The 288,358-nt window shown below is 42.1% G+C and overlaps 2 protein-coding genes, 1 long non-coding RNA gene and 2 pseudogenes across 26 annotated transcripts; 2 read left to right on the top strand and 3 right to left on the bottom strand.

Moving 5' to 3' along the window:
• Positions 1–49,046: 49,046 nt before the first annotated feature.
• Positions 49,047–187,258, bottom strand: WRN (WRN RecQ like helicase). 8 transcript variants are annotated; one of them, XM_051834121.2, is made up of 37 exons: positions 187,121–187,258; positions 186,656–186,782; positions 164,865–164,972; positions 164,086–164,198; positions 157,572–157,717; positions 156,682–156,830; positions 155,776–155,925; positions 154,231–154,300; positions 147,652–147,766; positions 140,984–141,377; positions 138,161–138,247; positions 135,413–135,548; positions 127,404–127,479; positions 125,594–125,661; positions 125,214–125,322; positions 124,578–124,646; positions 120,304–120,386; positions 114,202–114,308; positions 108,428–108,615; positions 105,261–105,435; positions 99,921–100,102; positions 97,515–97,616; positions 96,530–96,622; positions 93,213–93,357; positions 82,694–82,864; positions 82,522–82,616; positions 81,975–82,047; positions 81,258–81,334; positions 77,499–77,574; positions 76,608–76,720; positions 75,664–75,778; positions 72,109–72,240; positions 67,726–67,888; positions 57,473–57,690; positions 54,331–54,462; positions 51,876–52,007; positions 50,378–51,220 (listed from the first exon to the last, which is right to left on the bottom strand). In XM_051834121.2, the coding sequence occupies exons 3-37, from the start codon at positions 164,958–164,960 to the stop codon at positions 51,110–51,112; spliced, it is 4,461 nt and encodes a 1,486-aa protein (XP_051690081.2). In that variant the 5' UTR covers positions 164,961–164,972; positions 186,656–186,782; positions 187,121–187,258; the 3' UTR covers positions 50,378–51,109. The 8 variants fall into 8 exon arrangements, with proteins under 8 accessions (XP_051690087.2, XP_069924624.1, XP_017194550.3 ...); XM_051834114.2 differs by lacking the exon at positions 186,656–186,782 and having other exon boundaries at positions 187,121–187,257; XM_051834123.2 differs by lacking the exon at positions 186,656–186,782 and having other exon boundaries at positions 81,258–81,331; positions 187,121–187,257.
• Positions 187,259–187,537: 279 nt separating this feature from the next.
• On the top strand, positions 187,538–232,889 carry PURG (purine rich element binding protein G). 8 transcript variants are annotated; one of them, XM_070068527.1, is made up of 5 exons: positions 187,538–188,022; positions 188,300–189,181; positions 191,150–191,237; positions 226,725–226,808; positions 232,566–232,889. In XM_070068527.1, the coding sequence occupies exons 1-4, from the start codon at positions 187,684–187,686 to the stop codon at positions 226,805–226,807; spliced, it is 1,392 nt and encodes a 463-aa protein (XP_069924628.1). In that variant the 5' UTR covers positions 187,538–187,683; the 3' UTR covers position 226,808; positions 232,566–232,889. The 8 variants fall into 8 exon arrangements, 7 of the variants coding, with proteins under 7 accessions (XP_069924628.1, XP_051690122.2, XP_069924627.1 ...); XM_051834162.2 differs by lacking the exon at positions 191,150–191,237 and having other exon boundaries at positions 232,566–232,887; XM_070068526.1 differs by lacking the exon at positions 232,566–232,889 and having other exon boundaries at positions 226,725–226,949.
• Positions 194,148–275,550, bottom strand: LOC103346322 (uncharacterized). Of its 10 annotated transcripts, none has more exons than XR_011386346.1 (6): positions 275,328–275,550; positions 251,678–251,765; positions 214,544–217,262; positions 197,990–210,890; positions 196,291–196,378; positions 194,148–196,178 (listed from the first exon to the last, which is right to left on the bottom strand). It is a non-coding gene; the product is annotated as an uncharacterized lncRNA (long non-coding RNA). The 10 variants fall into 10 exon arrangements; XR_007914789.2 differs by lacking the exon at positions 214,544–217,262 and having other exon boundaries at positions 197,990–198,058; positions 210,622–210,890; XR_007914790.2 differs by having other exon boundaries at positions 197,990–217,262.
• Positions 226,903–227,000, bottom strand: LOC127490432 (U6 spliceosomal RNA; annotated as a pseudogene).
• Positions 228,088–232,566, top strand: LOC138848675 (citrate synthase, mitochondrial pseudogene; annotated as a pseudogene).
• Positions 275,551–288,358: the final 12,808 nt, after the last annotated feature.

The following is a 288,358-nucleotide window of genomic DNA, read 5'->3' as shown; positions in this document are numbered from 1 at the left end:
AAATTCAGAATTGTAAGACAGACATCAGTCAAAATCGACTACACATATGACTCACGGCTACTCAAATGATTACCAAGCCATAATCAGGCACCACAGAGCTGCTTTCTCAGACCTCTGCCCAAGAGGGTTCTTATCTTGAATTGAATTGTCTGCATGGTGGAGACCTGCCTGCCCCAATTTAGAAGGCATCAACAGAGAAGCTTGCCCACCAGTCAAGTCCTGAAGACGAGAGCAGCTTCCTCACATCCACCAGTCAATCTACCTGACTTCCTCTCAGATCCAAGTTGTGAAAAGCAGTGAGACTGTAACTCTTCTTCACCTAGGCCCCTTGGAGCTAAGATTCCTCTATTTTCTCTTTACATTTGTCTTTAATGTATTTGAGAGGCGAGAGCAAGAATGAGAGAGAGACAAAAAGAGAGATATCCCATCTACTAACTAGTGAACGCCCCAGATGCCTACAAGGGCCTCCCAGCTGGGACTGAAGCTAAAAACTGATAACTCAATCCAGGTCTTCCCTCCGTGTTGTAGGAACACAATCACTTGAGCCATCACCTGCTGCTGCCCAGGGTAGAATTAGCAGGAAGTTGGAGTCAGGAAAGGAGAGCTGGTGATTGAACCCAGACGCTCCAGTATTGAACAGCGCTGTTGCAACGAGCAGCCTAACCACTAAGCCAAATGCCTTTCCCCTTCTACTTTCTAACGGTAACATTACATGGTAAGATCTTCTTGGGTTTTCTAAAGATTGATTTATTTATTTGAAAAGTAGTGTTACAGGGAGAGAGAGAGAGAGAGAGCTATCTTCCATCTGCTGATTCACTACCCCAAATGGTTACAATGGCCGGAACTGGGCTAATCCAAAGCCAGGAACCTGGAGCTTCTTCTGGGTCTCCCACATGGGTGCAGGGGGTCAAGCACTTGGGCCATAGTCCACTGCTTTCCCAGGTTCATTGGTTCATTCCCCATGTAGCCACAATGGCCAAGACTGGGTCAGGCCAAAGCCAAGAGCCTGGAACTCCATCCAGGTCTCTCACATGGGTGGCAGGGTCCCAAGCACTTGGGCCATCTTGCACTGCTTTCCCAGGTGCAATAGCAGAGAGCTGGATGGGAAGTGGAACAGCCAGGGCTCCAATTGGTGCTTATCTCAGATAGTGCTTAACCCGCTGTCCCACAAGGCCTGCTCTAATCCAAAAATCCTGATCCCCTCCCAAATTCTTATTCTGCTTAGTCTTGGACGGGGAGTCTCCAATTAGATGCCTGGGCAGACTCAGGCCCCTGCTTCAGGAGCCACTGCCTGAAATATCACAGAATGGGTTCCTTCATCACTCCCCCAAGTGGAATCAGCCACACGTAAGTCTCTCCATTACACCACTTGTCCGAGGAGTAGATGAGAAGAATAAGACACCAAGCATTATCATCCCCAGGCACAAAGTTTAGAAAACACAAATAAATGCCAAGGCCTCTCCCCTCCACTCAATTACTCCAAATTATCTTCTCAAAACCCAGTTCTTAAAACAATCCAGAATCACATCAGGTGAAACATGCTGTCGCTCCCCCTCTTCGTGGAGGAACGACACTAAGTCCTGCCTAGGCTTCCTATCCGAGTCACGGCACCATTATGTCGCTCCCCCTCTTCGTGGAGGAACGACACAGGACCCTGCGCTGTTCTTTCGTCTGCTCGGCCCTCCCCGGGTTTGCTGCTGGTTCTTCCCGGGTTGGCTACTATCCCTTCCACCTCCGTGGAAGGGCGGTTCCCCCTGGCCACATTCCCCACTTCCGCAGGGGAGCGGCACACCGCCGGCCGGCTTTCTCGGGGGCTGCACAGGTGTTCCTTCAGATAGATGTTCCCCTTAGATGTTCCTCGTGAATGCCGTCTCTCTCCTCCTTTATAGTCCTCCTCCGCCAATCCTAACTCGGCTGCCCACACGCCGAGTACGCTGCTCTCCTCCAATCAGGAGTAGGTCCTACAGTTTATTGGTTGAACTGGAGGCAGCTGCGTAGAAGCTGTTTTCTCCTCTCCCAGCGCCATATTGTGGGAGAGCAGATGCATAGAATAAGTCTTAATTCCAGTAACTCAGTCTAGTCCGAGTTGCTCCCCACACATGCCATCAAAGCTCTAATTGCGGGGTGAGCGTTACATCATAGTGACCTATGCTATGGCTTGGGATGCCCACATCCTTTATCCAGAAGGCCTAGGATCAAGTTCTGCCACCACTTCCTGTTCAGCTCCCTGCTGATGAGTCTGGGAGGCAGCAGATGATGGCTCACCCATGTGCAAGATCCGGATGGAATTCCTGGCTCCTGACTTCGGCCTGATCCCACCCCAGCTGTTGCAGGCATTGGGGAGCGAATCAGCACATAGAAGATCCCTCTCTGTCTCTCTTTCAATGTTACTCAGCTTTTCAAATGGGATAAATATATATATATATATATATATATATACTTTTTAAAAATTCTAATTGTGGCTGGCGCTTCAGCTCACTAGGCTAATCCTCCGCCTAGCGGCGCCGGTACCCTGGGTTCTAGTCCTGACTGAGGCACCAGATTCTGTCCTGGTTGTTCCTCTTCTGGTCCAGCTCTCTGCTGTGGCCGGGGAAGGCAGTGGAGAATGGCCCAAGTCCTTGGGCCCTGAACCCGCATGGGAGACCAGGGGGAGGCGCCTGGCTCCTGGCTTCGGATTGGCGCAGTGCCAGCCATGGCAGCCATTTCAGGGGGTGAACCAATGGAAGGAAGACCTTTCCCTCTGTCTCTCTCTCACTCTCTAACTCTGCCTGCCAAAAAAAATAAAAATTCTGATTGTGATGTTATGCATCCCCTTTGCTGGGAAAGGGAGGTGTGATTTGGGCAGCTCCCATGTGCCTCCTATCAAAACTGCCACACCTGCACACCCCCGCGAGCCAGAGCCAGAAGGGCAGGGTCTGAATTCTGTAGGACCCCAGAGAGTGGGCTCTCTTTCCTCAGTTACAAAAGGAGAGGATGGACTTGACCTGTATCCAACATCTCTTCCAGCTCCACTCATCTTGTTAAGTGTAACTGGACCAAGATATTACACTTGTGAAAAGAATGTAAGTCATTAGGTGAATTAATATATGATAAGAATTATCTTATTAACTGTCCCATCACAAAACGGTTCATAGGACTTTAGTGTGGATCATAAGACTGGAAAATGTTGGGTTTGCAGTAGGAAGCATTGGTGCACGAGTCTTCTCTCTATACGGGCACCCATCACTTGTGTGTTGAGATCCACTGGCAGCCTGCACTCCCAGGGCTTTGTATGAGTCATCCAAAGAGGCAGGAGGCGCCCAGAGGCAGGTGCACTGGACCTGGCTCATCTTCATCCTCATTCCAAGTGTCCCAAGGGACAGCCTCAGTCCCACAGAAAGGAGCTGAGCTGAATGCTGTCCCCGCAGCAGGACCCAGGAAACATCATTTTCCTGAGTTTGTGGAGACCAGAGATGCTTTTGTGACTGCGTTGCTGCATCTTGTTTCCCAAGTGCTGTTGGATCTGCCTGTGGGTGCCTCCCATCACCACCCTCAACAATTCAGCCCGAGTGGAGGCCATAAATGAACACATGAGTATCTACAGGCTTTCAGCCCACATTCTGCTCCCTTGGCCTTGCAAACGGCCCCCACTGGGTGAGGATCGCTTCCCTCAATAAGCACCAGGTGGCACTGCATTGCACACTGCTGGTCTCCAACACACGCAGCAGGACCTCGGAGGGGCTGTTAGGGAGAAGAGCTGTTAGGGCCGACTGGTGGGCCTGATGCTATAAAACAGCAGGGTTAATGGCACATTTACCCAACAGCTAAGATCAGGAATTAAACCTTAATGCTCTCTAAAAAGAGCAAGTAGAAACTGGATCATGCTTAAAGAAAAGTTATGTACCCCCACTGAGAAGTAAAAAATAAATCATTTCTTAAATCACATCCACAAAGTTTCATAGGGAGAAAATCCAGTGGTTTAAAAAAAAAAAAAAAAAAAGCTCATGGACTCAAACTACCCATGCTACACGTGGATGCCCACGTGCCAAAATACGTAAGTCCCTCCAACGACTGCACTACACCAATCAACATTTTATCTTCTGATAAATGTACAAACCTGTTTTTCAAATGTTTTTGATTCTAGTTCTTGCAACGTTGAGTATGCTGCTTTATTAGCCCTACTAAATACTCAAGTCATAGCTCTCTTTTCTTCATTAAGAAACCAGATCATAAGGCAGGTATTGTGGTGCAATGGGTTAAAGTTCTCATTTGCGAAGTGCCCACAACCCATATCAAAGCACCTGGTCTGAGTTCCAGCTCTTCTACTTCTGATCCAGCTTCCTGGCTAACACATACTGGGAGGCAGCAGATAACGGTTTGTTTGCTTGGGTCCCTGACACCCATGTGGGAGACCTGGATTGAATTCCTGGCTCCTGGCTTTGGCCTGGCCCAGCCCCAGCTGTTGTGGGCATTTGGGGAATGAAACAGCAGATAGAAGATCGATATCTACCTGTCTCTCTCTCCCTTCTCTCTCTCTCTCTCTCTCTCTCTCTCCCACTCCCTTCCCCTCTTGCCATTCTGTCCTTCAAGTAGATGACAACAATAAATTTTAAAAATAAAAAAATTCAGATTATATTTTTTCTATGTAACCAATACCTCTCCAGTTGAGTGTCCTGGATTACTTTTTTTAAAAAAGCTGCTTGTTGGGGCCAGCACTGTGGTATAGTAGGCTAAGCCTCTATCTACAGCACCCGCATCCCATATGTGCGCTGGTTCATGTCCTAGCTGCTCCTTTTCCGAACCAGCTCTCTGTTCATGGCCTAGGAAAACAGTGGAAGATGTCCCAAGTGCTTGGGCCCCTGCGCCCATGTGGGAGACCCAGAAGAAGCTCCTGGCTCCTGGCTTTATATTGGCCCAGCTCTGGCCTTTGAGGTCATTTGGGGGGTGAACCAGCAGATGGAAGACCTTTCTCTCTGTGTCTCCCTCTCTCCTTCTGAAACTCTACCTCTCAAATAAATAAATAAACAAAAATTGCTTATCTTTCATTTATTTTACTTTAAAGGCAGAGAGACAGAGTCACACAGACATAGAGAGATCTTCTAACCACTGGTTTATTCCCTAAATGCCCAAACAGTCTGGTCTGAGCCAGGCCAGCACCAGAGAGTCATCCAGGTGTCCCACTTGAGTATCATCTTCTACATCCCAAGGTGTGCATTAGCAAGCAGATAGAATTGGGAGTGGACCCGGAACACAAACTCAAGCACTCATCTATATAGAATGCAGGTGTTCCACATGGCCTCTTAACCACTGTGCCAAATGTTTGCTTATCACAACCAAAAACTTCTACCAGAAGAAATTTAAATTAGCTTTCGACTTCTTTCAGAGTTTTCCTAGGACACTGATGGAAACTCCAAGACTGCCAGAGACCAGCTCCAGCCAGTCCAGGGGCCCCAAGGCGTGAGAGGTGTCGGCGCTCGAAGACATGAGAGACACACACAGCAGGGCTGATGGCAGGGCTCTGGCTCTCAGGCACCAGACTTTATATCATAAGCCACATAATGATTCTTTCTTCTTACAATGAAAAGCCTGTTGTCCATTTTTCTTAATTACAATTTTTTTGGTTTTCAAGGGCATACTCAGAGCATGGGTTACAATCACAGACAGGTGCAAGATAACAGGCTGCCCACACAAGCCAAGGCCTCCAGTGCTGGTGAACTATGCAGAAATTGGCTACATAGGCTAGAATAGTACCTTCCTAATCTAATCTTTACTAGAAGCCCCAAGTTCAAAGCAGACCCTTTTTAAATTGTATCCCCTCTTTGCAATTTTTTCTGTAATTCTTTAATTTCTTTATTGCACTTATTTAAAGGTTTACTTAGATCTATTTTACAGTTTTGTCATCCTAACCATTGTAGTATTTGTAGCATATAGTGAATTAAAGCTTTATTAACATCTGTCTTTATTCTAGTGGGAAGTATATACCAGAGAGCCTGTTGCCTTTTAATTCTTTTCTACAAACAGCTCAACCTTGCATAAGGCATTAACCCTTTCTTTTACACTAACATTCTGCTTGATTAAAATCCTACAAGGCAATGGACATTTTGGAGGTTATGAGACTAAGTGCTCTTCCGTAAAATTCAGAATACAGCAATCATTAGCAGGACCACCAGGAAGCTCCAGCTTGTAGTTCCCATCAAACCTAAAACCACCAAGAGGACCGCAGCTGTCCTTCTCATGCCTTGCTGAGACAGACCTTCTGCTGTGACCTTGTCAGCCAGCTGAAGTTGCCTTGGCCTCGTCACAAGACAAACCTAAAAACAATCTCCCTCTACACGGGAGATCATGTCTAAGAGATGTGTGTTAGAGGAGGGTCTTCATGCAGGGGCCTGTGGGAAAGGGACAGGAAAAATGTGGAACACGACATACCAACAGCTTCTCGAAGCAACACAGCCTCTGTGCTTCAAAAGTCACACAACCAGGATGAGTGTTTAGCCTAGTTGTTGAAATAGTGGTTGGGATATCTGTGTCCCATATCAGAGTGCGTGGGTTGGATCCCTAGCTCTGACTCCAGGCTCCAGCTTCCTGCTAATGCAGACCATGGGAAGCAGCAGTGACAGCTCAAGTGACTGGGTTCCTGCCACCCTCATGGGAGGCCTAGACTGTGTTCCCTGCTCCCAGGTCTATCCGGCCCCACATACCAGTGTTTGGGGAACAGACCGTCAGATGGGCCCCCCACCCTGTGTCTTTTAAATACTTTTTTAATTTAAAAATGTCACCGGACCACATGCAAATTGCAAAAAGAGACACAGGAATAATCCCCTGCCAACTCTCACCAGAGAGCATAAGCACCCAAACGCAATGCTTTCCTTAATTCCCCCTCCCGTTGCAAACACATGATAGCCCTATGAGATGGGGAGAAAACTGTGATCTCTTCTCCACCTGGTGCGTGCTTCCAGCTGGATTCCCCCCAGTTCTCCCCATGAATGGGAACACAGATATCCACAAAACTGCACCAGCTACCAGCAGGCAGCTCCCTCAACCCCCGCAGATCGCTGGAACACACGCAGGACTCTGCTTCATCCATTCGTCCATTGCTTAGTAAGCCAACCGTACACTGGAGGTAGAATTTTTAAGATTTTTTTTTTATTGGCCGGCGCCACGGCTCACTAGGCTAATCCTCCGCCTTGCAGCGCCAGCACACCGGGTTCTAGTCCCAGTCGGGGCGCCAGATTCTGTCCTGGTTGCCCCTCTTCCAGGCCAGCTCTCTGCTGTGGCCAGGGAGTGCAGTGGAGGATGGCCCAAGTCCTTGGGCCCTGCACCCCATGGGAGACCAGGATAAGTACCTGGCTCCTGCCATCGGATCAGTGTGGTGCGCCGGCCGCGGTGGCCATTGGAGGGTGAACCAACGGCAAAAAGGAAGACCTTTCTCTCTCTGTCTCTCTCTCTCTCTCTGTCCACTCTGCCTGTCAAAAAAAAAATATATTTTTTTTTATTTATTTGAAGGCAGAGTTGCCGAGAGAGGAACACACACACACACACACACACACACACACACATCTTCCATCCTCTGGTTCACTCCACCAAATGGCCACAATGGCCAGGAATGGGCCAGATTGAAGCCTGGAGCCACGAGTTTCTTCCAGGTCACTGAAGGTAGAATTTTTAATCCTGCTAAAAGAACAAGAACAAAACAAAAATTATTACTGTCTGAGAAAACTAGTAACGCCATTTCCTTTACAACTTACCAACTAGTTCTCATAAAACCCATGTTTTAGATATCATAGGATTGAATGTAAAACAATGAAGTTACCACTTGAATATTGATGGCCTTACAATCACATGTAGTTTGTCTACTATTTTTCTTTTGGCTTGAAAGCATACACTTTAATATTATTATTATTATTATTAATCAAGAAGCAAAGCTACAGAGAGCTGCCATCCACTGGTCTGGTCGCCAAATGCCTGCACCAGCCAGGACAAGGCTGGGCAGGGGCTGAGAGCCAGGAGCACAACCCAGATCTCCCGAGTGGCTGGCAGGGACCCAGCCACTTGAACCATCACCACTTCCTCTCAGGGTGCACAGCAGTGTGAATCAGAACCAGGCCAGGAGCGAACCCAGGCACTCCAAAGCAGAACAACACTGTATCGAAACCAGCGTCCTGCCCGCTAGGGAGAATTCCCTCAATTTAAATCTTTTTACCAGATGAGTGTCAGAATACATGTGAGTTATATCTGAATGCATAAAAATCAAATTTCAAATAATCAGACCATCTTAGGGCTCTCACAAAGGAAGCACTGTCTAATAAAGCAGTGATCTGTAATTTGTGATACCGTCATGCCCCAAAGTTGGTAAACTTTCATCTTTATTCTCTAAGACATTTTATTAAAGTGAAGCCTACTTGTGATCACCTAAAAAGAATAATAATGAACTAGGGCTTCTGACTATAAAACAAAATCTACCTTTATATTCCTCCAATGCTGGCAGTCCGCTCAGAAAATGCTGGTGGATTTTAGGTGATTACAAACACAGGAGGAGCCGGTGCTGAGGCATAGTAGGTAAAGACTCTGCCTGTGACACCGCCATCCCCTATGGGCACCGGTTCAAGTCTGTCTGCTCCACTTCCCATCTAATTCCCTATTAATGGCCTGAGAAAGCAATGGAAGATGGCCCAAGTGCTTGGGTCCCTGCACCCACGTCAGGGACCCAGAAAAAGCTCCTGCCTCCTGGCTTCGAATTGGCCCAGCTCCAGGTGTTATAGTCATTTGGGGACTGAACCAGCAGATGGAAGACATCTCTCTCTGTCTCTCCTTCTCTCTGTCTATATCTTTGCCTCTCAAATAAATAAATAAATCTTTAAAAAAAATAAATATAGGAAACTCTACTTTTTCCCCCTCAAGATTTAATTACATATTTATTTGAAGGAGTAAAATGAGAAATGAGAGTGAAAAAGAGAGAGAGAGAGAGAGAGAGAGATATCTTGCATCTGCTGGTTTACTTCCTAAATGACTGCAATAGCCGGGACTGGTGCAGGCCAAAACCAGGAGCCAGGAACTCACCCAGGTCTCCCGTGTGAGTGGCAGGGACCCACCCATCTTCTGCTGCCTTCCCACATACATTAGCAGAGAGATGGACTGGAAGCAGAGCAGCCAGGACTCGATTTGGTGCCCCAAAGTGGGATGCTGGCCTTGCAGGCACTGGCTTAGCTCACTGCACTGCAATGCAGTCTCCAGGAAACCTTACTTCTCTTTCTTTCTTTTTTTTTTTTTTTTTTTTTTTTTTTTTTTTTTTTTTTGACAGGCAGACTTAGACAGTAAGAGAGAGAGAAAGGTCTTCCTTTCGTTGGTTCACCCCCAAATGGCCACTACAGCCGGCGCGCTATGCCGATCCTAAGCCAGGAGCCAGGTGCTTCTCCTGGTCTCCCATGCGGGTGCAGGGCCCAAGCACTTGGGCCATCCTCCACTGCCTTCCCAGGCCACAGCAGAGAGCTGGATTGGAAGAGGAGCAACCGGGACAGAATCCAGCGCCCAAACTGGGACTAGAACCCCGTGTGCCAGCGCCGCAGGCGGAGGATTAGCCAAGTGAGCCACGGTGCCAGCCATTCTGTGGCCTTTTAAAAGCAGCTCCTTATGAAGTTTGTCCAGCATAAGCCTCATTAGCGACAGCCATTATTTCAAGCCACTTTTGCTGTCATAAGGAACACAGCTATTGCTTCTCCTGCAGCTGCTGCTGACGCCACGTACAGAGGTAGCTGAAGGTGACCTGAAACCGCGTCCTTACGGGATCCCAGATTCTGGTGTTGTAAGGCGGAGAGCACATTACACCTTAAAGCAGATGGCCTGAGCACATCTGGTGAAGGCTTTTCCAGCAAATCAATTCAGAAACCAAAGTGCGCATGCAAGGAAAACAAGTCCCAAAGCCCTTGGGCCATGAACCTGCAGCTGATCCTGAATGGGTGCTGAAACCGTGTGTGGCCTGCAGACAGGTTCTCTCCTCTCCACCGTCCTTGTGGTTACCGCCAGGGGAACATCTGAAGGTTGAGTTGATACAGGCTGTTGAACAATGGGTTTGCAATATGTAGAGGTCGGCGGTGAGCGGTGCACAAGATGGGAGAGAAAGACCAGCTACCTAAGGACCTGGTGACCAGGTGAAAGCCACCCAGGATTCCCCAGGACAAGCATTAAAGACAGAGGGCTGCAGAAATCGAGCCCAGAGGGGTTCCCCTGGGTGGCTTAGGAACGCTGAGTTCTCTAAGGGTGGCCCAGGCAGAGGGGACTGATTCACGGTTAAGTCCAAGTGAAGCTTTGGTGGGCCCCACTTAACAGAAAAGCCTTGGACTAGTCACAGCCCTGGAGGGAGGCAGGTGGTCAGCACTTCCCTGCCTTTGCACCAGGGGCTCACTGGAGGGAGCCACACTCGGAACCAGGCTGTGGCCACACTGGGAGGAGCTCAGTGCCCCCGCAAAACTGAGTCACTTCAGAAACCCCCAGCAGGGGTGCAGAGTGGGTCCCTGGAGTTCTCCTGAGCTCCCCTTTTCTCCTGCTTTTGGCTCCCAGGTAGAGAGGTCCCCCCTGCCCCCGGGATACATGATTTTTCTATTTCAGGGATATTTCTAAAGAAAATGAGCAAAATTACCACCAAGATCCATTTCACAAAAACAGTTCCAAGCCTGGGGCCGGCATTTCCGTCTCTAGCTTGGAACTCAAAGTCCCTCTCTCATGCTTATGGACAGACAGTGTCTCCCACACTGCTGCGTGGGTGCCTCAGAGTACCCCGAAACTCAGCCTAGACCCACTGAGCCCCTTCTCAACCCCATCCCACAACGCCACCCATGCTCGCTGCCTTGGATAAAACACCGCCACCTGGAGCAGGTGGTTAGCCTAAGGGTTACAACACCCTCATCCCACGAGTACCCGGGTTCAACATCTGGCTCTGGCTTTTGCTTCCAGCTTCCTGCTAATGTAGGCCCTGGAACATAGCAGCGATGGCTCAAGTAATTGGGTTCTTGCCACCCACATGGGAGATCTGAACTCAGTTCTGTTAGAAGTGAACCAATGGTGGAAATTCATGAGCACTTAGCTTGACCTAAGGACAGCCGTGATTCCAGGACCTAGTCCCCAGCTGCAAAGGGGGCTAAATAAAAAAAGAAAGAAAAGTAGGGGGCTAGTGCTGTGGCTCACTTGGTTAATCCTCCGCCTGCAGTGCCAGAATCCCATTTGGGTGCCGGGTTCTAGTCCTGGTTGCTCCTCTTCCAGTCCAGCTCTCTGCTTAGCAGAGATGGTTGGAATAGGTTTTTGCCTTTGCATAAGAAAGGATGCAGATGCGAGACACCGGGGAGCAAGCAAGGTGGCAATACAGGGCAGCCGTCAGAGCAGATGGGCGCCTCTCTGGACAGACCTGAGAGAAAGTGCCTAGTTTACATTTAGACTGGGATTTATAAGGGAATGGGGTCCCCTTCTGTCCACCATTTCTCTTTCCCTTTCTCCTTCTTCCTGGACGAAGAATTTGCTGAGTGTGAATTAGGTAGAATTCCTCCCAGGGTTTGGTGTGGTTTTTTTTTTTTTTTGTTTTGTTTTGTTTTGTTTTTTGACAGGCAGAGTGGACAGTGAGAGAGAGAGAGACAGAGAGAAAGGTCTTCCTTTGCCGTTGGTTCACCCTCCAATGGCCGCCGCGGCTGGTGCACCGCACTGATCCGAAGGCAGGAGCCAGGTGCTTCTCCTGGTCTCCCATGGGGTGCAGGGCCCAAGCACCTGGGCCATCCTCCACTGCACTCCCTGGCCACAGCAGAGAGCTGGCCTGGAGGCAACCAGGACAGAATCCGGAGCCCCGACCGGGACTAGAACCCGGTGTGCCGGCGCCGCAAGGCGGAGGATTAGCCTAGTGAGCCGCGGCGCTGGCTTGGGCTGCTTCTAAGGGATGCTTCCAAGGCTGTTTTGTTTTCAGACCCTCACTCACACATAGGCTAATTTCTAACTTCCTAATAGTTTCAGCTATGTAACCACAGTGTAACCACCCCCTTCCCATCCCACCTGCCCAGCAACCCCAGCCCCCCTGGCCTCCTCCTCCCCTTGCATTGTTGCTTCCTGTTCAGATTGCTCAAACTGGGGGAAGGGAACTTCGTTTAGAAGTTATAAACGGAGCTAAATTCCGAGAGCAACACCCTGCTTCCACCACGGCAGCCATTGGAGGGTGAACCAACAGCAAAGGAAGACCTTTCTCTCTGTCTCTCTCTCTCACTGTCCACTCTGCCTGTCAAAAAAAAAAAAAAAAAAAAGTTACTCTAGGGGCTGGGGCTGGGGCACAGCAGGTTAAGCCACTGCTTGTGACGCCAGCCTCCATATAGGCATTGGTTCGTGTCCTGCCTGTTCTACTTCTGATCCAGCTCCCTACTAACGTGCCTGGAAAAGCAGCAGAGGATTTCCCAAGTATTTGGGTCCCTGACACCCATATGGAAGACCTGGATTGAATTTCTAGCTCCCAGCCTTGGCTCCTCAACTATTGCAAGCATTTGGGGAGTGAATCAGTAGATAGGAGCTTTTTCTACCTTTGTATCTATCCCGCTACCTCTCAAATAAAAGTGGCTTAAAAATAATTCATAAGTTGCCATAGTCAGAAACTGTACCCTCTTAACTAATTCTTGTATTTAAATAAGTTCACAGACCCAGAAACCCTTGGCTGAGCCAGACATTGAGGAAGGGTCATACAGAGCAGTCACAGATGCTTTCCATGAATCGTCGCCCAAGGTTTTCCACGGGTGCCCACCTACTTCTAGGACAATAACATGACAGTGTTATAGCTGGAGCAGGATGTGGCTCACCAAACCCATGCAAACATTCACGCTCTGAAGTCATACATTAATGACTGATGGATCCAGGGGGTCAGACTTGATCTGATCATGGTGCCTGAGAGGTGGGTCTGATGCGAGGTCTTATTTAGGTCATTGGAAATTTGCCCTCAGAAGGTTGTTCTCATCAGAGGGTTGGTTATTTAAACCAAGTCTGGCCCAACTTTTCTGTCTCTCCTTCCTGGCTCGCCACGTGGTCCTCCACACGTGCCCAGCCATGTCAGAATGCTCCAGATGGCACAAAAATGGGTCTGCTTGATCCTGAACTGTCAGACTAGAAGCCAAAAGAAGCCTTCTCCTTCCAAAGAAGCTCCTCTCGGGTATTTAAAAGCAACAAAAAGCTGACTAACACTGTAAATACAAGATACTGACTCTGAAGGAAGCCTATTCTCCAGGGATTCAAAGTATCTTCTGTGGTCCATCAGAGCAGAAGTTATGGCGACCCCAGGATAGATGGTGTCTTGCCTGAGAGGATTTCTCCATGACAACAATGGGAACAGACACACATCGATCTCTGGTTACCCACACCATCTCAGAGTGCGCAGTGGGAAGTTATTATTTAATAATGGGTACAGTCCACACTTTCGCTTCCAGGCCTGTGAAGTGAGGGTTGTTTGGGTAAGAAGGGCAGAGAAGAACTTTTGGAATGGCCTCATCCTAAGACGTAAACCAAACACAGTAGCCCACCCTGGGGTACTTGCAGCAATCATCGCCACCATCAAATACTTTGAGAACTGTAGTGATGATATTTAATTTTTTAAAGATTTATTTATTTGAAAGGCAAACTCATAGAGAGGCAAAGGCGAAAGAGAGAGAGAGAGAGAGAGAGAGAGAGAGCTTCCATCTGCTGGTTCACTGCCCAAATGGCCACAATGGCTAAAGCTGGGCCAATCCAAAGCCAGGAGCCAGAAGCTTCTTCCAGGTCTCCCACACGGGTGCAGGGGCCCAAGCACTTGGGCCATCTTCTACTGCTTTCCTAGGCGCATTAACAGGGAGTTGGATCAGAAGTGGAGCACCCAGGACTCAAACCAATACCCATACAGGATGCTGGCATAGCAGATGGCAGCTTTACCTGCTATGCCACAGCACACCTAACATGCAATTTACCATCTCATCCTATCTTAAATGCACAGTTCAGTTACGATGTTCACCGAAACTCTATGCCCATTAAACAACTGCCTTCTTCTCTCTCCCTCCAGCCCTTGTAAACAACCATTCTACTTTCTGTTACTATGGACTTGATGACCTTAGATGCCAGGAATTCTTAACACAACACCATTAAATGTTTGTGTTTTCCCAGTGCAGAAGCCGGATAGGGCACTAAGATAACTGCAAATTATCACCAAGAGCAGCAGATAAAGATGCCAATCACTGCTGCAGCTCAAAGATGGAACAAATTAACACGGCCCCTGGAAATGCATGTGCATTTCACAATTTCATTGCTGAAGGTGAAGACACAGAGAGTTGCCTTCAGCAAAGTACGGTCTTGTCTTGGAGCTGTATGAGAGAACATCAAAAAGTTAATGAAAAATGAAAACTATGAGAAATAAAATTTAGTAAGAAAATTAAAGGATCCAATCAGAAAACCTAAATCAGAACCTAGGAGGCCACAATCCAAGATTAATCAAGCCCCACTGGTTTGGCACTTGGTGATGGCACCTGGCAGGCAGAGGCATGTAGCAGCACAAGGCACTACATAGAGATGTGGAGTGTGTGTCTGCCTCTCTTACAAAGCCATCAGGATTCCATCATGGAGACTCTACCCCAACAACATAACCCCATCTATTTTCCAAAAGGCCCACCTTCAGACACCATAATTGGGTTAGTTTTCACCCTCTTAGTATCATTAACAAAAGATATTGGAGACAGAAACTTTAACATATTATGTGGTCCTTAGAAGACATCCGACATCCAAACTAATACCCAAGCCACAGCAACATAAAATACAGTTAATCTTCATATTAATTTTTGATGTCATTCTTAGGCAGATTTAGCTAAAACTCAGGTAACCTGAATCGTACTCTGTAGCAAAGAAGTTATAAAATTTAAAAGAGGCCGGCACCGCGGCTCAGTAGGCTAATCCTCCGCCTTCTGGTGCCGGCACACCAGGTTCTAGTCCTGGTCGGGGCTCCGGATTCTGTCCTGGTTGCCCCTCTTCCAGGCCAGCTCTCTGCTGTGGCCTGGGAGTGCAGTGGAGGATGGCCCAAGTGCCTGGGCCCTGCACCCCATGGGAGACCAGGAAAAGCACCTGGCTCCTGCCTTCGGATCAGCGCGGTGTGCTGGCCACAGTGGCGGCCATTGGAGGGTGAACCAATGGCAAAGGAAGACCTTTCTCTCTGTCTCTCTTTCTCACTGTCCACTCTGCCTGTAAAAAATAAATAAATAAATAAATAAAAATTAAAATTAAAAAAATAAAAAATTTAAAAGAACCATTTCTTTTTTAAAAAAAGATTTATTTATTTATTCGGAAGTCAAAGTTACAGAGAGAGGGGAGGTGCAGAGAGAGAGAGAGAGAGAGGTCTTCCATCGCTGGTTCACTCCCCCGTTGGCCGCAACAGCCAGAGCTGCACCGATCTGACCAGGAGCCTCTTCTGGGTCTCCCGTATGGGCGCAGGGGCCCAAGGACTTGGGCCATCTTCTACTGCTTTCCCAGGCCATAGCAGAGAGCTGGATGGGAAGTGGAGCAGCCGGGACTTGAACCAGCACCTATATGGGATGCCGGTGCTTCAGGCGTTAACCCACTGTGCCACAGTGCCAGCCCCAAAAGAACCATTTTTAGCTCTTATTTATGCAACAGGATGATTTCTTCCTCTTGTTTTTTGGAATTCAGCCTATAATTACCTAGGACATATGAACTATGTGATTGAAAGTAACTAAGATATGTCATAAGTGTCCAACCATCAACTAAATGCTAGCCATTTACACCAAGTTGTTGGCTGTGGTCTCTTCTGAGGAAAAGATTTTTGTTTTTCTTATTTTGATGTAAGAAGATCCTCCTTCTTTTCTTCAGGGGAACTTTGATTTTTATGAAGCCATTGAAGTTGTAAAAATGCTTATTTATTTACTTTATTACTTGAAAGGTAGAAAGAGAGAGAAACAGAGAGACAGAGGTCCTCTATTCCACAGGTTCACTTCTCAAATGTCTACAACAACCAGGGCCAGCCAGGAGCCAGAAACTCAATCCAAGTCTCCCACGAGTGGCAGGAACCGCAGTAGTGCCTCCCAGAGAGCACATCATGAGGAAGCTGGAGAAGAGGAACCCAGACTCAACACCAAGCTCTCTGATATGGTATGCAGGCAACTCCTGTGCGAGTCTGCACCAAACACCCACCCCGAAGTTTTCTCCACTTGAATAAACAAGACATTTCACTGAAGAAATTAGAGAGATTAAACTATTTAGACAATATGCTATATGTTCTCATTGGAGAAGAAACAAAAACTTTGTAACTCCATTTCCTGTTTGTCAAACTCTATACTTTTTAAATTTTTGAATTGATGCATAAAAATTGTACATGCTTACGGGGTACTATGTGATGTATCCTTACGTATACTCCCCATGTAATGTTCAATTTGGAGCTAACACATCTACCTCCTCGATAATCATCTCTTTATGGTAAAAACATTGAAAATCACTTTTTCTATTTTTTTTAAGGCACAGTATATTATTATCATTCTGCTGTGCAATAGAACCCCCAAACTCCTTCCTCCTACCTAACCGTAACTTAACACCTGTTGATCAACCGTTCCCTGTCCCTTCTTGGTCCCTTCTCTGCCAGCCTCTGGTAATGACCATCATACTCTTAATTTCTATGAGACCAACATTTTTAGATTCCACACAGGAATGAGATCATGTGGTACTTGTCTTTCCGTCACTGATTTATTTCACTTAATGTAATGACCTCTAGTTCCATCCATCCTTACTTATTTCACCTAACATAATGACCTACAGTTCTTCCAGGTCCAGTTGTCACAAATGGCAGGATTTCATCCTTTGTTTTTACTTTGGAAAGCTGCGAAGTATTTTTTTTAATTTCATTTATTATTATTAATAGATACAGCATCATAATTCAACACATGTATTCAATCCGTGATTATCAATTCAGATTATATAGCATTTCCTCCTTCTAAACATTTTTTAATTTGTGATTAACATTAAGTTATTGTAGATACTTATGGACTACACTGATATTTCAGCAAAAGTATGCAATGTGTACTGATAAAATCAGAACAATTAATGTGTCCCTCTCCTCATTACTTTGTGTTTGGAGACTTGGAGTGCATCTTCTAGTTGTTCATAAAGTGCATAATAGGTTATTGTAAGCGACAGTCACCCCACTATGCTATGGAGACACTGGAACTTGCTCCTCCCATCTGCTGTGTCACCCAGCCTCCCTCTACCTCCCACTCTCTCCTACTCTTCCCAGCCTTCAGTAGCCACTGTTCTGCATTCACAGTCTGCGTGTGAAAGCTTCCGCATGTGGAAGAGAACTCGCAGTGTTTCTTTCTGAGTCTGACTTATTTCACTTACTATCTAGGCCTCCAGTTCCATCCATTTTTGCTGTAAATGCTAGTATTATGGCTCGAGTAGGACTTTTCTACCCAAAACTCATGCAAATGTTTAAGCTGGGACATCTTACTGCTAATGCTTGGTGGCTAAGGGTGGAGACTTGAGCTAACTGTGATGCCTAGGAGGAGGGGCATATGGAAACTCTTTAGGTCATTGAAGGCATGCCCTGGGAAGGTGGATCTCATAAGAGGGCTGATCGTTTGAGTTCAAGTTCTGCCTAGCTCTTCTACCTACCTCCTGGCTCGCCATGTGATTATTCCCTGGCACCCACCAAGACCAGCCTCCACAAACACTGGGCTGTAGGATCGCCCAATCCTAAAACGTAACCTCCAAACTCTAAGCTTAAATAAGTATTTTTTCCCATAAGAAGTTCCTTTCAGGTATTATAGTTAAAGCAATTAAAATGAACTAACGCAGACAGAATATCCGCCTTTAAAAAAAAGATTTATTTTATTTATTTGAAAGAGTTACAGAGAGAGGTAGAGACAGAGAGAGAGGTCTTCCATCTGCTGGTTCTTTCCCCAGATGGCTGTATGGCCAGAGCTGCACTGATCTGAAGCCAGGAGCCAGGAGCTTCTTGTGAGTCTCCCACGTGAGTGTAGGGGCCCAAGCACTTGGGCCATCTTCTACTGCTTTCCCAGGCCATAGCAGAGAGCTGGATGGGAAGTGGAGCAGCTGGGTCTCAAATCAACACCTGTATGGGATGCTTCAGGCCAGGGCTTTAACCCGCTGTGCCACAGCACCAGCCCCAGAATATCAGCCTTTATGGCTGAGTAGTATTCCAGTGTGTAGCTATACCACATTTTCTTCATCCGTTCACCAGAGGACGGACATTTAGGTTACTTACAATTCTTGGCTATTAATGAATAGTGTTTCAATAAACACGAGAGTGCAGCTGTCTCTCCGAAAGACTGGTTTCATTTTCCTAGGATATATGTACCCAGTAGAGGGATTGTTAAGTCACATGGCAGTTCTATTTTTAGTTTTTGGAGGACTCTCTATGCTGTGCGCCATAATGGATGTGCTATTTACATTCCCACCAGCAGGGTGCAAGGGTTCCCTTTGCTCCACATCCTCACCAGCACTTGTTATCTTTTGTCCTTTTGATAACAGGCTGTCTAACCGTTGCGAGGTGATATGTCATTTGGATTTGAGTTGCATTTCCCTGATGATTAGTGAGAATGAGCTTTTTTTTATATACTTGTTGGCATTCAGATGTCGTCCTTTGAAAAATGGCTGTTTAGATGCATTGCCCAACTGCCCACTTTTAAATTGGATTATTTGAGTTGGTTTTGTTCTGTTTTGCTATTGAGTTCCTTATTTATTCAGGTTATTCCCCTATTGTCAGATGCACAGGTTGCAAATATTTTCTCCCATTCTCCCAGTTGTCTCTTCACTCTGTTGAAGGCAGATGCTTTTTAGCTTGATGCAAACCCTTTTTTTTCTATTTTTGCTTCTGTTTCCTGTGCTCCGGGGCCTAACTGTGTTTCTAACAGCATCATCAAGTCTGCCTCATCTGGGAATAACACCACTGTCTTCTAAATGTGGCACATTTTCCTTCCAATTATTTATTGTTCGATGACAATTGCTACTGCCATAGACGTGAAAAACAGGTCCACTGAAACAGCTCCCCGCCCAGCCACCACGGGACATTGAGCAAAGGAAAACACCAGCTCCATAGCATCCTGGGACCCTGGGAGTCCACAGGGATGGGGTCTCCAGTTTAGCAGCTTCTCCACCTCAACGAGGACCTGAAGTGCGGAAGGAGCTCTTTCCACACCTCGTTCCGTCTTGGGTGGTGTTGGGTATCCCCTGGAAGGAAAGCTCCACCGAAATGCAGGGATGCACTGACTCGTACAGTCCGTCACGCGCAGGAGGGGCAGGTAAACACTGGTCACAGCAGCTCTGCTCTTGCTTTCCAAATGTCAGTCTTGGAGAGAGAGAGAGGGAGAGAGAGAGAGAGAGAGAGAGAGAGAGAGGCTCTTGCTGGGGTAATGAAGGAGACAGCTCATGATTCTCAGCCCTGGGGCTAAGATTTTAATTTCCTTTTCCAATCAGGTTTTTTTTTAAGATTTATTTACTTATTTGAAAGTCACACACACACACACACACACACACACACACACACAGTGGGAAGGGGGGTCTTTCATCCGCTGGTTCACTCCCCAGATGACTGCAACAGCCAGAGCTGTGCTGATCTGAAGCCAGGAGCCAGGAGCTTCTTCCAGGTCTCCCACATGGGTGCAGGAGCCCAAGGGCTTGGGCCATCTTCCACTGCTTTCCCAGGCCCTAGCAGAGAGCTGGATTAGAAGTACAGCAGCTGGGACTTGAACCGGTGCCCATATGGGATGCTGGCACTGCAGGTGGTGGCTTTACCCACTGTGCCACAGCACTGGCCCCTCCATCAGATTTTAACATAATATTTCTCTGTTCTTCCCATGAACATAAAGAGGCTCACATAGACACAAAAGAGAGAAATCTTTGTTTCAGTGTCAGCAAATTATCCCGGGTATTGCTTAGCATAGACTTTGGTGAGATTCTGGCAAGGACTGGTGTTGTACTAAACAAACACTATAAGTAGGTGCTAAGACGGTGTAGAGGGGTCAGCAAAAGTTTCCACCTAAGTACATCTGTGGCGGATCTACATTCATGGTGGAGACAGCACTGGAACTGGCCTGGAAGGGGGAGAAATTCTCCCTAATGACAGCACTCCAGAAAGGCAGAGCCTTGCACACAAAGGCACTAAGGCAAGCCCAGGTGGGCACCCACAGCCAGCCTGTGGCCAGAAGCAAACACACGTGACTTCTCTGAACTCCTGGAAGATAAAATAGGCTTCAGTTACCTTTAGCTATGAAAATTGCCTCAACTCCAAAATTAAAATAACAAGTCCCATATAATAGTGAAACTTACAACACTGAACGTGGTCTTGCCTTTTCTCCATCCTCCACATTTTGCTACTGTCTCTTCAGAACTGCCTGCTACACGTGCTAGCTCACTTCCTCCCCCACCAGGAAGCTACAGCTTCAGACCCCTCACTGTGTTTATCCTCCAAAGAATCTCGTACCAGAAATTTGGTCCCCCGTAGAGTGGCACTGCACGGTGGCAGGACCTGGAAGAGGTGAAGAAGGGACTAATGCCATTCTCTCAGAATGGGTTCGGTCCCAAAGGAGTGGATGCATTCCCAAGAGAACGGGTTCTAAGAATGACCTCTCCACAGTCTCCTGCTTCCTCTCTTGTCATGTGACACCCCTCTCTCCTCTCCTCTCCTGTCCCCCCCCCCACTAAGTAATGCCATTGGCTAAGCTGTGAAGCAGACAGAAGGCCCTCACCAGAACCCAGCCACATGATGATGCTGGCACTCTCCAGTTACCAAAACTGTGAGCCAAGTAAATCTCATTTCTATATGCATTATTCAGCATCAGGTTCTATTGTCGCAACACAAAACAGACTAAGAAACCCCCCAGAGTCAAAGTGGGTGACAGTGAAGGAGGAGGTAAGAGATTCTTGTGGGTCTTGCTGTTTGTTCCACATGGACTGTGGTGGTGCTTCCCACAGATTCCTCAGAAGATCCCATGATGAGGAAATCACCTCGCAGCTCCTTCTTCAATCCTTGGCCATCTTCTCTCTGACAGCACTACACCATGGGCCAAAGGGTCCCCACACCAGATCTCTCCCACGCTTGGTCCAAAGGTGTCCACAGGAAACCATTCCACATCCCTTGCCTGAGAGACTCTCAGAAAGACACATCTCAGAAGGGACTGTCATGCAGAACATACTAAGACAGGGAAGGCGTTTGGCACAGCAGTGCCCGCATCCCTTGTTTGAGTTCATGAATTTGAATGCCAGATCTATTCCGAGTTCTAGCTTCCTGCTAATGCTGACCAAGGGAGGCAGCAGGCAATATCTAAAGTACTTGGGCTCCTGCCACCCACACTGGAGAACCAGGATGAGTTCCAGGTCCTCGGCTTCAGCCTGGCCCAAACCCAGCTGTTGCAGGAGTGAACCAACAGGTGAGAAATTTCTCTCCATGCACTCCTACCCCCAAACTTGCAAATAACTAAAATACCACTTCAGCCCTCTGATTAATGAGATGTTTGTGGAAGCAGGGAAAGGCATATCCAAAAAGAAGTGGAGCAACCAAGAGAAAATTGAGTTAATGTTCACAAGTGCAGAGGAAGAGCTCTATGACAATGGAATTCTGAACTTGAACTGCTCAGGACAGGAGGACAGCAACGCTCTTCTGGGAGACAGATGGGTTCTGGTGATTTAAATGAAGCCCTTCCAAACTGTGATGCTAATTCCAGGACACAAGATAAGAAAATCGTGGATAAACTGGAGGTACATCTATCTGTCTAACCCACTTCCAAAAGACAGTTGCAAACTCATTTTTGTAAAATTATCAGAAAACTTAGTGGAGATTCACTGAAAAACTAATTATTTTATTCAGATTATAAATTTTCTGCAACAAGTAATGTCCAATTCCATGCACTTTTGATGCATTTACAAAATATCTGGGTTTTTTGTTTACCTTTTTGTCGAATTATGAATGGTCGATTTAAAGCTTCCAATAAGAAGAAAAACTTGAAGCATTATTAATTCAAGAACTCAATACAACTTTTTTTTTTTTTTTTTTGACAGGCAGAGTGGACAGTGAGAGAGAGAAACAGAGAGAAAGGTCTTCCTTTGCCGTTGGTTCACCCGCCAATGGCCGCCACGGCCGGCGCGCTGCGGCCGGTGCACCGCGCTGATCCGATGGCAGGAGCCAGGTACTTCTCCTGGTCTCCCATGGGGTACAGGGCCCAAGCACTTGGGCCATCCTCCACTGCACTCCCTGGCCACAGCAGAGAGCTGGCCTGGAAGAGGGGCAACCGGGACAGAATCCAGAGCCCTGACCGGGACTAGAACCCGGTGTGCCGGCGCCACAGGCGGAGGATTAGCCTAGTGAGCTGCGGCGCCAGCCACAACTTTTTTAAAAGATTTATTTATTTGAATGGCAGACTGACAGAAAGCAAGGGAAGCACATACAGAGAGGGGGGCGGAGAGAGAGAGAGAGAGAGAATCTTCCCTCTGCTCATTCACTTCCCAAATGCCTCCAACAGCCAGAGCCAAAGCCAAGAGCTAGGAACTCCATCTAGGCTCCCACATGGGCCATTCTCTACTGCTTCCCACGTGCGTTAGTGTAAGGACAGATTTTTAGGATGGAGAGGCATGTATCTAGGTTTGGCTCTGGCAAACAAGTAACTTGTCTGCCGGATGACCTTCTCCTGCTCCTTGGGAGCCTGGCCAGTTCCCAGGGAGGAGGATAAAGGAATGTTTTTGATAAACAGGTGGGCATACTTCGTGTCTCGGCTCTCTGGCCAAGATCCGAGACGGGACGTACTACTTGCCTAAAATCTTGGCAATGAGCCACTTTTGTCCTTGGGGGCTTTAAGAGGGAGCCAGAGCAAGCCTCTGCTGCTGTTTCATCTGCGGGGAACACGCAGTCAAGCTGCACGTTGAACGTGCGCGTGATGATTACTGACGATGTTGGTTCTCAGTATGGATCCTTTTCTGGTGCTGTGTGAAGATTGCCTAGTGGTAAATTCCCGGGTTGAGTCTCCTATTCTTAGGGACCCCCCCTCCAGCCTTTCTTTCTCTCTCTTTCTTGCTTCTTAAAATTTGCTACTTAAATAAACTGCTTTTGTTAATATTACAAGGCTTGCAGCGTATTTCTTGCAGATCGAACTGAAAGTAACTAAGTATGTGCATAGCAGACAGCTGAAAAATAATTTGCTGTCACATTAGTAGGACACTAGATCAGAAGTGGAGGTGGGACTCAATCCCAGGCACTCTGATATGGGGTGCCAGTGTCCCAAGCGGCAGCTTAACCCACTATACCATGATGCCAGCTCCTATTTTTAAAAAACATCAACAATAAGAAAACAGACAACCCGATTTTTAAAAATAGGCCAAAGATCCAGTTCATATATATATATATATATATATGGCAAACAAGCATATAAAAAGATGCTCAACATCATATATCATTAGGTAATTACACATTGCAACAAGAGTGAGATACCACTACACATCTATCTGAATACCCAAAATCCAAAATACTCACAACCCCAAATGCTGGCAAAGATATTGAGCAACAGGAACTCTCATTCATTGCTGGTCAGAAGGAAAATGGATAGCCACTTAGCAGTTAGGCAGCCTCTTACGAAGTCAAACATACTCTTGGCACGTAATCCAGCAGTACTACTCCTTGGTATTTACACGAATGAGCTGAAAACTTACACCCACACAAAACCCTGCACTTGGATTTTATAGCAGATGTATTCAAATCGCCAGGAAGTCCTCCGGTAGGTGAATGAATAAATAAACTGTGTTCTATCCATACAATGGAGTATTATTCAGTACCAAAAATCAACAAGCTATCAAGCCATACAAAGACATTGAGGAAATTTAAAGTCATATTACTAAGCTAAAGTAGCCAACCTGAACCTAACACGTGTTGTGTGATCCCACCTATAGGACATTCTGGAAAAAGAAAAACTATGGAGACAGTACAAATATCAGTGGTTCTTGTGAACTCAAGAGACTTCCGTAGCCTTGACAGCTCATGGCAAGAGCCTCGGGTGATCACTGACATCATAAATAAGAGTGCCAATCATTAAATCAACAACAGGAGTCACTGTGCACTTGCTCCCCATGTATGACCTCTGTCCTTAATGTGTTGTACTATGAGAATTAATGGTAAAACTAGTCTTCAAACAGTGCTTTATAGTTCGTGTGTCTGTGTGGGTGCAACCTGTTGAAATCTACTTAGTATAGAGTTGATCTTCTGTATATAAAGATAACTAAAAATGAATCTTAATGAAGAATGGGATGAGAGAGGGAGTAGGAGATGGGACGGCTTGTGTGTTTGAGGATGGTTATGAGGGGAAGAACCACTATAATCCAAAAGGTGTACTTTTGAAATTTATATTTATTAAATAAAAGTTTTCTATAAAAAATTTTTAAAAATTTAAAAAAGAAAATTAAAACAAAACCAAATATCAGTGGTTTGCTATGACTTAGACAGGAGGGAGGAATGAATTAGTGGAACATGGAGGATTTTTAGGGCAGGGAAATTGTTCTGCATTTCTGGAATGGTGGATATACGTCACTATTCATTTGTATTTTTTAACGTGTATTTTATTTACATGAAAGGCAGAGTAGGAACCAGGGGGAGACAGTGATCTTCTGTCTACTGTTTCATTCCCCAGATGGTCACAGATTGGGGCTGGGCCAGGCTCAAGCCAGGAGCCACGAACTCCATCCAGGTCTCCCATGTGTGTGGCTGAGATGAGGGCAGATGGCCCTGACCTGCTGCTCCCTCCGGTGGATCAGCAGGAAGGTGGATGAGAATTGGAGCAGCCAGGACCCTGGCCTCTGATATGGGATGCTGGGCGCTGTTGCAAGCAGAGGCTTCACCAGCTGCACCACAACACCTGCCCTGCCATACATTGTTCAACACCTAGAGAGTGGACAACCCCAAGAGTAAATCCTATAGAAACTATGGAGCTTCGGCAACAGTGATGGCACATACAGATTCACTGATGGTAACAAATGTCCCACTCCAGAAGTGTATGGAAACACTCTACTTTCCTCTCAACTTTGCTGTGAATCTGAAACTGTTCTAAAAAATAAAAACTGGGTTTTTTTGGCAGCAACAAACTGATGTTAACACCAGAATATAGTAGATGTTGGAATTACCTGACAAGCATTTGAAAGCAGCCATTATAAAAATGCTTCAACAAGGAGTTACAAAATCTCTTGAAGAAAAAAAAAATCTCTTGAAGGAAAAAAACAGGAAGATGTCTGAGCATCTAACAACAACCAGAAAAACTTGATGGTTGGGATCAATAGTGACGTGGAGATGACAGAGGATGGAATCAGTGACCTTGAAGACAGATCAATAGAATGTACCCCATCGTAACAACAAAGACCAGGAAAACGGGATAGGGCTGAAAAGTTATTTGAAACTTAGTGGCAGACATAAACGTACAGATTCAAAAAGCTGAGTGAACCACAAATGGCAAAACCCTCAAGAAATGCACATGACGACACATGCTAAACAAACTCACTAAAGCTGAAGACAAGCCTTGACAGCATCTGGGGAGAAACGCCAATTGGAATGAACATGGATTTCTCCTCTGAAATACAGAAGAACAGGAAAAAGCAGCATAACAGTGTTCAAGGACTTTAATAAGAAGAGGGAACTATTGTTCATAAATTTTATATCCAGTGTGAATATCCTTCAGGAATGAAGGAGAAATAAAGATATTATTCTCAGATAAAGAGAAACAGAATCTGTAGCTGGCAAATCTATCCTTAAAGAGAAGGCTAAGCGGCGCTGCGGATCACTAGGCTAATCCTCCGCCTTGCGGCGCCGGCACACCAGGTTCTAGTCCCGGTCGGGGCGCCGGATTCTGTCCCGGTTGCCCCTCTTCCAGGCCAGCTCTCTGCTGTGGCCTGGGAGTGCAGTGGAGGATGGCCCAAGTCCTTGGGCCCTGCACCCGCATGGGAGACCAGGAGGAAGTACCTGGCTCCTGGCTTCGGATCAGCGCGGTGCGCCGGCCGCAGCGCGCCAGCCGCGGCAGCCATTGGAGGGTGAACCAATGGCAAAGGAAGACCTTTCTCTCTATCTCTCTGTCACTGTCCACTCTGCCTGTCGGAAAAAAAAAAGAGAGAGAGAGAGAGAGAGAAAGAGAGAGAGAGAAGGCTAAGGGGCTGATGCTGTGGCATAGCAGGTAAAGCCCTGGCCTGCAGTGCTGGCATCCCATATAGGTGCTGGTTCAAGTCCTGGCTGCTCCACTTCCCATCCAGCTCTCTGCTATGGCCTGGGAAAGCAGTAGAAGATGGGCCCCTGTACCCACATGGGAGACCCGGAGGAGGCTCCTGGCTCCTGGCTTCAGATCAGGCCAGCTGACCCATTGTGGCCATTTGGGAAGTGAACCAGCAGATGGAAGACTTCTCTCTCTCTCTGCCTCTGCTTCTCTGCAACTCTGCCTTTCAAATAAAATAAATAAGTCTTTTTTTAAAAAAAAAAAAAAGAAGGCTAAAGAAATTTTTTAAACACAAAGGAAATAACAAAAGAATTCTTGAAACTTCAGAAGGTCAAGAACATCAAAGCAGGTAAAAATAGGGATAAACACAACAGACCAAACCATGTCTTACGTGTTTCTTACGTCCTATTTGATGGCGGAAGCAAAAATGATGATCCCATTTGCTGTTATGGGTAAAGGAACCTAAATTGAAGTAAAGTTTCTACCTTTACTTGAATTGGAAAGGAGGATACAACAGTGTGTGTGTATGTGTGCGTGTGTGTGTGTGTGTGTGTGTGTAGTAAAATCTGGAGGAAGCACTAACAGGATTATATAAAGAGATGTACTCAAAAGCTTTATAAATAAATCAAAATGACACCCTAAAAATTGTTAAACAACCCATAGAAAAAGAGAATAGGAGAATGAGAAACAGAAATACTCAGAAAACAAATACTAAAATGGCAGACCGAACCCTTAATGTACATAAACAGACCAGAGTGGGAGGAAATGTTTACAAACCGCAAGTCTAGCAAAGTGCTCAGATGTAGAACACGTAAGGAACTCCCAACACTCAATAGCTAAAAAATCATATTAGAAAATGGGCAAAAGACATGCAGAGACATTTGACCCAAGGGGATACACAGTTGACAAATAAATACAGAAAGACACTGAACATTATTATCATTCAAGGACTGAAAAGTAAAGCCACAATGGCACAGCACCACACACCTATCTAGAAGTTAAACTAAGAAAGTACTGAGCCCCCCCAAAGGCTGATGAGAAGGAAGAGAAGCTGGATCCTGCATGCATTGCTGGTAGGAATACAAAATAGTTACAGCCACTCGGGAAAACATTTTGGAAGTTTCTTACGAGACTAAACATAAACTATTGCATTTGTGGTCATCGATTTATCTCAGAGAAACGAAAAATATCTTCCTCTAAACACCTATACACAGGGGTGGGAGCAGTGTCCAAGCCACCATTTGCAACGCCAGCATCCCACATCTGACTGCCAGTTCATGCCCAGCTGCTCCACTTCTGATCCAGCCCCCTGCTAAGGTGCCTGGGAAAGTAGCAGAAGCAGTCCAAGTGCTTGGGCCTCTGCACCCACATGGGAGACCAGGGTGGAGTTCCTGGCTCCTGGCTTTGGTCTTGCCCAGCCCCATCCATTGTGGGCATTTGGTGAGTAAATCAGCAGATGGGAGCTCCCTGTCCCCCTGCCTCTCAAATAAATAAATAAATAAACAAGTAACATTAAAAAAAAAGAAGAAGACACAGAACTATTTGAACAGGTATCAATAAAGGCACTCAATAAAATATGGTATCCATTCTGGAAAACAAATAAAAGCTTAATAAATTATAAATAGAAGAAAATTTCCCAGATATAATGAAAAGTACTTATCAGGAACCATCTTTAAACAAAACTAATATTACAACAAAATTATTGTCAGAAACCAGACAAGCATGTTCAAAATCATTCAACATTGTTCTTAGGATTCTACTCCATGTATTTATAAAAGAATTTAGAGTTATACAAAGTACAGAATAAATCATCTTCCATTTTGGCATAGGATTTGGTATTCTCCCTGGAAAATCACAGAGAACCAATGAAAATTTATATACTGGTTATTGCACAACAAACATATGACTTTGTTACCATAACAACTAGCTAAAAACACAATAAGAAGGGTTGTAGTCACAACAGCACAACCAGAAATAAACAAACCACACATAGGGCTTAATTTAAGATATATAGAAGACCCAGATTAAGAAAACTGCAAAGACTTCCTGAGAAATGAAACATTTTTGAGAAAGACAAAAGAAAGTTATGTTCTCCAAAGGAAAATTTTGTTAATCCTAGGAGATCTTTCCCAAGTTAAAAATCTATAAAATGAATGTATTCCCAATGAAAAGAATAAAATAATTTTTTGGAACTTAAAACAATTCTACATTTATTCAGATGAACAAATTGAGAACAGCCGGGAAACATTGGGGAATGAAGGATTTGCCACAGCAGAACTGGCTCGAATCCCTCATTCCCACATCCATCGCTCTCGGTGAACCCAGCACCTGCCAGGCACAGGGACACAGGGAACAGAAATGGGCTGGGCTGCAAGGCCCACACCGAAGATGCCCAGGAGCCCCCACCCGCACCCCGAGCTCGTGTGCCGAGGGGAACCTTTGCTCAGACAGCCTGTGCAGTCAGTTTGACAGGATGGAGCTGCACAGGGAGAAACTGGTGTTTGAGTCGGCTAGGACTGCCACACCGCAACCCCACAGCCTGCGTGGCTGAAACACAAGCAGGTCTTCTCCAAGTTTCGGATGCTGCAGGTTCAAGTTCACAGTGTCAGCCCCCCCCCCCCCGAGGCCTTGCCCCTGGGCTTGCAGGCACCTTCTCCCTGGGGTCTGCACACAGCCTCGCCCCCGGGTGCTAACCCCCTCTTCTTGGAAGGACCTTGTCAGTCACACTGGATTCAGCCCCAGTCTGGTGATGTCCATTTTAGGTTAGGTAGCCCTCTGATGGCCCTAACGTTCTGTCCCGAGGCCCTGGAGGTTAGGCCTTCAACATCTGCACTGGGGGTGGGAGACACCATCGGTGGGTACCTCGGGGATGAGAGGGAATGTGCAGGCTCCCTGGCCATGGGTGGTTCCCAGATGCAGAAGTAAACCCAATCATGCCTTTCACATAGGGACTGATGGACAGATTTAGATTCCAACTCCCGCTGCTCGTTAAATGAATGAGCAGATTCTAGCCTCTGCACACCTGACAGAAACTGGGCCCAAGTGCACAGCCCTCCCTCTCTCTGCACGAAAACCTGGACACTGCAGCCACACTTGCTAAAGTTCTGGGGCACTAGGTAGGCTCCCATCACCCTGCAAGGAGACTGTTCCCTTCTCCATGGTGTAACGCAGGCATTTTAAGCAAAAAAGAAAAAAAAACTGTCCATAATTGCACACTGTTTTAAATTCCCTCTTGTAAATTCTCAAAAACAAAACCAATTACCAACAGGCGGGAGGCCACTGGTAGGACAGGAAGCAGTCACTTCTTTTCTCTTTCCCCACAAATCAACAAGTTACCTCATTTTCATTCCCTTTCGTCTGCAAACAACAAATAGTCAGCAAGTCAAGGTTAGAATTCTCTTTTCACATTCAAGATGGAGATGAGCATTTAAGAATCTGATTTTTCAAAAACCAGGAGTGTGTTTATGTGTGTGTGTGTGTGTTCATGTGCAGGTACACACACATTCCCAACAACAGGATGACTTTAAATCATCTATTTATTCAATTTATTTGAGAGACAGACAGTGAGAGTTCCCCATGCACTGGTTCACTCCCCAAATGTCTACAAGCCAGGAGCTAGAAATTCAGGCTGGGTCTCCCATGTAAGTCGCAGGACTTCAGCCACTACCTGTTGCCTCCTAGGGTGTGCATTAGCAGGAAGCTGGAACTGGCAGCAGAGCTGGGACTCGAACCGTGTCACTCTGCTTTGAGAAGCAGGAGCCTCAATCTAAGGGTTGTACCAAATGCCTGCCCCAACAGGATGGTTAAGCAGCTCAGTTATCCTGGGCTTGCGGTTGTCAAGGAGAACATTGTGCTCCAGAGTGAAAAACAGCCACTGCTCAGACCAAGGGGCTGCAAATCCCGTGCAGATCCCCACTCAGATACCGGATTTTCTTTCTATTACTACAGTTCCAATCACGCTCCTAACGAGAAAACCTCCTGGTGCTAAGAGGCCGCGCTCCCGCCACCAGGGGGCGCAAGTCTCGCAGCAGGCAGAGGGGAGTCCTCAACGCCCCAGTCAAGGTCAGCGAGGAGCACACGTGAAGCTTCCACGACCCCGCGCTCGCTCCTGGGCCGCCTGGGGCCACGGGGAAACAACCAAGCTGCACGGAGCGGCCACAGTTCTGCCGGCGAGTGACTGGAGCTCCCTGGCATGGGCGTGTTCTCTATGCTCCAGAGAGGCTGCAGCTGTGCGTGGTACCGCATCCAACAAGCCCAGCAGGGGGAGTCGCAGGACTCCTGAAGCCACCACCTGCTGCCTCCCAACACGTGCAGAAGCATGAGGCTGGAACCTGGGAGCAGAATCCCACAGTCTTGGACCACTGATAAACAATAGGAGTGCGTTCCTCACCCGTGAGGGCATAGGCAGGCTCAGTGCCAAGGTGGTTGTCTGGGGTCTTCCAAGGCTGCAGTGTTGCAGGTAGAAAGAATCCTGTTGCCTGGTCACCGGGTAAAAGGTCCGGTGCATGGAGGGTTAGGTTTCAATACGAATCCTAGAGTGGACGGGAACATTCAAGTCATAGCACTCTTCCATGGGTTGGTGTGAATGAAACAGCCCAAATCCCCACCGCAGGGAAGCACAGTCTACTGTGAGACCCAGAGCTGCACTGCCCAGTACAGTAGCCACTGGACGCAGGAAGCTGTTTCAATGCAGACTGATTAAAACTCTATTAATTTAAAATTGCCATTTCTCAGTCATCTTAGCCACTTTTGTGACTCGTGGCTGCCATACTGGATGGCACAGAACCACAGGGCATCACCTCGGACCCTTGGAGCACAGGGCTGAAGTGGAAAAAGACAGTGTGGGGCCATTTTAGAGATGGCCATCGAGGAGGGCTTCCCTTGGGGGAGGTGGTGTCTGAGCAAAGTCCTGGATTGTGCATTTAAAAAAAAATCCAATAATAATCTGGGGCTGGCGCTGTGCATAGTAGGTTAAGTCTCCACCTGCAGCACTGGCATCAATATGCCCCCTTCTGATCCAGCTCTCTGCTAATGGCCTGGGAAAGCAGTGGAAGATGGCCCAACTGTTTGGTCCCCTGCACCCACGTGGGGGACCTGGAAGAAGCTCCTGACTCCTGGCTTTGGATAAGCCCAGCTCTGGCCATGGCAACCATATGGGGAGTGAACCAGCAGATGGAAGATCTCTCTCTCCCTCTCTCTCTCTAACTCAACCTCTCAAATAAATAAATAACCCACTAATACTCTTAGCAGGATGTGCCAAGGACCAAGACGCATGAAGATGGTGAACGTTTCCTGCCAGGACTGAGGTTTGAAGGCCAGATAAAGAGATGCCTGGGGAGAAGAAGAGAAGGGAAAAGGAGAGAGTGAGTGCACAGGTGGGTGGCTGGGAGGCCGGGCCGGCACCTCCCTGCCCAGCACATGAGGGCTGCCAGCGTGGAATCACAGAGCTCCCGCACTTTGCACAAAATCAAACAGCCGTGGCCCTCTCACATGCGGTCTGTGCCCGAGACCCTTGCTCCTGCTGCTCCTCGCATCTGGAAATGTTCCCGCCGGGCTGTGGCTTGTCTCTGCTCCCATGGTCCGGACGGCACCCACCAGATGCCTTCTCCGCTCCCGCAGGCCAGGCTGGAGCCCTCTTTCTAGAACCTGCCCCATGCCCCCTGAGCTCCCTCCTGTCTCCAGATTTGCATCGCTCTCCTAAGGCGTAGGGGGATGTGAGTGTTTGCCTGAAAGGCCCTTGTCTCCCCCATTGTGTGACTGGACACCCGGCACAGGCCAGAGCACACACCGACGTTCTTCCTGCTGGTTGTCCATAAGCGTCCACTGAACTATGACCCTAGGGGCTGGCGCCGTGGCTCACTTGGTTAATCCTCCGCCTGCAATGCCAGCATCCCATATGGGCACCAGGTTCTAGTCCCGGCTGCTCCTCTTCCAGTCCAGCTCTCTGCTGTGGCCCGGGAGTGCAGTGGAGGATGGCCTAAGTGCTTGGGCCCTGCACCCCATGGGAGACCAGGAGAAGCACCTGGCTCCTGGCTTTGGATCAGCGCAGCTCCGGCCGTGGCTGCCATTTGGGAAGTGAACCATTAGAAGGAAGACCTTTCTCTCTGTCTCTCCATCTCACTGTCTAACTCTGTCAAATTAAAAAAAAATAAATAAATAAATAACCATCACCCTCACTGGGGTTAGACATTTAAAATCTTGAGCTCCCCGTCAACTACACAGAAGGCATGCCATGCCTCCCTCTGCCTCCTAGATTTTCACATGATCCTGGACCCGGAAAATTATACTGAAAAGTGAATCGACCAAAACCAAACAAAACACGTTTTGATTTTTCTAGCCACCCAATAACCTGAAATTACCAAATTTGGCCAGTGGGTGGTGCTCTTGAACCAGTCAAGTAAATATTCCTTTAGTTGCTCAGGGTATGAAAATGACCAAGCAAAGGAGGAAAAAGGAGAAAAACCAATGGGTGCTTAAAAGAATGCGAAATTCAAGAGCTAATAAAAATAGCAGACTTCCCCTATCAGGACCCAAAACAGAGCGCCTGGTGGCTTGGGATGTCCCACATCCTTCCTTTTTCTCCCTCTTAGCACTTTCTGCCCCCCTACGTCAGCCCAGTGTGCCTTTGAGGAAATTAAAAGTAATTTGTACTCAGAAATCCAGGACTGTGGTTTACCAGATAAATGATTCACACACCAAACTAAGTCACATAAATATCCAGTTATTCCCAATTTTTTCCTGAAAGCTTCTGGAATGATCATCCCCCTTGTGCCATTTGTTAAATGAAAAGCAAGCGTGACTATGGTACATCAAGACATTCTTAGATATAAAAATTATCTAACTCCGCTTCTCAGATCAAACTGCTGGGCAACCTTCAGGTGATAATGCGGCTTCCGCTGCACTGGCTTCCCCATAGCAAGGATGAGTGCAGCCACGTGGATTATCTCTGCAGCGTGCTACCGGCTGTGCCAAGTGCTGCCCTTCATCCGCTCTCCCCTACTCTCCTGCTGTGCAGAAAAGCAGTTTAGGGTGCATGGAGGGCTCAAGGTGCAGTTACAAATGACCAAACTCGAGGCCAGCGCGATGGCGCACTAGGTTAATCCTCTGCCTGCGGCGCCGGCATCCCATATGGGCGCTGGGTTCTAGTCCTGGCTGCTCCTCTTCCAGTCCAGCTCTCTGCTGTGCCCCAGGAGGGCAGTGGAGGATGGCCCAAGTGCTTGGGCCCTGCACCCGCATGGGAGACCAGGAGGAAGCACCTGGCTCCTGGCTTCGGATTGGCACAGCCCCAGCCATAGTGGCCATTTGGGGAGTGAACCAACGGAAGGAAGACCTTTCTCTCTCTCTCTCTCTCTCTCTCTCTGTAACTCTACCTTTCAAATAAATTTTTTTTAAACTTTTATTTAATGAATATAAATTTCCAAAGTACGACTTATGGATTACAATGGCTTCCCCCCATACCGTCCCTCCCACCCACAACCCTCCCCTTTCCCACTCCCTCTCCCCTTCCATTCACATCAAGATTCATTTTCGATTATCTTAATATACAGAAGATCAGCTTAGTATACATTAAATATGGATTTCAACAGTTTGCTCCCACACAGAAACAAAAAGTGAAAAATAATAGATGATTTTTTTTAAATGATGATGAAATCAGAGCAGACCTATTGTCATGTTTAATCCCAGTGATAGTCAAGTTGGGAATTGATAATTTCTTTTTTTTTTTTTTTACAGAGGATCAGTTTAGTATGCATTAAGTAAGGATTTCAACAGTTTGCACCCCCATAGAAACACAAAGTGAAATATATTGTTTGAGTACTCGTTATAGCATTAAATCTCAATGTACAGCACATTAAGGATAGAGATCCTACATGAGGAGTAAGTGCACAGTGACTCCTGTTGTTGACTTTACAAATTGACACTCCTGTCTATGGCATCAGTAATCTCCCTATGCTCCAGTCATGAGTTTCCAAGGCTAAACTCACACATCCTCAGCAAGCTCTACCCTGTTTGAAACATGGTCACCTCCTTCCTCCCTCGCTTGCTCGCCTACACTTACCCCGGGAAAGCGCTAACATCCTGCTTGTTTCCTTTTGCTCATCCCGGTAACCCCAGCACCTAGAAAACTGCCCAGCTCACACTAGGCCGTCAGCAACTCTCCGTAGAGAATTCATTTCTGTTGTTATCAACCTGGAAAGTGGGAGCTCAAATCCACCCCTGAGTGGAGGCTCCACCTGGGGTTTGGCGACGGGAGATTTCTGACCAAGTACAGCCAGGGGCATCCCGGGATTGCCATGATGAGTACCGTGTGGTAGGCACACAGCCACTGAGGCTGGTGCTTTCTGATGGAGCCAGAACGGAAGCAGGTCTAAAGCACCCCAGTTCTTTGCCCGCCTGAGAACAGAACCCAACCCAGCTCCATTGAGAAACTTCCCAACCCCCGGCAATCTTCCTCAACCAGCTCAGCCCCATCTAACACCCGCGCACCCATGACCCTCGGCTGCCTTAACTATATAAACCCCAGCCTTGTAAGAGAACTGAGCTCTCTTCCATGTGCTCTTTACCGTCACTGGTAATGGGTCGCTTTCAGGTTTGTCTTTTAATAAACCCGTTCTTGCCGGCGCCGTGGCTCAATAGGCTAATCCTCTGCCTGCGGCGCCAGCACCCAGGGTTCTAGTCCCGGTGGGGGCGCTAGATTCTGTCCTGGTTGCTCCTCTTCCAGTCCAGCTCTCTGCTGTGGCCCAGGAAGGCAGTGGAGGATGGCCCAAGTGCTTGGGCCCCCCACCCCATGGGAGACCAGAAGCACCTGGCTCCGGGCTTCGGATCAGCGCAGTGCGCCAGCCACAGCATGCCGGCTGCAGCGGCCATTGGAGGGTGAACCAATGGTAAAGGAAGACCTTTCTCTCTGTCTCTACCTCTCTCACTGTCCACTCTGTCAAAAAATAAATAAATAAACCTGTTCTTGATCTGTCTCCTCTTTGCCTCGTTCCTATACCCTAACACTTTCCACTCCCCATATCTACAGTTACCACTGAGGGAGCACTAACTCACACGCCCAGCACTGTGAAATGCTCCCCACGTGCCCTGGGTCTAAGCCCAGCAGCAGCTCCCCAGGAAGGAGGCTCAGAGTATCTAAACAATTAGTCCAAAGTCACCCAGCGCGTGAACTGGTATAGTGAGCATGTGGCTGATGGCTGGGTGCAGAGGTGGTTACGGAACGACTGGCACAGATGTAACCCAGACATTTTCCAAAAGAGGCCAGCATGAAGGGCGGCCAGGACCATGAGCCTGGTGAGAATGTAGACCTCGGTTGGAGGTCTGCAGCCCTGGGATGCCTCCATTCATGCGTTCATTCAACAAACACCTGCTGGGTTCCTGCCAGGTACCAGGCTCTTCTCTAGGTGCTGCCATAGAGCTGTGAACAGGACAGATGCAATCCCTGCCTGCCCTCAGGCAGCTTCTACTCTGGCAGGGGGAGAGCAACACAAATGCAAGTATCTGTTTGAGTGTGTTGGAAGCTGGCTGTGCTACGTGGAGCACTGCAATGAGTGAGAGACAGCAGGGCAGGGCTCTGAGATGCTAAGTAGGTCAGTCAGGGTGCAGTTCACTTAACAGATTGGAAGGCGGCTAGGGAGTGCACTGCGGTTAATGCAGAAGCATTGTAGGAGAAAGCAGAGCACCTGGGGCATAGCAGTAGGGGGAGTAAGAACAGGGGGAGGCCCAGTCAAAGGGCTCTTGAGGACAGCACAGACCCCACAGGCTTCTCAGGATCTCACAGCGCCTGAGGTTTCAATCACAGAAAAGGGGGAGAAGGGGCAGGCGCTGTGGCGTAGCAGGGAAAGCCCCTGCCTGGTGCTGTCATCTCATATGGGCACCAGCTCAAGTCCAGGCTGCTCCACTTCCAATCCAGCTCTCTGCTATGGCCTGGGAAAGCAGTAGAAAATGGCCCAAGTGCTTGGGCCCCTGCACCTGCGTGGGAGACCTGGAAGAAGCTCCTGGCTCCTGACTTTGGATTGGTGCAGCTCCAGCTGTTGCAGCCAATTGGGAAGTGATCCAGCAGATGGAAGACCTCTCTCTCTCTCCCTCTCCCTCTCCCTGCCTCTCCTTCTCTGTCTGTGTAACTCTGACTTTCAAGTAAATAAATAAATCTTTTTTTAAAAAAATACAGTCGTGAGTCCTTTAACAGGAATGAGTTCTGAGAAATATATGGGTAGGCAGCACCAGCACAGTGCCAGCGCCGTAGAGTGTGCTTGCACAAGTCAACATGGCTATGACGTCACCAGGCCCCCTGACCTCCTGGAGCCACCAGTATTGGGTAGGCTGTCCACCACTGACTGTGGTGCATGACCATAACAAAACACAGCATTCAAAAAAATGGAAGTAAAAGTGGCTGTGCCAATACTCAGGGAATGAGGAGGACAGCGGGAGCTCACTGAGGTCTCTGTATCCACACAAAGGCAGGCCCACTCTACCACGCTGGTGGGACCCCAGGTGAAAGAACAAATGAAAGCCCAAATACACTATGCACACATTTATAAACCAGGCTCACACCTGGAAATACCAGCCTCCCATCCCCCTACCTAGACGCATACAACAGCCAGGAAAGTCAGATTTGAGTTTCCAATTCTCAGATTCCTTGGGATGCGGTGTTACTAGTACAGGGACTCCAGCCTGCTTCTGCCCCCTGCTCTGCTCTGCACCACAGGAAGTCCCCAGTTGCACCTGGGTAGCCCTTGACCTAGTTCATTATCCTTATTGACAGCCTTTCTTTCGACATCTGTGAGCCCAAGAAACAAGCTCACCAGAGACCCAAGGCCAGAAGCCACTCCAGGCTCTGGGGGCTCAGGAATGCGTGGACTGTGCACAGGGGCCCTGTGCACTGGGAGCATGCTGTCGAAAAGCGGGTGGGGGCCAGCTCCATCCCTCGGCCCGTGGATTCCTTGCCCAGTGGACACAGCGGGGGGTGGGGATGATATCTTCTCATTAAAGCCCAGTCTAGCAGGGGGAGGGCCATCAGATCCCTGGTGTCATAATCTTCCACTCTCAGGGACAGAAAGAATTTTGTCCACCTGCTCAGCTTTCTCCTGGTTCCCAGGAGGCTGAGGGCTAACACACCCCAGCAAACTTAGACAAGCCTTCCCCTGAGGTCTGGGGATCACCAAGGATCCCCTGTGCTCCCAACCTTACTCAGGGCTTGCCGGCTGGTCTCCAGGGACAGGTGCAGCCTAACAGCCCGACTGCCAGTCCTGACGGTCAAAAGACGGCTCAAGAGAGGTTCGAGGATTGAAGTTGGGGATGGGGGGAAAGCAAGTGCATCCATCAGCCACTGCCCAGAGGTCCTGGCCTACTTTATTTTCTTTTTTTTTCTTTTTCTTTTCTTTTCTTTTCTTTTCTTTTTTTTCTTTTTTTTTTTTTTTTTTTTCTTTTTGACAGGCAGAGTGGATAGTGAGAGAGAGAGACAGAGAAAGGTCTTCCTTTTGCCATTGGTTCACCCTCCAATGGCCGCCATGGCTGGCACGCTGTGGCCGGTGCACCACACTGATCCGAAGGCAGGAGCCAGACACTTCTCCTGGTCTCCCATGGGGTACAGGGCCCAAGCACCTGGGCCATCCTGCACTGCCTTCCTGGGCCACAGCAGAGAGCTGGCCTGGAAGAGGGGCAACCGGGACAGAATCCAGTGCCCCGACCGGGACTAGAACCCGGTGTGCCGGCGCCACAAGGCAGAGGATTAGTCTATTGAGCCGTGGTGCCGGCCCACTTTATTTTCTTAAAGCCATGGAGTTGATGTAAAAGATTATAAAAATTTAAATAGCTGGCTCTTCCATCCTTCCCATCCCACTCCCTGAAGTAACAAATGTTCACCACGAGAAGTGTTTCAGTCAACACTTCTTTATGTTCCTACAAACATAAACATCATGGTGGGCATGCTGCAGTGCAAACATGAACTTTTTTTTGGAACTGCTACCAGGTTCCCTCTTTCCTATGGGTGAGTGGCTCACTTGTTATCTCCTTCCAATTCCAGAATTTCCCATCACCTTGGGATGTTAGAATAGGCATCCCATATGGACGCTGGCTCAAGTCCTGGCTCCTCCACTTCTGATCCAGCTCCCTGCTAATGCACCTGGGAAAGCAGTAGAACATGGCCCACATGTTTGAGCCCCTGCACCCTCATGGGAGACCCAGATGAAGCTCCTAGCTTCTGGCTCCAGTCTGGCTCAGTCCCCAACTGTTGCAGACATTTGGGGTGTGAACCAGAGGTGGAATATATCTCCCCCCCACCCCGGAACTCCGCCTTTCAAATAAATAAATAAATCTTTAAAAAATAAACTCGTTTCAATCTTTACAGCTTTAACCATGTACATGATTCAACGTTCTCGTCATCCGCAGCCCCAGGAATTGCCAGATGAGGGTTTCAGTGGTCTCTTTCCCGTCTCCTCCCTATGCTTCGCATCTACCCTGAGGCATCGGGACCCGGAAGGGGGAAGGAAGCGGCTCCCCGCTGCCCGTGGCTGCGGTCGCTTCCTGGCTAACTCAGCACCGCTGCCGGCACATACCCAGACGCTGGCTCCCCTTGCGCTGGGGGCATTAGCTGGTTCTTCAGAGGACCCGGAGCGGGGGTTACTCCTCTCCAACCCCTTGCCACGTGAGCTCTTGCTACAGGGGTGGCATCACCTCTTAGGCAGGGACGGAGCAAGCATGAAAGATCTAAAGCACCCCATCACTTTTCAGTTCCTTGCCTGCATGGCTGAGAGCAGAACCCAGCCCCCACTCCATGGAGAAACTTCCCAACCCTCTGCAATCTTCCTCAACCCCACTGCAGCTGTTAACCTTCCCGCCCACCAAAGAGGCCCAAGCAAACCAGCTCCTTCCCCGTCTCCATCGTTGGCATGAAGGGCCTAACTGAAACACCGAATATGTTGCTCCTTTGCAGACATCTCTCTCCTGCACACCTTTCTAATTCTCGCCAACTGCCCCACCCCCATTCCCTACTCACCAGGCCCCCAGACTGCATGTGCCCGCATCCCATATGGGCGTCAGTTCAAGTCCAGCTGCTCTACTTTGGATCCAGCTCTCTGCTAGGGCCTGGGAAAGCAGTAGAGGATGGCCCAAGTCCTTGGGCCCCTGCACCCACGTGGGAGACCTGGAAGAAGCTTCTGGCTCCGGATTGGCACAGCACTACTGTTGGGGCCATTTTGGGAGTGAACCAGTGGGTGGAAGATCTCTCTCTCTCTCTCCTCCCTCCCCCCTCTGTAACTCTACCTCTCAAATAAATAATTTTTTTAAAGTCTCCTCTCCATAGGAAAGAGACAGGAAGTCTGCAAGACACAGGCCGTTCCCTTGGAAAGTAAGCTCTCATTGGCTCCCATGAGGCAGAGGTGAAAGTGCCAGACTTGTTTGAAAGGCGCCATCACACCGACAGCTTTTTGAGCTCTGGAAAGAATATGGGGCATTAAGTAGTACCTTCAGTTTTCAGTTGTAAATTTAGTCAAAATTCAAGAAGATAAGAAAAACCCCACTCTACCTCATTACACAATCATTCCTACCTCTAGGTTATCCGGAAGACTAGCATACAGCAAATGCTGAATACATTCTATCCACGAGAGCTATTACTGTAATGATCCCTTCCTACACTCGCCTTTTGTTTCTTTCATAGAGCCAGTTTTTTCATATGTCTTACTGACCATGTGAAGTAGTAAATGTTGCTGGCGCATGTTTGGTTCCTGTAGAAGAATGTTCGTGTGAGATGTCTTCTCATTGATTTGTCAGAGTTGACTTTTTCCTCTTATGCATGCGACCCACACTGCATGTTCTTCCATTGATCCCGCCTTTGATGAGCCGAGCATGCAGTCTTCCATACCAGGAATGCAAATACTTATGGAAGACTTAAGAGAGACATACTTTTCCATGTATTTTTAAAGGAGTTAAACTGATATGAAGCTAAAGTTTTATTAATCTTCCTGAGAAATAAAACTCTGGGTTTGATGACTAGATATTAATATTAGTGTTGGAGTTAATATTAATAGTAATTTTAATTAGACTTTTTTCACATGTGAAATTTGTTGATACTAACTGCAGTAACAAAGTTAAAAATTCACATAAAATAGTACAATAATGTTTCAAACAGGGTAGGATTTCTACTTAAAGTTATAAGTATATACTAATTTTTCCCTTTTTTGTTGTTGTTTTTTTTAAAGATTAATTTTATTTATTTGAAAGGCAAAGTTACAGAGAAAGAAAGAAGTCTTCCATCTGCTTGTTAACTCCCCAAACAGCCTCAATGGCTGGGGCCAGGCCAGGCCTAAGCCAGGACCAGGAGCCTCTTCTGGGTTTGCCATTTTGGTGCAGGGGCACAAGCAATTGGGCCGTCTTCTGCTGCTTTCCCAGGTGCATTAGCAGGGAGCTGATCGGAAGTGGAGCAGCTGGGACACAAACCAACGCCCATATGAGACGCTGGTGCTCAGAAGGTGGTTTAACCAGCTATGCCACAGTGTCAGCCCTATTAATTTTTCAGTGATATATTTCATATTGGAATCACAAGAATCATCTGTTACTCAAATAAGCTAAATAATCTCACATATTAAATGCTTCAATATCAATTATATACTATTTTTTAGTCCTAAATTATCTCTACCAAAGGTTTAATTTACTCTATATTCTACTGACTGATACATTTTCCCAAGATTTAAACACTTCTGTCCAGTGAGAGAAAATGTACGTTATCCCTGCCCAGGCTCCTCCGAGGGCCGGGATTGTCCCTTTGCAGGTCCGATTATGCTTGCAACTCACCTTCTTCAGTGTATTCTTGGTCTTGCATCTCTTGCCCCTGAGACGGGTAAATGTCAGTTTATCTCTACAACCATGTAAAGGTCTTTCCTTCGGATCCTGCAGGCTCTTAGCTAATCCTATGCTACCCACCTGAAAGGGAAGAAGACTGCAATCCTTTCTTGTTCTAATACTCCAGTAGGTTTTCTGAATTCTAAGTAACTGTCAGAGCTTTGTCTGACTCTACAGTAATTACTATAGTCAAATGACAACACAGACGAGAGAGTAATTAAATACTTTTTGTAGGAGATAGCCTGAGACCATTACCCTGGAAGAAATTCTCCGTTTGTAAGAATGAACCCGAGAGAGACACAAGGCCCGGGAGTGCTGAAGGGTGATGCTGCACCTGGAGAATCGACCTGCAGTCCACCCAGTCGTACAGTAAATATTGTGTCTGGTGCGGAAGCTGTGTTGTACTGGCTACTTGCACCTGGTGACCATGCGATGCCACAGCCTCCAAAACACACTCAGGGAGTAGGGAATGAAGGAAGGGGAGCTGGGAGCAAACAAAAGCCCCAGCAGCAACTCCTGGGGAATGTGGGGATACAAGAAGCTACGTGCCCACCTCGCGCACGCTGCTCTGTCCTCTGCGTTGTGTAAGCATCTCTGAGAGTCCGCATCCCTGGCCCTTCAAGAAACTCTGCATCCTGTGTGTGTCTTTCCATCAATCACACCACTGTACTGTGGTGACAACTAAACACATCTACAAGTTTAAAACAAAACAAAAAGCCTACATTCAAACAGGTTTTAACATCAGTAAAGACACATTAATGCCCCACGTATATGAGATAGTGCAGGAACAGGATAAACTCTCACATCTCCAATAACCGGGTTCTTTCCGTGTTTCTGCTCTGCCCAACACAGTGTCAGTACCACTAAAGGATGACTCTTCATGGTTTCCAAATAGCACAACACTTCAGAGGTTGCTTCTCACTCCTGAGTGACAACAAGGAAAAAGGGAACATATTTGCTGCAGCATTTCAGTAAAAAACCCCAGTAAGTCACTGTGACTAGAACAGCTCAGGTTCCATGTCTACACCACATCCAGGGACGAGGTTCTGTGAGGCCACGGGGGCCAGTCCCATCATCAGGGGAGACACAGCCTCCTTCAAACCAGTCAATAAAGAAATCCAGAGCCACGTGAAACAGAGAGAAAGATTTTATGCTGGGAAGGCATAAAAGTCTACTACAGGTGATAAACAAACCAATTCTCTCTCCTTGTATGTGTTTGGCATGAGACAACATGACATTTCATTTCAAGAATTTTCAAGCCATGCTGTTTAAAGATTGGAATCAATTAAAAATTACTTTTTATTTGAAAGAAAGAGACAAAAACAGACACTCCCCAGATGCCTGCAGTAGCTGGGGCGCTGGCCGGAAGCTGGGACTCAGACTCACTTTGATATTTCGTTGGGGCTTCCCAGCGGAGTCTTAACCACTGTGTCATACTCTCAACCCCGAAACCACCGTAAATATCCAACCATATGCACTCAACTCATTCAGAGTGTAGAAGCCAGGAGACTACAACTCAGTTAGGGTCTCCCACATGGGTGGCAGGGGCCCAGTCCTTGCGACATCTTCTGGTGCATTCCCAGGTGCATCAGCAGGGAGCTGGATCAGAAATGGAGCAGCCGGGACTCAAACTGGCCCTCATGTGGGATGCTGCTGTTGCAAATGGCAGCTTTACCCACTGTGCCATAATGCAGAACTTTTTTTTTTGTTAAGTGTGGGCTATATCACTATCATTTTAGAAATTAAAATTCCGAAATTTTAAACATATTTATTAAATTGTTTAAAAACAGCAGTAGTGGGCTGGCACCACGGCTCAATAGGTTAATCCTCCGCCTAGCGGCGCCGGCACACCGGGTTCTAGTCCCGGTTGCCCCTCTTCCAGGCCAGCTCTCTGCTGTGGCCAGGGAGTGCAGTGGAGGATGGCCCCAGTGCTTGGGCCCTGCACCCCATGGGAGACCAGGAGAAGCACCTGGCTCCTGCCTTCGGATCAGCGCGGTGCGCCGGCTGCAGAGCACTGGCCGCAGCAGCCATTGGAGGGTGAACCAACGGCAAAGGAAGACCTTTCTCTCTGTCTCTCTCTCTCACTGTGCACTCTGCCTGTCAAAAAAAATTAAAAAACAACAACAACAAAAAAAACAGCAGCAGTGATTATAATTACATGGCAGGGAGCAGGAAACCACTGGCAGCTCCTGCAGCCAGTCCTAAAGGGGACATCACCTTCCTGGAGCCAGGCACCCGGCAACCAGCAGGGAGGAGACGCCATCTTACTAGGGCCAGTAGAGCCTGCTGCGTCCTGCATTGCTGTGGGATTTTGTTGGAGGGATAAATCTGCAGTCCCCTCTGACTTTGAGTCTAGCCTGGAAGGATGAGGGGGGCAGGACACCCACTTAGGCCTAGGAATCTCTCCCCTCCCCCTCACTCTACCATGGACACCTGGACTCAACTTACCAAGGAGGGGCACCAACCAACCCTATTGGTTAAGCAGCTGACTCTGGGCATGCCGTAACTCTTTCAGTAGACAGGGGACACTCATGGGACTGAGAGTGAGTCGGGTGTGGCTGCCTCTGCTGTGTCTGGTCTCAGAGGCTCAGGCTTTTGCGCCCACACTGAAGAGCACACGAATCCTTTGTGTAGTTCAGGCACTTGCATGGGTGAGGTGCCTAGGCACTGTGGGCTCACCCTGGTGGTTGGTTCACCTTGGCAGAGAGGGGCTGACACTATAATCATGCCAGCCAACACGATCATACCCTGACCCCTGCTGACGATAGATGAGATCTACCACACCCAGCCTGAGTGTCAGTCACCCTGGACTCCTGCCACACCCTTGAGCACTGGCCAGAGCTCCCTGCCCCCACCCAGCATACGCCTCTGGATATCCACTGAAGGACGAGACACTCCACAGGGCACAGAGGCATAATCCAAAGATAAACACCCTCAGAGGAGAAACCTCACAAGCATTTACACAAATGCCTAAAAATAAATGTACGAATACAAGAAACAAGAACAAGACAAATTCCCCAAAAGGAAGACAATAACACTTCAATATTAGAAGGTTAGGACAAACCGATTGATGAAACGCCTGAAAAGGAATTCAAAAGAATGGTCACCACTGTGCACCTGCTCCCCATGTAGGATCTCTGTCCTTAATGTGTTGTACTATGAGAATTAACAGTAAAACTACTAGTCGAACAGTACTCTATATCTTGCGCGGTGTGGGTGCAGGCTGTTGAAATCTTTGCTTAGTATATACTAAGTTGATCTTCTGTATATAAAGATAATTGAAAATGAATCTTGATGAAGAGTGGGATGGGACAGGGAGTGGGAGATGGGATGGCTGCAGGTGGGAGGGAGGTTATGGGGAAAAAGCCACAACAATGCAAAAGTTGTACTTTGTAAATTTACATTTATTAAATAAAAAATAATAGTGAAAAAAGAAAAAAACAGAGAAGCAAATACACAAGTGAAAGAAATCCATACATGAAATGGAAGAAAAATTCTGCCTAGAGACAGAGAAAAAGAAGACAAATCAAATAGCAGAAATGAAGAATTTTTCAAATAGAAAATACAGTGGAAATCTAATTAAACCAAACAAAAAAAGGGATAAGACCCAAATTAAACCAAAAAAAGGGATAAGACCCAAATTAATAAAATCAGAGATGAAAAAGGAGATATTACAATGGATACCACAGTAATAAAAAGAATCATCAGTAACTACTGCCAATAGCTAGATGCCAACAAAGTGGAAAATTTAGAAGAAATGGATAGATTTCTGGACATATGCAATCTACCAAAACTGAGTCATGAATACACAGTAAAACCTAAATAGACCAATAACCAAGATAGAAATTGAATCAGTAATAAAAACCCTCCCCAAAGCCCAGCATTGTTGGGCTGAATTCTATCAAAAAAAATTTTTTAAGATGTATCTATTGAAAAGCATAGTTAGAGAGAGAGAGAGAGAGATAGTGAGAGAGAGAGAGAGAGAGAGAGAGAATGAATCTTCCATCTGCTGGTTCACTTCCTGAATGGCTGCCAACTGCCAGAGCTGGGCTGGTCCAAAGACAGAAGCCCGGAGCCTCTTCTGGGTATCCCATGTGGGTGCAGGGGCCCAAGCACTTGGGGAATCTTCCACTGCTTTCCTAGGTGAAATAGCAGGCACCAGGATCAGAAGCCAGGACTTGAACCAATGCCTGTATGGGATGCCAACACTGCAGGCAGATGCTTTACCCTCTACACCACAGCACTGCCCCTCTACCAAAATTTTAAAAGAACTAATCACAATTTTTTTCAAACTTTGAAACAACTGAAAAGGAGGGAAGCCTCCCAATCTCCTTCCATGAGGCCAGCATCACCTTAATTCCAAAACCTGAAAAAGATACAGCAAAGAAAGGGAACTATAGCCCAATCTTCCTGATGAACATAGATGCATAAAGTCCTCAACAAACTACTAGCTAATCAAATCCAACAACACATCAGAAAGACCATTCACCCCAATCAAGTGGGATTTATCCCCAGTATGTAGGGATGGTTAAACATTTGTAAATCAATAAATGTGATACATCACATTAACAAACAAAAACCATATGATTATCTCAATAAATGCAGAGAAAGCATTTAATAAAATACAACAGCTGTTCATGATAAAAACCTTAAGCAAAACGGAAATAGAAGGATTATTCCTCAACACGATCAAGCCAATATATGACAAATCCACAGCCAGCATCATATTCAACAGAGAAAATTTGGAAACATTTTCACTAAGATCCAGAGCCAGACAACGATGCCCACTTTCATCTTTGCTGTTCAATATATTTCTGGAATTTTTGGCCAGAGCCATTATTAAAGAAATACAAATCAAAGGAATACAGATTGGAAAAGAGGAAGTCAAATTATCTCTGTTTGCAGATGACAGGATTCTATGTATAGGGGAACCAAAAAATTCTACTAAGAAACTATTGCAACTCACAAGAGAGTTTAGTAAAGTTGTAAGATATAAAATCAACATACAAAAATCTACAGCCTTTGCATATACAAACAATGTTATAGTTGAGAAAGAAACTGTAAGATCAGTACCACTCACACTAGAAACAAAAAATTTAAATAACTTGGAATAAATTTAACCAAGGATGTGAAAGTTCTCTACAATGAAAATTATTTTAAAAAATTAAAGAAAAAAAATAGAAGATACACAAAAATATTAGAAGAATCTTTCATGCTTTGGATTGGAAGAATTAATGTCATCAAAATGTCCACATTACCCAAAGCAATTTACAGATTTAATGCAATTCCAATCAAAATACCAAGGACATTCTCTTCAGACCTAGAAAAAACAATACTAAAATTCATATGGAAACACAGGAGACCCCAAATAGCTAAAATAATCTTAAACAAGAAAAGCAAAACCACAGACATCACAATACCAGATTCCAAGACATATTACAGGGACTGGCATTGTGGCACAGTGGGTTAATCCACCTGTGGCGCTGGCATCCCACATGAGCACCTATTACAGTCCCGGCTGCTTCTCTTCCAATCCAGCTCTCTGCTATGGCCTGGGAAAGCAGTAGAAATAGTCAAGTATTTGGGCTCCTGCACCTGCATGTGAGACCCAGAAGAAGGTCCTGGCTCCTGGCTTTGGATCAGTGCAGCTCTGACCACCCAGCTATTGTGGCCATTTGGGGAATAAGCAAGCAGATGGACGATCTTTCTCTCTGACTCTCAAATAAATAAAATAAAATCTTTAAATTTTTTTAAAAAGACATATTATAGGGCAGTTACAATCAAAACAGCCTGTGTTGTGATGCTGTGGCTTAGAGGGTAAAACTGCCACCTGCACTCCCGGCATCCCATATGGGTGCTGGTTCAAGTCCTGGTTGCTCCACTTCAGATTCGGCTCTCTGCTATGGCCTGGGAAAGCAGTAGAAGATGGCCCAAGTCCTTGGGCCCCTGCACCCACGTGGGAGACCCAGAAGAAGCTCCTGGTTCCTGGCTTCAGGTCAGCCCAGCTCCAACCATTGTAAATATTTGGGGAGTGAACCAGCAGATAGAAGATATCTCTCCCTCCCTCCCTCCCTCTCTCTCTCTGCCTCTCTGTAATTCTGCCTTTCAAATAAATAAATAAATAAATCTTAAAAAAAAAAAAAGACACAGACTGGTACTGGCACAAAAACAGACAAGTAGACCACAGAACAGAATAGAAACCCCAGAAACTAATCCACACTACTACAGCCAACTTAACTTTGACAAATGAGCTGAAATCAATCCCTGAGGAAAGGACAGTCTCTTCAACAACTGCTGCTGGGAAAATTGGATCTCCACATGCTGATGTATGAAACAAGAACCCTACCTTACACCTTATCCCAAAAATCAACTCTTAAACGGATAAAGGATCTAAATCAATGACCTGATACCATCAAACTACTAGAGGAAAACATCGGGGAAACACTGCAAAGCATTGGCATAAGCAAATACTTCTTGGATAATACCCCAGAAGCACAGGCACTAAAAGCAAAAATAATTAAGAAACTTCTGCACAGTGAGGAAAACACACACAAAGTGAAGCAGCAACTAACAGAATGGGAGAAAATGTTTGCAAATTGTGTAGCTGATAAAGCTGATATATATTCAGAATATATAAGGAGCTCAAAAAACTCAGCAACAACAAAATAAATAATCCAGTTAAGAAATGAGTGAAGGACATGATCAGGCATTTTTCAAAGGATGAAATACAAATGGCCAACAGACACATGAAAAATTGCTCTCAGGATCACTAGCCATCAGGGAAATGTAAATTAAAACCACAAGGAGGTTAGAATGGCTATCATCCAAAAATCAAAAAAACAATAAATGCTGTTGAGGATATAGGGAAAAAGTTATTCTAATACACTGTTGGTGGGAATGTAAACTATTATGGAAAACTGTATGGAAATTCCTCAGAAATCTAAAAATAGGTCTATCATATGGCCTAGCCATCCCACAGCTAGGAATTTACCAAATGAAATGAAATCAGCATGTGAAAGATTTATTTATCTCCCATGTTTATTATAGCTCAATTCACAATAGCTAAGAAACGGAATCAACCCTGATGTCCATCAACTGATGACTAGATCAAGAAAATGTGCTATATATATATAGAATACTGTTCAGCCATAAAAAAAGAATGAAATCCTGTCTTTTGCAACAAAATTGATATAACTGGAAACCTTTGGGCTTAGTGAAATAAACCAGTCCCAAAAAGATAAATATGTGTTTTCTCTGATATGTAGTGGTATATAGAATACAAAAATAAAGTATAGGAACCAGACATTTTTAATGTGATTGTTGTTTTTAGCCCTTGTTTATATATTCCTGGGGAACTGTTGTCTTCATACTTTTTACTTGTTAAATATTATGTTCCATGCTGCATTGAACCTGTGATTACAGAGTGGACTGAAATTATGTTTTTATAAAAATTAAAGAAAAAAAAGAAAGGATTGAGGGAAGGAGGCAGAGAAGGCTGAAGGGCATTGTGGTGATCTTCTTAGAATTTTACCTATGAAATACATGAAATATATTCTCTTTATATTAATACAAATTTTTAAAAGTTAATGGAAAATAAATGACTTCAAAATTTTCAGCACCAAAATACACTTATCTTTTAATTCCAAAAAATTCAGCAGTAGTAAAGTCATTGTATGCTAACATAAATACATAATTTTTTTAACCAATAACTTTTTTATTTGCTTCTTTCATTTCCCTTGGGTAAATTCCCAGGAGTGGGATGGCAGGGTCATATGGTAGGTCTATATTCAGATTTCTGAGGTGTCTCCAAACTGACTTCCATAGTGGTTTTACCAGTTTACATTCCCACCAACAGTGGATTAGGGAACCTTTTTCCCCACATCCTCGCCAGCATTTGTTGTTTGTTGATTTCTGTAAGAAAGCCATTCTAACTGGAATGAACTGGCTGTAGATGCTTGGATTGTTTTCTAATAAATATATAAAAATTGGAAAAAAATTAGAAGAGTGTCATTGTTTACATTTTTGCAAATCTCTTTATTGTCTGCTTTAGCAGAAGGGGCTAGATGCTCAGTGATCTATTCTGACGCATTATTTCGGCTGAGGTATATGAAGATCTTTGCTCACACAGGTATACAGTTAGGAAAGAGAGGAGTATTTTAATAGTCTTCTCAGATAATGGTGCACTGCCTTTTTTGAAATTATACTCAAAGTGAACAACTGGTAGTTTTTAAAGATTAGTTGCAATATATAATCTGAAACCATATCAGCAAACTTTTTCATACTCTACTACATTAAAATCCACCGCTTCTGTTTGGAACAGATTTTTAACTCATGTTATAACCGTAACAATACATACTAATCATCCAGAAGATTCATGTCACTAAATGTAACAGATCTTCCAAACACTGACAATCCTTTTTTACAAAATCAGAAAGTCACATTTATTAATTACCATCCATCTCAAAAGAAAAATCTTTATGTTAAGGGAAGCTGTCAGTTCCCCCACCAGGGAACACAAGTCTTCCAAATTTTACTAGAAAACTCAAGTTTTGTGTGGCAACAAATATCACCAGTTTTCCCTGAAGCGAGAGGCTGACTTGGTTCTATTTTGAGCAAATGTCTGCCAAACACACAAGTCTAAATGACCATCTACAGCGATCTGTGAGTCTTTTCAATAAAAATGGTAGCCAATGAAGAAGAGCAGCTGATTCAATGCACAACTCAAGGAAATGAATGCGTTCCTCTCCTGGCACACATAAAGCACCTATATATGTGCCACTGTGTCACACGGAATATTGATCTCTGTTACAGATACACACATGAGGCACGCAAATGTGGAAGACAGGACTGGAGAACCACTTATCACATATTAAACAAGAGCTCTCTCTCGGTAATGGGATGTGGAAAACCATGATACAGGGGACTTTGCAGTATGAAGGCTGTTTTACTATGAAAATTCATCCTTGTGTTCATATGATAATGAGAAGAAACATGCAAATACCAAAAGGTCTGGCAGGATACACAAGGGGTTGACTGTGTTTATCCCTGGAATGACAGGGAGGTTATTGTCTTTGTTTCATTTATCTGGATTTTCTAGTTCTCCTACAATAAACATGTACTTTTTACTAAAAATGTTATTTTTACTTATAAAAATCAATCAATGGAATGTATTTATAAAACATATGGAAAAGTGCTTAAAGTTTAGTATAAACACAGTTTAGAGTTTTAGACATTTAAGCTATTTGCACAACATAAGAGAGACAATTCTGACATCTTCAAAAAACAAAGGCACTCAAGGTAGCTAAGGAAATGAAAGCTAAAATATATACATATAATTTATAATATTTAGTAGGAAGCATATTGTTTTATTTGAAAAAATAATAGAAAAACTGTATAAAATACAAAGTGCATAAAGAGGGAATATCAAAATAGTTGCAGAAAACATTAAAAGATAATGTGCACTTTCCAAGATCAACTTTTTGAAGTACCCTCACAGCTGCCTACTGCAATTGGAATCATTTTACATTTTTTCCCCACTTACATGGATTGCAAAATGTTTTATTTTCATTGGTCTGGTCTGGTCAACTAATACCATCTAATACTTCTAATGCCTTTTTGCTTCAAATGGCAATAAAGACAATTTATAAAATAACTATGTTTTCTTATAGTTACAAGGCAGAATTTTGGTAATGTAAGAATATTTTCTATCACTACTAACCACACAACTAATCTGTTAACTAATTCAAATCACAGCACATCCTATGTTTCAAATATATTACTTCAATAAATAAACACAGTGGAAAACAGGATGGGAATGCAGTCTTTTTAAGCAATCTTAGAGAAAATCTAATTTAATATTCTAAGCCATACTCACTCCAGTGCTCAAAAGACCCAATATAGAAGGCTGACCCAATGTTTATGTGAATGCTGATCTAAGTTGACAGTTCTTCAGTAAATAGATGAGCTTAACTTTGGCACTGAAGCTAAACATTACTCCTCATTGTTTTAAGAAACAAAACACAGTTCTCTTCTTTTAATACACCAAGGCACACAAGCTGGTTCTGGTCATTTCCCACTTAACTAAAAAGACCTTCTTTTTTTGTTTTTGCCACTGGTTTCTTGCTGGTATCAGAAACTGTTTTGGCAAACCACTCAGGTAATACTCTCTTTGAAGTTTCAGTTGAAGTCTATGGGAAATAAAAAGAAAAAGAAATATTTGTACTATTGAAAATGTCATACATTGCAATAATAATCATAATCATAATAATATAGGCTCCTGAATATGTTTTCAAACTTTTTTCTCCCACAACACAAATCAAAATAGTGATATCTATAGAACTTATTTCTGGGTCAAAAAGTAAATAAATAAAAGAGACAAAATCATTACTTTAGGCAATTATTTGTCATCCAATTATCTATTTTTAGACATTCAATCATAGGCATTTGGTAAGTAAAAAATTGGACATGATTTTGGGCCTATGTCGTATAGTGTATTTGCTTTGGGAAGACCAAAATGGTGAATTAAATGTTCTAAAGAAGTTATCTTTCTGGCATGTACACACACACACACACACATACACATACACACACACCCTGAGAGAGAGAAAGAGAGAGAGGAGAGAGCGCGAGAAAGGGAGGATGAATGAATGAATGAATGAATCAGGCATGTGAAGAACACAACTTCCATTGCCACAGTGGTAGACAGACGGGAAGGGTGGCCCAATCAACAACACCTTCAGAGTAGCCAAGATACCACAGACACAACCAAAAAACATCAGCTGGGGCAGGCGTCGCTGCAGTAGTGAAGACTGAGGAAGGCATGCCAGTCCCACAGTGGAGTACCTGGGGTCCATGCCCAGCTCTGGCTCCTGACTCCAGCTTCCTGCTAGCACAGACACTGGGAGGCAGTGGTGATGGCTCAGGTAATTGGGTTCCTGACACCCATGTGGGAGGCCTCAATTGAGTTCCTGGCTCCTAAGTGCATGATGGGGGAAAAATGGTTAAAATTATAATAAGGACAAAGAAGAAAATAGAGTAAGACATTTAAATAGTTATAGAGTACAAGAAAAAAAAGTCTTATAGCCTAATACTGCTGATATAGGTGAGCAGGGGGCTAGCAAGCAGAAGCTGAGGTCACCAGCCCCTCCCTACTACTCTGCCAATCCCCACCATTTCTGTACTGTGAGAAATTACAGCTTCCATGCAACTACCACCCAGAACAGGTGCCAACCAATAAAAACCAATAGGGCTGCTAACTGTGTCCCTGCCATGATCTCGGAAACTGTAACATCACTATAACAAAATTACCATGGCTGAGATTCCTACTCCCGTCATGCACCTGATGCCATGACACTACTGAGACTCCCAAAAAGTCAAGGAAATGGTAGTATTCAAATCCTACTGTAAACATCACTTCCAGTGAAAATTCAGTTAAATCCTACCCCACACATCACCCCTAATGCCTCCAGATCATATAAAGGGATGAAGCCAAACCTCGCTAGGCGCAACTCATTTGAGCAGGCCTGCATTCCTGAGGCAACAATGAGTCTTGTTCCTCTGCTAATCTTTACCTACATCATGTCCTTGAATTCTTTCTTGCATCAGAGGCAAGAGAACTTGGACCCAGGCATCCCATGAATACTCAAAGGCTTTAAAACCAGACAGAACTAGGTTTTGATTCTAATTGAGCCACTTAACTAAATGAACGACTATGTGTGTCACTTAAGCCTCAATGTCTTCACATAGAAAATACAAATAACAGTATCCAAAATCACTGGATTGCTTAGAGTTAAATGAGAATGTACGCGAAACATCAAAATACATTCTGATTTATTTCTGGTGCTAACTGGCAGCTAATATCATTTGAAGTCTTTTATTTTCTATAATACTTTTATAGAATATGATCATCAGCATTTGTACTATAATTATAATATAATCTTATTTCATTGACAAAAATGAGAAATGCGCTTACTTACATTGAGTATGTCTTTAAATTCTCAGTAAGAATCTGGACTTTAATGATGAGGTCTAAGTCATGGAAACAATGCCTTTCAGTATCTCCCAGCATTCATAATAAAATATTAAGGGGCTATTTATATATTTTTTTAAAAAAGATTTATTTATTTATTTGAAAGAATTACAGAGAGGCAGAGGCAGAAAAAGAGAGAGAGGTCTTCCATCCGATGGTTCACTCCCCAGTTGGCTGCCAACAGCCCAAGCTGTGCCGATCAGAATCCAGGAGCCAGGAGCTTCTTCCAGGTCTCCCACGTGGGTGCAGAAGTCCAAGCACTTAGGCCATCTTCTAGTGCTTCTCCAGGCCATAGCAGAGAGCTGGATCAGAAGTGGAGCAGCAGGCACTTGAACCAGCACCCATATGGGATGTTGGCACTGACGGCAGTGGCTTTACCTGCTACGCCACAGCACCAACCCCAATATTTATATATTTTTTATTTCTTCAAAACCTATTACCAAGCTATTAACATTAATTTGAGAGTAGAAAACATTAACTCTCTAAAGATTATGTGTGCACACACCTGAAAGACTTTAGAAAGTTTATGAAAAAATTCACATTTATGTATGACTTCCAAAAATGTGCAGCAAAATAAAGTTTTTAATTCAATTTTCCCATGAACTTTTGAAGGACCTTTACATATAATCAACTAGAAAAGTGTGCAAGGGGGAAGTACCATGGCGTGGTGGGCTAAGCTTCCTGTGGCACCGGCATCCCAAATGGGTGCCAGTTCACATCCCACTGCTCCACTTCTGATCCAGCTCTCTGCTATGGCCTGGGGAAGCAGCAGAAGATGGCCCAAGTCCTTGGGTCCCTGCACCCACATGGGAGACCCGGAAGAAGCTCCTGGCTCCTGGCTTCAGATCGGCACAGCTCCGGCCGTTGCAGCCATCTGGGGAGTGAACCAACATATGGAAGACCTCTCTCTTCGTTTTTCTCTCTGTCTGTAGCTCTACCTCTCAAATAAATAAATAAAAATCTTTAAAAACAGTATAAAAGTTAATTTTTGCCCAAAGAAACCTTTTATTTAAGAAATACAAACTTCTACATTTCATAAGTACAACTTTAGGAATACAGTGATTCTTCCCACCAAACCCATCCTCCCACTCACACTCCTCCTCCCCCTCTCTTTCCCATTCCCAGTCCCATTCTCCACTAAGATCCATTTTCGACTCAGAAAGTTATATTTTCACACTTAATTGCATCTTACTTGAGACAAATCTAAATATACTAGTTAGCAAGCCTGATGCATGTATCATGAAAACCATTTTCTTAAATTAATTTTACCGGTATATGAGAATCTGCAAATAAATCTTCTATTTCTGAATTGTAGGATGGCTGATTCCAAGATGTTGGTTTTAGTGACCTTCTGTGGCTTTCATCTTTCAATGAAAAATTACCAGGATGAATTCCATCAACCTTAAAAATTTTATGAAGCACAAAATATTTATACCATGTACTATTTTTTTTGGCCACACAAAGAAAAAAAAACCTATGCCTATAAAACAGGGCTTAAGAAAATTCTTAAGTCTACAGTATTGAATTTTAATGATCATTATAATAATATTATCCATTCAACACTTTTTGGGTATCTTAAACTGGTTTATAAATAATATTATATATTTTAATGTATAACCAACTCAACGGCAGGTGAGGAAATATTATATGCATTCTCTTATGCAGTCAATAAAATGAAGAAGAAAAATGTGACACAGCATCAAGCTTTTCTGAATCCCTGCTTTCAAGCATAGAGAAACAGACAGTCAAGCCAAAATCATCTACACTACAATGAACCTAAGTTTAGGGTAGCTACAAGCAACCCAAACAATCTGCACAGAAGGATAAACCAATCAACAGCCCTTAAGCCCTACATGGTAACAGTCATCTACAGGGGAAAAAAGCAGAGGCAAGCAGGAGAATCCCTAACAGGCAGCCACTGGAAACTATGTCACATTAACTTGAGGACAACATCTGAAAACTGGAGGGCCTTTGTCCAACCCAATAGTAGGTGAATGTAAGAAGTTCACAGCGTTTCTCTTATTATTATTATTGTTAACTAATTAATTATTTGAAAGGCGGAGAGATCATCAGCAATACTCCCCAAATTCCCTGCAATAGCTGGGGCTGGGTCAGGCTGAAGCCAGGAGCTGAGAACTCAACTCAGGTCTCCCACATGGATGGCAGGAACCCAACTACTTCAGCCATCACTGCCGCCTTCCAGGGTGCTTGTTACCAGGGAGGTGGAATCAGGAACAGAGCTGGGTCTCAAACCCAGCACTCCAATATGGAACGTGGAAATACAAAGCAATGGAGCGAAATACTAAAAGGTATAATTTAAGAAAAGATTCTTAGCAACTTTAAAAAAAAATAAAACTATGACCTTCCCAAAGCTAAAACAAAAATCCCTATGCATATAAAGAACCTATTAAGTATCTAATATATCGAGAATCAGAACTACCAACACCACTAAACAAAGGCATGATGGAGCTTCTTAATAGCAAACGTAATAGATATAAAGGAACAATGTGTCAACTAATATAAGGAATCTGTTCTAATGATGTTATTCTTTTATCAGAAGCCTCAGAGTTATAAAATGAAATAGACTATGAGGCTATAAAATAAGTACATAGAGAAACGAACGTTAATGTAGGAAGATTCTGAAATGGGCATCCAACAAACGTCAGTGACCTGAGCAGCTTTCTGCACAGGGACGCTGATGGAGGGAAGAGGCTTGGACGGCTCGCTCACCTCCCAATGCGCTTCCCAGCCCCAACTCCCTCGGTTCTATGACATGGCGGTAAAGGGCTAAATTGGGTCTATTTTTCAGAATCTGGTAGGCTTAGTATGTTTTCCTCCTACCCTTGCTATTCCACCTCCAAAAAATTCCCCACTCTCTTATTTGCATCTGATGTTATTTCAATAACAGAAAAGCAAATATACTAATGTGCAATAAAAATAAGATTTTACTATAAATGCTCTTCAGTAGTCAAGAAAAGCAAGAAGTTATTGGTAGCAGTTGGGGAACATGATAGTCTTAGGCATCTGGTAGAGATTGCAGAAATAAAAGGCTGGGCATAGGAGCTGTATTTTATTAACTCCACCCCAAATATATTTTCTTTAATGTCCTTCTTACAGCTAGTACAATTATAAAAAATGTAAAAATTTCCAACTAATTAAATTTCATTAGCTTATTTTAGAACATAACTATATAAAAACTAAAGTCCAGAAGTTAAAAAGACCAGTTCCTGCTTATTTTTAAACTATTAGGTAAAGAAGCTTAACCTTTGGAAATCTGATAAAAAATTACCTTAGGACTAAAATGGAGTCTGTAATGCTCTAATATAAATATTAACCACCATTTTCTACCACAAAGAATTTATCATCTATGAGCTAAACTAGTATTTTAGCTAAGCAGCAGTTTTCAAAAACTTTTAACATAGAGTAATGTTATCTTATACCTGAAAGATAATGAGGGTCAATTTTTCAAATTTATGCAGTCATTTAAGAGAGTCACCTTGTCAGAAAACTTAACTCATATCACACCACACAGAGAGCAGTGTTTTTATTATTATTGTTCTGATTTAACTTGAGAGGCAGAGAAAGAGAGTGCTCCCATTAGCTGGTTCACTCCCCAAATGCTCACAATAGTGAGGACTGGGCCAGGCCGGAGCACGGAGCCAGGAACACAATCCAGGTCTCCCACATGCATGGCAGGAACCTAATTACTTGAGCCATCACTACTGCTCTATGATCTGCAATGATGGAAAGCTGGAACCAGCAGCCTGAGCCAAGAACAGAGCCCAGGTATTCTGATACAGGACAGAGGCATGTTGCCTGCTAGGCTAAACACCCATTCTAAAAGCAATGATCTATTTGATTTTAACAAAACATACCATCTACAATAATACTGAATTAACAGTCTTTCTCTGACTACACCAAAAGTCCATTGGGATATGCTGAGAACCCTAAGCAACAACAACCTTTGCATCATACATATTCAATATAATGATAACAGCACATAACATAGGACAGAATGAGAGATAAATCAGCTTGGGGTAGGGGACATTTAAAATTAAGTTTGTTTCCATTTTCATTAACTACATAAACTGCCACAGGCTTAAATCTATTAACCACATTCCTGAAAGAAAAGAGTAATTTTCAGGCTATGAAGTCAGTATGAGGTGCAGATAAAATTTATGTTGACATTCTACAAAATCAGCTAAATAGACAGACTATGTTCATTTTACTATCTTCTAAAAATCACTTTTCTCAGATTATAGTTACAAAAAGCAAAGGAAATCTAGCACACAGATTAAAAAAAGCAAGCTTGAATTAGAATTTATAAACATCCAAAAAACATCACTCCAGTAGTAGAATCTGCAGGTTGAACAGACTGACACTTTAAGCAAAGTCTACATATAATTAATACCTTGGTATTAGTGCCTGTCTCTTCCTTGCTTCTCTTAGAATCTGAACAGCTCTCTTCAGCACTGGGGAAGCATCTCTTCTTGCTGGAATCACATACAGTTCTGTGGCCTGACGGTCTGCTGTCATGGTCATTTTCCAGGATATCAATTGCCATGTGGATAAGGTATGTGTCAATGTTTTCAGGAACTAGCGTTCTAATTAATTTAACTTTACTCATATCTGTAAAAGATGAAAAAAAAAAAAAACCCACGTTTTAAAATAAATTATGCAGAACATTTTAGATAACCTATGACCTGAAAATAGCTATTCTCTCTCTCTCTCTGTTTTTTTTTTTTTTTTTTTTTTTTTTTTTACAGGCAGAGTAGACAGTGAGAGACAGAGAGAGAGACAGAGAGAAAGGTCTTTGCCGTTGGTTCACCCTCCAATGGCCGCTGAGGCCAGTGTGCTGTGGCTGGCACACCGCGCTGATCCAAAGGCAGGAGCCAGGTGCTTCTCCTGGTCTCCCATGGGGTGCAGGGCCCAAGCACTTGGGCCATCCTCCACTGCACTCCCGGGCCACAGCAGAGAGCTGGCCTGGAAGAGGGGCAACCGGGACAGAATCTAGAGCCCCGACCAGGACTAGAACCCAGTGTGCCGGCGCCGCAGGCAGAGGTGAGCCGCGGCGCCAGCCTGAAAATAGCTATTTTCTAGAATGGGAGGAAGAAGGTTGCCAAAGAAAATGTTTCCTCTTCCAAACACTTTTAGCCCTACAAAATGCAGATTTCCTCAGCACTTCCACATCACCTCAACCCAGAGTCAGGTCAGTACCGCTGACCCTGAGGAAATCATGTTTCCAGCTTTTTTATGGGCTGTCCCGGGAATCCAAACAACCATGCACAGAACTGTTTCTAAGGAAACCACTTCTAATTTCAAATATCAATTATAAATTAATGTTTCTTACAGATAATTTATTCTTGAAATAGAAGCTAATCACGCTTGTAAATGAGATTCTAATGAAAGGAAGCTTTCAATGGATATTGTAGCATAATAAAAGACATCTACTAATACAATGCATATCAGCCAGATGAGCTTTCTGGGAAAAAGATGCCGGATTTCTAGGATCAAGGGACTGTTCATCTTTTGCAACTCAACAGAACGAATTCATTCTGTGTCAATCTCTTCATACCTTCTACAAATTACAGCATCCCCCCCGCCAAACAGACAACTATTTATGTTTCAAGCACTTCCTGCCCACGCCCCATTCACCTGCAATACTCTGAATATGGTAAAACTAGGCAGCTTAGAAGCTACTTACCTTCATGTAATCCACAAAATGCATGAAACATTCTGACCCACTTCAAACTGGCAGTCAGAAATGCTACCCAGGAAGGCTGGTCTTAAATTATTATAGTTTTCAGGTTTGTATTCTTAGCTTTAAAGATCTGAGCTTGCTACTCTAGGATTTACTCAAAACACTGCAGCCTACGATGATTAAAAAAGGTCAGGAAGAGGTTTCACAACTGACAGAAACTAGGACAATGGGTTATCTAACTATTTTAATGAAAGTTTTTTTAATTTTTAAAATATTTATTTATTTATTTGAAAGGCAAAGTTACAGAGAGGGAGATCAAAATCTTCCATCTGTTGGTTCACTCCTCAAATGGCTGCAGTGGCCAGGACTGGGCAGGGAGAAGCCAGGAGTCTGCAACTACACTTGAGTCTCCCATTGGGTAGCAGAGGCCGCGTACTTGGGCCATCCTCTGCTGCTTTCCTAAGCTCATTAGCAGGGAGCTGGATCAGAAGCGGAGCAGCCAGGACTCAAACCAGAGCCTACATGGAAGCTGGCATCACTGGTGGTGACTTAACCCACTGTGTTGGCTTAACCTGCTGTGCTGGCCCTGTTAACTGAAGTATTAAATTGAAGTTTTAAAATCTAAGATGGGTGCTAAGCAAAATTTTATCTCAGAAAGGACAAGATTCCTTTCTATGTAATAAATTCAGCAAGACAACTATTCTATCTAGCAACTAAAGTAAAATTTTATTTGTCCCTTGGTCATTATACCTTCCTAACACCAATGAAATTCCACCAATTTTACTACTTCATCATTTCTTACTGGCAGAGTTTTCGACTGTGTATGTGAATCAGAATTTACTTCAAGTTCCCTTTCATTTACCTTCAAATTTTCTTTGGGAAAATAACGTTCTGTTGATCGTCACATCGCACATGCCTTTCCATACTTTTAGATTCCTGAAAATGGGATTCTTATTCTAAGTAATGACTGAAGAAATGAATTTTTAAGTTTCAATAATTCTAGTTAATTCAAAATTTAATTTAGTTTTTTTCAACTTTTATTTAATAAATATAAATTTTAAAAGTACAACTTTTGGATTATAGCGGCTTTTCCCCCCATAACCTCCCTCCCACCTGCAAACATCCCATCTCCCACTCGCTCTGCCATCCCATTCTTCATCAAGATTCATTTTCAATTATCTTTTTTTTTTTTTTTTTTTTTTGACAGGCAGAGTTAGACAGAGAGAGAAACAGAGAGAAAGGTCTTCCTTCCGTTGGTTCACCCCCCAAAATGGCTGCTATGGCCGGCGCTGTGCCGATCCAAAGGCAGGAGCCAGGTGCTTCTCCTGGTCTCCCATGCGGGTGCAGGGCCCAAGCACTTGGGCCATCCTCCACTGCCTTCCTGGGCCAAAGCAGAGAGCTGGCCTGGAAGAGGAGCAACCGGGACAGAATCCGGCACCCCAACCAGGACTAGAACCCGGGGTGCCGGTGCCGCAGGTGGAGGAATAGCCAAGTGAACCGCAGCGCCGGCCTCAATTATCTTTATATACAGAAGATCAACTTAGTATATACTAAATAAAGATTTTAACAGACTACACCCACAAAGACACACAAAGTATAAAGTACTGTTTGAGTAGCAGTTTTAACGTTAATTCGCATAGTACAACACTTTAAGGACAGAGATCTTACATGGGGAGTAGGTGCCATTCTATGAGTCTGCTGTGTATCCCACTTCCCATGTTGGATTGTTCTCTCCTTTTCAATTCTATCAGTTAGTATTAGCAGACACTAGTTTTGTTTATGTGATTCCTTTGACACTCAATCCTATCATAATGATCAATTATGAACTTAAACTGATCACGTTGACTAGTAAGATGGCATTGGTACATGCCACTTTGATGGGATTGATTGATCCCATAGCACGTTTCTAGCTCTACCATTAGGGGTAAGTCCGAGTGTGCATGTGACGAACTGTACATCTCCTCCCTCTCTTATTCCCACTCTTATATTTAACTGGGATCCTTTTCAGTTAAATTTAAATGCTTAAGAATAAGTATGTGTTAATTAAAGAGTTCAACCAATGGTACTAAGTAGAACAAAAAATACTAAGAGGAATAAAATAGTAAGTTGTCCTTCGATTAATTTAGTTTTAGAAACTAAAATTTGATTCAGTAACCGGAAAAATTTTAAGTATGTTTAAAACAACTTGGCTATGTTAATCTACTTTGTTTCCCTATAAATTTTATGAAAGCTAAATACATATCAAGTATTTATCATTAAATTTAGTTTGAGAAGATACACTGTAAATTTAACATATATACCTGATTTCAAAGGTTTGTCACAGAAAGAGTACACAAAGTATATCATTAATAACTGTGACAGGAGTGGGCCATCAGCCAAGAAGTTGGGGTGCTAATTAACATGTCTGTGTCCCACATTGTATGGGTTCCAGTCCTGGCTCTGGCTTCCAATTCAGGTTTCTGTTGATGCGGATCTTGGAAGGCAGCAGGAGACAGCTCAACTAGTTGAGGCACTGTTAGCCACATGAGAGATCTGGATTCAGTGCCAGCCTAGTCCCCCACCCCCACCCCCAGCTGTTGCAGGTATTTGGGGAGTAAACCAGCAGATGAGAGCTCTCTCAATCTCACTCTCTTTCTCAAAAAAAATTTTAAATGTTTACATTGATTTATCCTGAAATGATAAAATATGTTGGGTTAATAAAATTGTTAAAATTACACTTGTTCATTTTTAAAAAGATTTATTTATTTATATTGTAAGTCAGAGTTACAGAGAGAGGAAAAGACAGAGACAGAGAGACTCTTCCATTCTCTGGTTCACACCCAGATGGCCAACATGGCTACTGCTTGGCTATGCTGAAGTCAGAAGCCAAGAGATTCATCCAAGTCTCCCATATGGGTGGCAGGGGCCCAAGCACTTGGACCATCTTCCACCACTTTCCCACACCATTAGCAGGGAGCTGTATTGAAAGTGGAACAGCTGGGACTTGACAGACACCCACATGGGATGCCGGCATTGCAGGTGGCATCTTTGCCCACTACACTATGAAGCTGGCCTTTGTTTATTTTTTTTTTAAGCAGAGTGATAGAGAAGGAGAGAGAGGGAGAGGAAAAAGAGGAGAGGGAGGGAGAGAGAGAGAGAGGGAGGGAGAGAGGAGAGAGAGAGAGAGGGAGAGAGGAGAGAGAGAGAGAGATTTTTCTATCTGCTGGTTCACCTCTCAAAGCCCACAACAACAAGGACTGGGCTGGGTCATACCAAAGTCAGAAGTTTGGAACTCCATCTGGGTCTCCGAAGTGGGAGGCAGGGAACCAAGCATGTGGGCCATCATTCGATGCTTTCCAAGGTACATTAGCAGGTAGCTGGATCAGAGACTTGTACTGGCACTCCAATATAGGATGCCACTGTTGCAAGCGGCAGCTTAACTTGCTGTGTCACCAAATTGGCGCCAGTATTCAAAACTTAGATAAGTAAGCTATACATCCTTAATTTCTTCATACTACAAACGCAGTATTTACTAATCAGTTTTTTTTTGGGGGGGGGGGGGATCCATACACAAGCTTGAACTGTCAGAGCATCATGGGCTAAACAAATTATTTTTAAAGGAAAACTTCTTTTATTCCAATTTGAATCAATTATTTCTCTTTTTAAAAAAATTTAGTGTATATGAAAGGCAGAACAACATAGAGAAATCGTCTATCCACTGATTTACTCCGCAAATGCCTGCAACAGTCAGGGCTGGGCCAGGCCAAAGCCAGGAGCCAGGAGTTCCATTCAAGTCTCCCAAATTTGGTGGCAGAGACCCAGGTACTTGAGTCATCATTCACTGTCTCCCAGGGTGCGCATGAGCAGGAAGCTATATTGGATACACAGGCAGGATTTGATCCCAGGCAGTCTTGAGGTATGGGATCCAGGCATGCCAAGGGGCAGCGTAACCCACTTCACAATGCCAGCCTCCAAATCAATTATTTCTAAAATCAGAATTTTTTTTCATAAAATTATAAAGTATAAACATTTGCCTATGGTGTTAAACCATTGCTGATAATTCAGTAAATATATAAAGTTAATGTAATTTCTAGATATAATTAGAAAAGTCATATATTTTCTTATTCATCTCCATAAGTACACATATTAATTCTAATCTTAAAAATATCCTGCTTGACACCTGTGTATCTGGCAATAAGAGGTATCTAGCTTTAAAGATGCACCTTGTTCTGCTCCAACTTTCCATGTAAAAAAGTGCTGAAAATACCTGCTGGGGAATTGAAAGACAACATTGGCTGCACTCCTAACAGGATGTTAAGAGATCATATTACCACTCGTTTGGGGGCAGGTCCCTCGGAAGCCCTTAATTTTCCAGTTATATGCACATAAAGAATGGGAGGATGAAATTATTCAAAATACTATCTAGGTACCTCATTAAGGGTCTTGTTTAGTTTGTTACTGAGCATAGTTGAAATCTCAACCCCATAAAAGAATTCTATAAACACAGAAAAACTAAAGGAATTAAAAACACACAGGCTCCTTTCAACATCAAGAGTTACAAACACAAAACCTATTTAGCAAATGAGATAATATGAAAATGCAGGAAAGATACAGTTTCTCAATTCACAAATCCTCCTTTAAGCAGAGACTATATTATAATACAGAAAATTTCTCAATTCAAGATTATGCAAAATTAGATTTCAAATTTGTTCATTAAAATGCTGAATCATGTGATAAAGCAACAAACAAATGAAAATAACACATCTGAATCATTAATGTAGTGTGCACGCCTTCATTTCTTGCTATCATTTGTAACTCAACAATGTTCCCTCCAGTAACAGGATATATTTTATCAGTGAAAAACAAGAAAACAAAAGCAAAACCTAACATCAATCAGTGATATCTCACAGACTACAAATGCACTACCAAAAGACAGAAAAGAACTTACGGTTATCACAACCTTTTAAATTTTCTAGATTTTGGCTTCAGAATTGGGTTACAAAAATATATTTTCATATTAAATGTGTAAACTACATAGAGTGCACAGACAGACGAAATAGTGCTTAATAACTAAATTTTTTCCCTATTATTTTTTATAATTTTAATATTTATCTCTGAACAAAAAATTATTTAAAACTATATTGTGTTTGGTGGTGATGTTACTAATATTTTAGTAATAATCATCACCAAATATTTATCTCATTTCCTGATATTTGTTGAATTAGGTTGTTCAATCATAAATAATTTTCCATGTTTACATATTTGGACTGATTTTAACTTATCTAACATCAGAAATTTAAATAGTTAAACTCAGAATGTAGATATGATAAAGATATTATATATGTAAAATTATTAAACTAAACCAATTTATTTTACTCTCAAGTTAGAGGTTTATTAAAAAACCCATATCAAGATTAGAAATTGCAGATTTATTCCTTCTAATTTAGTTTGCAGTACAACACTAACAAAAAGAAAAACTTGCTCAGTATAAAAAAAGTGAAAAACTTGCTCAGTTATTGACCTCAAACACAGTGCAAAAACAATTTTGCAATTCTCTAGGTCTCATTCCTACCTCTGAAACAAGGTAGGAGAAGGAATGGGAAAATCTGATTTCCAATTTATGCTCCAAATCTAAATTTCCACAAATTTGAAATTATATTTTTTAGAAAAAAATTAATAGCACTTCAATATTTTAAAAAGATTTATTTTATTTGTTTGAAAGACAGAGTTACAGAGAGAGGCAGACACAGAGAGATCTTCCATTCGCTGGTTCACTCCCCCAAATGATCTCAACAGCCAGGGCTCGGCTAGGCCAAAGCAAGAAGCCAGGAGCTTCTTCCAGGTCTCCCACATGGGTGCAGTGGGAGACATGGAACACTTGGGCCATCTTCTACTGCTTTCCCAGGCACATTTGCAGGGAGCTGGATCAGAAGTGGAGCAGCCAAGACTCGAACCAGCCTTTGCTCCTTACCGACCAGGACACCATCAGGACTAAAGGAAGGTGGGCGGCAGTCACGACCAGCAGAAGCGAAAGGGGAAAACCGCACAGACTCAGAGAGTATTGTCTACGGCTCAGCGTCTCAGGAAGACGCGCACTTCTCTGAGAACTGAAAGCCAACATATTTAAAAGAAAAAAAACAGTTCCCGAGTATTAAAATCAAGAAAGCTTTTGGCTTTCCCTAAAATGCTGTCTCATTGGAGAAACACATTTACACAGCTACAACTCTAACCTTACAAAATAATTGCTAGCTTCCTTCCTGTCTTAAATTCTAGCAAAATTTAGCTGCTGGAATGGGAAAGATTGGCCCAGAAGACTCAGCTACTTTCTCATACGAGGCCTCACAGCTGAGTTCTGGATATCCGACTGTGCAGTCCAGGTTTTGGCCAACACCTTTCAAATTTAGAAACCTAATGTCATCTTAGCATAGACACATATACAGAATGCCAGTTTATCAGTTTACAAGTATGCGTTGACAAGAATCACATATTCAGATTGGCATGACTGGTGCACGCTCTCCCTGTAGACAGATCTACTTGTGAAATCAGTTTATAACCAGAAAGCCACAAAGTAATACAGAAACAGAATTAGCTGTTAGGAGCCTGCCTCAAATGCGTTCTTGGCGTAACCATCAACAGGCCTCGAATGTATCTGAAGTCTGTCTCCCTCTCCCCACCCTGGAACTTCGATTAGCGCCACCTGCACGTCCACTGTGGATCAACGCCCAGTGCAGGAGGGGTGTCTGCTCATAGACCTTCGCTAAAGTCTGGCTCCAGCCTAGAACGTTGAGTATTTTTGCTCTGATCAATTAGGTGCAGTATGAATTGTGCTTTCAGAGTGACCTTATTTCCAAATTCTTGGGGAGGGCCTTACAGTTTTTCCTAGGTGGGAAAGAATTTGAGGTAATAAAAAGTAATTGATAGCCCTGTAGCTTTGGAGATGAGGCTTTTTGTATGGCCACTGCTCTGTTCTGACTTTTTTAAAAAAAGATCAGCTCTGTTGAGTTACAACACACCAAGTTTGTAACTGCACATTTTTGGGGGGACTCCTCTAACAGACCTCTATTTACAGAGCCGGCAACTGACAAAGAAGTTAAGATGCTGCTTGAGACAACTGCACCCCGTATCAGAGTGCCAGGTTCAAAGTCTAGGGTCAACTCCCAATTCCAGCCTCCTACTAATGCTCTCCCTGGAAAGCAGCAGGTGATGCCCAAGTACTTGGATTCCTCCACACACAGGAGACCCACACTGGGTTTCTGGCTACTGGCTTCAGTGTGGCCCAGCTCTGGCTATTGTAGACGTTTGGAGAGTGAACCAGCAAATGGGAGATACGTGTCCGCCTCTCTGTGTTTAAATTAAGGGTCCTAATTCTAAAAAAATTGATAATAACTTAAAAATTTCTGCAGGTGAGCCTGGCATTGTGGCATAGCAGTCACCTGCGACACTGGCATCCCATAGCAGAGCACTGGTTCAGTTCCTGACTGCCCCACTTCTTCTTCTTCTTCTTCTTCTTTTTTTTTTTTTTTTTTTTAAGATTTATTTATTGAAGGCCGGCGCCGCGGCTCACTAGGCTAATCCTCCGCCTTGCGGTGACGGCACACCGGGTTCTAGTCCCAGTAGGGGCGCCGGATTCTGTCCCAGTTGCCCCTCTTCCAGGCCAGCTCTCTGCTGTGGCCAGGGAGTGCAGTGGAGGATGGCCCAAGTGCTTGGGCCCTACACCCCATGGGAGACCAGGAGAAGCACCTGGCTCCTGCCATCGGGTCAGCGCAGTGTGCCAGCCACAGCGCGCTGGCCACGGCGGCCATTGGAGGGTGAACCAACGGCAAAGGAAGACCTTTCTCTCTGTCTCTCTCTCACACTGTCCACTCTGCCTGTCAAAAAATAAAAAATAAAAACAATTTATTTATTGAAAGGCAGAGTTACAGAGAGGCAGAGACAGAGAGAGAGAGTCTTCCATCCGCTGGTTCACTCTCCAGATGGCTGCAACGGCTGGAGCTGGGACAATCCGAAGCCAGGAGCCAGCAGCTTCTTTTGTGTCTCCCACACAGATGCAGGAGCCCAAAGACTTGGGACATTTTCTACTGCTTTTCCAGGCCATAGCATAGAGCTGGACCAGAAATGGAGCAGCCAGGACTTGAACTGGCAGCCATATGGGATGCTGGCACTGCAGGTGGCAGCTTTACCCACTACACCACGGAGCAGGCCCCTGCTCCACTTCTGATTCAACTCCTTCCTATTGCGTCTGGGAAGGCAGCAGGACGAAGGCCCAAACACATGGGCCCCTGTACCCATGTGGGAGACCTGGATGGAGTTCCAGGCTCCTGCTTCAGACTAGACCAGCCCTGGCTGTTGTGGCCATTGGCCATCTTCTAGCAGATGGAAGAACTCTGTCACTCTGCCTTTCAAATAAATCAATCAATCAGAGAAAAAAAAAAGAGAGAGAATTCAGCAGAGCAAGCATGGAGCTTGATCTCCAGGAGCACTGTGGGGCTTCTGCAGCAGAGTGACTGGAGGAAATCCATGTAAAGGGGCCTCACAGAACTTGGTCTGTCCCTTCCACGTCACAGTGATGGGTGCCATGGACTGTGCTGACTACAAAGGCGACTCAAGTGAAACCAATGACAAGGGATCAGGAAGGGTCAGAGTAAAACCAGCAGTCAGTAAGCTGTGAATGGAAGTGGAGAAAAGTGTGATTTTTTTTCAAGTGATGATGTGGAAGTTGGCAAGGCTGAAAGAACACTGTTTGAGGACAGGAGGGGAAGCTGTAGTCTATGGCTACCAAAGACAGGTAATTGCTCAGTGTACTTTCCTCTGAGTGATCATGGAGAGAGGGACTGTTTTTCTAAACAACAAGCAACACCAAAGTCAGGTGTTCACAGAGCAGAGAGCCAAGGCTGTTAAGGTGAGAAATAGGAGTGGATGGCGAGTTCACTTCTGGGTTCAGTGACTCCAGTCCTTCAGGCTACAGAGTGGCACATGCTTCTCACCTGAGTTGACAGGGGGATTTCGGATAACATCAGCAATGATCTTCCGAACCTCCAGAGTCAGGCCTGCCCGCTCCATGTCCAGGGGGCAGCCAGCTCTCACGGCTTGGGATAAGTGCATGCCAACCGCTGTGAGAGGCAGAATCCTGTTCTCAGCTATGCTCTCCTAGAGAAGGAACAGCAAAACAGCTAGTGAGTGTTTTACAGTTTCCATTGTACTTCATGGAAAGTAGACGTCCAACACCTTCAGGTAGTAAACGGTCACTGAGAAATCAACCATGGACTAACCCTTCATTTAAAATGTGCATTTTAATATTTCATTAAAACTATGCACACTATCAACCTTCACCCAGAATCACCCTTCTCTAATTACTATCAGGGGCAGAGAGACAAGTCATTCTATGTTAATTCTTGAAGCTGTCACAACCCTTTGAAAATAAACTGCAATCCAATACTCCATAGATCTGAAACAGCACACGGAGTTCTGGTTACACAAACGTCCAAGAAGATAAATCTGACAAGGCTTAGTGATAACATAGGCTCCTGATGCATTCTATACCAAGTTCTAGAGAAGACTTGAACAGGTTTTAAATTTGCTCTAGACATAAAATACCATAATTTAACAAGGGCTGTTACCATTTTCCTAATATAGAACTTAACTGGGTTAAACTTAGGGCAATTGTTTATATTTATACACCTTTTAAACAAATACATTTATGATATATGTTGGGCAAAACACTCTGATATTCTTCTAATACTTTTTGGAGATCTGAATTTAGACTGCATTGTATAAAGCCTGTTATTTTCACAGAATACAGCATTTAAAGCATTATTTTCAACCTCCAAAAGTAGGTTTTAAATTACTTTCATTAAATGTCCTTTTCTACTAGAAAGTGTGCACCATGTGTGCATAATATCATGGTTATTTGATACCAGGCATCAGATTACCTGAAACTAATTGTATTATTGCTCCTGATTAATTAGTCCTTAGGCATGTTTAATTTTGTGGTTAACTGGCAAACCATTCTCAGACTCCTGGGAGATACAGATAATTAACCACCATATCACAAAGTAAAATACAACCAAACAATACCTAAAGACATCAATGACCATATACCATTTTCACACTTTTATCCTTGACTACATAAGATAATACACGAAACCTCATGTCATGGCTGAGTAACAGAATGCACACAATGTGTTATGAGCTTCAGTTCTACCATCTATGCATGGGCACTTCAAAAAGTTATTACAAAATGGAATTAAAAGATGTATTTATTTTGATATAAAATTTTTTTTGAAATTTTTACATAGTGTTTTCATAATACACATTTCCCACAGATTATGTATATCCAGGCATATGTAACATATAAGTTACTGCATATATGAGATTACACTTAAAATTCCTAATCACCATACGTCTTCATTAAAACACAGTATAATAAAATTATTTTTTTGTGTGTGTAACTGTGATTTTAATTAAGCAACATTTACTAGTGAGTAAGAGAAACTATGGACAGTTTAGCCTTATTTATGGTAGACCTTAACCTGGATTAAAAAAAATGTGCAATGCAGCCTAGTGGATGGAGGCATGGATAACAGGGAAGACAGGCTTTGGATCTTATAATTCATTCCAAGTCAATTTAATGTCCGAGAGGACAGGAACTCAAATGAATTAAGCTTAGCTGGAAGCTTCATTCTGTCTCAATTCCATTAAGAGATCTCACTCTCTATTTTGTATACCAAAAAACCCCACAGCCTTAAGAATTTGTTAGAACAATGAAGAAAAATTAAGTATGGCTATTTTTTACAGTAATTAGGTATTCTGCAAAGAGCATCAAGCACACTGAAACACACACTCACACACACACACACACACACACACACAATACCAGAGGTACCAGAGGACAGAGTGAAACATGTCTTTTAAAACTTATTTCCGCTCTTTTTTTATTATTTTTTGACAGGCAGAGTGGACATTGAGAGAGAGAGAGAGACAGAGAGAAAGGTCTTCCTTTGCCGTTGGTTCACCCTCCAATGGCCGCTGTGGCTGGCGTACCGCGCTGATCCGAAGCCAGGAGCCAGGTGCTTTTCCTGGTCTCCCATGTGGGTACAGGGCCCAAGGACTTGGGCCATCTTCCACTGCACTCCCTGGCCACAGCAGAGAGCTGGCCTGGAAGAGGGGCAACCGGGACAGAATCCGGCGCCCCGACCGGGACTAGACCCCGTGTGCCGGCGCCGCAAGGCAGAGGATTAGCCTAGTGAGCTGCAGCGCCGGCCTATTTCCACTCTTTTGTATATCCTTCCAGAGATACCATATATACTTCTGATACATATACAAGGATGTGTGACTATCTAGGCAGGCATACACACACACATATAAACACACATTTAGATACTGGCTTTTCATCCTGCTTTGTAGCTTCCTTTTTTTATAAAACTTAACATGTCTTACATACTGTTTCTCAACAGTACATATACTAATGGGTCTTTAACTCTTTTTTAAAAAGGCTTTTAAAATATTGCTGCTGCAAGGTCCCTGAGCTATAAATGTGCTTAACAGAACACAAATTATACATTGTTACTTAAGTGACAAAGGTAGACCTAAGAGAAAAAGAAAATGATATTTTATTATGCTTTGAAATTGAAGATAATCATAAAAGAGTTTTGTAAAGTGGCAGGATATAAAATTAACGCACAAAAATCAATAGCCTTTGTATACACAGACAATGCCATGGCTGAGAAAGAATTTATAAGATCAATACTATTCACAATACCAACAAAAATATTAAATACCTTGGAATACATTTAACTAAGGAGGTGAAAGATCTCTATGGTAAAAATTACAAAACATTTAATAGAGAAATAGAAGACGACACCAAGAAATGGAAGAATCTTCCATGTTTGTGGATTAGAAGAATTAATATCATCAAAATATCCATACTGCTGAAAGCAACTTACAGTTTCAACACAATCCCAATCAAAATACCAGTGACATTCTTCTCAGATCTAGGAAAAATGATGCTAAAATTCACATGGAAACACAAGATACCCTGAATAGCTAAAGCAATCTTAGATAACAAAAACAAAGCTAGATGCATCACAATATCAGATTTCAAGACATACTACAGGGCAGTTAGAATCAAAAGCCTGCAACTGGCACAAAAAATAGACATGTAGACCAGAACAGAACAGAAACTCCAGAAATCAATCCATGCATCGACAACCAACTAATCTTTGCCAATGGAGGTAAAATCAATCCCTGGAGAAAGGATGGTCTGTTCAACAAATGATGCTGGGAAAATTGGATCTCTGCATGCAGAAGTATTAGACAGGATCTCTACTTTATGCCTCATACAAAAATCAACTCAAAATGGATCAAGGATCTAAATCTGATCTGACCTGATACCATCAAATTACTAGAAAAGAACACTGGGGAACCTCTGCAAGACACTGGCATAGGCAGATTTCTTGGAAAAGACCACAGAAGCACAGGCAACCAAAGCCAAAACAGACAAATGGTATTACATCAAAGTGAGAAGTTTCTGAATTGCAAAAGAAAAACTCAGAAAAGATAACCAACAGAATGGGAGAAAATATTAGCAAACTATGAAATGGATAAAAGATCAATATCCAGAATCTAAAAAGAGCTCAAGAAACTCAACAACAGAACAAACAATCCAATTAAGAAATGGGTAAAGGACTTGAACAGGCATTTTCCAAAAGAGGAAAGTCAAATGACCAAGAGACACATGAAAAATGCTCAGGATCTCTAGCCATCAGGGAAATGCAAATCAAAGCCTCAGTGAGGTTTCACCTCACCCCAGTTAGAATGGCTTTCACACAGAAATCAACACTCTAATCCACTGTTGGTGGGAATGTAAACTGGTATAGGCACTATGGAAGACAGTATGGAGAAAACTCAGAAATCTGAAAATAGATCTACTATAGGACCCAGCAATCCCACTCCTGGGAATTTTCCCAAGAGAAAAAAAGCTCTCGTCCCTACTGTTGAGAAACAGTTTTTTTTTTTCTTCTATTTGTTGAACTCTTTACTTAGTCCAGAGTTAATCTTTTGAGTTGAAAGTAGATCACTGTAAAAATTAAGAGAGTTTGGAATAATAGAAGAAAGCTAGGAGCATGGGCAGGAGGAAGGGTAGGGTTGGAAGTATCACTATGTTCTTAAATATGTGTATACAAAATACATGAAATTTGCTTATCTTAAATAAAATAAAGTTAAATTTAAAAGAAAAGAAAAATTTAAGAGAAAACAGGACTTATGTAAAGTTAGAAGAAATTGACCCCAGGTCACAGTTTTAATATTAAGTAATAAACCACACATTCATATCAACTAAAATCTTCCTCTAAGTTGAAAGTAACACCTACCACAGACATCTTCTTCTCCTGGAATAAGGAGTAAGTGATGGCCGCAGACTGTGAAAGTGAGCATTTTTTATTTCTTGCTACCACACTTTCCTTCTGTTCTTCTTGAGGTTTTGCAGTTGGAAAAAGGTCCATCTACAGAATTTTAAAAGCAACGCAAATGTTCAGGACTAATATCAATACAATGAGAGACAGAAAATAAATATGATCCATAGCTACTAGGGGGAAAAAAATCATACAAATAAAACCTCTAAGTCGTGGTCAAAAAAAATCCTTTTCTTGAGGAGCTCAAAAAGAAGTTGGAGGACCCAGCATTGTGGCATAGTGGGTAATGAATGCCACTGTCTGTGACGTCAGCATCACATATGAGTGCTGGTTCAGTTCCAGCTGCTCCACTTCCAATCCAGCTCCCTGCTAAGGGCCTGGGAAAAGTAGCAGAAGATGGCCCCAGGGATTGAGCCCCTGCCACCCATATAGAAGATCTGGATGAAGCTCTTGGCTGGGGCCATTGTGGCCATCTGGGGAGTGAACCAGCAGATGAAAGGTCTCCCTGTCTCTGTAACCATGACTTTCAAAGAAATAAATCTTAAAAAAAAGTGACAATTTTTACATATAAATGGGAAATGCTTAAATAAAACTAGGGAGCATAATTTTAATAAAACAGTTCTAACAGCAAACATTTCCTAGCCTTCTCTTTAAGCAATAAGGAGGAACAAAAATGATGCTGTAATGTGACCTACTGTTTCTAAATCACTCCCCTATTCCCCTGGAAGTGCATAAAGAACAAGCAAACAAACAGAAACAATATTCAAATTTATATACTATAACCATAAATTTCGCAAATGTTGCATAAGGAAATCTAGCACAACATAGTTACATATATATATATATATATACATATATATATATAACTACAACTCTAAATTTTAGCATTATGTCAAAATTTTAAATTTAGTCCCTTAACAGATGTTTAAAAGAAATACAGAGAGCTTAAAAAATAAAATTAAAATAAGAATGTTGAAAATTTTTAGAATTTGAGTGAAAAGTAAAGATATGGACAACTTTTTTTTTTATAAAAGACTAATTAATTCATTTATTTGACAGAGAGAGAGAGAGAGCCAGAAAGAGCAGAGAGAGGGAGAGAGAGAGAGAAAGCCAGAAAGAGCGGAGGAGAGAGAGGGGCAGAGAGACAGAGAGAGAGAGAGAGAGATCTCCCATCCACGGGTTCACTCCCTAAATGGAGGCAATGACCAGGGTTGGGTCAGGCCAAAACTAGGAGCCTGGAACCCTGCCCAGGTCTCTTAAGTGGATGTCAGGGGCCAAATCACTTGGGCCATCTTCTACTGTCCTCCCAGGCACACTAGCAGGGAACTGTATCAGAAGTGGAGCAGCAGGCACTGAAACTGGTGCCCACATGGAATACCAGAGTCATAGGTGGTGACTCAACCCATTATACCACAACACTGGCCCCAACAACTATTTTTTTTAACTACACACAAAAAGCAGATTAAAATAGCATGCTGCAGTCATAATGGAACTTGTAACAAACTAGTTTAATAATTTAAAGAGCCTGGTCTCTTGATGATTAATATTGGGTATCACTTTGATAAGGTTATTAATCATTGTGACCTACTGTATTATATATACATACTTAATGAAAAATATTTATGAGCTTTTCTGTGGGAAATAAATTTGCTTCTATATCCTGTCATTTAGGAACTTCAATAAGAATTATATTAGTTGAACATTGGTTTACGGCTTAGTAAGATTGTTTCTATTTGACTTTGTTATATATACAATGCCTAATTTTGGCATTTGTATTATCTGACCCAAGGCAGTACAATTTGCTTTCCAAATCTTTCTGAAGATTTCATCTTATAAATGGAAGCATCTCAGAGCTTGTCTTTGCATCAACATAAAAGACAATTTCAACTAAATAAGAGCATGCCCAACAGTGGAGGTTTGGTGTTCTAAGCACATAGTTCTAAAAACACTGTGAGATTCTGTATGTTTATGTTTGTTTCAAAGCTTCAGAATCACAGCAGTTTGCAGTTTTGGAAAGCATGCACCAAGACAGAATAGGTATTTTCTGGGAAGGCCACGCTGGCTGCTCAGGCCAGTTTCTATACTGTTTAGTGTATGCTGGGGACAAGGCCAGGGCTTTAGTATCGTCCTTGCAATCATGAAAGTATGATGTTACAGAACAGTTGTGTTCAGGGGAGTGGATTTGCACTGTCATCTCTGCGAACTTGACTTATGTGCATATGTACAGATATAAACACAATTTTTAGTGAGGCATACAACTAAAAAGTGTCGCTAGCTTCTGTTCTACATGAGAATTTTGTGGAAAGCTGGCATACTACAATCGTGTTTAGCAAGCCTGGACTACAGCAAAGGAATTTCTGATCGTGTCTTGGGTAGTCTCTCTTATAACAAAGTAAGGTTGAGGCATTCCACTTGCCAATGAAATTACAATATTCAAATCTAGTTAGCCAAAGGGTCTTCTCACCTGAACTGTGCTTGGGTTAGCTCTGCCTGCTTTTGTCCTATGTCTTTCCTTTTCATATGTTCCCTATTTATATGAACACTCTCTGTTCCGTCTTCTATCTATATAGATTGTTATTTGATTAGACTTTAGCTTACGCTAGCCCTACCATCTTAAGATTATTACTCTAGATTATTTTGCCAAGTTTTGGATATTCCAAAACCCTTCAGTTACACATTTACAAATGATATAATCATTCTGTCTTATAACTACTAAAATCTTTAGGAATTTTGCCAGTATAATTCAGAGGGAAAGATACTTTTAAAACATCATTTTCATAAAACTACATTTATATAAAGTGATATCAGCATATTTTTAAAATTTATTTTTTATTTATTTGAAAAGTAAAGTTACAGACACACACACACACACACACACACACAGAGAAACAGGTCTTCCATCCACTGGTTCACTTTCCAAATGGCTGCAAAGGCTGGGGCTCAGCCAGGCCGAAGTCAGGAACCAGGAACTTCACCCAGATTTCCCACATGTGTGCAGGGGCCCAAGGTGTTGAGCCATCTTCTGCTGCCTTCCCAGGCACATTAGCAGGAGCTGGATTGGAAGTGGAGCCGCTGGGACTGAAACTGGTACCCATATGGGGTGCTGGCACTACAGGCAGCAGCTTAACCTGTTATGCCACAATGCCGGCCCCCACATATTTTTCTTAAATGGTGTTATGACTGGGTTTAATACCCATCTATAGTCTAATACTTACAACTTATGATTTGTATAATGAGAGTTACCTCAAAATTTTAAGTAAATGTATTAAAAGCTTAGCAAAAGCAGTAAAGAAAAAGACCTAGTTCAATAAACATTAAAGCTTATTAACTTATTTCTTTAATAAAAATGGTTTCAATTTTAGAACGATCCATGCATAATTCCAACCCAAAGAAACTAGCAGTCATTTTATCTATTCAGAATGTATAAATAAAGATTTCATGCCCATCCTTTGGCGCATTTCAATTTGCCTCATCTCTGATTTGTAAGAGCTCCTGACAACCACAGTATTTTACCTCAACACTGTTTACTTGGCAGAAGTGTTTGATGACTTCCAACAGAGGGGCCAACATAGCAGCTTTGCCTTCAGAAACACCATCAATCCTTTTCACATTTTCAATTGTCGTTGGTCTGTCATAAAAAAAAAAAAGATGAAAAACAGTTTAAAAAGCCACTGAAATGGTACCATTCACCAATATGATCTTCAGCTTCATATTAATGCTAAGTAAATGTATATTTGCTCCCAACAACCAAAAATATTGTATAATATAGGTAGTCACATATATTGTAGTTTCTTCCTTTTCTTTCCACCATTTAAAGATTTGATGTTCTCAAGATACAGAATCAATTTAAGTGTCCACTGACATGAATGGACACAGAAAATGTGGTGAATATACACAATGGAATGTTACTTGGCCATAAAAAAAAGAATGAAATCCTGGCACTTGCAGCAAAATGGACAGAATTGGAGGGCATTATGTTAAATGAAATGAGCCAGACGCAGAAAGAGAAATATCACAGGTTCTCTCTCACACATGGAAGCTAAAAACAACGACAACAACAGAAGAGTTGATCTGAACATAACATAGTGACTAGCAGAGCGAGGGGAGGGTCAAAAGGAGGCTGGACAGTGGCTGCCAAGACAGTTAGTAGAAGTACTAGGTTCCAGTTCTACACAGCACAGTGGGCGACTGGAGTTCGCAACGCACTGTGTACACTGTATAAAGAACGGGAAGAGAGGAGCTGGCAGTCTCCACCAGAAAGGCAAAGCCAAGGAAGGGGAAATGCTAACTCCCTGATTCCATCAGTTCACACTGCACACAAGTACTGAAATACTGCTCAGCACCTCATAAAAATGTTGTGCCGGTTGATGCCATGGTCACATTATCACTTAACAACATATTTTACAAGTCAATCTTCAAGAAAAGTAAGTCAGAATATATACAAATGGAGAGTTTACCTCATTTTGGCCATATCTATCAGTATCTTATTTGTTGCCAGAATAGCTGGAGGAACATCCATCTTATTGGCATGTTTCTGTCTTGCTTCTACTAATTTGCCATATAACACAGTCTGAACAAAAAAAAAACAAAGAAACACTTTAAAAAAAAAAGTGCTTTGAAAAATCCAGGCTTTATTTTCAGAGCTTCAGACACTACATTTTTCCTTAAGATGAAAATAAACTGACCTGCATCTCATACGCTTAAAGAGCAATTTTTTTTAACTTTTATTTAATGAATATAAATTTCCAAAGTACGATTTATAGATTACAATGGCTTCCCCCACATACCGTCCCTCCCACCCACTACCCTCCCCTTTCCCACTCCCTCTCCCCTTCCATTCACATCAAGATTCATTTTCGATTATCTTAATATACAGAAGATCAGCTTAGTATACATTAAGTAAGGATTTCAACAGTTTGCTCTCACACAGAAACATAAAGTGAAAAATAATAGATGATTTTTTTTAAATGATGATGAAATCAGATCAGACCTATTGTCATGTTTAATCCCAGTGAGAGTCAAGTTGGGAATTGATAATTTCTTTTTTTTTTTTTTTACAGAGGATCAGTTTAGTATACATTAAGTAAAGATTTCAACAGTTTGCACCCCCATAAAAACACAAAGTGAAATATATTGTTTGAGTACTCGTTATAACATTAAATCTCAATACACAGCACATTAAGGACAGAGATCCTACATGAGGAGTAAGTGCACAGTGACTCCTGTTGTTGATTAAAGAGCAATTTTAAAATACAGGCAGCAGAACTATAAGCATGCCTAGAAGAATAGTCACTATCCTCACATAACCTAACCTTTAAAAAAAAAAAAAAAAAAAAAAAAAGCCTTACCTGAGTCTCTTGCTCTTGGGCCGAAATAACAGGTTCTGAGAAACTGTAAGATTTTCCCAGTGACTGCAGCATGATACTAAAATATTTAAGAGAGAATATATAATGAATGGTTTTTTCTCCTAGTTTACTTTGTATTTCACCATCAAATGAGGGTATTTTTCCAAGTCAGTATGAACATTTTTTTCTTTACAATACTAACACAGCAATTTATTACTTAAGTAACAACAGCCTAGATTGTAAATATTCTGGATCAAATACTATGGTCATTATAACAGTAAAGTTAAAAATGCAATTTGAATTATCACAATTTAAGTGTGATTAAGAGGAATGTTTGTCCCATCTTTCTCCCCACCCAAATACTCTAAAAGAAAATGCTCTCATTCACACAGAAGATAATTTCGGTAACCAACACTGATAAAATCTATGAGTCCTGCTGTGATGTCACAGTTTTTGGTTGGTGGAGAACATCTGCAAGGGATTAATCAAATTATTCAGAATTTTTTTCGAAATCAAATCTAAGACAAAAGAAGTAATTTAGTTTTTGACTCCTTAAAAGAGTGAGAGAAAGCATCCAACTAGTAAAAAGCATAGCATGAAAAGCGGCATTTGGCAAACTACACAGAAAATCGACTTCTACAAGAGGCATTTCTCACTGATAAAAGTTATGAAAATGGAATTGTACAGAACAGCTTATATAAAAGATGCCAAATTCAAATATATCCCTGCTTCTTGAGGACAGGTGGGCAAACACATTTGGAATTTCAGAAATGCCCATCAATTTCTCTGTTGCAAGAATTCACAAACTATAAAGTAAGATTTCATTTTCAGAATTGTTAAATCCTAAAACAAGTCAACCTGAATCTGATGATCAAAGAATTAGCAATACCAGATCAATCAAGGAAAGTATAAATTGGCCTTAAATGATATATTAACTTTTAGTTTAGTATTTATACATATATTTATGCTAATGCAAAATGGTATTTTGAAGTATTTCACAAAGAAATGTTATATCATATATACTGGCAATATTCTGGGTAACATATCTCTGAGGAAGAAATACATGCAGAAAAAGTCTAATAAAAAATGTGCTGCCAATGAAGTCTATTCTAAGTGCACAGAAGAGAAGTTCAAAATAACTACAATGAGGGGAGTCAGAGATTCTGTATCCATCAAACAAGAAACAGATAAATACCTGTAAGGAAACAAGAAGAGAATAAGAAGGAATTCTTCGAAATCAAAAATTTGAGCACTAGATGTTCACCCCACAGGAAGAGAGACAGAGTCAAGGACCTCTCCAGGAAAGTAAACAAAGAACAAGAGAATGAAATAGGAGAAAAGAAAAATGAGTGAAAGAGATGTGAAAGCCAAGCAAAAAGTATTTAAAAGAAAAATATTAACACCAGGAAAAATAAAGGCGGTAGTGGCCACAGTAGCACAGTAGTACATATAGTAGGATAACATTTGTGTGGTTATAATAACGTAAAAACAAATTATTACTATAACCAAAACCTCCAATATACTTATGTTGGGGGAATGAGGAAGGCAATGTACCACAACAGGAAATCAACAGAAACTTTTCAAAGCTAGGAGGCCAAAAAGATGATAGTCTAAGCACGTTATTTAGTAACATGGAGGCAAACACCAGAGATACCAGCTGGAAGATTTCAGAGTATTTCTTTGTATTAGAAGAAAACAAGGTAGGTTTTGGTATACTTTATTCATTATAAGCTTTTAAGCACCAATTGACTTTTTAAACCATGGACATATATTATTATTTATTTTTTTTTTTTTGACAGGCAGAGTTAGACAGTGAGAGAGAGACAGACAGGTCTTCCTTCCATTGGTTCCCTCCCCAGATGGCCACAATGGCCAGAGCTGCACCGGCAGAAGCGAGGAGCCAGGAGCTTCTTCCCAGTCTCCCATGTGGGTGCAGGTGCCCAAGGATTTGGGCCATCTTCTACTGCTTTCCCAGGCCATAGCAGAGAGCTGGATTGAAAAGGAGTAGCCTGAACTAGAACCCGGCACCCATATGGGATGCCGGCACCGCAGGCGGAGGATTAACCTACTGCGCCACAGCACCGGCCCCACAAATCTATTTCTCTCCAGGTCCTCTGCCACTTTCTTCAACCAGGCTACCGTCGTCTCTTCCCAGTCTACTGTGAGAGTCTCCTTGCTTGTGTCTCCAACAACAACTCCGACTCTCCTATCCACTCCCTCCATGTCTGGGGTGATCCATCAAGGACTGGCACACGAGAGTTCATGGGTCAGATCCATCTGTTTTGGACTCTGGCATCCCATGTGGCCACTGGTTGGAGTCCTGGCTGCTCCTCTTCCAATCCAGCTCTATGCTATGGCCTGGGAAAGCAGTGCAAGACGGCTCAACTCCTTGGGCCCCTGCACCCATGTGGGAGATCCAGAAGAAGCTCCTGGCTCATGGCTTCAAATTGGCTCAGCTCCAGCCAGTGCGGGGAGTGAATCAGAGGAATGGAGGATCTCTCTCTCTCTTTCTCTCTGTAACTCTTTCAAATAAATAAAATAATTCTTTTAAAGAAAATACCAACAGAAGAATATTTTATGACATGTTAAATTATAGGAAATTCGAATTTCAGTCCACAAACAAAGTGTTACTGGAACACGACACTCTCATTCAACTATGTATTTTTTGTGGCTGCTTTGAAGCTAAAACAGCAAAACTGAGTCGCTGTGACTGAGGCGAGGTTTTAGTCCTCATACCTAAAATATGTGCTATCTGATCCTTTAGAGAAAAATCGCCACTACCTCCTGTGCATTTTAAGTTTGACCAGCACCCTGTTCTGTCTAAAACCCTTCCTGAACACCTGACTGCCTATGCCAAGCTGAGTGTTGGAAGGAATGGGATATTCTGATCCCTGTTGAATTCCGTGGCTTCCCTCCCAGCCAGGGAATCTCATACTGTGGAGTCCCTCACTCACGACACACCCCTCTTCCTTTCCAGTTTTTGCAGGTGGGCCACTCCTCTGCTTAGAAAATTTCACCACACCCCACCTGACTAACTTCTAGGCTTCATGGATCACTCACAGGAAGCCGTGCTGTAGCCTCCACTGTTTCCAAAGTGCTATAGCCCAGGACTGTAATCTTCCATTTCCTTCCCTGTAGGTCCTTCTGGAGGACAGCCTCTGGGAGGGCCAGTGCCCACATCTGTATTATCCTCCACGGAGTCCCAACACTACAGCAGTACTTAGCACCATGAAGGAGCTGGATGAAATGAGGTAAAGCTTCACTTAGGTTTTGCTGGATATACTGTCTTGCATGTTTCCTAAAACTTTTTATTGGCATAAAACATAGTAATCATTGCACCCATCCGAATAAAACTAAATTGTTTTGACCATGAAACTGATTTTATAGTAAATATTTTTCTCAGACCCAAAGCAGTATTATTCCAAGTGAGCAAACCATCAGAAAGTGTGCACCAGTCTTAGAACACACTGATTGACAGCAGCTAACTCACGGAAGGCTTGAAGACTAAGTGAGATACTACATGTAAAGCGAATGGCATTTACCATAGAACCTGGCAAAGTTAAACGTGTCAGCTGTTACATTAATATCAATGCTATTATTTTATAGGTCTGCCCTAATAATTGTATTACTGGAGGCTTATTTTTTTAACTTTAACTTCCTTTTGCCAATGAAATAGCCCAACATTTGATAGTCCTCTGTCTTCTGGAAAGAAAAAGCAGCTGACAAAGTAACCACGGAAAGCACAAATTGAGAACTCTGTACCTTTTTGGAGGAATGTTACTCCCAGAAGAAATTTTATCAACTGCTTTGTAAGAATACATCTTCTCCAAGTTATACTGCTTTTAAACATAGAAAGGTCCATTTTAAAAAATAAGAAGTTTCTTTTAAAAATAACTTTAAATACGAAGAAAATAAAATACAAAGTATCATAATAACAATTCCCCCCTACCAAGTCCTCAAATAAATCACCTGAAAACAAGCTCTTGAATGACCAACTGTAATATTTTACAGGCAGCTAGAAGATACCCCCCCATATCCCACTTATCCCAAAATTACAGAGAATCAATAACCAGAAGAATGCTATAAGACACAGTAATGATTATCTAAGATCCAAAACAAAGTAAGAAATGGTGTAGGTATATGTGTGTGTGTTTGTGTGTGTATATATAAGAGGGAGAATGAATGAAGGAATCGGGTTTAGTTTTTTTTGTCAACCGTAGGTATTAAAATATGGAAAAACTCTAAGTCAAATGAAACACAGAATAGGCTTAAGAGAATCAAAATACATTAATTTCTCAAATACTTCTATTACCCCCAGAAGTCAGCTGCCATATATTTTAGTCTGCTCATATCACTTCTCTTTCCAAACTGCACATTCCATGTCATTTTTCTTAATTAGAGAGAAATTAAAATATAAACATTTTAAATAGGAGTTACGTCAATAAGGAATGAAGTAAAAACCACCTCTTTAAAACAAACCTTCTTCTCTGCAGTCAATTCAATCGGCATGCGACTAGCGGAATGTTCACTGCCTGAAGACGCAGTTTTAGAACTGAAAAACAGGAAAATTAAATGCTCTCAAATGCTACAATGCTATTATCCAATTCATGAACCATCATAACCACCTTCTCTCAGACAGGCAGGTGAGATCCTACCTCCTAGAACTGATAATTTTTTAAACTGATTTTTTTTCTCAGAAAAGGAAGAAGTTTGAAAGTAAAAACTGATACATGATGGATAACATGTAAAGGTCAAACAAATGCTTCCCTTCCCGCCTTCTACACCCAAGAAGGAAATACGGGCTACGGACTCCTGAGCATTGATCTCAACGCTGCTTCTTTCACTGATGGCAAAGACTGGCCAGCTGCTTCCTGTCGACCAGGAGAGTGCCCGTGATCTGCAGCCCCTTGTCTCCGACCTGGCTACAGTAAGCACGCAGGAACAAACAGGCCTGTGAAGCAGTGTGCTGTCAACCACTGAAACACAAGCCTTCCAGAAGTTAAAAGGAAAACACTGAGAAACGAACCTTGGCAGGGGACACGTCCTTGGACACAGGTCACTAGCAGGAAGGACAAGTCTCTGAGGAGACTCCCCACGGGCTGTATCAAGCCAAACTCTACCCTGTGGAAGGCAAGAACAATCTGTTCACGTACAGTGAGAACAATTCGGTCAGACTGCTAGACTGTCCCACTGCTTACCTTTTTTGTAAGGGTGCAAATCTTTACAAATTTGCTAGACCCAGGAACTTCTACCAAGAATCCCTCATTGATAAGCAGACGGGAAAAGGCCTTCCACCAACTCTCTGTTTGATCCTTGCCGATACCAAAGAAACTGTGACTGCGATATTTATCTGCCACACGCTGAGAACTCTGAAATTAGGAATAAAATCAGTGTCTTAAATGCTCAATTAAATAGGCTAAGTAAAAATAATTACTTATTTACTGGTTCTTTAGATCGATACATTTCAGCTTTAAAGATTTACAAAAATTTTATACCCATCCTACTTATGCTGCAAAGACAACTCACAAATCAGTGTCATTAAAAGGGAGTTCCTTTTGTGTTGTAAATAATGGCAGGAAATTTCACACATAATTCAGATGCATTTCCCAAGGTTTACATTTGGGTATGTGTTTGGAATCCTTAACCTCTGCTGTTTAGACCTGTGATTAATATGCTCACATACTGTTTGAAAACGTGACCATAACCTCCAGGCCAAGACTAGAGCCACTGAGTGTAAAAGGCAATGTGACCCATAGCTAATCATTGGTGAGCACCATGCAACAACTCGTGGCTTCCACTGCATGTCTGTTCTTACTGTGTTTTTGTTCGTAATTTACTGTGATGTTTATTTAACCATTTATTAATTAGCTGCTTTACCAACACCAGGGAAAACATGTACAGGCTGACCAGTTGGTGGTTTTGAGATATTTTTTCCAAAGTAAAGGAAAAATTCCTAGGGAAGGTTCTTCATAGACATCAAGTTCTAGAAATGTGGGGGAAGTTATTCTGTCATATGTAATTTTTTTGTCCTATAATGCACAAGACTCTCCCCACCTTCATTCTCTATACTTTTCCAGTCATTTTGCCCTCTTACCTGTCTCTTTCATGCATTTAAAGGTGTATAGCAGTAGTAGGGCTTTTTAGAAAATTTTTCTAAGATAGTAATAGTGAATATAGCATATTGTAATTCAAGGCTCATTCTAATCTTACACCCACTGTGTGTTTCTCTAATGCAGAATCTGGGAAGTCACAGACACTATTTCCCAAACTCAGCTTCAACCAGGATTCTAGATGCAATTTAATTTCTGTTCATCAGGTATATTATTTGCATGACATATGTTAGCAGGAAGTGACCCAAAAGCTGCTCCACGACATGCATGACTATGGAGGGTGTTTGCTTTTATGAGCAAGGGTTAGCAAGGAACCCAGCATACAGCTACTTGCTTCGTAAGTATCAAGAGACATCCATTCTGTTGATAAAGATTATAGCAGGTGAGGGGGGGGTGGGGTTTCTCAAAGCAAGCACAAATAGAACCTTCCTGATTATACAGCTTCCTGCTCAGGGAAGTGTAGGGTTAGTTAGCGTAGTTATCAAGACAGCTGCTAGGCTGGAGCCATGGCTCACTAGGCTAATCCTCAGCCTGCAGCAGTCAGGGAGCCAGATTCTGTCCCGGCTGCCCCTCTTCCAGGCCATCTCTCTGCTGTGGCCAGGGAGTGCAGTGGAGGATGGCCCAAGTGCTTGGGCCCTGCACCCGCATGGGAGACCAGGAGAAGCACCTGGCTCCTGGCTTGGGATCGGCGCAGCACGTCGTCAGCTGTAGCGGCCATTTGGGGGGTGATCACTGAGGAGGCAGCGGCTCCCTTGCTGGACTCTCTTACAGGGTAACCTTGTCCAGTATACCATAAGCTATTTAACACCCAGCAATATATTTCCTGCTGTCTGAATTAGCTAGAGTGTTTATGAGCTTTCTCATGTTAAGTACTGTATTCTAGGTTACATTCATGTTTCAAAAGCATTCAACCATTGAATTTGTCAAGAGGTTACTGTATTCTAAAACCTTCAATATTAAATGCAGTCTAAAATTTTAGAAACAGGCATATGATAATCACAATATTTTAATATTTCCCTTACACCCTAATGAAGGTTTAATAATCAGTGTTAAATAATAATCAGATTATAATAATAATAATAATCAGGGGGCCAGCGCTATGGCGTAGTGGGTAAAGCTGCCGCCTGCAATGCTGGCAACCCATTTGGGTGCTGGTTAGGGTCCTGGCTGCTCCATTTCCAATCCAGCTCCCTGCTAATGCACCTGGGAAAGCAGTGGAAAATTACCAAGTACTTGGGCCCCTGCACCTAGGAGAAGCTTCTGGCTCCTGGCTTCAGATTGGTCCAGCTCTAGCCTTTGCAGCCACTTAGGAAGTGAACCAGCAGATGGAAAATCTTTCTCTCTCTCCCTTCTCTGTCTCTCCCTCCCTCTCTCTAATTCTGCCTTTCAAATAAATAAGTAAATCTTTTTTAAAAATAATTAGGGGCCGGCACTGTGGCATAGTGGATAAAGCCGCCACCTACAATGCTGGCATCCCATATGGGTGCCGGTTCAAGTCCCGGCTTCTCCACTTCCAATCCAGTTCTCTGTTATGGCCTGGGAAAACAGAAGAAGATGGTCCAAATCCTTGGGCCCCTGCACCCATGTGGGAAGCCCCAGAGGAAGCTCCTGGCTTCAGATCAGCCCAGTTCTGGCTGTTGCAGCCAACTGGGGAGTGAACCAGCAGATGGAAGACTTCTCTCTCTCTGTGTAACTTTGACTTTTAAATAAATAAATCTTTTTTTTTTTTTTTTTGACAGGCAGAGTGGACAGTGAGAGAGAGAGACAGAGAGAGAAAGGTCTTCCTTTGCCGTTGGTTCACCCTCCAATGGCCGCCGCTGCAGCCGGCGCACCGTGCTGATCCGATGGCAGGAGCCAGGATCCAAGTGCTTTTCCTGGTCTCCCATGGGGTGCAGGGCCCAAGCACCTGGGCCATCCTCCACTGCACTCACTGGCCATAGCAGAGAGCTGGCCTGGAAGAGGGGCAACCGGGACAGAATCCAGCGCCCCGACCGGGACTAGAACCCGGTGTGCCGGCGCCGCAAGGTGGAGGATTAGCCTATTGAGCCACGGCGCTGGCGTTAAATAAATAAATCTTAAAATAATTAGTGCATATAAAAATCTAGGGATCACAATTAAAAGAACACATGGGGGTGGGCAGCACTGTGGCACAGTGCGTGAAAGCCCTGGCCTGAAGCACCAGCATCCCATATGGGCACTGGTTCTAGGCCCAGCTGCTCCTCTTCCAATTCAGCTCTCTGCTATGGCCTGGGAAAGCAGTAGAAGATGGCCCAAGTCCTTGGGGCCCTGCACCCACGTGAGAGACCTGGAAAAAGCTCCTGGCTCCTGGCTTCAGATTGGCGCAGCTCTAGTTGTTGTGGCCATCTGGGGAATGAACCAGTAGATGGAAGACCTCTCTCGCTGTCTCTACTTCTCTCTGTAACTCTGTCTTTCAAATAAATAAAATAAATCTTTAAAAAAAATAACATATGGGATGAGTTACAGCAGACGTAACTCAGACAAACTGTAAGACTCTATTGAGAACATATTGGTTTTATTCAACTGATGAGAACATTATAGCTACAGTTTATCATTTTAGAACGTTAAAAAAGTAAGTAGAACCATTCTAAAACAGAGTAAGAATGGCATTTTTAGAAACAGATATATTGCTTTAATATGTGAAGATCTTCCCAAGTACATGACTGAAAACAAAAATAAATCATACCATTTGCAAAACAGCCTAAAGAATGTTGATTCTTAAAAAAAAACAAAAAAAAACAAAAAAAAACAAAACAAAACAAAACAAAAAAACAGGAAGCTAAGTTAAAATTAGGTAAAGCAGTGTAAGTTTTCACCAGAAACACAGATGTTAGATAGTGGGCTTAAAACACTACCTTCCGGGGCCAGCACTGTGGCGCAGCAGGTTAACACCTGGCCTGTGGTGCAGCATCCCATATGGGTGCCGGTTCGGGACCACCAGGTGCTGCTCTTCCGATCCAGCTCTCTGCTGTGGCCTGGAAAAGCAGTAGATGATGGCCCAAGTCCTTGGGCCCCTGCACCCTCGTGGGAGACCCAGAAGAAGCTCCTGGCTCCTGGCTTCGGATCGGCGCAGCTCTGGCTGTTGTGGCCAATTGGGGAGTGAACCAGCGGATGGAAGACCTCTCTCTCTCTCTCTCTCTGTATAACTCTTTCAAATAAATAAATAAATCTTAAAACACACACACACACACCCTTTCAAGGGCCAGCGTTTTGGTGTAGCAGGTTAAGCCACTGCCTGAGACATCAGCATCCCACATGGGCACTAGTTCAATTTTCAGCTGCTCCAACTCCAATCCAGCTCCCTGCTAATGTGCCTAGGAAAGCAGTGGAAGATGACCCAAGTAGTTGGGCCTCTGTACCCATAAGCAGACCTAGATGAAGCTCCTGGCTCCTGGCTTCACGGCCATTTGGGGAGTGAAACAGTGGACGAAGATCTCTTGCTTCCTCTCTGTAACTCTGCCTTTCAAATAAATAAATCTTAAACAAACAAAAACCCCATAGGCTTCCAATGGTCAATGACTTTTTAAAACATTTGAAAATAAAAAGAAAATATATCTGATATATCTGTACTCCCATGTTACTATTTCCAACCTCCATTCATATTTTCCCAGATTTCTGCTTTATTTGTTGATTTATTGTTGTTTCTTTTTTTTTTTGGAAATGGTGTGCCTTTTTATAATTATTAAAAAAAAATCTGTAACATGTTCTTTATTAAATCTTAAAAATGAAAATAGAATTATTTTTATTAAACTAAGTGGGGGTGGGCATTTGGTGTAGTGGTTAAAAGCCATTTGGACACTTGCATACCATATCAGGCTGCCTGGGTCTGGGCTCTGGCTCTGTTTCCAATGCCAGATTCCTGCTAATGTGCTATCTGGGAGGTAGCAGGTGATGGTATTGTCCCTATACTACCCATGTGGGAGACCCAGACTGAGTTTCTAATTCTTGACTTTGGTGTGGCCTAGTCCCAGGTATTGTAGGCATTTGGGAAGTGAGCCAGCAGAAGAAATGATCTCTCTCTCTCTCTCTCTCAAATGAAATATTTCTCTTTCTCTCTCTTACTTTCTGCTTTTCAAAGAAAAAAATATAAATATAAAAAAACTTTCTTGAATAAAGGTGCTTTACAAATTATGAAAAAAATCGAATAGCTGAGTTGTGAATTTTAGTATCATGCTGATATCTACAAAAACTTTACCAGAAGAAGATCCAGGGAACTGTAATCACCCAGGGACAACACGGCCTCTTTACTGACAATCCCTGCTTATGGGTAACTCCAGCTTTGTGCTGATTTAAGTAGTATTTCTAAATCAAATAGCACATATATGAGGTAAATAGGCCTGGAGATCTATACAACATGAAGACTATAGCTAATACAATTTACTGTATTTGAGATTCTTGCTAACTGAATAAATTTTGTTACTGTTGCCACAAAAACAAAATGATGGGTTAACTGTGAGGTGATGTATATGTAAATGTTTTACTATTGTAACGCTTTTATCATATACAAAAGGGTACTTCAAAAAGCTCATAGAAACGGAATTAAGATATATTGATTTTAGTGCAAAATACGTTTGTTTTTTTTTTTTTTTAAAGGATTTAGTTATTTATCTGAAAGGCAGAGTTACAGAGAGAAGGAAAGGCAGAGAGAGATCTTCATCCACTAGTTCATTTCCCAGATGGTCATAACAGCTGGGGCTCAGGTCAAAGCCAGGAGCCAGGAACCAGAAGCTAGGAGCTAAGAGCTTCATTCAGGCCTCCCAAGTGGATACAAGCACATTAGCAGGGTGCTGGATAGGAAGTAGGGCAGCCGGGATTTGAACCCACGCCCATACGGGATGCTGGTGTCACATGCTTTGGATTAACCCACTATTCCACAATGTCAGGCCCCACAAAAAAAAATGCTTTTAAATCCATGCTCAGTTTTCTCCTAATAGGCTGGAGTTAAGTGGTAGCCCAAAGTCCCATTGTGTGGAGTACTATAGCTAGGACCAGAGCACAGGCATCCAGACAGCCCTCCAGACTACCAGTTCTAATTTTTGACTACTACATATGCAGACACACACATACACACAAACTAATACACAACATGTGTAGGTGCTAGTGAGCTAGATTACCTGGGTTCAAGTCATAGCTCTGGAAAGTTACTTAACTGTGCTTCGATGAAGACGAGAGTACTTTGAAAAGTTCATGGAGAAACTGAATTAACAGATAAGTTTACTTTAACACACAAAGTTTTAAAACTGATCCATTCTTGTACTACCTCATCTAATACATGAGTACAATAACAGTTGCTATCTCTTGAGGATATTGTGAGGACTAAGTAATCAGGATAAAGCCTGACTTACTAGTTAACTTTCTCTTCATTATTCAACAGCTGATCTTTTAAGGTCAATCTGAATTTCTTAACTGAAGAGTAAAAGCTATGACTTAGTTTTCCCTGGATTCATTGCTAATCCTACTTTACATCTGCTAGGGACTTACCTTTGCAGTTTGAGATGTGATTGATTGCAAACCAATAGCACCAAAGGTGTTAAGTTGCTTAACTAGTACCTACTAGTTCTCCAAACACTAAAAACTAATCTTCTAGCTTTTCCTTTCCTAAGCAGAAAAACCCTGGCATGAATTAGTACATTTTAAGCAATGAGACTTTTTTTTCCCCTAATCTGTGGGAGTAGCTATTCCTTCCACTCATGATCAATAATCAATGTGAATATTGTGTACAAAGTGAATAAATGTATGATGTCTTTTTTACCATGGCAACCACCTAGCAAAGCATCAAGTATCTTCACTTTGGATAAAGATAAAGAGCATGACCATTTTAGAGAAATTATATTTCCAGGGCCAGCACTGTGGCGTAGTGGGTAAAGCTGCTGCCTGCAGTGTTGGCATCCCATATGGGCGCCAGTTTGAGTCCCGGCTGCTCCACTTCCAATTCCACTCTCTGCTATGGCCTAGGAAAGCAGTACAAGAAGGCCCAAGACCAAGGGCCCCTGCACCCATGTGGGAGACCTGGAAGAAGCTCCTGGTTCCTGGCTTCAGATCCACACAGCTCCGGACATTGCAGCCATCTGGGAGGTGAACCATCGGATGGAAGACCTCTCTCTCTCTCCCTCTCTCTCTCTCTCTTTCTGCCTCTCCTTCTCTCTCTGTGTAACTGTGACTTTCAAATAAATAAACAAACCTTTTTAAAAAAGAAATTATATTTCCATTCTAACTAGAAATCCAAAGTGCACCAAACGGAGTTAAAGAAGACAAGGATTTTCAGGAACAATTGTTTAGTGACTCCTTGCTTTAAGCAACATATCCTCCACGAATTGCTTAAGTGCTCGGTGACTTAATTTTCCTAGATATGCACTGAGGTAGTGCAAATGCCCAGGATGAGAAAGCTGCTGTCCATACAGGGATTTGGCATTGATTTTTAATGAGGGCACAATTTCATAAACACATCCCTTACCAACCAACCAACCAACCACAAACATTCATGCTAGAATTTCTAAACTGTTCAATCTAAAAACATAAATTTAAGATGGCATGTAACAACATAATAAGTAGAAACAGCATCAGACGTGGAGTCAAGAAAGCTGCTTGCCCATCCTGACTCTGACACAAAGGACCGGTGCGACCTAACCCAGGTCATTTAACTTTCATTTTAACTCAGTTTCAACTACAGGAAAATTAGGTGACAGTGTTATAGTCTTTCTGCCAGTTTGAGCTGTAAGAGTCTATATTTCTATTTCAAAACATTTCAAAAAGAGACTTTTTTTTTTTAATTTCTTCTCCTTTAAAAAATCAGGTTGGAAAAATATGATCACCAAGCAATGGACCATGGAACGTGGAACTCTTCCAACTGATGGGTGAATGTGAGGAGAAGCACACTGGCCGGTCAGGGTATACAACCCAAAGTACAAACTCCTGGTGAAAGTGAATCTCTGCACCAGTGTCTGCTAAGAGGAACACACAGAAACCAAAAACCTTGCCATTTATCCAAACTAACTTTTGAGAAAATCACAACTGCTTTTTGTTGTAATTCTTTCTAAGCTCTCTCACGTGCTCTCTTCAGAACATCGGTCTGTTCACGTGTCCATTCCTCTTTCTGTGTCCCATGAACTAACTTCTTCCCAAGTAGCTCCTTCCATGTAGACAAGTGTCATCTAATTCAGCCTCAGATCCTGTATAAATACTATGCAGTGCCTTATACAAGAATAGATATTAATAACTAATGGGGGAGTCATAAACTGCAACTCAAATGTTTTAAGTTCCTAATTTTTTAAATTACAAAACAAGCCCATAGCTCTATTAAATATTGTAACTATTTTTGTTATTTTGTTTGTTTGTTGGCTTTTTGCTTCTCTGCCAGTTGCTGCAGGCCAAAGTAGCTCACAGGCACCACTCCAGGAATTCAAAAAGTCATTGGGAGCTGCTTCTCTATGCACAAAACGAAACCAGAAGATAAAGAACAAATGATTATCTCTAGGAATATATTTCAATCAGATGAAAAAGCTTGTCTAGAAAATTAAATGGATAACTCTCCATTAGATACTCTGAAAATTATAAAAGGTAGGTGAAACTACCAGCAGGCCCCAGTGGCTGCCAATGTCGAATCACCTTCTATAAAAAGTGTTACCCAGTCCTGAGCCATGATTAAGGTTTCACACTTTGGTAGTGTGATCAGGAAAAAAGTCTCACTTAACCTCCTGGGAAAGCGCATATGGAGCATTTAAAGGTTTTAGTTGCAGCTATTTAGAAAGAGAAAACAAAGTTCCTCAGGCAGTAGTTCTACTATTAAACTTCCAGTCAAACTTGTGTTTCACAAAGTTTTTAACTCCATTCACAAACTTCTGGATAGGCTGCATATCAGTTTTATACTCATGTTTTAAATCTTTTATGAGAGAATAGAATCATGTACTGATGCAGTTATATTTGTTATACAGACTCATTATCTCTTTAAATAAACTCCAATAGTTCTCAGTTGAAGACACATCATTTTACAGATCAAAATTATCTGCAAAGGTGCTAAATCTTCCTAAATTGGTTAAGGGGAACAATTTACTAAATTCTCAAAGGAATTATAATTATAAATTTTTGAATAATATCCCAGTAGATACCAAGGTCACCAAAAAGCAAGGGAAAACTTGCCTTATTTTCATCACAGTTACTGTCTATAAATTTTCATTAAGTGGCACTTTTAAAAAAGTTTTACACTTTTATCTAGCAAGGGTAGTATAAAATTTCACAAAGCACAAACTTCTTAATTTGAGGGCTCCCAGAAGAGACTGTCAGTGTATGCAGTCTGACTTGGTTTTCAAATAATAGGTGAAATCCGATCCCTCTCGTGACCAGCTCAGGTTTGCTAGCAGCCCCCTTGTACTTATTTGTTGATACTGGATATGGTTGGATTACAACAAATTAAAAGAAGGATCATGTTTATAAATTACACATTTATAAGACCTGGTTTTGAAGGTGACAGAAAAAATTTTTATAGATCTCAATTACACTTAAGCTATCCTTTGGAACTTAAATTCTTTTCATAAAAAATAGAGTAGCTGAAACAAAGTTCCTTAGGCCACACCTCTACTATTAAATTTCTAATCAATCTATGATTTAAAAACAAAATTGGAAAACCCGTTCAGAACCTAAAGACATTAGTATCCAAAAAGTTAACTGAAGTTTTCAATGTTTCACTAAAAATATCTCACAATTAATGTAATATACTCCTTCCTAAACAAATTTAAAACTCAGAAAATAAACATTTACATGCAGCATTTGAGTATTTAAAAAATATTTGTTGAATTATGTTATTTGTTAAAATTGTTAAATTCTACATACAAAATAAGAATTTTTACTTCTATTTTACACATTTTTATAAAATATTGACAAAGCGTCCTCTGTCTTCCATTCTTGATTTATTTAACTAACATACACACTTAGCTTTATTTCATAAACTTCTAAATCCAGAATACAATCATATAAACAACAGGGCAACAGAAAAAAATCCTGTTGATCATCAGGCACAGGACTTATCCATATTTGTACCTGAAGTTGTTAGCATAATGCTGGCACACTGATCACTCAAAAAGAAAAAGGTAGTTGGATTGAACTATCTATTCATCAGTAAAGCAAACAACAAAACAATGTTCTTAGAAATTTGGATATTTCTGAGAAAAAATGGAATACAAGGGAGAAAATATGTTGCCAAGTCATGTTATTTAACTTAGACAATTCATAACTGAAACTGAAGTTCTGCTCAAAGAATTTAACAGTTTCCTGGACACCAAGAGATCTAATTTTGTTCACTTGTCCCTTGACATGGTGGAAGTTAACTTTCCTTAATTACCCTAAGAACGACCGACCGCTCTAGGGAGTCACCCGAGGGCAACGCGACAAACCACCCTAGTTCTTCCAGACTGAGGTGCAAAGGTGAACTTCAGCTCGGAACACAAGAGCACAGCAGGGGCGACACACACAGTGTTCTCCAAAGCAATGTTTGCAGTGTCTAACGGAAACTTAACACAACTCTTGAGTTTCCAACAGCTACAAACGCCTGAAGAAACGTGTGCCAGGAATCACTGAACTGTGAAGGCATACTCACAGATCCTCGGAGAAATAAAATTGGAACCCCAATTCCAAACTTCTGCCCCAGGATGGCCACAGCAGACAGCAGCTGGAATGCTTGTGGGCCGAAGTCCTGTGACGTGTCCTCATCCGAAGCATCAACAGGATGAGAATGACCCAGTCTAAGGAAAAATTACGACATATTAACAACACTTAGACAAGGCATGCGCCTTTGGAAATAAAAATATTCAGTATAATAATGAGCCAAGTAAAAAAAAAAAATCTCAAATGTGCCCACTGCCTCAGAAACTACAAGTAAAATTTATTACAATCAAAAGCGTGTGGAGAATGTAATACCTGAAAAACACACCATAACGAGGCAGCACGAATGTTATGTTGTTGGTTCCTAATTCTAGCCACGCTTCCTAAGAAGAGGCTGGAAGAAGAAGAAACGCTTCCAGCAGGCAGAGCTGGAGGGTTACAGCTAGAACGCCACCACTGCATGGATTATATGAAGAATGGACTTTTATGCTAGCTTTTGTTAGGGAAAAAAACGTGTTCTAAAAGAACTTTTTAATTTAAAGAAACCAATTCCTATGCAATAAGTTGTTAGTTTAAACGCCAAAGGCTGTAAAATATGATCAACTATGATAAATCTTTCATTTACATGCATTGTGAAGTTAAATTCCTAGGTCAGCTTCAGGAACATTTGAAATTATCTCATACAAATGAAAATATTTTGGGTTGTCTGAGAACAAAAGGATTCCCTACAGAAAAATCAACTAATGCAGTTCAAGCCCTTAATTCAATTGCTTTTCTTAATAATAAATATCTTTGGAGTAACAAAAGAATACATTCAGTATTCCAGATATAATAATATATTTGGGGAAAAAACTACTGATTAAGTTTACTTTCCTGGCCTCTTGAGCAGTTTGCTCAGCTGATTATTTTCCTTTCTAACATGAGGATGGTCATCCCTCATTCTCCTCAGGGAACTGGTTCCAGGACCCCTGCCCATCACCACGGTACCAAGTCCCTTCTATAAAGAAGTATACCATGCGCCATGCCTAACAATGCTTCTTTGATCTAACAGCAATACAGCTACCACACTAGTTATACAGCTTACCTGGCAGGTGCATCTTTTTTTCTTTCTTTTTTTTTTTTTTTTTAGAATTAGTATATAGTTAATCGTGTATGGGCTGTGTGTGTATGTATAAAGTTCTCCATATTTTAACACAACCACAGATTCATATTTTTAAATTCACTCATCAAAATCAGGGCATGCAACATATCCATTACTCTAAACTACTCCTCTGTACAAAGTATTCATTGTACTCATACTTCCTCCCTCCTCTAGTCTCTGGCAACCACTGGTCTCTTCTTTATCCCTGTTACCTTGTTGCAGAGAATATCATACAACTGAAGTAATTCTGTAGGGCTGGCATTATTTCTTAAGTGATTAGAATTTCTCATTGAAACCATGTAGGTTAGGAATTTTTTTCCCAGAGGTTTTAACAAGGAATTCTCAAAGGGAATTCACTGTGAGTGAATTCACTGTGAGTTTTGCTAGGATGGAGTTACCAGAGATTTGGTCCATTTCACCTAAATCATTGCGTTTACATCTACTGAATTGCTCAAAGTGTTCCTTTATGCCCCTTACAACGTCTGTGGTCTATAGTGAATTCCTCCTCCTTCCTGATACTGGTAATCTGCATCTCCTTTTTTCTGTCCATCTTGTTAGAGGTTTACATCAATTTTATTGACCTTTACAATAAACGAGCTGTTAGGTTTTTGTATTTCTCTGTTGTTTTTGTTTTGTTTCACTGATTACACTCTATTATTTCCTTCCTCGTGTTTCCATTTGCTTTCTTTTGCTTGTATTTGCTTGTTTCTTAAACTAAATGTTTAATTATTGATTTGAAACCTTTCTTCTTTTATAAGTATTTAATGCTATAAATTTCCTTCTCAGGAATGCATTAGCTCCATCCCATACATTATGTATTTTCATTTCATTCAGTTCAAAACATTTTCTGATTCGCCTGGAGACTTCCTCTTTTACTCATGGATTATTCAGAAGTATGTTATTTAATTTCCCAAGGATTGGAAACCTTCCTCTATGTTTCTGTTACTGCTTTCCAATTTTAATTATGTTCTAGTCAAAAAACATATTTCATACAAAGATAATACTTCAAAATGCTTAAGGTATGTTTTCTGACCCAGAACATGATTGCTGTTCATGAATATTCGATCTGCACTGGAAAAGAACGAACAGTCTTGTTGATGGGTCGAATGCTCAATAAAAGTCAATTAGATGTGATTTGTTGAAAGTCCTATTCACTTTTTCTACCTCCTTACTAATTATTGTCTGTAGCTTTATCAATCACTGAAAGATGTTGAAGTCATCAAGTGCAACTGGATTTTTCTACTTCTTCAGTTCTGTCAGTCTATCTGGTAAGCATGCGTGCATTCAGGATTCTGTCTTATCAGCTGTGGTGCTTAATCTCATGTATCAACGTGGCTAGGCTATGGTGCTCAGCTGTTTTGTAAAACACTAATCTAGATATTACTGTAAAAAAATCCATTAGATGTGATTAACATTTACAATCAGCTGACTTTAAGTAAAGATAACCCTCAATAATGTGAGCCTCAACCAATCTGAGGTTTGCTGGAGAAAAGGGAATTTTGTCTTAAGACCACAGCATCAACACCTACCCATTTCCAACCTGTCAGCCAGCAGTATGGGTTTTAGACTTACCAGCCCCCACCCTTCGATCTTTCTCCCTACCTCCTGCCCCCACTTTATATAATTACTTGTCCTGTCTCTCTGGAGAACCCAGACTGACACATTGGTGAACTGACCCTCTGACATCATGTAATGTCCTTGTTTATCCATGGTAATATTCTTTGCTCTGAGGTCTCTATGGCTCAATGTTAAAATAACAGATCCTGCTTTCCTTCGAATAGTGTTCTCCTGATATGTAACATTTCATTCCTTTTTAGACCTACCTGTATAATTATACTTGTAGTGGATTTCTTAAAGACAGCATATAGGATAGGGTCACATTTTTAGATTAATTCTGGTAATTTATGCATTTTAACAATATTGTTAGGTCAGTTAAATTTAATGTAAACATTGATGTTTAGATTTAGGTCTACCATTTTACTATATCTATTTAAAAAGCAAAACATTCTAATATCATTTGCTTTGCCTTACATTTAAACAAATAAACTCATTATTTTAAAATACTTAAAATACATATCATGAAACAATAATTCAATTAAACATGATCTGACAAAACAAAACAACGCAGACTTCTAGAACACCCATCTATGAGCAATATGAGCAATCTTTACCTGGACCTGCAATTATCACAGCATTTTTCAGTTCCCATTATACCCAACGAGGCTTTTCGCAGTTGTTTGTCCTCAAAATGAGACAAGATGATCCTATCCAAGAAAGAATAGAAATGTACATGCTAAATTCATTGCTAGAGAGGTGGCTGCTCCACTTCTGATCCAGTTCCCTGCTGATGTGCTGGGAAGCAGTGGAAGATGGCCCAAGTCTTTGAGCACCTGTACCACTTGGGATACCCGGAAAAAGCTCTAGGCTCCCAGCTTCAGATCAGCCCAGCTCCAGCCTTTACGGCCATTTAGGGAGTGATCCAGCAGATGAAAGACCCCTCTCTCTCTCTGCCTCTGCCTCTCTGTAACTCTGCCTTTCGAATAAATAAATAAAATCATTAAAAAAATTATTACTAGAAATGAGATAAAATCATCATTAATTGATCCACTTGAACTTACTTATGTGACTTCTGTTTACTCAGATGTAATGAAGCTTGCCTTAATATTCAGTACACATGTAACATAAATATTTTCTTAAAAAGTATCAAATTATTTAACAAAACTTTTATCTTAAAAGAGCACTATCCATAAATCCATGTTATTAACTGACATAAAATAATATGTACTGGGGGCCAGCGCTGTGGTGTAGTGGGGTAAGGCTACCACCTGCAGTGCCGGCATCCCATATGGGCTCTGGTTCGAGTCCCAGGTGCTCTTCTTCCGATCCAGCTCTGTGCTATGGCCTGGGAAAGCAGAAGAAAATGGCCCAAGTCCTTGAGCCCCCACACCCATGTGGGAAACCCAGAAGTAGCTCTGGCTCCTGGCTTCGGATAGGTACAACTCCAACAGTTGCAGCCATTTGGGGAGTGAACCAACGGATGGAAGACTTCTGTCTCTCTCTGCTTCTCCTTCTCTCTCTGTGTAACTCTGACTTTCAAGTAAATAAATAAATCTTTAAAATGATGATGATGATAATAATAATAATAATAATACATACTGCCGCCGACATCTGCTGGAATGAAGATATTTTTCCATCTTTGTCAACATCTGTAATTTATATAATCGAAACTTCTCATCACGTATCTCCATAAGTAGGTGCCTATCAATTAAAAATATCCACAGGAATATATAAAATGATATTATCAATTTTGTTACTATTTATTCATTACTGTTCAAAGTAAACAATACAAAAACTCACACTCCTATCAGGATAAAGAAATATTATTCAGAAAACATAAAGGAAATGTTTCAGGGCATTGGTCTGGGCAAAGATATTTTGGAAATGACCCCAAAAACACTGACAACAAAACCCAAAATTGGCAAATGATACTTTATCAAACTCAAAAGCCTATGTACAACAAAGGTAACAATTGAGAGTATAGACAATCTACAGAATGGAAGAAAATACTTGAAATCATGCATCCAACAAGGGATGAATAACCAGAGTATATAGACTCAAACAACTCAACAGTAAACATAAAAAACCCGATTTTAAAATGAGCAAAGGGCCGGCACGTGGCACAGTGAGCTAAGCTGCTATCTGCAATGCTGCCATCCCATATCAAAGCACCAGTCTGAATCACAGCTGCTCCGCTTTCCATCTAGCTTTGTTTTACTTTGCTTGTTTGTTTGGGTCACTTCCTCCTCCCTAGACAGAAGGAACAAGCAAAACAAATGCCCATACTCTCATAACTAGAACCTCCCTTATGTTCTTGGGTTCAAATGAACTACATTTCATTAACCTCACCTGTCTCAATAAACAATTTTAGAAAATAAAACAATAAGTCTCTAACAGCAAATCAAATGAATATTTATTCTTCTTGTGGGACTATAACAAATTAAAATATAATATTCCACGGCATACAGTTTGAAAACTTCTTAAAGTTCCTAAAAATATTATATTATCATTAATAGAACTCAGTTGGAACCAGTGAAATATTTATTGAACTGAGACTATTTCACAAATTATTCCCTTAAAAAAAAGTTGCAAGAGTTATTTGGTTTGACTATTTAAGATAATACAGGGGCCAGCGCTACGGTGTAGAAAATTAAGCCTCCGCCTGCAGTGCTGGGTGTCCCACATGCTCCACTTCCAATCCAGCTCCCCGTTAATGCACTTGGGAAAGAAGGAGAAGATGGCCCAAGTGCTTGGGTCCTTGCACCCACATGGGAGACCTGGAAAAGCTCCTGGCTTCTGGCACCCAGCCCAGCTCTGGCCATTGTGCCATTTGGGGAGTGAACCAGCAGATAGAAGATCTCTCTCTCTCTCTCTCTCACTTTCTATGCATCACTGCCTTTCAAATAAATAAATAAATCTGTAAAAAAATTTTATTAAAAAAGATAATACAACAGATAGCAAATATAGGCACTGGGATGTTGCTTATAGCATAGTTTCACCAACAAGAAATACAAAATTACATAATGACTGAATGATGATTGGACAATCTCTAAGTCACAGAATTCTGTATACAATAAACTAAAATTTTGGGAATTACAGTGACCTTTTGAGTTGAGAACCAGAAAGTCTCACTTATTCTTAACCTGTTTTTCTTTCTAGAAGAGATTTGTCATCACAATCACATAAAGCCATCCTCAATCCTTGTTCAATTCTTTTTTCTTTTTTTTCTTTTTTTTTTTTTTTGGTGATTAACCCAAGTTAAATTTCCCTTAGGACTAATGCAAAGAGCAACCTATCTATACAAAAAAATCAACCATGAGTTTTCCAGCACCATTATTTGATTACTCATCACTATTATTTCCTATTTAATATTTCCTATTAAATATTAATGATATAAGCATTTAAAATATCTTTTAAGATCCAGATAAACAAAAGTATATTGATGAGCCTGCAAAACTCAAGCTGTTGATGTCTTGAGCTCCTGTAGCATAATGCAAATTAAATCATAACTTGGTAGGAATCAACTGATGTTTGATACATCCCAAATTTAATAGTAGCGTGTACAGCTGTATTCTATCCAATTTAAACTGGTTCATTAAACCATGATATAGACACTGGTGTCAAAAGGGAAATAAGAGAAGGAAGAGTTTAAAATTTATATCAAACATTTTTAACTAATTGAATCCTTTTTTTTTTTTTTTTTTTGCCAACTTCAACTTAACTCTTACTTCCTTAAAGAAGCACTACCTGACCTTATTAACTGGGTAAACACAACACACCATGATATACTCTAACCACTCAAGGAAACTTTGCTTCATGGAACTTAACACAACTGTAATTTCTTTCACAGAAGTTGTAGCAAACATATCTGTATGATCTTAGACTCCTCTTTTTCAGGGGGCGGCTTTAAATGCATTCACAAATAACTGGTAGCTTTGGACGCTGCCTCAAACACTGTCTTAGAAAGAAGGAAATCTGTAAGTTGGAAGCAATGAGTGTTTTTACCTATTCAAGTTAGAATCTGCTGCAGCCCACAGTAGGTGACAAGAACTCTGAAGTCCATCACGGCCAGCTCTACCAATTTCCTGGTAATAGGATTCCATTTCCTTGGGAGTACCATAATGAATGACTTTGCGAATATCAGCCTTATTAATGCCCATTCCAAAAGCAATGGTAGCTATGACACACTGAGAATAAAAACAACACAGTTTTGGAATAAACAACACATGTTTAGCAGAACCAAACCTTACTTTAACAATTTCTATTAAGAATACTTTGTTCATTAACTAAAGTAATTAAACTGAATTTAATATAATTTCTACCAATCACTTATAGATTAAGAAATTATCCAATTTATAGATTAAGGATTGGTGACCAACAGCAACGTGATAGAATAACAATCGTTTTAAATAGCACTCTGACCTCAGAATCAGCTCTTAAGGCATTCTGGTTTGGCTGAAAAGCCCATGAGAGCATTTCAGGCATGGAAAGCCAAGACACTGTGACAAAAGAGTGTCCTACATGAAGGATCTCTGTCAGAGAGACCCCAGTGGAAAGAAGGCTGTACTTTTCTCTGAAGGGAGGAGAGAACTTCCACTTTGCTTATGGCCTTGTCTAAATACTGACAGAGTTCATGGATTCAAAAGACTTCCATAGCACTTAACTTCCCATGCAGGACTTCTGTCCTCAATCAATTATATTAAGAGAATTAACTGTAAAACCTGTTCTCAAACAGTTTGTGTGTGTGTGTGTGTGTGTGTGTATGTGTGCCAATTATTGAAATCCTTACTTAGTATAGAGTTGGTCTTCTGTGCATAAAGTTAATGGAAAATGAATCTTAATGGACAGTGGGACTAGGAATGGGAGAGAGGAAGTGGGTGGCGTGGGAGTAGGGGTGGGAGGGCGGGTATGTTGGGAAGAATCACTATATTCCTAAAGTTGTACTTTTGAAATTTGTACTCATTAAATAAAGGGTTTCTTTGGGAAAAGAAACAAAGAAAGAAAACCAAGTGCGATCAGACAGCTAAAAAGAAGAAAATCTGAAACTAGAGATCAGTAGAATTGGGAAAGTGGAAGCACCTGAAGGATTCTGACTCTGATCACACACACTTGTTGAAGGTTCAGGGAAACAAGCTCTTGCACTCCAATTGGTAGTAGCGTAATGAGTAGTCTCTTCGGAGGATAATTTGGCAGATCTCTCTACAAAATACTTTAAATGCAAATATCCCTTGGTGGGATTCAACTGCAGGAATTTATCCTATATAAATTTGGTTAAATACACAAAGACTATGTAAGTTTTTTGTAATATTGTCATGATGGGAATAAAACAAAAAATAACCTAAATGTAAAAAAAAAAAAAAAAAAAGGATTGGTGACCATAAAGTGGGATTTATGTTCACTTGGTATTAAAAAGTATTAAATAACATGGTTCCTATCAACACCTATAGATGAGTCACAGAGTGGCTCTTAAGATATAAGTGAAACTTACATATTACTATGAAGTTTCAAGTATCCTTACCTGGCTACATTTTAATGTTTTCTAATACTATTCAAAGATGGAAATAGCTTATTAAAGATAATAGACACATGATGTATTATCTCTGCATCTTGAAGAGAACAAAATGGATAGAGCATCTAATATGTAGAATATAATGAGATAACATTACATGACCTGGGGAGGTATTACGGAAAAAATACTGGTAAGTACAGAAAACTAAAAAAATTTAAACAAAAACTTATAAAGAGTTCAAAAAGATAAGAAAAATAACTATGATATACTACATAGACTAGAGGTAAAAAGTACTTACAAAGCAATGATTGTTTAAATTCTATATATTGATCTAACCAAAACTGTAATCTAGAGGAAAGGGAGTTAAAAATACAGAGTAATGAAAGAACAAGAAAGGATGTGAAAGGCAGCTGAACTCTCATCTTTCCAACTGAAGAGTCCACAGACAAATGCCTAAAACTAATAAACAGACACACAAAAGATTAGTAGTAGCACCATAAGCAAATTATGGCAAGATGCAGCGGTAAACACCAGAAAAACTAGGCACAGGAAACCCAAGAGGGGAAGACAAGCAAGGCTGAAGCTTTTCATTGTAAACACAGCAGAACAAATCGAATTGCAGGTTTACCTAATGAAAGTTAAAGTACCAATTAAGAGTGGAAAAAAAAAAAAAAAGACACGTGCTAAGATTGGCCAGAAGTTCAAAGAAAGAAAAGATAAGGAAGAAAATGAAATAACAAGAAAATGCTGACAACTAAAAGGAAGTATGACAAAGGACAGAAAATACAGGAATGAAAACTAAGTAAAGCTTTTAGGTAAATAAAATTAGACAATTATGCATTACTTAAGAGTTTAATAAGCAACACAATCATTCTAATCATATTATATTTAGATGGGATTAACTGATTCTACGAACATGATTTTCAAAATGTCCTTATAAACCCTCAGGTGTAAACAACAAAACTTTATCAAACAATTTATTCACAACTTTATTTCAGAGAGGAAATGAATTCAAGGCATCTGAAAAGGGAAAATGAAATACAAAAATAAAAGATACGAAACTAAAAGTGAAGATTAAAAGAAAGAATGAATAGTCAGAACCGGCGCTGTGGCGCAGCGGGTTAACGCCCTGGCCTGAAACGCAGGCATCACATATGGGCACCTGTTCTAGTCCCAGCTGCTCTTCTTCCGATTCAGCTCTCTGCTATGGCCTGGGAAAGCAGTAGAAGATGGCCCAAGTCCTTGGGACCCTGCACCCACATGGGAGACCCGGAAAAAGCTCCTGGCTCCTGGCTTCGGATCAGCGTAGCTCCAGCCGTTGCGGCCAATTGGGGAGTGAACCATCAGATGGAAGACCTCTCTCTCTCTGCCTCTCCTGTTTGTGTACCTCTGACTTTCAAATAAATAAATAAATCTTAAAAAAAAAAAAAAAGAATGAACAGTCACAGATGAAAAACGCACATCTACATACCAATATAATTGGATCTGGTTCTAAGAATAGGAAAAAAAGGTCTACATGCCTTTCTAAATCATAAATTAGAAAAAAAAACAAGATTCTTAGCATCAAGCAATCCAAGACACCAAGACCAAGGGAGGCCAGCTCTATTTTTAGGCCCACACTGAAGTACAAATCAACTGTAAAAAGAACAGAAACTAAATATGTAGAATTCAATATGTATTCAGAAGGCACAAAATAAAGACTCAACGGCAAATAATTCCAAGAACACAGTTATTCTATATTGATGATGAAATGTTGGATACAGTGTTTGAAAATCTGTGATGCAAATGTGGAGCTTCAGAATTACGTGTGGCAGGAAAGAAGTACACGGGGTCAGTTGTTAGATAAAACACAGCACCTAATGTCAACCTAGGGTGAAACAGTCATGGCTAATTTATTAATTTTCATAATGTGGATAAAAAGGTACAACATCCTACCACAGAAAGACAAAATACACTAGCACACACATAATATACCCTGCTAGGAATCAGGTATAGTTAATGATCACTGTGAAGTTGAGCCATATTTAATCATTGATGTTTAATGAAGCTGTGCATCGTCGGGAAAATCAGATGATACAACAAAACCTCCCATCACAATATAACATGGATAAAGTCTGTAGTCCCTGTTGTCCTTGTGAAGTGCTTTAATATCAATTAACAAGTAGTTATACAACAAGATAGAAGAAACCACTGAGCCTTGAAGACTGACCATCAAGTCCTAACAGTTAATCTAATTTCATCTGGTAATTTTCAAGCCACTGAAATAATCCAGAAAAAATAAAAAGCATTCAAGAATTTGGACAAAATTTCTGTTCTCAACAGCTGTGACAGCTGTTGCTATCTTTGGAAAGAAGGGAAAAAAAGAGGAAGATGCTTTCAGGAGGATGGTGTTGAGAGCAGCAGTTAAGCCACCACCCGGTTCCACTTAATTCCAGCTTCCTGCTAACTAGCACCCTAGGAAGCAGCATGTTACGGCTCAAGAACTTGGGCCCCTGCATCCATGCAGGAGATCCAGATTCCTGGCCCACCTCTAGCTCTTGTGCATACTTCGATAGTGAACCAACAGAAGGAAGATCTCTATCTATCTGTCTGTCTGTCTCTGTCTCTGCCTTCCAAATGAAGTTTTTAATTACCATGCTTTCATAAAAGGCATGCACTAGAGCATGACTGTACATGGTGAACTTTACAGACAGTACATACAAACCATAGTCTCTGAACAATGTGGACTAGTGGTTGATAATATCTATCTATCATAGAGAAGGCTGGATAGAGAGGTACGCCAGAGCTGCAGTTAAATTCACCTCTTCATGTGAGAGGAGGGCTATTCCACAGGTTTACAGTGACGGAGTGCAGGTCAACAGTGCTACAGGGTTGACTTCAGCCTACTACATTTAACTCAACTTTCAGTCCTTCCTAGTACTCTCTGACACCACTGAACCAGGCCAACCATCACAGGAATCTCAGCTGCAGAACTCACACATCAACTTCAACACCACCTTCTGTCCTTCAGCTTCTTCACCTTCAGACCAATCCCACCTAGTGCCGCAATCTAACATTTCTAAAACACTCTGAACTTGTTCAAAAACATGCAGGTGGTTTCCAAACTCCTCTGCACCCTCTCATGGTTCTAAGACATCTACAGGGACTAGCTTAGAGATTGGGCGGCTGTTGGATCCTCTGTAATATTCAATGAGAAGTATTTTAATTTAATCTGCTTTATTTAACATATAAAATTTCATTTAAATTAAAATGTCTAAGGCTGCAGTTAGGCACCTGGCCTAGCAGTTAGCAGCTAAGACACTGGTTAAGGTGCTTGTATTCCCTATCAGGGTGTCTTGATTCAGTTCCTGGCTCTGCCTCCCAATTCCAGCTTCCTACAGATCCTAGGAGGCAGCAGTAATGGCTCAAGTAACAGGGTTCCTGCCACCCACGTGGGAGACCTAGATTGTGTTCCTGGATTCCAGCTTTGGCCAGGTCCAGTTCCAACTGTTGTGGACATTTAAGGAATAAATCAGAGAATGAGAACTCCTTCTCTTAAATTAAAAAAAAAAAAAAAAATCTAAGGCTAAAACAGTCACAGAGGACAAACTTCATTTACTTGTTCAGACCTGACTCAAATTACATCTTCTTGGACATGGCTGCCATTCACACTAGTCTGCAACAGCTGACTGACCTACCTATCTCTGACATTACACGCTGCTTCTCTTTATCAGAGGGACTGCTCTATGCCCCAATACACACAAAGTATTCAAAAAAGACTCGGCAAATGAGTATTTAAGAAATGTGTTTCCACCCACTATGGGAAAAGGCAGTGAGATGACAACAGAGCCTCACACCTGAATGTCGTCTCTCATGAAACTATGATGAACCTCCTTCCTCCTGCTACAGCTCATGCCTGCATGGTACGTTCCACAGGCCACATTCAGTTTACGAAGTTCAGCTGTAACTTGTTCTGTCATCTTCCGGGAAGGACAATAGATGATGGTTGGACCTTCAAATTCCCAGTCAGAACTACAGAAGAAGAAGAAAACAACACACACATGTATTAGATATATGCTTCAGACCAGTTTGGGTTTTATCTTATTTAATGTGCTGTTCTACTTGCTAAGGGAAAGACCATAAAGGGGAGAGTATATGTAAAAAAGCATGAAGATCTTTTATGCACCAAGCACATGCATAAAAATCTACAAGGAGATCTATAGCATTAAGCATGGTCACACGTGGAGATGAGCTGTGTCAAGGTGCAAAAGCCTCTGATGCAGTTTCAGCTCAAATTAAGAGTTAAACCCAGAAACACGTTTGTTCCTTCCAGCAAAGAACTTGATAAAACTTATGAACTACTGAAATAAACAACTGGGGGAGAAACAACACACTAGATTTAACAACTAGTCTTAATTTTCTTAGGAGGGAAGTGGATGTTTACGTGGGCACATGCATAAACTTTGTTATGCTATACTTATTCTCTCTTAAATGATCAAGTTGAGCTTCTTTATTTACTAAAAAAGGTAATAGCTATTTTATAGTACTAAAATATCTTTAAAATTCAAAGTGTTCATGAATAATCTTAACACTATGAATGTTATAGAAAATGACATCTGTTAGAATTTCTACTATAGAAACTTGTGCTTATCTGCTAAAAGTATAAACAATGATTTCCATGGACATTTAATACCTCAAATAGATTTATTTATGCTGACTTAATATAAAGACTAAGTTGGATTTATGAGAATTTACTTTATTTAATTTTAAATATACATATCCTTTAATGATTTCAATTTTTAGGCTCCTGGCTTCAGCCCAGCCCAGCCCTGGCTGTTGTAAGGCACTTGGGAGTTGAACTAGTAGACCGAAGATGTCAATCTCAATCTGTGTGCATGTGTGTGAAACGGAGAGAGAGAACCAGTGGACAGAAGAACTCTTTCAATCTCTCTTTCAAAAAATAAACTCATCTGTAATTTAAATGCACTGTAAATACAGAAGTAAAATAAGGTTTAAGAAACATGTCAGCTCTATAAATAGAAGAAATGTGAATAGAAAATGAATGGCAGAGTTAAAAGAAGGGAAGAAATTGCAAATAAAAAGCAATACTAGGAAAGCTTGACTACTGTCCATTAAAAGGAAAAGTTCTGTTTATCTAAGATCTGTAATGGTTCCTCTATAATCACTCTCCTTGGAGGACTGAAAATGGATACAAAAATCTTTCTTGATCTGCTTTTAGAAAAACCATTTCACATCAAATACTAAGATCTTGGGTGGTCTTAAAAGTCAGGCTAAGGAGTGTTCTCTATAGGAAAGAGTTCCAGAGCAGTACTCAAAGACCTCGGAGCACGCTTTCAGATGATAAATCTTGACTGCTTAGCGTGCATCATGGCGTGCTGAGGAGGAGGGAGCTCTGTTAGCAGAGGTTATGACAATGCAAGTCAAAAAGCAACAAAGACCTCAACCAGCAGAATCAACATGAAAAACAGTGAGAAGGAAACATCAGCATAAGATATTATGAGGACAACAGTCTCATCAAAATAGAACATTGTCACCAAAACAAAAATGAGAAAGCAGACTGTTTCTTTTTGAAACAATCTTGTTTATAAAAAGAGGGAAGTCCCCTAGAGATTGAGACTAATATGGACTGAATAAGATGTTTGGCGAGTTAGGTCCTGATCTGACTGTGGAGGCGCTAGCCTAGAACAGACACCTTCTTCGAGAGAACGTTTTCCCGTTAGTACAGAAGGGAAGTGAAGCGCGATGTGCACTCACCTCAAAGAGAAGACCAGACAACCAGAACACTCAGAGTATAGTCACTCTGAAACAGGACAACTGAACAGGTAGCAAACTCTGCGTCTAAATCTCTCCTTAAGGTCCTCAAAACTAACTGCAGGGTTTCCTTAACCTAGGACAGGTCTTTCTTTTTATCCCCTTCTAGACAAAGGAAAGACTAATGGTACTCCTTAAACTCTACTTGCCAGGATTTGTTTAGTGTTTGTATTGGTAGGAGAAACATTAATGTATTGTATTCTGACTAAAAACCACATCACATGACTTGAAAATTATAAGCTTTTCACTGAGCAGACAGATCAGGGAATAAGGTTTAGGGAAGCTTCTTGGCGTAAATATAAAATGCCCTTACAAAAATAAACCGAAAAAAGTATGTGATAGTTTCTTCACCAATAAAATGAAAATAATATGTAGTGTATTGAGTACTGATAATGCCTAAACTACATCACTTATATAAAGCACCAAGGATATTCTGTGGAACATGGTATGTGTGTATGTGTGTGTGTGTGTGTGTGCATATATATATATATATATATCCAAGTCCACAGGAGGATGACTTAAAAATCCCAGGGGGTGGGCACTTGGTACATTTGCAGCGCCTGCATCTCAAATCAGAGTGCCTACATTTAAGTCTAGCTCTGCTCCTGATTCCAGCTTGCTGCTACTGCAGACCCTGGGAGATAACCTGTGATGTCTCAAGAAGTAGAGCCCCTGCCACCCACTGGGAGACCCAGATGGAGTCCCAGCTTCCCGGCTCTGGCATGGTCCAGCCCCAGCTGTTGTGGCCATTTGGGAAATGAACCAGAGGATAAAAGATCTGTCTATGCATCTCTGTCTCTACCACTTGGCCTTTCAAATAAAAATATATACTCAAGATTTAAAAACATATATCCTAAGACTGAAGATGGTTGTGTTATTAGTGAACTAGATGGAACTCAGATGAAGGATTCACTCTAGGTTTGCTCACTTGTCAATTATTAAGCATATATATTCCTGCTCAAGCAATAGTACAGAATACAAAAATATTAGAATTAGTTTCTATCTTCAAAAATGCACCTTTTCCTCAGTCACTGAATTGATTATATAACCCCACATCTGAGTTGAACCAAAGCTAGGTAGAATTTGAAATATGATAAACATGCATTAGAGAGAAATAATTAATAATAATAATAAGTAAAATATGTTTTTAAAAGGAAATGGTTAAGAAATTCATCCACCATTAAATCCTTACCTTGTCTTTTTGACGAGAAATTGCTTTAGGTCCTGAAGGATATTCCCTGTTTTTGGCCCAACTTCTAAATACAGGTTTGGTCGATCAAAGCTCGTGCAGGTAATCTGAGGATTGCTCAGCTTCAGGCAACGAACAATGTCTTCCCGCACTGAAGAACTTGCAGTGGCAGTAAGTGCAACAATTGGAACCTGAATGTGGTGAAAGTGATGTTTATTAAAGGGGAGGGCTCGTAAATCCCAGCATTCCCACCGCCTTCTCCCAAAGAGTGTGAAGACAATTTTCAAGTGGTAGTGCAAAATCCAACTTTGCAATTATTCTTATGGAAGAAAAAAACTTCCTACTTTTTTCTCAGCCATCTGAATAAAATATTTACCTTGTAAACATCAGAAATCATTTAGATAAAACATTAACTCCACAGGGTTTCCAAATTCAATTACATTGTCTTATTGAATTAGCTTACTTGTTAGCTATTTACCTCTCTGTTTGTTTTTAACACTTATTACATTTGTAATTGCTGATATAAGCAGTGGGTACACTATTTCTGATTTTTCACAAATTATGAATTTGTGAAATTCTCAATTCTCTCAATGCACTAAAATTCTAACTGTATAACAAAGCACTGAGTCTTTAAGGCTCTTATATTGACTATATTGGTGTATACCTTCTCAGATCTGGAAGCAAAGCTCCCAATGAGTGGGATAACTTCTCATTTTACTAGGTGAACCAGCGGCATTCCATATACAAAAATATGTATAAAATGAAACATGAATTATTTACTCATTCCTTGAGCAACCAAGGCATGTTCTATTTTCGGCCCAGAAAAGACTTCTTAACTGGATTAACAGCCAAAGCAGGTACCAGGAAAAACATGAATATCTAATTTTCAGAAACTCTAAGGTAGGATATCAATATCCCTCCCATAAAACTGGATTTAATATTTTTGTCCCTTTTTTCATTAGGGAGCTAGCTTCAATTATGCCATTACTTCAGAATAAAAAAAAAAAAGGACTATCCTAAAGTTCCTAGATCATGAGTTATTCCAATGATATAATTTTCTTAAAAACATTTTTTGGCCCATTAAAGATACAGGAAACAACTTCCTCATAAAATTGCTCTTCATATACACCGCACTGACCTCACAAACCAGCTTAAGCAACTATGTTGTATGTAAGTGGAAATTAGTAGCAAACTTGCTAATTTGCAAATAAACAAGTATAGACTTTGACTCAAAATTAAAACAAGGCATAATTTATTAAAAATTATAAACTGGGAGACCAGGAAAAGCACCTGGCTCCTGGCTCCTGCCATCGGATCAGCGCGGTGCGCCGGTCGCATCGCGCTGGCCGCGGCGGCCATTGGAGGGTGAACCAACGGCAAAGGAAGACCTTTCTCTCTGTCTCTCTCTCTCTCACTTTCCACTCTGCCTGTCCAAAAAAAAAAAAAAATTATAAACTACTTTAACAATATTACTTTACTGAATGAAAAATGATTTCAAAATTCACCTAAAACTATTTAACTTGAAGCAGTCTCTCAGATAAAAACAAATTAAATCAAAACCAATGTGACCAGGTAATTGGTATCATTTTTATATTCTATATCTTTAAGTTCTGTGTAACTATTTCTAATATGTAACTCCAAAATTAATCCCATTGATTTCTGGCTTACAATCAGACTGTTCTCTGAATTTAAAGTATCTATATAACAACTTAGAGATGAACAGGCCAATTTATAAATAAGTTAATTTCCCTAATCAAATATTAATATAGATATAAGGTTGCTTCCAAAAGCTCATGGAAAATTGAGTTAAAACATAAGTTTACAGTGATGCAAGAAATGTTGAAATCCACATATAGGTTTTTTCATACCATGCATTTCCTTGAACTTTTTGAAGGCCTCTCATGTCTGTGTTAACATGAGCAGGTATAGTAGAAACCATACTACTAAGAATAAGTGTAAAAATTACAGATTCTCTGAGGCTGGTATTATGACATAATGGATTGGGCTGCCACCTATAATGCCATCATCCCTTGTGAGCACTGGTTCAAGTCCAAGCAGCTTCCTTGAAACTTCCAATCCAGCTCCTTGAAAATGTGCCTGGGAAAGCAGCGGAAGATGGCCCAAATGCTTGGGTCCCTGCACCCACATGGGAGACCCAGATGAAGTTCCTGGCTCCTGGCTTCAGCCTGACCTACTCCTGGCCATTGTGGCCATTTGGGAGAGTGAACCAGCAGTTGGAAAACTCTCCCTCTCTCTTTCTGCCTCTCTGTAACTCTGCCTTTCAAATAAATAAATAAATCTTTAAAAAAAAAAAAGCAAACTGATTTGGGTGATAAATTATACTTCCACCTAATTATATCAAGTTCTTAATTTATGAAATTTATTCTTTAAGTTGACAAGTCTTGCTTTCTTTGGTAAGAGGTGCCATATTTTGTTAAAATAAGTAATGAAATACAGATTAGCTTCTGACTTTAAAAATTTAGGAAGATTTTAGTCACATATTTCAATGGTATAACACCCACACCTTGAGAGAATTATAACTACTCCATCTGCCTCAAATTTGGGTCATGTTGCTAATTCTAACTCTGTACTCTCAACATCCCACACACACACCATTCCTTCATTCACTCATCACAAATAGATCCTGGTGTACTACAGGCCAATCGTAGTAACAGGTGCTGGAGAGATAGTAATGGAAAGAACCAGCGTATCTTATGGCTCTCACAGTGCCTCTTGTTTGAATTTTCTGGAATTTTCAAACTGATGTGGAGCTTCCTGTTCGCCTGTTCTTTCTCAAGACTTAATTTGACTGCTTCCCTCCAATGAGGATCTTTGTGACCAATGGTTTCGTGATTTCTTTGCTATTTTTCAACTTATTGAATAATATGGTGTGAAGCATCCCAGGTTCAGGCCAGTTGTCTGAGTGTAACTGGAATTCAACAAAAAAAAAGCACCAAGAACAGTGAGGAAAACGACAGCACTATGGCCACCAGGTGGCATCTCTCACCACTTCGCGCTAATAAAGACAGTCCTTGAAAGCATCAGGGGATAAAGGTTTTCCAGCCATTGCTTTACAAACAGCCTGCCCCAGGGGCTCAACAGAAGGAAAACGCTACTTTTAATCATCCCAAGAAATGAAAACGATCCAATGACATCCATAGCCAGACATAATAAAAAATTTAATTCAACCTGAAAATTGTTTAAGAACTGCATAAAATATTTAAAACTCCTTTAACACAATCCTTCTAGAATCAAAGACCTAGGAAAGGATTATAGTAAACAGTTTTCCTAGTTTCCAAGAGCTGATTTCAAACAATTCTAAATTAATGGAAATTGGTCCTCCAGTTGAACTGCACCTAGTGATTTTCTCATAGACACCCCTTTTCTAGTAGTGTACTATCACTAGTATTCTTTCCATATTATTTGCACCACCCCACATACGATTAGCTATTTGGTATTATTATTTTACAGATGTAGGTTAAACATTCCTAATCTGAAAATCCACAATCTTCAAAAATTTTAAATCTGGGACACTGAACATAAAGCGACAAGCAGGGATTTCCATAACATAGGAAAATTTGTTTCAATGCACAAAATTATTAAAAATATACACTGCCTTCAGGCAACGTGTATAAAGTATATATGAAACACAAATGCTTAGTCTTGGTTGTATCCCCAAGGTATCTCATTATGTGTATTCAACTATTCCAAAACCCATTAAGTATTGGCAAAGGTAAGAAGAAGCTAGGTTGTTCATACATTACTGGTAGAAATATAAAATGATATAGCCACTCTGGAAAACAGTTTTGCAGTTCCTTAGAAAACTAAATATGCATTTAATCATAGGACTCAACAACTGTACTCATGGGCATTTACTCCAAAAAACCTGAAAAAGTCTTAATTCTGAAATGCTTCTGATCTGAAGCATTTCAAATAAGGGAAACTCAAGTTACATGAATCTAAACTCCTTTACTGGATTATAAACTACCTGAAGGCAGAAAGTATGTTTTATACCTCTTAGGAATCATTTGCTTTGCCTACTCAACGTTTTTCTGCCATCCCAAACTACACTCATCTGAAACTGACTTCTTGAAATTCTCCTACCCTAGATCTGCTCTTTGCTCAGTCTCCCCCATCTTGTTTTAATAGCAAGTCCATCCTTCTGATGCTAAATCCTAAGCTGTGACTCTCCTATCCTCCACTGTTCCTTTAACAGTAAGGGAATCTCATAAGGTCTTCACATTACAGAATCCAGTCACTTCTCGCTTGATCCCTGCCACCTTCTCCTTTCTCCTTCCTGCTTTCACTCTTTTCCTTCATTAGTCCACTTCAACACAGGATCCAGAATGACACTTTCAAAAAATGGAAAGCTGGGGCTGGCGCTGTAGCACAGTGGTTTAACACCCTGGCCTGAAGCGCTGGCATCCCATATGGGTCCTGGTTCTAGTCCTGGCTGCTCCATTTCTGATCCAGCTCTTTGCTGTGGCCTGGGAAAGCAGTGGAGGATGGCCCAAGTCCTTGGGCCCCTGCACCCACCCACGTGGGAGACCCGGAAGAAGCTCCTGGCTCCTGGCTTCGGATTGGCGCAGCTCCAGCCGTTGCGGCCTATTGGGGAGTGAACCACCGGATGGAAGACCTCTCTCTTTCTGTGTAACTCTGACTTTCAAATAAATAAATAAAATCTTAAAAAAAAATAGAAATCAGATAGCATACCATTTCACTCTGAACAAAGGCAAACACCACAACCACAGCTCATCAGCTTCTTGTGATCTGGTGTTGCATTTTCTTACTTCTGCTTCTGTTATTCGCCTCCCCGTTCACTGGGCCCAGCAACCCTGCCCCATGGTGTGCTTCTGCCTCAGGGCTTTGCTCCTGCTATTCCTTGTTCCTAACACTTTTCTCTTGGAAAATTCATATGAGTCACTCCCATGCTTCTGTCAGGTCTCTGCTGAAACACTGCTTTCTCACTTAGTAATCCTGGGCTACTACTTTTGAGATATTAAATTAATCATCCCTCCCCAACACTCAACATTCTTCATATGCCTTTGGAATTTTTGAATAGCACTTACTACTATTTAACTTACTACATTTTGTCTATTGTTTGTGAGTTCCCACTAGAATATTCCTTCTGGGGAGGAATTTTTTATTGCTTGGTCTATAAGCTAGAATAGTACCTGGCTCACAGTACATGCCAATAAATAACTGGTAAATGAAAAATGAATGAATGAATTCTGATGATAAAGCTGGAAATCAGAGAAGTAACATTCCCACACAGGAAGTTCATGGTAGAGCTGGGCAGGACACTTAATTTGGATTTTGGAATATTTGCACACATGTAATAGGATTTCTGGAGGATGAGACTCAAGTCTAAACATAAAATTCATTTATGTTTTATATATACTTTATGTAATAGTCTAGAGGTGATTTTATATTATATCTTTAACAATTTTATGCATGAAACAAACTAGAAACATGGAATACAGAGGATTTGGTATTATTTGCAGTTTCAGGCAGCTACTGTGGAATATATCCAGGGATAAGTACTACTATATTTACTATCTGGTTCTTTCAGAAAGGGTAGGCCATGCCTTGTTCTACAATATTCCTCAAAAAATTACATGCCAACTTTAGAAGGAAGCCAAGGTTAATTTTTTTAATCTTTCCCTTGCAAATGCCATCCATCTGCCCTGAGTCTTCAGCTTTTTGAGCATCTCCCAATCCTGGATGCTGCACTTGGTAGAAAGACCATTTCAAACATTAGACTTGGCACCGCTTACCAGTGGGAGTGCTGTCTTTAGGGAGCCCAAGCTCCTGAATGAACTTCTAAAGTCATGCCCCCACTCAGAAATACAATGGGCCTCATCCACTGCAATGAGTGTGATACCTTAAGAAAGAAAACAAACAAATGCAAAAAATAAAATCCAAAAGAAAGAACTTATCTAAGTCAACAGTAACTTCTCCATTTAGCATATGTAAGTATTAGAAAAAGAAGAATTCAATAAACTCAAATCAAAATATTTGGCCAATATAAAATATATTTGGCCAGTATAAAAATTTAAGTATAAATAACATCAGTCAACACCAAAAATCATTATTGATAACAAGGACAGGGAGTTATATGAATAAATGCATAAACATTAAAAAGGGAAAATTTATATGTTAATTCAAACAATACATTCATTACATTTCATCAATGTTCCTCAGAAAAATGGATCCCTTACTATTACTTTATGCTCAAAACTATCACTCATGAACGATCTGTAACAATAGTATCTTTTTAAAAAGAACTGCTCTGTATCTCTTTGGCACACCTTAAATTTCATCGCCAAGATTAGCTATCAGAAGAAACAGAAGGAGTCAGCACATTTCTACTGAGGTTAGGGACCTCGCTCTCCATGACTGTGCACATATCATACCGTGGAGTCCATGGGACAACACCCCACACTTTCCAGTCTAAGATGGGATGTCAAGAACTAAATCTCATTAAATACAAAGCGGGTGAGGAACATAATCTGTTCTCTCTTCCCTAGTAACCTCTCCACTCCAACCTGTCCCATACACATAAACTGAAAGGGGATCAAGAATGTGTAGTAACGCACTTCAGAAAAGTGTTTCATTGAGTACCATCCATTAAACCACCATCACCATCCATTAAAAAGTCTTAAAACATTTCAAAGTAATGATGGCAGTGCTTACACCTCAATTACCACATTAATACTTAAGACAAAAATGTTTTCCTTCACTCAGGCTGATCATACTTGATACTTCTCTGAGAATTAATATTTTTCCACTAGTGCAGAGGTGGGAGTTGGGGGCAGATTAAAAACTCCACATGAGTCTGCATGCACACAGAACCTGGATCCCTCACTCACCATGTGTTCTTCCTTAGGCAAGTTACTTAAGCTTTCCAAGTCTCAGTCCTCCCAAGTATAATGTGGAGAAGAGAATCTAACACAATTTTAACTTATGCTAAACATTAATTTAGATCATTCACATAAAATGCTAAGATAGGGCCTGGCACAAACAAAAAAAGAGTTCAATTAAAAAAAAAACTATTGTTATTATGGCTATTAAATGCCCACTATGATCCAAACACTTTTCTAGGAATAAAAAGATTAATAAAATACAATCCATGGGGCTGGCACTGTGGTGTAGCAGGTAAAACCACCACCTGCAGTGCTGGCAATCCCATATGGGCGCTGGCTCAAGATCCAGCTGCTCCACTTTCAATCCAGCTCTCTGCTATGGCCTGGAAAAGCAGTGGAGAATGGACCAATTCTTTGGGCCCGTGCACCCGCATGGGAGACAGGGAAGAAGCTCCTGGCTCCTGGCTTTGGATCAGTGCAGCTCTGGCCTTCGCAGCCATCTGAGGAGTGAACCAGCCAATGAAAGACCTCTCTCTCTCTCTCTCTGCCTCTGCCTCTCTCTCTCAGTAACTCTGCCTTTCAAACAACTAAATAAATCTTTTAAAAAAATACAATCCACAACTTTGAAGTGTTCACAGTTTTAAAATAGGAGACAGACATGCAAACCAACAATTATAACTCACTGAGATTGGCAGCTACAAAAGAGTCTTAAGAAAGCTTGGGGACCGGCGCCGTGGCTCACTAGGCTAATCCTCTGCCTGCGGCGCCGGTACTCCAGGTTCTAGTCCTGGTTGGGGCACCGAATTGTCCTGGTTTCTCCTCTTCCAGTCCAGCTCTCTGCTGTAGCCTGGGAAGGCAATGGAGGGTGGCCCAAGTGCTTGGGCCCTGCACCCGCATGGTAGACCAGGAGGAAGCACCTGGCTCCTGGCTTCAGATCAGCACAGCGCGCTGGCAGTAGTGGCCATTTTGGGGGGGGTGAACCAACGGAAGGAAGACCTTTCTCTCTGTCTCTCTCTCTTTCACTGTCTAACTCTGCCTGTCAAAAAAAAACCCAAAAAGCTTGGAGTAGGCAGAAAGCAGTCTACTAAGTATGAGCAAAGCTGGCTGATCAGATTCAAAGTCCCCTTGGTTACTGCTCAGTGGCTGGGGAAAAAAGTTTATGTTACTACTGTACTTGTATTGTTTTAGTGACTAAATCATTCTGGTTTTAAATTAAATAGGTCAAGACCAAGACGATGGTCCTCCTTTATTTGAAAACTCCTTATTTTTACAAGTCTTAGTTACAGGTTTTTCAAACTGGCAAATTTTTGCCAACAGTCACTTTAAATGTGCAAGCCCTAGTCTCTCCCTAGGCCCTCTACACCTATTTCATTTTGGCATACTTGTCATTCAAGCCTTATTTCCTCAGGAAAAAGGTTTGGTTGTTAAGGAGTCTCCACATAAAAATATGTTTGCTGTTTCTGTTACAAATCCAGACTACTTAAATAATTTAACATTTACCCAAAATCAATAAATCTGATTAGCTAAATGTCAGACTACTGAACAAATACAATTCTGAGTACATTCATTTTTGCAAGCATTTTACAATTTCTCACAAACAAAAGCCGAAGAAAAATATTTTAAAACTAAGTTTCATTTAATTTAGTTCTTTTTGTTCAACAGAGTCAACTGAAGAGTACATTTTTATCTACAAAGTATACTATGCTAATGAGTGTAGTTAATCCATTACAAAAATAGTTATAGATTCTTGTTGGAAATATAAAATATTTACTTTAACACTTAAGCTAATTATTCATGTAACAGCATCACATGCTAAAATGGAACAAAACATCCTGGGACCACTAAGGACAGATACCATACTTCTGGCAACAAAATCATGAAATTTATATATTGGGTAGTTATGCATAATCAAAAATGCTGAACTATTCACAAGAACATAAGAGGAGACGTATCAGATTCACTTCCCATTGAAGGCAAAAACTTAATATGCCAATAAGGGGGTTTAGTGGCTGATGGACGCGCTCTTTGATAATGCACTTAATCAAACATTCATTTCTGAGGTACTCGGACACTGCAGCAAAGGTTGGAAAGGCTGGAAAGCTGCAGCAAAGCTTGAAAACTCTAGAACAAAACTTTAATTAGTCGCTACCAGTAAGTACGTTTGATTATAGGAAAAACAAGAACAAAAAACATAGGAAGCCCTCAACCTATTGGTTTGAATACATACAACAAATCTACAAGTTTGTTTTCATAATATTGTTAGAAAAATTGTTAAACACTTCCCTAGAGTTATGAGTAAGGAACGATTCAAAGAGATACCGCAGTACTGAAAACTTAACCTATCTGGAATAGTTTTAATACGTAATAATACAAATAGATCATATAATCTGGGAACGTTCAGATTGCTTAGTTCAGTTTAAGGTCTCAACCACTGGCATTTGTAATAGAAGCCATGAGCCGGCACCGTGGCTCACTAGGCTAATCCTCCGCCTTGCAGCACCGGCACACTGGGTTCTAGTCCTGGTCGGGGCACCGGATTCTGTCCCGGTTGCCCCTCTTCCAGGCCAGCTCTCTGCTGTGGCCCGGGAAGGCAGTGGAGGATGGCCCAAGCACTTGGGCCCTGCACCCCATGGGAGACCAGGAGAAGCACCTGGCTCCTGCCATCAGATCAGCATGGTGCGCTGGCCGCGGCGGCCATTGGAGGGTGAACCAACGGCAAAGGAAGACCTTTCTCTCTGTCTCTCTCTCTCTCACTTTCCACTCTGCCTGTCCATTAAAAAAAAAAAAAAAAAAAAGAAGCCATGAACGCAACACTTGGATGGCTGAGAATAACCACGAAGAAGGTCAGCATTGTGGCTCAGTGGGTTAAGCTGCTTCCTGGAATATGGACACCCCATTAGTACCGGTTCAAATCCTACGTGCTTGGACCCTTGGCACCCATGTGGAGGTACAGGCTCCTAGCTTCAGCGTGGCCCAGCCAGGAGTGAGCCAACTGATGAAAGATTTCTCACTGTCTCTCCCTGTTTCTCTGTAACTAGGCCTTTCAGATAAATAAATAAATCTTAAAAACAAAAACCAACAAATCTTAAAAATTTTAAGGGCAAAAGAAGTGGCATCAGCTTTTAACTACTTCTGTTTATATTTTCTAGAACATAAGCTCTGAGATCATATAAGTTTCTTTTTTTAAAGATTTATTTATTTATATGAAAGAGCTACAGAGAGACAGAGGCAGAGAAAAAGAGAGAGACAGACAGAGATGGAACTTCTGTCCACTGGCTCGTTCCCCAAATGGCCACGACAGCCAGAGCTGGGCCGATCTGAAGCCAGGAGCCAGTTCTGGGTCTCCCATGAAGGTGCAGGGGCCCAAGGATTTGGGCCACCTTCTGCTGCTTTCCCAGGCCATAGCAGAGAGCTGGATTGGAAGCAGCCGAGTCTCAAACCAGTGCCATATGGGATGCCAATACTGCAGGCGGCAGCTTTACCTGGTATACTACAGGGCTGGCCCCCTTGTTTCTTTAAGAAAATATTTATTTATTTACTTGAAAGGCAGTTATAGAAGAGACAGAGAGAGAGAAAGGGAGAGAGAAAATGACTGTGATGGCTAGGGTTTGGCCAAGCAAAAGGAGGAGCCAGGAAAACCATCCATTGCTCCCACATGCATGCAGGAGCCCAAGCTCTTTTCTCAGGTGCATTAACAGGGAGTTGAACAGGAAATGGAACAGCTGAGACTCAAACTGGTGCCCAAATGGGATGTCAGCATTGCAGGTGGTGGCTTAACGCATTGCACGACAACACCAGCCCTGAGTGTTTGCTTATTTGTAATCAATTACATTTACTAATAGCCATAAATCAAAGATATGGCTTTCCAACCCTGGCTATACATCAGAATGCCTGTGAAAAGTACAGATGTCAGACCCTACTCCAGGCCTCTTCAATCAGGTTTCAAGGTTGGAGGCTGGTTTCCTAAATTTAACACATCAATTGAATTTAAATTTAGGATGTGAAAAAAGGTAAGTAGTAATTTCATAAAACCCAAGACTCAACATGGATTCAACACTACATTTAAGTGAGGCAGGCATTTAGTTCAGCAGTGAAGTCACTTAGGGATGCCTGCATTCCATATCGAGTGCCGGTTCTGGTCCTAGCTCATCTACTTTTTTTTTTTTTTTGACAGTGAAAGAGAGAGAAACAGAGAGAAAGGTCTTCCTTCCGTTGGGTCACCCCGAAATGGCCGCCACGGCCGGCACTGCGCCGATCCGAAGCCAGGAGCCAGGTGCTTCCTCCTGGTCTCCCATGTGGGTGCAGGGCCCAAGCACTTAGGTCATCCTCCACTGCCCTCCCGGGCCACAGCAGAGAGCTGGACTGGAAGAGGAGCAACCGGGACAGAATCCAGCGCCCCAACCGGGACTAGAACCTGGGGTACCGGTGCCGCAGGCAGAGGATTAGCCTGCACCAGCCCACTCATCTACTTTTGATCCAGCTTCCTGCTAATGTACACCCTGGGAGGCAGCAGGTGATGACTAAAGTATTTGAGTCCCTGCAACTCACACAGAAAAACTGGACTGATTTCTGGGCTCCTGATTTCAGCCTGGCCCAGTCCCATCTGTTGTAGGAATCTGGGGAGTAAACCAGCAGATGGAAGATTTCTTTCCAATAAAATGGAAATGAGTAACTAAAAACTAAAAGAAAATATATTTAAGTGCCTCACTACGTACCAACCACCAAATTAAGGAAATGCAAATAAGAATAGTATGTTTTTCCTTGAAAAGTTTATAGTCTAACAGTGAAAACAGATACATAAACAGGTAATTTTAATACAGGAGCCTAATTTGTATGGCAAAAGGAATTATAGGATACTAAGATAAAAGACAAGATAAACACCAAATTGGAGAGCCAGTGATTTCCTAGAGGAGATAATGTTTGAAATAAACTTTAACAGAAGTGAAATCCACTATCCTTTCTCTTTAAAGGTAACTCAGTAAGTATTTATGAAGATTCTATTTCATCACTTACCAATGCTAGCATCAAGTTGCTGGAGTAGATCCAAGTTACCTGAACAGAATTCTGGAGTCATGTACACAATACAGTATTTGCCTCTGTAAAAACAAACAGGAAATGAAATATACTACAATAAAAAAAAAATCTCAATGAATTACAACTCAATACGTCTGATAAATTTTTAAACAATAAATTATGGCATTTGCAAAAAACTAAATGAAGGCTATATGTGTGTGCATATTTTCAAATATATTAGTTCTTTGATTTATTCAGCACATTGAAAGAAAAAGTGGCAATTCCTATCAGAGAGTACTTAGCAGAGACCCACACATATGTAATAAACTTATTTCTGACAAAAGCTCAAAGGAAATTTAGTGGACAGGAATAATCTTTTCAACAAATAGAGACAGAACAATTGGATATCCTTATAGGAGAAATTACTCACAGACATGGGCATTAGGTGCAGTGGTTCACACATATGTAATAAACTTATTTCTGACAAAAGCTCAAAGGAAATTTAGTGGACAGGAATAATTTTTTCAACAAATAGAGACAGAACAATTGGATATCCTTATAGGAGAAATTACTCACAGACATGGGCATTAGGTGCAGTGGTTAAGATACCTTTAGGACACCCATAGCCCATGTAGAGAGCCTGGGTTCAAGTCCCAGTTCTGTTTCTGATTCCAGCCAGCTTCTTACTAATGCCCATTCTTGGAGGAAACAGATGATGGCTCAAGTAGTTGGGTTCCTGCCACCCACGTGGGAGACCTGAATTGAGTTCCAGGTTGCTAGCTTCAGCCTAGCCCAGCTCTGGCTTTTGGAGCACTTGGGGAATGAACCAGCAGATGAATGCTATCTCTCTCCCTGTTTCTCTCTGTCTCTCAAGTAAAATGACAAATGAATAAACTACAATCAATACCTCATAAAATATACAAAATTTACCAAAAATAGATCATAAAATCTAAATGTAAAAGTTAAAACTATGAAATTTTGGGGAAGAAAATTAAAGGAAAATCTTTGTGACCGTTGAGTCAAGCAAAGATTTCCTAGATTAAATAGCAAGAGCAGACTCGGGGCAGACATGGTCTTGAAAGGAACCCCGTTTCAACCCAGATCTCTCCTTTTCTTGGAAAAAAAAAAAAGCTCTATGATCTAATTTTCCTGAAAAAATAAAAATAAAAAAAAATAAATAGCAAGAGCAAAATCCACAAAACAAAGTGACAAACTGGACTTTATGAAAATGAGAAACTTGTCAAAAGGACGTAAAGCAAATAAAAAGCAAACTCATAACTAGAATAAAATATTACAACACATATATCAAATACAGGATTTATATCCTGGATATGTATGTGACTAAAAACTCACTTAGAGTGGTCAGCATTTAATTAGAGGTTAAGAAACCAGCACCCCACATTGGAGTCACTACTGGGCTCCTGACACCAGCTTCCTCCTAATGTACACTCTGGGAGGAAGTGGTAATAGCTCAAGTAATTGGGTTCCTGCCACCCATGTTTGAGATCTGGATCTAGTTCCTGGCTTTGGCTTGGCCCAGGCACAGCTATATCCAACATCTGGAGAGTCAACCAGAGAATGGGAGCTCTGTCTCTTCTGTCCATCTGTCTCTGTCTGTCTCTCTGTCTGTCTCTCTCTCTCTCCCTTTCCCATTTCTCTGTCTCTCAAACACGTAATTTCTTATTAAAAAATAAATAACAAAACACTTGAATAGATACCAAAGATAGGCAGGTGCCCAAGGAGAATATAAGAAGATATTCAACATGATTAGCCATCAGGGAAAAGCAAATTAAAAACACAATGAGATCTTTCAGCATGGCTGAAATCAAAGACTTCCCACAGCAAGGGATATCAGAGATATAGAGGAACCGTGCCTCTCACACTGGTGGGAACACAAACTGATATGCTACTCTCAGAAAGTCTAATAGTTTCTTAAAAAATTAAACACAGAATTATGATACAACCCAAAAATGCCACTCTTAGCACACACATGAGAGTTCAAGATGCCAGTTGATATGAAAAGTTGTACATAGCTGTTCATAACAGTGTCATTCATAACAGCCAAAAAATGAAAACCCAATGTACAGCACCGCTGAATGGATGAACAAACTGTGGTATCCCTATCCAATGGAATATTATTCAGTCACAGAAATGAAGTACTGATAATGTTGTTCCAAGTAAAAGAAAGCAGACACAAAAGGCCACATGCTGAATCAGCTCATTTATATGAAATATCCAGAATAGACAAATAATAGACAAAATGTGGGCTTGTGGTTGAAAGAGAGTAGAAAAGTGAAGAATAGGGAGCAACTGTTCAATGGGTATGGTAGCTCATTTAGGGGTGGTGAAAATGTTCTGGAACTAGATAGCAGTAATGTTATACAACATTATTAATACACTAAAAGCTACCATTCTTTACTAATGGTTAAAATGATAAATTTTGTGTTACATGAATTTATCTTTATTAGAAAAAAAACACAGGTACGTATAAATCTACCACCTGATCCAGTAATCCTAAACTTTGGAATGTAAAAATAAAATTAAAATATATATCCATAAGAAAACTTATATATGAACACCCACAGCAGCTCTATGCCCCCAAATGGAAACAATTCAAATATCTATCAACAAATAAATGAATAGATTGCAGTATATCCATATAATGGAATCCACTCAACAGTAAAAGAACTATTAATAAATGTGAAAACATGGACAAATCTCAAAATAATTATGCTAAATTATTTAAACCACACCAAGAAAAGAACACAAAAGTAAGGTTGGTTCAACTTATACACAATTTAGAAAATGCCAGCTAATCTACAGTGAGAGAAAGCAGATCAGCATTTACTTGATGACTAGGGTAGGGAAGGCAGAGATGTGGGAAGAGAGGAAATTAAAGAGATCTGAAGAAACAGAGAATGGCAAATATTCATTGTAAAGATTGTGATGATGGTTTCATTGGTACATACATATGGCAAAACTTATTAAATCATACATTTTCATAAGGTAAAATTTATTGTCTGTAAACCCATAAAGGTGGTTGAAGTGTTTAGAAAAAACGGAAACACATCTTCACAAAAAGACTTTTACAGGAATGTTTACAGCATCTTGATTTCATAATACCCAAAATCAAAAGAGTTTAGGCATCTATCAACAAGAAAATGTAAAAACAAACTGCAGTTTATTCATACAATGAAATACCATTTAGACACTGTTTGTAGAAAACATTTGATATATTCAACAACACAGGAATCTCGAGAATATTACGCTGGGGGCCAGTGCTGTGGCGCAGAACATTAAGCCACTGCCTGCAGTGCCAGCATCCTGTAGGGGCACCGATTCAAATCCCGGCTGCTCCTCTTCTGACCCAGCTCCCTGCTAATGTGCCTGGGAAAGCAGAAGAGGATGGCTCAAGTCCCTGGGCCCTTGCCACTCATATGGGAGACCCAGAAGAAATTCCTGGCTCCTGGCTCTGGCCTGACCCAGACCCATTTGAGGAATGAACCCTCAAATGGAAGTTCCCTCTGTCTCTCACCTTCTCTATCTCTGCCTTTCAAATAAATAAATATTAAAAAAGACAATTATGTTGAATGAAACAATTATTTATACAAAATTCTAGAATAGAAGGAATTAAACCACAATAGAAAAAAATTAGAGCAGAGGTTGGTCTCAGGATGGAAGTTAAAAGTACCGACAGGGAAAAGATGTGAAGAAAGTTTCAAGAGTGGCAGTCATACTGCATCACTTCAGGGTTTGGGTTGAATATTTTTAACATTTATCAAAACTCAGTAAATGTGTGTGTGCATTGTGTATATATATTTACAGATTCATGCATATATACGTTCTTTCCCATGTATCTGAGATGAAGTTCTTCTTAGGAATTATGACATGAGAGAACTGGTGAGACAAGAAACCTACAATTGAGTCCCTGCTTAGCCAAAAATTCACTGACTACAGGCAAATAACTTGTATCTGGTCTCCAGTTTCCTCATCTGTAAAATGAGACAAATCAAGAAACTCTCTAAGTTCTCTTTTGAAACAAAAATTATATTTATAATTCTATTAATCCCATGACTACAATGCTAATCTTACAGCACAAGGACTGAGAATAATACTTTACTTTGAAATATTTTAAAATGAATAGTTCTGCAAATGTACTATCAAAAGAAAGTACATTTTTAAGTTATAGATGTTTTTTGTTCATTTTGTGGAAAAAATTCTCTCACATACCATAGCACTTAACCAGAGGATCAGAAATCATACAAATTACTCACAATTTAATATCCTCTAGAACGTTTTTTGACTGTGCTGATCCAAGGAAACAAGCTGGAATGTTGGACATTCTGCAAGAAGAAAAGCAAATATTGGAGCAATGTGCACACCACAATATCAACTTTACTCTAAGATGAGAAGGAGTGATGAAATATAGTAATAAGACTCCTCTTTGCAACTCTCTCTTTTTGTAACTCACTAACTTTATAAATTCTTCAGGGGCCATATTGAAGGCAAGTTTCTAAGGTGGCCTTTCAAAAACAGCACAAGCTGCTCAGACTGAGGTTGAAAAGTTTCTCAAGATAAAATAAAATACTTCCATGTAAACACTTCATACCAAGCTGAAAAGCAAGGGTAAAAGAATATAAAACTATTTTTTAGATTTTTCCATATTAAGAGGAACTAAGTACTCTTGCTTTAAAAAAAACATTGGAGCCACTTGATAGCCTTAATTATAGAAAACTCAAGAAAGAAGTTAAGTCCTGTCATTAAAGTATCATATATTAATAGTAAGGATAAAGCAACACATGCAAATGTGTGTTATTATGAACTAGACATCAACACACATGACAGATCAGATGTGCCAGTCACAGCAGACAAAAGGAGAGCAAGGGTGTGGCAACCAAAACAATACTCACTCCAGCTGCAGCACTTGGTCTTCCATCAGAGAAATAAGAGGACAGATGACAACGCCAATCTTGCCTACGTAAACAGGCGGATACTGGAAACATAAACTCTTTCCGTATCCTTGAAATAGAAACAATACACTCACAGACAGAAAGTAAACCCTGATACTTTACCATCTTAAAGTGCTCGTGTGGCTGAATGGTCAGTGCTAATCTGCTATCTTCCTAAAAGCTAATCGATGCATACATTTGACCCTTTTTTCACTCTGATCATTTTTTTCTATATGCCATTTGTATTTGTATTTTGAGAGTTTAATAAAAGATTGAGCATTTCAAACCCTTTAAGTTCTGTTTTTTTAAAGGATTAGGGTATTTGCTTAAGTACAACTTACCGGTTGCCATGACAACAACATTATCTCGTCTTTCTTCCAATACAGAATGAATCACTTTCCACTGAACTCTTGGAGGTTAAAAAGAAAAAAAAATTTTTGTTTCATTACTAAGAAACTCAGGGAATGAGTTAAAACCTATTTAATCTTTTTACTTCCTCTAATAGAACGGTTTTTAAATTTCTGAGCTTCATATATATGTACATAACCTGGAACTTTAAAATAAAGAACCAGATTTGATTAACCTCCCACTCAAGCTGACTGAACAACAAGGAGTTTATATTTGGCATATGCATTAAATTGTATTACAAAGATCTAAGGTACAAAATAAACTCCAACCTTCATACTATATCTCCAAAAGAATCAATGCTGTAAAATAAATAAGAAAAACGCTCCAGGATTGACTGGGATGTAAATAAGGGAACTCTGTAATTACAGTAATACTCTAAATATATATGCATTAATATTTCATTTATTTGAAAGGCAGCAACAGAAGGAGAAGAAGAAACACAGAGAATTTATTGCCCATCAGCTGGTTCACTCCCCACATGCCTGCAGCAGTCCAGGACTAAGTCAAGCCAAAGCCAGGAGGCAGAAACTCCTGCTCTCCCACATGGGTGGCAGGAACCCAATCACAAGGGTCATCATCTGCTGCCTCCCAAGGATATTAGCAAGAAGCTGGACTGGAAGTGCAGGTGCACCTCAATCCTAGGCTCTCTGATACGGAATGTGGAAAACCCAAACACAATGCCTGCCCCAGTATTCTGTAACTTAATAAGGTTACAGAGGCTTGCATGTACACTTGAGATTTATAAACATACACTTAAGGTTTGTAAATTTCCTTATATGCAAATTTACATCAAAAGAAAAAGGCTGTAAAAACATATTTAATTCTGGTTAAATATGTACATGCTCAAGTACTTAGTGGGAAGTGTAATGATACCCGCAATTGTCCTTGAGAGGCATCTTTAAACTTCCAGGGATTAATGGACAAATAGAAAGATCAATAGAGGAATATGCGATAAAGCAAACATGGTAAAATGTAAATAGTAGAATCCAGGTGGTGAGGACACAGGCATCAGTGAGTATTTTTTTTTCAACATTACATCTTAGAAATTTTTCATAATAAAATGTCAAGGGAAAAATCAGCAAGAGAGGTGGTCTTCTGCTATGCTGACAATGACCTATTCTTTTCTAAGACCTGTTTACATAGGGCATTTAGGTTATGAAAGGTCACTGATCTGGACACCCAAATGCACATTTTCCTAAGTAGGAAGCTGAGGCCAAAAGAAATAAGGAAAGAAGTGCTTCAGTGGATTCTATTTTAAACCTTCAGAATAGGAAGAGTCCAGTCTAGATTTTCAATCTTATTAGCTTTATTCACATTTACTGTTTTCTCAATTCATTTTTATCCATCCTATTTTTATGCTTCTAAGTATGAAACATAAACACATTTTGAGTATGTTGAAATCAGTTACTATAATAGTCTTAAAACTACTGTCCCATGAACACCTATTGCTTCAACATGCTTTGGACATCATGCACAAAATAGGCCCTGAGACACTTATTTAAAATCAAAAATAAGTCAGCTTTAAATTAAAATCCATTTATTAATGTCTTCAAATTAGTTTCTACACAAACTCGTAAGTTACCAGAAAACCAGTTTTCCTCATCAATTAAAATAATTTGTGTTTCTGTGTAATATGTATAACTACAGTGAAGTTGTACAGCTATTGCCTTCTTTCCTATGTGAAGAATACATCATTAAATAATTAATTAAATATGTAAGATAATTAACTGAGATTATACTCACGGTTTGAAACTAAAATGGCCAAAATATGTCTTGAGGCAAATAACTTGCTTTGCATTGGGTTCTGGCAACAAATGATCTTAAAATAAAATAAAATTAGTATTAATGTTCAAATAAAAACATACTAGATTAGCAGAGGGAAAAATTTATTTTATTGGCTTCTTTTAAACACAGTTATAGGTACCACAGGTTCTGTTTTCTGTCCTTTAATTCCAGTGTAATCTGGCCCTCTGGTATCAGTCACGGCTCCACATAAACACCTTGATTCCTATTAAGAGTTAAAATTTGCTTGTGGTGGTCCCAAGACGGCAGAATAGTGACAGAACAGTCCGATTTAGGCTGGCTGAAATTAATATAAAAAAGCAGAGAAAGTACACTCTCAGGGTAAAGCTGCAGGGGAACCTTCGGTGGGAGATCCTGCAAAAGCAGTAGAAATGGCCCAGACCTGTGCAGAAAGTGCAGACAGGCAGCAGCATACTAAGCAACAAAAACAGACCCAGCAGCCTAGATCTGGGAAGAAAGCACCTGCCCAGCAAACCAGTGACCTGCAGCCCACGGTGGGAGCACTGGCACTACTTTTGAAGACAGGCAGGTAGTAGATACTCCAGCTCCTGTGTGTGCATCCAGCAATTATTGTGCTTGCCCTCCAATCAGTTGGTGGGGGCAACCACAGCAATTCTAGGGCAACCATGCATACAGTCTCCACTATACAGGCTGCACTCACCCAGCAACAGGAGGGGAGGCGGAGCATCCCTATGGAAGGGAAGTACCATCCCTGGACTCTCCCATCACCCAGCACAGCTATGAAGCTAGAGGGGCTGTGGCTGGCGGATATTATGTGTGCCTCTGATCCAGAGATCTTACCAGAACGAAGGTGAAATACACACCTTCCATAACAAACAGAAATTGAAAGAATTTGTCACCATGCATCCAGCCTTACAAAAGATGCTAATGGATGTGCTACACAGGGAAACACAGGAAGAAAGCCATCATCCTGAAAGAACATGAAGACAGAAAATCCTCTAATAAAAGCACAAAGGAAATCCAAAATAAACAACAGGAATATTCACGGAAAAATGGCAGGGCCAAGTACTACTTATCAATAGTTACCTTGAATGTAAATGGCCTCAACTCTCCAGTTAAAAAATACGGACTGGCAGAAAGGATTAAAAAACAAGACCCATCTATTTGCTGCTTACAAGAAACGCACCTCACCAACAAAGATACATGTAGACTGAAAGTGAAAGGATAAAGATATTCCATGCTAACAGAAGGGGAAAAAAAAAGCAGGGGTAGCAATCCTATTATCAGACAAAATAGACTTTAACACAAAAACTGTTAAAAGAGACAAAGAAGAACACTATGTAATGATTAAGGGATCAATATAACAGGAAGACATGACTGTAATAAATGTAAATGCACCCAATTACAGGGCACCTGGGTATTTAAAAGTACTATTAATGGATTTGAAGGGAGACAGACTCCAACACCCTACTAACAAGGGACTTCAATACCCTACTTTCATCAGTGAATGGATCAAGCAGACAGGAAACAGAGCTACTGGGCACTAGGGACCAAATGGGCCTAACTAATATCTTCAGAACTTCCACCCCACAGCTGCAGAATACACATTCTTCTCATCAGTGCATGGAAGTTTCTCTAGGATAGATCATATACTAGGCCACAAAGCAAGTCTCAGCAAATTCAAAAAATCTAAATCATACCATGCATATTCTCTGATCACAATGGACTGAAGCTCGCAATCAACAAGACAAGACTCTCAAGAACATTCACAAACACATGCAGACTGAACAACATATTCCTAAATGAACAGTGGGTCATAAAAGATATCAAAAGAGAAATTGAAAAACTTCTGGAAATGAATGTAGATGACAAAAACTTCACAGCAAAACCTATGGGATACAGCAAAAGCAGTGTTAAAGGGAATTTCATGCCAATTAGAGCCTACATCAAGAAACTGGAAAGTCACCAAATAAATGAGCTGTCGATGCATCTCAAGGACCTAGGAAATATACAAAAATAACAAAAAACAAAACCCCAAAGTAGTGGAAGGAAACAAATAATTAAAATTAAGGAAGAAATAAAATCAAAACAAAAAATATACAAAAGATCAGCAAAATGAAGAGCTGGTTTTTTGAAAAAAATAAACAAAATTGACACACTGTTGGCCCAACTAACCAAAAAAAGGAGGGAGAAGACCACAATCACCAAAATCAAAGATGAAAAAAGAAATGTAACAACAGACACCACAGAAATAAAAAGAATCATCAGAAACCACTACAAAGAGCTATATGCCAACAGATCAGGAAATCTAGAAGAAATGGATAGATCCCTGAACACAAACAACCTACCTAAACTGAGTCATGAAGAAGGAAAAAACCTAAACAGACCAATAACTAAGACAGAAATTGAATCTGTAATTAAAGACCCTTTCAACTAAGAAAAGCCCAGGTCCCAATGGCTTCATTGCTGAATTCTCCCAGATATTTAAAGAAGAACTAATTCCAATTCTTAAGCTATTCAAAACAATTGAAAGGGAGGGAATCCTCCCAAACTCCTTCGATGATGCTGGCATCAACTTAATTCTTAAGCCAGAAAAAGATACGACAGTGAAAGAGAACTATAGATCAATATTCCTGATGAACACAGATGCAAAAATCCTCAACAAAATACTAGCCAATCAAATCTAACAACATGTTAGAAAGATCATTCACCTGGACCAAGTGGGATTTATCCCTGGAATGCAGGGATACTTCAGCATTTGCAAATCAATCAATGTGATATATCACATTAATAACTGAAGAACAAAAACCATATGATTATCTCAGTACACGCAGAGAGATCACTTGATAAATTACAACACCCTTTCATGATGAAAATGTTAAGCAAATTGAGTACAGAAGGAACATTCCTCAACATAATCAAGGTAATTTATGACAAACCCACAGCCAATGTCCTACTGAATGGCAAAAAGCTGGAAGCATTCCCAGTGAGAACAGGAACCAGACAGGGATGCCCACTCTCACCACTGCTATTCGGTATAGTCCTGGAAGTTTTAGCCAGAGCCATTAGGCAAGAAAAAGAATTCAAAGGGATACAAATTGGGAAGGAGGAAGTCAAACTATCTCTGTTTGCAGATGACATGATTCTATATAGAGAGAACCCAAAAGACTCCACTAAGAGACTACTGGAACTCATTAAAGAGTTTGGTAAAGTAGCAGCGTATAAAATGAACACACAAAAATCAACAGCCTTTGTATACATAGACAATGCCACGGCTGAGAAAGAAATTCTAAGATCAATCCCATTCAACATAGCTACAAAATAATTTAAATTCCTTGGAATATATTTAACCAAGAATGTCAAAGATCTCTACGATGAAAATTACAAACTAGTAAAGAGAAATAGAAGAAGAACATAAAAAAGTAGAAAAATCTTCCCTGTTCATGGATTAGAAGAATCAACACCTTTAAAATGTCCATACTACCTAAAGCAATTTATGGATTCAAAGAGATCCCAATCAAAACACCAATAACATTCTTCTCAGGTGTAGAAAAAAAATGATGCTAAAATTCATGTGGAAACACAAGAGACCCCGAATAACTAAAGCAATCTTAAGCTGGAGGTATCACAATATCAGACCTCAAGACATACTACAGGGGCCAGCGCTGTGGCTCAGTGGGTTAACACCCTGGCCTGAAGCACCAGCATCCCACATGGGCGCCGGTTCTAGTCCCAGCTGCTCCTCTTCCAATTCAGCTCTCCTCTATGACCTGGAAAAGCAGTGGAACATGGCCCAAGTCCTTGAGCCCCTGCACCACATGGGAGACCTAGAAGAAGCTCCTGGCTCCTGGCTTTGGAACAACGGAGTTCCAGCCATTGCGGGCAATTGGGGAGTGAACCATCGGATGGAAGACCTCTCTCTCTCTCTCTCTCTGCCTCTCCTTTCTCTGTGTAACTCTGACTTACAAATAAATAAATAAATCTTTAAAAAAAAAAACATACTACAGCACAGTTATAATCAAAACAGCCTGGTACTGGCACACAGACAGACATGTAACCAATGGAGCAGAATAGAAACTCCAAGAATTAACCTATGCATCTACAACCAACTTATCTTTAACAAAGGAGCAAAAATCAACCCCTGGAGCAAAGACAGTCTTTTCAAAAAAAAAAAAAATGGTGGTGGGAAAACTGGATCTCTGCATGCAGAAGTATGAAACAACCCCTTCTTACAACTTACACAAAAATCCACTCAAAATAGACCAGAGACCTAAATCTACAATGAGCTACGAATGCATTACTAGAAAACATTGGGAAGACACTGCAAGACATTGGCACAGGGAAAAACTCCTTGGTAAAGATCCCAGAAGCGGCTGGCACCGCAGCTCAATAGGCTAAACCTCCATCTAGTGGCGCCAGCACACTGGGTTCTAGTCCCGGTCGGGGCACCGGATTCTGTCCTGGTTGCCTCTCTTCCAGGCCAGCTCTCTGCTGTGGCCTGGGAGTGCAGTGGAGGATGGCCCAAGTACTTGGGCCCTGCACCCCATGGGAGACCAGAAGAAGTACCCGGCTACTGCCATCGGATCAGCGCAGTACACCAGCCGCAGCGTGCCGGCCGTGGCAGCCATTGGAGGGTGAACCAATGGCAAAGGAAGACCTTTCTCTGTCTCTCTCTCTCACTGTCCACTCTGCCTGTCAAAAAAAAAAAAAAAAAAAAAGAGAGAGAGAGAGAGAGAGAAAGAAAAAAAAAAAAAAACAGAAGCACAGGCAATCAATGCCAAAATTAAGAAGTGGATTACATCAAGCTGAGAAGCTTCTGCACTGCAAAAGAAATGCTCAGCAAAGTGAAGAGGCAACTGACAGAGTGGGAGCAAATATCTGCAAACTATGCAACTGACAAACAATTAACCTCCAGAATCTATAAAGAGTTCAAGAAACTCAACAACCACAAAACAAACAACCTAGTTATTAAATGGCAAAGGGCCTTAACAGACATTTTTCAAGAGAGGCCAACAGACACATGATAAAATGCTCAGATCACTAGCCATCAGGGAAATGCCAATCAAATGCACTATGAGGTATCACCTCACCCCTATTAGAATGGCTCTTACACAGAAATCAAGAAACAACAAATGCTGGAGAGTATGAGGGGAGAAGGGTACCTTAATTAACTGTTGGTGGGAATGTAAACTGGTACAGCCATTGTGGAAGACAGTATGGAGAAACCTCAGGAAGCTGAATACAGAATTACCATATGACCCAGCCATTCGACTCCTGGGAATTTATCCAAAGGAAAGGCAATCAACATATGAACAAGTGATCTGTACCCCCATGTTGTTTTCAGCTCAGTTTACAAGAGCAGGGGCCAGTGCTGTGGTGGCCTAAAGTGCTGGCATCCCATATGGGCACTGGTTCAAGTCCCAGCTGCTCCATTTCCAATCCAGCTCCCTGCTATGGCTTGAGAAAGCAGTAGAAGATGGCCCAAGTCCTTGGGCCCCTGCACCTGCGTGGGAGACCTGGTAGAAGCTCCTGGGTTCAGATCATCCCAGTTCTGGCTGTTGCAGCCATCTGGGGAGTGAACCAACAGATGGAAGACTTTTCTCTCTCTCTCTCTATGCCTCTCTGTAACTCTGCCTTCCAAATAAAAAATAAATTTTTAAAAAGAAATTTACAATAGCTAAGATATGGAATCAACCCATATGTTCATCAACTAAAGACTGGATAAAGAAATTATGGAAAATATACACTATGGAATACTAAACAGTGGTAAAATAAATGAAATCCTATCATTTGCAAGAAAATGGATGCAACTGGAAACCATTATACTTAGTGAAATAAGCCAGTAACAAAAAGACAAACACCATATGGTTCCTCTGATCTGGGGTAACTAAGAGAGTACTTAAAATGTAATCTACAGGAGCGAAACTGACACTTTGAGATGTGACGATTTTTGCCTTGACTGTCCAGGAACAAGGTTTTTCTTGTTTGGTTGGTTGTTTTTTTTCTTTTCTTCTTTTTTTTCTTCATACTAATTAATGAACTCTCCACTTAATATAGGGTTAATCTTGTGAGTATAAAAATTAACTGAAAATGATCTCTGTAGAAAGTAAGAATGGGAAAGGAAGAGGGAGGAGGAAGAAAGGCGGGAGTATGGGTGGGAAGGAGGTGGGGGGGAGAATCACCATGTTCCTAAATTTGTGTATATTTAGTGCACGAAGTTGTATTCCTTAAATAAACGTTAAAAAAAATTGGTTGTGGTTCACACTTTGACAGCACTGGGGAAAAAAAAAAAAAGACTGCTGGTTTGGAAATTAGCTACACTGAATTAACATTTAAAACAAGGGGCCGGCACTGTGGCACAGTAGGTTAATCCTCCGCCTGTGGCGCCTGCATTCCATATGGGCACCAGTTCTATCTAATCCCGGCCGCTCCTCTTCCCATCCAGCTCTCTGCTGTGGCCAGGGAAGGCAGTGGAAGACGGCCCAAGTCCCTGGGCCCTGCACCCACATAGGAGACCAGGAGAAGCACCTGACTCCTGGCTTCGGATCGGTGCAGCTCTGACCATTGTAGCCATTTAGAGAGTCAACTAACAGATGGAAGACCTTTCTCTCTGTCTCTCCCTCTCACTGTCTGTAACTCTACCTCTCCAGTAAATAAATAAAATCTTAAAAAAAATAAAATAAAACATTTAAAACAAACGAGAGGGGACCTACAGAATGGAGTATTCGCTGATGGGTGGGAAGAAATCCCCACCCCTTTCAAGGTCACTGACTGTTGTGTAAGTGAAGAGGAAAACTGGTTTGTTTCCTTTAGCATCACCTAAATCTAAGTCAGTTGGGCAAACCTAGCTACCTACACCTTGGACTAAAACCCTTCACTGCACAGCACAAGTTATGTCAGCTCCACCCAAGTGACGTTCACAGCTCATGCTTGGGTTGAAGCAGTCATGACTGGCCAAGAGGAGCAAAGAATCGAGATAATTTATCACTAAGCAAATCAAAGTTCTTTATTACGTTCTGGCAGCCCTAAAAAGAAAACTAATCTGGAGAAAGCATGTGTTTAGAACAAGAAAACAAAGGGGAAAATATTATTAACATATTTGTATGCACATTTTATATTTTCCACAGTATGTCATTGATGAAGTGTAGCTCTACTGAGAATCCTACTTAATAAGACCCCCCACAATTTTAAATAATATGATTAAAGATTCATTTGACACATTCTCTACTATTGTTAAGACAGCCTGAAACTATTTCTTGTTGCTATTTGATACTGAGCTACTTGTTAAATAATAAGTTCATAAACAGCATATCCTATGGATTCATGTTACAAACATTTAGTATTCCTAAAAAATAAGTTATTTTATGACTGTCATTAAGATACAAAAAAATACAAACTTCAGATTAAGTTTCACATCACCACATTCATCTAATGACATAATTCTTGTACTACTCCACTTTTATAAGAATGTACTTTATGGAGACAAAAAAGCCATTTTTTTGTTTGTTTGTTTTTTTAATTTCAGAGGCAGAGAGAGAACAAGAGAGAGAGAGAACCTCCCATCTGCTGGTTTACTCCCCAAATGTCCACAAGAGCCAAGCTAGGCTGGGGTCAAAGCCTGAAGCCAGGAACTCAATCCAGGTCTCCTATGTAAGTAACAGGAGCCCAACTATGTGAGCCATCAACACGGCTTCCCAGTGTATGCATCAACAGGAAGCTAGAGCCAGGAGCCAGAGCTGGGAATCAAACCCAGGTACTCCCAATGCAGGATCAGGCACTGTAACTCTAGAAACAGAGAGAAATCGAGAGAGAGAGAGAGAGAGAGAGAATGAGAAAGAATTAAATGTTTGCTCAACACCAAGGAATTTAATAGCAAGTTTATAGGACCTAATAATTAGCCATATGCCCCAAATCCCTGATCTCTAGAACACTGAAAACCTAAATGTTAAATTAAAGTCAGTGGTAGGTATCAGAGGTCAGTCACTCACCCTCATCATCACCTTCCTCTTCAAGAGCTTCATTTTCATCTTCATCTTCTTCAGCAGGAAGATCCACGTGTCTTTCCACTTCTAAGCATTTAGAATGCATTGGTTCTACCATGCCACTGTTTAGGTTTTCTAAAGACTGCAAAGAAATTTTAAAAGCAAAACCACTGACAGCATCATCTCTTTTTCACCAAACACAGAAGGAGTATTATTAACAGAGCCTGCAATTTTGTTTGAGGCTGGCAAACGTACAAGCAATACCACAAAAGAACACGTGCACTCCAGTTTAAATATGGGCACAAGAACAGTTTCTAAGGCAAAAGGCCAAAGATGGAAAACTCCCCACAAAACAAGATTCATTAATAGCACATAATGAACTGCCTTTTGGGGTAACCTATCATAAGTTTTGAGTGCAGATCATTTAGAACATTTTTTTCCTTTGCTGCACTTCAATTGTCTCAATTCCCAAGCAGTAAATGTGGGTTTTCATGCCATTTGTGTAATGAATTTCTCAATACCATGTGTGAGTCACATTTTTTTAAGTAAGGATAGGTTTTAAACTATAAGCAAATAATAAATGTTCTTGAAATAAATGCCAAAGCAAAAGATTCAAATAATTCTATAAAAGGAAGATTACAAACATGAAATACAGTTATTTGTTTTTATTTTATCTTGACAATACAATCTTTAACTCTCCTAAAGAAAGTTTATATATTTTAAAGATGTGATGCTATTTCAAAATTATTTCAGCTACAAAATTTTTTACTAAGAAGTGACAGGATGACTTTATTAAACAACAGTTCTCATTTGTTTCTTCTTTGTATTAAATCTTCCATGTGTTATTTTATTCTATAGTTTTTTTTTTTTCAAGTGTACTCATTTCAGATTTAGAATAAAAAAAAAAGTGATTCTGCTTCTGATATTTTTTTGTTCAGGTCCACAGACATCTTTAGAAAACATTTCAAAAATAGAATATTCTAACACCGGGTAGCTAGGCTGCTTTCTAGGAGATTCAATATATAATATATGTTTGTAGAGTCCACAAATATCCTATAAATGCACATCTTAAACAGTACTTCTCAGAGAAATGGTTAATCAGTAAAAAAAAAAATATGATTTAGTATTTTGCTCTATTAGTGTTAGCTAATATTTATTAACACTGTATACCAGGGGCCAGCACAGTGGTGTAGTAGGCTAAGACTCCACCTGTGGCACCAGCATCCTATATGGGACATCCTGGCTGCTCCTCTTCCGATCCAGCTCTCTGCTATGGTCTGGGAAAGCAGTAGAAGATGGCCCAGCTGCTGGGGCCCCTGCACCCACGTGGGAGATTCAAAAGAAGCTCCTGGCTCCTGACTCTGGATCGGCCCAGCTCTAGCTGTTGCAGCCATTTAGGGAGTGAACCAGTGGATGGAAGACCTTTCTCTCTACCTCTCCCTTTCTCTGTCTGTAGCTCTACCTCTCAAATAAGAAAAATCTGAAAAAAAAAAAAAAAAAAGAAAAAACACACAGAAAACAAACCCACTATATGCCAGACTCTCTTCAAAGTTCTTCACAAGCAAAACCTTAAATAATAATTCTGTTAACTAAGTATCAAAAGGCTAAGGAATTTGCTCAAAGTCACATAGCTAATAAGTGTAGAAGATAGGATTCCAACCCCTATCTCAATTCAGAGTCCGTACTCTTAACTGGCACCTCAATCATGACAATTTGCCCACAAAACTAAAGAATCAAAAATATTAAATGATATCATAAAAAGAAAATTTCATCAACCTAAAGATAAGGAATAAAAAGTATACATTATGATAAACTTCTGTGTTTTTCTTCATTTTTCTCTAAATTTAGTTGAACTGGTTTTTCTTTCTTACTTTCCATCTTTGGTTCACAACAGCTGACAAAGAAACTAGAGGCTGGGGCTGGCACTGTGTACAATGGGCTAAGCCACTGCTTGCAGCACCAGCATCCCATATGGGCATTGGTTCTAGCCCCAGCTGTTCCACTTCTGATCCAACTCCCTGCTAGGGAGCCTGTGAAAACAGCAGAAAACGACCTACTGGCTTGGGCCCCGCCACCCACATGGGACACCTGGATGGAGTTCCAGGCTCTAGTCTTTGTGGCCATCTGGGGAATGAACCAGCAGATGGAAGATCTTTCTGTCTTTTTCTCTCCCCTTCTCTCTCTGTAACTCTGCTTTCAAATAAATAAATAAATCTCTAAAAAAAAAAAAAACAAAAAAAAAAAAAAGAAAGAAAAAGAAAAACCCAGAGGTTAAGTGCAGGCATAGAAAATACATACATCACAAAGTACTATTGTCAACTTGTTAACACAGCAAAACCAAATCATTTAAACATTAGAAAAGTGTGTATAGTACATATAAAGCATGCACAGTAAGTGATGCCAAGAAAGTAAAATGGCTTATTGATATTTAAAAGAAGAATTTCCAAATAAAAGGAGATACACATGGATAGAAGAAAGGAAAGCAACTTCAATAATGAAGAGCTTAATGAAAAGACAGAAAGTGATTTAAGAAGGAACACAGAAAACATACTAAATAAATGGTATACTATTTCTAAAACACAATTCATAGACCATATAAAAGATATAAAGAAATATGAATTTGGAAACATTAAACCTTATGTCATATAATTGTCAGCAATCTCACTGTGGTAGGACTTAGTACAGAATTAGGAAATACTTAATTAAAGTCTTTTGCAAAGAACTTGAAGTACCTTTTTTATAATTTTAACGTACCTTAAGCATCTCCAATTCTAAATCTTCATCACTTTCAATTATATAAGATGAATCATTTTCATTTTCATTATCCTTAGGAGATAGATGCTTTTAAAAAATATTTCAAAAAACAAAACATTAATTTCCAGTATAATTGACTCCATACCCTGTTTGCTACAAAAATGTTCCTATATGCTAGATATCTCCTGGCAACTCTTTCTTCTCTCATAGACAAATGTATAACACTATTTATCTATTTGTATGGTAGATAGAAAAATGGAGGGAAGGAAGGATGAACACAGAAACAAAGATAAAGAAAGAAATGCTAAAAGCCAGTTACACAGACTTGAAATAATACCACCACTCTAAATCAGAGCACAAGGTGACAAGCTAAACTATGGTTCAAAAATGTCAAACTGTGTCTCCCAAATGTTTTGAGTACCAGAACCTGTTCACAACACTGAGAATTCTCTGCAAAGCCAAGAACAGTGGCTTGCTTATATCCACTTATTTTTCTTTAGTGATTATAAAAAGCTTCTATGAGATGGCCCAAGTCCTCGGGCCCCTGCACCCACATGTGAGACCTGGAGGAAGCTCCTGACTCCTGGCTTTGGATTGGTGCAGCTCCAGCCGTTACGGCTTTCTGGGGAATGAAACAGCAGATGGAAGACCTCTCTCTTTCTCTCTCTCTCTCTCTATTTCAAATAAATAAATCTTAAAAAAAAAAAAAAGCTTCTATGATTGCAGTATCTCTAAATAAATCACTATTTTACAAAGAGTATCGATGGATATTTGAGAACAACATCAGATGTCTTATTTATCAAATATATTGCTAAAATTCTGATATGAGGAAACTTTCCAATAAGTTGGCAATATACAGGAAATAAGAGTCCAACAGGATGGAAACCCACAAAACAAATCTAGAAAAATACTTAATAATTAACTTGCTAAAAACACTTAATACTTAAATTGAAAGTGGATAAAGGAAGTATAATTTCAATTAACTTGTGCATTTTAGCTAAAAAATCATAAAATCAGCTTTTTACTAGGAGAGAAAAGTTACTTTAGTTTTTAAATGGGGTCTTTGAAAATAAAGGAAACAATGCTGATATTATTACACAATAAAATGGCAATAATTGGTGTAAAAGATGTCAGTCAAATCAAAAAATCTTGAATATAATTCTATATTTAAAGCTTATGATTTTAAAGTATATATTTAATAGGAAACTTTTAGAAAATTTAAAGGTAATGCAATGTTAGCAAAAGATATTTCCCAATACAGAAAATTAATGTACAAATGGTTAGTATGGAACTATATTGAAAATAGTTTTAAAATAAAATACATTATATACTGATTGAAGTGATTACTAATATAATTACCAAGACATCAAAAGATTTCTCAAGTATTGAGAAATCTGTTGCCATTAGACAAATAAGGAGAAACAACCCTATTACTTTAAAAATCTAATTTTTTAAAAAAGATTTATTTATTTATTTGAAAGTCAGAGTTACACAGAGAAAGAAGGAGTGGCAGAGTGGGAGAGGTCTTCCATCTGATGGTTCACTCCCCAGATGGCCGTAATGGCCAGAGCTGCACCGATCCAAAGCCAGGAGCCAGGAGCTTCTTCCAGGTCTCCGGAAGAAGTGGGTGCAGGGGCTCAAGGCCTTAGGCCATCTTCTACTGCTTTCCCAGGCCATAGCAGAGAGCTGGTTTGGAAGTGCAGCAGCCAGGCCTCGAACCGCTGACCATATGGGATGCCGGCACTTCAGGCCAGGGCTTTAACCCACAGCACCACTGCGCTGGCCCCTAAAAATCTAATTCTTTAAAAAAAAATGTATTTATAGGGGATGGCTCGTGGCACAGTGGGTTAACACCCTGGCCTGAAGCTCCAGCATTTTATATGGGCAGTGGTTCGAGACCTGGCTGCTCCTCTTCTGATCCAGCTCTCTGCTGTGGCCTAGGAAAGCAGTAGAGGATGGCCCAAGTCCTTGGGCTCCTGCATCCACATGAGAGATCCAGAGGAAGTTCTGGCTCCTGGCTTCGGATCAGCACGGCTCTGGCTGTTGCAGCCAATTGGAGAGTGAACCAGCGGATAAAAGACCTCTCTCTCTCTCTCTGCCTCTCCTCTCTCTGTGTAACTCTGACTTTCAAATAAATCTTTTTTTAAAAAATGTGTTTATAGCAAAAAATGCACAAGATTTGAGAGGTACAGGCATCTTAAGTAATTTTTAAACTAATGAAAAATGAATAAGAAATTAAGTAATTAACTTAATTAAGAAATTAAATGAATAAATGAGATACTGACTCTCCAGATGAAGGTAAACAGTAGTGTGAAGCAAAAACATCAAGAGTTTATTAGAAATTCTCTTACCCTATCAAGTAAAAAATCCTAGATCAGAAAATAAATACTCCCCAAAATCATCTCTGGAAGTGTAAACGCTAATACATGTATGAGAAATCCACAAAAAGGAGAGAGATAGCTAATATTTTAAAAGCATATGAAATGATAAAATGGCAAATACAACAAATGTGTACTGACACTACAGAACTTTTCCACTATATGTTATTTGGTATATTTGCAAATCAGAAGCAGCAACCTGATTTGCAAGCTAAATATGGCCCACTGTTTGTTTTTGTAGATAAAGTTTTATTGAAACACAGACAAGTACATTTGTTTACTTAGTCAGTAGCTGCTTTCATACTACATTGGCAGAGCTAGGCAGCTGCAACCAAGACTTAATATCCTGTAACACTTACAATATCTACTATCTGCTCCTTTACAGAAAAACAAATCAGTCAACCCCTACTAATGAATTTAGAAGTGTTTTCTCGTTGTGCAGTACCTCAGCAGATGTGTTAGGAACATCGCTAACAGCTTTTTCCTGAGCCTGCTGTTCCAACATTTGGAGTTCATATTCTGTAATATCTAACGACATCAAACAAAATCTTTCCATATTCTCTTTTGATGTATTTTCTATTCCATCTTCAAATCCATCCTCTTGTTTTGTTTCATTTCCAAATGTATCTTCTGCATTGCGTGTAACTAAATTATAATGTGTTGCGCCCCTTCTCTCATCGTTATCAATTTTATGTTCTATAATTTGAGTTGAGTCATCCGATGATGGTAAGTTAAAATCACTGCTGGGCCCCAGCTCTGTGTTCATGTCAGTTGAACCAAACAGCATCTTCCTCAGTGAATATACATTTTCTGAAATAGCCTTCAATAGTATAGAAATCCTAAAAAAAAGAATTTAAGAAAAGTTAATTCAACTTTGTTCTTTCTGACACTTCTTTATTTTTTATGTATTATTTATTTATTTATTTGACAGGTAGAGTTATAGACAGTAAGAGAGAGAGACAGAGAGAAAGGTCTTCCTTCCGTTGGTTCACCCTGCAAAGGGCCACTACCGCCAGCACTGCGCCAATCCGTAGCCAGGAGCCAGGTGCTTCTTTCCTGGTCTCCCATGCAGGTGCAGGGACCCAAACACAAGTTAATTCCACTTTAACTGTAGTAACTATAAGAAGTTGGAAGATTCTCAATGAATACAAGCTTTCTACAAAGATCCTTTGGAATACCGCTGCTCTTGATTCCCTAATGCTCTTATCTGATCATGGCTGATCGGATACTTTGGAGAACAGTTAGCACTTCTGCAACCCACATGGACTTGCAGCCTTACGAAGAGTTGATAGTGTTTGATCCAAAACTGTATGCCAGCTATATATTTCTGGGTAATTAATTTAATTACATGTAAAGTGATCAAAGATACCTGACCACAAAAAGCAAAAACGATTTCACTAAATCTGACGTTGAACACAGACTTGGCAAAATTCTTTAGTCAAAAAGCTATTTCATCAATTATATTCCAAATAACAGTTCAGAAGGAAAAAAATCTTTAAAATTCCCAGTATCCTGTATTCAGAATGCTTTCAGAATCTTAATTTTTCACCCTATATATATTAAAAAAAAAGGGGGGGGGGCCAGTCCTGTGATATGGAAGGCTAAGCCTCCGCCTACAGTACCGACATCCCATTTAGGTGCCAGTTTGTACCCCAGCTGCTGCTATGGCCTGGGAAAGCAGTAGAAGGTGGCCCAAGTCCTTGGGCCCCTGCACCCATGTGGGAGACCTGGAAGAAGCTCCTGTCTCCTGGCTTCAGATAGATAGACAGCTCTGGCCGTTGCGGCCAACTGGGAAGTGAACCAGAGGATGGAAGACCTTTCTCTCTGTCTCTCCATCTCTCCCTCTCTGTCTGTAACACTACCACTCAAATAAATTTGAAAGGCAGAGTTACAGAGAGAGTGAAGGAGAGGACAGAGAGAGAAAGATGTCTTCCATCTGCTGGTTCACTCCCCAGTTGGCCGCAATGGCCAGAGCTGCTGTCTATCTGAAGCCAGGAGACAGGAGCTTCTTCCAGGTCTCCCACATGGGCACTGGGGCCCAGGGACTTGGGCCATCTTCTACTGCTTTCCCAGGCCATAGCAGAGAGCTGGATCAGAAGTGGAGCAGCCAGGACTTAAACTGGCACCCATATGGGATGCCGACACTGCAGGCGGTGGCTTTACCTGCTATGTCACAGCGCCAGCCCCAATAAATAAATCTTTAAAAAAAAAAACTGAAATTAGATTGCAGATGACAAATAATAGGTTTTACTTGACCAAGAAATACTGCAAAACTCCAGAGAGCAGGCTCATATTTTAATGAAAAGGCTTGATATACACCAAAAGATTGGGAATAAACATACATTAATGTGTTCATTTAAAAAAAAATTTATGAGCTCATGTTTTACTTAACTTGTCAATTCACTGATCAATCACTAGTTTTAACTGCAACATATACATGAATCTTTATGCTAATAAAAATGTTGTTGTGGGCCCGGTGCTGTGGCACAGCAGGTTAAAGCCCTGGCTTGTAGCACAGGCATCCCAAATGGGCGCCAATTCAAGTCCCCGCTGTTCCTCTTCCAACCCAGCTCTCTGCTAATGTGCCCGGGAAACAGTAGAAGATGGCTCAAGTAACTGGGCCCCTGCACCTACTGGGCCCCTGCTCCTGGCTCCTTCCTGGCTTTGGATTGGCCCAGATCTGGCCATTGCAGCCATTTGGAGAGTGAACCAGCAGATGGAAGGCCTCTCTCTCTGTGTCTCTACTTCTCTCTTTAACTATCTTTCAAATAAATAAAATAAATCTTTAAAAAAAATTACGCTGTTTTACATCTTCAAAAACCTCAAAGCTGGGTATATATTCTTTAGATTAGAAAAAAAAGCCCTTCCCATCAATAGGTAAATGTATCACATGAGAAAATACTGGTAAGATGCATTTGAATACATACAGACTAAATTTTACACCTTAATTGCGATTGCTATAATACTTTAACCAGGTGACTTTAAATGACTCTATTACAACCAAACCTGGTTAATTTAATGGAAAACCACTCCTGGAGTGAAAATAAGGCCTATCATCTTGTCTATCAGTTGTAGGTATTATTAAAGCAATTTTTACATACTGCACAAAAGCAGAAATTAAAGCCAGTAAGGGGAGTATGATGACAAAAGTGATGTTTTATTATTTAATTACTGCTTCTGTTTAGGTCTTCTAATTTTTCTGTATTTAAAATCAATACTTAATAAAATCCGGCATACCTTTTAAATTTTTATATCAGTGATTCAAATAAAAATTTGATCTTCCCTGGTAATAAACTATCTAAATGCTGAGTTGTTTCAAGAGTTATTTCCACATTGCAACAGCATCATTAACAGCACTCCAAAGTTGGGTTCCAGTTTTACTTGACAACGTGTACACAGCAAAATTAAACTAAATCAAAAAACCAAAAACACTAGTTTTGTCTTTGAAAATTTATTTATCTATTTGATAGTCAAAGAGAGACAGAGGGAGATCTTCCATCAGCTGTTTCACTCTCCAGATGGCCCCAATGTCCCAGGAGCCAGGAGCCAAGAGCTTCGTCTGCATCTGCCAGGCACTTGGGCCATCTTCTGCTCCTTCTCCCAGGCCATTAGCAGGGGGCTGGATTGGAACTGGAGCCGCCGGGACTTGAATCAGTGCCCATTGGGGATGATGGCATCATGGGCGGCAGTTTTACCTGCTACACAACACCAACCCCAAAACACTAATTTTAACAGTCTGAAATTCTTTAAATTTTATACAGAGTATTTAGCAGAGCAGACATTTGGCCTGGTAGGTAAGATGCTGCTTGGGGCAGCTGCATCCATATTGGATGCAGAGACTGGGTTAGAGCCCTGGCCCTGCACTGGATTCCAGTGTCCTGCTATTGCAGATCCTGTAAGGCAGCAGGTCATGGCTCAAGCAGCCACACACATGGGAGACATGAATTGACTTCCTGGCTGCAAGATATTCGAGAAGTGAACCAGCAGGTGGGAGTGCTCTCCATCTCTCCCTTCTTTGTCTCTCAAATAAATAAATAAATTTTATATTTAGCATCACACTGAGCTACTCAAATATAAGAACAAATAATTTAGGGGGCCAGCGCTGTGGCACAGTGGGTTAAAGCCCTGGCCTGAAGCACTGGCATCCCATATGGGCGCCGGTTCTAGTCCTGGCTACTCCTCTTCAGATCCAGCTCTCTGCTGTGGCCTGGAAAGCAGTAGAGGATGGCCCAATCCCTTGGGCTCCTGCACCCATGTGGGAGACCCGAAGAAGCTCCTGGTTCCTGGCTTGGGATTGGCGCAGCTCTGGCCATTGCAGCCATCTGGGGAGAGAACTAGCAGATGGAAGACCTCTCTCTCTGTCTCTACCTCTCTCTGTAACTCTGTCCCTTCAAATAAATAAAATAAATCTTTTAAAAAAAAGAACAATTAATTTATTAAGAATTATTATGTGATACTGTTTAATTGTTAAATGTACAGGGAGCACTGTAACATACACACAGAGCAACAGTGGCAGAGACCAAGTAACGAGGCTGTAAGGGCTCCTTCACTCTGCACTAACATCAGGTTCATGTAAGGTAGCAAATAACCCCTAACAAATACCAAAGGCCTTCCTGCCTTCTTCAGAAGACCTAGGGAGCTTTCCCTTCTTTTCTAGCATCAGTATGCATATGGGTAGTCTATGGACAGCCTCGCTGTGACAGCAACACACAACAGTGACAGGCTGAATTTAAACCAATGATTCTGGCCGGTGCCGCAGCTCAATGGGCTAATCTTCTGCCTGCAGCGCCGGTACCCCGGGTTCTAGTCCCGGTCGGGGCGCCGGATTCTGTCCCGGTTGCCCCTCTTCCAGGCCAGCTCTCTGCTATGGCCAGGGAGTGCAGTGGAGGATGGCCCAGGTGCTTGGGCCCTGCACCCCATGGGAGACCAGGAGAAGTACCTGGCTCCTGCCTTCGGATCAGCGCGGTGCGCCGGCCGCAGTGCGCCAGCCGCGGCGGCCATTGGAGGGTGAACCAACAGCAAAGGAAGACCTTTCTCTCTGTCTCTCTCTCTCACTTTCCACTCTGCCTGTCAAAAAAAAATTAAAATGAAATAAAATAAACCAGTGATTCTGCAGTGCTGTGCACTACAGATACCTTCAGGGTCCATAAAGCCACCCCCTTCTTAACAAATCTCAAATTGTTCTTTTTAAGAGTTCTTAGTTCTAATTTTTATACTTTTTGTCCTCTCTTTCAGACTTCCAGCTGTCGCTTCCAGCTCTTGTGATGTGCACACCACTCCTTACTCACGTGAGTTTCAACTTTAATTTTAACGTGATATTCAACCTTGTTCAACTCTGTCTATAACTAAAGAGCAGATATGCACTGAGTGTGGCTTCAAATGCCACTGGAAATGCCATAAATATGGATGACATGCATCTCAGAGCTTGGCTTCCTCCTGGTTCTGAGGTGCAATCTGGATGAGTTAGGCATTTCTGTAGATGTGTTATGAAGAAATAAGAAGAAGGAAATAAGAGATCTCACTAGCTCTTATTTTGACACTAACCTTTAAGAACCAGTAATTCCCATTCTCAAGTTTTAAAAAAACTTATTTGGCTTTGCTGTTATGAAGCAAAGTATTAAGCACATGTAACTTCCATCTGATAGATATTTTCATTGCTAGTACGAAACTCTGAAATGCATGTAAAAATCACATGAAAGGTGATTTTTCTTTTAAACATAAGTTCAATGATGGAAAAACGTAAAAATGAGAAAGAGGTAATTTTACTAGTATCCTTCCACCTTTGAAAGTGCCGTGTTTTGGAAATTCTCAAAGCTACGCAAAAACTACTACAACAATCTAATGGGGTGGAGGGTAACTGAGAAAAAGAGCTGATTCTATCACATTTCCAAACCCCTCAACCAAAATCTATCATACATCTCACCCAAAAAAAAAAAAAAAAAGTGAATACTGCATTTTTTTTTAAGAGTCAGAATTCTTTCTGTTCCCATTAATGGCTTTTCATTTCTACAAAGTTATTTCTTTCCTCAAAATTATATTACCACATTGTAACTGTTCACTGTTGAAGAGCAATTCTGCGGTTAGAGATCTAACAAGTAAGTCATTCTGCAGTGAAGGCCTGGGTGAAGCCTGCCTCCAAAAGGTACTAACTACACAGTACCTGGAGTTCAAAGACTGTTCATTTGTACAGGATATTTACTTCAAATACCTGAAGTTATTTAGTGCTTTATCTATAAAACAATCTTTAAAGACTGAATGCCTTTTGTTCTGATAGTCTGCTAATTACGTAGGAATTTCAAATAATAATCAAACAACTACAAAAAAAAAGCTTTCAAGTAAAAATGTCGCTTTTATTTAGATTTCAAGTGACCAAACTACAAATGTAATTAAGTAAAAGATCTTCATAAACTGAAACAAAACTCCAGATGTCACACATTTCACTCTATGTGTACATATTTTGCTTTGACAAAAATATAAATATAATTTCAAAAAGTATAATATGAATTAACTTTACATTATATTTCTCCATTCCATAAACATCATATAAACTAGACAGAAAAGCCTTAAACCTTTGGATGCACTCTTTTTTTTTTTTTTTTTTTTTTTTTGACAGGCAGAGTGGACAGTGAGAGAGAGAGACAGAGAGAAAGGTCTTCCTTTGCCGTTGGTTCACCCTCCAATGGCCGCCGCGGCTGGCGCGCTGCGGCCGGCGCACTGCGCTGATCCGATGGTAGGAGCCAGGAGCCAGGTGCTTTTCCTGGTCTCCCATGGGGTGCAGGGCCCAAGCACCTGGGCCATCCTCCACTGCACTCCCCGGCCACAGCAGAGGGCTGGCCTGGAAGAGGGGCAACCGGGACAGAATCCGGCACCCCGACCGGGACTAGAACCCGGTGTGCCGGCGCCGCTAGGCGGAGGATTAGCCTAGTGAGCCGCGGCGCCGGCCCTGGATGCACTCTTTAACAAGTGGAAAGGTATTTCTCAAATTTATACATCAATCTATGCTTGTGAATTCAAGCAAATTTGCATGGGTCTACGTTAAAGGACTTAATTCTCAACATAGAGGGAAAGGCAGTAAGAACAAACAGAAATGATAAAACATAATATTGAACGAACCTCTGTGGATTTTCCAATTTTCTCAAAGTGTCAGGAAGCTGGTTGGCCAGATCCATCACCTCCTCAGAGATCGAAGTCAACTGTTTCTTCATACCACTAGCTAGGATTTCTTCCCCTGGAAGGACAAAATCAACACTAATTTTCACACCACAAAGCAGAGATATTTATTTAGTCACTTCATTAAATAGCATTAGAACTCAGAACTTATATGAATTCCAACAAAATGACTTCCTCATCTAATCCCTAAATCACCTTAGTCACTTTACTTCCCTTTCCAATTTTTGTTGCTTTAACTTCTGAATAAATTCCCAGTGATCTGCAGTCATACATAGTACAAACCAGGCCTATGAAAAAGGAGAAGGCAGAAATGAAATATAGGAACCCATCTGCACTATTTCAAAATGAGAAATCACTGTAACACTTCATGGGCTGCTTCTTAAGTTTGGTAAACATTACCTTATCCAACAGTCATTCCTCACTCCTCCATTATCAGTCATCACCGAAATCAAATCACGCCTTTTCTATTCAGTGATGACCTTCCAAATCCCCAGCTTCAGTCTGTGTGGTTCGCTCATCATTCTCCATCAACAGCGCAAGACCTGCCCTTCTTGCCAAACCCTTCTCCTGCTTAGAATTTCTTCAGCACCACTCTTCTTGTCTTGCCAAAAGCCCTGCTCCTTGGGAGCATGCGGGACAGCACTATACAACCTGGTATTACTGAGTGCTACAGTTATCTTGTGATCTCAAAACCATATCCCCCTTAGTTGCTGAAGATTTCAGCACCTGGTTCACTAACTGTCTTTCCCACTACTATCCCCATGATCATTCCTTATGAGTCCCACATCCACAAAGATGCTCCATCCAATGGTGTGGCCTTTTCAGTTCCTGGACCCCTTCATTTCCAACAATCTTTCCCTTGATTGACCTCAGGCACACATTCCATCATCAGACCCCTGACCTTATAACCGCCAGTGAAGTCTCCACCTCCAAAGTTCAGTGGCTTTAAGCAATTCAACCTCTGAACACTGCCACGCCTTTCTCCCAGCCTGCTTTCCCTAACTCAACAAGTCTTTGACACTTTCAGAACCAAACCCACCAACCCAGCCCACGTTTTCCTTGCCTGTTAACCTCCTGCTCCCACTCTCCACCAAGTCCTTCTTTTCTTAGCTGCATTATAGTAATCATTCCTCTATACACAGGAGTATAAATTCTTAACTCCTTTGTTCTCCCCTCCCTCCAAGGTACTTACCTGGAGAAAATCCTGCTCTATTTATGTCTAGCTTTTCTTCTTTTTAACCTACTTTTTTAAGATTTATTTTGTGTATTTGAAAGAGAGAGTTACAGAGGGAGGTAAAGAGAGAGAGGTCTTCCACCTGATGGTTCACTCCCCAGATGGCCACAACAGCCAGAGCAGAGCCAATCCCAAGCCAGGAGCCAGGAGCATCTTCCAGGTCTTCCACGTGGGTGCAAGGACCCAAGGACTTGGGCCATCTTCTACTGATTTCTCAGGCCATAGCAGAGAGCTGGATTGGAAATGGAGCAGCCAGGACTTGAACCGGCACCCATATGGGATTCAGGTGCTGCAGACCAGGGATTTAACCCGCTACAAAACAGAACTGGCCCCATTTTTAACCTACTTGATGCTTACATAGAAACGGCTGAATGTAGTTAAAAAGAAACAACTCTGATGACAAATTTGACTTTAAATTCATGATACAGATCCAAAATAAACCCTCAGTTCTGACTGTCAGTTCTTCTACATTTCCCACTCTCCATCTCTCAGGACTACTATTTCACACCTTCTTCCTTTTCTTTCACCCCTAACACCTGCTCATCTCTCCTTGACTAAAGGAACACAAACATCTCTATTTCATTAGGAAAACAGGATTAGTCTATAAGCTCATCTCTTATTCCCACTTACAGCAAAATTCCTTGAAGAGCTGCCCACACTCACTGTCTCAGATTTTCTGCTCCCATTTCCAGCTAAGCTTTCACCTCCGGCAGTGCAGCAAAACTGCCACTGGAGGGGAGGCTCTCGGCATCCACTCTGTCAAACCCAATCGTTAATTCTAGATCCCCATCTCAAACTTGCAGATTTAGAGCGCTTCACAAATCTCCCTCACTTGGCTTCTGAACTCAGCTCCTGCACCTGTCCCTTTGTTAGTGCCCCTTCCCAGGCCACTTTGCTGCTTTCTCTTCATCTTCCTGACTTCAGATGATGGTGCACCCTCGATGCCAATAACTCCACGCTCCTTAATTGCCTATATTCCCTACTTTATCTGGTTTGATTTCCAAAATTACATCTCCAACTGCAACCTTTCCCTTGAATTCCAGAATGACACTGTGAGCTAAGACATCTTCTCAGACATTAATGCACATCTAAAATTTAGCATGCAGAACATAGAATTCTGTATTTTTCTCAACCAAATCTCTTCTTCTGATAATTCTCCACTACAACAGCTCCTTCCATTCATGAGTTTGTCTGGTAATATCTCCATTCTTTTAAGTCTGTATTTCTCACCCGTTAGAGAATTGATAAGCAAACCCTTCACAAAGTACTATTCCTTCGAAGTACCTACAGAGTTCCCCACTCCTCTGCTGTCACTGGTCTAGTCCAATTATCATCTCTTGCCTGGACTATCACAATAGCTCCCTAACGCCATGCCTAAACACGTGTCCTCTCACAGCTGCCAGAAAAACGCTTTTAAAATAAAATTTTAATCCCTTCATTCTTCTGCTCCACACCCTCTGAGGATTTTCCATTAATAAAACATGAAGTCAGATCCTCAGCCCACGGTACCCTAGAATGATCTGGCTCAGGCTGGTTTTCCAGCTGCGTTTCCTACCACACTCACCCTGATTTGTTTTGCTTCAGTTACGCTCACTCGTCCTCAGGAGGTGAGCAATCCCCCTCGGAGGCCTTGCCCTGCCTTTCCTCCGGACCTGCAGTGCTCTTCCTTCAGACACCCACATCTCTGGCACCCCTCCCGTTAGTCAGATGAAACGGAGGGGCTTGGTCTAGCTTGTTCACAGTGAATTTTCCCTAGCAACTCTAAAGGCACTTGACATGTAAGAGGCCTTCAACACACACACGTTACAGGAATGAATGTTTATTTCCTCTTCAACCAAGCTTTTGAAGAAGGTAGTTCCCATGTGCTTTGAGTACATTCCTGATACAACTGATTCCTCTATTGGAGTTAATATAATTTCCACCCACCATACCTCTCCTTCACTCCCACTATGGTTATAGTACCTTCATGTTACCAAAGCCTATAGACTCTCCTGTTTAATAAATCATGCACCAAATGCCCACTCTCTCCTTGAAATACTCCTTTGTCACCCAAGATATGAAAGCTACTACTGCAAAAATTTACAAATGATTTCCACATTGCCAAACCCAATGATTAATTCTAAGTCCTGAGATTCTCAAACTCTGTTGAATTTAAAATAGTTGACAATGGCCTCTTCATATTCTTCACTTGGTTTTCTGCACACCATCCTTACTAATTTCCTTGTATGCCTGTAGCAACTCCACGCAAGCATCAAGCACAATGAGCTGCTCAGGACTTCTTAGTCATAATTCTTTAACTCAAACTATCTTCTGAGTTACATCCTGTACTTGTGCATCTAAGCGCCTACTGGCCACCTCCTCGCTGAATCTTGCAGGCTTCCTTTCTTTAGCATACCTAAAATCAACCACAGGATTTCTCAGCCCCAAATCTTGCTCTTCCTTGTCATTGTTTTTCAACCCTGCTGTTCATGCTAGCTGAGTAATTATCCCTGGTAAATGCTTCTCTTTGTTCCTACAAATTCTATTAATTCTACTGATCTATTAAGTGTAGTTTGAATCTATTTCCACCCTCAGAACGGACAACCAGTTCAAGTTACTACCACCTCTCACTTGGAATATAGTCATAGCCTCCCCAGAGATCCTCCCACTATGGCACTTGTTCTCTTCCAATCCATTTTCTATTCTAAAGTTCAAGTTGTTCTGTTCAATTTACCACATTTCACTTCTATGTTTAAAACCCTCAATAGCTTCAACTGCTCTTAACATGGCTTATCTTCTTTCCTTCTTCTGCTTCCTTTCATCACTCACCCCGCCATACTCAACGGTTTACCATATTGAACTATTTCAACTGCCTATTGATATCATGATCTGTCTCAACTCTGAAACTGCACCCGCCATTTCCTGTGCCTACAACATTTTCCTTTACTCTGGAACTAACCAACTCTTGCTCGTATTTCTAGTCTTGTCGCTTTCTCCAGGAAATATTCTTGAATACCTTCAAGTATGTGCATCATGTCAGCCCTCAAAAAGCTTTGGATTTCAGGGCATTTTGTATTTCAGATGATGATGTTCAACCTGTAGTAACAACTCTACACATATCACTGTGGGTACTTTCAATGCTATGATCCTCTCTGTATTCACAAGTATTCTGTGAAACAGAGTATTATGCTATTACCCACATTGTAAACATGGGAAAACGAGTGTATCCCAGATCACACAGCTGGGATTCCACCACTGGTCTACACAACACAAAAGTTTGTACTCATCCACTCCGTATGTGACTCGTTTTGTTGTCACTGACCTATCAAAACATCTAAGACGAGAACTGAAACCAAATGAAGTGGCCACCCCTTTGTGAGAAAAACAGCAGAAAATATTTAGAACTTAAACCAATATACTATAAAGCAAATTATATATTATATAGCATTGTATATAATGCTCTGTAAATATTTATAACAAGGGCACACCATCTGCAGACTGGGAAAAAGCCAGTTAATTCCTTAACGTTATCATAATCACAAAATCCCAACTCTAGAAGCCTAATGAATAGCTTTGCCACAAAGTAGAAGCAGACTTTTGTTTTACATTTTTTAGTCTTTCCTTATTTATTTTCATTTTTTATTTGAAAGGCAGAGAGACAGAGAGAAAGAAATACACAGACAGACAGAAGGAGATCTTCTAGTTCACTCCTCCCAAATGGCCACAACAGCCAGAGTGGGCTAGGCCACAGTCAGGAGCCCACACCTCAGTCTGGGTCTCTCACATAGGAATAGAAGTAACAAATCCTGTTTTGCTACAGGTAACATACCCAAAGTGCTAATCTTTAATTTTTGTTGTTGTTTTAAGATTTATTTTATGGAGCTGGTATTGTGGCATAGCAGGTTAGGCCTCTGCCTGCAATGCCAGCATCCCATATGGGCACTGGTTTGAGACCCGGCTGTGCTCCACTTCCAATCCAGCTCCCTGTTAATGTGCCTGGGAAAGCAGTGGGAGGCCCAGAAGAAGTTCCAGGTTCCTGTATTCAGCCTGGCCCAGCCCTTGTAGAGATGGCCATTTGGAGAGTGAACCAGAAGATGGAAGATATCTCTCTCTATCTATGTCTCTCCTCCTGTCTCTGTAACTCTGCCTTTCAAATAAATAAAAAATAAAATCTAAAAAAAAAATTTATTTTATTTATTTGAAAGGCAGAGTTAGAGAGAGAGATCTTCTATCTACTAGTTCACTCCCCAAACAGCCACAATGTCTGAAGCTAAGCCAAGCCAAAGCCAGGAGCCCAGAATTTCTTCTGGGTCTCCCATGTGGGTGCAGGGGCCCAAGCACTTGGGCCATCTTTTGCTGCTTTTCTAGGAGCATCAGCAGGGATCTAGATGGGAAATGACAGAGCTGGCACTGAAACTGGCATCCATACAGGATGCCAGCATTGCAGGCAGCAGCTTAACCCATTGTGCCACAGCACTTGCCTTTGTTTTGCATTTCTTCTTGAGAGGCAAAGAAACAGAAAGTGCACCCATCCACTGGTATACTCCTCAAATGCCGATAATGGCCAGGGTTGGTGCCAGAGACCAGGAATGCAACAGAGGTCTCTCAGTAACCCAACGGGTAGAGCCATCACCTATTGTCTCCCAAGGTTGTACATGGCAGGAGTCAGGAACTAGAGAAGGGAATCAAACCCAGGCAGTCCAGTTCGAGATGTGGGCATCTTAACCACTAGGCTAAATGCTCATTCCCCAGCTCCAGTCTTTCCTGAAGGACTTACGTGTGTAGGTATGTGTGTATACATGGATGTATGTATTTATGTGACAGAGAGAGAGAGGGAGGGAGATAAAGAGAGAGAGATTTTCCATCCATTGGTTCACTCCCCAAATGGAAACAACAGCCAGGTCTGTGTCAGGCCAAAGCCAGGAGCCTCAAACAACATTCTGGTCTCTCACATGGGCGGCAGAGGCCAAGGACTTGGGTCAGCTTCAGCTGCCTCCCAGGTGCATTAGCCGGAAGCTGCATTGGAAGGGAAGCAGCCAGGATTTGAATCAGCACTCTGACGTTGGATGCCAGTGTGGCAAGCGGTGGCTTCTCACAAGCAGCAGCTTAACCCGCTGTACCACGACACCAGCTCCCCCAAATTCTGATCTTTAACCCTGACAGAGCTCACCTTAGTGTCAAGGTTACCCAGACATTCAAGAGATTGTAATAATAAACACTTCGCAGATGTATGAATCTTGCCTTTTGAAGATAAGCCTTACAGATGAGCAAATGCACATTTTACCTTTTATTTCTAGATCATAACATACCTTCACTTATAGCAAACATTTGCACAGCATCACCCAAAATTTCAAGTTTTCGATAAATGATGAGACCAGCCTATAGGAAAACAGGAAAATAAAAGGAGCATGCTAAGGATAACCAAAATAAAGCTACATATCCCATATTTAGAAACATCCAATAGAATGATTCCCAAAAAACTGAATTCAACCTATTGTTATACACAGATCTGTATGTCCTGCTTTAGCTACACACCAGCCTTGAGAACAGAGAAACTAAGCTGCCTAAGCCTTAACATAAAAGCTGAAGTTTTTACTTATTAATGGTGCACATTATAAGCAGGTATGCAAATCAAATAACCCGCAAATAGAACCTAATGAAACACAATGTAGGAGAAATCTGTTCTGACTACAGACATCCACCTCCTGCTATTTCATCACACCAGCCGAGGACATTAGTCAGTGCGTGGTCAGTCCTCCACCTAAGCAGTGTTTAACTGGAACAACCAAATCAGACTGACTTTTCACAATAAAAGTGCTGCTGAATTTGTGCTACCTCTCAACAGTTTTGTGATTTTTTTTTTAAGGAAATTTATCACTCTACTTCTCTGACAAAAAATGACTTTTTTTCTGGTTACGAATCAAAGGAGTTTCCATCACTAAAAACAGATGCTAAGAGGGAAACAAGATAGTCATCTGTGAAGGGAAGTATGAACTGGGGAGAAAGGAATTCACAGTGTAATAAAATATATTTCTTAGATTAAAAAACAGGGGCCAGTGCTGTGGCATAGGTGTTAAAGCTGCCACCTGTGATGCCGGCATCCCTTATGGAGTCCTGGCTACTCCACTTCCAATCCAGGTCCCTGCTGATAGCCTGGGAAAGCAGAAGATCGCCCAGGCCATTGCAGCCAAGTGGGGGACCCAAAAGAAGCTTCTGGCTTTGGCCTGGCTCAGCCCCGGCCATTTAGGAAGCAAACTAGCCAATGGAAGATCTCTGTCTGTCTTTCTCCCTCTCTCTGTAACTCTGCCTTTCAAATAAATAAATCTGAAAAAAAAAAAAAATAATAATCACAGTAGCTCAATATATGAAGACTTCACTATGTACAAACTTGTAAATATGAAAATATGTCTAGCAGCATCAGTAAGTTAAATTTGAGGCAATTTTTCTAAATTTACCCCACATTTTAAATACAAATACATGGAAGAAGGCCAGTTCCAATATAGAAACGGTCTTGTACTTAATTTTATTCTGAAGTTGCCTATGTAACCAAATGTTTCATCAATACCATTTGTGCTTGCTCAGTTTCAGCAAGTTCACTTTTTTTATATATACAAATTGGACATCATTTTGGCTGCATGACAATGAAAATAATTAGCGTGAAAAATCTGTTGAATGGCACTTGCTAATTAATATCAAGAATTAACAGTATCACTAACTGTCTTCCTAAGCATTTTTAATGCTAAACTGACTTTAAATATTTCAGTTGAGTTTGTGTGAGTACCACAATAAAATTTTTGTAAGGTAATTTATGATAGAGTTTAAACATACACCACAGTCTGAAGATCTTTACGTACGTAAGCGTCAGTGGCTGCGTACAGTTTCTGGTCCTCAGTGAGAGGAAAATTACTCCAATTGCTACAGCGGATGGACTTGTCTTTCAGAAGCTGTTTACCTAGGAGGTGCTTAACCAGACCATTGAGGCTCCAGGTCTCTGCACATTTCAGCTAGAAGTAATGAAAAATCGACATAGCAAAAATCATTTCCATCTGTCTGATATTCATAAATACCATCAAATGGCCATACCACAAACAAAATTGGAAATCTTACACCAAAATGCAACCCAGAGATAGTTGTCAATAAATCTGCTGACATTAACAAAAAAAAAAAAAAACTCATTTACAGTCTATATTATGAAAATTTAATTCTGGAATTCTCCAATGTAAGAATTAAAGTTCCTGGACTTTAAAAGAACTGTCCCTGGAAAAAAGTTGAATGGGCTGTTTGGTTTTCTACTTCCCAGCTATACAAATACTTGGCTAAATTTGAGAATTTATATTAATGATGTCATTAATAAAATATGTGATATATGAGTAGTAGAAATGATGGTCAAACTTTCACTAACAGCAAGACACAAGAACTGCATTATACCCTTTAAAAAAGAAAAAAAGTTACAAGCACAAATGCATTAAAAGATAAGATGTAATATTTAAATTTATACATTTATAAAACAATGCAAAAGAGTACTAAGAACTGGAGGAAGTGAAGGAGGATTCTTGCTTAAATAGTTTGCCAAGACAATGGATTTAGAAATGGAAGTTTTAATTATGGAACAGTCACATGGAACTTTTTTATTGCTATGAAAACATTATACAGTACAAATTATTTTCTCAAAACATGTAATATTTGGATAGAAGGCACATTCTGTGAAGCACAAAGTTACCTTGTTTATGAAAGATAGCACAGAGACAGATTATTTCTACCTTTTCATTGGCAACATCTGTCAACTCCACAAAGCTCTTCAATTTGATGTCAAAGTCACGGAGAAGTTTCCACTGATCTCCTTCAATTCCTATGCCTGCTTTTTTAATTGCCTTATTTTCAAGCAACATTTTTAATCCCTGGGGAAAAACTGTAACATTTTATTGTTACCTCCATAAATCCTGTCAAGTATGATGGATTTATTTTCTACTTCTTATACATACTATGTTTGTTTTCAAATTTTGCTTATGTAACACGCTGACTGATGGATGACAAGCATAAATAATTGTGGGCATACTTCATTGCATTGGTCTCCACTTTCCTATGCTTTGAAGATACTGAATGGTTCACAAATTGATGGCTTGTAGCCGCCCTGTGTCAAACAAGTCTATCAGTGCCATTTTTCCAGCAACTTGGATGACTGCCAGCATTTTTTAGCACTAAAGAATTTTTAATAAGGTGTATACATTGATTTTTTGACATAATTCTATGATACATTAACATACTATAGCTTTCATGTGTACTGGGAAATCAAAAAATTTTAGTAACTTGCTTTATCGAGGTGATCTGGAACCAAACCCACAGTATCTCTGAGGTACCACCTATCCTTCAAATGCCACCTCTGCTTATACCAGCACCATACATATTCCTGGTGACAGAGTCTCTCTAAACTTTAACTCTCTCTTCTCTTAAACAAGAAAAATACCAATACCTCACAGGGTGTTATGAAAGTTAAATGAAATAGGATGTGAGCAAATCAGACAAAACACAAACAAGCAAATGTAAGATAATGAGAGAAGCGCTAGCTACTGAAAGAGCTGAATTTGATAGATTAAAAAGTTGATATATTACAATTATCAGGCCTATGAAAATCAAACAAAGAGATACCAACCTGACATAGAAGAAATGTGAAACAAATAACATTTGCTCTCTGACACACACAACTGAATTAGTGCAACTCTACTTGATTTCCCTTTAGTGTACACTGGTGGCCATTCCATGTCAAATCCCACCACGTCACCATCAGACAGACTCATGCTAAAGGGGGAAAAATAGTGTAAAATTAAAATTCATTAAAATTTGAACTTCTGCATAGCTAAAGACATCATTCAAAAAAGAAAAACCGGGCCTGATGCTGTGGCATAGTGGGCAAAGCTGCCACCTGCAGTGTTGGCATCCCATATGGGCGCCGGTTCAAGTCCCAGCTGTTCCACTTCAGATCCAGCTCTCTCCCAGCTACAGCCTGGGAAAGCAGTGGAAGATGGCCCAAGTCTTTAGAGACCCGGAAGAAGCTCCTAGCTCCTGACTTCAGATTGGCTCATTAGCAGGTGGCCATCTGGGGAGTGAACCAGCAGATGGAAGACCTTTCTCTCTCTCTCTGCCTCTGCCTCTCTGTAACTCTGCCTTTCAAATAAATAAATCTAGGCCGGCATCGCAGCTCACTAGGCTAATCCTCCGCCTGTGGCACTGGCACACCGGGTTCTAGTCCCAGTTGGGGCACCGGATTCTGTCCCGGTTGCCCCTCTTCCTGTCCAGCTCTCTGCTGTGGCCTGGAAAGGCAGTGGAGGATGGCCCAAGTGCTTGGGCCCTGCATCCACACGGGAGACCAGGAGGAAGCACCTGGCTCCTGGCTTCAGATCAGCGTGGTGCGCCGGCTGCAGCACACAGGCCGCAGCAGCCATTGCAGGGTGAACCAACGGAAAAGGAAGACCTTTGTCTCTGTCTCTCTCTCTCTCACTGTCCACTCTGCCTGTCAAAAAAAAATTTTTTTAATTAAAAAATAAATAAATCTTAAAAAAAAGAAAAAAAGACAAATCACACTGGGGTGAGTTTTATGGTGCAACAGATTTAGCGACCACCTGGAATATCCACAACCCATATGTGAAAAGCCTGGGATTAAGTCCCACCTGGACTTCCAACTCAACTTCTGGCTAATGAGTCTTGGAAGCAAATGACAATTCAAATACTCGGGTTCCTGCCATCCATGTGGGAGACCTAGATGGAGTTCCTGGCTCCTGGCTTTGGCCTAGACCAGACCCAGCTGGCTGGGGGACTGAACCAGCAGACAGAAGATCTCTGTCACTCCTTCTCTGGGTCTCTCTCTTTCAAATAAATAAATAAATCTTTCAAAAAAAAAAAAAGATAAACCACAGACTAATTTGTCTATGATATATACAACTAATAGTAAATAGTCAGAAAATATTAAAAATTATCTGAAAAATAAATAGGAAAAGACAAATAATTCAGCAGGAAATATGAAGAAAACCAAAAACAAGGAAATCCAAAGAGCCAATAAAGTCCAATATGTGAAATCACTAGAAACCAGAGAAATGCAAATTGAATTCTATCCGCCTGGCAGGCAAAAATGAAAGATTCACAACATCAAGTCCTGGGAAGGATTTCAATAGTGGGATCGCTCATTTCAGATGAGTATATACATTGGCAAAATCTTCTTGGAAAAAAACTTTAACAATATCTACTTGAAAATGTATGAACACCAAGACTTGGAAAATTTTTCTTCATAATACATGAAACTCATGTGTACGTAGAAACACAAATGTTTAAAGAATGTTCATTGCAAGATTGCGCCTACTGGCACCAAACTGCAAACAAATTAAATTTCTCCCAAGAGAATGGACAAATTGTGACAACTGAAACAGTGGGAAATCATCTAAAAGTTAAAATGCAACTACACACATGGAACAACAAGAAAAATCTCAGAAACTTGTTGAGAAAAAGATAAGCTGCAGAGTATTCTTATAGTCTGATAGCACTTTTTGAAGTTTTAAAATTGGTAACACAATTTATATAATATTTATATAACGTTTTGGGATATAAAAGTATAAAACACTATTACAAAAAACGAATGAGTGAATGCTAAACACCTAACTCACAACAGGGATTATCTCAGAGAGGTGTGGGGGAGTGCGGGGGAGGTCAGAAAGAACATACATGGGGCATCTGCTGTATTTTACCGTTTCATTTATTAAAGGTTTGAAGCAAATAAATATTAAGATCTGATAAAGCCAGAGCACCTGTGTTCATCTTAGTACTATTGTTGCTTATATTTGCCTATTTCATATTTTTTTAAAAAATTAAAAATATATTGGGGCCAGCACTGTGGCACAGCTGGTTAAAGCCCCAGCCTGCAATACTGGCATCCCATTTGGGCACCGGTTCAAGTCCTGGCTGTTCCACTTCTGACCCAGCTCCCTGCTAATGGGAAAGCAGGAGAGGATGGCCCCTGCACCCATGTGGGAGACCCAAAAGAAGCTCCTGGCTCCTAGCTTCAGATTGGCTCATCTCTGGCTGTTGTGGCCATTTGGGGAGTGAACCAGTGGATTGAAGACTCTCTCTGTCTCTCTGTAACTCTTTCAAATAAATAAAATTAATCTTTTTAAAAAAATTTTAAATATTTCAAAAAATAGAAGAAACTCAACTGCTGTGGCAGGCCAGGAGAGCTTAGCAGGGACCAGACTCATACTCCCAACATAAATAAACTGAAGACTAGACACAATATTTATAACTGTTTCTAGACACTAGACAGTAGGCAGAGTAGAGCTGTGGTCTCTGAGGGAAGGGAGACAAAGGGTGAGCCTTCCACGGCCCCAGCGTTCTGCCTGGAACATACTCCACACAATAGGACAGAGAGAGAAATCCCCAGGAGAGCACTGAGGAGGCAGAGCTCAGAGGCGGGGAGGCTGGGGCAGCTCAAAGTTGAGGGGCAGAGTTCTCAAGAGACAGCTAGGCAGGAAAAGACCTCCAGAAATTGTCACAGGAGTCTCCTTGAGTCTTCACAGACTACTTAGACACGTGTGCATAGATTGAAACTATGAGGTCAACAAATGAACCAGAGATCTATTGTGGTGGAATGAGAAGGCCATGCCAAGATGGCCGCTGGCAACGGACACTGCCTGGCAACAGGCTGTGATTGGATGGCTTTGGAAACCACATGACAACGGAGCGTGACTAGCAACAAGCTGTGATTGGATGGCTTTGGAAACCACATGGCAACGCAGCCTGCCTCAGGCTGTGATTGGTTAGGGCATAAACCGCTCCTTGACCAGACTGGCTGCATTGGCTATTTAAGTTGCTGTACCAACTGAAATAAACCAGTCTGCAGGCTGCTCTGGCTCTGCTTTCACAGACCCCTCTGTGTGGTAACTCTGCGCCTCTTGTCCCCACTAAGCTCCTCCTTTCAGAAGAATCCACAGCAACAATGTATAAGCTGAACAACTCCTGAGGGAGGAGATGCTGCCTGCTGAAAAATCATAGTAGTAGAGGGATTGGGCCTAGTGTGTACACCACTGGTTGGGACACCCACATCCCAACACCACAGCCCCATACCGGAGTCTCAGCTCTGACCCTTGAAACCCATTTCCTGCCTTAGTAGGAAACTTAATAGGCAGCAGTGATGGGCCAAGTTGTTGCGGTCCTGTCAACCATGAAGGAGACCTGGCTTGACTTTCTTTGTCCCACCTTTGGCCAGAGGCCCAGCCCAGCTAAGCTCCAGCCATTGAGGGCATTTAAGGAATGAACAAACGACTGGGGGATACTTGCTCTCTCACCTCTCACTAGGTCTCTCTCTCTCTCTGCCTCTTAAATAAATAAACCAAAACTTTCCAAATCATGCAAAGAGATTTACATGACAGTCAGCAAAGATTCTAGGAGGGTTGCAATATCACAGGGCTACCTTACCCTTAAAGTTAAAGCAGCTGTAGCCTTGCCCTAACAAAGCTTAACACCAGGTCACAAATGCACAGCTATCTTCAAGGATCTTAACTACCTGACAAACAAAGCTCCTTTCTTTGAAGAAAGACAAACAAAATCTAACATTTAGAAAGGTAAATTCACAATGCCTCATCAAAAATAATAATAATAATAATAATAACAGCCATGGCAAGAAACAAGAAAACATGATCCATACTCAGAAGATAAGTCATTCAATAAGAGGGAAAATAAAGTGGAACAATGTAATTAACAGACAAGTGCATTAAAACAACTACTATAAATATGCTGAACATGCTCAAGGATTTAAAACAAAAACTGAGTATCATGACAGCCAAAATGGAACATAAATACAAAATTTTTAAAAGAAACAAATTCCATTTCTAGAAATGAAAAATACACTATCTAAAATTTAAAAAGGGGCAGGCATTTGGTGCAGTAGCCTGCAGCCCATGTCCGAGCACCTGGGTTCAAGTCTTGGCTTTGCTTCCCATTCCAGCTTCCTGCTAATGTGTACCCCGGGAGGCAGCAGTGATGGTTCAACTACTTAGAACCCTGCCATATGATGAACCCAAATGGAGTTCTGTGTCCCTGGCTTCAGCCTGGCTGAGCCTTAGCTGTTGTGGGCATCCAGGGAGTGAATCAGCAGATGGAAGATCTCGATCTCTGACTTTCAATAAATAAATAAATAATTTAGAATTTAAAATTCACAGGATAGGATAAACTTCAGATACGATACTGCAGAAGAAAAAAAAAATCAGTGACCTTGAAGACACTGTGAAAGAAACTATTCAAACTGGAGCACAGAAGAGGAAAAAAGGACAAAAGAGAAAACGAAAAGACAGAAGGAAGAGCTTTTGTGTCTTCTGACACAGTATCATGCATGGTACTTAGGTGTACTGAAAGTCCAAAAGGAGAGAAGAGTAACAGGATGAGAGAAACAAACTTTGCAGAAATTTTTTGAATTTGATTAAAACTGTAAACTCAATGAATGCCATGCAGGATAAACAAACCACACTACACAAATGCACATCGTTATCAACTTGTTGAACACTTGTAAACCTGTGGCAGCAAAAACTTTACAGTGGCCACAGGACAAGGGAAAATCAAAACAAACAGAAAAATCACCTGCCTTTTATCACACAATTCATTAAAACTACAATTCTTTAAATCACTTATGCTCATTGCCTTCAGACATACTATAACATTCCAAAAGGAAACTGGTAGAGTTATTATAATTTTAAGTAATGGATTTTGCCACCTCTGTGAAACTCATTTAGTTCAACATAATAAGACTCACAAGTGATCAGATAATGAGTGGAAGTAAGGATATCTGAATGACATTTCTAAATTACAAATACTACCAACAGACCATTCACAAATAGCTAATCTGCTTTTTTTAAAGCAATGTATAACAGTTTTAACAGAGTAAAAAGGAACAGATATAACAACTTCAAAGAAAATCTGAGTGACTACCTTACTACTTCTGTTTATAAAATATTTCAGGATTTTTACTACTACTTCTGCTTATAAAACGTTGCAGAGTCCTAATTTAACAAAGAAACTTTGTACTGAGAGTCATTTCTATAACAACAAAAAAAGATTTATTTGTTTGGAAGTCAGAGTTACAGAGACAGAGACAGAGACAGAGAGATCCTCCACCAGCTGGTTCACTCCCTAGATGGCCATAATGGTCAGGGCTGTACGAGGCTGAAGCCAGGAGCCAGGAGCTTCATCCATATTTCCCACATGGATGGCAGAAGCCCAAACATTTGACCATCTTCCACTGCTTTTCCCAGACCATTAGCAGGGAGCAGGATCGGAAGTGGAGCAGCCAGGACAAAAACTGATGCCCATGTGGGATGTCAGCTTTGCAGGTGGCAGCTTTACCCCTTATGCCACAACATCAGCCTCCATAATGTTCATTTTAAGGGTCATTTGCTATAATCGTTGCCAACTAAATACAACCGTATTACGATGCTGCTATTTTTAATGAAATAAAAGAGGTACAAAGGGGTTGAATAATTTTTGCATTTTTTCCAAAATTGGTAAAATATAGTATGTTCAGTAGTTCCATATATCACTTCTTAAATATAAAAACTGTATTAATAGAAAAGCTTATGAATGAACAGCAGGTACATCACAAATTTAATTCAGTGAATCTTTTTAACAAAAAAAATAAAACTTAATGATACACCGAATTAGTTATCTTTTGAACACACCTTAACAGTAAAGCTCAGTATACTTACAAATATTGCCATAATAGTTTTTGTTGTTGTTGTTGTTTTGACAGGTAGAGTGGACAGTGAGAGAGACAGAGAGAAAGGTCTTCCTTTGCCGTTGGTTCACCCTCCAATGGCCGCCGCGGCCAGCGCGCTGCGGCCAGCGCACCGCGCTGATCTTATGGCAGGAGTCAGGTACTTCTCCTGGTCTCCCATGGGGTGCAGGGCCCAAGCACTTGGGCCATCCTCCACTGCACTCCCGGGCCACAGCAGAGAGCTGGCCTGGAAGAGGGGCAACCGGGACAGAATCCAGCACCCCGACCAGGACTAGAACCCGGTGTGCCGGCGCCGCAAGGCGGAGGATTAGCCTAGTGAGCCGCGGTGCCGGCCGCCATAATAGTTTTATCCCTTAAGGACCCAAATCCAACTTGAAAGGAGGAAATTCAAATCTCTTACCTAATATCTTCTGATAGGAAAGAGCAGTCACTGGAATCGTAACTATACACAATGGACCCGGTGAATTCTAAGAAAGGGAGGTCATCTTCCAAAACACTCTTGCGAGTAGATGCCTTAAGTAAAATTCAAAATGGGCACAAAAAAAGTCCACATAAATAATAAATACTTATTAGAATAATAATATTCACTGAAGCATTCAACTTAAAGTTCTAAGATTTATCAATAATGCTTTATAGACTAGTAAAGTCATAAGGACTATTTAACAAAGACAAAGTCATCTCAATGTAAAATTATTTTTCTTAAGTTTATATTCAGCTTGTAATCCTATTTTAATAAAAAATTAATTTTACAGGTTTTTTTCTGATAATTATAGCAGTATTCTAGCTATAATAATGTTTGTTTTTATTTAGATGCAATAGTCTTGCTTTAAAACAGCGAAGACTGGTTGCCAGATCTCAAATCTATAAGGGCTTAAACCAGCTTAATCACAAAATTCAACAAAGTTAACATTTTCTAAATTATTATCTGAACTGGAACAAACTAGTAGGGTCAAGCATGCAAACCAAGCATCAAATGGGAAGGTATACATTAAAAATCTTATTTTGTAAATCCAATTAAAATGCATTCCCATTCACCCATTCAGTGACTAGATTCTGGTTCATTCAAACAGCAACTCTGACTTACGCAACGACCAGAAGTTTACAAGTGAGAGCTGACTTGTACACAGGCACACTGAAACTAAGCTTCCCATCTGAAAGAACACTCAGTGGACAACATACCTTTGTTTCTTCTATGGCGCATCTTTTACTCTCCACAGACATCCATTTGGGAAATTTCCGCTGCTCTGCAGCTGTTTCCAATCTTTTTTCATTCATTTTTAAAATGCCCTGGTTGTAAAAAAAAAAAAAAAAATTACTTAATGGGAAAATAAAACACAATGTTTAAAAGAAAATCCAGAGATAGCCATTTCCATATGACTGAACACCAAACACACATTTCAAATTTTTGCTGTTGTTATTATTGCAGAAGCACAGAGATCTCATCCATTTTACTCCTCGAATGTCCAAATGCCCATAATGGCCAGGGCTGGGCTGGCAGAAGCCAGGAGTCAGGAACTCAATCCATGTCTCCCACGTGGATGGCAGGGAGCCAATTATTTGAACCATCACCTCTGCCCTCTAGGGTCTGCATTAGCAGGAAGATGGAATCAGGAGCAGAGCTGGGTATGGCACCCAGGAAACCATACCCTTCAATGTTCAACATGTTAACCAGAGTCTTAACCACCAGGAAAAATGCACTCAAACACATATATTTAAAGCCAAGTTATGGCATTTACATTCCACTTTTGAATGTACCCCTGAAGGTCCCCGAAATGAAACATGATATTGATGTTAAATAATTACAGCAACTGTTTAAGATTTAGGAATAGCCTGCTACATTGATACTATTCAACAATATAAACCCTGAAAAAATTAAGCAATATCCAGAAGTAGCCACTTTAATTGCTAATTTCCTACACATGAGCCCAAAACTAAGCCCAAGTGTATCTTCCAAGAGCTGGGACTGCGCCGGGAGAGGTGGGTGCCGGGGGCTGGGCCAAGCGCCGGGGCGTCTCCCGGGGACCTGGACTCCGGCTCTGGTGGCCGCGGCTCCCTTGGGGGCTGTGAGTGGCCGTGTCCCGGATATAGCTTATTTTTTCTACATTTGAATTCTCTGTTGTAGATTTATGTAAAAATACAATTCTTTTTGAAACAGGATATGCTACATCCAAAAACTCTACATTTAATAACTCTTCCCTCTGAAATAAGCCAGGCATTTTGAGTTCTAAGGTTCTAACAGTTTCAAACTTCCACCAAGAACATCCTTTATCTCATTAACAATGAGAATCTTTGGATGTAGGTATCATTTTTTTTACATATTTTCTTTATAATTATCATCTGTGCTAAGATCTAAGTGAATTCAGCAAAACCATCAGATTTGCTTACAAGTCTACTTGAATAATTAATTTTGAAAGCAGGGGTGCTTGTCCTGTCCCAGTTGCTCCTCTTCCAGTCCAGCTCTCTGCTGTGGCCAGGGAATGCAGTGGAGGATGGCCCAAGTGCTTGGGCCCTGCATCTGCATGGGAGACCAGGAGGAAGCACCTGGCTCCTGCTTTTGGATCGGCACAGCGCCGGCCATAGCAGCCATTTGGGGGGTGAGCCAACGGAAGAAAGACCTTTCTTCTCTCTCTCTCTCACTGTCTAACTCTGCCTGTCAAAAAAGTTAAACTAAAACTAAATAAATAAATAAATAAGAAAGAAAGCAGATACTAGCTCTTCAATACAAGGCACTTTTTGATGCTCTTGGCCAATCAAGCGGACGAGTTTCCCAAAGAATAACAATTTCTCAGGGTCAGCGCTGTGGCACAGAACCTAAAGCAACAGCCTGCAGCGCCAGTTCAGGTGGAACAGTTAAGAATCCCAGCGGCTGCTCCATTTCCAATCCAGCTCTCTGCTAATGGCCTGGAAAAGCAGTGCAAAATGGCCCAAACGTTTGGGCTCCTGCACCCATGTGGGAGACCTCAAGAAGCTCCTGGCTCCTGGTTCTTGGTTTCAGATGAGACCAACCCCGGCCAATACAGCCATGTGGGGAGTGAAGCAGGGATGGAAGAGGGATTGCTTGCTCAGCCGCTCACTCTCTGTCTCTCTCTCTCTCTCTGTAACTCTGCCTTTTCAAACAAATAAATCTTTAAAGAAAAACACAATTTCTTACAGCTCGCAAGCTTTTATGGTTAAAGAAAATAGTAAATAAGAAAATCAAGACATATTCCTTTTTAATGGTAAAATGGATCCATACTCTGATGTGACTTATGCTACACTGAAGCAGCCTTACGTTCTAAGAAATTACTAAAACCTCAACCCAGCTGGCGCCGCAGCTCACTAGGCTAATCCTCCACCTTGCAGCACCGGCACAATGGGTTCTAGTCCCGGTCGGGGCACCGGATTCTGTCCCGGTTGCCCTTCTTCCAGGCCAGCTCTCTGCTGTGGCCAGGGAGTGCAGTGGAGGATGGCCCAAGTACTTGGGCCCTGCACCCCATGGGAGACCAGGAGAAGCACCTGGCTCCTGCCATCGGATCAGCGCGGTGCACCAGCTGCAGCGCGCTGGCCGCGGCGGCCATTGGAGGGTGAACCAACGGCAAAGGAAGACCTTTCTCTCTGTCTCTCTCTCTCACTGTCCACTCTGCCTGTCAAAAAAATTAAAAAAAAAAAAAAAACTCAACCTTAGCTCCTATTATCTCAAATTTCTAAAAACGGTATAGCACTTTTGAATGTACCCCTGAAGGTTCCCGAAATGAAACATGATGTCGATGTTAAATAATTACAGCAACTGTTTAAGATTTAGGAATAGCCTGCTACATTTGATACTATTTAACAATATAAACCCTGAAGAAATTAAGCAATATCCAGAAGTATCCACTTTAATTGCTAATTTCCTACACATGAGCCCAAAACTAAGCCTGATCATTTATGGAGCAAAAATTTTAAAAGATTACTTTTTCGAACTTCAATTTTCTATATACAAGTCCATTGCTCTTAGACATTGGGAAGGAAAGAGTTAACAGTAGGTTTGTAACACACTTCTTCCCTACTGGGGAAGGGAAAAAAATGAAAGATCTCAAGCTAGGTTCCTAGCTAAGACTTCAAACCAGGTGGTCACCTTGTAAACCTGCTAACTAGAAGAAAAACACCAAAGAGTTCCTATCCAGAAGATGTGGTCAGCAAGATATAGCTCAATTATTTAGACTGTTTATTATAAATAATCCTAAAACTATGGATTTCTAATAGTTGGCCAGAAAATGGGGGCACTCAAATAAGCTGTATATGTAAGAGAATACAGAGGCCGGCGCCGCGGCTCAACAGGCTAATCCTCCACCTTGTGGCGCCGGCACACTGGGTTCTAGTCCCGGTTGCCCCTCTTCCAGGCCTCTTCCAGCCTAGCTCTCTGCTATGGCCAGGGAGTGCAGTGGAGGATGGCCCAAGTGCTTGGGCCCTGCACCCCATGGGAGACCAGGAGAAGCACCTGGCTCCTGCCATCGGATCAGCGCGGTGCGCTGGCCGCAGCGCGCCGGCCCCGCGGCCATTGGAGGGTGAACCAACAGCAAAAGGAAGACCTTTCTCTCTGTCTCTCTCTCTCACTGTCCACTCTGCCTGTCAAAAAAAAATACAGAAGTTTCAAACCACAACTTCCTTTGCATGGTGATTTTTCACACATCACCAAAACTAGCCTGCTGATCCAAAGGCATAATATGGAGAAAGAAATATTTCTGGAACCTGTTTCTCACAGGGTGGATTCCTTTAAAAAAAGGAAAAATGTTCCATCTGCACTTGATATCTGTAGTCTTTGAACCATTAGCACCGTTTGGCGTTGGCTAAGATCTATCTAAGTACAATACATTGAATCAGAATTGACAATATAAATGCTTTATTAACTGTGAAGCATTTTACAAATGTTAGTGGTTATTAAGTTCACATTTGTCACAAATTCAAATATCTGGAGAGAAGTCAAAATTCATCTCCAACTGTATACATGTTTCTAATCTTAATCTTGAAACATATTTTATAAATCTGGAAAACAAGCTTTTGCTATACTCAGACTAGATCATTACCAAAAAATTGAGGTTTCTGCAAATAACACAAACTATATAAAGACAACTATAGAGTCTTAGAATTCATTCACACTGTCACAACAGAAATAAACTTCAATAACTCTTCCCTGCAGTTATCTGTAACACTAAAATCATTTTAATTTGAAATATCTACTTTTTAGATGTAAACAGTCTCTTTTACACACAAAATTCTATCTAGATGCTTCTAGGTGAAGAATTTGAAAGTAAAATGGTGTATAAACCTAACATATTTGTCAAATTTACTTAGATCTTGGGACAGATAAAAAAAAGCATACAGAAAAGTGAAGTTGTGGAATAATTTGCAATAGGGAAATCTTCTAACACACATGTGGGTTTTAATTCTTGATAAGAATCTGGAAGGGATCAAAGTCACAACATAAAAGAATTTTTTATTTACATATTCAGCTGCTATGGTGTTTGAGTATGAACAACTTCAACACATCTTTTTCAAAAAACGCATCTTTTATCATTTTATAATGTTTCACGTAAAATTAAAGGACCTTAAATCCCTTTGAAATAAATAATGCACACGTTTTCTAACTTGCTTTGGTTTGGACTTCCCTGAATTCATCTTGCCTATTCATCTACCACTGTATACAACTTTGTAACCTTTATCGCTGTACTAAAGGTTGTTGGGGTTTTTGTTGTTTATTTTTCTGTTTTTTAATTTGAACATGTCTGTCTTTCAGTAGGGAAACTCATCTGATTCACAGGTAGCATGAAAACGTGAGTTCTCCCTTTTACCTAACTTTGATTAATATTTAATCTTGTTTCCTTCAGATTCATTTTTTCCTTTTTCCATTTTTTCTGACTTGGTGAAATTATTATTCATTCCCTTTTATTTCCCACTGATGTCAAAATACAAGGTTTTATGCTATACTCCACTTCTGATACATACTTTTTAATAGTATTGTCTTCAAATCCCATACAGCAACCATAATAAGTGTTGTTAGCATACAGGTAGCAAATTACAAAAGAGGAGCCTTTACTCCAATACACAGAATATTTGTTTTCACCTCTAACCAGGATTCTAACAATTCAACCTCTTTAAAATGCACGGATGTGAAAATTCTTTAAATCTAATAACTGGCCAGCTCCATGGCTCAATATATTGGCTAATCCTCCGCCTGCGGCGCCGGCACCCCAGGTTCTAGTCCCGGTCGGGGTGCCAGATTCTGTCCCAGTTCACCAGATTCTGTCCCGGTTGCTCCTCTTCCAGTCCAGCTCTCTGCTGTGGCCCGGGAAGGCAGTGGAGGATGGCCCAGGTCCTTAGGCCCTGCACCTGCATGGGAGACCAGGAGAAGCACCTGGCTCCTAGTTTCGGATCAGCTCAGTGCACCGGCTGTAGCAGCCATTTGTGGGGTGAACCAACGGAAAAAGAAAGACCTTTCTCTCTGTCTCTCTCACTGTCTAACTGTGCCTGTCAAAAAAAAATCTAATAACTTCTCTGTCTCTTTAACAAACATGTTAATTATTTCTGATGATATAAGTAAGCTTTGAAGGCAACCAAATATTATATATCAAGTTATTTCAAAATAATACTAAAACTTTCCCACACACACTGACTTTGCTCTACTAAGACTACTACTAAGTCTCCTTTAGACTCAAGTATCACCAATTAAACTTCACTTCTAAACTTTATTGGTTTATTTATTTAAGAAGCAGAGAGACAACAGCGAGAGACAGATCCCTTCCCAAATCCCTGAAACAGCTGAAGCGGGCTGGGCTGAAGCCAAGAGCCAGGAGCCAGAAGTTCAATCCAGTTCTCTCACATGGGCAGCAGGAATCCAATGACTTGGGCCCTCACTACTGCCTCTCAGGATCTGCATCAGCAGGAAGACAGACTCAGTAGCCAGAGTTATGTAGGGGACCCAGTTCTCACCCGGCACATACATAAGCTAACTGGCATCTCACTGCTGGGCCAAATGCCCACTCCAGAATCATTGTAACTTCACTTTTCCAATGCCGAATTCTGGCTCTGAATTCATAAATCTTTGTCAGTACATGTTAAAATATCTTCCACATGATCACTGCATTTTTGATTGAGTTAATTCAAATGCTCAAATGTCAGTGACAGATGCCACTTTTTTGGAGCCAGTAACTGTACTTCAACAAATCCACAAAGTAAGAGTCACTCACATGGAATAATTTAATATTTTCCTTTTAGCTTAGAAACTTTTCTTTGGACTGTTAACAGACCTCAGTAATGAAAAAGCTAAATGCATGTCTTCCCCTAAGGCTGAAAAGAAATTACTGTAGGAGATCAAATTTCATTAGGCTCATCAGTTTTATGACAAAGTTTAAAGTAGACTCAAACTACAGGTAATTTTTAATATATAAGCACTTCTCTATGAATAAGACAACACATTACTTAAAATGTATTTTTAGACTAAACTTAATGTCACAATCAGTCTTAAATTTCCACTCTGTCTCATACTATCTTGTATGTTTCAAAGTATTTATCACTTTGAGCATTTTACCTCCAGCTGGTTTTGGAACTTCTTTGCCAAGCAAAAATGTCTTCCAGGTGTTTTTCTTCAAGGCTTCTATACAGTTCTCCTGAGAACCATCACCTAACCTCTGTGAAGTCACACCTGAAATGAATCCCTCTTCACTCAACCTTTGGGATTACTGTTGTCTCTCCGTCACTTGACAGATCTTCAACATACACTCCAACAGAACAACTGAAAATGGCAGCTTTTCCATTTCTTTTACCTCACTGGTCACATGGGCAGGGAAAAAAAGGGGGGTAGCAATCTAGTGGGAAATGTTGGGCTTTATTAATTGTGCAACCCTATTAACTAGCTCCTTGAGCTCAATCTGATAACCGCTTTTATCATACCATAAAAATAAATTGTGATACAACAACACTATGCAGTCATTGAAAACAACGTTCTTGTAACTTATCACTTGGGGAAAAAAGAAACCAATGTGTGGACCATGCTGTAGCTCACTAGGTTAATCCTCTGCCTGCGGCACAGGCATCCCAGGTTCTAGTCCCGGCTGGGGCACCGGATTCTGTCCCAGTTGCCCCTCTTCCTGTCCAGCACTCCGCTGTGGCCCAGGAAGACAATGGAGGATGGCCCAAGGGCTTGGGCCCTGCACCTGCATGGGAGACCAGGAGGAAGCACCTGGCTCCTGGCTTCGGATCAGCACAGCATGCTGGCCATGGTGGCCATTTGGAGGGTGAACCAATGGAAGGAAGACCTTTCTCTCTGTCTTCCTCACTGTCTAACTCTGCCTGTCAAAAAAAAAGAAAAAAGAAAACCAGTGTGTGTGGTATCTGAAGGTCTGGAGCAGTGTAGGCCAATATGTTATCCATACTCTACTTCACTCTGACCAAGCAGTAATTTCTCAATTTGCCCACTTGAATAATGTCATCTTCTAGACAACAGACAGCCAAATCTCAAGAGAAAGTTGGGTTGTAATGGATAAGCTCGAAATTTCTTTGTTCCTAAAGTCTCTAACTAAGGTAAAGAAATTAATACCTACTGTTACCAAGGTAACTGACTCACCTAATTGCTTGAGGGCTAAACTAAATAAAGTATCCCAATCTGTTTGAGAAACACCCTCCCCCCCCCCCAAAAAAAATAAGCTACTGCTAAATTAAATAGGACATACAGATAACCATTTCAAGTGCAGGAAAAATTATTAAGTCAATGCTTAACATGACATGCATTAATACTGTTTAATATGGACAAATTTCCACTCAATTCCTAAAATGGTTCAATTCTACTTTGCTCTAAATATATAAAGGCAGATCTGATTAAATATACTGTTATATAAATATGAGTGTTTAATGAAAAATGCAAGAATGTTTACAATTACTCTGAAATTTGCTAACAAAATGTCATAAAAGAGTACAGGCAATATTTAAGCTATAATTTCAGTTTCTCACTTTGGACAGTTACATAAATTTTACAAATACCCACTGAGTTTCACAATGCTTCTCTGAACAATAAAGCAGTATAAGCATCACTCCACACAAAGGAAAACTAATAACAAAGACTAGCTGACTTTGCAAAAATGTTCGAATATTGAAAATTACACTATGAAGAATCGGAGTGGAAATAAATCTGGACTTGGAGTCAGAAAACGTAAGATCCAATGCTGCTTTGTGGTGAGAAAAATTATCTAAAATTTAGAAGAAACACAGAGAGGACAGTATATCTTTTCATGTAATTTAGGAAAACAACCTCAGCCAAAATTATTTCATTAGGGAATATGCTAATGACTATTATTTTTCTTATTTTGACAGGTCGAGTTAGACAATGAGAGAGAGAGACAGACAGACAGAGAGAAAGGTCTTCCTTCCGTTGGTTCACTCCCCAAATGGCTGCTACGGCCAGCACGCTGCGCCGATGCGAAGCCAGGAGCCAGGTGCTTCCTCCTGGTCTCCCATGTGGGTGCAGGGCCCAAGGACCTGGGCCATCCTCCACTGCACTCCTGGGCCACAGCAGAGAGCTGGACTGGAAGAGGGGCAACCAGGACAGAATCCAGCACCCCAACCGGGACTAGAACCCGGGGTAGTAGCCGGCCTACCTATTTATTATTAAAGATTTTAAAACTCAGATTCTATGTTTTACAGGCTAAGTCACAAATTTTTGTGTGGCAAAGACACAACTGGATTGTGTCTAGTAGAAAAGACAAACTCTTAGGCTACAGGTTTTACTGCCCGCTGTGACGGCTTTGTATCTGACCCAGCAATCTTATTTTAAACTTCTTTATTCAACGTCTGTATAACCTATGTTCCTCTTGAACCAACTTTATCACCCTGCTCACTCCCTCATGAACTGCCGACATAGGATATGTGCATTCTACATCTGCATAAGAATCTGTCTTTAAACTTTTTGGAAAAATCAAGAAAATCAATCACTTATTATCCATGTGACTTTGGTCAGTTTACTTTACCTTTCTAAATTTTCATTTCCTCATCTGTAAAAGGAGACTGTGTTCCCATTATTATGTATATTACCTACCTTGTGATATTATATTATTTGTCTTGTTAATGATCACAGGGTTAACGTGAAGATCAGCAATGACAAATATGATGTCATATCTTTTCAACTGTAGTTACACATGAGCTAGAATACTGATAGGAATAGTAATTGCCTTTTACTGTTATTTATTTCATTACCTATAGTATCCAGGGATCCCTTCAGAAGGATCAAGAACCTGCAGTACAGATATTTCAAATCCACACAAATTAGACACTACATATAAATGTTATCAACAATTAATTAGCACTAAGGTGCATCATGGATAGAATGTTCTTTAAAATGATAAATTTGAACAGAGAAAAGGAAATGGATTCATTTATCCAACACAGTCCATCATTCTTACTCAATGGACCTGATCCAAGAAGTACTGAATTTCAACACACATGTGCTTTCTTTCTCTTTAGCTATAATACACGAACTTCATGTGGCAGGTTTCCAGCTACAATGTAAATGACAAGATTAATATCCCTGTACTCACCCAATTTTTCATGTGTGTAGAAGGAAACAGAGAAAAGAAATTTCAATACTTGATAAATTACAAGTCTGGATTTAATAGGTACTTCCAAATAATCGCACAGAAAGCTTATAAAGTCAAAGCAATAAATGATTCAGCAATTCAATGTGGTTATTCGTACCATGATTTCGGTTAAACAGCTTGGGTTTTACCAGCACAATTATTTTACTTTTATCGACAGGCAGCCTCCAATCAAAAATTCTTTCAGGAACCGGCACTGTGTCATAGTGGACTAAGCCTCTGTTTGTGGCGCCGGCATCCGTATGCGCACCAGGACATGTCCAGGCTGTTCCACTTCTGATCCAGCTCTCTGCTATGGCCTGGGAAAGCAGCAGAAGATGGCCCAAGTCCTTGGGCCCCAGTACCCGTGTGGGAGACCTGGAAGAAGCTCCTGGCTCCTGGCTTTGGATGGGTTCAGCTCTGGCCATTTCGGCCATTTGGGGAACAAACCAGCAGGTGGACAACTTTTGTCTCTCCCTTTCTCTGTCTGTAACTCTGCCTCTCAAATAAATAAATAAAATCTTTAAAAATTTTTTCAGATTTAATAAAAAGTACAATAAAGTTTTTAGATGTTGGGCTTGGTTTGTTTTGATTTGTTATATTACATAATTTCTGAAAATGTGATCCTTGCACATTATCTAAATTTACACACATACACATTCAGACAATGGGACTTTACAAAGTTCATGGAAAATGTGTCTATCTCTTAATACCACTCTTCCATGAACTTTTTAATCCCACTTGAATACAGACATATACACACAACCTATAATTCATTACAGAAGTTATAATTTATATAATATTCCCTTGCATTGTTTTTGAGAATTTCTTTCTACTTTTCTATGAACTAAGAGAAATAAGGAGTGGGGGAAATGATACAGGAACCAAAGAATCCATAATGAAGCACTCACTAAATTCTCTAATTAAAGAGGCTTCCAAGACCTCCAATAATCTATTATCAGATTTCTGCTAATCTTCCTTTCCCTCCAAGTCACCAAGCAAGCAAACCAGGAAAGCTAAATAGAATTATCTGTTAGCATTTGGTTCAACTACAGCAAGTCTGTGCAATTTTTAAAAGTATTCAGATGATTTTTTATAAAGACCTGTTACTTTACAGGTATCTAATAATTTTTTGCATAATTGCCAAATATATATATCACAGCTTTGTATGAACAAACTCAATAGAAATAAAGTGTGAATGAAACCTATTAAACACAATAAAATACCACTAAAACGCTAGCAACAGGGGAAGAGGGTAAAAGCCTTTCTCTGCTGTGTCATAGTGAGAAGCCGCAGTGTCCATAAACCAGGAATAAGATTTGACCTGAACTGAAGCCACAACAGTGAAGTGCTTTGTAACTGAACTTCACTATGCAACTGAATAATTCATTATTTTTAATGAATTTCCTCTGTCCTGTAAGTAGCTATAGCCAGTCAGCTGAAATCAACCATTATAAAATGGGAGACTGCAGAGAAAGTTTTCAAGTAAGTCAATTTCAAACTTGCTTAGGCTGTCTACTTTTCCTTTTATATTTACTACTGCTACTTCATACAGCCTGAGATGAAATCTTATAGGACTCATTATTAAGTGGATATTAAGGGTGGCCAAGCCAGCATCCATTCAACCCTAGACCCTTCTTCTACAACACTAATTTAATTCTCATAACAATCAGCTACCCATGAAGCCAATGTGCTTTAGGGAAACTGCCCCACTTGGTCCCATGGTAGCCCCATCAGGTCCAAAAGTAACCCCATTCCCCTTGCCACAGTGACAACTCAGACCTCAGGTCCAAGGGCAAGTATTCCCCTGGCTCTGATTAAAGAATAAAAGCTACAGGTTTGTTTTTTTTTTAAAGATTTATTTGTTTTATTTGAAAAGTTACAGAGAGAGGGGAAGAAACAAAGAGAAAGAGAGCTTCCATCTGTGTTGGTTCACTCCCCAAATGTCCACAACAAGCCAGGAGCCAGGAGCTCCCCCACTGGCCATCTTCTTCGGCTTTCCCAGGAACATTAGCAGGGAGCTGGATCGGAAGCGGAGAAGCCAGGTCACAAATTTGCGTCAATATGGGATGCTGGCCTCCTGGGCTACGCCACAACGCCCACCCCAAAAGATCTGATTTAATTCAGGGCAATGAGACGCAACAAGGGTTTTGGGGAGAATTTCTGAGAACAATACTGTCTTTGTTTCTATAAGAAAACTACCAGGGCCAGTGCTGTGGCTTAGCAGGTAAAGCTGCCGCCTGCACTGCCTATATCCCATATCAACAACGGTTAGAGTTCCAGCTGCTCCCCCTCAAACCAGCTCCCTGCTGGTGTGCCTGGGAAGGCAGTGGACAACAGCCCAAGTGTTTGGGCCCTGCACCTGCATAGGCGTCCTAGAGGAAGCTCCTAGCTACTGGCTTCCAGTCGGCTCAGCACCAGCCGTTGTGGCCGTTTCAGGAGTGAACTAACAGATGGAAGATTTTCTCTCTCTCTCTCTCTCTCTCTCTCTCTCTCTCTCTGCCTCTGTAATTCTGCTTTTCAAATAAATACATGAATCTTAAAAAAAAAAAAAAAAAGCGAAGAAAGAAAGAAAACTACCAGAAAAACACCTTCCACTTGAGATTGTGGACTTCCATAGCCTTTTGCCACCATGATGAAAGTCAGCTTGTGCAAAAAGCCAACACGCCGGCGCCGCGGCTCACTAGGCTAATCCTCCGCCTAGCGGCGCCGGCACACCGGGTTCTAGTCCCGGTCGGGGCGCCGGATTCTGTCCCGGTTGCCCCTCTTCCAGGCCAGCTCTCTGCTGTGGCCAGGGAGTGCAGAGGAGGATGGCCCAAGTGCTTGGGCCCTGCACCCCATGGGAGACCAGGAAAAGCACCTGGCTCCTGGCTCCTGCCATCGGATCAGCGCGCTGGCCGCGGCGGCCATTGGAGGGTGAACCAACGGCAAAGGAAGACCTTTCTCTCTGTCTCTCTCTCTCACTGTCCACTCTGCCTGTCAAAAAAAAAAAAAGCCAACACACAGAAGAAAGCAGAAATGAAAATTGGAGCCACAGCCAATGCACTAAAGCAGCCTGAACTCAGCCTATCTTGACCTTCAAGGTAAACGGGTAAGTTTCCTTATTTTTTAAGCCTGTTTGAATCAAGTTTTCTGCACCTGCACTCTGACAAACACAATTGTATATATATATATATATATATATAACTGTGTAGTCAAACCCTTTCTTTAATCTCTTTAAGAAAATTGTTTTAGATTTAAAAAATAGTCATGGTAAAGCATACAGAACCAAAGGTTTCCTTATTTCATAAGTAGAAAGTGTTAAACTTTTAGGATCAGAGTAAGAATCGAAATAACCTTCCAGCAATAATTTAACAAAATTATAACTTATCTAAATTGGAGTGATGTTTAAGTTTAGATGAACACTCTTCATTGGCTAGAAATTCAGCACAGTTAGGTAGAAACCAAAATGCATAAGGTTTACAACAAAACCAACTTAAAGTATGAGAAGAAAATGGAAAGATAAAAAGACTGGGTGAAAAAGACATTGGAAAATTCATACACAATTTTGTATGCAATTCTGTAGGCAACTATAAGTGCAGATTTCTCACAAGAACATCAAATACAGTCTCCTAAGACAGGGTAAGTTTATATTCATGTAACATAAGTATGAAGGAAGATCAGCAATTTTATTATTGTGTACCTTCTGAAAGGAAAAATGTTATCCTCCAGGCCAATAACTTTTCCGCTGTACTTGAGTGACTGCACTGTATGAATGTGCAGCAAACACACATTAGATACCTAGGTGATGACTCATGTTTCACATCAGATTTATAGGAGGGCTGCCAAGCTCTGATAAGTTTGTTTTTTGTTTTGTTTTGTTTTGATGGCTCCTTTTATTCCTACCACAAACTAAGAACCAATACCTCTACCTTCGGGGTTTCCAGGGGAGCTAAAGAAAAGGTGACTCCGCCACTGGCGAGAGCCAGCCTAGGAGTAGAGGAATCACAGAAAGGAAGAGGCAGAGCGCTGCAGTCACGGGGAGCCGGTTCCTGAAGGAAGGGCACTGTTCCACTACGTTCTCTTTTTCAAGAACTCGAAACGATTCCAAGTTCTCATTTCCCCATGAAGAAAGTGTTCAAAAATGATCCTCTTAACCCTCCCTCGATTTAAACATTTTATGAAAGGAAAGGAAAAGCTGACTATTATTAATAACCACCTTTTACAAGACATAAGATTAACTTTTATCAAAGAGCTAAAGTCTCCAAAACCAAATAATTTATTTCTTGGTATTTCCTTGAGGGCAAATAATCTTATTTATTTGTTCAATGGAAGCAAATATTCCTGTGGTGACCAGATTCAGATCAGCATGCCCAAATTAAACATTTTTCTCTATAGAAGAATCAAATATAATTATATCCCAATTCTACAATTACATCCAAATATTAGCAGCAGCAAAAATGACAAGCTACCCAGGAATAAACCAAATATGAGAATACAAGATCCATTTTACAGACAACTAGAAAAATTTACCAGGACATCAAAAAAGGGTCAGGTGAGACACACTGACTCAAAACCTTTAATGTATTAACTAAATCAATACACTCTAGGAGCAATACCAAGAAAAAATGTCAGCAAAATTTTTCATCAAACCGCACACATTTATATTAAAGTTCACCAGGAAAAGAAAATGCTCAAGAGCAGCACTTTAAAAAATGACTAAATGAAACAAGTAAGGGAAAACACCTTCCTAAATGTGAAATAGAACAAAACCACAGTAATTCAAGCAGTGTGTACTTGGTGTAAGAACAGAGAAATAAAGCAATGGAACAAAACATACCATGTCCAATCCTATATGTAGAAAACCCTGAAGATTCCAAAAATAATAAACAAATTCAGTAAATCAGAAAACAAAACGCATACACAAACATGAGTTCCATTTCTTTACACCAATAACTTTCTACCCAAAAATGAAATCAAGAAAACAATCTCATTTATGATCAAAAAGAATAAAATACTAAGGAATAAATTTAAGAAAATGAAAAAAAAAATCCATACATGTAGAACAATGAGAGAATTGGAAAATGACAGTGATAAATTTTAAAAATCACATGTGGATATATTACAATAACTAATATTATTAAAATGTCCACACTACCCAAAGCAATATACAGATTCAACAGAATTATTAGCAAAATTCCATGGGGCCAGAGTAGTGGTGCAGTGGGTTAAGCGGCTGCTTGCAATGCCAGCATCCTACATACAAGTGCCAGTTCATGTCCTAGCTGCTCACTTGCAATTCACTTCCCTGCTAATGGCCTGTGAAAGCAGTAGAAGACAGCCCAAGTGGGCCCCTGCACCCACAAGGGAGACTGGGAAGAAGCTCCTGGCTTAGGATCTGCCCAAATCTGATCATTGAAGCCATTTGGGGAGTGAACCACCAGATGGAAGACCTCTCCGTCCTCTTTCCCTCTTTCTGCCTGTAACTCTGACTCTCAAATAAAAAAATCTTTAAAAAATAAAATAAAACTTAACAGTCACAAAAAAGTCAACTCAAAATAGATTAAACATAAGACCTAAAACTAAGTTTTCTAGAAGATAACCAAGAGGGAAAACTCCTTTATACTGGCCTTGCTATGATTTTTTGGATATCACACCAAAAGCTCAAGCAACAAAAGCAATAAAGAAGTGGGGCTACCTCAAACAAAAAGCTTCTGTAAAGTAAAGGAACCAATCAACAAAATTAAAAGGCAGTTTACAGATTGGGTGGAAATACTTACAAAATAGATATCAGATAAGGGGTTACTATGCAGAATTCATAAAGAACTCCCACTACTCAAAAGCTCTGTGGATCCAAAGCCAGGAGCCAGGAGCTGAATCCCTTGGGTGCAGGGGCCCAAGGACTTGGGCCATCTTCTACTGCTTTCCCAGGCCATAGCAGAGAGCTGGATAAGAAGAGCAGCAGCCAGGACCTAGAACCGGCACCCACATAGGATGCCAGTGCTACAAGCCCACTGCACCACAGCAACAGCCCCTCAATTGTCTCTTAAGCCTGCTATAACCACTCCATTTTGCCAAAAGTGCCCGTGTTAAGGTGACCAAGGACCTTTATGTTGCCAAATCCTATTCCAATTCTGAATTCTCACTTGGCTCAATGCACCAGCAGCAAATGACACAATTAATCACACCTATTTTCTTGAAACACTTTTATTACACTTCTGTGATAACTCTTGTTCTCAATCTACATAGATAAGAATTCCTTTTCAGTCCCTTTGCCAGTTTAGTGCATCCCTAAGGAACTGAGAGTGCTGGGAACTTGACCACTTCAATGCAGTCTTTCTCCATTATTAACCCGAGCCAAATGGATGCTCTTTCAAAATTGTTTAAGATTAGGAAACAAAAAAGAAGTCAGAAGGAGATAAACCAGTACAATTGAGGTGGATCTCTAACGGTTACCCATCAAAATCCTCACAAAATTGCCCTTGTTTGAGAAGAGGAATGAGTGGGAGCATTGTCATGCTGGAGAAACAACCTCCAGGGAAGATTTCCTGAGCATGTTTCCGCGAGAGCTTTGGTTGACTTGCTCAAGACACTCTCATAACAAGCAGATGTTATCATTCTGTGGCCCTTCAGAAACAGGACAAGCAAAACACCGTGAGCATCCATGATCTTTACTCTCCACCAATCCACGTTTGCTTTTTTTTTTTTTTTTTTTTTTTTTTTTTTTTTTTTTGGACAGGCAGAGTGGACAGTGAGAGAGAGAGAAAAAGGTCTTTCTTTTCCATTGGTTCACCCTCCAGTGGCCTCTGAGGCCGGCGCACCGCGCTGATCCGAAGCCAGGAGCCAGGTGCTTCTCCTGGTCTTCCATGCAGGTGCAGGGCCCAAGCACTTGGGCCATCCTCCACTGCCTTCCCGGGCCACAGCGGAGAGCTGGAGTGGAAGAGGGGCAACCAGGACAGAATCCGGCGCCCCGACCGGGACTAGAACCTGGTGTGCCAGCACCGCAGGTGGAGGATTAGCCTATTGAGCTGCGGCGCGGGCCCACTTCTGCTTTCACGTGACCACTTCCACCTCTCAGTAGCCATTGTGTCTTTTGTCTTCAGGATCACACAGGTAAAGCCATATTTTACCTCCTGTTATAATTCTCCCAAGAAATGCTTCAGGATCTCAATCCCACTTGTTTAAAATTTCCACTGAAGGGTCCGCTCTTGTTTGCAGTTGTTCTGAGCACAACAGTTTTGCCCATCAAGCAGAAAGTTCGCTGTACTTCAGCTTTTCAGTCATAATTGCGTAAGTTGAGCCCTTTGAGATGTTTCCGCTGTGGATCATCGATCCTCTTCAATGAAGGTATGACAGACATTAATTTTTTTCCTCACCAACTGATGTGGATAATTTGACACTATAGATTTTATCTTTGACACTGTCATCCCTTCTTTAAAGAAAAATTTTTATTTATTGATCTGAGAGGCAGAGTTACAGACAGCAAGGTCTTCCATCCACTGGTTTACTCCCCAAATGGCTGCAACAGCTGGAACTGAGCTGATCGGAAGCCAGGAGCCAGGAGCCACTTCCAGGTCTCCCACACAGGTGCAGGGGCCAAGCACTCCAGCCATCCTCCACTGCTTTCCCAGGCCATAAGCAGAGAGCTGGATCGGAAGAGGTGAAACTGGGACACAGACCAGTGCCCATAAGGGATGCCGGCACCGCAGGCGGAGGCCAAGCCCACTATGCCACAGCGCTGGCACCTGCCATCCCTTCTTAAAACAAATTATGTATTTGTAAACCACTGATTTCTTTGGGGTGCTGTGTCTGCAAAGTTTTCCTAAGACATCAGTAATTTCATCAATCTCCCACCAAAGCTTCTGGATGTTTTTCTTGCTTTCCTCGTAGCAGAATGCATGTTGCTCTTATAAAGGCTCTTTTTCAAACAGATGTCTTATTCTTCCAAACACCTCAAACAAGATCCCAGTCAGACACATTATAACAAATTAATTTTGGTGCAAAAATAAATGAAATCTGTTCATAGTGTTTTCACAATATCACTTCCCATGAAACATTTTTGATTGAAAGGCAGAGAAAGGGAGAGTTCCTATCAGCTGGTTCACTCCCGAAATGCCTGCAATGGCCGAGCCTCAAATAGGCCAAAGCCAGGAGCCAGAACGCAATCCAGGTCTCCCATATGAGTGGTAGGGACCCAACTACTTGAGGCATCACCTGCTCTCTTGCAGAATGTGCATTAGCAGGAAGCTAGAATCGGCAGCTGAGGCAGGAACTGAATCCAGGCACTCTGATATGGGATGCAGGCATATTAATGGCCAGGCCAAATTCCTGCTCCTTCATGAACTTTTTAGAAGACCTCTCAAATAGATCAATGGAAAAGAACTGACATTCCAAAACTAAAAGAGGCATTTATGGCCAGATCATTTTTTGTAGCAAAGCTACCGAGTCCATTCGATGGCAAAGGAATGGGCTCTTCAACAGACGGTGCTGGGTCCACTGAGTTTGCACGTGCAAAAGAGTGACGCCATGCCCTGCAAAGTCCATATAACATACCAACGACTCCAAAACAAGCACAAAAGCCATAAAGCACACAGGAAAATCTTCATGACTCTGGATTCGGCAATGAATTCATAGATATGACACCAAAAGAAAAAATAAAGTGGACTGCATCGAAATTAAAAATTTTATGAATCAAAGAATATCAAAAAGTGAAAAAATCAGATGAGATATTACTTGCAAATCATACATATGATAATGATTTAATATTCAAAATATATAAAGGTCTCCTATAAGTCAACAACAGAAAGCCGGACAACTCAAAAAATGGGCAGAAGATTGAGTAGACAGCTCCCCAGAGAAGATATATAAACATCCAATAAGCACGTGAAGAGATCCTCAACATCATTTGTCACTAAGGAAATGCAAATCGAAACCACAATAAGATACCACTTCACCACTCACTAGAATTAGTACCATCAAAACAAAAAAGTAAGTTTGGCGAGAGAGTGACAAAAGTGGAACACCTATATATTACCATTGTGGAAAACAACCTGGCAGTCTCTCAAAAAGCTAAACAGAAAGCTTAGCACATGATTCAGCAAGACCACTCCTACAAGTGAAACCAGATACTTGTATACCAAGGTTCATCACACCATTATTCACAACAACCAAATAATGCAACAGTCCCAAGTGTCCATAAACACATGAATAGATAAAATATTATGTCTACAAACACACACACACATACACACAGTGAAACATTACTCAGTCATACAAAGATCAAGTTATGATACGTGCCACACAAGGAGGGACCTTGAAAACAGTATGCCAAGTGAGGCTTGCCAGATACAAAATATATACTAATGATTCCATTTATATGAAATATCCAGAATACACACATTTGTAAAGAAAATATATTTGAGGTTACCATCTGGGTGGAGGAGGAGGCAATGGGGAGTTACTGCTTTGTTTTGTTTGAGATAATGAAGTTCTAGAAATAGTAGTAATGATTGCACAACACAGTGAGGGTAACTGTCACCAAATCACACATTTAAAAATGGGTAAGGGGGCCGGCACTGTGATGTAGTAGGTAAAGTCGCCACCTGCAGTGCTGGCATCCCATATGGGTAACCGGTTCGAGTCCCAGCTGCTGTGGGGAACCCCACAGGAATCCAAAAAGAGTTACAAATCACCACTAAGCCAATAAATAAAATCCAAAGTGGAGCCCCGCGTTTTCACTTTCAGTGCTTAGCATAAGTAACTCCATCTTGCTGGGCACTGGAGTTGAAAGCGTATGATGACATACACAAACATCTGCCACTGTACGGATAGGCTGGTGGTGACATGCTGCCTGAGATTATCTATATGGTGGCAGGTGCATCTGCATATAAGGCATCTGCCGCTTTTTGGATAAGCTTCAACAGCATTACAACGTGCGCTAATATGCTACTATGCTTCTGGCAAACACACAGATAGACCCCTGCAACCTAGATGATAAAAAATACGAATACATGATTGGTGACACCTATTGACCTCACCTACTGACACATGATTGGTGACACCTATGGACCTCACCTATTAACTGACACGTGATTGGTGACACCCAATAACCTCACCAACTACAGAAAGTGAATAAAAAGCAAGCCTCACAGACGCTCTTCATCCTTTTGGGGAACCATGGCTCATTGCGAGTGATGGCCGAGTGGATCCGCCACATCTTGCAGAGACTACTCGATTCTCTGCTGGACGCAACCTCGCCTAGACGACTAGCCGCTGCTGAAGCCGACATCAAAGCCAGACCAAACTCCTACATCTCTGCATTTGACCTGGAGGGCGACTACGACTTCTTACCTCCATCTCAGAACTCCGAGCCTACTGCTCAGAGCGCCGGTCATTCCACAGCTACTGCCCGTTAAGTGACTGATCAGAGATCCTGTCTCTCGGAGTGGTAACGGGGAATAACGGACTCTGGACTTGTAGCTTTTGCTTTCGTGACCGTGATCCGAACCTTGCAAAAGGAGCTTTTATGATGTGAGATTAGCCATGTGTGACTAGAGTGATTATGCTTTCTATGCTTTACACATATTATCATTGCTGGATATTATATGAGATTGTTCTACTCCTAGATGTGTGTTGACCTGTGGACTAATAATATATTGAGTGGTAGTGAATAATAAATTATATTGAAAAGGCCGTTAAGATTCTTCCCCATGCTCCAACACGTCACGTTAGCCTTGTCAAACTGCGTCACAAGTGGTGCTCGCAATAGCTGCTCCACTTCCAATCCAGCTCTCTGCTACGGCCTGAGAAAGCAGCAGAAGATGGCCCAAGTCCTTGGGCCCCTGCACCCATGTGGGAGACCTGGAGGAGGCTCCTGCTTCCTGGCTTCGGATCTGCACAGCTCCATCCCTTGCAGCCAATTGGGGAGTGAACCAGCGGATGGAAGATCTCTCTCTCTGCCTCTCCTTCTCTGTTTAACTCTACCAAATAAATAAATAAATCTTAAAAATAAATAAATAAAAATTTTGTGTTATGCATATTTTATAATTTGTAAAAAAAAAAAAAAGGAAAAAAAATCATTCATATCGTGTTGTTTCACAACTCTCCCATCAGCTCCTGAGAGTAAAATACCCCATCCGACATATATTTCTTTGGCATATTGGTTACAAAATCGCACACTTCTGCAGACCCAAGGATGGCGGCAAAGGCTGCGCTATTGTAAAAGAAACAGACATCTATGAAGGAAATCTACATTAGTGATGGAAACAGCTAAAGGATGTAGAGACTGGGGGTCTAACTCCTGGCCAGATGGTCATTCCCTGGGAGACTTCAGCCACCTAACAAAACAACCTTTGCCTCACGGTGTACCTTCTCCATAGCCTGAAACCAGCTCCCTCCCCCAACAAGCACAGGAAGCCCCTAGGCCTTTGTTGAGGGCTATTTAAGTACCCACCGTCTAACCTTGCTTTGAGTCTCATTCTTTGTGTATGGCTCTTGTGTTTCTTCACATTGATAAATGTTAGGATTTTGTTCCCATCTATTAAGTTGTCTATTGTCGGGTTATTTCAAAGACTAAAGCTCCCAAAATTTTAAAGGGGGAAAAAAGATTAAATTTAAAACTTCCCTAAAGTTTCCATTTCCCCCAGAATGTACAAAATAATACACTATGCCCTACATAATCTGTCCCCCTGTTTTTCCGGTCTGACTTAATCTCCTATTATACTTCCCCTACTAGCTTACTGGTCTCCTAGGCTGCTCTTTGAATAACCCAAGCACGGCTCCCATGATGCCTCTGCACATTCATTCTTTCCAGATCAGATGCATCCCAGAATCCCCTGCATCTGATGGCCAGCTCTGAATGTGATGCCCAGCTCCGAGTTCCAGCCTCCTGCTAACGCACACCCTGGGAGGCAGCAGGTAATGACTGAAGTAACTGGGCACCTGTCACCCACGCAGAAGACCTGGATGTTGTCCCATGCTCCTGGCTTTGCCCAGGCCCAGCCATTGTGGGCATTTGCAGGAGTATTCTGTCTCTGCCTCTCAAAACTAATTAATTAACTTGTTTTTTTTTTTTAATTCCATTTTCAGTAAGTCCTCCCCTGAATGCCTATTGTAAAACTGTGCTTCCTACCCACGTGCACCTTTCAACTCTCTTTTCTATAGCAGTCTCTATAGGATTTACACCTGTGACAAATGACATATTTGATTTTTTTTTTGCCTCTTTCCACCCAAATGTGAGCTCCAAGAGCAAAAAAGTTTTTGGACTGTGTTGTTCATTATTGGTATCCCTAGTGCTAGAGCAAGGCTCAATTAATACTTGTTGAGTTCATAAAGGGAGATTGCACTTAAATGATGTCAAAATCTGAATTATCCCACCCATCCTGACCTCCAAGCCCCTAAAAACTAACATACCAAACTACATGTAGTTGAAGTATGCTGCCAAAGGTTCCTAAATTAACCTCCGAAGGACTTTATCACCCTCTTCCATAGGGAGCAGTATTTCTCCATATCAAACCAATCAACAAAGCTCGTATGAAACCTGAAAATAAAAAAGTTACTGAAGTCTGCACGACTGGAACTCAAGACATCCAACAGAACTTTGTAAAACCACGATCGGCCAACGCCTTCCCTCGACCGCACTGTGCAACCCGAGGCGGCTCAGTTTCTGCACCAGCAAAGGCCGCCTCTGCAGGACAGAACGCCCCGGGCCGCAAGGGGCGGGGAGCACCCAGGCCAGCCGGCTGCCCGGCACCATTCTCCCAGGCGCTCCGGTGGGAGAGCTCTGAGGGAGAACGTCCGTTTGTTAAGGAGTCCCCCCAAAAGCAGCGCTGAGGCCTACAGGGACAGCTCAGCCCCAGAAGACGGAGGACACGTTACCCTGAGAAGAGCCAGGTCAACGGGACTTCTCCTTCAGCGGGAGGGCTCGTGGGGCGCCACGACACCAAGGCCTGCAACCCGGGCATCCAGGACAGGCGTCCACCCTACACACTTTATTCCCGCGCTGCAGAAAGCACCGCACGGCGTCACCGGCGCGCACACCACGCACCAGCTCTGGCAGAACAGCCCGCCCTCCCTGGATCCCCGGGGCCACGCCCCCCGGCCCGGGCCACGCCCCGTCCGGCCGCCCCTCGCTCGTCGCCGCAGCCCCTTGCCGCGGAGGCCAGCGCGGCGCGGCACGCATGCGCACAGGCCATCGCTGCCGCTGAGCACTTCGGGAAGTGTAGTCTCTGCGCGGGTGCCCGCGGGCCGCCCGGAGCCCGGCATCCCGGCGGAACGTGGAGAAGTCAGAGCACTCCTGGCACCCGGCCCTTCTTGCATCTTCACCTCTGTCCAGTCACCACTCAGTCCCTCACGCACGCACACCAGCCCCACGCGCTCGGCTGCGGTGGGGGGCGCGCCCAGGAGGAGCGCCCGAGACCCCCTCTTCCCCTCAGCAGCGTATGCGGGGGGGAGAGGCGGGGTCCGCCGCCCGCCCCGCGCCGCGCCGCGCCGTCACCCTCCCCGCCTCCTCTCTCCGCGCGCGGCGGGCGTCGGGCCGGTGCCGGGATCGAGGCGGCGGCCCCCGCAGCGGCGGCCGCAGGAGGGGCGGCGGCGGTGGGCGCCGCGGGCGATGCCTCTGCCCGGCTGCTCCGGCGGGGGGCAGAGCGAGCGGCGGCGGCGCGGGAGGAGGCGGGGGGCGGCGGCTGCGGCGGCGGCTGCAGCAGAGGGGCCGAGAGCTGGCGGCGGCGGTGGTCGTGAAGGGCATCGGCGGCGGCGGCGGCGGTGATGGCACCGACGATGTGAGTGCCTGCTGGCTTGGGGAGCCCCGGGGCCGCCGAGCCTGAGGAGGCGGGCGGTCGTCCGGCGGCTGCGGGAGCGGGCGGACAGGGACGGCCGAGGGACGTGGTGTGCAGGCGGGAGCCGCGGCCGCCGCGCGTCCGGCAGAGGCCAGCGCCGGAGCCGGGCCGGTGCGAGGGGGCCCGGGCGGCGGCGGGGGCGGCGCAGGCCGAGGGGCGCCTGCGATTGTTCTCAACCCCCTCCCCCACCCCATCCCGTGTGTCTGTTTGTCGCCTGCAGCTGAAGATGGAAAGAGCCAGGCGGAGGGGAGGCGGCGGCAGCGGCGGCGGCGGCCGCGGCCGCGGAGGCAAGAATGTAGGGGGCTCTGGCCTAAGCAAGAGTAGACTCTATCCCCAGGCCCAGCACTCCCACTACCCCCACTACGCCGCGGCGGCCACCCCCAATCAGGCCGGGGGCGCGGCCGAAATCCAGGAGCTGGCCTCCAAACGAGTGGACATCCAGAAAAAGAGGTTTTACCTCGACGTGAAGCAGAGCTCGCGGGGCCGCTTCCTAAAGATAGCCGAAGTGTGGATAGGGAGAGGCCGGCAGGACAATATCAGGAAGAGTAAGCTGACCCTGTCCCTGTCTGTGGCCGCGGAGCTCAAGGACTGTCTGGGGGACTTCATCGAGCACTACGCCCACCTGGGCCTCAAGGGCCACCGGCCCGAGCACGGCCACGGCAAGGAGCCGGGCTCCCGGAGGAGGCAGAAGCACGCGGCACCCTCCCCGCCCGTGTCCGTGGGGTCGGAGGAGCATCCGCACAGTGTCCTCAAGACGGACTATATAGAGAGGGACAATAGGAAGTATTACCTGGACCTCAAGGAGAACCAGCGGGGTCGCTTCCTGAGGATCCGGCAGACCATGATGCGGGGCGCTGGCATGATAGGCTATTTTGGCCACAGTTTGGGCCAGGAGCAGACGATCGTCCTCCCAGCCCAGGGGATGATCGAGTTCCGGGATGCCTTGGTTCAGCTGATCGAAGACTATGGCGAAGGGGACATCGAAGAACGCAGAGGTGGGGACGACGACCCGCTTGAACTCCCGGAGGGGACTTCTTTCAGAGTGGACAATAAAAGGTTCTACTTTGATGTGGGCTCTAATAAATATGGAATTTTCCTGAAGGTAAGTGAGGTGAGGCCACCTTACCGTAATACTATTACTGTTCCGTTCAAAGCTTGGACAAGGTTTGGGGAGAATTTTATCAAGTATGAAGAAGAGATGAGGAAAATTTGCAACAGCCATAAAGAAAAGAGAATGGATGGCAGAAGGGCCAGTGGTGAAGAAGGAGAATGCCTCGACTAGAAATTGAACTCCATCAGGCAAAATTTAAAATCTTAAATTGGCTAAAAGTACTGATCCATTATCATTTTGGAGAAGTTTTTCCTCTTTTTTGGCCCTTTGTTATCAGTAGTACCTCCAGTAGTCTATACTTCAAGGAGTCTGATTCTCATGTTATGTTAAGCATAGCTCACTCTCATTCTTATGGGAATCCCAACTTTCCCAAAGCTAAATTAGTTTAGCTACTTCAGCTGCTCCAGACTATTGAAGTATGCAAATCAGCACAAAATGTGACATTCTGACCTTCTAAATACCGTAACTAAGATTTACATTGCATTATGACATAATCCTGAACAAAGATACGGATACTTAAATACGGAAGTGTGACTTTCTATTTCACAAGTCCCCCCCCCAAAAGTATCCCATTCCTACTTCATTAAAAGCTGCCAAGTTTGCCTGTAGGACAGTTACCACAGAAACAGAAATTGACCTCCGGTATAGTATGCATACTTATTTATAAAAGTGCAAGTAGAAACATTGTCCATTGGGTAATCGAATATTAAACAGTATCATTAAAGAAACAAATCTCATTAGCCACTTAAACCTTAAAAATAAGTGTCTCAATATTTAATAGTAACTCTAGTATTCTATAATTTCAAATTTTGTGGTAACTCTACAGCTCATAGTTGCCATATCAAAGCCATGGGAGAGTTTTAATCGGTTCCTCTAAATGACTAACAGGTCCATCTTCACGTCTGTTGATTGTACCATATGTATTTATTGACTTTCCAAAGTTTCAGGAATTACTTTTTTATGTTAGTATTGGGTGAGAGGCTTCGTCCAGTGGCTTTGCTATGGAAATCTTGGTGTTTTAGTTTTTCATGCTAATTTAAGATTGTGAGAGGTTCCCTCCTGCCCCCCCCAAAATATATCATGGACTCAAGATGTTATATTTTATGCTTCTTCTTTAACACTCTTTCAGAGGGGTTGGTATACCAGTTAACTGATAAAGTGATATAAAAATAACATCTGTAATAAAACATTTTAGTAGCACTTTTGCAGTTGCTACCCTGAAAACCATGTCAACTCTTCCAGAATAAACCCGACTTTTACAGGTGTTTAATTCCAGAAAAAAAAAAAAAAACCCACATGTTTTTTCTAAAAAGAAAAACATTTAGAATTCAAATTATCAGTATAAAAATATTATTTGAAGATTGGTTATAAATATATTTAAAAGAAGATTTCAGGCATTTTCTAAGGTGCTTTTTATGATTCTTAAAGAGGTTTACTTTACACAAGAATCACCCATTTACCTGTATTAAAAATTACTTTCCAGGAAGTGCCACAGCAATCTTTGAACACCTAAGCAATTTTTTTAAACAAGTGGATATAGTGTCTATGTGTACCAACCCATCCTGTATTAACTGCCTGAGATTTCATCTCCTGAGCTACATTTTACTCTGAATGAAATAACTGTCTTTTAACTTGGCTTTATTCATTTCCCATACAATTAAGTCCATATATTCATGTTTAAGAGCCAGAACACTGATTCCAACTCCCAAACATAGCTCTTATTGATGAGAGCTGGCTTCTTGGATTGAGATCAGAATGTAGCTCTTCTTCTGTATACTCTAAGAAATTCAGAATTATTTTAACAGTTCTTTCCTCCAAAGGTTTGCCCCCAAATACATTTAAGTATAAGGTCACTAAGGAAACCTAACAGGACGAATTAAGAAATTAATTTCATTGGTTTCTGCTACTTGAGAACAAGCAATCAGTAACCCAGGCCTATATACTGGTGTTGGTTTGCAGATTGTATTTCACGTTTCCTCAGCTAGTATGAAGGAATCTCAGTTCATTATAATTGTGGACCATCTGGATCGCTACGGAACAACGGAAGGTTAGAAGATAATGTTAGTACTAGAGTTAATAGCACATGGTGGGTGTTGAGACTCTAAAAGTAGCAAGGATTTTTAAACAGTCCTAACTGTAAAAATAACTATGTAGTCTTGCTAAAAAGTAGTTCCTGGTATATGAAGGAGTGATGTGCACTTGAATTACTGTACTACTGATTGTTATTGCTGCCCATCATAGTGCCTATTAATAATAATTAACCTGTCAGACTTTGGCAAACTGGAGCTTTGAATATCCCAGTATTCGATTGTTCCTCTCACTATCATTATGAGTGTATACTCTCTCTTAAAATCTTCCTTTCTAAAGTTTTTATATGCATTAGGTCTAAATCATTCTTTTTTGGTCTTTAGTTTGATAAAATTTGAATATGTGTGTCTATATACATACCGATACATATATGCGCACACATACTACAATGTCAGTATCATATCTAAGTATCCTTCATTCATTGAATGTAAATATTAGTTTGATTTTGCATTAGTTATTTAAGTAAAGTACTAGTTAAGCCGCCAAGTTTCCTATCATGTATGTGTACTTCAAAGTTTTTACCATCTCACTGTTGCAGATTGGACAGATGCATCTATATGCGCTAGAATCATTAAGCCTTCTACCAGTCCTTTTGTTTCACTTTTTCATAGTTCATGTATTCACTGAAAAATGAAATGATGCTATGATTTTTTATTTGATACTTAAAATTCCCAAAAATTCATTAGCCATAATATGATCCCGCTCAAAACTCTGGTATTAGGACATGTATTGCCATGTATCTTGTAAAGTAAGCTACTATTCTTATCTGTGCAATATACATTTTATTTATTGTCATTTGTAACATAAATGGAGCTGCAAGTGTACATGGTATTCTTCAAAGTAACAGGATCCCTGCCTTGATGATATTAAACTCTTAAGGCACCTGGATGTTAGTTTAAAAATGAGCGTAAAGTAGTAACCAAACTTACTAGTTCACTGTATAATGCTAAAACACTGATGATGTTTGCACATAATAATCCAAGCATAATGTGGTACAGACTCAAAACTGTAACAATATAAGCTAATCGTATGAAATTTGGAAACGGGTTCCTCATGATAGTTGGCAGTATGCTCCTAGCAATTGAAAGCAGCACTAATCTGTTGCTTATATGCAAATGATGCAATGTATTATAAAGGTATTAAAGTTCTGCCACATTTTATAATTTTCCTTGTTAAAGCCCCAAACTGCCATGTCCCTTAAACTTGAGTCAAACACAAGCTTATTTGCACTAAAGAGCATGGCCAAAAAATAAATGACAGGGTGGAAAAGCTAGTTGGAACCTCTTGAAATAGTTGGTTCTAATGGGAGAATTTCACATTTGTCTATTTGCAAAGCTATATGGTCCAGGCAGACAATCTGTCAGTTCACTAATTTAATAATGCACTTTACCTTTTGTATATAGAAGATGTACATTTATGCCACTTGACAGGTGGGATGTGTTTCGATAACTATGTAGCTAGAACCTATAGGGTGATCTCTTGCATGCATATGTTTGTGTTGGAACCGTTGTAGTAACAGGTTTCCATTAGGTCAATGTAACGGAGAAGGGTAGAAGATGCTTTTGAAACAAATCCCAATATATTTAACAAAGAATTTTAAAGTAGAGTTCACATTTGTATTCTTAAGGACTAGAATAAATTTAAAAAAAATAACTATTTCTAACCCAGATTAGTATTGCAGTTGAGGCTATGTCTAGTTAAGGATCCCTATAATACCCTGAAAGTTCATTTTGAAAATGTGTCCTGACGAAAAAATTTTTAAATGATTCTGTTTTATTGTTGATGTATGTTCAAGTAACTAATAAAAAAGATAGTACATGATACTATACAAGAATTCAAAATATGGTTAGCTGATATGGCATCATTTAAAAACCATTCTGAAAAAGAAATAAAGTTTAAAGTTAAGGAAATGCAAAGAGCCTAAGAACAGTTGCTAAATAAATACAATATTTCAAAAATTGCGAAAGTACTAACCTTCACCAACTGAAAAGGGTATTGGGGGATTTAGTGTCTCCTTCCATCCTAAAAACTTCCTAAGTGTACATTTGGAAGCTAGATAAGTGTTGCTTAATAATAGGCTGTGCAGTATGTACTTTACTGAGAATCACTGTGTACTAACAATTCATCAAGAGTGTGCTATATTTACTGCATTCATTTTATATCTATAGATAAGAGTACATTATATATAGTCATCCTATCTTAATATAATCATGTGTTTATATTGTAATTTTACAAATATTTTCAGTAAAATAAACATCTGAGCTGCACAATCTGAAGAGGATGAAATTGGAATATACCCTCAGATACTCATTTTTAATGAGCAGCTACCATTAAAAGCTGATGTATGTATTGTCATTCCTTTAATATTTCTTTTATGGTTTATTTTAACATTGAAATGAATAAGGCAATTTGAATTTTCAAGTGATTTTCTGAAAGCATTTTTTTTCATAACTACAAGGGGTGGTTTTTTTTTCCTGTTTATTTCCAAATATCTTTCACTGGAACTCTTTATGAAATCTTATTCCAAGCTATATATAAGGGCTTTCCTTGGTCACCACTTAGCCTGAAGTCTGTCTTTACCAAAACACCAAATGTCTTTGGCAGAATGATTTAATAAGGAGAAGTTAACATTGATTCTATGACTATAGGATAATACAGATGTAATATTTGTCACAACCAGAAAAGAGACCTAAATCTTTCTGAAGTTTCCTTAAAGACTTTTTAACTTTTCTGCAGAAATGGTGGCTAATGGCTAGCCCATCAGAGGAACAGAGTAGGGACATTGACGTGCTGTCGAGACATCCATCACTCACAATACCATGGCAATGACTCTGGGAATGTGGTCTTCCCAATGTAATGTCATGTGAAAAACTGGGTATTTAAAACACAGTAACCCTATCATAAAGAAAACATACCCAAATTTATATAGGTAGATCTTAGAAAAATAATGTGTGTTATATCTTCTTGTGTGATGGGAGAAAAAAAATTCAGTCTTTGTTCTTGTAATATTTTTAACCATTTAAATTTATTTTAGTAATGGGGTTTTAATCAGTATTTTTAAATAGTACAAAATTTGAACACTACAGGTGGGTAGACAGTGGAGAGTAGCAATCAATATTAACAATTCCTTATGTATTCTTCTAGAATTATTCTCCATATACAAGCATATATGTACATATATATTCTTTTTAAACATACAAATAACAACATATACCCTGTCATACTTAATAGTATCAATTTTGGATCTGTCATTTTAAGGGATTTTTTTTCTTTTACTTATATATTATACTTGATCTAGTTAACATATCATTCACTTTTAATTGTGTTAGTATACCAAGGGAGCATCTGGGTAATTTTGAATAAATCCCATTGGTATTTTTAAAGTACAAATATACCTAAATATTGATTTTTTAAATGTACACATATTCCATTATCCCTGTTCCTAACAATCTTGCCTTCCTAAATTTCCTTCTTTCTTTGCTCTAAAAAATTGATCTTTTTCCTGAAGTAATACAGTTCAAGAAGATAAGAATAGCAAATAATTTAAACAACTATTATATTAGATTAACTGTTTTCTAATGAAGAACTGACATATTTAAAAGCTTCAACAAATTACCAGTTCCAATTTTTACTAGTTTTGTTATTAGTATCTTATTTTTATCCATTCTGAGAGTAAATGAGTGTTAGAACTGTAGTAAAAGATTATGCTACAATTCTGTTGAAATCCTTTCATTTGTTAACGTGAAGCTCTTTATGAGAAAGAAAGCCTGTTTAGCAACTTTGTCAAATCTAAGCCTTAAGCCAAGTGGTAACACTAGCTGTGATTATTGAAAGCACTGATTTTTCACTGATAGATCCAGAATCACAAGTCTTTGGGATCTGAAGGTGTTATGATGATTTCGCAGAAGAGTAAAAGCTGGGGGGCTATGAGGTTGCAAATACAATGAAACCATCTCTATTGTCTGCTGAAAGAATATAATTGTTTAAATATGAAATTAGCATTATTACCAGTCATTGAAAATATAAGCAAAACTACTTTATTCGTTCTCCAAGTCTCCCCCTAAAAAATCATTATTCTGTTTCACTTCCATCAAAAGTATACTTTAAGATCACTTTTCTATTAACTACCAAGAAGAAAAATTATCTGGAAAGTTAAAGATCCCATTTAGTTGTAAATTAAAACAACCAAAGTAAAAGTTCCAATACAGTTAGAAATATCTTAAAGAATATGCAGGTTAAGGAAGAATTGTGTTAATGGGTAGGTATTTGTAAATTCTATAAAAATGTTGGAAGATTTAAAAACTTAAAGTGCTGGTTTAACTTTAGACTATCCCTATAATTGGTGGCATAATTTTCTGATTACAAAATGAGTGAGGTGTTGTTGGAAGACAAGATTCTCTTAAGCATATTTTTAATGCATAGTTTGCTTTTATTTCAGTGATGAATAATTCATTGTCCTTTATAGAAACTATAAAACTGGTACAGATCTACAAGTGTTTACTTGTTTAAGCTTAAAATGTAGTGTGTGAGTATGTGTTCACTTCAGAAGTGAATTTTGCTTTAATTTGATTGCCCATCCTTAAAGAGTTTCACATGTTGGTGCTTTATAGTAACTTCTGTTTTCCAGCCTTTATCTTCTTTTCAATATCCCTTGTAAAATGTGCTTACTCTCATTAAGGCCAGTGACATCCACCAATAAATTAAAACATAATGAATTAGTGCTGCTGCAGTGAAGTTACCTTGTAATACAACTATGAGGAAAATAATTCATTTAAATGGAATATATAGTTGCTTCTTCAGTACTATTGGCTTTCTTCTAAGATCAAGTAGCAATTGTTTGTCCTCTCATTGTGTCCCCTTATACATAGTTCTATGAGTTGTTCTATTCAGTTTCATTTCCCTAGGAAATAATGGGGATGAAAAAAAGTCAAAAGTTAAAGTGTAAGATTGGGGAGAAAAGGCTTTTGTTGTTTTTTGTTTTTATCAAACTATTGGTATAAATCATATTTTACCTAAAGTTGGTATTTTATTTTTCTTAGAGAAAATAATGCTCTTCTTCAGGATTTTATTTATTATTTGTTGTGGATTTGATGAAGTTGCCTGAAATTAAGATGTAGATAAGAATAGGTATTGGCTGATGATTTTGCTTCCCTATAACAGAAGAAATCAATCTAATTTAACAGAAAAGAGAAATACGTAATTCTCAAAACTAAAAACCTATTTATTTTACCATTAAAAGAACACTTGAGAAAGATTAGGAAGAACTAATTCTGCCAATGTATGGCCTGACTATGAAACATCAACAGTGTTGTGCCTGAAGCTACAGTTCCCTCCTACCCTAAACTTTTGAAATTCTGTGTCAGTGAAAGATTAAAGGAAAAATTTTATATTAGAAACAGCTATAATAATGCAGCTATGTATAATGACAGCCAAAGGAGCAATACAGAAATGTCAGTTTTATAATATGTATCTCTTTGGCCATGCAAAACAAAATTTTATTCTTAGTCCTTATTAAGAACAAACTGCTGTATACGGATCACATATCTGCCCTACGCTTTCATTTTTTTACAAGATAAATTTTTATTATTTATGTGAGATCTCATTCTTGAAGGAACATTGCGTATCTCCACACATCCTATAATCATTTCTTACATTTTGTATGGCAGAGAAATTGTAAAAATTAATATCACTTCTTGGAATGCCATTGTTCTTGAAATAACTATAAATTACATTGCTAAATAATACACTGCAACTATCATTATAGTGGTCCCCAAGATATAGTGCTGCCTTTGATCTCCAGGTTACAAATAATGATGTTTAATGAAGAACATCAGGAAGCACATTGACCTGTGAACAGTGTGGTTCTGTTTTAGAAGAAACTATAAACTTGTAGGGTATGCAAAGGTTAAGCAGTCACCAACAGTTTGAGAAACTGCAAAGGTTGATGAGAAGAGAGCAGCAAACAGAGCCCTCTCTCTTGGAGTCCTGCACTGGGCAGTGTCACACTGCCCACAGAGAGGATTCAAAGAGTGGCACGGTTCTCCACAGACTTCTCTTTTGATGTCTTTTTAGTGTATCAGAGACCCTGTTTAAGAATAAACTAAGTATATTTTGAAGTGCATAAGCTCATGTGCTAATGTTAGAAGTATCTTTGCATGTAAAATCCCATTAGAAACCTTCCATGTGATAAACGATCCTTGGCCTAGTGGAGGTTCACAAGAGCAATTGGTGGTCTGTTTGCAGCAAATTCTAGAAAATGAAGTGATGTGCAAAAAAATTTCTCTTTCTCTACCCCCTCTTCTCAAAATAGTATATATATTTTAGGTTCTTGATTGCTTCCTCTTCAGTGTCGTTTGAAATCTGAGTGGGATATGAAAGAATAGTTTAATTTGGCTAGTTTTTTTTACCCTTGCCATTTTGTAGAATTTTTCCTCAGCTTCCATCAAACATTCCAAGCAACTTTACCAAAAGAGTGTACACCTAAGTGCCAAAACTACCCAGCAAAGTGAAACAGCAGAACCATAAGCTTAATGAGCAAGGATACGGGTATGTACAGACACCAAGATCCAAAACGTTCTACATCATTTGCTAATTTACTTTGGAAGCTGCTGTATCTCATTCCTAGATTTTTCTAACTAGCAGTGTGATTTACATCAGTGATCTGCATTCTATCAATAAGACTAAACCTGTTGCTGCTTGGCAAATACTCACATTAACATCAGTGTAAATGAAGAGTTCTAAAATTCCATCAATGATAATCTCCCCGCCTGTAAACTGGCCCTATTGGAAGTAGAGAAGGGCATTAATTTCTCTCACTACCCCCATGGCCCCACTCCATCCTATTTGTTAACAACTGGAACAATAAAAACTAGAGCTGCTCTTTGAAAATTTAGAAATTTCCCTACAGGCTAAGTCTAAAGACACTAAGAAAGATGGGCCACTACTTCACTCAGCTGACCCCCGCACTCTAAGCATATTCCTAGGTAGCAATTTAGGGTGAGAAGAAAACAGTTCATTTGGGATGATGTGGACTGAAAGGTCAGTTGCCCCAGCTTCAGAAAATATTTTTGACTAATATGATTGACAAGTCATTTCAGAAATGAGTTGAGTCCCTAGAAAAGTTTGACCATTGACCACTTTTTAAAGATAAATGTGATAAAAGGCAGATCCCATTGAGATTTATTAGTTCTAAGAACTATTACGTGTTAAATACCTACTGTTTACTATGCATTGCTGAGTCCCTTACTTTTACTGTGTCTAATGAACCCTATTATCCCCATTGTCCTATAATTTCCCAGAAGTTTAAAAACTGGTGCAGTCTCTCAGAACTGATGTATTTGAATGCAAATTGACACCAAAGCCAAAGATTGTGCCCATTCAGTTAGGCCAGGTTGCCTTTAAGACTTAAGCACAATCTACCCACAACCACCACTATAAAACCACCAATATAAATCCCTGGGCATTATTTTATCCCAAAACTGACCCCCATATATGAGACTAGTCTCACCAATAAGTATTTCGTTGGTTAATGTTGGTGCTAATAAATACAATTTATCTGATCTCTAATACAGTTCACAGCTTGAACCTCTAATCACAGTCAGCTGTTTCACATAAATGTCAGTGAGTTTTAAAAGGAGTCAGAAGATGAGGCTGTAGATGGATCTTCCCAGTTCTATCTGTAAGGGCAGAGAGGAGACAAATTACTCCTCACTGCAGATCTGCAGTTTCATTTTCAGGAACCAGAAATAACTGATTCTGTTAAAATTGTTTGGAAATCTTGTCAATATTATTGAGAGTTTTATTTCTCATTTTTCCTACCACCTCCTCCTGCAGTATCCATTCCTTTTCACATTTAATTACTGAGTTCCCTCCTCTTTGCCCAACTGCAGCAGAATAAACTGAGGTAACTGCTCTATTGATGGACACAGTTTGCTCCATTACTCCAGGGCAAAGGTTTCCAAACTTTAGTGTAAGTTGAGAACCACCTAGAAGGTTTGTTAACAACCACACATTGCTGGGCCCCAGGCCCAGTTTCTGTGTAGTAGAAGTGTTAAGGTACAGTAAGGACCGAGAATTTGTGTGTCTAACATATTCCCAGGTGAGTGGAAGCTGCTGACCTGGGGCCTGTGTTTTAACCACTGCTCTGAGTGGATGAGAGTTTGACCTGAACTACAAAAGTTGGTGAAGGAAAAAACTCAGTCAAAATCACCATAGTGTCTCGGTAGATGAGGCAGCCTTGAGAGCTGCTCATTCTGCCTTGAGGAAACATCTTAAAACATGCAACATTTTTTGTAAGTTGCCTAGATTTTTGGATTAAAGAAATTATTTTTATCCTTTCATCACATTTAATAACCTGCTTTTCATTTTTCAACAGCTATCTTAAGAATTTCTAAATCCTGACATGAAAAACTTTAGTGGTAATAAATGTATGGAGACTAAAGCACATTTTTAATTTATTATATAATGCTGATACTTCAGTCTTAGTAAACAAAAGAGAACATGCCATCTATTTAAGAATTATTAATACTTCAGGCTTAGTAAGTGTTAAATATTAGAACTTATGGGACCTTGGCATCTCTCCAGTCCTTTAATTTTACATTTTGTGACATACCTCATACAGCTCAAATGATTCCTAATTCCTAGAATAGGCTAAGTAAACACTTTAAGGGCTAGAGCTTAACATGCTATATTGAGATACAAAGATAGTAAGAAATATATAATGTCTTAAAAACTGTTTTACCATCTTTTCATTCTCTATATGTGTAGGACAAAAGAACTGTATAGTGTAGTGGATTAAAGGAACTTTCTTCACATTAACTTTTGGACCATTGCTTTCACCTCATTAAGCATATTATTTGAAAACAAAACCAACATGTAAAAATGGCTTGTTCTATGTTTGCCAACCTGTGGATATTCTGTAATATACTGGGTTAATCAAAAGTAAAATCATACTTTACATATAAATCAATATAGGTAATAGTTGTAACTATACCTACACCTCTTAGTAACTGTCATTCTAGTACATCAAATCTGAATCGGAAATATTAAGTTAATTCACACATAGACATTTGACAGCTCTGCGAACTCATTGACAGCTCTTTGCAGCTCCTACCTTTCAATGATTAGTGCTCCAGAACACTGAGTTTTTAATTGTGAAAACCGCTAACTCCCTGCTAACATAACAGAGGTGATCACAAACTCAAAGGGTGACCTTTATGGGCAGTGTAACTTTCTTAAAAATTCTCTATCCTGTTTTTAATATATCTACAATGTAAATTTTAGATTTGAAAAATAAGTTTTAGAATTATAAGCTGAGTAAACTTCAGACAGAATATAGTTTTTTAGATTTTGGCTCAAGGTGAAGCAAACTTCAAGAACAGTTAGTTTGACTTGCCTGTTACTGGAATTATTTAAGGCAGAGACTAGAACACTTCATATAGGATGCATAAAGGGAATTGATAAGTCAGAAAAGAATTGCTACTTCCTCAGAGATTGTTTTTAACATAGACTCAGTTTATTGGGAATACTACTTGGAATGCTTGTATTCATATCCTCTGCTAATTTACCAAGTTTAATAAGTAAATGTGATTTCAAATATTCTAGTATTACTCTAAAAATATTAAATATTTACCCTTTCCTCCCAACATTTATTTTTGCAAAATAATCTAAGAACTATATTCCAAATTTTCCTGAATTTTAATTAAGTGAATTAGTTAAAATAGTTTTCATGAAATTCACCCTGCAAAAGCAAGCATACATTTTTTAATTTTCACAGAAATTTTTCATTAATCATTCACATTAAGAATCTTTAATTCTTAATAAATTTAGTATTTATATTACTATTTCAAACCTAACTGCTACAGATTTATTTAGAAAGACATTAAGTGATCTAAGGGTAAACTGGAAACCACATTACTGATTGTCAGTTTTTTTAATATAAAAATTCAGATTAAATTCTGTTTAAAGGTTGAAATACATATAATCTCAATTTTTTTTCTAACACTACTAATTAACAGTGGAAAGAAGCAACATAGTTTGTTCATTTCATATTAGATTTTTTGTTTCAGGGATTAAGTTTCCAAGTAAGTCCATTATGGCTGTAAATTCTATATGTGATTCTGGCCTTAAGAGTTTCAAGGCTTTGTAAAGGAAAGAAGAGTAGCTGTAGCAGAAATAACTAAATTCAGGATCCTATGTGATCCATTCTAAAACTCTGTTCTGCCTGGCAACACCCACTTCTTGTTAGCTCTTCCAATAATCTGTGCTTTTGTGTGGTACTATAACATTTCCAAATTTCAAAAGGACAATTAATAGTACCATTCATGGAGAGATCTGAGTAGGTTGAAATAGATTACACCTAGGTGGGTGAGCTTAGTAACTGTATCACACATTTCTAAATGTTTAAGCAAAATTTACTCCACGCTATTCATTTATTTTATGTGTGTGTGACATACATAAATAATAGAAATTATAAAGAGAGTCCAATCCTGTCCACCTGTTCTTTGCCCCTGGAGAAGTAATGGCAAATTGGTTTATCTTGTTTGTTACTATAATAGTTGGCTACCCTGAAGTGCTACGTTAAGTTTAAAGTCTGTCTACAGGGGAAGAGAGAAAAAAACAGCATTCATGCCAACTATTTGCTATTTTAGTTCTCATTGTGCACTAAAAAATTCTCAAGTTGAGTCAGATAGCTGGCAGTTGGAGCACAAACTAATGCAATGCAGCTAGAAATGTGTCTCTTCTAATACTTCAAAAAGATTGTTTTAATCCAATAATACCTCTGTTAAAACAGCAGAGAATCCTCTCTACACCTCTGAGGGATTAGATGGCCAAGATGATGTCGTCTAGGATATACTTAAGCAGTGAATTCTATACTTGCCTCTAATGAGTTCTACCCACCCTTAAGATGATGGCAGATTCTTCCTTTAAATTTAGCCTGGTGATTGGCAAACATTAGTGTGCATAATATATTAGAAATGTAGGTTCTGGGCCCTGTCCTCAGAGTTTTCTGATTTGGTTGATCCAGAGTGGGGTTCGGAAATTGACATTTTTACTTGTCTTGCTCATTTTGATATAAGTGGTACGGAAGCTGTTGGTTGACATGGACTTGGGTGATGGAGCATTGACTTGCATACTTTGTCTCATAGCATTTTTCCCACTGGAATTGCTTAAGGTTTAACAGTCAGCCACAACACCATGGATAATGACTTTGGTTATAAAATCAACAAGTAATGCCTTGGGCTCACTTTTAAACACAGATAAGCTGTACACATAAATTCAGGTGTTTAATGTAAGATGTTGTACTCTTACTGGCGATGTTTCTGGGCAGTGGTTACTAGAATGGCCAGTTTCTCCACCTCCTCCGTCCAAGTTCAAACTGTTCTTACGTGACAGCTAACCACTCATTGCGTGCTTCCTGGATTTCACAGCCCACACATCCTGAGTCTTTCCAGTCTGAGCTGAAGGACTGGTCTTTCAGCCTCTCACAGAACAACTTCTCAACTTTTTTTTTTTTTTTTTTTGTAGTTATAAACCTACAATTTATTAGGGATAGAAAAAAAAGATACCCTTTCTCAATCTTTGTTTCACTTCTTATGACATTCTTTTACTCAATTTTAGCTAGAAAAAAAAAAACACACATAACATACAATTTACATTCTTAACCGTTTCTAAGTGTCCAGTAGTGTCAAGTGTTCAGTAGGGTTAAGTATGCTCACCTATGGTACAAACAACGCCAGAACATTTTTGTGTTGCAAAACTGAAACCTGCACCCATTAAATAACTCGTCTCTGCATCCTCTAGCCACCAGCAACTACCATCATATTTTCTTCTCAGCCTTTTTTTTTTGTAAGAAAAATGTTTTCTTCACCCCTCTCCCATTAGTAATGAGTTTTTTAGTCATTTTCCTCTTGCTCTCCAAGTACAAACGTTATCTGCTGTATTATTATAATTCTCATGTGCAAAGAGATTTGCAATTATAAAGCAATTGTGCTCATATTAAAATAGGAGATCCTTACAATCCTTGGGTAACTGTGAATGAAGATTATTTTATCTAGGAAGCCTTTCTGCTGGTTAAAAGGGGAAGCTAAGTCTTCTATTCCTCTTAAGACCTACAGGATTCCAGAGGGACACTTTGTGCTTGCTGGTTTGTGGTTTGTTTGTTTCTTTCTTTGTTGAAGATCTGAGCTGAGAATTACCAGGGCAATTAGGCTTAACTCCTAGATTTTTCATGGCTCTCTCCTATGTGCATTCTAGGACTGTTTGCTCATAACACCTAACTTAAGTAGTAGGTTGGAAAATTTTCTGGAATTTAACAATGTGAGTGTTATGATTTCAGAATCTTTGCTTGTTTCAATGTGAAACCATTTAGCTTTAAACAGCTTAATAGGAAATGTGTGAGAGGAAATATGTATAAAATTAAATGGGTTTTTCTACAATAGAGCTTTTTCAAATATTATTTTCAAAATCTGACAGTAAGGAAAAAACTCAAGAAGCACATTTTTAAAAATTACTCTTCCTAAGTTTTTATTAAAAAATTTTTTTCTTCCTGACGTCAAAATCTTTCAAGGAAATCAATAAAGTTTAAAATCCTGCAACAATACACATTTAAATAGCAAAAAATACTATGATTACGAGCATGCTGTTTATGATCTTGCTATTGGGAAAAAAAGCCCTTTTGTTGGCCTAAATTATCTTGGAACTAGTACAAAAACTAGTTGATCATGCCCCTTTGATGGTGTTAACTGCCTCTTCATCTTAGGAGTTGATGATTCGTAACATCAGTGGCATTTTGTGAGCAAGATAGACGCTATTTATTTAGCATCTTTTTTAATAATTCCATAATTTTGTGCCAGTTAGATTTTTCTTGAATGGTCTGCTACCACATATTGGTAATATTTATTCAGAGAAAATTCTTTCAAATGGAATATCATTATTCCTTTGATGTCCATCATAAAATTAGAAATTTCTTAGTAAGATGGTTAAAAAAAAATGTCTATTGCAGTTGAAATGATTTAGTGAAGGAGTTGTGATAAACCTGGTTCAATAAAACGCTAAGCAATTACTGGATGTTTTTGGTTAATTTCCAGTGCTCTCCTCACTATTTAAGCTGATTCTTCACTGTTGCTTATTGTCACCCCTAAAGCACAGACATTCTTTAGAGTCATGAACTGCCCAGAGCACGTCCTGCCCACCCCAGAGCTTACGTGCCCTCTGTCTGTTGTCTCTGGCATAAGCTGGGTGCTAACGTTTTTCCAGGAGGAAGCTGCATATACTAAGGAGAATCCATGCCTGAAAATTCCCCAGGTTCTGGACCTGTGTTCCCTAATTGTTTACCTACTTTATCAGTTGAAACATTGACTTGACGAAGAATAACGAATGCTTATGTGATTAGCAATAGCTAAAGTTAGTTTGCATTATTGTTCTTCAGCTGTACTCCCGTCTAAGGGAGCCTTTGAGTGATTAGGTGACAATTTGCTTTGTCTTATCTTTTAAAAGACCCAAATATTAAATTTAATGACATGTCATATTAAGCTGTCATTCAAGCAGTACTGTCTACTGAGATGATTTGCATTTGACAAGACAGACTACATAAAATCTACAGTTTATTTGATAGAAGCATTTTATATTTTATATAGAAAAAAATGATCTTGGGTAAACACATACCTTGATTCTCAAACTAGATTTTCAGTAATTCTAAGTGACAAGTTAGTAAACATGTTACAAAATGACTAAAATGAGTATGGATGCTAAATTACTCTCACTTTGCTTGTGCTGTCATTAATAAAGCCAAGAAAATTCATTTGTGTACGATTTGGACTGTTATTTCAAGTACTCACAGAGTTTATGAAACCCTCACAGTCTTGCCCTTGGCATCGTTGTGTGCAGTGGTGCGGGGTGATGGTCAGGGCACCGTGTTGCTAAGAAACACGTCATCTGTGTCTTCTAGACGGGCCTGGGGCCCTCAGGTTGAGAGGATTGAATCAGCGTAGGTGACTTCTGAGAAGGTTTCAATCTCTGTATCCCCAGAGCCAGTGGGACTGACTCCTGAAGTTCCCTCAGCTTCCTTCTCTAGCCTGTCCTCGTTTTTCTCCAGCTGCTCTTTTGCCCTCCTTTCCTCCTTTTCATCCTTCGTGTGCAGTTACGACTGCTTTACATAGATTCAGTATACTCTTTCTCTGTCTCATTTGCCCAGTTCCCCTTTTACCTGCCATTTAATTATTTGTGGGGGCCCCAAAAAGTCTGTTGGAAAAATTGGAATTAAAAAATAATGCAGAGGCAGACATTTGGCCCAGCAGCTAAGATGTCAGAGGCCTTGGATTCCACTCGGCTCCCACTCCTGATTCCAGGTGCCTGCCTCCATGTGAGGCAACAGTGATGACTCAGGTCCTCGGGTCCCTGCCATCCACATGGGAGACCCAGATTGAATTCCTGGCTCCTGGGTTTGCCTGACGTAGCCCCAGCCATTGAAGACATTTGGGGAGTGAACTAGTGAATAGAAGACAGTTTATCTTCTCTCTCCATCGCTCTCTTGCTCTCTCGCCCTCGCTGTTGTACCTGTGTGTGTGTGTGTGTGTGTGTGCGTGTGCATGTTTACAAATTATCTTGGAACTAACACAAAAACTAGTTGATTGTGACACATATAATCAGTAAAACTTAACTTTGGCCCTGCACATGGGAGCTTGTTAACAGGGCAATCCCTCCAGTTTCAGAAGCTTTTTTTACACACACAACTTAAAAGTATTTTAAACTTAGTTTCCATATAAAAATCCTATCTCCTTAACCTGAACTTAATACAGAGACTGTTTCCTCCTCTTTTGTATTCCCCTGTACACCCTGTGCAGGATTACTTAAGTCACCTCCCTTCACTGAATGACCACTGTTCCTGATTCTGTTTTGCCTTTGTAATCTTATTGCTTTGTAATCACAGACAGTAATTAATAGACAAATCTAAATGGAAAAAAAATGGTGACGTGATAATGTAAAAACATAACAAGAAATACTATGTCATTTTTACTTCAAAGATGATTCACGCATTAAGATGCAGTATAACATGGAATCTTCTGTTTCCTCCACATCCTAAGTTTTACTTCGGGAATATCCTTTGCCTGGCTTAGTAGATAAATGAAGCTTTTCTGGACGCTCATGTGGCTACTTGTGCCAGGTCCTGTGCTAGGGACTAGGGCTACAATAACCTAGAGAACAGAAATATTTCACTGCCATTAGCTGTAAATGTGGCATGTCCAAAGTTACTTGAATCAAAGCAACTTTTGGTGCCTAATCAAACTCAGTGTTTTTTAAATCCAGTAGATGGTTTCATTTGGTTATCGGCATGTGCCAGGCAATGTATTGGTTTATGTGAGAAGTGTGTTTGAAGCTACCATAAAGTGATTCATACTGTTTTCCTTTCAACAATTTATCCTTTAAATCTGATTAACTATTTGCATTCTATTTTACTGATGCAGATTTGCAGAAATACAATGATACTATTTTAAGCAATAATTATATATTCTTCATTGCAAGTCTCTTCTTGATGTCCTACAGTGAAAATGATAGTTCTGTTTTATCCCATGTACCTACTGTGTCATAAAAGATGGGAGGTTGAGCCAGGCAGTAGATGAGGAAGGCAAGGAGTGGGAACGTGTGCATCACATGTTTGCGCTCCGTGCCCCCGGCTCTTCTATACTTCCACACTTCTGATTTTACTTTACTCTCATTACATGGACAATATGAGGGTACTTCAAAAAGCTTGTGGAAAATGGAATTAAAAATAAGTTCATTTTGATGCAAAAATTTTTTGAAACCCATGCCTAATTTTTCACAATATGCATTTCCATAACTTCTTTGAAGACCCCTCATATATTCATAAATTCTTTTTTTTCTTCACACGTTTGGATTTGCATAACTCCAACAGTGTTCTCAACTAAGATGACCATCTCACCAATGCCTTACCCTATTGAAAAAGGCCTGCGTCCACTTAACTGTGTTAGTTCATAAGCAGTTGTATTCATTTTCACTGTGGAGACATTACAATGTAGATTATTCATAGATTCATTTATGAATACAGACAACTCATGTGTCCTCAATTTTTCTCATAGCTGTTCATTATTATTAATTATTTACCAATGAAATAGAAAATGGAACTCAAATTATAATTTACAGCTTGAAGTGGTTTTCAAAGTTCTTTCACAATATTCTATCTCATTTCATAAAACTGCTGATTTAGATCAGTTTAGTTCAGTGTCACTATCCCCACTTAACAGAGGAAGAAAACCGAGGCCCTGGCAGGTGAAATGAGGTGGCTGTTACCACCTGGCTACTTAGTGAAACATCAGGATTGTACTGAGTCTGCTGCTTAAGGATGCATTTGGAATAACATTAGAGAAGTGTTAAATGGTTAAACTTTAAGTCAGAATTAAACATGTTTTAATAGCTGATTTAATTCAAACAGTTATGTTTTTAATGCACGCTGGGTGTTTTGTTTTCATACATCTTTAGGCTCAATTCTGCACTTAGTATTCCTGTTTGGGTCCCAGCGGGAGACATAGCAACTCAACTCATTGGGGCGCATGTTTGTGCACGTTCCACTCACCTGGATGCTGAGCCTTTGTCAGCCTCTACCTGGAGCTCTGAGTTTTTCACCCCCTGTGTTTGTTTAATCTCCCTGCCCCAGCTACCCACCTTAGCTAACCTTCAGTAACTTGATCTCTCCCTGTCCCACCGTCACAAATCTTGTCGTGGCATCTACAGCACAGAGTAGCTCTCAAAGAATATTATTATTTAGAGAATTTAAGAAGTTAAAGACTTCCTTCCCTTGATAACTGAAGTAAATTAAAAATCGACTAGCATAATCTTTCCCCTAAACTCCTATGTGCAATAAATGACCAATGCAAAATGGAAATGGGCTCTTTCAAAAACCTGTGTGAAAGGAATGTCCCAGGTTAGCTCAAGAAGCCACATCTTCTTTGTTTCCATCATTATACAGTGATTATAAATGTTACTAATAAAGATTTGAGAGCACTACAGTATTCTCATTCATGCACACAAAATTTAACCATGCTCATTATGTTTATTAAAGCAGAAAATCAAAATAATACATAATAGAAATATTTCAATTTCAGTAGGATTAAAAGCATTACGACTAAATCTCTGGTAGCTAGGAAATTCTATTAAATAAATGACCTTGCTTCCTGGCATTCTCAGTTAACCCAGGTTTTGTAGCATCGCAGAAGAATTTGTGGGCTAAAATTTACAATTTTATAAACAGATTGACTTATTCTGCCCCTATATTTATAAAATTATTTATAAAATTCTTCTTTTTAGGATTTATTTATTTGAAAGGCAGAGCATCAAGAGAGAGAGAGCGAGCTTCTGTCTGCTGGTTCAGTACCCAAATGCAACAGCCAGGTCTGAGCCAGGCCAAAGCAGAATCTAGAAACTACATCCTAGACTCCTACATGGATGGCAGGGGGCCAAATACTTGGGCCATCTTCCGCTGCCTTCCCAGGCACATTAGCAGGAAGTTAGAAGGGAAGCTGAGCAGCCAGGACTCCACCAGCACTCCTATGTGGGATGCCAGAGTCGCAAGTGGCAGCTTAATGGGCTGCCTCACAGTGCCAGCCCCTGTAAAATTATTCTGTCCCATAAAACTTTCATATTGGTTCAGTCTGTACAAATCATCATATCGTTATAAAAAGTCAGATCAGTATGCTTAGGACTGTTAAGGAAGAGCTTAGAGAAGTTCCACATTTGCCTTTTGCTACGAGAGAAATAAAACAGTAATTTAAATCCTCTTCTTCCACCCCCTTGTGCTACAGCAGTAACTTCAGCTGTGGTTTTTGGTGCTCAGCCCCACCAGAGTTATCATGCAGTCTCAGTGGCCTACTACAGAATAATAAATAACACAGACTTTGGGGTCAGCCAGTCTAGGGGTCAAGTTCAAGTTCTGTCACTTGTCTAATTTGGAGCTATTCATTTAATTTTATAGGGTTGTAAGAATTGATTCATTCAGCATTTAGTGTATACAAATCAGTCACCCATTATGTGCTCAGAGGGCTTCTGGGTCAAGAGGATTGTATTGGTAACAAAATGTAATATTCCTTACTGTCGTAGAACTTAGAGTCAACCAGAATTCTCTCAAAGAAAATTAAATGTTTTAGGATAAATTAGCAAAGTGTGTCATAAAACAAGCATTTGATAAACATCAGTTAGCATCACAAATTCTTCACAACCCAAAAAATGGGTGGCAAGTTACAACAAAATTCTGCAAAATTAGATGGGAGCCTCTTCCTACCACAGACAATCCCAGGTAGAGCAGTGGCAAGGGAGCTGTGCTAGTTAGAATTTGCTGAAGCTGTTTTTCAGTCACTTATAAAAGTGCGCAGTTACATAGGCCAATTGTTCTTAGGAAACAAAAGGCACTAACTATAATAGAAAAAAAATGAAGACTCAGAGTCCATCAAAATTAAAACTTTCTGCTTATCCAGAGATACCATTAAGAAAATGAAGACCATGAAATAAGAAAGTATGGTTTTATTCCTAGAGGAAATCAAAACTGTCTTCTTTCTGTTTTTTTTTTTAAATGATTATGAGGCAGCTTACATGATTTGAGGACCAATTCCCCCAGAACTAATTTACTTATTTTCTAATATAGGTGTAAATATCCATAGTGACTTGACAACCTAAGATTTTCTTGTCTAAATCTGTCATCAACTTTGATTTTTTTTTTTAACTGAAGGAGTGTTTGGTAGTAATATAACACCCTCATTTTACAACAGACAGGAAAATATTAAAGATGTTATGTGGCTTATTCAAAATAAATAGTCCTTTCAGATCCTGAACTACACCTTTTTAAGTGGTTCCTCCACTGCTCAGTGTCTGCTTCTCTATATTGCTTTGCTTCAGAGGGAGGGGCAAGCATTTGGCCTAGTGGTGAAGTTGCCCACATCCAACTTCCAAGTGCCTGGATTTGAGTCCCAGCTCTGAGAGCAGAGCTCTGGCTGGGAGGCAGAGGTGATGGGTTAAGTAGTTGGATCCCTGACACCCACTTGGGAGACCTGCACTGAGTTCCTGGCTCCTGGCTTCAGTACAACCCAGGCCATTGTGGGTTAGTTCGAGCACAAACCAGTGGTTGAGATCAATCTCTGTCTTTCTCAATGTGTCTATCACTTCTCTCTAATAAGTAATTTTTTAAAAAATTCAGTGGGAGACTGCAGGCTTCATTAAAAACACATTTTGTTGTCATTTTTCAACTAGAAGAGTTTCCTCACCTGTTGGCTTAAAGTTGAAAGTATTATTACTAGATTGTTTAGGGGGGAGGGTCATTCTGACTCCAAGAAAAGTACCTTTTGAGAGCTGAGGCACTCCGTGGTTTCTGGAAAATAAAGAAACTGTTACAACAGAGGCCCAAGCCCTGTCACCAAGAGGCTCCAGAGAGCATTGCCTGACGCTGCGCTCCTCTGCCGTGCAGCTGTGGTCTTCTGCCTTCTGGCACATGGACTCCATTTTCCTTTGACGCTGCGGATCCATTAAACCTCTCATTCTCAGAAATGTTTATGTGAAACATCGTACAACCTCTCCATTCTCTTGATTGCATAAGCTTTTGTTTTTCACTCTAAAGAGGAAAAAAAAAACTGTTAGTGTCCTTAGTTCAATTTTTACAAGGAAAATTTTATAGCTAATTATCAAGTTGTCATTTTTAGAATAATTGCTTCAATTTATATTTTATGTACTTTTTGTCTTAACAATAGCTATAGCAGTAAAGATGATGAAGCCTAGGGGTTGCAGAGCATTTTTTTAAACGGACAAACTATGTGCCTATGCTTTGCTTTTTAATCATACCAAATTTGAAAAATGGAGTAAGAAGGCCACTATGTGGTATTTTGGAAAATGGCAATTTGATCAAAAATGAGAACATTTATTTATTTATTTAACCCATACTTAATGGGTTAAATAAAATAAATAAATGTTCTCATTTTTGATCAAATTGCCATTTCCTCCCAAAATACCAACATAGTGAGATTTTACTTCCCTTTTTCTCAATCTTTGGTAAATATGATTTAAAAGCAAAAGAGAGAGAGTTCCCCCGTCCACTGGTTCACTCCCCAATGCCCCCAGTGGCCAGGCTGGACTGGGCCAAAGCTGGGAGCTGGGAACTCAGTCCAGTTCTCCAACATGAGTGACAGGGACCCAACTATATGAGCCATCACCACTGCCTCCCAAGGTCTGCATTAGCAAGAAGCTGAAGTGGGGCTGCCACTGTGGCATAACAGGTTAAAGCCGCACTGCAATGCTGGCATCCCAGAGAGGCACTGGTTCAAGTCCTGGCTGCTCCACTTCAGATCCAGCTCCCTGCTCATGCATGGGAAAGCGGCAGAGGATGGCCCCAGTCCTTGGCCCCTGCACATACATGGGAGACCCAGAAGAAGCTGCTGGCTCCTAGCTTCAGCATGGCCCAGCCTGGCTGTTAAGGCCATTTGGGGAGTGAAACAGTGCATGGAGGTGCGCTCTCTTTCTCTCTCTCTCTCTCTCTCTCTCTAACTCTGCATTTCAAATAAATAAAGTAAGTCTTTTTTAAAAAGTGCTGAAGTCAGGAGCCAGAGCTCTGTGTTGAACCCAGGCACTGCAGTGTGGGAGTCAGGTGTCCCAACTGGAGGCCCAACGGGCTTCTTCACCACTAGGCCAAACACTTGCCTCAAATTACATATTTTAAATATCTCCGTATGACATGTGGATTTGGACCAGCATAAGCCTTTGGTGCATATGAATTGGCATAACAAGAAGAAATAAATTGGAGAAATAATTGTCCGACTTCTGATTAAAGTTTTAATTGTGTAGATGAATACTTGGCAGCACTGCTGGATGAATTCTGTCCAGAATATTACCATTTTCTTCTGAGGACCAATAGAATTTTCTCACTTACTTATTTTTAGAATTGTCAGATCATGTAATAAGGTTATTTCTGTAGGAAACTAGAATTCACTGGATATTGGAAATTGAGTGTAACCTCATTAAATCTGATGAACACATGGCCCCTAAGATTTGATGTGGTGAGGTAATGATTATAAATTAGGCCCCAACTGCTGGCATTCAAAACTGTGTTAACGTGTGATATGCCATATTTTGCACTTGATTATGTACCAAGGGCATATGACAAAATCGTGTTCTTTCCACCTGAAAGTTAGAAGTGAATTGCTCTCTTTTTTTTATTACTGATGCACAGTTCTCGGCCGGTGGTCCCCATTAGAAAATCCATGTCCCCGGTGGGTCTGAGCCATGGATTCCACTCTAGGACATATACTCGCTATGGGACACTATGAAGGGGTTTTGGAAGTGAAGAAAGACATCAGCCAACCTCTGATGCTTCAGCAGGATGATTATGTTTAGTTGTAATGCTTTTTAATATTTTAATTCAGATATGATTTACAGAGTGAAATGCTCTGATCTTAATCCACCATTCAGTGTTGATGAATAGGGAAACATTAAACATTTCTGTCACCATAGAAACTTTTCATGTATACTCCCCTAGTTAGTGCCCCCACTCTCTCCCCATTCCAACTTCCAAAAGCAGCCATGATCTGGCTTCGCTTTTTGGGTTTGTGGGTTTTTTATGATAGAGATAAAATTTTCATCTGCTGATTCATTCCCTAAATGTCCACAGTGGGCATGGCTGAGCTTTGGATGGGGCTGAACCTTAACTGAGCCAGAAGCCAGGAACTCAATCCAGACCTTGATGTGGGTGACAGGAGCCCAGTCAGTTGGGCCATCAGTTGCTGCCTCCCAGAGTGTGCACTACAGGAAGTTTCATTTAAGAACTGGAGCTAGATATTGAATCTAGGTTCTGTGATGTGAGATGTGAGAGTCCTACCTAGTGGCTTAACCACTAGAGCAAACACCAGCCCCCATACTAATCTGATTTTTGTCACCACTGGTTAGTTTTTTGTCTATCGATCAAAAAAAAGTTAATATAAATTAACCCTTGTTTGTATTTGGCTACTTTCATTCAACCTAATAGAACTGAAATCATCAATGTTTTTGAGTTTAACAGCAGATAGTTCCTTTTTATTTTATTTATTTATTTTTGATGATACTTCTTTGTGGAAACAAGCAAGAAATAAGCAGATCTTCCCTTAAAATCTTAATGGACACATAAATACTAACAAAATCACGGCAGTAAACCATGAGTAAGAATTCGAGTGGAGAAAATAGCCCCCTACAATTAATATTAAGTGGCAGTACTCCTAACATTCAAACAGCTCCCCCACCTCAGTGAGAGATCATCTTGGGAAGCTCTGAATTGTTCTAGGAGCAGAGACAGTGGGGCAGTAGGTGAGTAACGTCAGCAGTTGTAATGGCCTCGTCTTCAAAACCTGGACCTAGATGTGATGGTTTTCTTCACTTGTGTTTGACTTCAGAACGTACGTGATGTGAGAAATAATCTCAGGTGAGCAGATACTTCTTAGAGTGTCTCCGTTATCAGAACACACTGGGAAGAAAACCCCCATTGTTTATCAATAGGGTGATGACTCAGTCGCTTTTATGCAGTCTTAAAAAGTATATAATGTGCATGTGATGAACTCAGATTAATTATTACAAAGTCACTTGGATCTGTAATCCCTAACGAAAAATGTATAAATGAAAGTGTTAAGAATAGATACCGTAAGAGCAACATCAGATTGATATTTAAAATTTTAAAGTCCTGAGAACAGAGCTTTGGCTGTTGGATCCCTGTTAATTCTCTCACAATACTAGGATATCCATTTATTTGCTGTTCTACGTATCAAAAGATAAAGAATGGAATTGGAATTTCTTTCAGATGCTTTTATAAAGCTGTTTATATACTTAAGATTGAGATTCTCAAACTGTAGGAGAAGGAAGGGAGTCCTTTCTTGATTGTCACTTAATGTTCTGAGACTAGGAACTAAACCTAATTTTAACATTTAGTTCTCTTATGTTTTTAACTGCATTTTCACCCGCAGTTAAATGCAGCACAGCACCCCAGTGTTCAGTCTGTGGCATAGTAGGACCTAGATGATCGGTCATTGAGAATTATGATCTTACATTCTCTTTCCTCTAAACGATATGATTGGGGGAGGGGCAGAGGAGTCTTGGTTTATAATGAGGCAACTCCCTAAGTTAATTTCATCATACTAACAATAAAAATATGAAGATTTAACTTTATGAACATACCATTTATTTGAAAAATGTATATTCACATAATTATTATATAGTAAAGAATATTCATTTTTCATTATTCTCCCGACTTACCTAATTCAGTAGTATGGAGAACTCCCATAGAATTGCTTATGATTTTATTTGTTCCATATATTGGTGCTTTAGTCTCTAATGTCCTCGTATTATGTTATCTCTATCCACTTCCATTTAATGTTTTTATTTAGAAAAAAAGAGCAGCATGAGAATTAATGACCCATGCATCAGACATTTTTGCTGTGCATTATAGAAAGGAGCAGTTAAGGCTAGAAATCTCAGTACTTAATGCCGTCTTCAAAACTTGGTTATTGTATATACTGTCACTTCCATGAATGAAGAGAATAATATGTAGTCAAATAGATAAAAACAAGATAACTAAACCACACACGTTTTTAAAAATGAGCAAGTGATTTTTGTGCATCATATAACAGATCATTACTAAAATTTGCCTAAACAAACTTTCATGTTTTCAAGTTTTATGGGAATGCTTTGGCTATACTTAGATTTGAATTTCACAATGACAAAGGCTCCTTAACAGTTATCTTTCTAAAAACGCACATACTATATACTTGGTTAGAAAGTTATAATTCATCATCCAGATTATATTTGGGCTAAGTTTGTGAAACTATACCATACGAGTATGAGAAAAAAAGAACTGTATATGTACTTAGATTTGAAAAGTAGAATCATATGCATTTTAGAAAACTATTTGCTAACTTATGACACTTTGGTAAAGCACTGTGTAATTACAAATGATTATGCTATTTTCTTTTTTCTTTTTTTTTTTTTTTTTTTGGCCCTGGACTTATTTTTACAAGGCTTTAGATTGAAAACCAAACACAATCCTAAGAGTAGCATTATTTTTCTTAATTTTGTTAATTTTCTAATTATACATTTAACGTAAGCTGGTTTTTTAAGTTTTTTTTCTTTCTTTTAAATTTCACTTAAATTATACAAGTTTCATGTATTCTTATTTAGGAACATAGTGACGCTTCCTTCCCCACCCTCCCTACTGCCCACCCTCCAACCCTTCTCCTCCTCTCTCGCATTCTCACTCTTAATTTTTACAAAGATCTGTTTTCAGTTTATTTATTGATCATATAGTTAACCCTACCCTAAGTAAAAGAGTTCAACAAATACTGTGAAAAAAAAAAAAAAAAAAAAAAAAAAAAACAACACTGTTCCTCAACAGAAGAGAGAGGGCTGTAAACAATCCCCAAATTAATTTAAGCTATTCTTTGCAGTGGGTTTTACCTGTCCTCCATCCTAATCTCAAAACCATTAATTTAAAAGGACATTTTAAGTTGATCCATTGGTCATCAGGAAAACATTTTAAGTATCAGAGTCATCTTTTCCCAACTTTGGCAATTTTCTGATGAAGATAACTAAATTTCTGAAAAAGAATATTCAGGCATTTTAATTCATCCTTATTGGCTATGAACAATTGAGTAGCTGATGTCTATGTGGTCATAATTTATCCTAAAATCTGGAGCTGCCAAGGCAACCAATTTGCAGCTGTACTTAAAACACACCCATGTTCCCCAAAGAGAAATGACAAGTCTTACAAGAAATAGAGTTCTGTAGGATTATGGCTACCAAATATATGTATAGTAATGTGTTACCAGTATTTTACTGTGACATACCTATGGGTAGCAGAAACAACATGTAAATGAATATAAATGCTTAACATTAAATGTTGGCATCAATACAGATTATGCATAAACTGCTGCAATAAAAGATATTCATTGTGCCTATATATGAACAATTTACCTTAGATTTCCATTGGCCTTTTTCATTTAAGACTGCACGATCATTTTAAATGTCAGACAACAATATATGAATAAATGAATGAAATGATGGCCATTTGCCATGAGATTAAATATTCTGCTGAAGTGTTTGAGGGCATTGGCTGATACATGCATGTCATAAATTAGATTGTTAACAAGCAACATGTGAGTTTTATGTACAAATCACAGAATTTAGAAATTATGCATCTTTTCTTTCTCCACAAAATGGATTCCAAATAGACAATTCAAATTTATAATTTTAATCTGCTATTAAAATTTACCATATGGATTAAAAGATTAAATAAAATAAAAACTGTGAAACAATGCTAGCTAGTAACAGAACCCCATAGACTATCAAATTTCTGAGAATGTTGGGTTTATTATAAAGCCTTAAAATATTTTAGTAAAAAATTAATTACCTACAAAAGAAGGCACTTTATTAACTTGAACTAACTATTCATCTATAGAATTTGTCTAAAAGCTTTTAAAATTCTCTTTATACTTTTATGAATTTAACTCTAGTTATGATTTTTAAAGCCACTTTCAGTATAATCTAATAAACTATTTTAATTTAACAGAAAATTGTGTTACATAATATAACCAATAAATAATGCAGGAATAAAACCCAAGAGTAAGAAAAGTATATGTGATAATGGCAAAACTGTCTTAGTCTACAGTCATTTGAAATGAAAAATGTCAAATTTGAAAGCTTTTTCAATTTTTGAACAGTTTTTATTTTTTAAATTTATTTTTGTTACCTTGTCTTGAAATGTTGATTAAAATATACGGGCAATCAAAATTATTACGCGAGCCTATCATAACTCAGCTCTGTTTCAGCTGATTTTTTTCAAATGTAGTCCTACAGCATGAAGAAATCAATGTTGTTTCTCTGCTCACATGAGCTGTGCCCGGTGAATCCGCAGACGTAAATCACCAACATGGCCGTGCTGCTGTGACTGTTTCCTCTTCAGAAAAGCAACTGCTCATTTCTACAGTGGACGGAGTTCCATAGAAAAAGCAGAGGAATTTTTTTCAAAAAAGGTCAGCCTTCTCAAGTTAAACGCTGACGTTTTAAAGATAGGCTACCTTTTAACCAAGAATGTTTTCCAACAGAAAACTATTTTAAAGTGAACAAAGCTTTGCTTTCTTTTTTGTTTGGGGGCAGCACACTTTCCAAAAAAACAGTTAAAAGAACATTTTCCCACAATTTTACTTCCCTGTAAGTCTTACTCCGTGGTGGCCAATCTTTCTCTCTCTGGTTTGAAATGTTTTACTAAATGTGAACGCAGTTTCAGAGACAGTCATCAGTCCAGGATAGAAAGGAATCGAGTTTATCAGAGGTCTGTCCTGACCAAGGAGAGACCAAAGACAAATTCCTTGTCTATTGTTTGCTTTGTTTCTTTGTTTTCTTTTTAAAATAAGATATATTAACCCAAAGGCGTGTTAATGTCATGGCATGAACAATCTTAAATGTAGAGCTACTGAGTATTTTGTGATGCTGAGTAACAGACTTTTCTCAAATCTCTGTGATGCTAAATATTTTCCTTAGAAAGTTTTGTTTAATGTTAGATTGTTGTTCCAAAAGAGTGTTGGTCCTAGTGGGATTTTTAAAAACTCAGAAAACAAATAACCGCATGTATTACAAGTATAGAAATGGTGAATTGTAAACTTACCGTATAGTACTAATTCTATTTTCAAAAATGTTTCACTGTTAAATATATACAACATAAAATTGCTGCCGCACTGTAATTGAGTACTTTTTTCCTAAACGACCCTGTTATCACTATTCCAGAATTAGAATTTGGGCAGATACATGATTGACTCATGTGTCTGCATAGATGCTTCAAGGTATATTCTTCTCTTGGTGAGTAAAAATATTTCTTCCTTGATATCAATGCATTGAGATCTGAATATACCTGTATCTATTTATTCTTATTGCACCTTTCTTATACAGTATCTTCTCATAGGCCAAAATTGGCCTAGACACAACTAAAAATTGAGGGTTTGTTACATGCTTTCTAACAGAAAGGTTTTCAATGATATTAATTATGGGTTTGTACTGTGGAAATAGTGGAACTCCCTTTAAAATTTCATCTTTGCTAAATTTAAATTAATATTTTTTCTTTAGCTCACAAATTATCCTAAATCCAGAGAGAATATCAACCCTTTTCACTGTTGCCAAACCAAGCATAAGGATGCTACAAAGACAGTTGAGGAATAAGGAATAAATCTCTCATGTTCCACTTCAGAATAAAGGCATTCGGTGAAAGGAATGAACTGAAGTTCATCATGAATGCAAGGCCTCTGTACTTGGCATTCCTGCACGGAAGGGAAGACAAGTATCAACAGCATTGGCATCATTGTCAAACTGATCTCATGTGGTACCTTCTACCACACTGGAATCCTTCTTGACTCTATCAGGATTTTGTCTTTTTTGTTTTTGTTTTTTAATTCATCCAGCCTTTCAGTTTTCAAACCACCATTTGTCAGCATTGAGGGAGAGAGACATATAGATTTGAAAATACTTTCTTAAGAGATCATGTAACTATATAACTCTGAATTTTAAAAATTGAGGGGGGAGGGATAATTTCAACCCACTCTCTCTTACAAGAATCATTTTTTAAAATCTGTAACTGCTTTAGTGTTAACAGGGTACAAGGTGTTTTTTGTCCTGTATTGTACTTAAAAGGTTCTCATTGATTGTGATTGTATTGTACTGTATGAAAAGAAATCATAAATTGCCTTGTATTGCTCAGAATAGACCATACCACATACCACTTCTGTTCTCATGTTCCAAGTTTTTTGGTGATGCATGTTAACAGTTAGGTCCTAAAATTCTGTGGTGCTAATTCTTCCATATCCGATGGTGCTTTTGTGGATGCTAACTGCACACATGCTGAACAAGGCTTGAAGTTCAAAACTTTCCTCCCTTCTTCTGTTTATATGAAGTAAAATAAAATAACTTGAATTTGTCTCAAAGTATCACTGACAATCTAATAAACTGGTTTATATGTGTAATTAGTTTGGATTCTTGTTTTTCAGAAATCATCTCGGTTCTACCAGGCCCCAGGAGTTGGTCTGTTTTGTTGTTATTTCATTTGTGCCTGAACACTTGCATTGTCCATTAGGAATTTGAGTGAAGTTCGTCTGGCTTCTCAAATCATATTTAGGGTATATTAAAAGTAGAACTGTAGATATAGAAATGAGTAAATTGAGAAAACCAAAAACTGTGTCAGTAGGGTAGCTTCCTCCATTTTGGCACTTGCATTGAAGGCAGGTATGCATGCAAGACCATTATCTCAACTCAGATGATATTGGGCCATTTCTGCCCATCTTCACAAAAGGTACTTCCCAGAATTCAGGGAAAGTGGAATTAAAATATAAATTTATTTTGATGCAGAAAATTTGAAATCCACTCATAATGTTGTGTTTTTTTTTTTAAGATTTTTTTATTTGAGAGGCAGAGCTACAGAGAGGCTGATGGGGAGAGAGAGAGAGAAGTCTTCCATCTGCTGGTTCACTCCCCAGATGGCTGCAACAACTGGAGGTGAGGAAATCTGAAGCCAGGAGCTTCTTCCTGCTCTCCCACATGAGTGCAGAGGCCCAGGGACATGGGTCATCTCCTACTGTTTTCCCAGGCCGCAGCAGAGAGCTGGATCAGAAGTAGAGCAGCTGGGTCTCAAACCTGTGCCCATAGGGGATGCTGGCACTGCAGGCGGCGGCTTTACCCACTGCACCACAGCGCCAGCCACCACTCATAGTTTTTTAAAGATACAAATTTTGGGGAACTTTGAGAATCCCTCATACTTAAGGTAAAAGTGTTACCCTTTATATATAAAAGTAAAGCCCCCTGTCCCCAACCCACCAAATCAAACTGTAGTTTTCCAGGACATACTGACATCAGATGCCAGAATGCCAGAGCAGAAAAACTCCTGGCAATGGTTGATTGGATTCTTCGTTTGTCGTCTATACTGAAAATCACAGAGTAGGACAAGTGAACTGCTGCTAGTTTCATGACAGCAAAGGACTGTTTATGCTGAGTGATAAATTCAGTGTTAAGACAGTGAGCATTCCAGCCTTGTCATTCTGCCTAACCCATGGGTAACATCACATTTTAAAAAGAAATGAGGGGCCGGCGCTGTGGCACAGTGGGTTAAACCCTGGCCTGAAGCACCAGCATCCCATATGGGTGCCAGTTCTAGTCCTGGCTGCTCCACCACTCATAGGTAGCTGCTCCACCTCCGATCCAGCTCTCTGCTATGGCCTGGGAAAGCAGTGGAAGACAGCCCAAGTCTTTGGGCCCCTGCACCCACGTGGGAGACCCGGAAGAAGCTCGTGGCTCCTGGCTTCGGATTAGCACAGCTCCAGCCGTTGTGGCCAACTGGGGAGTAAACCAGTGGATGGAAGACCTCTCTCTCTCTCTCTCTCTGCCTCTCCTCTCTCTGTAACTCTGACTTTTAAATATATAAATAAATCTTTTAAAAAAATAAAAAGAAATAAAAAATCAAAACAAATGTATTGAAGTGCCTCAGGCCACAATCAGCAACCCTAAATAGAAGATGACCAAATATGTCAATCTAATCCAGAGGGTCAGATGGCTGAAATGACATTTCCATGCTACTGTGGTCCTTTTATACAAAGAGTCTGAAGCACATTCATTTTGTCTCAAATTGTGTCTGGCTTGTAACATCACAAAATGGAAGTTTAGAGAATAACACCAATGTGAACACTAAGCTTGCTTCTCTGTATTTTGGAAAAAATGCCATATTTATGAAACCACAGCTTTTCCCCAAAGATATACCCACCATGTAATTTTGTAACTCCTTTTACAGCATTCCATTTCATGAAAGCTGGTAAATAACAAATGTACTACAAAACAATTCCACCATGTCTTTAGTGAAAAAGAGACAATGAATTTTTGCATTGTTTTGTTTTTATTTCTGCTGGAGAGAGAGAAAGCTCTCATCCAGTGGTCCAGGTAGGAACCCAATTACTTAAGCCATCACCTGCTGCTTCCCTCTGTATAGATTAGCAAGAAGCTGGAATCAGGAGCAAAACCAAGACACCAACTGAGACACTTTGAAAGGAGTTGCAGGCAACCCAACTGGCCTCTTAAGCTGCTAGACAAACTCCCACCCCATGAATGTTTAAATTATTTTTAGGAGTTGGTGTTGTGGCACAGTAGATTGAGTCACTGCTTGCCCCAGCAGCATTTAATATCAGACTACATATTCAAGTCCCAGCAGCTCCGTTTTCTGTCCAGCTTCCTACTAATGCACCTGGGAAGACAGAAGATGATGAACAAACTACTTGGGCCCCTACCACCAATGTGGGAAACCCAGTGGAGTTCCTGGCTCTTGACTTCAGCCTGGCCCAGACCTGGCTGTTGTGAGTCAACCAGAAGATGGAAGATCTCTCTTTTTCTGTCTCCGTCTTGCTCTCTTTCTCATTCTGCTTTTCAAATAAAATAAGTAAATACATCATTTTTTTAAAAAGAATCATTATTGTGGCTATACCATGCTTGTTAATCAAAAGAAAAATTAATTCTAATTTTATAAAAAGATAAGAGAATAAATGAGTTAATTTGAGAAAAGTCTTTTTAATGTACATGACAGGATCTCTTAATTTTACCCCCACATTCAATCAGATTTCTCTGTTAATGTTCACTGTAGTGTTTTTCACACCTAAAAAAATTCTCAAATTTTTATCAATTTTTTTGCAGTTGAAATGATTTATAAAACTCATCAGCCTTATAAAATGAGTACATTTTGTAAGTTTGGTTCATTTATGAAAATAATATAGTCCTCCTGTCTTTACGTGAACTCAGGATTTTAAGTTTTCTGAAAGTTACATCCTCCTTCACAGTTTCTTCATCACTATGTTGGTAAGTTGTCTGTTCTAGTCTTAAAACAGTAAATTCCTGTAGAGATCTTGTACTCAAGATGTCCTTTCTAAATCCTTGTAAAAACATTTCCCATTGAGGAAAGTGTTGAAATAAATTTCCTAATTCCTTAAAAACGTAACTTTACTTATCTTAGGAACTAATTTTTCCAATTAGGAATTGCTTTGAGTTTGAAAATGGGCGATAATAATAATCTTGACATTTTTAAGAAACAAGAGCCAATCTATAACCTCAGTCATTTCAGATTTATCTTCTTGGTTCTTATTTTAAAACTGTTGAAGTAGGTGCCTACTGGTTCACACTGGGATTAGAGTTACTTTTCTAATCGCCTACTTTATCTCGGGGGAGGGGTGAGTTAGGTTGCTGAAAAGACTAAGAAAATAACTGAACATTAACACAAAAATAAATGAGGTAGTTCATAGGACTGGATGCATCATACAATGCAGTGAACTCAGCAGTACACACGCTTCCAGTTTGCTCTCTTATATTCTGTGACTGGAAGGTTAAGCTTACACTTTTTACAAAGCACGTTTGCTGTTCTAAAAGACTTAACAAAAATTTGGCTCATGAAGATAAAAGGACTCTGAATGAAAAGGTTGGCCCTCAATTTTGTGTGTTTAGAAACTCAGTTTTGTTGGTTCATTCTGAGTGAATTCACAAGAGATTCCTTTTAAACAAGGTCATAAAGAAATATCTTGGATGCCAGATATCCAATGGAGAAAGCAATTAATTTACAACAAAAAAAATCAAATGTTGCTCCTAGGAAGCAGGATTGGAAATTGGAAAGAAGCTGTGCATGAGAAGTGGACTTTGAATTTTGCTTGTACTGTTTTAATTATTACTTTGTGATAAGCATGTATTATTTTTATAATTTTTGAATGACTTTTTAAAGGAAGGAAATAGATGCTAGGCAGACTAGAATACCTACATCAACTGGTCAGCACATTGTCTTGCCAGTAGGAAAATCCACTTCTTTTTTAAGTTTTTTTTTTTTTTTTTTTTTTTTTTTTGAAAGAGTTACAGAGGGAGGGACGGGGAAGAGACAGAGAGCGAGCTTCCAGCCACTGGTTCATTCCCCAGATGGCTGCAACAGCCAGGGCTGAGCTATGCCAAGGCCAGGAGCCAGGAGCTTCATCCAGGTCTCCCATGTGGGTTACAGGGGCCTGAGCACTTGGCCTATTTCCTGTTTTTCCCAGGCCATTAACAGGAAGCCGGATCAGAAGTGGAGCAGCTGGGACACTAATCATATGGGATGCCTGGCATTGCAGGCGGCAGTTTGACCTGAAAAATCTGCTTCCAAACATAATTAATGTCAGAATAGTGCTTGGCAAGGATAAAATCAGATAAAGGGAAATGCATTTTCTTCATTAGTTACGTCATGTTATGATGTACTCCATGATTCAGACCTGCAACGAAACAGGAATAATCACATCAGCTCAGTGTATAGTCACCCAAGCCAGAGATGGAAACCCCTAACAAACGCCTGTGCTTTGGAATCTTTCTCCTAGATTCCACAGGACTCAGCATCTTTCCATGTGAGAATGTTTATTGTTTATATAATTTAATTAAGCCATGTGTTATAATTTTTTTTTTTTTTTTTATTTTGACAGGCAGAGTGGACAGTGAGAGAGAGAGACAGAGAGAAAGGTCTTCCTTTGCCGTTGGTTCACCCTCCAATGGCCGCCGCGGCCGGCGCGCTGCGGCCGGCGCAGCGCGCTGATCCGATGGCAGGAGCCAGGAGCCAGGTGCTTTTCCTGGTCTCCCATGGGGTGCAGGGCCCAAGCACCTGGGCCATCCTCCACTGCACTCCCTGGCCACAGCAGAGGGCTGGCGTGGAAGAGGGGCAACCGGGACAGAATCCGGCGCCCCGACCGGGACTAGAACCCGGTGTGCCGGCGCCGCTAGGCGGAGGATTAGCCTAGTGAGCCGCGGCGCCGGCCATGTGTTATAATTTTAATGTGTTAGAGAGCTACCATCCATTGATTAACCTCCCCAAATGCCAGCAAAGACCCCCAGCTGGAGCCAAAGTCCTCTAGAAACCATGTGGACAGCAGGAACCTGCTTACTTGAGCCATCATTGCCTCTTTCCAGGGTCTGCATTAGCAGGAAGCTGGAACTAGGAGCTGGAGGTGGATATTGAACCCATGTACTCTGGTGTGAGATGTCAGCATCAGAACTAGTATCTTAGCCAAAAGGCCAAAATCTCACCCCCACATATTTCTTACATTTAGTATTACTATAGGATCCCCAATGGTATATACTATTTTATAATTATCATTCATCATTAAGCATTATCATTAACACATATTGTTATATGATCATTCTTTTTTACAACTATTCTTTAATCATTCACTATCATTATGAGTATCATTCATCATTAACAAACAATAGCTGTCTGACCATGACCTTTCTTGATAGCAGTTTGAGGAACATCCCAATTCAACAACAGTAACTAACAACACCAAGCTCCCTCCTCCTGCCATCATGGCAACCTTACTAATAGACCACGCATTCTTTACAATGACCAGATCCAGCTCTAGAATCTTTTTCAACTCAGCATTCTTGTGGCAGCCACTACCAGTTGACTACTCTTAGCATACAAGTTCCCCCCCACCCCAATTTTGCCATTCTGCCTTAGATGCCCACCAGCGCATATACAGACCATCTGTGTTAGTCTGAGTCCTTTAAGAACCACTTGCCAAGATGAGATCACGGTCTTACCACCTATTTTTAAATGTACAAGGGACTTATTAGAGAAAATGCCAGTGAAAGAACAAGGAAAAGGAGCCAGAGGAGGAGACAGCAGATGATAATGCAGGTCTTTGTGAATGAAATGGGGGATCTAGGGCGGGGCAGAAGAAGGGAGCACAGAAGTAATGTCTTAGACCACAGTGCAGGCCTAAGCAGGCGTCAGCCAGGCCTGTGGGGAGTCCGTGAGCCAAAATCGCTCTTGAGAAGTCAGCATCTTGCAGGTACCAGGCCTGCTTAGTATCCCTGCTGCACTGAGCTACTGGCTGGGAGCAGCTTAGAGGAAGCCACCCTCAGTGCAAACGTGGTGATGGATTTCAGAGCACAGCAGGCTGGTCTGTGGGCCAAGTAAGTGAAAGTATAGATGTGTACAAGGCAAAAACTGGAGCCTGTGGTGGCCGTGAAAATCCGTCTCCAGTTTCTCACCGTAGGGAGCATGCTCTCATCCTGTGAGGTCAGTTGGCCTCTAGATGGTGTGGTGCTTGTGTTGTAGGCCTGTGCCCTCCACCTACGTTGTGAAGTGGATGGGACCCCTCGTTGGATGCATCTGCTCCGAGCAGTCTCTGTTCTGGTGGCCAGGGGCAGTATGATTCATGTTCAAGTCATTTTGTCTACTTGGTTGTTCACCGCCTCTTCCATGGTGGATGTTAATATGTGACACAAAGCTCTTCACAATTTCTGCCCACTCCCAAATGTCCACCCACAAGCCTCTATCCCAGACCTCTCTGTCCCAATCTTCCAGTTCTTCCAGGTTCCTGACCAGACAGCCAGGCCACTGCCCAAGAACTGTCTACATCTGACCCCAGGCCATTTCTTCCATACAAAGTGGGTGACCCGTTAGGAAGATTTTCCTTCACCACTGCCTTTCAAAGCCATCACACCCATTTTCAGCTTGCTGAGCCACCCCATCCATACTGAGCCACCCCATTAACCAAGCTCGGGCTTTTCCTTATCCTTCAGCTGGGTGGACAAGGACCCACCTATGGCAGAGTGTGAGTTGCAAGAGGGCTGCTGGTGCATCGTTTGATAAAGATGAGAAAGTTTGGGCTGCCAGTTCATGCAGCACATTCCCAGTCTCTGGTCCTGCCCAGGCCTGATCTTGGATGTTCGAAGATCCTATCATGAACTATACAGGGTCTGTCCAACAGTACAGGGTTCAAGAGATCCCAAATCATAGTGGGTAGTTTGATACTCATGGTCCATAACCATCATCTCTGCCAGGGACTAGTAATATGCCCACAGCTATTTCTCAAAACGTGTATACTTCTCTGCAGCGGTTGTCAGTCTCTTACTCTACAGTTCCGGTAGATGCATTGTGATTCAGTCCCTGGTGCTTGCCATAAGCGCTAGCTTTTCCCACTGCATCATTCCCCTACACAGACACTTCCAAAGCCATAGGGTCTGCCTGATGGTATGGGCCTAGCTCATGGGTTGTTACACATGCTGTGAGCCCTGCTCAGGTTGGCAGTTACCTTTGTCACACAGTACATGCGCCAGGGCAACGTTCGTATCTGTGGAAACAGCTGGGGATCTCTGTAATTCTATGTGTTCTACTCTCTGTTCAACTGTTTCTGTTCTCTCCCAACACTGCAAAAAGTAAGGGCTTCTTTGAAAGCCACCAGAGAGAGCCTCCGCCTTGCACACTTGGCCATTACCAGTTTAACTGCTCTCATTATCCCTCTGCTGGCATCAATACAGCTTAGCAGTAGTCAGCCAACTCCGCTGTCTTTGAGGACATTTTTCTCTCAATAGCTTTAAATGCACCAAGCCTCACATGGGCAACGTCTTTCTTTTCCACCAGGACATTTTCCCAGGTCACCCTCAGCGAGACCTTTAGCATTTGATGCAACACCGCATGCTTCTCCATGCCCCCCTCTCAACTAAGGTAAGCATCCTCCTTGCTGCCTAGGTGGTGAGAGGGTCAGTCCCAAATCACAATCTTACCACCTATTTTCTTGGTCATGTCTTTTTTTATTAATTAAAATGGGGACTATGTCATGAATTTCTATGTCATCCTTGCTCAGGGGCCGTGATAATCTTCCTTGTTTGTGCTGTTGAAACGAACACTTAATCATTCTTGCTACTTTGGTTAGTCCAGGTCATCTGAGACGCAAAAGCCAAGATAGGATTAGATGCATAAGAGATTTATTGAGTCAAATGCTGGTGAGGGGAAAGGGGGAACTAGAGGATGCTGGGAGAGACATCGTGTTGTGGCACTGGTCTGACGTCTGGGAAGAAGAAAAGAAAGATGTTAGCCTGTAGTTTTGTTTTGAGAAAGTTGTATCTGGGTCTACAGCATCCTCAAGCCAAAGGTGTCCTTCAGAGGAGGCAGAAATGGGCCTGCCTTGGCATCCTGCCATGGGCAGCCAGTGGGGACAGGAGGGAGAAGTGGGCCTTGGCCTGAGTGCAGTGAGAGAAGCCAGACACAGCAGTTGGGGCCTCTGGCTACTTACCCTCCCTGGACATTCTCATGGCTGCCAGGTCACTGCCTAGTGGATGTGGTGTTAATGCTTATTTTGCTCTGTTGGACATGGGCGGATAATTCAGATCCTTCTACTCAATACTGGGGGAAAGAATCATCCTAATTAGAGTCTGAACTGAACGTAAGTAATCAAAGGAATAATAAGGTAGTGAGGGGGCAGGCCTTCGGCCTTGTGGTTACACTGTCAGTTCAGATACCTGCATTCCATATTGGAGTACCCGAGTTTGACTCCTTGGTATAGCTTCCTGCTAATGTAGACCCTGGAAGGCAGCAGTGTATAACTCAAGTAGTTGGGTCCCTGCTACCCAAGTGGGAGACCTGGACCTAGCCCCCAGATTCCTGGCTTTGGCCCCAGCTCAGTCCTGGTTGAGTGAACCAGTAGTTGAGCATTCTCAACTTGCTTCTGCCCCAGTCTCTAAGATAAATAAGTAAATTTTAAAAATAAATGAGATCAATAGACAAACTTGTATTACAAAAAAAAAGTCAAATACTTTAAAACTCTAAAAAAAATTTCAGGAGCCTCATCCACCTGTCTGTGTGGCCCCTGGTGCAGGAGTGGTGGTGGCTCTATTCGTGCCACAACTCTCTGCTCGCTTTCAGAGTTCACCAGTCAGGCATAATTCTTGCCTAGTTCTTGGGAGCAAGATAGCAAGATGATAATGGCTGAATCACTGTGGACACAATGTCTGGTGGTGTCAGAGGCATGAAGGGATTGCTGTATGAAACAACATTTCTTTATCTGGATGGAGCACCCATTTCCAATGCCATAGGAACCCCTGATGCCAGACACTTCTCCCCAAACCTAACGGTTGGGAAGAACCACTGCCCAAAGGTTTATTTTGGTTACTGGTCACTGGACAGATCCCATCTGTGGAACAGGTACCTTGGCTCTCAAAAGAGTGGACAAAGAGGGCAGCCCTGGCTTATCACGTAATCACCATGCTGGATGACTTTTCCACCAGTTTATACCCCATGGTTTTGCTCAATGTAGCCATTACAACCCTGTACTGTTAAAATAACTTTGCTCAAGGGCCGGCACTGTGGCTCAATAGGCTAATCCTCTGCCTTGCAGCGCCAGCACACCAGGTTCTAGTCCCGGTCGGGGCGCCGGATTCTGTCCCGGTTGCCCCTCTTCCAGGCCAGCTCTCTGCTGTGGCCCGGGAGTGCAGTGGAGGATGGCCCAAGTGCTTGGGCCCTGCACCCCATGGGAGACCAGGAGAAGCACCTGGCTCCTGCCATCGGATCAGCGCAGTGCACCAGCTGCAGCACGCCAGCCGCGGCGGCCATTGGAGGGTGAACCAACGGCAAAGGAAGACCTTTCTCTCTGTCTCTCTCTCACTGTCCACTCTGCCCGTCAAAAAACATTTAAATAAATAAATAATAACTTTGCTCAGGCATGTGCAGAGGGCCTCAAATGAGCCAAGTTCTGGGAATTGATTTATGAAGCCTGCATGGATCTGATCGCAAAGCCAGCCTGCGTTGCAGCAAAGATTGACCAGAATCTCCACCCGGAGAGCAGCAGTATTATAGCCATTGACTCCAGACTGCACTGATCCCACACTTTCACCCACATGTTAGGCTCTGCTGATGCTGGGCCCACTGAACTCATGAGCACGCGCCTCACCATCCGCAGTGGCAGCAGGGCAGTAGTGTAAGGGCCCATCTCAACCACTTGCCAGGCAGTGCCCTTGCAATCTAGCAGGTCCTTTGCGGCAGCTGTGCACAGGGTGTCAGGGACTCCACAGAGACTAGAAAATCAGAAAGTGCTGGTTTGGCTCAGAAGTAAATTAGCAAAGATGTGTCAGATGAGCAGTTAGGAGACTATATCTGGAACACATTCATTGCATGACAGGTTGCCCCAGACCATGGCTGTGCAGTACCAAGAAAGCCTGTTTGGGGCTGGCATTGTGACACAGCAGGGTAAGCCAGAGTTTGCAACACTGGCATCCCAAACTGGAGTGCCAGGTCAAGTGTCCCTGCTCCACTTTTGATCCAGCCCCCTACCAATGCCTCCTAGGAAGGCAGTGGATGATAGCCCAAGTACTTGGGCTCCTGCCAACCACAGGAGAGTCTGGGATAGAGTTCCTGATTCCTCCCTTGGGCTTGGTCCAGCCTAGGCCATTGTAGACATTTGGGGAGTGAACCACTAAATGAAAGACATTCTGCCTCTCTCTCTCTCTCTCTTTCTCTCTCTCTCTCTTTGTACCTTCTTTCTCCCTGTGACTCTGCTTTTCAAATCAATCAATCAATCTTAAGGAAAGGTGGTGTTTTTGTTTTTTTTTTTTAATTTATTTGAAAGGTAGAATTACAAATAGAGAGAAGGACAAGACAGACAAAGAGAAAGGTCTTCCAAACTCTGGTTCACTCCCCAGATGGCCACAACAGCTGGAGCTGTCAATTCAGAGCCAGGAGCTTCTTCTGGGTCTCCCACGTGGGTGCAGGGACCCAAGGACTTGGACCATCTTCTACTGCTTTCCCAGGCCATAGCAGAGAGCTGGATCAGAAGAGGAGCAGCCAAGACTCAAACCGGTGCCCATATGGGATTCTGGGCCACAGGCAGAGGCTTAAGCCATGGTGTTGGCCCCAAGTATGGAAGGTTTTAAAAAGTGTATATTCCAGCCAGCACAGAGGCTCACTAGGCTAATCCTCCGCCTTGCGGTGCCGGCACACAGGGTTCTAATCCCAGTGGGGCACCGGATTCTGTCCCGGTTGCCCCTCTTCCAGGCCAGCTCTCTGCTATGGCCCGGGAGTGCAGTGGAGGATGGCCCAAGTCCTTGGGCCCTGCACCCGCATAAGAGACCAGGAGAAGCACCTGGCTCCTGGCTTCGGATCAGCGTGGCGCGCCGGCCGCGGCGGCCATTGGAGGGTGAACCAACGGCAAAAGGAAGACCTTTCTCTCTGTCTCTCTCTCACTGTCCACTCTGCCTGTCAAAAATAAAAAAAAAATTTAAAAAGTGTATATTCCTGTTTTGTTTCTGGGGTCTTTAAAAATTGAAGATTAAATTCTATCTGTGGGGGACCGGCACTGTGCAGGTTAACGCCCTGGCTTGAAGCGCAGGCATCACATATGGGCGCCAGTTCAAGACCCAGCTGCTCTACATTATACCTTTTACTCTTCATGGGTAATAAAAAGTAACATTTTTTAAAATTGATATATTGGGGCCAGTGTTGTGGAGTGGTGGGTAAAGCCCCGGTCAGTGGCACCAGCATCCCATATGGGCACTGATTCAATACCTGGCTGCTCCACTTCCAATCCAGCTCCCTGCTAATGCATCTGGGAAAGCAATGGGAGATGGCCCAAGTGCTTGGGCCCCTGCACCCACGTAGGAGACTGGGAAAAAGCTCCTGGCTCCTGGCTTTGGACTGACACAGCTCTGGCTGTTGCAGCCATTTGGGGAGTGAACCAGAGGATGAAAGCTCTCGCTCTCTCTCCTTCTCTCTCTCCCTCTATAACTCTGCCTTTCAAATAAATGAATAAATCTTTAAAAATATTAAAAATTCACAGAATAGCAAGCGTACATTAGTTTTAGTATATTCACTATGCTTTGCAGCCGTCACTATATTATCGGTTCCCATAAAAACAAAGCAAAACAAAACCTATGCCTATGGGCAGTTAGTTCCAATTCCTTCTTCCCCCCAGACTCTCAATTGGTCATGTACCTTTGACTTTATGGATTTCCCTGCTCTAGAGCCTTCACATCAATATGTGACCCTCCATGTCTGGCTTCTTTCACATAGCATGTTGTTTCCCGATTAATCCATGTTAGCCAGAACACCACCCCTTTTTATGCCTGAATAATATTGCATTGCAAGGCTATACTTTTATTTATCCATTTATCAGTTGTTATATTGTTTCCATTTTTTGGCCATCATGAATAATATTTTTATGAATATTCATGTGCAAGTTTTTGCATGGACATTTGTTTTCAATCCCTTAGTACATACCTAGGAGTCTAGACCATATGGTAATTCAACTTTGAATTCTTTGAGAAATTGCCAAACTGTTTTCCACAATCATTTCACTATTTTATATCCTCACCAGCAAACAAATTACTTTTTATATTTAAAATATCTTGAGCATAGGGTGTACAGAGATTAATTTAATTTTTAGTAGATTTTGTATTCCATTGTATGAAGGCATCAAAATTTATTCAACGAATCCTCTAATAATGGACATTGCATTGTTCTCAGTTTTTTATAATGTCAGCCAATGCTGTATTAAACATAGTTTATGCATATCTTAACAAGTGAAGTTACTTATTCAAAAGAGATTTATGTTTTAATTATTCTATTAAGGCAAAAATGACATACATACAAAATACTATACATATTTCAAGTATATAATTTGGTAAGTTTTGATTGTGTATGAAACCATGAAAATATCACTACAAAGTAATAAACATATCCGTCATCTGAAAATGTTTCTTCTTCCTTTTAAAAAAATTTATTTATTTATTTAAGAGACAAAGAGTCCCTATGTGCTGTTTCTCTCCCCAAATGCCCAGAACCGCTGAGGCTGAGCCATGGCCAGAGCCAGGAGCCAGAAATACAATCCAGGTCTCCAAAGTGCCCCCCTGCTTCCCAAGGTCTGCGGTGGCAGGAAGCAGGAGTAGGGAACCAGAGCCAAGTGCATGCAACCCAGGTAGTGACACAGGACATCAGTTTACCTGATGTCTTACCACTGCGCCAGAAACCTGCCCCTCCCTTCCCTTCCCTTCCTCCCCCTTCCCTTCCCTTCCGCTTCTGACACCCGTCCTCCTCCTCTTCCCTATCAGGCAATCACTGGCCTGCTTTTAAGACATGTCCTGAGAGTCTATGTAAATTGACTTCCATAGTGTGTCTGCCCTCTTTTATTCAGCAAACTTCTTTTACAATCCATCCATATTGTTTTAGTGCTAAAGAGAATTTATCGTATGGATATACTAATTGTGTTCATCTATTCATCCACCAATAAACAATTGGGTTGTTTTCCAGTCTTCAGCTATTCAAAGTAAAGCTGCTACAAAAAATTCACAAAACGGTGTTCAAGCATTGCCGGGTACGTTTTGCTTTCATTTCTCTTTGGTAAATACCTAGGAATGGAGTGACCAGATTGTATGGTAAGTAGATGTTTAACTTTCCAAGAGACTGCCAAACTGTTCTCTACATTCCTCCCAGCAGTTCCTCCGCATCATCACCGTCTTTGGGATGGCCAGTTTGTAAGATCGTCACCATTTCACATAGAATGCTGGGATAGCTCACGTGGTTTTGATTGGTGCTTCCCCGGAGACTAGTGATGTTCAGCATCATCACATGTGCTTATTCCGCACCGTGTATCTTCTTTGATCAAGTGTTAATCTTTACCATTTGTTGACTTCCCTATTTTTATTGCCTTGTTTTGGAGTTCTTTAAGTAAAATCCTTATCAGATACACGATATGCAAACTTTTTTTCCACTCTGTGGCTTGCCTTTTCTTTTTCGTATCAGTCTTCCAAAGAACAGAAAATTAATTTTGATAAAGTTTGTCAGTTTTTTCTTTTGTGAGTTGTATTCTTGGTCCTATACGTAAGAATTGTTATTTCTAGGGGTTGGCATTGTGGCACATCAGGTTAAACCACCAGCATCCCATATCAGGGTGCTGGTTCAGGTTCCATTTGCTCTGCTTCCAGTCCACTTCCTGATAACACTCCTGGGATGGCAGCAGAAGATTGCTTAACTGTTTAGGAAACTGCCACCCATGCAGGAGACCAGGACAGTGTTCCTTGCTCCTGACTCCTGGCTTCTGGCTTCAGCCTGATCAACCCTAGCTGTCGCGGCCATTTGCAGAGTGAAACAGCAAATGGAAGATTTCTCTCTGAGTGTCTCTTCCTCTATCTGTTGCTCTGCCTTTCAAATACACAAATTTTTTATTATTTATTTGAAAGGCGAGTTACAAAGAGGGAGAGAGTCAGAAAGAGAGAAGTCTTCCAAATCCACAGAATCACTCCCCAAATGGCCACAATGGCCAGGGCTGGGCCAGACCTGAAGCCAGGAGCCAGGAGCTTCATTCGGGTCTCTCAAATGGGTGCAGAGGCCCAAGCACTTGGGCCATCCTCCACTGCCTTCCCAGGCGCATCAGCAGAGAGCTGGATCAGAAGTGGAACAGCCGGGACTCAAACTGGCACCCATATGTGATGATGGCTCTGCAGGCAGCAACTTAAGTTGCTGTGCCACAACACCAGCCCCAATAAAATTGTTTTTAAAAGAATTAAATGCCGAGGCTGGCACTGTGGCCGCAGCAGGTTAACGCCCTGACCTGAAGCGCCGGCATCCCATATGGGCGCCGGTTCTAGTCCCGGCTGCTCCTTTTCCGATCCAGCTCTCTGCTATGGCCTGGGAAAGCAGTAGAAAATGGCCCAAGTTCTTGGGCCCCTGCACCCATGTGGGAGACCTGGAAGAAGCTCCTGGCTCCTGGCTTCAGATCGGCACAGCTCTGGCCATTGTGGCCATCTGGGGATTGAATCATCAGACGGAAGACCTCTCTCTCTCTCTCTTTCTCTGCCTCTCCTCTCTCTGGATAACTCTGACTTTCAAATAAAATGAATAAATCTTTAAAAAATATATATATATATAGAAAAGAATTCTATGCCTAACTCAAAGTCACAAAGATTTTCTCCTATATTTTCTTTTATAAACTTTATAATTCTATATATTACATTTAGGTCTATGATCATCTTATACATTTTTATACATGGTTTAAGCCATAGATCAAAGTAAATTTTGTTGCAATATAATATCCAATAGTTCTAACATTATTTGTTATGAAGATTATTCTTCTCTGCACACTTATCTAGCAACCTCGTGGAAAAGTCAGTTGTCCATGTATGTGTGGCCTTATTTCTGAACTCTATTTTGTTCCATTCATATTTTTGTTCTAGTTGCCAATACTTCATTGTCTTGATTACTCTAATAAGTCTAAATAGCAGGAAGTGTTTGTCTCCCAACTTTCTTATTCTTATTAAAGTTTTTGGATTACTCTAGGTCCTTTGCAGTCCCAACTGAATTTGAGACTCAGTTTCTCAACTTGTGCAATAAAGTCTGTGGGGAGGATGAAGGGATTGCATTCAATCCATGTGTCAACTTGGACTGAACTAAGATCTTAACAATGGCAGTTCTTCCAACTCATTCACACCGTATACCTCCCCTACTTACTGAGCTCTTCTTTAATTTATTTCATGAATTAAAATATTAAATGTACATATCTTGCATATCTTTTTTCAGATTTATCCCTAAGCATTGGATAATTTTTATATTGTTATAAATCATGTTGTTTTTATAATTTGGTTCTTATTTCCATTTTGCCCATGAAGATACAGTGGATATTTGTGTATTTTGGGGTACAATTGATTTTTTTCACATCTTGCAAACATGTATAAGCACGTATGTATAACTGGACAAAGCATACTTGAGAGATGGCTGAATAACTTCTGTTGGTTACTTGGTTTCCTCAGTAAAACCTGCAACAATGGCAAAGGGCAAGTGGGAATCTCCTCATCCCAGTGACGATGGTAAATCCAAACCAATATCATATTTCAGGGAGGAATGGCAGAGGTCAGTTCTACCAGAAAAGAGATATGGTTGCAGGTGCATTTGTTTAATTCTGCCATCTGGCTCCTACAAAAACTGCATCTTGAAAGATGCTAATGAACTACCTCAAATTCACCCAAACCGTAGCCCAAATTTCACCTGTTGTGTGGGATGTGGTATCTTCGTTGGAACAGATTTGTATTGCCTCTGGTATGCAGTACATGGCCCTTGAGCTGCCAAAGGCCTTCTTTTCCATCTCTATTTTGAAGACAGATCAGAAAGTTCATGTTCATTCAGATCAAACTACAGTATACATTTATTGTCTTGTATAGAGCTATGCTAACCATTACATCATATAAATATATATATATACACATAATTCTCCGGGCATTCGGCACAATATTGCTTGGTCCCTTATATTGTCAACATCATGTTGACTGGACTAGATGAACAAAAAGTAGCAAAAAAGAATAATGTTGGTGGCTTTGGTAAGACACTCATTTCAGAAAATGCAAAATAAACCTAGCAAGGGTTCAAGGATCTACCATAAGCAAAAATATTCAGAGTCCCTGGTCTAGGACATAATGGGATATCCCTTCGAAAATGAGGGACAGTTAATACATCTTACATTTCCTACCAGTAACATAGAATCAAAAATACCTAGAAGCGATCATCAGATCCTGGAGGTATCATATGCTACACTTAGAGATGCAGCTCTGGCCTGTTTTACCAAACAAGGAAGTTTTCTGCTTTGAGTGGACCCCAGAGCACCAGAGGGCCCTGCAATAAGCCCAGGCTGCAACACATAGATTTTTATGGAAAGCCCCAACCAAAGAATCACAATGCCAAGTCCATAGGATCTGAAGCAAGATCATGTTATATGCAGCAGGTAATTATAAACATTTGAAAAATTAGCTTCTGGTGGGCTATTATGTTCTGGTAGAGATGGAATGCTTGACCATGGAACATGAAGTAACCTTGTGTCCAGACCTGCTCACCATTAACTGGCCCACGCAGTTACACAGTGAGGTTGGGTGGGTTCAGCAGCGTTCCACTCTAAGGTGGAAGTGACACGTTTGGGATCACACACATGAGCAGGGGTAAAGGGCAAAAGTTAGCTGCATGAGCAGGTGCCTCAGACCCTCATTGCTCTTCACTGATGCACACCACCTGCCCCTCTGGTCATACCTATAGCCATCGAAGTGGGCCTTTATGAACGGCTCACAGCAAAGGAAAAAGATAGGACGATGAGTCAGCTCACTGTGTGGATACAAGCCACAGATGGACTGCTGCTGCACCACAAACCCTCTCAGAGGGGCCTCCGACCAGCGCTGAAGGGAAGTGCTCCCAACAGGAAGAGCTTGGTGCACCGGCTCCTCCACCTTGCTGGAAAGAAAAGTGGCCCCAGGTAAGGATAGGCAGACTCAGAGAAAATGACAAGTGGCTTGGCTGTTTGATCAAGCAATTGAGAGGAAGATTGGAGCACTGGGTACAGGCAAGTCTGAAGAGGAGGCTTATGGATGGACAAATGACAGAATGTAGAAATGTGGCGATATTTGTATTGCTTGTTAGTATCCACCGCAGAACACTGACAAAGGAAAATCACCAATAAACCAAGGAGCTAGAATGATACACACACACATATCCCGGAGTCTGAGAGTCTCTTCTCCAAGCAATTTATTCATGACACAGTCTTGTTCTCTACCGAATTATATTCTGTATCAGTTTTCACAATACAATTTTCCCCAAATCACAGTTCTGATCTAAGAAGCTGTTCCACTGTTTTTTCCTCTGTATATAGTATGGTACCCTTTGCATAAAAAGAAGGAAAATATGTATCTGTATTTTCTTTTATATACACAAAATACCCCTGGAAGGACATACAAGAAACAAATAAAAATAGGTGCCTTAAAGGAATAGGAGTTGTGTGATAGATTAGGAAAGAAATATTTTTATTGTATATGCTTTCAATTTTTTTCTGAAATGATGAGCTGTATTATCAATTCAAAAATAAATTTGACCAAAAAGAAAACCTGCAAACAGCGTGTCACTTATTCAGCCAACATTTCCTCATCCTTTTTCCCATTTGTCTCACTTTTTCTTAATTAATTAGAGATACAGAGAGAGCTCTCATGCACTGGTGCACTCCCCCAAAGGTACACAACGGTTTGGGCTGGGTCCAGTCAAAGCCAGCAGCCAGGAACTCAATCCAGGGCTCCCATGTAGGTGTCAAGAATCCAATTATTTGACTTGAGCTATCACTGCTGCCTCCCAGGGTCTCCTTTAGCAGGAAGCTGAAGTCAAGAACCTGAGCCAGGAGTCAAACACAGGTACTCCACTGTGGGAGGTGAGCATCTTAACCACTGAGTTAAATGCCAGCTCCACGCTTTCTTTTCCTAATTCCACACTCACATCAATTGCCAGAAAAGCCCTCACCCATCCATCTCAGGATCTTTTACATTCATTTCAGACAAATTCAGCTTATGCAAGTTCTTCTCACTCCTTCACAACTTCCCCTGCCCAAATCTGCTTTTTCCATCTTCCAGAAAATTTGTCCTTCTTTTGGCTACAATCCCACTAATCTCTCCATATCCTGAAGTCTGTATTTTGCTATTTTGTCTGCTATTCTATTGACTAGGTCCTTCCCAGCATCACTGTCAACTTCAGATGGCCTATGTTTTCAGAACCTGAGACAGAGCCTATTGTGTATTAGACACTCATTATGAGAGAATGGAGGCCGGCGCCGCGGCTCACTAGGCTAATCCTCCGCCTTGCGGCGCCGGCACACCGGGTTCTAGTCTTGGTCGGGGCGCCAGATTCCGTCCCGGTTGCCCCTCTTCCAGTCCAGCTCTCTGCTGTGGCCAGGGAGTCCAGGGAGTGCAGTGGAGGATGGCCCAAGTACTTGGGCCCTGCACCCCATGGGAGACCAGGAGAAGCACCTGGCTCCTGCCATCGGATCAGCGTGGTGCGCCAGCCGCAGTGCACCGGCTGCGGCGGCCATTGGAGGGTGAACCAAGGGCAAAGGAAGACCTTTCTCTCTCTCTCTCTCACTGTCCACTCTGCCTGTCAAAAAAAAAAAAAAAATGAGAGAATGGAATGAGTGAGGGGGGGAATGAATGACTCAGTGAGTGGTGTGCCCTACCTAGAGGAGGGGGCAGATCAGCCCATTTTTCTATGCGACCTTAAAACCAATGCAGTCACAGATTTTAGGAAGGCTGTGGACCTTGTGTCTCCGCTCAGAAGCCCCCTGAAGGTGATATGGAGATGGCCCACTCCTGGCTGGAGGAATATGGTGTTCGGTGCTTATTCCCCATGGGGATATTTAATGAAATTTAAGAAGGCTTGCTGTGCTTCGCCTTCTCTCTGAATTCTCCAGTCTCTCTGCCTCTCATTACTGTTGCAGATCAAAGCAATTGGGTATGGTGTCTGGCCATTCAACACCTCTCTCCATTCAGCCCGGAGGCGGGGGCTGCTAAGTCGCAAAGTGTCTAGCTCTCAAACACTACGGTACAGCTTCTTGATCCACGGGGTGTCAAAGCGGAAAAGAGAAAATTTACAATTTTCCTTTGACATTCCTCAAAGGAGATCAGGGAATGAAAGGTTAAAAACCCCACCATCCATCAAACAAGTGAAATGTTCTTTCTCCATGTCCCAAAGTGGAGGTCCTAATAAGGTCAGGTCACCTCCTTTCTACCTTCTGTCCTCTCACCCCTGCCTCAATAAACCGAAGTCTAAACGCTGAAATCACTAATTTGATTCTGAACCTCTCATGGAGGGAAAGCTGATTACACGCCGGGGAAGAGCTGCAAGCCGAAGCCCATTTTCTATGGAGCAGGAAACACTGTCTGATTTATTAAGAAACTACTGTATCGTTTATTTATCATATACCCCCATATGGTAGACACCGTATTATTTGCTTTCACTAAATGATCTCCTTGAATGTGTTTTTTTTTTTCCCTGAGCACATTTATTCATTCATTGCACAACTGGTAGCAAGAGGAAAAAAGATTCTAAGGGGAGAATTCTCCTCTTCACTTGCGTGGGTTCTCAACAATGAGGGCGAGGAGAAAATGAAGGGTTAGTGTAACTGGCTTTGATTTTCTACAGATGGGGCATTGTTATTTAAATATAATTTCTTTATGTTGTAGTTCCTGGTTTTGAAAGATGGCTTTATGGTTGAGCTAAAACTAGACGCACAGCATCAGTCATTTACATTCCCACTTGCTAATTACACCAGAAAACATTGCACTCTGTGTGGATGTGAAATCGCTGGCCACACTCCAGCTTCGTGAACGACGAGCTAGAAGCAGCCGTGTGTATCATCACTGAGTAACTGAATGCCAGTGTGGGATTTTGCTATGTCAGTACTTAAAGTGGTATGCATTCTCATGAGCAAATTTGTCAGGGCTTAAAGGGAAATAAAGGAGAATGATTCACAAACATCACTGCAGTCTAATTTTAGAACATTTTTTTTCTGTCATGAAAGAAACCCCACACTCATTAGTTGTCAGTTCCATTTCCCACCCCACCCCCACTTCTCAGCCCTAAGCAGCCACTCATGAACTACTTTCTATCTCTGTAGCTGTGCCTGTTCTGCAGATTTCTTTTTTTCTTTTTAAAGACTTATTTATTTTATTTGAAAGGCAGCGCTACAGAGAGACAGAGGCGGGGGTCGGGGGAGGGAGAGGGAGAGAGAGGTGTCTTCCATCTGCTGGATCACTCCTCAGGATAGCCACAACAGCCAGAGCTGCGCCAATCTGAAGCCAGGAGCCAGGACTGTCTTCTGGGTATCCCATGTGGGTGCAGGGGCCATCTTCTACTGCTTTCCCAGGCCACAGCACAGAGCTGGATTGGAAGTGGAGCAGCCGGGACCCGAACCATTACCCAAATGGGATGCCAGCACTGCAGGCGGAAGTTTTACCCACTATACCGCAGCATTGGCCCATGGAGAGAGAATTCATGTAAATGGAATCAAGGCTCATCTTTGTGGCATGAACTCATACTTCACTCATAACTTTCTTAATACTCAAAAAATAAAATAAATTCTTTATGAAGTTTAATTGTTTTGAAGATAGACATTTAGTTTAGTTCTGTGCCTAAATATCTTTTTTTTTTTTAAAGATTTATTTATTTAAAAAGCAGTGAGAAGGAAAGATAGAACTTCCATCTGCTGGTTCACTCCCCAAATGCCCACAACAGCCAGCTCTAGGCCAAGGCCAAAGTCAGGAGCCAGCAACTCCCATCTTGGTCTCCCACATGGGTGCAGGGGCCCAAGCACTTGGGCCATCTTCTGCTGCTTTGCCAGGTGCATTAGTGGGGAGCTGGATCGGAAGTGGAGCTGCTGGGACTCCAGCTGTTACTCCAGTACAGGATACCAGTGTCACAAGCAACAGCTTAACCAGCTGTGCCACAACACCAGCCCATGCTTAAATATCTTGATTGTGACAAGGTAGGAATTTCTTATTTGCGTATCTTGATAGAAATCTATATACTTTCAGTTCATAAAATGATAATTAAACAGAAAGCAAGTAGTATATACTTTATATATTAAAGTTGCTGGTACATTTCTCCATTTCTGCAAATTCATAGGTATCATGGAAAATTAATAATTTTAATGCATTTCCCAAGAAAAATATCTAGAGGACTGAAAATCCTGGGGGCTTAAAAACTAATGAAAATATTGCTATCCTTTAATCAAAATACCAAACAGAAGCCTGAAAACTCATTTTAGAGTAAGGCTATTCAGTCACCCCAAAAATAAAGCAAGGTCAAAGATTTTCCACTGTGTAAAGAGATGTACAGCATACCATGGCGGTTGTCGGTGCCCGTAGGGGGCCAGCCAGTGTGTCTTTCAGCAGTTCACCCCAGCTCTTCCCACAGCTCCCTTCACGGCTCTTTGCTCCGCCTTCCTTGGACTTCCTTTGCCTTCCTGCCTTTCAACTGTTCTCTTATCATCACACGCACCTTGCATGTAGCAAGATAGCACAACTAACCAGGCACCAAATACAAAGAGGCTTATTCTCCAGAATCCTACAGTGACAACTGCATACAGCACATGGGTGAGCTTCAATACAATAGCGCCTTAGTCACTTCTGGTTGCTACAACAAACTGCCATAGACTGGGCTTCTTAGAACTAACAGAAATGCATTTCCCACAGTTCTAGAATATGGGAGTCTGAGGTCAGGGTCGGGTTCTGGTAAGGGCCCTTTCTTAGGCTGCAGACTTCAGACTTATATTGTAACCACTCATGGTAGGAGGGAGGGGGAGATGGGGGAAGGGGGAGAGAGAGAGAGAGAGAGAGAGAGAGAGAGAGAGTGAAAGAGAGAGAGAGCTCTCAGTGCTATTTCCATCCATGAAGCCTCCACCCTCATGATCTAACTACCTTCCACAAGTCCCACTGGCAGATACTATCACATTGGGAATTACATTTCAATGAATTGGGGGATACAAATGTTTAGCCCACACCAATTGGCAAATTAAGACCTGGTTATGGGGCCGGCGCTGTGGTGCAGCAGGTTGGAGCCCTGGCCTGAAGTGCTGGCATCCCATTGCACGCCAGTTCTAGTCCTGGCTGCTCCTCTTCCAATCCAGCTCTCTGCTATGGCCTGGGAAAGCAGTAGAAGATGGCCCAAGTCCTTGGGTCCCTGCACCTGTGTGGGAGACCCGGAAGAAGCCCCTGGCTCCTGGCTTCAGATCACTGCAGCTCCAGCTTTTGCAGCCAACTGGGGTGTGAACCAGCGGATGGAAGACCTCTCTCTCTACCTCTCTCTGTAACTCTGTCTTTCAAATAAATAAAATAAATCTTAAAAAAAAAAAAACCTGATTATGTTTTCAACAAATCAGGGCTTCCAAAAACAATAAGAAAAAAATAAACATATGTTTAATAGTTTCAAAAATTAACTGGTAGGTGCACTGCTATGAAATTAAAAAAATTGTATTTCTTTACACTTATTTTACAATTTCATGTTACATGTATTTTGTATTATGGAATAGGAAGGTGTTATAAGCTGACCTAAGCTACTCTGGTATACACATCACTTGGGTTCTTTTGGAAAGAGAACAATAACTGAATAAATTTTACCTGAATGAATTAGTGCTCCTCCCACGACCAGAGTATAAGAAAGGAAAATTCAGGGGCTTCACAGCTTGCCCACATTTCTGTCAGCATCCCGTATCAGAGCACCAATTCAAGTACCAGATGCTCTGCTTCCAACCCAGCTTCCTACTAATGGGCCTGCGAAGTTAGTGGATGATGATTCAAGTACTTGGTCCCTGCTACCCATGTGGGAGACCTTGATGGTGTCCTTGGCTCCTGGCTTCAGCTTGGCCCAGCCCTGCCTGTTGCAGCCATTTAGGGAAGGAGCCAAAGGGTAGAAGATTATCTCGCTCTCGCTCTCACTCTCACTCTCGCTCTGAGTCTCACTCTCGCTCTCTCTCAAATAAAATAATTTTTTAAAAAGAAAATATCTAACAAAATGGAAGCGACTGAGTGTCACTATTTCCTTCAGTATATTTGGTAGTTAGGACTACTGTTTCCAGTTGAGAAACCATGCTTGTTGCACAGTAATCCAAATACCCACGTGGATGTGTCTTCTAAAACTCACCAAGCACAAACCTAGAAAAAGGAAGGAAAAGGCCTATATGGGTATCTGAGGGAAGAGCATCTCCTTGAGTCCGAAGCCTTGAGACTGGACGACTGGAGTGTCCTTGCCTGTCAAGGAACCCCGGGAGGGCAGTTTGGCCAGAACAGAGGCAACACAAGGTAGAATAACACACGAATAGCAGAGTAAGTGGGGGAGCTGAGAGGGATCACATAGTGGAGTGTAGGTCATACACAGGCACATTTACTCTGAGATGAGAAGGTACTGGACAGTTCTAAGCATGTGTTGTAATTAGACCCACGTTTTAATAGGCTCCAGTAGACCACATAAGGGCAAGGTGGAAACAGAGAAATCTGCTAAGAGGCTTTTGAAGTAGCCCAGGCAAGAAAGGAGAGCAGCTTGAAGCAGGCAGTAGCCGAGATGGTGAGAAGCAGTGGGGTTGTAAGTCCTAGAACAACAGGTGTCGGTGATGTGGGGGATATGAGACAAAAAGAGGACCCAGTTGTCTTTTTTTTTTAAAGAGTTATTTTATTTATTTGAAAGACAGAGTTACAGAGAGAGGTAGAGATAGAGATAGAAGTCTTCCATCTGCTGGCTCACTCCCCAATCGGCCACAACGGCCGGAGCTATGCCGATCCGGAGCCAGGAGCCAGGAGCTTCTTCCGGGTCTCCCACATGGGCACAGGGGCCCAAGGACTCGGGCCATCTTCTACTGTTTTCCCAGGCCATAGCAAAGAGCTGGATTGGAAGAGGAGCAGCCGGGACTAGAACTGGCGCCCATATGGGATGCCGGTGCTTCAGGCCAGGGCTCCAGAACCCGCTGCACCACAGCGCCAGCCTCCCCAGTTGTCTTGAAGGTAAATCCCTTTGGGGGTGGGGGGAGAGAGAGAAAGATAGAGAGAGATAAGGAATCTAAAGATATAATGCAGTTTCATATGGCATGTACGTGAAAAACAACAGCATAGAGGTCGGTGCCGTGGCTCGATAGGCTAATCCTCCGCTTTGCGGTGCCGGTCGGGGTGCCGGATTCTGTCCCGGTTGCCCCTCTTCCAGGCCAGCTCTATGCTATGGTCCGGGAGTGCAATGAAGGATGGCCCAAGTCCTTGGGCCCTGCACCCACATGGGAGACCAGGAAAAGCACCTGCCTCCTGCCATAGGATCAGGGTGATATGGCGGCCATTGGAGGGTGAACCAACAGCAAAAGGAAGACCTTTCTCTCTGTCTCTCTCTCACTGTCCACTCTGCCTGTCCAAACAAACAAACAAACAAACCAGCATAGTATCTGTATATTTGGCATTCTAAACGCTTCTCACATATTATCTTCTTTTTCTTCATATATCAGGTAACCCAAGAATCTGTTACTATATTTCTCCAAGCATACATATGTGAAACTCCCACAGCTTGCCCAAGTTTATGACACATGATTTCTTGCTCTCTTCCAAATATACTCTTTCTCTTTGTGTTTCCATGGCTAGCTACACCATGAATACCACCCCAAAAGTATTATTAGTGTAAATAGACGGATCCTCCCAATTTTTAAGAACTTTCAGACACAGAAATTGTCCTCTGGAAATTGCTTCAACATGAGAAGAGTAAGTGGTATAAAATAGTGATGGTCAAAGTAATGCTATAGAGTCTGGCGCTGTAGTGTAGTGGGTAAAGCTGCCGGCTGCAGTGCTGGCATCCCATATGTACACCAGTTCAAGTCCCGTCTGCTCCTCTTCTGATCCAGTGCTCTGCAATGGCCCGGGAGAGCAGTAGAAGATAGCCCAAGTTCTTGGGCCCCTGTACTCACGTGGGAGACCCGGAGGAAGCTCATGGCGCAGCTCCAATCATTGCGGCTATCTGGGGAGTGAACCAGAAATGGAAGACCTCTCTCTCTCTGCCTCGGCCCCTGTGTAACTCTGCCTTTCAAATAAATACATCTTTAACAACAACACCAAAAAAAAGTAGTGCTCTAAGTGTTTTCTGAAGGCAACTGTTCAGGGGGAAAGGATCGTTTCAATCTAACACATTTTAGAGGTACCACTATTATATTTTTGATATCAACACATTTTCCTAGGCATTTGCAAATTCAAGTTTTAACAAAGATGAGCTCTTATATGGCATATTTTACATGTGACTTTGAAGCTCACCAAACTGGATTCCCATTCTGGCTCTGCCTGCATACCAGCTGTGTAAACTTGATCTTGGACAAAGAACTTATCCCAGCATTTTATCGTACAAGGACAATAATAGTGCCTCGTCCTGTGTGCTCTTGTGGAGAGATTAAATGATGTATAGAATAAGTTTCCTATGTGTCTGGTGCAGTCAACACACCGTAACAGCCTCCATCAGCATCACCACAACCACCATTGCCTACGTCGTCACTGGACTAGCAGTGTCTGTTGTTGGTAAACCTTTAATGATCTTCACCCAATGCAAACAAATATATTGTTCATTGCAGTCAATTATATACACAATCAATAAATATACAATCAAATAAAATAACGGCTGGCATTGTGGCATCTCCAGGGTTAAGCCGCTGCCTGCAACACCTACATTCCATATGGGTGCCAGTTTTTGTCCCTCTTGCTCCACTTCCATTCCTGCTCCCTGCTAATGTACCTGGGACCGCAGCAGAAGATGGCCCAAGGGCTACTGCTACTCACATGGGAGAGCCAATGGAGTTGCTGGTTCCTGACTGTAGCGTGGCCCAGCCACCAGCTGTTACAGTCATTTGGAAAGTAGACCAGCGGATGGAAAATCCGCGCGCTCTCTCTCTCCCTCTGTGTGTGTGTGTGCGCGCGCGTGTGTGTGTAACTCTGCCTGTCAAATAAATAATATTTCAAAAAATAAAATAAAAACAAAGCACCAATTTTCTGTCAAATATTTTCTCCCCAGTACTTTTTAACAGATTATTTGGGGGCATGGTGGAGGAATAAACAATGGAATGAAACTGTTCTTTCCTTCTAGCTAGTGTTTTTGCTCTTTGTGAAAATTGCTACCAGCATGAAGTCACTTAACCAGCAAGGGCTGGCTCCTGACTTTCAGGGCAGGCTCCCTCTTCTGGGCATGATGAGCCTGCTGATCAGGTAACAGTGGAAACAGGCCACTGCGAGGGCTGGGCACTTCCTCTCGTCTCTCTGTCTCTGTCTCTGTCTCTCTCTCATCAATAAACAGTAGAAAGTGGTTGGAGTGAAGAAAATTCGTTCAGTTGAAAAAAACACTTTTTTTCAACCTTGAATTCTTGCCCATTTCTACCTTAGAGGGATAATGTCAAACAAAATCCATTTTTCCTATGAAGATAAAGTTGTTTTGCTCTTTGATTTGTGTGTTCTATGGATTTCTTACAGAAAACCCAAGCCGTATCTTCCATTTCTCTTTAAATGTAGAGAATGCCACCCTTGAGGCAGGTGTTGAGTCTAGAGCTTAAGACCCCCCCCCCCCCCCAGGAGAGTGCCTGGCTTCGATTCCCAGCTTTGGCTCCCGACTGCAGTGTCCTGCTGACGTAGACGCTGGAGGGCAGTTATGGTGGCTTAAATAACTGGGTCCCTGACACCCACATGAGAGACCAGGATTGAGGTCCCACCTACTTTCGCCCGCCCGTTACAGGCATTTAGGGAGTGAACCAGAGGATGGCCCCTCTGGCTGGCTGTCCATCTGTCTGCCTGTCTCTTTCTCTGCTTCTCAAATAGATAAATAAAACTTTAAAATAAAGAATGCCAGCCGGCGCCGCGGCTCACTAGGCTAATCCTCCGCCTAGCGGCGCCGGCACACCAGGTTCTAGTCCCGGTCGGGGCACCGGATTCTGTCCCGGTTGCCCCTCTTCCAAGCCAGCTCTCTGCTGTGGCCAGGGAGTGCAGTGGAGGATGGCCCAGGTGCTTGGGCCCTGCACCCCATGGGAGACCAGGAAAAGCACCTGGCTCCTGGCTCCTGCCATCGGATCAGTGCGGTGCGCCGGCCGCAGCGCGCCGGCCGCGGCGGCCATTGGAAGGTGAACCAACGGCAAAGGAAGACCTTTCTCTCTCTCTCTCTCTCTCTCACTGTCCACTCTGCCTGTCAAAATAAATAAATAAATAAATAAATAAATAAAAATAAAAAAAAAGAATGCCATACTGTCTGTGTTGTATCTTATAAACAATGCTCCACATAGGAGTGGGAGAGTATGGGCCACTCTAGATGGTGACTTTCTCCCCAGACATCAGCTTCCAGATCCTGGGACTTTCTGTCTGATCAAGGGTGTAAAGTAGTCCGGCGCCGCGGCTCACTAGGCTAATCCTCCACCTGCGGTGCTGGCACCCCGGATTCTAGTCCCGGTCAGGGTGCCGGATTCTGTCCCGGTTGCCCCTCTTCCAGGCCAGCTCTCTGCTGTGGCCAGGGAGTGCAGTGGAGGATGGCCCAGGTGCTTGGGCCCTGCACCCCATGGGAGACCAGGAGAAGCACCTGGCTCCTGCCTTCGGATCAGCGCGATGCGCCAGCCTCAGTGCCCCAGCCGCGGCGGCCATTGGAGGGTGAACCAACGGCAAAGGAGGACCTTTCTCTCCGTCTCTCTCTCTCTCACTGTCCACTCTGCCTGTCAAAACAAAACAAAACAAAAAGGGTGTAAAGTAGAGGTGACTGGGAATCCTCACCGTAGGTCTTTCTTTCTCATTTCTCTGCATCTTTTCCCCAAAAGCAAAATCCCAGCAAGTCTCTAACTTGGAAACTATTCATTTGCAATGTTTTCATCTTGTTTTGAGGGTAAGTTTGTTGGTTTTCTCTACTGTACCCCTGACACCTAGCACATAAGTATTTGCTGCATGAAAATAATAATAATGTTGAATAATTTATTATTTTTAAAAGAATGATATATAAAACATGGGCATTTAGTCAAAGAGGACTCTGAGAGAGAAATCACCTGGGTACTTGTAAGTGGACAACACAATCTTGGAAATCATCATTCTTCAACTTCCTGAAGAGAAGCCATGCTTCATTAAAGACAAATGAAAGAGGATCGCTTGGCACCTATTCTGAGCACTTGCTAAAATCAGAGATGACTCCATTTTTTTAGACTAGGCCCAATTTTTGTTCTTTTAAATAAATAATAAGAAAAAATTTTGAGAGCCAGCATTGTGGTGCAACAGGTTAAGCCGCCTGCAACGCCGTCATCCCATATAAGCACTGGTTTGAGTCCTGGCTGCTCGGCTTCCAATTCACCTGCCAACTAATGCTCCTGGAAGAGCAGTGAAGATGTCCCAGGTGCCTGGGCCTCCACCACCACATGGGAGGCCCGGATGGAGTTCCAGGCTCCTGGCTTCAAGGTAAGTAAAAGGGATGTGTTAGTACCTATTTATTCTCTAACCAAAACAACAGTAAACCACATTCAGGTGTTACAGCACTGTTTCAGACTTTTGCCTAAGGGAGTCCTTACCTTTTCATATGTTCAGTACGATGAAACTCTGTCTACATGATAATCTAAAAGATGCATAGTTGTTTTTTAAGTGCTATACTATTGATTATATCCACTTGAAAAGCAGAGAGACAGAGAGATTTCCTCCATTTGCTGGTTCAACTGCAAATGGCCACAGCAGCGGGGGGCTGGCCAGGATGAGATCAGGAGCCTGGAACTCCATCTGGGTCTCCCCGATGGGTGGCCAGGACCACAGCTCTTGAGCCACCACTGGTTGCCTTCCAAGATGCTGACCAGCAGGAAGCTGTATGGGAAGCAGAGCTGAGACTCAAACTCACGGGCTCCAACATGGGATGTGGCCATCCCGAGGGGACACTTAACCGCCCTGCCAGCGCCTGCCCTGACGCATAGTTCTTATCTGCAACAAGTTCCCCTTCTGCAGGGAGTAAAGCAGGTTTTTGTTTTGTTTTGTTTTGTTTTTTAACAGAACTCTTCTGATGCAGAAAGATTGGGATTGAGGGAACCTCTAATCGTGGTCCTGCTCCCTCAGTTAAATAGGGTTCATTTCAATAGGTAGGCCCCTCTCTGTCCCTTCCTGCTATTATCTGTATTTATTCAGATATTAGGACAATATTTAATATTAGTACATTTATGTTGATGTTAGTAAAACTATCAGTGCTCATATTTACACAATTATGTCTCTTGGAACATTGTGAGCTTTATACGCCCCATTTGTGGTGAGAATGTGAACTTTTGGGGCAGGCACTGTTAAGTCAGCACATTAAGTCACTGCCAGCAGCACCAGCATCCCACATGAGCACCAGTTCAAGTCCCGGCCGCTCTGCTCCCAATCCAGCTCCCTGCTAATGCACCTGGGAAAGTGTCTGAGAACAGCCCAAGTGCTTGGGTCCCTGCGCCCACACAGGAGACCTGGAAGAAGCTTCTGACTCCTGAATTGAGCCTGGCCTAGCCATGGCCATTGTAGTGAACCTGCAGATGGAAGATTCTCTCTCCCTCTCTGTAACTTCGGCTTTCAAATACATAAAATAAATTAAATTTATTTTTAAAAAAAATGAACTTTTTTCTGAGAAAATTGCAGATGAATCTTGGTAAGACAAATCTGAGGGGCCAGCACTGGGGAGCAGAGGCCTAAGCTGCAGCCTGCAGGGCCAGCATCTCATAGGAGCTGCAGTTCAAGTCCCTGCTGCTGTACTTCTGATCCACCTCCCTGCTAATGTGCCTGGGCCTCTGGCATTCGTGTGGGAGACCCGGAAGAAGCTCCTGGCTCCTGGCTCTTGGCTTCCACCTGGCCCAGGCCCAGCCAATGCAGTCATCTGCAGAGTGAAACGCTGATGGAAGAACTGTATCTGACTTTCTCTCTGTAACTCTGCCTTTCAAATAAATAAATGGGACTTTAAAAAAAAAAAAAGACAGTGTTGATAAAATTGTTCTAAGAGTTTCATGTTTCTATTCTCTTTTTTTTAAGGGAGAAGGGGGGAAATCCATTAAATGTATGACAGGTGTCACTCTGCTCCAGGACCATAAAAAGGAATTTTGCCAAGGGTCCTCTTGGATAGGGTTCTGATGGATGAAGTCTTTACACTAAAAAAAGAGACATGTAAATTGACTTAGGACTATGCATTTTTTAGGTCTACATTTTTTTTTTTAGATTCATTTACTTACTTGAAAGAGTTACAAAGAGAGGGAAGGAGAGGTAGACAGAAAGAGGTCTTCCATCTGCTGGTTCACTCTCCAGATGGCAGCAACAGCCGGAGCTGCGCCCATCTGAAGCCAGGAGCCAGGAGCCTCTTCCAGGTCTCCCACATGGGTGCAGGGGCCCAAGGACTTGGGCCATCTTCTACTGCTTTCTCAGGCTACAGCAGAGAGCTGGATCAGAAGTGGACCAGCCGGGACTCAAACCGGCGCCCATATGGGATGCTGGCACTACAGGCGACGGCTTTACCCACTATGGCGCAGCACTGGTCCCGAGGTCCACATTTTAAGTGCTACTACAGTCCTTCCTAGTTACTGAGTCTTGGGAGACAATCCTTCTGAAAGTGAAGAGTCTCTTTATGATATGAACGCTATCTGTGCAGGGCACTGGCTCCAGGACCTCCTTGTGGATACCAAAATCTGGCAGCTACTCAAGTTCCTTACATAAAATGGCGTAATATTTGCATATAATCCACACAAATCCTCTAGTATTACTCTAAGTCACCTGCATTACTTATAATCACAAAAACAACATAATTGATACGTAAATCGTTACACAGAATTGTTTAGAGAATAATGACTTAATATACTTATTTAGTATGTTTTCTAAACACACTAAACATTAGTTTAGTAATAGCTTTTTTTTTTTTTTGGTCATATTTTTGGTCCACGAATGGTTGAATCCATGGATGTGGAATCCGTGGATATGGAGGGCCGACTATATTTACCCTACCGTACTAAGTGGTGTAAAAATAGAGTCCAGGGGCTGGCGCCATGGCTCACTTGGTTAATCCTCCATCTGTGGCGCTGGCGTCCCATATAGGTGCTGGGTTCTAGACCAAGTTGCTCCTCTTCCAGTCCAGCTCTCTGCTGTGGCTCGGGAGTGCAGTGGAGGATGGCCCAAGTGCTTGGGCCCCTGCACCCGCATGGGAGACCGAGAGGAGGCACCTGGCTCCTAGTTTTGGATCGGCATAGCTCCAGCTGTAGCGACCATTTGGGGGGTGAACCAACAGAAGGAAGACCTTTCTCTCTCTCTGTCTCTCTCACTGTCTAACTATCTATCAAATAATTTAAAAAAATATGAGTCCAATTAGAAGCCGTTAGAGGAAGACAGAGCCTTATGTCCCTGGTGATTACGTGGAAGGCCACCCACCAGCCCAGAGCACCCGGCTGGAAGTTACGAAGCTAGAAATGAACTTCGATTGTGTTAAACCACTGAAATGTGTCTGTTAAGGTCCTGGAGTCTGCCTCTTACAGCAGTCAACATTAGTTCCCCTAATCATTCAGGGTCCTAATAGCTGATTTCTTTTGGCTGTGCCATTTTTCTGCTTCAGATTCGCCATAATTTTAGCTGCAGCACAGGACTGACCTTGCCCTGAAGTCAGCTCCAGTCCTGACTATATATGACCTTTAAGTTCAAGGACACGTAACCATCTAACTGATGCAGACTCTCACTGTAACAATTCCAACTTCTTAGAAGCAAACATGTAATTGACCCATCTAGTATTAGATAGCCACAGCTCATCCTACAAGCTATGCTGGGGGAGGCTGGTGAGTCACATGTACTTTCCAGGATGTCGTAGGCAGAATAATATCTCAAAAAAATTACTCTGGACAGGAAAGCAATGAATGTCAAATTTCCTGCAAATACCATCTTTGCAAATCTTACCAAGGGGTCACATCCAGACATTTGTCTTCTGGAAAACTCTCTTTAAAATCTATCTCTAAAAAGAACAAGGCCCCAGATGGGACGCCTGTACCCTGTTGTATTTTCTAAGCTCAAATTTATTGCATTAAGGCCAACTGGGTAAATGACATCAGGAAATTGATCTCTTCAAAGAAAGCTTTCACTCCATTTATGAGGGTGTGGTATTCTGTAATGTCTGCAACACATGAACCAAACCAGAGTTCAGTCCGATAGCCCCAAAGAGAAATTTGTAGAGTAGCCAGCAGGGTAGATATTTCAATCATTATGAATTTCTTGAATTGCCTTTGATCACCAGTTTCTCCTGTTGTCCGTGCTAAAAAGAGTTATACTCACTTTTATAAGAACTCCTGGCTGGAAACATTCTTTTTCCTCTTGTATCTTCCATTGAAGGACACCCTGGGGGCTTGAAACATCAGAACTTCTGAAATAGTAATGATCCAATATCAACAAGGAAATTTACACCTAAATAACATGACTTCTAAACTCCAACACATCCAGCCATGAGAACAGGGCAAATCTCGAGTTTCTTTAGGAAATCAAGGCAACTGCTGACCAGAATGGACTCATTTTGGAGTTCTAAAGGGCTTTTGAGACCTACATATGTGGTGCCTGCAGCTGCCTCTGGTACCGAGCGCAGGACTGAGGCAAAGGAGAGGAAGAGAGAGAAAAGAGAACGGTGTGGGAGACAGCACTGGTCAGGAGACAGGAGGAGAGAGACAACAGAGGAGAAAAAACAAAGAGGCAAGCCGAAAGCTGGGGAGTAAGAGACCGCCTCAGTAACTGTTGGGATTCTAAATGAGGGCAGCTGCTGCTCTGCTCAGACAGAATCCTAGATGGTGCCCTTTCAGCTTTCCTTAAACTGCTCCGGGGCCTGCGGTCAGACACACCCACGGAAGCACGCGCGCCCCCAGAGGCCATGTCACCACATTCTTTTTTTTTTTTTTTTTTTTTTTTTTTTTTTTTTTTTTTTTTTACAGGCTGCGCTGATCCGAAGCCAGGAGCCAGGTGCTTCTCCTGGTCTCCCATGCAGGTGCAGGGCCCAAGCACCTGGGCCATCCTCCACTGCACTCCCTGGCCACAGCAGAGAGCTGGCCTGGAAGAGGGGCAACCGGGACAGAACCGGCGCCTTGACCGGGACTAGAACCCGGTGTGCAGGTGCCGAAGGTGGAGGATTAGCCTAGTGAGCTGTGGCGCCAGCCATCACCACATTCTAATCGTGTATTTCCCATCAACAATTCACTTCAATGGCTTCTATTCTCCACTGCTCAGAGTCTTTTAAGGACTCAACATTCTCAACGTTCTCTCTCTCTCTCTCTCTCTTTTTTTTTTTTTTTTTTGACAGGCAGAGTGGACAATGAGAGAGAGAGAGACAGAGAGAAAGGTCTTCCTTTACCGTTGGTTCACCTTCCAATGGCTGCTGCAGCCGGCGCACCGCGCTGATCCAATGGCAGGAGCCAGGTGCTTCTCCTGGTCTCCCATGGGGTGCAGGGCCCAAGTACCTGGGCCATCCTCCACTGCACTCCCTGGCCACAGCTGGCCTGGAAGAGGGGCAACCGGGACAGAATCCGGCGCACGGACCAGGACTAGAACCCGGTGTGCCGGCGCCGCAAGGCGGAGGATTAGCCTAGTGAGCTGCGGCGCCGGCCTCAACATTCTCTTTTAAAGACAGTAAAGGATGAGGATGCTGCAAATCCCAGGACCAAGGACTTGGAGCAATTGGACTTGTTGGAGGGAATCCTACGGTGTTTAGCCATCCATTTGTGTCTCTGACTTTGAGTTGCAATCAAGTTTCATCACTTAATAAGACTTTCATTGTACTGGGCCCTAGTACAACAGAACATTAAGCTAAGAGGTATTCAGGGTACAACCAGACTGTGTCCACTCAATATGTATCTGGGCGAAATAGCTCCTGTGTGACCTGTAGATGGATTATTTCTTTGCCCCTATAAGTATTGCTTTTGTAAGTTAATTTCTTATGATGGTTTTGCTCCAGCATTACTGTAATTGACAAGACCTCTTAGGAAGCAGAGAATAAAGAAGAAAATTCAGCTGAAATATTGCTTGCTTTAAAAAGGTTGAACTAAATGGAGAGTGATGATAGTGCTACAACATTGTGAACATACTGAATATTGTTGGATTATATGCTTAAAATCAGCTAACATGGTAAATTTTATGTTACATATATTTTGCCACAATAAAAATGTCAGAACTTATGTTGACAAAAACACACAGACAAGTAGAGCAAGGGGAGAAGAAGCTACTGATCAATAAAGATTGTATTAGTCAGAACTCTGGTTCTCAGACACGAGAAAGGTGACTCATATTTGTCTATTCAAAAAAGAAAACATTGGCTCAGCTGATAAAGTCAAAGAATAAATTGCATCTTATAGGTTTAAACAGTCAACATCATCAGCACTTCCTCTGCCTCCGTATGTTGGTTGTGCTTTCCTCTGCATTAATTTCACGCTTATGCAGGTTCTCACCCCAGAGGACAGTAAACAGGGTGACCCACAGCCCAAGCTTACCTCCTGTCACCTGAGCAACCGCATTAGAAAAGGAATGCCGCAGCCCCAGTAGTTCCAGCACAACTCCTAGAGCTGATTTCCTTGGCCTGGCTTGGATTAGACCCACTTTCCACGTCTAGGAGAGGTGAAACCTTCTGATTGCCAGACATGGTATGTGCTGCTACTACTACAGCAGGGGCTTCACTAACTCGCGTGGGCTGAGACAGTGGGGTACAGAGTAGGCACTGGGATATCACTTTCAAAAATGAAAACCAAAGGAAACATTTAGATATTTCATACAGAAACAAAATATTCTAAGGGCTGGTGCTGTGGCATAGTGGGCTATGCCTCCGCCTCCCATATGGGCACCAGTTCAAGTCCCAGCTGCTCCACTTCCAATCCAGCTCTCTGCTATGGCCTGGGAAAGCAGTGGAAGATGGCCCAAGTCCTTGGGCCCCTGCCACCCACTTGGGAGACCTGGATAACGCTCCTGGTTCTGGGCTTCAGATCGGCTCAGCTTTGGCTGTTGTGGCCATTTGAGGAGTGAACCAGCTGATGGAAGACCTTTCTCTCTGTCTCTCCCTCTCTGTGTCTATAACTCTACCTCTCAAGTAAATAAATAAAATCTTCTTTAAAATTCTAAATTTATTTGATAATATCCCATTAGAATTGAGCACTTGCTTGCTAGTTGTTGGGCTTTTCAATTTTTAATGATTTATTTTTTTTCAAAAGGCAGAGAGACAGCCAGAGATTTCCTGTCTGCTGGTTCACACCTCAAATGCCCATAACAGTTGGGCTGGGTCAGGCAGAAGCCAGAAGCCAGGAATTCAATCCAGGTTTCTCACGTGGTTAGCAAAGACCCAACTACTTGAGTCATCACTTGCTTCCTGCCAGGGTGCTTGCTAGTTTTGGTTTTTGGTTTTTGGTTTTGTTTTAATTTTGTGTCCCTTTACTGCTACCATTCTCTCTCTCCTTTCCTTTTTGGCTAAAATTATTGAAAGGCTGATTTGTCCTTGTTATTTCCACCTAGAATTAGTTTCTGAAGTGATAGAAAGGCTACATCTTCATTCTCTTTCTCCTTTGCCCCACTCCCAGCATCTAATAATATAAAGGGCACCAAGTGTTGCCAATATGGGAATACTCTGCATGAGGATTATGGATTGAGTCTATGTCTTTGACCCTACACATCAACATCTTCTCATACTGTTTCAATGAGTGAAAAAGGAATTGGACTTCCACGGCTTAGAATTACATAATTATATTTTCTGTGTCTTGTTACCTTCTGTTCACCTTGGAGAAAGGCTACCAAACCAAGTTGTTACAAACTTAACCCTCAACTTTGACCGGCACTTCAGCTCACTTGGCTAATCCTCCGCCTGCGGCACCGGCACCCCAGGGTTCTAGTCCCGGTTGGGGTGCTGGATTCTGTCTCGGTTGCTCCTCTTCCAGCCCAGCTCTCTGCTGTGGCCCGAGAAGGCAGTGGAGGATGACCCAAGTACTTGGGTCCCTGCACCCACATGGGAGACCAGGAGGAAGCACCTGGCTCCTGGCTTCAGATCAGTGCAGCACACCAGCTGTAGGGGCCATTTTGGGGGTGAACCAATGGAAGGAAGACCTTTCTCTCTTTCTCTCTCTCTCTCTCTCTCTCTCTAACTCTGCCTGTCAAAAAAAACAAAAAAAATTAACCCTCAACTCTTGCAGTTCCTAAATGAAAAGCAGAATTCAACCCAATAGCTCCCAAAGAGATATATTTAGTGGTATGTAGTAATAATGCAAGATGGCTAACACACTCCAGGCTCATTACACACACACACACACACACACACACACACTCCTTAATGTCTAGCCCTAAGCAGAAAGTACACAGATGCCCAAGAAGAGAGCTGCACAGCAATAGGTAGACACCGATCAGTTAGTAAGCAGATGACTTCAACTCTCCCCACCACTCCAAATTACCTAATTTCCAGTCTTCACAGAAGCACCTGAAGAATAACCCCTGTGATTTAGGTACCAACTAGAAAATAGCCCTTTGAGGAGATCTTTTGACACAGTGGTTAAGATGGGGCCGGCAATGCTCACACCCCATGTTAAAGTACCTGGGTTCGGGCTCTGGCTCCACTCCCAGTCCAGCTTCCTCCGAATGGAGACCCGAGGAGGCAGCAGGCAATGGCTCAGATACTTGGGTCCCTGCAAACTGTGTGAGAGACCTGGACTGAGTTCCCAGCTCCTGACTTTGGCCTGGCCCTGCCCCAGCTGTTGTGGACATTTGGGGCATGATCTCGTGGATGAAAGATCTCTTTCTCTGTGTCTCTGTTTCTCTCTACCTTTTAAATAATTTTTTAAATAGCCCCTTGTAGAGATAACATATCACCTCTGTCTCCATATTAAACTGAGGATCTTGCCCATAAAACCAAGCAATAGGCCGGCGCCACGGCTCACTAGGCTAATCCCCTGCCTTGCGGCGCTGGCACACCGGGTTCTAGTCCCAGTCGGGGCACCAGATTCTGTCCCGGTTGCCCCTCTTCCAGGCCAGCTCTCTGCTGTGGCCCGGGAGTGCAGTGGAGGATGGCCCAAGTGCTTGGGCCCTGCACCCCATGGGAGACCAGGAGAAGCACCTGGCTCCTGACTTCAGATCAGCGCGGTGCGCTGGCCACAGCGCGCCAGCTGTGGAGGCCATTGGAGGGTGAACTAACAGCAAAAGGAAGACCTTTCTCTCTGTCTCTCTCTTTGTCTACTCTGCCTGTCAAAAAACAACAACAACAACAACAACAACAACAAGCAATGGTCAGGAATGTGAAGGCTGACCTCTGTGAGTCAAGTTTAAAATAATACATATTATTTGGATATATTTGTAAGATACAACAGGCAGGGGCTTATTTTATCAACAACCTAGTAACACAAGGAAAAATTACCTTGCTTCACCTTGGAAATCAGAAAAGAGGATAGGAGTTCGAGATTGATTTTAATATTTGTAAATTTTAATTGAGATCAGAAATCATCAGGGAGGAATGGTCATGTTGCAGGCACTGCATAAGAAGAAAGTCCCAGATGAGCTCATAGCCACGGGGAAGATTTCTACAAGGGAGAATCAGGTTGAAAGCAAAGGGGTTAATGAGAAACAGGCAGGTTTAATGAGAGTCAGTTTAAGAGACAGGAAGAAAGCTCAAGTCAAATAGAGAGGCCTCCCAAACAGCCTATTAGGGGTAGAAAATGAAACATGGCTAAACGGGGTTCATGAAGCAAGAAGATTCTGCCCTGCTCTGCCGTAAAACCAAAGCTCTGTAACGTAGACATTGGGAAGAGACGGGAGACGGAGGCTGGGGAATCACTCCCTCTGTTAAACCACATTGCAGAGAATCCATTACAGCTTTTCTTTGTGGTCTCCTACACAGAGTTTCCCGCAGCTCTCACTGCAGCAACGTGCAGTGGCTCTGAACTTCTGGAAGGTGGTTCTGGATCAGCATTTACATTCCAGAGAAATCACCACGCCTGAGTTAATCTATATCTTTGGGCCTAGCAAAGTGGCAGGCACACAGTAGATAGGCAATTAAGCGTTTGGGGGTTGCCTACCCCGTGGTCACCAGCATTTCCAGGAGTGCTGTCTTGGTCCTCGCTGAAGGCTTCCTGGCACTTCTTTGGCAGCAGAAGTACCTCAGCCTTGAGCACACAACAACCAGACAGTTGCTCCCCCGAAGAAGGACGGGAGGTTGGCAGAGAGAAATAAACCGCTTGCCCCTGGGGCATAATTCTTGGGTGTGGTCTATACGCTCCCAGCGGTCCCTGGCGGATGGAGCCCTTTGCCGTGGGCTGTGCCCTGCTTGTGAAGAATCCCTGTGTCGGCTTTCCTCTCGTCTTCATTTCCCCACGCCACGCACCTGCTTCCGGGGATGACCTCTGAATGCTACTTACACTACTGGGAGTTCAAAAACCAAAACAAATGACGAATGACCTATTAAACCAAGCAACTTTCTGTTATGACCATGCTCTGGTAATTCCTTTCTCAGAATCTATCACTCTACCAAGGAGCGTGGTGGCTTTAAATCCCATGAGACAAATTTTGTAGTCAGGGTAATTAAAACTTGAATAACAATCTACTCTGTTGGTTATAAAGTCAGGTACTCATTTATTAAAATGTTCCAAGGAATCTGAACACGACACTGCTTTGAAACCGATTGTTTATAATTCATTTCCCAGAGACTTGGATTAATATCACTATTAATTCACTATGTAAACTCAACTTGTTCTCCGCCCAATCACCTACGTCCTCCATGGCTCCATTTTTTTTGCTTGTGAAATGGGGATGCTCGTGCTGGCGGCCGCTTCCCGGGGGCGTTCTGAGGGCTGCAGCGTTAATGCTGGGAAAGCAGGCTTCTGTCTTACCTGATTGCTGCTCTATAAAGGCACATTGTGACATCACAGCCGGGCTCACGTGTAAATGCACAGTGACTGTTAGCTCCTAGACTCTTTCACAACGTGAGAAGTAATTCTCATTTGAACAACAGCTTCTTAATGTTCTGCCCCAGTGAAAAGGCAGCCAGTGCGAAGGGCAGCCGAGACGGGGGAGCTGCTCCTTCTCCTCCCCCACCTCATTTTCTCCCTCTCTCAGAATTACTCATTGCTTGTGCAAAACCTCGCTCCCTTCCTACCATTCAAGTCATCCCTCCGTCACCTCCTGTAACACTGCATAGCCCTCTACCTCCTGAGGCTGCAGCAACAAGGGGCTACCTTTGAAGCACAGAGACCTCACCAGAGACCAGATCTGCTGGTGAATCTTGCTGCCACTTTGATCTCAGACTTCCAAGCCTCAAGAGTTGCAAGAAATAAATTTGAGTTGCATACAAATTGCTCATCTGTGGTATTTTTATTTACTTACTTATTTATATGCAGAAAGACAAATGGACAAAGAGAGACAGAGAGAGCGCTCCCATCTGCTAGCTCACTCCTCTAAATGCTTACGAGGGGCTGAGCCAGGGCAAAAGCCAGCAGCCAGGAACCCAATGCAGGCCTCCCAGATGGAAGACAGGAACCCAATTGCTTGAGCTGTCACTGCTGTTTTACAGGTTCCGCATTAGCAGGAAGCTGGAGTCAGGAGCCAGAGCTGGGTATCAAACCTTGGGACATGAGCAGCTTAACCATTAGGCCAAACACCGGCCCCTCATCTGTGGTGTTTTGCTAGATAGAGCAGCCAGAACAGACTAAGACACCCTCTCTCTCTCCATCGGCCCTATCTGAAGCCTGATCCAGGGCAGTGATGGAAGAAGAGGAGAGCAAAGCCCTACCCTCACTTGGATCAAATTCCCCCCCCAGGAATCATTATGACTGGCATGAAGACCCCCACACCCACCCTGAGGCTCTTCCCATCCATCTCTCTCTCTCTCTCTCTCTCTCTCCCTCTCCTATTCCACACAAAGAGGAAACTCCCTTCTCTCATCTGCCTTCATATGGTAGACTAGTGGAAAAAATCATTGTACATAACATTCAGATAACCTGGACTTAGTCCCATTTGTATCTCTTACTAGCAATGTGACCTACTATAAATTCTCTTCTAGTCCAAATTTTTCATCTACACTCATGAAATGGAACAAAATTCAAAAGATACAACATGTGTAAAAGCAACCCTCTCCTAATCACCTCCTGAATGGAGGCATTCAACATCAGCAGTTGCTAACGACTCTTTCTAGATACAGCCTAGGCATACTCAAAGCATACAGACACACACCTGAAGGAACTTTGAAAACTTCATGGAAGATGGAATTAAAAGAAAAGTTTAGGGCCCGGTGCTGCCACATAGTGGGTAAAGCTGCCACCTGCAGTGCCAGCATCCCATATGGGTGTTGGTTTGAGTCCCAGCTGCTCCACTTCTGACCCAATTCTCTGCTATGGCCTGGGAAGGCAGTAGAAGATGGCCCAAGTGCTTGGGCCCTGGCACCCATGTGGGAGACTTGGAAGAAGCTCTAGGCTCCTGGCTTTGACCTAGCCCAACTCCAGCCAGTGTGGCCATATGGGGAGTGAACCAGCGGATGGAAGACCTATCCTCCCCCACCCCACTTTGCTGTAACTCTGCCTTTCAAATAAATAGATCTTTTTAAAAAGTTTATTTTTGTGCAAAACAATGAAATCAATGTAAAGTCTTTTTTCATTTTTGTTTCTTTTTCATTATTTTTCATTTCTGGTATATAATAGTGATTAACTTGTGTATATTAACTTTATATGCTGAAACCTTGATACAGCCACTAATTGTGCTAGGAGGGTATTTCTACATCTTTGGGATTTTCTACATAGCTTCTTCCACCTGAGAATAAAGTTTTCTTTCTTCCAAATCTATACATTTTTTTTTTGACAGGCAGAGTGGACAGTGAGAGAGACAGAGAGAAAGGTCTTTCTTCCATTGGTTCACCCCCACAAATGGCCGCTACGGCCGGTGCACTGCGCCAATCTGAAGCCAGGAGCCAGGTGCTGGAAGAGGAGCAACCGGGTCAGAATCTGGTGCCCAAACCAGGACTAGAACCTGGGGTGCCGGTGCTGCAGGCAGAGGATTAGCCTAGTGAGCCACGGCACCATCCTATACATATTTTATTTCCTTTTCTTGTCCTATTGCATTTTCCAGGACTTTAAGTGAGACGTTGCATAGGAGAGGTTGGAAGGGACATCTTTAGCAGGGTCCCAATCTTTAGAAGAAAGCACATTGTGGTGCCGGTGCTGTGGTGCAATAGGTTAATCTTCCACCTGTTGTGCCGGCATCGCATATGGGTGCTGGTTCTAGTCCTGGCTGCTCTACTTCTGATCCAGCTCTCTGCTCTGGCCTGGGAAAGCAGTGGAAGATGGTCAACATCGTTGGGTCCCTGCACCTATGTGGGAGACCCAGAAGAAGCTCCTGGCTGCTGGCTTCAGATCGGTGCAGCTCTGGCTGTTGTGGCCATCTGGGGAGTGAACCAACGAATGGAAGACTTCTTTCAGTGTTTCTCCCTCTTGCTGTCTATAACTCTACCTCCCAAGTAAATAAATAAAATATTTTTAAAAAAAAAGAAAGAAAGAAAGCATTTCGTTTCTCACTATGTACTCTTCTGAGGTTACCCTAACAAAGCACTGCTGCCCAATGGCTTAAGCAACAGAAATTTACTGTCTCAGAATTCTAGAAGCCAGAATTCTGAGATCAAGGTGGAGGCAGGATTTGTGTCTTCTGAGGCCTCTCTCCTTATCTTGCTGTTGGCCATCATCTCTCGGTGTCTTCATATGGTCCTGCCTCTACCTCTCTGTGTCTCAACCTCCTCTTCTTATGAAACTGGTCATATTGGATTAGAGCCCACCATCACCACGTCATTTTAACTTACTTTCCTTAGATACAGCCACAGTTGGAGATATTAGGGGTTAGGACTTCAACATATGAATCTGGGAGGTGAGACAAACACAATTCAGCCCATTACACTCATCGTTAAGTATGATATGCTGTCAGCTGTAGTTGTTCTTCTCCTTCTTCTTTTTTTTTTTTTTTTTTTTTTTTTTTTTTTGACGGGCAGAGTTAGACAGTGAGAGAGAGAGACAGAGAGAAAGGTCTTCATTCCATTAGTTCACCCCCCAAAATGGCCGATACGGCCGGCACACTGTGCCAATCTGAAGCCAGGAGCCAGGTGCTTCTCCTGGTCTCCCATGCGGGTGCAGGGCCCAAGGACTCGGGCCATCCTCCACTGCCTTCCCGGGCCACAGCAGAGAGCTGGACTGGAAGAGGAGCAACCGGGACAGAATCCAGCACCCCAACTGGGACTAGAACCCGGGGTGCCAGCGCCGCAGGCAGAGGATTAGCCTAGTAAGCCGCAGCACCGGCTTCTTTTTTCTTTTTCAATGATTCATTTTATTTATTGGAAAGACAGTGTTATAGAGAGACAGAGACAGAGAGACAGAGAGGTCTTCCATCTCCCAGTTGACTCCCCAGATGACCACAATGGCCAGAGCTAAGCTGATCCAAAGCCAGGAGCCAGGAGCTTCTTCCAGGTCTCCCATGTGGGTGCAGGAGCCCAAGGGCCTGGTCCATCTTGTACTGCTTTCCCAGGCCATAGCAGAGAGCTGGATCAGAAGTGGATCAGCTGGGACTTCCACCGGCACTCATATGGGAATGCCAGTGCTGCAGGTCGGGGCTTTAACTCACTGCGCCACAGCACTGGCCCCTACAGTTCTTTTGATAGATGATCTTCATCAAGTTGAACAAGTTTCCCCCATTCTTAGTTTGCTGATGTTTAGATGTGCATTGTTGAAAGTAACAGCAAAGGTATCCTCTAGGGATCCTTAGAAAACATCAATCTGATCTCATCACTCCCTAGTGTAAAACTGCTCGGGACTTCCCATTTCTGCTAGGAAAAAAAGCTGGCATTCTAATTGCGTCCCCCAGGGATGCCTCTCCTGAGCTCTGCAGTCTTACCGTGGGCCACGCTTTACTTCCCTTCCCTCTCGGCCCTGAGCATCCTGGCCTGCTTCCCTCTCGTCTGAAAGAAGCAGAGATAAAACTCCCTCGCTGCTTCCCACTCCGCCTCTGTAGCGTTTTCGCATGTTTTTATGTTCAACGCCTGCCTTCCTTGCTGTTCTTGCTATAAGCAACACGAGGCAGAGATTGTGTCAGTTTCGCTCACCATCAAAAACTGGCAAACATGTAATACAGGAACCTGTAAACTTAGGCTAGTTTGATTGACCTACTTACCTTATCAAGTTCTCTATCTGTGGAGTTCTGGTTTTATATATGACATATTACACAGATGAAAGGTGCCATTATTATAACCTGCCTATATCTTGGCAGGGGCGGGGGTTGTTTTCATGTATACCTTGTCCCGTCTGTCCTTCCATAATGTCCCCTCATGTCTCAGGTTTTTTTTTTTTTTTTTAAGATTTATTTTTTATTTATTTGAAAGGAAGAGTTACAGAGAGAGGAGGGGAGACAGAGAGAGGAGAGAGAGTGAGAGAGAGAAGAGAGAAATTCCATCTGTTGGTTCACTCCCCAGATGGCTGCAACAGCCAGGACTGGGCCAAGCTAAAACCAGGGGCTTGAAGCTTCTCTGAGTCTCCCATGTGGGTGCAGGGGCCCAAGCACTTGGGCCATCTTCTGCTCTTTTCCCAGGCACATTAGCAGAGAGCTGGATCAGAAGTGGGGCAGCCTGGACTTGAACTGGCGCCCATATGGGATGCTGGTGTTGCAGGTGGAGGCTTAACCTGCTGCGCCACAGGGCTGGCCCTCATTTCTCAGTTTTATCTCAACTGTCCTTCACCCTTACTCACTGTGCTCTAGCCACTCTGGTATTTTAATGCTTAACCCTTATTTTTAATCTCATAAAAGCAAGCCTTAAAAAATTCAAATAGTATTGCAAATTTTCAAAATATAAAGCAGCAATTCCCAACTCAGGCTACAGTTTGATTCTACTTGTCTGATAGTTTCTACATTAGAAATATTTTCCCTTAAGGTTTAAAGATATTTCCCCTCTGCTTTATGCTTCCAAGATTATTGCTTCTAAGTGTGACACATTTTTTATTCTTGAGCCTTTCTGAGAATTTCGAGCTTCCACTGTATTAGAGTGAGGAGGATTCTGGGTAGAGAGCAGCAGCAGTAGCTGCAGCAATGCTTCTGAATCCTTCCAGATCCCCACATTAAAACACAGTAATTATAGAGCAAAACTAGGTGACAAGATAGTCCTACAGGGTCGGAAACGGAGCGGCCAGGATTCAAATCAGCACCCGTATGGGACCTACAGTGCCGGCTTTACCCACTATGCCACAAAGCCGGTCCCAAATCATGGATTTTTGAAAGTCAAAGTTAAAAGAGGCAGAGAGAGAGAGAGAGAGAGAGAGAGAGAGAGAGAAAGATCTTCCATCTACTGGTTCACTCCCCCAAATGGCCACAACAGCCAGGGCTGGGCCAGGCTGAAGTACGAATTCAGGAGCTTCCTCCGGAATTCAGGAGCTTCCTCCGGGTCTCCCATGTGTGTGCAGGGGCCCCAGCACTTGGGCCATTTTCCACTGCTTTCCCAGGCCATTAGCAGGGAGCTTGGTCAGAAGTGGAACAGCTGGGACTCAAACCAACGCCCATATGGGATGCTGGTGCTGCAGGCGAAGGCTTAGCCTACCAGGCCACAGGGTCGGCTGCACCAATTGATCCTTTCAATGGTTTTATGGAGGTGAGCTTGCTCCTTTTTTTCATTCTCCAATCCCATCCTGTAGGTTTCAGCCTTCTCTGCTCTTCATTATCACCCTGTCTCTGCTTCCTATCTCCCAAAAATGTGTTAATATCATCAGTCCATTGTGGGTTGCCTCTGCATATCTGTAAACAGATACAATTCCAATTCATTTTCTGTCCTTTCAATGGGTACTTGGGAGGAAGGCATTATACACGTACCTGTTCGATGTAGGCTTACATGGAAGCCCTGCTTCTCTTTCATGAATGAAAGTATTTTTTTTTTGACAGGCAGAGTGGACAGTGAGAGAGAGAGATAGAGAGAAAGGTCTTCCTTTGCCGTTGGTTCACAATCCAATGGCCGCCGTGGCCTGTGCGTTGCACTGATCTGAAGCCAGGAGCCAGGTACTTCTCCTGGTCTCCCATGGGGTGCAGGGCCCAAGCACTTGGGCCACCTCCACTGCACTCCCGGGCCACAGCAGAGAGCTGGCCTGGAAGAGGAGCAACCGGGACAGAATCTAGTCCCGACCGGGACTAGAACCCTGGGGTGCCGGCACCGCAGGTGGAAGATTAGCCTAGTGAGCCGCGGCGCCGGCCCTGAAAGTATTGTTACCTACAGCAGTCTCCAGACCTGCTGTTTCCTCCCTTAGAAGGCTCTTCCTTTGTGTTTCCTCTCTTTAGGCTGTCCATTCCCTTGATGCAGTGGCTCAAACTGTGCATCCAAGAAAGACATGTCCAAGCCCTGATGCTTGGTACCCATGAAATGTCATCTTTGGAAGTACAGTGTTTGGAGATGTGACTAAATTAAGGGTCATGAGAGGCGATTGCCTTGGGATCTATGCTAAATCCTGTGAGTGGTGTCTGTATAAGAGAAAGGAGAGAGAGCTTCGAGACACACTGTCTCAAAGTTGAAGAGAAAGCAGAGGGAAGGAGATCATGCCAAGACAGAACTCGAGATGCAAGTGAAGATGCTACAAGCCGAGGAGTTCCAGGAGGCATCAGAAAGAAGAGAGGCAAGGAAGGGTTCTCCCTCTTGAGCCTTTGGAAGGAGCACGGCCCTGCTGACATATTGATTTTGGACTTCTGGCCTCCAGCACTGGGTGTCTTAAGCCACCAGAACTGTTGTTGTAAGCCACCAAGTTCATGGTCCTTTGTAGCAGCATCCCTAGGAAATGAATGCACTTGGATAATAGCAATTCACTCTGTCTGAACATCACTCTAATGTGAGACTCCCACATCAGATCTCTTTCAAATATTCAAATACGACCGCACTGCACACTAGTTTCCTTCCCTTCGTAGTATCAAACAATTCTCACTGTATGATTACTTACGTATTTCTTTTGTACATGTCCCTCTTATGGAGTAGGACTGTATCAGTCTTGCCTCTCTTGTATCCACAGGCCCTGGCACAGCACCCTCATGTAGCGGATGCTGCATTCACTCATTCACGCACTATTCTGAAATGTCAATGTCTTTAGCTCTATGCATCTTTGATGGTGTAGCTGCAAAACATTGCCTTGATATTCTGACTATATTATTGGTGATCTGAACTTTTACTATTGTAATGACTTTTTCACGAGTGCATAATTTATCGCTCCATCTCTATTATAAGATCTTGGCATTTCCATTACTTCGTCAGTCATTTATCCACAAATATTTAGTAAAAGCTACCTATATGTAAGCTATTGTACTAGTTACTTTCTGTTACAGAGCTGACCTTTGGATTGGTTTGGTTATTTTGGTAGCATTGTATGTGCTGCTAAGATGCCTGTAAATCAAGTCTTAACATTGTATGGATGCTGATCCATTCTCCATCCACTGTTGTATTTGCTTTGTGATTCTGTACATTAGCCTGCTGTGGCAATTCTTCCACAGTGAAGCAAAGGACAGGAGCAGCTCTAGTCTTCCTTAATGCAACTACTGCTATTGGAATGTGAACAAGTGAATCCTGATGGCAATTAAACAATGAGGGATGCAAGTGTGGGTCCAGAAGAAACCTGCCAGTACCGAGTCCACACACACACACACAGATTCACCATCTCAATTCAACAGACACAATGCAAACAGTCTCCTGGCATGGCCCTGCTGTTGCCTGTATGTTTGTGGTTTGCTCTCCTCTCTCGCACCCAGAGGTCCCATTGCTCCATGAGTCAGGAGAGTATCTTGGGAGAGCCTCCAGTGTAACACCATGGCAATCACTCTGACCAGGGCAGAGGGAATTGGGGGAGGCAGATCCTGTCACATTCATTTAACCATTTCTAAGGTCTCTGCCCCCCTCTTTGCTTCTGACAGCCCATCCCAGCGACTCCCTTCAGAGTCAGTTAACAGTTAGTGGATTCAACGATGCACTGGAATGGAGACTTAATTAATTAAGGCCTCTGGTAGGTGGGCTTGGTGGGAAGTCTTTAGGTCACTGGGAGCTCGCTCTTGGACGGTAGCTCTCGAAACAGGGTTGGTTGGTGGACTGAGTGTGCTTTTTGTGTGTGTCTCTCTCTCTTTCCTGGCTCACCAAGTGATCATTCCTCTGCACCTACTCTGCCAGTGACTGTCCCCACCAGATGCCAGGATCATGGGGCAGCCCCATCCTGAGCTATGAACTGGCTTAGCTGCTTAAGGGCTACTAGTGCCACCTGGCGCCAGCTGGTTCACACTTACAGCGTGGAGGTTTGCCTCTCCCTGATGGAGCCCTCCTTAGCCAAAAGCTGATGTGTGTGTGTGTGCCCATGTGTAAGCCCATCTCGCTTGTCCTGAGGGGGTCTATCTTTTTGGGTAGTAAACACCTCAGAGTGAAGCTCAGAATTTCACATGTGCTTCATTTCTCCCCTTCCCTATCCTGCTTCCCTAGTTCCTTGGGGTTTCTCCCGAGATGCCTCCTTCTTACATCACGTGCTCACAAATCCTTGTCTCAGTGTCTGCTTTGGGGGAACCGAGCCCAAGGCACTTGGTTCTGAAAGGGGTGCTAGGAAGCTGACTGAAGCCTGAGGTTCTGGAGTTACGTCACCTGCCCAGCAAATGGCAGCCAGGGCTCCCTGATGATTTGCATGATTTGTCTGCTGTTGGAGAAGGAGAAGGGAAATAGCAATTATAAGAACGATGAAGTTGATTATTCTGGGGCATTACTGAGACACTGAGAAAACGGCAAGCTTGGGTGTGAAAGTCAGAGGCCTCCTGGGTAACATTTAAATACACTTTCATTTCCAGACATCGTGTGCTAAAGATCATGCTAGCTCCTAGCTGTATGGAATAGCAGAACTTCAGAGAAAGCTGAATCTGCAGGCTCACTGAGTCTCCCAGACCAGAGGCAGGGCCAGGTGGGGCGAGGAGTGTGAGCCTGAGATTTGGGATGCAAACATCCGTTAGATACCCTGGGGCACATGGAGCTCTCTGCTGCAGAAGAGAACGCCCCCTCTTGCTGGAAAGCATCAGCCTGGCCCTCACCTGAAGACCGGGTAGAGGCCCGTGCCTTGTGTTTCTCAAGACAATACAAGGACTCAGCTTCCAGCAGTCCAGCAGCCTCCTTGCCTGTTGGCCACAAGTCCAATGATGAAGGACCGGCCACACTGCCACTGCTGCCTAATTGGGAAAGTGTCAGCCAACCAAGGAAAGAGGGGAGTGACCCTGGAGGAGTTTCAAGGTCTGGCGGGCATGTCTGGGAATAGATATTCAGAGTGCTGGAACAAGTTGGGGTCGATTAAGTTGGATCAAGGAGGATCTTTAAATGTGGGCATGGTCACGATCTCGGGGCTCGGAATCTGGCACTGGAACCAGTCCTAATGCACTGTTGAGATGGCTTTGAAACATTTACCAGGAGAAATGGCCCCCATGAAAAGAGGCAGCGATGGCAGCAATACCTTGCAAGGATGTTAAGAATGGTATTGGAGAGCTCAGCGATAAGAACCATCAAAATGACTCCTTAAAGACTCCTGGGCCCGCTTACTGTCCATGTTCTTTGCGAGGGCCCAGCGGACACTCCTTTCACCAATGTGACAGCCAGCTTGTCGTCATCTTCACTTAAAGGCCTGTGAGGAGCTTCTTTGGGAAATAAAAGGTTGATTTTGTCTTACAGTTTTGAGGCTCATAGCTCAGGATGGGGCTGCCCCATGACTCTGGCATCTGGTGGGGGCAGTCAATGGCAGAGCAGGTACCGAGGAATGATCATCTGGTGAGCTAAGAAGGGAAAAGATAACACAAAAAGCACACTCGGCCCACATAACCATCCCTGAGAGCTACCTTCCAAGGGTAAGCCCCCAGGGACCCAAAGACCTCCCACTAGGCCCACTTATCAGAAGCCATAATCAATCGAGTCTCACCTTCAATGCACCATTTAATTCATTAACTGCTAACATAAGACTTTGGGGTATAAATGTCTGCACACATCTGGGAGTCAAGTCTCGGTCAATCCATAACATACCATAAGGAATATACTGAAGAGCAGACACAGCACCCATGAGACACTCCATTGTGGGCTCCTCCATCACCCAGGGCAAACAGCCCCAGACGCCATTACAGAACTGTTTTCCCCGAGGACAATGAGAATGATAGAACGAAGCAAGCTAAGTGGTAGCTCTTGAACACCAGAGAGGCAAGGGGAATTCAATTACTATCATGGTTGGCAAGGTTGGAGTGGTTCAGAGATGAACACACAAATTGACTAGGGTACACTACACACCCATCTGAGAGTGGCCCTGAAAGACAATGGTGGAGGACATCCTTCCCAATGGACTGAATTTTAGGAAGTCCATGGGATCATCCACTTTGTGCAGAAAGAGAACTGATCTGAAATAAAGTCGTTGTGAACTCTTGGGCAGAGAGCCACCAAGTTTGGGATAGGGCAGTGGGAACAGTCCACTCCTGTTAGGAGGAACACTCACATTGTTTAGGACTACCACTGTACATTAATAATAAAAGGCAGATGACTCCCAGGCTTTTATTGTTTTTAGTATTTATTTCTTTTATTTATTTGGGAGAAAGAAAGAGGGAACAATCTCCCATCTCCTGACCCACTTGTCAAAAGCCACAGCAGCCAGGGATGGGACAGGCCAACGCCAGAGCCAGAAACTCAATCCAGGTCTCCCACATGTGTGGAAGGGACCCAAGTTCTTGAGGCATCACCTACTGCCTCCCAGGGTGTGCATTAGCAGGGAAGTTGGAATCAGAAGCAGAGCTAGAACTCAAACCCAGGTACTCAGATTTGAGGCGCAGGCATCCCAACTAACGCCTTAACCACTAAACCAAGTACCTGCCCCAGAGCTTTTATTGTTGTTTGTAAATTCTCTACAGACAAGGGACACATGTCTTGCCTAAACAGGGATGGACAATTCCACCACCACCTCCTGGTTCAGTGCTGCTCATGGACAGGTGAATATGAGTAGTTCTGTTGGTTTGTCAGAGATCTGAAGAGTAGGAACATGACACTTTGGGTTCCTATAGGAGTGGACTCAAAGTACAAGGAGCCCACCAGAGAGGATTCATTGTGGAGGAAGAATTAAATAACTAAGGACTTGTCCAGACAGCCTCTGGCTACCTGTGCCTTAACAAAGATGCACTTAGCACAGATGGGCTCAACAACAAGAATTGTTCTCGTCAAGATCAGTTTAGCTATTATTTCTGCTGAATGCCTGGTCTATCTACAGCAGGGACAGACACTGAACTCTCAATCTGGTACTTCTCTCTAGGAGACCGACCATCTCCACGGTGGCAAGCGGATCACTTCATCAGAGAAAAGGCAGTGATTGACATTGCCTGAGACTGACGCATTCTTTGGGCCTCATTTCCTTGACCACAATACCTTGTGAATCTCTCATAATAAAGCCACAGATAAAGAAGTCACAGGTTGGGCCCCTGGCCGCAAGATCCACAGGTCGTACCCCAGGCAGGCCTGGCAGGTCTGATAGAGCATTGGGATGTCCTTACGGTGCAGCTGTGTGAGGACAGGCATTGTCCTTAAACTAACAAATCCTGCAGGGTTCTATGTGCCCCATAGGTAGAGCACAGGAGCCTAGAAACCCAGCAGTGGAAATAGAAGTAGGACTGCTCTCCCATCTAGTGACTCCCCTTGGGAAATTTATTCTTCCGTGCTCTACAAGTTCAGATTCTATGACTCTAGACCTCTGAGTTGCCAGAGTGGAAATCACAGGACTTCATAACAGTCTTAATAGAGCCGGCACCGCGGCTCACTTGGCTAATCCTCCACCTGTGGCACTGGCACCCCAGGTTCTAGTCCCGATTGGGGTGCCGGATTCTGTCCCAGTTGCTCCTCTTCCAGTCCAGCTCTCTGCTGTAGCCCGGGAAGGCAGTGGAGGATGGCCCAAGTGCTTGGGCCCTGCACCCGCATGGGAGTCCAGGAGGTGGCACCTGGCTCCTGGCTTCAGATCGGCACAGCGCTCTGGCCGTAGCAGCCATTTAGGGGGTGAACCAACAGAGGGAAGACCTTTCTCTCTGTCTCTCTCTCTCACTGCCTAATTCTGTCTGTCAAAAATAAATAAATAAAAAAATTTTTAAAAACAGTCTTAATAAACATAAAATTACAGCTGCTACCTGGTCCTGGACTGCTCCTTTTTCCTGTAGAATAAAAGCCAAATAAAGGAGTTACTTCCCTTTGTCACAAGGAAGTGGAGCTGCTGCCCCAGAACATAGCAAGCAGAATATCTTTGGGACTCCCAGGATACAATAGGGCAGTATGGTGTTCTTATCCCCAACTTTAAATCTGAGTATACAATTGCAGCAAAGATGGGTGGATATGGGCCTGGTGACCAGGGTTCAGGCCTCCAGGGTCCCCTCAACAGGGAAACCATGCAGACCAGCAGAAATCCTCACTCATGGTGAGAAAGTAATGGACAGCAGAGAAGGAGGGTGACAGTAAGTATCAGGTCAGTTATGACCTCAAGACCAGCTTCAGCAATGGGAGCTTTTACTGACTTCATCAGTTAAACAAACTTCGTAAGTTGTCCCTCCAGAAATGTGGTCAACTATCACCTTGAAGGAGCTGTGACAGAATGAAGTGACCTTAAACTGAGACCCAGGTGGCTCTAGGTATTAGAACTGAACGGCCGTACTGACTATATTGCTAGTGATTTACCCAGCTTACCAACAACTCCTTAATTCATCCTGAATTCTCTTCCCTCATCTTAAAAGTCCTTTAAAAAATTTTTTTTTAGTTGAGAGGCAGAAACAGAGAAATGCCTGCAGCAGTCCTAGGCCAGACCAAGGTTGAAGCTGGGAGCCAGGAATTCAATCCAGGTCTCCCACGGTGGATGAAAGGAGCGCAACAACTTAAGCCGTCACCAATGCCTCTGCTTAGGAAGAATCTGGAGTCAGGAGTGGGAGTTGGAGTCAAACCCACGTGCTCCAATGTGGAACAGGTGCATCTTCACCGTTAGGCCAAATGCCCGGCTCTCCTTTTGTTTGCAATGGCCTGAACCTGCAACTTTCTTCATACAACTGCTTAAGAACTATCAGAGACCGGCGCCGTGGCTCACTAGGCTAATCCTCTGCCTTGCAGCGCCGGCACACCAGGTTCTAGTCCCAGTCGGGGCGCCGGATTCTGTCCCGGTTGCCCCTCTTCCAGGCCAGCTCTCTGCTGTGGCCAGGGAGTGCAGTGGAGGATGGCCCAAGTGCTTGGGCCCTGCACCCCATGGGAGACCAGGAGAAGTACCTGGCTCCTGCCTTCGGATCAGCGCAATGTGCTGGCCGCAGCACACCACCTGTGGCGGCCATTAGAGGGTGAACCAACGGCAAAGGAAGACCTTTCTCTCTGTCTCTCTCTCTCTCACTGTCCACTCTGCCTGTCAAAAAAAAAAAAAAAAAAAAAAACTAAACTATCAGAGCCTCTGTCCATACTTGTGGAGAGCCTAACGTGCCCGCAAGTTTATTTCCCTTGGAGAAACTTGGCTGGGGACTGACAGAGAGAACATGAAATCCACGTTGCCTGGCCTCAGGTTTCCAGAATTGTGAGGTATAATTTGCACTTCATAGCTCCCTATGGGAATCATAATGAGGATTATAATATCCCTGAATAGACAGAATTCCAAGACGGCAGCCAATAACCCACATTCTTACATAACGGCCTCCACTTGAGTGTATGCAGGGCATGCAAATAGGCCATAGCATCACCGCCGTGATTATGCCATATTATGTGGCGAAGGGAAAGGATTTCGTAGATGTAAGTTCCCTAAAGTTAACTTTGAGTTTATTAAAGAAAACAACAACAACAACAACACTGAGTGGGCCAAATGCCATCAGGGGAGTCTTTAGAAGAGGACTTGGGGGCAGGCATTAGCACAACAGTTAGACACTGTTTGGGACACCTACCTCCCATATTGAAGTGTCTGGGTTCAAGTCCTGGCCCCACTCTCCATTCCAGGTTTCTCCTAATTCATATCCCAGGAGGCATCGGTGATGATGGAAATACTTGGTTGCTTGGAACCCATAAAGGAGACCTGAATTCAATTTTAAGCTCCTGGCTTCAGCTGCTGTGAGCATTTGGGGAGTGAAGTAGCAGGTGGGAGATCTCTTCCTGTCTCTCTGCCTCTCAAATAAATAATAAAATAAATAAATACTTTTTAAAAAAACAAAACAGGCTTAAGTCTCCCCCAAGATCGAGGAGATGCTCTCTGCCCACCCAGAAGAAGCGAGCCACCATGAGTTTCGAGCAGCTGCAAGAAGTAGATTCTGCCAATGTGAGCCATGTGAGCTTGGAGCAGGACCCTGAGCCTCAAATCAGACTGCATCCCAGATGTCACCCTGGCCCCTGCAGCCCTGAGCAGAGCCCTCAGTTACAGGTGCCCAGACTTCAGACTTACAGAACCTGAGGAAACCATTGTTCGAGCCATTAAGTTGGTGGTATACAGCAATAAAAATGTTAACATGGGGGCTAGCGCTGTGGAGTAGCAAGTAAAGCCACCACTTGCAGTGCCGGCATCCCATATGGAAGCCGGTTCGAGACCTGACTGCCCCACTACTGATCCAGCTCTCTGCTATGGCCTGGGAAAGCAGCAGGGGATGGCCCAAGTCCTTGGGCCCCTGTACCACATGGGAGACCAGGAAGAAGCTCCCGGCTCCTGGCTTTGGATCAGTGCAGCTCCGGCTGTTGCAGCCATCTGGGGGAGTGAACCAGTGATGGAAGACCTCTCTCTCTCTCTCTCTCTCTCTCTCTCTCTCCCTCTCTCTCTGCCTCTGCCTTCAAATTAATAAATAAATCTTAAAAAAAAAAAAAAGTGAACATGGCACCCGAACGCTGATGGCTGCTCAGCTCCTCTCCTTTCCCTGGCCTGTGTGCCCTCCCTCCTCGCCAGTTTTTGCTGGAAGCACTTCTTTCATAAATTACTTGCACATGAATCCTTGACAGAGGATCTTCTGGGAACTCAGATCCATGACAGTCACCTCGCTTTCTGAGTCCGTAGACAGGCACTGCTCAAAAATAACCTCATCTCATTTCCCTCTCCCTACTCCTTTAATTTAATTTTTGTCCTCAAATGCTCTCTTCTTGAAAAGCGCAGCTTGAGCAGCACAGTTAGCTCAGGTCACTTCCCTGCCTCATTTCAAATCTGCACAAAAGGATGTGGCAGCGGAGGACTGGGTGTGCCCCTGTCTCGGCAGTACGACTGCATTGAAAACCACCCCATCTAGTCTGTCCCATAGGAAGTAGGCAGCGTTCCATTAGATAATAATATATGGGCTGTAGGAGAGCAGTATCAGAATTGCGTCCAGCAAGTGCTGAGCTTGTGCACTGTGCCCTGTTTCGTATCTAAAACGGGCTATCTAGTCAGTGACACTGACGGCAAAAATCAGAATTTAAGGAGCAAAGGGGAAGGAAGAAATCACTGGAGGTGACCTTGGCCTTTTCATATTATTGGCCAAGCAAAATGGAAGTCATCTGAGTTAATCATATTCATAGTAGAGGCCAAATCCTGAAGCTGGTTTTTACCCATTCCTCGTACATCCTATGTGGGTGAATTTAGTTCATTAAAAGGAGCCAGGGGCGGGTGTTTGGCACAGCAGTTAAGATGTCACTTGGGAAGCCCACATCCCATATTGAAATGCCTGGTTCGAGCCCTGGCTCCACTTCCAATTCCACCTTCCTGCTAATGCACTCCCTGGGAGGCAGCAGGTGATGGCTCAAGTACTTGGGACTTAGTTCCCAGCTCCTGACTTCAGCCTGGATCCACCCTGGTTGTTGTAGGCATTTGGTGTGTGAACCAGCAGATGGAAGATCTCTCGCTCTTGCTCTCTCTCTCACTCTCGCTCTCACTCTAGCTTTGCCTTTCAAATAAAATGAAAATAAATAAATAAAAGGAGACAGAACGGTGTAAAAATTAAGATCCCAGTTGATCCAGCTCTGTCTGATTTTCTACTCCAATTTCCCACTCAACACAAGATGGATCTTCACGGAGTCATAATATTTAATTGATGAGGAATTTGTTTTCAGACAGCCCTATTGAACAGAACCCTTTTTTTTTTTTTTTTTTTTTTTTTGGAAAGGCAGGGTTAGACAGAGAGAGAGAGATGCAGAGAGAAAGGTCTTCCTTCTGTTGGTTCACCCCCGAAATGGCCGCTACTGCCGGCGCTGCGCCGATCCGAAGCCAGGAGCCAGGTGCTTCCTCCTGGTCTCCCATGCAGGTGCAGGGCCCAAGCACTTGGGCCATCCTCCACTGCCTTCCTGGGCCACAGCAGAGAGCTGGACTGGAAGAGGAGCAACCGGGACAGAATCCGGCGCCCCAACCAGGACTAGAACCCAGGGTGCCGGCGCCACAGGCAGAGGATTAGCCTAGTGAGCCATGGCGCCAGCCGAACAGAACCTCCTTCTCTATGGAGAGTCAGGTCTGCCTCCCATGACTCTGCTCTTGAGTCCTTGTTCCAGGTTCTGCAATGGCAGCAGAAAACACTACTCCCTCTTCCACCGCTGGCTGTCACTCGCCACTCACTTGTGTCCTAACCCTTTGCAGACTCAGCCCTGCCCATTTCTTAAACCCATTAAAAACCCAGTCTTGCAAGAAATAAGATGCTTTCCCCACTTGTGTGTGGGCTATGGAAACAATTTAACACCCCTGGTGAAGCAAGCCTGTGATGTCTGCGTGAGACCTGAGAGGCAGCCTATCTGTGTTCTACTTCAGCAAACACACAGCACTCACGTATCTCAGTCAGTCTGTCCAATTGATCTGCCAGAGCTACCTGCCCCATGCAGATTTCCCAGTGAAAACCAACCTTGGCCCTGAATCCCAGCGTGGGAGACTATAATCCAGATACCCTCCACTGAGTTCCCCAACTCTTGGTATTCCTCCAGTAGCTCTCCTTGGATGGTCCTCCCAGATTTATGATCCTGGAAACCCACCTGACGCCTGGAATCGCCACTCTCTGGAAACCCTGCACACAAGCTGCGCCCACTGCTGTTGCATTAGATATCCAGTGACCTGCCCCTCTTGCAGAGTACTGCTGACCTAGATGCATCCAGAGTTTGCCACATCCCCAGGGACTTGCTGACTTGTCTGCACACTCTTTCCTAAGGGAGAGTCGGTGTGCCTGCTGGTTTCTCCATGGCACTGCCATTCTCTGGCCCTGGCTTCTATGAATTAGAATGTCCCAGCATGCCATGTAGCTCTGATTGTAAATTATGACACGTGAGTGAAAGAATGTTGGAATTTAAAGGAACCTCCTTTTTTCCCCCAAATTTTTGTTCATATATTCCAGAGGCAAAAAGACAGAGAGAGAATGAGAGCATCCATCTGCTCATTCACACTCCAAATGCTAGCAATGGACAAGCATGGGCTTGACCAAAGTTGGGAGATGGGAACTCAATCCAGGTCTCCCATGTAGGCTTAGGGACCCAGCACTGCTGCCTGCAGGGATATGCATTGGCAGAAGCTGGTGTGAACAGCAAGAGCCTGGACCCCAACCCAAATACTCTGTTAAGGGCTGTGGACACCCTAACCAATGTGTTAATTACTAGGTATACTGATCACCTCTTAAAGAAATCTTAAAGATCATCTTTTCCATTGGTTCTCAACTTTTTCTTTGAGTTGCACCCCGGAGGGTAAAACAAGAACAACAGCAGATGAGACCTTCTTTTTAAAGACAAGAAAAAAATCAAGAGGGTAAGATTCTTGCCAAACATCTGACAGCCAGTTATGACTAAAGATCAAGTACTTCACACAGAGGATAGCATTTTGCATATCATTAATAGTCACATTCATTTGGGCCTTTCTTTCTGTGGAGCTGGGCTTACAGCTAACACATGAGAATTTTTGAAATTAGTATGTGTACAATTAAAATTAACTCAAACCATTTTTTTTTTTTTGACAGGCAGAGTGGACAGTGAGAGAGAGAGACAGAGAGAAAGGTCTTCCTTAGCCATTGGTTCACCCTCCAATGGCCCCTATGACCAGCGCGCTGTGCTAATCCGAAACCAGGAGCCAGGTGCTTCCTACTGGTCTCCCATGTGGATGCAGGGCCCAAGCACTTTGGCCATCCTCCACTGCCCTCCCGGGCCAGAGCAGAGAGCTGGACTGGAAGAGGAGCAACCAGGACTAGAACCCAGGGCCCATATGGGATGCCGGCGCCGCAGGCGGAAGATTAGCCAAGTGAGCTGCAGCTCTGGCCAATTCAAACCTTTCTGATCTATAGCTATCTGTCTATATTACATACATTAGGGGCCATGTTAGATATCAAAACACAATGATATTCATAAGATAAAGTTCTTATGATGTTTTTAAAAAGCAATAGCTTCATCTGACGACTGCTTGAAAAGACCTCATAACCTCATAGACTGATAAGAAGGGCCACCATTTTTCAATCTGTATTCAGATGCATAAATTTAATACAAAGAGTATAAAGAAAACAATGCGAGCCGGCACCGCGGCTCAATAGACTAATCCTCTGCCTAGCGGCACTGGCACACCAGGTTCTAGTCCCTGTCGGGGCGCAGGATTCTGTCCCGGTTGCCCCTCTTCCAGGCCAGCTCTCTGCTGTAGCCCAGGAGGGCAGTGGAGGATGGCCCAAGTGCTTGGGCCCTGCACCCCATGGGAGACCAGGAGAAGCACCTGGCTCCTGCCTTTGGATCAGCGTGGTGCGCCAGCCGCAGCGCACCGGCCGTGGTGGCCATTGAAGGGTGAACCAACGGCAAAAAGGAAGACCTTTCTCTCTGTCTCTCTCTCTCACTATCCACTCTGCCTGTAAAAAAAAGAAAAAGAAAAAGAAAAAGAAAGAAACAGAAGCTGCATGCTTGGGGCCTGGGTTGTGCCACTGAAGTTTAAGCCACAGCCTGAGATGCCGGCATCCCATACAAACTCGGGTTTGGTTCCAACTGCTCCACTTCCCATCCAGCTCACTGGTAATGCTCCTGGGAAAGCTGGGGAAGATAGCCTTAATGCCTGGGCCCTGCAACTGACACAGGAGGCTCCTGGCTTTGGTGGAGCCCAGTCTCAGCCATTGGAGCCTTCTCCGAACTGAATCACTGGACGGAAGATCTCTCTCTCTTCTCTGGATCTCTCCTTCTTTTTCTGTTATGCTGCCTTTCAAATAAATAAATGAATCTTTTTTTAAAAAAAAAATCTTTATGCTTTTCTCTTGTTGATCTGTTAACCTGTTAATCTCAGGTTCAGTTTAAAACTCTAAAAGGATACAGGTAATGTTTTATATCCCCTGCAGTTGGAGAAGCAATTCATGGTATTATTTTTTAAAATGTTCCAACAACACAGGTATATGTATAAAAATTAAAATCTTACCTACCTATCCTACTCTTATCAACCTCATTCCCATGCAGTATGGTTTATCACCTAAACAGTCTGATGTGTTTTCTTCCAGATCTCTTATTAAGTGTGATACTCACAAGCATGGCCACACATACGCACACACAGTTACTTTTTAAATAAATATTGGGAGGCCAGCGCTGAAGCGTAGCAGGTAAAGCTGCTGCCTGCAGTGCTGGCATCCCATATGGGCACCGGTTCAAGTCCTGGCTGCTCCACTTCCAATCCAGCTCTCTGCTATGGCCTGGGAAAACAGTGGAAGAAGGTCCAGGTCCTTGGGCCCCTGCACCCATGTGGGAGACCCGGAAGAAGCTCCTGCCTCCAGCTTTGCATTGGTGCAGCTCCACCAGTTACGGCCATCTGGGGAGTGAAACAGTGGATGAAATATCTCTCTCTCTCTCTCTCTGCCTCTCCTTCTCTGTGTAATTCTGACTTTCAAATAAATAATTAAATCTTTTAAAAATAATAAATAAATAAATAAATAAATATGGGAAGATACTATGTGTTTAGCTCCTCAAATATAACATGAACAAAAGAAAGACACAGATGAAATAAGAATCGCAGAATGCTGGTAATTACCAATGCTGAACAATGGATAGATAGAAGTTCATTATTCTTGTTTGGGGATTTCAAAATATCATAAAAATCCTTCAATATGAGTAAGTAGAAAAAGATCGGTGTGTTTTTAGTGACCGTGGTATAAATGCATTATACTTTTCTACCTCCCAACTAATGAGTGCTCCTTTTTTCTCCTCCCATTTTTGACTCATTTACTCTTTCATTAATTTAAAAATATTTATTGAGGTCTTACAGTATCTGTAGCCCTGGGATTTTTATTCATTGTTTTCTACATCTACATAGAAATATTCTAGTAAAGTGGAAGCTATAGCAATAATTATATTTTGGTACACTCATAATATAAGTTTATCTGTTCTATTGTTAATTTATTTCAATGTGTGAATTCAACATATAGTTATTTAGTACAGCAACCGTTACAGAGGGAGATTTATATTGGGATAACTGAGTTTTTCGTATGTTACATCAGATTATGTCTAGTAACTCTCTTTCCTGCCGCCACTTCCTTGCCCTACATCGGGTGGTGCTTTATCCGTAGCATTAATTCTAATTCAGAAAGAAAGCGCTGCAGGAATCCTAACCCAAAGCACTGTGTTTCACATCATCACGTCTAGTATTTTGCATCTCTGAGACTCTACTTAAGTTACTGTGCCAGCATCCATCTGTCTTGTTCCACATTTCTGGTTCTAATCTTAGTGACCTTTCCAGGGTGACACTGTTTGTAGGATTGAATTCTGCATGTTGATTCTAGTGGTTGATACCTCCGGCTCCCAGTCTGGTTTTCGTTGCTCCCAGAAGTCACCTTTACGTATTTCCAAGCTTCACAAAGCACTGGCTACCCTGCTTTAGACTACCTTGAGATCAATCTTGCTGGATTTTCTGGATCTCTTGAATCCCTTAAAAATTTTATTTCTCAGGGGCTGGCACTGTGGCTCACTTGTTAATCCTCTGCCTTGCAGCACCGGCATCCCATATGGGCCCTGGGTTCTAGTCCTGGTTGCTCCTCTTCCAGTCCAGCTCTCTGCTCTGGCCCGGGAGGGCAGTGGAGGATGGCCCAAGTCCTTGGGCCCTGCATCCCATGGGAGACCAGGAGGAAGCACCTGGCTCCTGGCTTCGGATCAGCACAGCGCCGGCTGTAGCAGCCATTTTGGGGGTGAACCAACAGAAGGAAGACCTTTCTCTCTCTCTCACTCTCACTGTCTATAACCTGTCAAATAAAAAAATTATTTCCCTACAAGCTGGATGTTTTCCCACCCTTCCAGGGATGCTGATTATCATTACTGGAGGGCCTGGACTAGCTTCCAGGCCTAGCTCTAGATCTGGATATCCTGTCCTTTAGTGATGGTTTAGATCTGTAATGACTCTGAAATGCTCAAAGACCAATATCTACATACCCCCAAAAATTACAGGAGCTGGTGTTTAACCTAGTAGTTAAGATACTGGTTAAGATGCCTACATCCCATTTTGGAACAACTGGGTTTAATACCTGGCTCCAGCTTCCTGCTTATGCAAACTGAAGAGCTGTGGTGGTGGCCCAAGTAACTGAGTCCCGCTACCCACTTGGGAGTCCTAGTCTGAGTTCCTGCCTACTGACTCAGCCTGGCCCAGCCCACACCCAGTCACTGTGGGCATTTGGGGAGTTAACCAGTGAATGAGAATTTCTCTTTCTCTCTCTCTCACTCTCTCTCTCTTCAACTTCTCTTTCTGTCAAATACATAAAATTTTTTAAATATTAATTTTGAAGGATTTCATACATGTTTCCAGAAGTGGAAGGGAAATGGAAAGGAAGAGGCCTTCAGAAGAGAGAGAACCCAGTAAGAGTCAGATTACAGTAGTTCAGGTGAGGTTGAGAAAGACCTGATCTGTAAGTATAGTGATGTGCATGAGTGATCTCAGGAGGGTAGTTAAGAATGAGTCTTTCGGGGCCGGCGCTGTGGCATAGCCGGTAAAGCCACTGCCTGTAGTGGCAGCATCCCATATGGGCACCGGTTTGAGTCCTGGCTGCTACACTTCTGATCCAGCTCTCTGCTATGGCCTAGGAAAGCAGTAGAAGATGGCCCAAGTCCTTGGGCCCCTGCACCCACATGGGAGACCCGGAAGAAGCTCCTGGCTCCTGGCTTCGGATCAGCATAGCTCCAGATGTTGCAGCCATCTGGGGAGTGAACCAGCGGATGGAAGGATTGGCGTAGTGTGCCGGCTATAGCGGCCATCCGTTGGGTGAACCAACGGAAGGAAGACCTTTCTCTGTCTCTTTCTCATTGTCTAACTCTGTCAAATAATAATAATAAAAAAATCCAAATAAAAAAGACAACAACAAAAATGAGTTTTCAGGAATAACTGCAACCCATGGGGACTAAGAGATCATATAGTTAACAAATAATATATTTCACAACATAGAAATCCCTGGCCAAAATAAAATTTAAAATAGAAGTTTTCATCAAAAATAAATTTTAAAGAAAGTAATTTCCTGGAAATAGTAAATGACATCTTTAAATATCTCTTGCATAAAATAGAAGTTAAGACTGAAGTTATTATTACTTAGAATAGCAGTAAGATACTCTACATATCAAAACTTTCAGGATATAAAAAAAAACTAAATTTAGAGAAAAAAATAAAATCCATAAATAATTACATCAACAAGCAAGAAAAAAAGCAATTGAGCATCTACATCAAGAAACAAAAATTCAAAAGAAAATAGGATAAAGGAATATTCTAAGCTATACACTAAAATTAGAAACTATAAAAAATTGACAGGCTGGACTACAAAACTTACTTTTAAACTCTAGAGCAAAATATGCCATACATAAAAATAAAATACAAATGACAATGTGAGAAAAAAGCACTCAATATATGCAAAAATATCATACTATATTTAAATGTATAACTATCTCAAATCAATAAAAATGAACAAACACCTCAGTAGAAAGTACATGAGGGACTGGCGTTGCAGCACAGCGGGTAAAACCACCTCCTGCAGGGTCCGCATTTCATATGGGCGCTGGTTCGAGTCCCGGCTGCTCCCCTTGCTGTCAACTCTCTTCTGTGGCCTGGGAAAGCAGTGGAAGATGGCCCAGGTGTTTGGACCCCTGAAACCACGTGGAAGACCCAGAAGAAGCTCCTGGCTCCGGATTGGTACAGCTCCGGCTGTTGCAGCCAATTGGGGAGTGAACCAGAGGATGAAGACCTCTCTCTCTCTCTCTCTCTGCCTCTCCTCTCTCTGTGTAACTATGACTTTAAAATAAATAAATAAAATTTTTTTTTGACAGGCAGAGTGGACAGTGAGAGAGAGAGACAGAGAGAAAGGTCTTCCTTTACCGTTGGTTCACCCTCCAATGGCCGCCGCGGCCTTCGTGCTACGGCGGGCGCACCGCGCTAATCTGAAGCCAGGAGCCAGGTGCTTCTCCTGTTCCTCCCATGGGGTACAGGGCCCAAAGACCTGAGCCATCCTCCACTGCCTTCCCGGGCCACAGCAGAGAGCTGGCCTGGAAGAGGAGCAACTGGGACACGATCCAATGCCCGGACCGAGACTAGAACCTGGTGTGCCAGCGCCGCAGGCAGAGGATTAACCTATTGAGCTGTGGCGCCGGCAAATAAATAAATCTTTAAAAAAAAAAAACACAATGAAGATGTAGCATAAAATAGACAGGAAAAGAAACTAAGAAGTTGTTACACAGATGAAAAGATACTTAACTTCACCAACAACCCAAGAAAAATAAAGAAAAAGCAAGAGAACAGCTTTTTAATCTGTGACGCTAAGGAAGATTTAAAGGAGAGATTTTCATCCGGAGCTGGCATGGGAATGGGGAAATTGGCACTCTCATCTGCTGTTGATAAAAGCGTAAACGAGTGCAAATTTTGTTTTGGAAGGTTGATTTTTGACAATATGTTTTAAAATTTAAAGCTCGTATTTTAACTCATTAAAGATGGTGGTCTAAGCAAATGTGTTTATCGCTCATCCCTGCCAAAATCGCACTGAAGTGATAGAAAATACATTGAAGGAGGTCCTTTGCCTGATGGAGAAACCACAAGGAAGCTGCAGCCCCGGAGGCCTGCTGCACAGCTGAGCGCCACGCCCCCCCATGGTTTCTAGGAGGCATTCCATGTTCATAGTGAGTTGGCTTTGTAGGGAGTCATGAAATCAGGTAATTAATTGTGATGTTTGTATTTAGAAAAACAGGTTGAGACATCCACACTCAAGTTAGGGATGTTAAGAACAAATTTCTAAGTAAATCAGAAGACCAACAGAGAGGATGCCAGCGTCCAAGAGGGATGAAAAGCAGAACCTGGTGTGGTTTGCAATTCCGCGGTAGACACAAGGGAAAAAAAGAATTAGAGCAAGCTGCAGGGGGCGCACTATATGCATACACTCAATCTCCACTTGAGGTCTGCCTAAACCCTGCTGGGCTCTTTCCACCTGTGTGATCTGTACACATTCTCAAAGGAGCTCTGTCTGTCAGCACAGCCCTGCCCACTCTTCTAAAGCACGTGTCTCCCCTCCTAGTCACCGTAACAGCTGCCAGAACTTCAGAACTCTGCAGGTACCCTAAGCCAGTGAATGTACTACACAACCTACTGTGTCATTGACTATGGGGGAGAGAGATCCAAGATGGCTGAATAGGGTGTAGCCACACTAACTTCATCTGCTCTGAGATCTGAAGAGAACACATTGCCAGGGGTCTGACTGATGGGAATTTTTGGCAAAGAATTGAAAAAAAAAAAAAAAACAGTAGAGATTCTGTGGACAGGAGGAGAGAGCACAGGGACACTGCTGCAGCCAGCCACTTGGTGCAGCCAGCTGCCGGCAGCGAACCACCATCTTACGACGACAAGGTAGGAAGAAATCGCCAGTTTTAGCTGAGAGGGAATTCCACAGTCAGCCATTGACTTTTACTTCTGAGCAAATGCGGAGCTTGGAGCAGGGAAGCCGAGCTGCTTCTTCCCCTCCACAATCTATTTCCTTAAAGAGAAATGAGAGCAGGCTGCAGCAGCCTGTGTCGCTGGTGATGGTGCCTGAGGGACAACCTTGCAGACTACACGGACTTTGAGCGTGACACAGACTTTGAGTGTGACCTGGAGCGCGAGTGGGGTGCAGGGTGCCCCCCTAAGCCCATGAAATGAGAGCGCATTGCCTGCTTCCCATCCCCGCCACACCTTCAGGTCTTCAGGTCTTTTTTTTTTTTTTTTTTTTTTTTTTTTTGACAGGCAGAGTGGACAGTGAGAGAGACAAAGAGAAAGGTTTTCCTTTGCTGTTGGTTCATCCCCCAAATGGCCGCCACAGCCTGTGCGTTGCACTGATCCGAAGGCAGGAGCCAGGTGCTTCTCTCGGTCTCCCATGGGGTGCAGGGCCCAAGGACTTGGGCCATCCTCCACTGCACTCCCTGGCCACAGCAGAGAGCTGGCCTGGAAGAGGGGCAACCGGGACAGAACCAGCGCCCCAACCGGGATTAGAACCTGCGGTGCCGGCACTGCAGGCAGAGGGTAGCCTAGTGAGCCGCGGCGCCGGCCGAGTCTTCAGCTTTTGCAGGCACTTTTAGTAGACCGAGCCAGGGTGTTCATGCAATTGCTTTTCATTGTTATTGGGTTTGGTTTGCAATCTCTCAAATTTATCACCATTCTGAGAGGCTGACAGAGACATGCAAACAGTTGACTTTAGTTTCTTTTTCTCCTATGTGCCAAGTATGATAGAAATGGATGTGCAGAACCGGTGCTGTGGCATAGCAGGTAAAGCCATTGCCTATAGTGCCAGCATCCCATAGGGGTGCCAGTTCGTGTCCTGGCTCCTCCTCATCTGATCCAACTCTCTGCTATGGTCTGGGAAAGCAGTGGAGGATGGCCCAGGTCCTTGTGCCCCTGCACCCGTGTGGGAGACCCAGAGGAAGCTCCTGGCTCCTGGCTTTGGATCAATGCATATCTGGCCATTTTGGCCATCTGGGGAGTGAACTAGCAGATGGAAGACCTCTCTCTCTCCCTGCCTCTCTCTAACTCTTTCAAGTAAAACAAATAAAAATAATTTAAAAAGTTCATGAAAATGTGTATTATGAGAAAGCTACGCATGGATTTCCATTTGTTGCAACAAAAGAAATGTGTCTTTTAATTCTAGTTTTCCATGAGTTTTTTTGAAGCCCCTTGTGTGCATGTGTGTGTGTGTCATAGACATTATTGCAGCTCACTGACAATATCTTTTTACCATATGGGAATAATCTTACCTTTCTCCTCTATACAGTTTTTATGAACACAATTACTTTTGTTTTCTTTGATAAGCAGATTAGTATAGGATATGAGCCAAAAATTCATATAGAAATTATTTTTAAAATATTACATTAATGGAATATGTCAAAAAGAATATAAAAATGCCTAGAATATTTAGAATTCTCTGTAAATGTATCAAGCCATCTGCTATAGATCAAAAAAAGAGATCACGTGGATTGATTTGTTTTTTCAAATATTTTCAGGTTAGAATTCCACATTCCTGGAGAGAAGAGAGGATGAGTTGAGATTCTCACTGAACTTAACAGTAAGAATCTTTTACACTGATGGATTGATCTTGGTTCTGTATGCATTGGCACGGAACGGGAGAGGGGACATGGGGTAGCAATGCTGTTAAGTAGACACCTGGAGGTATAGGCATTTTTTTTTTTTTAATTCAAACGGCTGCTTTGCTCAGCCCTGCTAACAGGATTGCTCTGTGCAGTCCTCTGTGCACAGCTGCCCTCTCCTGGAGGGAATGACAATGTGCCCAAAGCAATCTGAACTGAAATTAACCTACCCACCGGTTCATTAAGCTCTCACCAAATATTTATGTCTATCTCAGGTACCTGTTGAGCTTTAGGGATACAGAGATCTGGAAAAAAAAAAATTGCCTGCCCTCAAATAGCTCACAGAAAATGGGGAGAAAACAAGAAAATCAGTAGTTGTATTCTAGTGCTACATACCGGAATAGGGGTGAGCATAGATAGTACTAAATTGCAGAGAAAATATTTTTATAGTCCACTTTTTAAAAAAGAGTTATTTATTTATTTATTTGAAAGTCAGAGTTACACAGAGAGAGAAGGAGAGGCAGAGAAAGAGAGAGAGGTCTCCCATCCGCTGGTTCACTCCCCAATTGGCCCCAATGGCTGGAGCTGCGCCAATCCACCGCCAGGAGCCAGGAGCTTCTTCCAGGCCTCCCACATGGGTGCCGGGGCCCAAGGACCTGGGCCATCTTCTACTACCATCCCAGGCCATAGCAGAGAGTTGGATTGGAAGAGGAGCAGCTGGGACTAGAACCTGTGCCCAAATGGGATGCTGGCACCTCAGGCCAGACCTTTACCCACTAGGCCACAGCGCAGACCCTTTATAGTCTACTTTGACTTACTAATTGGTCTGACTCCTCTTTGAGACCTCACCTGACAAAAATACCAAGGAACTCAGTATCTGCTCTGCATATAAGCTACAGACAAGCAGATAAACAATGCACAAGCTTACTTTAAAAATTATTTGTTGTATTCATTAATTTGTTTATTGCTAATTCTAGCAGCCCTATTTGTAGCTCCTAACTTTGAACTGTCCAGGACCTGCAGGTCGGTCAACTTAGGAATTGCCATTTATATGGATTTAAATCAATCATATTTGTTGAGCAGCATTTTTTACTTTTATTTATTTCAGAAGCAGGGAGACAGAGAGCTCCCATCTTCTGGTTCACTCCCCAAATGCCTGAAACAGTGGGGTGGGCCTGGAGTTGAAGCTGGTTTCCCACGTGGGTGGCAGGGACCTATGCATTGAACCATCAATACTGCTTCTCAGGGGCTTCACCAGCAGGAAGCCGGAATCAGGAGCAAAGCTGGGACCTGAACCCAGGCACCCAGTATGAGGGGTAAGCATCCCAAGGGCCATTTTAACTGCTATACTACAAGCCCAGCCCTGAAAATTCTATTTTGAAGTGCCATATTTAAAATTAGGATACAGGGGTTGGCACTGTGGTGTAGCAGGTAAAGCCGCCGCCAGCAGGGCCCGCATCCTATATGGGCATCAGTTCCATCTCAGCTGCTCCACTTCCGATCCAGCTCCCTGCTATGGCCTGGGAGAGCAGTATAAGATGGCCCAAGTCCTTGGGCCCTTGCACCCATGTGGGAGACCCGGAGGAGGCTCCTAGCTCCTTCCTGCCATTGTGGTCATCTAGGGAGTGAACAAACAGATGGAAGACCTCTCTCTCTCTCTCTCTCTCTCTCTCTCTCTCTCTGCCTCTGCCTCTCTGTAACTTTGCCTTTCAAATAAGTTAAATAAATCTTTAAAAATATTATGGGGCCAGCGCCATGACGTAGCAGGTAAAGCTGCCGCCTGTAGTGCCAGCATCCCACACGGGTGCCATTTCGTGTCCTGGCTGCTCCACTTCCAATCCAGCTCTGTTCTGTGGCCTGGGAAAGCAGTAGAAGATGGCCCAAGTCCTTGGGCCCCTGCACCTACATGGGAGACCCAGAAGAAGCTCCTGGCTCCTGGCTTCAGATCAGCCCAGTTCCAGCTGTTGGGGCCAACTGGGGAGTGAACCAGAGGAGAAGACCTCTCTCTGCCTCTCCTCCTCTCCTCTCTCTGTGTAACTCTGACTTTCAAATAAATAAATAAATCTTTAAAAAAATAAAGTTAGGATAAAGCAAGATTTCCACATAAGATTTAGAAATATGTAATCAAGAAATACTGTTTGTGTTACAGGAATTTGGAGAATGATGACATAGACAATAAAGGATGGTGAGTAAAGCACATGAGAGCAGATTTTGTTGAGAAACAGAGACTCCTGCTTGTCAGGAGGGGTCCCTAAGGGAGGGGCTATCCAGGTCTGGGCATTGGGAGCTTTTATAGGGAGTGCATAACAACTGGTCAATTCTTCCACACAGTTTCAGTATGCCAGGGGCCTACTTTGTTTTTTTCCTGTCTCTAGAGTAGCAGTTCTGGTTCCTGACCAGTTTACAGACGTTACCTCGTCAACCACTTGGGAGATGTAACAGTTGAGAAATATTGTTGACCTGACCAGTTAAGGCAGGTTATACCTACCTGCTCAGTGGCTATACACTTGAGACACGCTGCTTTGTGGTGTGTTCCGGTATGGTGCCAGAGCCTAGTTTCTCACATGGTTACCTAGGGGTGTGGACTCATTGTGTTCCCTAGCAATCTTTACATTTTTTTGGAACAATGTCTTTTGTCTAATCAGCTGATGTCAGGTTTCATATAAACACCTGGTTCCTTATTCCTAAGGAGCCTGGCTTCTGCTTGACCTAATCCTACTGTGGCCATTTGTAGAGTGAACTAACGTATGCAAGATCTCTTGGTCTGTCTCTCCTTTTTAAATAGAATGTTTAAAAACTATATCATGATGTGCTATATTCAAGTTGGAAAATATTCTTAAAACTTGCTTTATAAAAAGTGATTACCAGGAAAAGGACTAGCGCATGTTTTGGGTTCCCTTTCCCACATCTTTACCCACAAATAGTGAATGACAACGAGTGACTCTCAGGCCTGCAACTGTGAAATAAAATCTGAGGGGCTGGACGGCAGGACGTGGATTCTACAATCCACATAGCACCTGAATGGGGCCATAATAACTCATGCTATAGCAGCAGAATTTTCTGTCTGCAAAGTCTTTTTTTTTTTTAGATCCCCAAAGTTGTTAATTAGCTCCCAGTTTTAGCCTTACCCAAAGGAATCGGCCAAGAGCTGAGGAAAAGACAAAATATTTCAAAACTTCCAAGTGCTTATGAATGAAAGTGTAAGACCATAGTAGAATGTTCTAGAATGGGCCAGCACCGTGGCTAATCCTCCACCTGCAGCACTGGCACCCCGGGTTCTAATCCTGGTCGGGGCACCGGATTCTGTCCCGGTTGCTCCTCTTCCAGTCCAGCTCTCTGCTGTGACCCCAGAAGGCAGTAGAGGATGGCCCAAGTGCTTGGGCCCCTTCACCCACATGGGAGACCCAGAGGAAGCTTCAGGCTCCTGGCTTCGGATTGGTGTAGCTCTGGCCGTAGCGGCCATTTGGGGGGTGAACCAACGGAAGGAAGTCCTTAGAAATAATAAA

Source organism: Oryctolagus cuniculus, chromosome 2 (assembly GCF_964237555.1).
Source record: "Oryctolagus cuniculus chromosome 2, mOryCun1.1, whole genome shotgun sequence".
In the NCBI taxonomy this organism is placed as follows: Eukaryota; Metazoa; Chordata; class Mammalia; order Lagomorpha; family Leporidae; genus Oryctolagus; species Oryctolagus cuniculus.
Note: the sequence above shows the minus strand (reverse complement) of the source record. Positions and strands in the feature narration are given on the sequence as shown.

Bases quoted from the DNA above. Each gene is read 5' to 3' on its own strand.
- WRN (XM_051834121.2), bottom strand. From the start codon at position 164,960: ATGAATGAAAAAAGATTGGAAACAGCTGCAGAGCAGCGGAAATTTCCC. The intron at 154,301-155,775 runs GTACGTAAAGAT...GTTTTCCTATAG, and splicing joins ACGCAGCCACTGACGCTTAC to GCTGGTCTCATCATTTATCG. The intron at 72,241-75,663 runs GTAAAATACTGT...AAAATTCTGTAG, and splicing joins GCCAAGTAAACAGTGTTGAG to ATGGACCTTTTTCCAACTGC.
- PURG (XM_070068527.1), top strand. From the start codon at position 187,684: ATGCGGGGGGGAGAGGCGGGGTCCGCCGCCCGCCCCGCGCCGCGCCGC. The intron at 188,023-188,299 runs GTGAGTGCCTGC...TGTCGCCTGCAG, and splicing joins GCGGTGATGGCACCGACGAT to CTGAAGATGGAAAGAGCCAG. The intron at 191,238-226,724 runs GTTAGAAGATAA...CTTTTCCACCAG, and splicing joins TCGCTACGGAACAACGGAAG to GACATTTTCCCAGGTCACCC.